Consider the following 285,035-nt stretch of genomic DNA (forward strand, 5'->3'; position numbering starts at 1 on the left):
GATCTGTCTGAGGTGCCGAGGCAGAGCCTCGAAGGGTAAACCAATAGCAAAGCCTGTGGGCTATGCACGTACTCATACAACTGGAATTACATCCAGGATGACTACTATTTTTTTGGTGGGATCTGTCATTTCCCCATCAGAATGAAACTCTACCTTAATTAAGCCTAATGTGTGTGTATGTGTGTGTGTGTGTGTGTGTGTGTGTGTGTGTGTGTGTGTGTGTGTGTGTGTGTGTGTGTGTATGTGTGTGTGTACGAGCATATATAATGTAAAAATCGACTGGTCCTTTCAGATATACGCCGCCTTTCCAAAAAAAAAAAAACCACTATTCCTGTCTGCCTGTTTCTATCAGCTCTGTGCCTGCGGGTCTACTCCAAGCAGCAGCTCGGAATAATTGGCGTTAAACTCCACAAATCACACAAGAAGGAAACTTTTGGGGGTCCCCCAATAAAGAGATAACTGCGACGGGGGAAAAAATACAGCTACAACGGTTTCGTTGCAGTCCAACTTAAATTGCGTAAAGTTTAAAATATATATCTAGCTCTCGTCCTCGGCATTGCCCCTTCTTCGCATTCTTTCAGGTACACGCCCTTTGACATGACTGAGGGGGAGGGGGAGGGGGAAGGGGAGGGGGTGAGTTTTAAGGAGGAAAAAAAAAAAACTAAATCACGGAAGAGTTCCTCAATCCTACTAGTTTGGCAAGTCCTCAGCCCTCCAAGCAGCGCGGAAAGGCGGAGAGAAGAGGGAATAAACACGCATTTGGGCACCTTTTTTTTTTTTTTTTTTTTACACTTCTCCTGTTCTGCAGACGTTTTATGGTGAGTTTTTTTTAAGTTGTTTTATAGTTTTGGGTTTTTTTTTGTCTCTCTGTCTGGTGGGGAGTTTTTGCTCCGAATAAACTGTCCCAAAGCTCCTGGTTTATGCCACGTTTCGGTCCTCAGTGAAGTGAAACTCCGGTCTGGCTGCGGGACGGGTTCAGTGACGACACTGGAGACCTCGGAAAATGTCCTGCTTGTGTTGCACTTCATGAACGTCTATACGCTCCCTGTTATTGCCACCTTATAAGACAAACAAGCGGCTTATTCGCTCCTATTCAGGCGGTGATATACGTTCTCCTGAAAGATCTCGCGCGGTTATGTAGGGCTATCGATCAGCTGTCCGGTTTCCATCGCATGTGTCAAAAACTGAAAACCACCCCGCGCCTCGATCCCCGTGCGCAAAGGCGCATTTTTTTTGTTTTGTTGTTGCACAAAACTAAAACATTGCGCGAGATGGACTTCACGTGCAGGCCCAATGCACTGACCACTTGCAAAGGTTTGCGCAGAGCCGTCTCACTTAAGGCCAGCTAGACAGGAGTTTACAGAGACCTCCAATTGCTCCTCTCTTTTCTCTCTCTCTCTCTCTCTCATCCACTGACAGGGTGACCGCATTGTGCACACTTGTGTGTTAACACGCGTGTATTTTCAGACCTACGTGATGAAAAGAGGGAAATGTTGGTTTGCACCTCGCAGTGTATCGCCACAAGCTAAACTGCTCCTGTGTTAATATTTCATGCCACGCTGGTTAGCGGGCGGTAGTATTGTCATTACTCTGCGCACGTACTGTATCACATTCACCCCAATTGGAAACGGAACACTCAATCTCCCTCGGGCTCTGCAGGGAAACGGGAAACCTCTGGTTGTATATATTTAATTATTTGCGCAGTTGTTTGCTTGTTTGTTGTTGTTGTTTTTTTTCTTTCTCTTGGCCTTTTAAGACAAATAACAGGGATTAGTTGGCTTCTTGTTGGGAGGGCGGGGAGCGATAAATCGAAGCTGTGACGTGGAAACGAGTGTTCTTAATGGAGGTCTTAGTGAAAATTAGGGCCTGGTGTCATTTTTGGGAATGATGTCCACGATGGGCAGCTGCTCACACAGGATTTAAGTGTGAGAATGGGTGGACATGTCAGTAGCAAAATTGCCGTGAAGAGCGTAGTTTGGGGGTTGTTGGTCCTTGTGTGTGTGTGTGTGTGTGTGTGTGTGTGTGTGTGTGTGTGTGTGTGTGTGTGTGTGTGTGTGTGTGTGTGTGTGTGTGTGTTCATGATATGGAGGGTGTGTCACCAGTTCACGGGAAACATCCTAAAAGGCCCTTCAACGTGCATGATGCAAGTTACTTTAACCAAGTTACCAAGACCTGGCACAACGTGCAACCTTGCAGTTAGATGTTTGACATAGTGGGTAGTCTATATAGACCGGGACTATAGCACCCAAGCACGCACCAGTTCAATCTATATCAGCATACATCCACGTGCTGACCGCCATTAGAATCGGTCACCGGTCATCCTCCTGAATGAAGCTTGGTTGTCTCTTTGACAAAGTGGGTCAGATCTTAACCACTGCTGGAGACTCTCCACCGGTTTTGGTTGACGGTTAGTCGTAAATCCAACAAGGGGGTCAGTGAAATTTAGATGTTAATAGGCTTTTTACCAGCACATCAGTTCTCTCTCTGGTGGCATTATTAGGTTAACAGTCGAATTTCCTAATTGTCCATTGCTTGAGGTGAAAGACGGAGAGAGAGCGGGGGGGGGGGTATGTCGATTCAGATTTCTGTTATGTATTGATTTGGGCAAGACAGCATCCTGTTTAAAGAAGATACCTGCTGTGTTTTCCTAGTGAAATGAGGTGTTGTTTGCTCCAGCACATTTGAATACTGAAGTGGAAAGACAAGTATGGCTGTCTTGTAGATGGAACAGATCCCCTCACTGCTTTGGGGCAAACTAGCTCAGAGTTGGCCTGTAAATTCCTGTCTAAGTGATCTCTACAGACAGCGATGAATGGAATTCCTGCACAGCCTTGTCACCCACTGGCATATATAATATGTTGTGTACAGTCTGTAAGACGTCTTGCACATAGATCTGTTGAGTCTAATAAGAACCACGTTGTACCTAGTTAGCCCAACTAAGTTATGTTTGTAATAATCGCATGAAATATCTACTCTTTAAACACCCACACTGCAATGCTTGAAGTCCATATAGACGGCCACTCAGTGTGTTAATGTACATGTGTGTGTGTGTGTGTGTGTGTGTGTGTGCATGCATGCATATGTGTGTGTGTGTGTGTGTGTCTGTGTGTGTGTGTGTGTGTGTGTGTGTTTCTACACACAAGTAAATGCTTGCACACAGCAAAGGGAAGGCAATGGCCAGAGGAAAAGACACTGGGAAGTCAGCGAGAACAACAGGGTCAAAGGGAGAGGAAGCCAATGGAAGACACAGGAAGAGAGATTTGTGCAGAGAGAGTGCGTGCGCATGAGAGAGAGAGAGAGAGAGAGAGAGAGAGAGAGAGAGAGAGAGAGAGAGAGAGAGAGAGAGAGAGAGAGAGAGAGAGAGAGAGAGAGAGAGAGAGAGAGAGAGACAGCTGCATCTGGTGAGGGGTGTAAGAAAGACAGATAGAAAAGAGTGAGAGATAAAGAAGGAAGAGAGAACAGCAGACTGATGGTAGGTAATCCCTTCAGTAATCTGAAGCCCAGTCGCCTTCGCTATCTCCATTAGATCAGATGACCTATCAAAGATCACAACGTCCATTGTACATCCCGGCTTGTCTCTCAGTCAGACTTGCTCTCACCCTCTTGGCTTATCTCACGTCACCCGTCCATCCCTTGCTGTGGCTCCAGACCCAACACCTGAAACGACAGGCCTCACAGGGACTCGAGGAGATCATCTGTTTCTTTTTCCACTGGGCCTGCCCATCGGTTGTATGCTTTTTGAAACAAACCAGTGTAATATTACTATTTCCTGTTCATAACCAGTGTCTTTGTCCCTAATGCCCATCTGAGTTGAACCATTGGTCCCAGTTTGTGTTGTTTGTGAGTCGATGAAGCTTGTGGATTTTTTGCTTACTTCTCTCTTTCTTCACTCTTTTGCGTTCTCTTTATGTCCCTTTCTCTTTTTATCTATCTATCTATCTATCTATCTATCTATCTATCTATCTATCTATCTATCTATCTATCTATCTATCTATCTATCTATCTATCTATCTATCTATCTATCTATCTATCTATCTATCTATCTATCTATCTATCTATCTATCTATCTATCTATCTATCTATCTATCTATCTATCTATCTATCTATCTATCTATCTATCTATCTATCTATCTATCTATCTATCTATCTATTTATCTATCGATCTCACAATTTCATGCATGCATTTCACATGCACAAAAACACTACTCCCCCCCCACACACACACACACTCACTCACTCTTTCCTCTCTCCATCTTCATCCTCCTTTCCTCTGTCTTTACCTGGCACCTTCACTAGAGAGAGGAGTCATGGAGTCTGCCATTCAGACAGTGGTGAAGGTCTTCCTAAAGTCGTCCAAGGGGAAGGAGAATCTTGGAGGGAAGGACTTCCAGAGCCTGGTCAAGAGCCAGCTCGGCAACATCATGACGGTTAGAAAAACCCTCAATGAAACTTTCTGCCGCCGCTCATATTATATAACCGCTTGAGCAGAGTGCCCACGGCGGCCTCGTGCCTGCCCTGGCCAATCTCACTTTGACATAAGTATCGTGAGCTGATGCTGTTGGAATATAATGTGAATAGGAAACACAATCTGATATGATAGAATGACATCAGTTAGCATTATGATGTAAACAGAGCCAGTGGTAGAGGTCTAGTTACTAGTTCTCTTATGGTGATTTCACCTGTGAGAGTCCAGGTAGGATTACGCTGTAGTCATCATCGTACCTTGTTTGTGTCCCATGGTTTAATGTGTCCACCCAGGATGCAGACAGCTCAGAGGCAGTCAAGGAGATGCGTCAGGACCTGGACTCCAACCACGACGGCAAGGTTAGTTTCGAGGAGTACATGAAGCTGGTCGGCTACTTGGCTAATGCTCTCAGCCAGCAGCGTGCCCTCGCTAATGAGACGCCTGCCCCGGGCTCCACGGCCGAACCCGTGGCAGAGGATGCCCCCGCCCAGGAAAAGAAGGAGGAGACGGCAGGATTTAAAGTAGAGGCAGCAGCAAAGGTAGATGTAGAGCCAAAGGAAGAGCCAAAGGTAGAGGAGGAGACACATCCCGAGGCACCCAAGGAAGAGGAGAAGCCCGCAGCAGTGGCAGAGGAGGTGAAAGAGGAGGTAAATGTAGGGGAGGAAGAAAAGGCGGAGGAGGCTGCGGAGGTGGCTGCGGAGGAGAAGCCAGCAGCGGCTGCGGAAGAAGACGGGGAGGAGAAGAAGACAGAGGAGGAGACCTCATAGGGGACAATTCATTCCACAACACGCACTACACTACAGCCTCAGATTTATTACACAACACACAATAAACAGTGCCATAACAAACCACCTCGAATGTCTCGTTTGAAATACACACAATTTGGAAATTGAAGAAGCTCAAAACCAAACAATGCAGTACAATGCTATACAAAATAATAATTACAAACCCAGTCCCAAAGAAAACTCTCTTTTTTTTATATATAAAAAATGCATTCATGTGACTCTGCAATTCCTGCATTGTGTCAGTACTTACCACTGTGTTGATATGTATGTGCTCCCCACTATATAGCACACTTACCTCATTGTGATGATATACTATGATAGCATGCAGACATTCACTAACATGTGCATGCCGCATCCCTGTGAATTCTTAGACCGCTGCTGCAAAGTATGCCACTATGTCCTTGCAGTAGCACGCTGATACATACAGCAGGCGGCCACTGTGTCAGTGTACGTAGCACATCACACCAGCAATGTCCGTGAGTTTTAATCCCTTCTCCTGTCTTTCTGTCCGTCTACCCCCGTCCTTATCGCACATAGTTTTCCACAGTTGTGTGCTGAAACACAATAGGACTTGCTGTACATTTATATGAACAGCAGGGTCAGGCCTCATTGCCGCACCATTGTTTAAGCGTCGGTTAGTGAGGCATTATACACCTAGGGAGGCACTAATGGCTGTCTCCAGTTTACTCTCTCCCACCACTACTCTCTCGTTTTCTACTCTTGACGTTTTAATAGAGCTTTATTTGGTGTGACAATAAACAGTTGTTTTGCTGAAGCACTGGGTTATATCAGCTCAACTTAACTGCTTCATACCCCCCCTCCTCACCAGCACACCCCGCCCCCCCCCCGCTCTCTCAATAGTTTATTGGAAGGTTCAAACGAGTATCTGGAGTTTTAAGTGCTCCTGCGTCTTAGTCAGCCATGGATTAGGAGAAGGAAGATCAGGTGTGGGCTGACCTAATAATGGTCCTTGGCTAAATAATTAAGGGCCTGCGATGGAATCCACACCAGAGGACCCTTATGGTCACAAGGGAACCCAAAATAGCCCCATGGCAGTGGACCAGTGACTGGGGAAATGAGCCAGGGGAAGTTTTGCATGCAACCCAATCCAACTTGACTAGAACCAGTGGGGGAAAAAAACAAGAAGAGAAACCTCAGAAATGTAAAAAAAAAAAAGCCATTACAGATGCCATAGGGTGGCCTTAGTGGGGCTCACGTTCTCACTTATGGCAATGTAATGCTACTTGGTCTACCTGTTGAGGTATAAAGATGCAGGAATGAGCTCTGCAGTAACCCATGGTGGCCATGGATAAGGGGTGTGATGTGAACGGTTCACGGCAGGATTATAACCCTTGGTTTGGTTGCTCTTGTAGAAATTGATCTTTGTTTCTTTTTGTTTCCCACTGGTTGTAGCTCTTGTTAGTGAGGCTTGCATGTTTGGTTGCCGGTTACACCCTTGTGCCACTGGGAGACCCCGTTTAACCTGCAACTGGATCCTGAAGTCCCAGGGCTTAAGAATCCACTGGCTTAGGTGCTGGATGGGCGACACACCCTCTGACAAAAACAATTACATGAAAGTAATCCTGGGCTCCAGTGATCCTGCCCTTTAGAGGAGGTGGCAGGTTCATAGGGACCTTTTTGCCGTCAAAGGTTGTGGCCTTAGATACGAAACAGAATACTGAGCCATCAGACAGGAGACAATGTAGTGTTATGTCTAAAAACGTGCTATTGAATACAATATTGCATGCTATCAGTAAGTGATCTGACAGTTACTGCCGTTGTATGATCACAGTGGTTATTCTTCAAGTCTCATATTGACTTTGTGCTAACATTTTATATTTAAAATTTGTTATACTTCTTTACATAGTTGGACCACTATGCGGATTACTTGAAGACTCAAGGGAACACAATTATATGTCACATTATATTCAAACAATTTGTTAATTAGAGTTTAATGATTTGTAAATCGTCTCATCATTAATAATACATCCATGAGAAAGAGTCTCGTGTTGCATGTAGGCCTGCTTCAGAGTACTAGGGCACATTTTGGGCATACAACCAACATGCACCTTATGTATTATACCGGCACCTGGCCCTCCAAATTCCTCAGAGACCAGTGGGCAGGACAAATAAACCTAATGGTTCCAGCAAGTCCTGTGGTCACATTGCATCACTGCATCACTCCCATTGTAAATACACTCTCATCCATGCTCGCACTCCGCCCAGCTTTTCAGCATACAGTATACTCTTTGTATGTTGCATTTCTTGCATTATCTGTTGTAGCTGACATACAAATAGAGCCTCGGTTGACATTTTAGGATCATTTAGAATCGATCATTAATCAATTTTTACCTCTTAGTAACACCTATATCCTTTTCTCTTTTTTTTATTACGAAGAGGTTGTCATATCATGGTACTTCCTGTGAAAAACATATCATCTTTTTCACCATCTGAAGCCAGCCTGCTGCTTACAGTATGTACATAGGCCTCAGGCACCTGCATCTTGTATATGCACTGGCAAGTTGCATATTAGTTATTGCCCTTAAGAAAGGTACGCTAGAACAAATGAAAAGCTTTACTACATTTTCCCATGTAATACTGAAATGTATGCAATGCAATCTTTGTATAATTTCCTACTTCGCAACCAATTATCTTTGCAAAACGGTGGCAAATTCGCCCTATTGAAACACTGTAAACTTGCAAAATTGAACAGACCGAGCTCAAATTGTATTTTTACAAATTTGTTCGTTCGTTTGTTTGTTTGTCGTTTTAATCTGCTGGAACCAACAGATCCGAAGGGGTTTGCAAAATGAGGTGCAGGTCAGATTTCAGGAAAATTGTCAGTCTGTACAAGTATCTTAAGATGACTCACAGCCTGTCTGACTTTCTGGCACCCATTTTATTGTCTTGAAAACCCACCCAGCTTGCACTCCAAGGAGATTAAAAGAACTACTTCTTAACAAACAGCAGATTTGCAACTGCAGGCTGTCAGATGCCAGAATATGCCTGCTACGCAAAAGTCTGATTAATTTTGAGGCTAAATTTGAAATAAGAACGTGCACACCGGGATAGAGACGCTTTAATGAGTATATAATCGGACATATTTGTATGTGCATTTTATCGAAGGCTGCAAGGGGTCAAAACATCACTAGGATGGATTTTGATTTATCTGTCTAAAGCACTCCTAATACAGTGTGCAGGCTGCCGTCTTTTTTTCTGTTAGTTAATTTGCTTTTGCAATTGGAGGACGTGAGTGAGTCTGAGCGATTTTAGACTCATTTCAACCCGCTGCCGTGTCCAGGGAAGCCCCCGCTATGCCAATGTTTTAAACCTTGGTCTGAAATGCTGTAACATTTTTGCTTATTCTTTGTAACCAATATTTGTAATGGTCAACAATTAATAAAAAAACTGTGACATTAACATTATAACTCGTGGCCCGTTATTTCCTGGGGCTGTGTGCCTTACAGAGGTCAAGATGTGTTTGTGTGTATGTTTGCATGCACATTTGTCTGTCTGTGTATGTATGCATGTGTGAGTGTGTGTGTGCGCATGTGTGTGTGTGTGCATGTGGTCGTAATAGAGAGTGCCTCTGTGAGAAGCAGGATAGGGATACAGAAGTGAGGTGTGCGTAAGGGAGGAAACAAGAGGGGAGGGGGGGGCAGGTGATATTTAAACCACTTGCAAACTCTCTCCTCATCCATCTTCCCCTTGGCTCCATCTCTCCGTACCTCTTCAAAGACAAAGGAGGCCTTCCATCAACGCTCAGGTAAGATGGACAGCTTGGAGGGGCTGCAGGACTATCCTTTCTCCTCTGTATCTGATTAAGCGTTTCCTTGGATTGGCCTTTCATGTGTTTTATCCCGTGTGCAACCGTAGCAAATATCCGTGCATTGACAGACCTCGAGAACCGTTAGACTGCAGGTAATAGGTTGGTTTACATCGATTGAGGAAGACCAGGAGGCTCGAGAACAACGTTTTTTTGGGGGAGTAATTTTCAAGCTTTTCCTTAAACAGGTACAGTCTGATTTATCTGGACCGATATGGTTTCAAGTAAAGTTTTTCCTGTTTCATGTCTTGAGATTTATACACAATATAAAGTAAAATGCAACTTGTAGCAAAGTTATGAATTGCTTTGGGCAGTACCAAAGCTAATATGTAATAGTTCGTTAGGTCATAGTGATATATACATATATCTGCATAAAGTGCAAATTTGGAAAGCTTCATTGTGATGAATGTTGTATCGCACCGCATTATTGAATGGTAATTTTCAGCAGCTGGCAGTTATTTGTATGGGAAAAAAAACATTTTTTTTTCATTCTTCTTCTTCCACCAGCTATTGTTAAGGGTGAATGCTAACAAGCCAACGTATGTGAATAACGCTCCTCCGAAATGAAGGCATTATGTCTCCACTCAATATTGCATTACTCACTGCATTTTGGTCTCTATGGTTTCCTATTGTATTGTGTCAGTCATTGAGACAGATGACCCCTATAGATTTTCCAGCTAGTCGGCTTCGGTGTCCTCTCTCCTCCTCTTTCCTCTCCGCTGCCCACAACTTTGACCTCTCTAACCCAGTGCGCATCAGTACAATGAGAGCCAACCACAGACTGAACTTAGTATCCATTCCTCTTATGATGATATTTTTGCAGGGTGGTGCAACCGCAGCACTATTTAAAGGCAGAGCGAGTAGGATTTTTCCTAAAAATCAATGTATAGACTCATGCAAAAATAATCCCCCTAAATCATCGCTTGTGACCCGCTAGACGCGCGGAGTGGTGTCGGTCCTGCAGAGACCCTGTCCTCTGCCTGTATTTTCTTATTTTGCTGTGAACGGGACGTTTCTGGGCGTTAACCTGTGGGCAGTGGGTGTGCTGCGGCCCCCCGGGCAGCAACAGCATGCAGGATGTGAGGGCGAGGTTCTATAAATATGTAGCGGCGACCAGGTGCCAGATCGAGATCGTATGCATGCATCCCAGAGGAAGCTACGACAATGGCGGACACAGCGCCGAAAAGACGCAAATATAGCGAGCGGACAAAGCTCGTTCCGAAACGAGAGTGAATCTGTGACTGGCTTTCACCCGCTAGCGAGCCCTGAAGGTGAGGGTGGGGGACGTGGAGTTGGCCTGTACAATGGGATGTGTTCTGGCAACTGCGGTCGGGGGGGGGGGGGTGGTGTCATTTTGGCGTCGTTGAGCCGGGGAGGAGGGGCCAACTTTGAACGCCGTGTTTACAAGCCGCAACCAACAAATCCTGCTCATTGTGCCTTTAAACTGAGTTAGTCGCTCGTATGAAAGTTATCTAACCACCTCCACGAGCATCAGTGTCGACTTCGTAGGGAGTCTCTTTGCATTTCCTCCAGGGAGGGCCCAACACCACAGCTGTTACTGAGCAACAGAGGCAGCGTAAGCAATGACGAAAGCACTTTCATGTGGGTATATCGTTGCACAAATGAGTGTCTACACAAAACACCTCTCGGCTTTCAGTTTCTGATTTAGGTTGGCTACTTGTTCACCTGCATTTGTGAGCGTAAGCAATGACAAAAGCACTTTCGTGTGGGTATATCGTTGCACAAATGGGTGTCAACACAAAACACCTCTCGGCTTTCAGTTTCTGATTTAGGTTGGCTACTTGTTCACCTGCATATGTGGTCCACTCGAGGTCTGCTTGTGGATCTTTGGTAGATCCACTGTTACATGGTGAACAAGGGCGCAATTTGTTCAAGGCAAATGACAAGTTTTCATTGGAACCAGCTTCAAATGTGATACCAGTTTGGCTTATAATGAAGATCAAGCAGGGAACTATAAACGCAAACACGTTAACCCATACCTGTTCTCCAAGCTAGCTTCTTTTTCTTTCGTTTGCATTAGCTGAAGTGGCCGTTGTTGTTTCTGAGTCTATTTTCAACATGTTGAGAGAGGCATTATTTCATCCAAAAGGAAGTCAGTGTCACTGACAATGACTTATCTGTGTCTGTGTGTGCACAGTCTCTCCACGAGCCCCGCATAAGAAGATCCAAGATGCCGGACACAATGTGTGTAAGACTGTTCGAAAGCTTCTCCAATTCTCCAACGCCGTTTTCCGACTTTCCCATTCACACCTATGCCAAGTAAAAACCAACTAAGGTCACATGCAATGACCAGAACACCTTTAAGTCGGGTCAGAAATAGCCTCTTGCGCCACATGCAGAGTGTTATTTGACCTGGCTGTAGAAATGGGACACCATCTCTAGTTTGCTTTCCTTCTGTCCATCCTTGTATCTGTACACTGTCACATTTGTCTTAGAGGTGGCTCCACCCTTGTTTGCTATGTGATCGCACATGCAGCTGGGGCTGGAGCGGGCATCTTGTGGTAGATTCTGACATTTGGCCATTTGATGCCCACTTCTAGCATGTCCAAGGAGCCCAGTTCCAACCTGGAGAGTGCCATGCAGATGCTGATAAAGACCTTCCACAAGTACTCGGGAAAGGAAGGGGACAAATACACCCTGAGCAGGAGCGAACTGAAGGAGCTGTTGTTGGAGGAGCTGGGAACTTACTTAGGGGTAAGGAGAGCAGCGTGTGTGTGTGTGTGTGTGTGTGTGTCCACAAATATGTGGTTGTACAACAATGCACTAACACAACTCACAAATATGCGCTCACACACTACACTCAAGCGAAGGTATGTGCTCGCACACGCAGAACTGCAGGTACAGACAAGCTCCTGCAACTGATGTGTGCACACGCCGGCACCAAGTCAGTTAAGCATGCGTACACAAACATGTCGAGAACGCATTCTTAACGTTTCTCTCGCTCTCTCTCTCTCTCGCTCTCTCTCTCTTGCTCTCTCTCTCTCTCTCTCACTCTCTCTCTCTCTCTCTCTCTCTCTCTCTCTCTCACTCTCTCTCGCTCGCTCGCTCTCTCTCTCCTCTGAAAGAATTCCAAAGATAATGAAGCCGTTGAGAAGGTGATGAACGACTTGGACGCAAACAACGATGGCGAGGTGGACTTCACCGAGTTCATCATTCTGATGGGGGCCCTCACAGTAGCTTGCAATGACTTCTTCCTCGAGTATAAAACAGACGACAAACCGAAGGCCGAGGGCGAGACGACAAAGAAAGAGTGAGGCGGCGAGAGAGAGAGCAAGAGAGAGAGAGAGAGAGAGAGAGAGAGAGAGAGAGAGAGAGAGAGAGAGAGAGAGAGAGAGAGAGAGAGAGAAGATGGGAGGAGGCTGGGAAAGGGGGTGAAAGGAAGACGGATATCTGAAGGAATGAGGTTAAAGTAGAATTGCTGTCTTATGCAATTCCTTAACAGTCCAACTGCAAGTGTGTGTGTGTGTGTGTGTGTGTGCGTGCGTGCGTGCGTGCGTGCCTGTGTGTGTGTGTGCGTGCGTGTGCGCCTGTGTGTGTGTGTGTGTGTGTGTGTGTGTGTGTGTGTGTGTGTGTGTGTGTGTGAAGGAGGAGTTCCAGCTAATAGCTAGTGAGTTCATGAAACATGGGGCATTCAGGGAAGAGTCGTGTTTTCCTTTGGTAGCTTTATTTTCATACCACAGTCAAGACGCAGATCCGGAGCCCATCACACTGCTCTCATACCGGCGACTGACGTGACATCTAAAGCATGTTCGAGCTGTGTGTCCTTACGGTGTCGCGCTCAGATCTTGGCATCTAGAAAGCACATCCCATGTCCAAAGTACGGCGTTATGAATCTTACATTTAGACAGAAGGCACGTGAGTGGTTTGAGCGTCTCTTGCACACGAGTAATTTGTGAACTTACCTGCAGTAATAAGTTAAAGATTATTGTGAAATATTATGTACTTAGTGCTGAGCATTCAAATAGGATATATTCCTTTCCTTGCACCTATTTTGTAATCTTTTTTTTTTTTTTTGCTAATAAGCAATGTGTTCCTTCAAAATATTAAACATGACATATAACCAGCTGCTGATGTTGACTCGTCTGGTCTCTTCTGCATTAAACCCTCCTGCACACTAACAAAACAACACATAAACACGGTCACCAGCATGTGAGGCTTTATTTCTTACACCTGGAAATCAGATTCAACAGTGCGGGGGGGGGGGGGATAAGGAAGTAATTGCATGTGTGGTTGTGCGTACGTGTGTGTATGCTTGTGTGTGAATATGTGCATTTTTGTGTGCATATGTGTCGTGGTTGCGAGTGCGTAGGTGCACACATGCACATGTGTGTGTTAAATGCGTGTGTGTTTGCTGGGGATTCCCACAGAGTACACCGCCTCGGCTCACACAGCCCTGCCAACAATATCCTGCGAGTCTTGTTCCACCAGATATAAGCTGACCCAGATGTTGGACTTGGATCCGCACGGCAAAACCTCTTCACGAGAGAGGCAGAATGTGTTTGAAGACAGAGGGAAGGGAAAGGGGGAGAGACAGTCAGCGAGAGCTAGAAACTGTGTGTGTGAGTGCGTGCGTGCGTGCGTCCGCGCGCGCATGTTACGCGAACCCCATGCATTTGCCTTTGTGTGCAGCGGGTGAGTTTGTGAATGAAAGGAGACAGCAAAATGCTGCGAAGAGTGAATGATCTTGGGCAACCCAACTCACGGAGTGCATCAGGGAAGAATGTAGCTTGGAGAGCGGTCGTATAATCATAGAGGAATGCTCAAGCTGCTGTGACTGTGAGCGCGATCGCTGCTCTCCAGCGCCTCACACCATTGGCTCCAACGCCATATTAACACGCGGACCTCGGCACCTCATTGGTTTTTACAGTTGCTCGTCAAATGAAAGTATGCGAGCGAGAGAGGGAGGGAGAGCGAGATGGAGGGAGAGGGAGAGAGGGGGGGAGAGAGAGAGAGAGAGAGAGAGAGAGAGAGAGAGAGAGAGAGAGAGAGAGAGAGAGAGAGAGAGAGAGAGAGAGAGAGAGAGAGAGAGAGAGAGAGAGAAATGGCAAATCTAAAATCCGTCTCTCTCTCTCTCTCTCTCTGTGAGTGAGTGACTCATGGCCATGGCTGTGCTGGAGTGCTGACTAGGGATCAACTCTTCCACCTCCTATCTGCACCAGGGCCAATAAAGTGAAGCTGTTCCCTGACCGGTGTGTACGGGCGGTTTCAGCGTGCTCCTGCCATCCATTATTCTTTTGTTCATTGTGTCCTTGAAAGTCCTCGGTGATAGGGAGCTTGTCGGTTTCTGATCTCTTCTCAGCAGACAAGTGAGGGAAGATAGATAGTCAGTCAAAACAAACCAGAATCCACTGTTTGCCCAACAGGGGAAACTGACAAACTGCCCTGACAGTTAACAGCCCCAGTAACCTGTTTACAGCCCGAGTCATGCCAATGTTCACAGCCCCAAGCATGTGTAGATATAACACAAACAAAACTAATTTATGATCAAAATAAATTCACTTGACAGTGTCAGCGGTTGTTGGAGGCTTATTAAATACAGCGGTGCTGAAACGTCCTTCCATGATGTGGGAAAAAAAGTTGGTAAAAAAGTATGTTTCTCCAGTAAATGACCCATTAACGATTACTGTGCACCAATGGTGTAGGTTAGATATTCTGAGAGCCAACCAGATGCTAAAAAAGTTTCAAAATGTTCATATAATCCAAAAGAAAGGCCCAATTTTTAGGGTGAGGTTATAACGGAGCCGCCAATGGATCCGGCGCCTCACCCAAACTGTATCTAAAATACACCTGACTTTACCGACTGAACCTTTTCAAACAAAACAGCCAGGGTCTGTGCTGATGGGATAGCCATGGCCTGGTGCTGCCGGTGCACGATAAGGGGATGAGGAACACTAAGCCAGGCCATGTCGCTGGCACCGAGACAGAAACATGCAATAAGGAGACAGCGGCACTTCAGTTAGCAGCAGGCCGGGTCAGGCGACACCAAGACGCCGAGTCATCATGTCCATCAGACACAGTCGGGCGAAGCCTCGGCAGTCATGCCAGCTGGAGAGAGGCAGCGGTCACATGGGAGAGGAGGAGGACGTCAAACTGTTCACCAGAGCCAAAGGAACTTACCCGCTGAAGTTGAGAAGACCCACATTTACCTCAAGTCTCCCCTTAGATTTCCACCGTTACCATAAGAAACCCCAGAAAGGAAGACCAGCAGAGTTAATAGCGTGTCCTTCCAGCCCATATACTGCAACATGATGTTTTGCAATACCGGCTGTATAGCAGATGTCTGAGGTCGCAGAGGTCAACTTGTTAAACAGATAATGCACACAACTAACCGTAACCTATTCAAAAAAAATGCATACCAAGGTAGCTGAGTATGCATTTTCTTGCATATTATAGTCCTATACACCATGTAGAAATTTGTCCATCTGGTATTAGAGTTATAAAACCAAGTGTCAGGGTCTCCTGCCTCCCCAAATGATGGCGCCAATCCTCGGCTGCAAAGACACCCTATCCAGCCGGCACTAAAGAGCGTATGTCAGTAATGTCCTTCCTGAGTGTCAAGGTGAACCAGATGACGGACAGATATCAGCCTCAGATAACACTGATAGAGACAGGTGAGGTAAAGGAGAGGGGCTAGAGATACAGAGATACAGACGGCTAAAAAGGCGAGGGAAGGAGAGAGGGATGGTGTCGTTTTGCTCCTTTTTTTCTCCCCTCCCCCCTTAACCTTAAGTGTCCTTGATATGGGTGTAACGATACGATGCTTACTCTTCATCCATCTTTAGTGCCGCGTTTACCTAAGACGCGCACAAAGTGGCTTGGGTGCTTATTACAAGTACCTAAGCTGTTTGTCCTAGGCTCAACCCTAAACATGATCCTCGCTCAGCGCTCAAACCCAGTCTCCAACTACATCCTTTACCTAACCTCTTAGCTCTAAAATGGCACATTAATCTACTGGCCCACAACGATTTTGGATAAACTGCTGAACCATTTGATACCGACAATACAAACCATTTTTCATGGCAGACTCTGAAGATTAGATACAGAGCCACACTAAGTAGGACTTGAAGGCTACATGATGGGGAAAGACATCCACTCGCCATACTACCAAGATAGGTATGGGAGGCTGTCTAAGCCATAATTCTCAGCTACACTCTCTCGTACACTATCAAACCCTTTCTTTCTTACACACTATCAAACCCTCTCTAACACACTATCAAATGGTAGATGGCAAATGGCGGACTCTTGCTCTTTTTTAACTTATCTTAGCTTTGGGTCTTCATGTGTGTAAATCTTATAATGTGTTTGCTGTGTTTGTCTGTGTCTGTCTTGCACTGTTTGGTGAAGCCACAGCCCTCGTTTCATTTTTAACATGTGCCTGCACATTGTTTTTAATGACAATAAATTGAATTGAATTGAATTGAAATGGAATACACTTAATATAGTGCCTTTCTTGCTGCAACAGCCACTCGAGGCACTTTACAATCAGTGAAGGCCTCACATTCACCCACAAACACATACGCAAACACACACTCACTCATGCAGTTAGGGGCTAGGTGCCTTGCTCTAGAACACCTCAACATTTTACGCGGAGGAGCCGAGGATCGAACCAGTAACCCTCCAGTAATCAGATGATCAAACCCTCTCTCTCACACTATCAAACTCTCTCTCACGCACTATCAAACCCTCTCTCACACACTATCAAACCCTCTCTCACACACTATCAAACCCTCTCTCACACTATCAAACCCTCTCTCACGCACTATCAAACCCTCTCTCACACTATCAAACCCTCTCTCACGCACTATCAAATCCTCTCTCACACACTATCAAACCCTCTCTCACACTATCAAACCCTCTCTCACGCACTATCAAACCCTCTCTCACGCACTATCAAACCCTCTCTCACGCACTATCAAACCCTCTCTCACGCACTATCAAACCCTCTCTCACGCACTATCAAACCCTCTCTCACGCACTATCAAACTCTCTCTCACGCACTATCAAACCCTCTCTCACGCACTATCAAACCCTCTCTCACGCACTATCAAACCCTCTCTCTCGCACTATCAAACCCTCTCTCACGCACTATCAAACCCTCTCTCACGCACTATCAGACTCTCTCTCACACACTATCAAACCCTCTCTCACGCACTATCAAACCCTCTCTCTCGCACTATCAAACCCTCTCTCTCACACTATCAAACCCTCTCTCTCGCACTATCAAACCCTCTCTCACGCACTATCCAATCCTCTCTCACGCACTATCAAATCCTCTCTCACACACTATCAGACTCTCTCTCTCTCACACTATCAAATCCTCTCTCACACACTATCAAACCCTCTCTCTCACACTATCAAATCCTCTCTCACACACTATCAAACCCTCTCTCATACACTATCAAACCCTCTCTCACACACTATCAAACCCTCTCTCACACACTATCAAACCCTCTCTCACACACTATCAAACCCTCTCTCACACACTATCAAACCCTCTCTCACACACTATCAAACCCTCTCTCACACACTATCAAACCCTCTCTCACACACTATCAAACCCTCTCTCACACACTATCAAACCCTCTCTCACACACTATCAGACTCTCTCTCTCTCACACTATCAAACCCTCTCTCTCACACTATCAAACCCTCTCTCATGCACTATCAGACTCTCCCTCTCACACTATCAAACCCTCTCTCTCACACTATCAAACTCTCTCTCTCAAACTATCAAACTCTCTCTCTCAAACTATCAAACTCTCTCTCAAACTATCAAACCCTCTCTCTCACACTATCAAACCCTCTCTCACACACTATCAAACCCTCTCTCTCACACACTATCAAACCCTCTCTCTCAAACTATCAAACCCTCTCTCTCAAACTATCAAACCCTCTCTCTCAAAATATCAAACCCTCTCTCTCAAACTATCAAAACCTCTCTCTCACACACTATCAAACCCTCTCTCTCAAACTATCAAACCCTCTCTCACACACTATCAAACCCTCTCTCACACACTATCAAACCCTCTCTCTCAAACTATCAAACCCTCTCTCACACACTATCAAACCCTCTCTCACACACTATCAAACCCTCTCTCACACACTATCAGACTCTCTCTCTCTCTCACACACTATCAAACCCTCTCTCTCACACTATCAAACCCTCTCTCTCACACTATCAAACCCTCTCTCACACTATCTAACCCTCTCTCTCACACTATCAAACCCTCTCTCACACACTATCAAACCCTCTCTCACACACTATCTAACCCTCTCTCTCACACTATCAAACCCTCTCTCACACACTATCAAACCCTCTCTCACACACTATCAAACCCTCTCTCACACACTATCAAACCCTCTCTCTCACACCCTCAAACCCTCTCTCTCACACTATCTAACCCTCTCTCTCACACTATCAAACCCTCTCTCTCACACTATCTAACCCTCTCTCTCACACTATCAAACCCTCTCTCACACACTATCTAACCCTCTCTCACACACTATCAAACCCTCTCTCACACACTATCAAACCCTCTCTCACACACTATCAAACCCTCTCTCACACACTATCAGACTCTCTCTTGGGGGTGCCCTGGTGGCTCACCTGGTAGAGCGTGTACTTTATCTAGGGCTGAGTCCTTACCGCAGCGGCCTGGGTTTGAATCCTGCCCGGGCCCTTTGCTGCATGTCATAACCTCTCTCTCCCCTTCCTTTCCTGTCTCTCTCCACCATCACTATCAAATAAAGGTGGAAAGGATGTCTGGGTAGCGCAGCGGTCTATTCTGTTGCCTACCAACACGGGGATCGCCGGTTCAAATCCCCGTGTTACCTCCGGCTTGGTCGGGCGTCCCTACAGACACAATTGGCCGTGTCTGCGGGTGGGAAGCCGAATGTGGGTATGCGTCCTGGTCGCTGCACTAGCGCCTCCTCTGGTCGGTCGGGGTGTCTGTTCAGGGGGGAGGTGGAACTGGGGGGAATAGCGTGATCCTCCCACGCCCTACGTCCCCCTGGCGAAACTCCTCACTGTCAGGTGAAAAGCAGCAGCTGGCGACTCCACATGTATTGGAGTAAGCATGCGGTAGTCTGCAGCTCCCCCCCCCCCCCCCCCAGTTCGGCAGAGGAAGTGGAGCAGCGACCGAGATGGATCAGAAGGATGGGGTAATTGGCCGAGTGCAATTGGGGGGGGGGGAAAGATGGAAAATGCCCCCCCAAAAAAACCTCTCTGTTATATGAGGTCTTACGTACTGTAACGTGCATGGATAAGTAGACACGTTGGCCATTGCCTGACGAGTCGGACCCATTAGTCGAGCGGTTAGCGATATCTCTCGCGATGCAGGCGATACGGGTTCGCGTCCCGGCGGCAGCAGTTCCTTTGGTTCCCCCCCCCCCCCCGAATTAGCTACAGTATTATCACTCTTTCACACACTGTCAAACTCTCTCTCACGTTGATATTCGGGACCTTTTATTATAATTTGTTGCAGAGTTAAATCGTGTTTCAACGACAAGCATCCTCAAACATACAAACCGTGTGTGGGGGTCAGTCCACAGGCAGAGATAAACTAATGTTTTTGGGCACATTGAAGCAAAAGTGACAAGCTATCACTCCCCCACACAGACTACACCAAACATGACACCAGTCTGAATTACAAGAATATAAAATAAAAGAAGCAACAAAAAAAAACAACTTTCAGTTTACAGATTAAAACCGGCACTTCTATTTGGGCCATTAAATCTCTTAGCACCAGAGGTGTAGGATGGCGATTCCAAATTAACAATAATAACACACACGAGAGATGACCGACACACGTTTTCTTCTTGAAGCAGCCAAAATTAGTCTTTGATTGACTCTGTAAACCGCATTACGATGTTTTTTTTAACTAATTCTTCACCTTTGTTTGTGTGTGTGTGTGTGTGTATGTGTGTATAAAATGGTCTTTCCATTAAGCGTGCCCGTCCAGTGGGACCTCAACATAGATCCTATTCAACCCTGTCAAATGAGAACGTTAATTCTCTGTTACCCGAATAGAAGCCAGACTAAACAAACATGGCAGCTTAATTAAAAACCAATGACTAAGAGGCAAATAGGATGTCAGTTCCCGTCGAGAACAACACAACTCTAAAATCGTGGCACGTTGCATGGGGCCGACTCACCCGGGCAGTTCACAGTGCAGATGGCAGATAAACACACTTCCCTCTTTCACAGTACAACAAGAGAGTAAATTATCAAGAACAGTTACACAGAGGAGCAACACGGTTTAGAGTATAATTCATATCGATCCACTGTGAGTGTGAACATAAAATAGCGTGTCGCTTCAAGATTTCCATGTAGGTTTGAGGGTTTGGTTGGTGCAGTGTACCAGCACGTCCACCAGAGGGAGATAACAACTGTAACTCGATCCCTTTGGACTCCTTTCATCGGCTCATTAAAAGTACATTGTTGTTGTTGTTTTGTGAATATCAGACAATAATAACAACAATAACGACTTTTGCATCTTTTTTTAAATCGGGATTCATACCCGTGCATGACCCCATCTGTCCCAATCATACCAGGGAACCAACCCCTTTTAACTTTGCTTAGTAAAAGTGCCATACCATCTGTGCTGACTGAGCTCCTCTATTCTATTTTCACATGCAAAACCTTAGCCTGGGTGTTTTACATCTGCTGCACATGAAAGTAAAATGCACTCAGTCAAACTAACAGCCTCGTGACTTCGACACTGAGCTACACCCCCTCCGCTGATCGCCAAACAAGAAGGATGACAATATCACAGAAAAACGAATAGTGAATCAGGACAATGTGCTGAGACAGAGGTCTGCGGGAGATATTTGGGGAACAGTTGTTGCAGAGAGAGGTGTGTTCGTTTTTTTTGTTGTTTTTTTTAACGAGACAGTGGGGAGTCAGTAAACACGGGGCACAGGGTGCAGCAGGGTCATGTGCTCTGCACCGTTGAAAGGTAGGCGCTCGGTGCAGTAGTGGTGCACCACCTCGGGAATGCTGGGAAACACACAGCTGCTCTGGTCCAGGGTGTAGCCATTCTCCTTGGTCTGGGCCACAATGATATGAACACACCCCTGGCTTGTCCTGGGACAAATGGGGAGGGAAAATGTGGAAAACAAGAGATTGCAGAAGTTAATCATTCATGTATAGAGGTATGCAGTAGAGACGAACCCCACCCAAACTCCGATAATACCATAAATTCATACTGAGGATTATTAGACTGCAGCAGAACTAAAATGGAGCCTCTTTTGAAAAAGTCAAATCAAAGTCAAGTTTATTTGTAGAGGCCAAAATCACAAATTGGTCCCAAGGGGCTTTTTTCAGTCAGAGCGCAAGTGCCCATGTTCTCGTTCTCTTTCTTTCTTTCTTTCTTTCTTTCTTTCTTTCTTTCTTTCTTTCTTTCTTTCTTTCTTTCTTTCTTTCTTTCTTTCACTCTCTCTCTCTCTCTCTCTCTCTCTCTCTCTCTCTCTCTTCAGGACCAGGGTTCTTCTATGGATTGTCTGATCACCATGGGATCAAGTTTTCTCTTTCTCGAAACAAAATGAAACATTAATTGGGATAGGCTCCAGCGACCCTGGGAGCAGGATAATCGGTTTGGACAATGGATGAATGGATAGAGGGATGGATGAATGGGTGGATGGTCATATTCTTCTAATCGTCTGGGTTCGCATGAGTCAGCACTATGCTGATTTTCTAAAATTCGATTTAAAAAAAAACAAAAAAAACTGTTGGGCGAAGTAGCTACTACAACCAATCTGCACATGCTGCCACTCGATCTCTATAGCCCAAAATCACAAATTACAAATGTGCCTCAGGGGGCTACCCAGCAAAACAGCGTCCTGTCCTTAGACCCTCGCATCGGATAAGGAACAACTACCTAAAATAACCCCTTAACAGGGAGGGGGGGGGAAATCAGAAGAAACACGGATCCTTAACTATGTAATGTTTTAGATGGAATCTGGGATTTTTCTCCAGTGCTGAATATCTATTTTACACCTCTGGACCAAGGAGTCCAGTTACGTAATGACCGGCATCTTGATGGAGACGTCTCTATTTATGTGCAACGGCGAACACGTTCTTACTCAAACAGGAAACAGAACTGAAACGGCGATGACGACGTGACTATACGTCTGTCAGACAGGTAATATCCCAATTCAACCATCAATATTACAGCAAAACGGCGTTTCTGTATAGTTTCATGTCGTTTGTAATACTTTATATTGCCCGTGTTAGCGTTGGTCCAAATACGCCCTTTTTACAAAAGTAGTGTAAACTACTAATAAAACACGTTAGCCCCTAGTTGATGGGTCTGGCCCTTTAGCCGAGCGGTTAGTGACGTCACCTTGTGGTGCAGTACACGCCGTATCGAATCCCGCACCGGGCAAGAAAATAACCGGTTACAGTAGGAACTGTTTACCGCAGAGCTGACGGCACACAAGCAGCAATGGCTGCTACACCTTGTTTGTAGTTCTCACTGCCAAAGGGCGGGACAGATCGGGGAAATCAGATTTCGTCTTTAACTAATATTTGACCCTTGTAGATCTGACATAGTCATAAGCAACACGCGTCATGGGGTGCCAGGGATATGCAGGGTTTTCTTCTAATCGGTCACTAAACCAGGTGACTTCGCAGATTGGCCCACCTTCGACCAAAGAGGACAGACTAGTGCAGCGAACGCGCTCCACTAGCCATGGTTTCCCACGTCAGATAAAGTGCAGTTCCAAAACATACTCACTTGAGGGCAATAGAGTACTTGCTTGTGCCGGATTCGCTGTTCCTGACCAGGAAGCTGGCCTCTTTGCAGGACTGCAGCTGAAATTCTGCTTCCTGGCGAGTCACACAGCCATGGTACCAGCTGGGGAAGGGGGTGGGATGGAGGAAATCACATTTCATTTCTACCACTGACAATGAGTAGAACCATATCCATCTATAGCCCTTAGGAGTGGACCGCATTCTCGTAATCAATGTAATCGGTGAAATCGATTAAAATTATGGGCTAAATTGCAGTCAAACTGAAAAGAATTCACGTGCTCAAGTTTTGACATGTGTGTGGATCTGCATAGAAATTCACACAATTTAGGTACAATCAGTCTTTAACGTCAGTGCATTGGCTTCTTTGTTTGAAAAAGCTTGCAGGACACCAGCATCAGCCAGGGTCTGTTAAGACAAATGTTAAAACCCCCGTTGAACACCTCTATTTGGTTCAGACAAAAAGAGATGGAGAAAACCAAAGAGGTTGACAAATAGGAATCGAATGAACACATCAATCCCTTCTATTAAATACTGTGATTATACCTTTGTGTAGTGGCCTCATGTCGGTGATTTTGTGTGTTTTCCAGACTTGCATTATCTCCGACGCTACAGCTAAATTTAGCATCTTTTGTTGAAGTTGAACATGCTGCCCAAAACAAAATCTGGCACTTGTGGCGTCGTAATCTACCCATGGCGAGATCTCAAAGTGTCCGTGATTGACAGAAAAGAAATCAAAAATCAACAAAAGCTCTGTGAACTGAACCGATGGCACCTGAACACCAATGTCCATGCTTTCTAATGCCAAAAGAGGTGCCAAACCCAGTGTTACAGGTTCCAGACCGGCAGGTAAACAGGGCTGAAATGGAACTGACTTTGCCTACACACAACCAGTTTTGTTTTGTTTTGTTTTTGAAAAGCAAACACTCAGAAGGGTTCGAGATTAGGTTTAGGAGCTGGCCCTGACACCAGCTGAAATGAGGAACGGGGGGGGGGGGGGGTCCTTCTCACCTCTGAAAGCTGAATCAGTTCATCTGGACATGTCCCACTAAACGTGTCCAGATGAACTGATTCAGCTTTCTGGGATTTCTTTACCTGGATTATTGAGCATGCATCAAGACCTCCTCACCTCTGTTTGTCCAGCGGCAGGGAGGGGTCGACGCGGCAGGGCTCAGTCTCAGGGCCGCTGCTGGAGTTGGAGGAGGGCGACAGGGTTGGAGAAGACCTCAGGATCTTCTGAGTCCAGCTTTTCTGCCTCAGATGCTGCTGGGGCTGCTTTGTTAGCGTGAGCTGAGCGGCCTCGTCTTTGGCTGGGGAAAGGCGTTCAGGACTGTCAAACTGTGCTGGAGAACACAGGCGGGAAAGAAGATGAGATGAAAATCATCGACTGGTTCCACTGAACTGCTCAACTCAAACTTGTTCCTGATTATCCAACTAAATATTGAATAAATCAAAGAACATGACACTTCGGTGTTTTTGGGTAGGACAAACTTTCAATGTCCTCCTGGCAAATTATCAGCGCAAAATTTTACCAACTCTTCACTAATGGGGATTGTTTTGTACAAATAGATCTCAAATTTGTCTGACATAGAGCTCATGTTCTCAATGTAATTCAAAGTGAATATGAAAGTTATTTCAGTTAAGCTAGGCTTCTTCTCAGATTAGTGTCCTGGACAAGAGTGTTTTAACTAAGACTAGTATGATGACACGCATACTGATGTACCTGACAGAGTTTTGACGATATGCTCCTTCTTCCACTCCCATGGTAGCTCGTACTCGGTGGAGGGACGGGGGTCCAGCTCCGGTCGTGTGACGGGCGTCTTTGCACCTTCACTGTCACCACCGCCCTCGTATGGGGTATCATAGATCTGCAAGGGCGCGGGTTGACTTTCCTCAACGGTTCCCTCGACCCCCTCCAGCAGGACACACACCTTCAACAGGTCCTTGGACCCTCTCCGTCTGATCTCTTGAACAGAGGAAAACAGATGTGAAAACACTTTTTACAGGTTCCTGCATGGTCCTTTGGTTGCACATTAGCTTGGCGGTTTTAGTGCTGTTGTCTCACAACAAGAGGGTTGTGGGTTTAATCCCAATGACTTATGTGTGGAGTCATTTGGTGTCCTTTTGCAACTTCAGTTGGGTTTGGTCAAAAGGAAATGTTAAAATAGTATATTTTGTGTACTTTAGGTTAACTAGTTGTGCAGTGTAGTTTGATCTCTAAATGCATACAGGTTGGCATTTGTGTGATTCACACCATCTGCTCAAATTGCTCTGGACATGTAGACCAGGCATTGGGCCCCGTGAAAGTTTTATGACAAAAATATAACCAATACAAGAATACAGGACATAGGGGCATCTGGGAAGCGTAGCGGTCTATTCTGTTGCCTACCAACATGGGGATCACCAGTTTCAATCCCCGTGTTACCTCCGGCTTGGTCAGGCATCCCTACAGACACAATTGGTCATATCTGCAGGTGGGAAGCCAGATGTGGGTATGTGTCCTGGTTGCTGCACTAGCGCCTCCTCTGGTCGGTCGGGGCGCCTGCTCAGAGGGGAGGGCAAACTAGGGGGAATAGCGTGATCCTCCCATGTGCTACGTCCCCCTGGTGAAACTCCTCACTGTCAGGTGAAAAGAAGCGGCTGGTGACTCCACATGTATCGAAGGAAGCATGTGGTAGTCTGCAGCCCTCCCCGGATCAGCAGAGGGGGTGGAGCAGTGACCGAGACGGCTCAGAAAATAGGGTAATTGGCCAAGTACAATTGGGGAGAAAAAGGGGGAATACAGGACAGGAATATGGATATTTTGAGGTGACTTCACATGCCAGCCAAAATGTTAAGACTGGGAAGCCATTCTTGCACAAAATCTGGTCTGAAGAGGGATAGACAAGTCTCAGAGCTACCGATAACTAATTAACCAACATAAATAACAAACAATTTATACTAACATGTAAGTCAAAATTAAAAAGTTCAGTTAGGGTGAAACTGTACTTTAATTTGCTTCGAAATCTTACTCATTTCTGTCGAAATACAGCGTGTGAACCATATGACTGATGTGATTTGCTTTACAGGAAATATTAATGAATGATAAGCAAAGCAAATGCTGTGATGCTATCATAACATTGCTTCATGAGTCACAGAGACATTGGACTCGACAAAGGGTTGCGGTGGTGACTAAAGATGGCTATATAGAAGAATTAAGTCAGCCAGATCATTACATCCGAAGCGGGCTTTCCCAAGGAAGCCTGGAAGTAGACCATGCACTGATGGACTCAGCTCTGCAAGGGAGCTCAAAGCTACAAAGCAACGAACCATTTTCAGATTCACAGCAGGCCATTGTGTGACCATTTAGGTTAAAACAATGGAGTGACGAAATTAAAAGTCCAGGGAGCACGTGATTGGTTGTCTGACTAACAGTTTTCCTGGATGCTGGGAAGTTTTGAGAAATGGTTAGACAGATCCATATAGGGGGCCATTGCAGGACTGTGTCCGGAGTGTGTTAGTGTGTGTGTATGTGGGGGGGGGTCACTGAGGGCCAACTTCCTTTTGAGAGAATAGCACCAGGAAACAGAGACAGGAAAAAGGAAGCCGAGGCAGGAAACTGCACCCATTGTCCTCGCACAACACAGTTGCCGTGACAACCCCATGGGGCACAGGCCACACTCGGGGACCAGGTTCCCGATGCAATCACTCACGCTGGCTTGACTGAAAATGTCAGTCCTGTCATTCACACCAGAACACACGCAGGCTACGTGGGGAAATTCAGCTCGCTCGTGTTAGGGATGTGTATCCAACACTGGACCCAAAGGTCCCCGTCGTCACCTGCAGCAGAAAGCTCGTACCAGTGATCATCTGTTGGGCGTCGTAAGGCTCCATGTAACCATCGTTTTCCCCCGTTCTCTCTGCCTCCCTCTGCTCCCTGGTCTTCTGTGCATCGAATGGGTCTGCATAATCCTCAAGGATGATCACCTGAATCGAAGAACACAGAGAAATTGGTTATCTGTTTTATGCACAGGAAACTGGTTCAGACATAGAAATTACAGACAGAAGAAAGAGAGGAGAGGTTTTTTTGTGTGTCATTTCATCAGAGCAGAGTTATGAGACTGAACCTGGCCTCTTTTAAACCTTCTTAATTACTGCCGTAACCTGCTCCTGTTAAAAGCACCTAATGAGCCATTCTAATCTCCTCTTATCAGTGCCATATACTTTCTTTATCTTAGAAGCCGACGAGCCAGGGACAGTGGGTGATCCTATCAGTGTAGAAGAGTCTCCTGTTAGTGCTCCCTCTTTGTCTCCTGCTGTGTTTCTTTGTGCTATCTAATCGCTTGGATAGCGTAACATAAGCTTGATGGTCTGGGAAAAAAAAACATTGTCATCCAGTAGGTTAATTAACAGGCAACGTCTGGGGGCAGGGGTTTATCCAGACAGCCAGACTGACAGACAGGCAGGCAGGTGGATAGAGGTGCAAGGGTGCATTTTGCACACACACACACACACACACACACACACACACACACACACACACACACACACACACACACACACACACAGATATAGTGTACATCACGTGCACATGCAAGTCCAAGTCTTGATCAAGTCACCTGTAAACAGCAGCACTGAGAGAGAACGGGGATTTACCCCTGTATGAAACATAAAACCCCCACCCCTCCATCCCTCCTCTTTCACACCGTCTCCCTACTGTCGTCTCCCTGACTTCTGCATCTCCCTTTCTCTTTTTTCAAAGCCAAGCTGGAGGGGACTTGGGTTAGCACCTGAGTGTCATGTGACACAATGCATTTTATAACATGATAGCCTTCACCGGGGGGGGGGGGTGATCTTGTGAAGGAGAGGGATGAGGTGGAGGAATGAAACAGGAGGAACACCGCGCTGGGGAACATTTTAAAAGGAGAGGTGAGGACTCAGGAGCACTTTCGACCGCCACTTTGTACTCCAGGCTGCGTGGACTGAGAGGTGGGGGGGTGACGGGTGGAGAGGAAGAGAAAGAGAGATAGGGAGAGACAGACTGGGAGGAGTGAATAGGAAGCGGAGACAAAGGGGAGGGAGGAACTGAAACAATAATATCAATTTTCAGCGCTTGGACTGGATCCTTTGCTCTTTCGTTGTCAACAGTATTGATGACAGCACATGTTATTTTTGCTGGAGCTGGGTGTATTGTGGTTCTCCTAAAATGGGAAAAACAAGCTATATGAATTTATGTAGGATGGAGTCATCATTTAGTGTCCTTCGGTCATCAGGCTGTTACAAAATCACAGATTGAGCACACAACTCAAACAGGAGGATGGATAAAAAGGGTGTCATTGCAGAAACTCCTCTCTGGCTCTAGGAGGCCATCTAGGATTTTTTTTGCACCACAAAATGTTCCCTAAACATATTTGGGGGGGGGGGTCATAGCTTTGCAAAGGATGGGAATTATGTTATTTCAGAAATATCGTAGGCAAAGGCAAATGATTTCCATTTCAAATTGAGGTTTTTCACACACCTAAATTATGATAACATAGGAGGTCTGAGGTAAGACAGGAGTATAAGATTTGCTTCAGTAATAGCGGAATAAAATTCTTCCTATCTGTGACACTTATTCAGGAAAAGATCAGGGCCAACACTGGATTTTTTTTTCTTTTTTTTCTGTGTGGGCGGTCCCCTTGCATAAAAAAAGCCCTTTTGCACGAGAAACATAATCCACCTAATCAGGAAAGTATCATATTTATTTAACAAACAAGAGTTATAGTTTCCTGCATTCAGGCCGCACAACTTACTGTTTCCGACTTGCACTGCACTTGTGGTTTTTCCATTTCAGCCGCCACTTGGCCACTCAAGGTACCAGTGTTGAAATTTGGGGTTTTGTCCTGTTTGTCCACTCTGATCAGCCGGTTAATGTAAGCGTTTGCAGAGGTAGAGGTTTTGAGGGGCCGATGCTGCTCCTCAAATACTGAATCTGCTTTGGAAATCTTGCGACTTTTGCTCGACAGAAGAGTATCCCAAACTTTTCCATCCTTTGGTGAACCTGTGCCGTTTCTGCCCAACTCAATGGCTGAATTCTTCCGATTTCTGCCAGACAGGAGAGAGCCGACTCCTCCACCACCACTATGACTACTGTCTACAGAGGTGGAATTTTTCCGCTGCCCTCCTTTGGGGACTGATGCTTTGGTACCGATGCTCGCCACCAGTCCGGGTTTGGCCCTTGACTGGGATCCCGATTCGGAAGCTGAGCGGATCCTGTCGGTACCATTCTTCAAATTTATGGGGAACTCTTTGAACCACTTTGCCATTGTAATTTAGGAAGAAAGTAAATTACCTCTCTGTTATCCCTACACCACTCAGCGCCATACACCACCACGGCCCAGGAGACGCACCTTTAGAAATCCTGGCCCTTTATTCTAACAAAAGACTTCCGCTGCTTTATTCTGCGTTACTCTCTTGGAACCTGTGTTATCTTTGTAGGTTACAGATTTATATTACCAATGTGTCATTTAAGTCCTAATTAAACTATTTTTGCAAAGTCCAATCTGCACTCTGTATAAGTATGTCTTGGGCTAAATCTATTTAGTCTGTGCAAAAGGTGAGAAATAGTCGAAAAAAAAGCGTGGCTAGCACAAAACGGGCAACAAAAAAGCCCATTTGGCAAATATATATGTATATACATATAAATATATCCCTACTTTATCCCATTTGTTGAAACCTGTCCTTTGATCCGTTCAGAGTAAAACAAAAAAATCATTCCCTTTGGATAAAAAGGTGCCTCCGGAGTGGGATGAGTCGAAAGAATTGAAAGTTTTTCTTGCTTCTGATTTGTGGTCCCATTCCCAGAGCAGCTTATCTGGTCTTTTACAGCCGTCCACTGTCACAGAGGCTTCTGTCTGTGCTCGGAGTCAGGAGGGTGGAGATGATGTGTGTGTGTGGGAGGGGGAGGCAGAAACCGAACACGGGGTGGGCGGTTATGAATTTATGCAGACTGGGTCTTGCAGAGGCTTATTGGTCTTTTCGGTTAGTTTTTGTAGTATAGGAAGGCTATATTAAAATCATTGCTGAGGAATGTACCTGGACAAATCAGAGGGGATGTTGACCCTTTGGGAGTACAACATTAGCTTGCTTGGGGACAGAAGCATTGTAACACCCCTAGGCACCCTAATAAATGTACATTTCTATGACTATTACTGTTCATAAATGTGACTCTCGATTTAGCTCCTGATATGCGCACTTTTCATAATAAGGCTGAAAGTGAGTGAGGAATACTTTCATATTTTTAAGAGCAATATTATTACCACATTACTACTTAATTGGATTGCTAATTAATGGCCAACCATTGCTTTAATCGTAGTATATAGTTAGAACGTGGTCCGTTCTGGACTGCTCCACATAGGCAATTGATAGGTGTGACATACAACGCAAAACATAAGGGGGGGACAGTACTACGATTGGAAACAAATACCTACCTTAACAGCGAAATGGATTACATAATCCGAAAAAGGGAACATTTTAGATAACTGAGAAACGTATTCTATATAGACGAGTGACATATTCAAAACACCCCTATCTCCTCCTTGAGTTGTAACCTTCCATGGTGAGCAATACTCCTACTCGTCCCTCTTTGTCCGGTGGCGATAGAAGGCCATTATTATTATTATTATGGCAAAATTCGCGTTTTTGAATGAATAATAGTTGAATGGTGGATCGAAACAGCAAGCTTACACCGCGTGTGGACTGGTTTGCCGGCAATGACACACCAGAGAGTTTCAATTTAAAGGACAGCAGAGCGAGCAACGGAGAAAGGGTACAGTTTGCTTTCCAAGACTGTCTGCAAGCTGGCTAGCTCTATTCAATAGCATGCTAAATTTAGCTACTACTAGGCTAATGTTAGCATAGTAAACATAGACGGACTGGTATGTCTCGCAAGAACATGAACTGAATAAAAGTAGCTTCAGGTGATTCGGTTGAATACAGCTAAGTAGTACGCGGTTGCGAATAACCATCTATAAACTGCAGTGACAGCGAAAGCTTAAAGGCTACCTAGCTAGCCACATTGGGTAACGTGGCTAGCTAGTTAGCTAAAATCAGTGGCTAGCTAGCTAACACTAGCTGGTCTTGTAGCCTCACATCTGTAAGTGATCATCTCGGAGAGGGAGGGCGGGGGTGTTCTGCAACTTGCATGGACTGGCAAACGAGTCAGGTAGCAAGCAATCAGTTTCATTCAGTCGAAAAAAGAAGCTGGCTTGCAACCAGGTTGCTCAACTATATCCAAAAGATCACATAGCTAACGCTAGCTAATGTGAGCCGTCTCACTTCAATCAGACGTGAATTTGTTGACCAAATCCCGGCGTGACAGACAGCGCTGCGAAATCTTTGCAGCTGGAAAGGAGTTTGCAGACCTGGGCCGGTGACATAATTAAGTTAAAATTACGTTGTTAGCTAATATTGTGATGGTTATCATTATAAGGTTATCGGCCTGAAGGGTGACTCCACCTGCATTGCTCGTAGCCTTCAAGACTTCGTCATTTTTAACTTTTTTTCTTGCATATGAATGGTGATATGCCACCTCACCGACAGTCATATTAGCTAATGGCTACCGAATCGGGGAGACTACTGGCGGGCCAAGGTCAAGGAAAACGAGGCAAAGGTAGGAATAAATTTCACCCATCTCCGAATCAGATCGGAACCATCCATTACTGCGCTGCAATGGGCTGCACTGGGGCTGTTAGCAAATCCCTTCTCGCCTCCCCCATCTGTAAACTTCACGACTGTCTACGGTGGCTGTTTTCTCACAGAGTGGATCTGTGAACGGGTTCATGTCTTTCTTGCTATCAGTGTACCTTCAGCTCCCGTTTCCTCGTACTCATGTCTTCGTCTTTTCCTGTCTCCCTCATTGACCTTACCTCCTTCTGCCTCTGTTTTCGGTCTCTCTCCCTCTCTCGCCTGGGTCATTTGGTCCGCCTGGGTCATTTGCGAGTCAAGGCTTCATAACCTTGGTGATGATAACGCCTGGATCTTGTCAACATCTTGTCCTCATGCCAGTCTATGTCCCATCATTGAATCCATCTCAACTGTTGGACTTAAAAAAAGAGGCCCTAGGTCTAAAGCTGCTCCACTCTGTCACTAAGGGGTATTGGCCAATCCAAATGTGATATTTTACCAGATTTGTGATGGATCGTTAGAATTAACCATGCAGGCCTGTGTTGTTGCTAATAGTGAATCCCTCATTTCCGCCCCTTCCTTTCATATTCATTATTTCAGCTTCACAGATGAAGAGCCCAGAGAAAAAGAAGAGAAAATCCAATACTCAGGTAAAGAATGCCTTGTGCAGCCTGAACACATTCCCATATAATGCAAACGTGCGCTCTACATTTGACAGGTTGTATGTTGTGTACAGCCCTCTAAATCATCTTGTCCTGCACTCACTAAAGGTGCATTGTTTTCTTTTATCAAACTTTTCTTTTTTTTTTTCTTTGTCTTAGTCGGCGGGATTCTCCCACCTCTCTGAGTTCGCACCACCTCCCACCCCCATGGTGGACCACCTGGTTGCCTCTAACCCCTTTGATGATGACTTCGGGCCCCCATCTCGACCTGGTGGGGCAGGTGGTCCAGGTGGTGCTCCTTTTCTGCCCAGTCCTGGGGCTGGTGGGGGAGGTGGGTATGGGGGTGGAGGCAGAATGGGTGGAGGCATGGGCTTCATGGGAGGCCCAGGAGGACCAGGTGGTGGCCAGCCTGGGCGAAGGCCGCCTTTTGGGCCTCCATCCAGTGCTGGACCGCACCACCAGCTGAGTTTTGGGGGGATGCCTGGCTTTGGGGGTGGTGGCGGAGGAGGTGGTGGTGGTGGTGGAGGGGGAGGTGGCGGATTCCCTCCTGGAGGCCCCTCACAGTTCAACATGCCCCCCAATTTTAGTCCACCCATGCACCCAGGGCCAGGATTCAACCCCATGCTGTCTCCAGGGAGTATGGGGGGCCCGGGAGGAGGGGGGCCACCCCATCCTCGATTTGGCATACCCCCACAGCAGCAACATGGACAGGGTGGACATCCATTCAACAGTCCTCCTTTACCTGGTGGTGGAGGACCCCGGGGCCCCCCACATGGCCCCATGAATCCCATGGGCGGGATGCCTCCTGGGATGAACATGATGGGTGGGATGGGTGGTGGCCCAGGAGGAAACATGGTTGGAGGGCTGCCTGGTATGCCCCCTCAAGGACAGTTCCCTCCTTCACAAGATGGTCCCTACCCAGGCCCCAGTCCCCCAGGACCGGGAAACGAGGAGGGCAAGAACTTTGGTGGAGGGGGACCTCAATCTGGGCCTCCTCAGCAACAACAGCAACAGCCTAACCTTAACCCCAATGGCCCACCTCCCAACAACACTACCCCTGGCCCTCCCCCAAACTCCGGTCCACCCCAGTCAGGGGGCGGCTTCCCTGGCCACCCTGATGTCCAGCAACCCAACGCCAATACGCCTGGCCAGCCTCCCTCAGCACCGCCTCAGGCCAATCCCAATTCCTCTCCTACTGGTCCACTGAATGGATCAGGCCAGCCCCAGCATCCACCACCCAATCAACTGCAGCCACCCAACAATGCCAGCGCCCCCAACTCAAACAACTCCAGCCAGCAGCAGCAGCCACCACAATCCACTCCTCCTAACTCTGCCCCTGGCTCCACCCCTTACAACCAGCAAAACAACACTCCAGGTACAGGGGGTCCCATGCCCAACGCACCTCCTAATTCTGCCCAGAACAATATGACCAACAACAATGGAGGCAACACCCCTGGTAGTAACCCCAATCCCCCCTCCAACTCCACCTCCACACCCAACACTCAGTCTCCCTTGGCTCCCGGCCCCACTATGTCCTCCACCGGGCCAGGTTCCGGTCCCGGCAAACTTGGCGGCTCGGGAATGGTGTTCCCTTGCGGCTTCTGTCTGGCAGAGGTGCATGATGACCAGGATGCCATCTTGTGTGAGGCTTCATGCCAACGCTGGTTCCACCGCGACTGTACAGGCCTGACGGAGCCAGCCTATGGGCTGCTGACTCGTGAGAGTGCTGCGGTTTGGGCTTGTGACTTCTGCCTCAAGACCAAGGAGATCCAGGCAGTGTATGTACGCCAGGGGTTAGGCCAGCTGGTGGCGGCTAATGAGGGATGAAGAATGAATCACAGAGGAGCAGTCGAGGAGGCACGACGTGTAGGAACATGAAGAGGAGATGCAAAGAGACATTATTTGCTCTGATCTAACCCAACGAATTGTGTATCATGTCTGCTACATGCTCAACTTTCTCTTGAATAGCCCTTTACTTGCTTGACAAACAGAAACATACCCATTCACATTCATGCTTACATAGCACTTTTAGTGACTCTAGGTTTGTTTTTTTTTGTTTTTTTTTTTTGGGGTTTTTTTTTTTTTTTTTGGTTCCCCCACTTGAGTCAAATTGTGTGACAAGTTTTAAACTCCACAGTCCACCATACATACAGCCTGTTGACCAGCATAGCACTGACACCAACACACTACCTCACACACTGTGACTGGCACAGAAGCTCCTGCGCTGATGGACCGACTGGTTTGACTCAGCCCAGATACACCAAATGGCATTTTGTCACACATAGACACACAAGGTGGGTGAAAATAAATCAATATCATAATTCAGAAGTATCTCCCCAGCTATATTGTATTGATACGGTGATATATAAAGTATCAATATTTTTATGTACATTTTAAGGCTATAAATGCTCTATCAGATGTTTAAAATTGAAGAAATGGTCATTGAAAGAGTGCCTAAAACTCTAAAAGGCCTTGAATGTCATTTTCCTTCTAAATTGATTCATACCTGTTTTTTCTTTTTTTTTTAATGTTTCATATTAAGATTTAACAGGATATTATTTGACATTTACTGCCATCAAATGAAAGGAAAATCTTAGGATTTTTGAATGATATATTGCAGTGTCAAATCTGAATACAAAATTTATTGCCAAAGTACCAAGAAAAAAAAAGATAGCTGGCACCTTCAGACAGTTTTCGTCATTTGACAAATGCTATTTTGTTTTTACAGTAGCATTCTGGCACACCTTCACTCTCCCCTGCTCCCTGTCTGCCGTTCCTTATGACCCAGTGCAGATCAACCCAAAGTAGACCCCAGGCTAAGACTTCAGACACACACTTCAGAAAGGTCATATTTGCAGAAGTAGTTGTAAATATTTAGGAAGACCATTTGCTTTGAACACACCTCCATCCATTGTGAAAATGCTGGAGTCAACCAATGAACAAAAAATGATTTGTTCTTGTGTCTTGCTTCTGTTAAATAGGACATTTGGGGAGGGGGGGTTTATATATTGAATCAACTTTTTTTATATATATCTCCACCCGGTACACACAAATTGTGAAATCAGTGCTTTTGGATGGCGTCGGCCTAGCAAATAGTGACATCACTTAATATCAGATGTGCATAGTTTGTTCTTGGGGGGGGTTGCATGTGAACCAATGCAGTGACTTTTGATCTGTTTGTTTTTGTGTTCTGGTCTCTGCTGGAGGCCTTGAAGTAGACCAAATAACTAAAGAGTGAAAAAAACTCCGTTTTCATATTTCTGTCACGGTCAGAGGTGTTAATAACTTTCCCTTCTATCTTTCTTTTTCTTTCAATGTCCAAGTTGCCTTTTTTCAGCCGTTCCCTTTGATTTTTGTATTATTTGTGCTGTTCAATATGCTCTGCTCTGGCGCCCTCTGGTGGAACGTAGAGGACCCAGTGAGCCCCACGCCGACTGGGGAAGGGAAAGGTACTGAACTCTGAAGTAAAGAGAACTTTTTTGTACTTGTCCATGTCTGTTTTTTGTTTGTTTGTTTGTTTGTTTGTTTGTTTGTTTGTTTTTTAATTTGTTGGTAATTGTTGTATTAAAATGTGGTTTCGCAAACCTACAGAAACAAATAAGCTTATGTAAATTCTTTTGATATATATACTCCCATTTTGATGTACTACCATGCAGTGCTGCAGTCAGAATGCTGTCAAAATCCTGTATTACTACATCCTTAATGATTTATTTGAAGTAATTTTCAAAAAGCTAGTGTATAGCAAATGTAAAACTGTTTGAGGAAGGAAACTGTAATGTAGCCCGGTCTTGACGTAATGTATGTTCATCTAACATATATGTCTAAGAAAGGCCATCCTAACTAACAATATATAGGTCAAGCTCCAAGTTTAGTGCACAGTGCACACAGGTTGTATTTTATAACTGAGACCATTAATCATCATAATCCAAGGATTACCCATGAATAGTGTACAAGATGATTACTCTAAGATTATATTTCCACCCTTTCCTTGTGAAACTTAGACAAAAACCAGACAAGCAAATAGTTTTGGTGCCCCCTGTATGATCTGACAGACATAAGAAAACATAGTCAGCTCTTTATATTACATACACATATGTAAAGATATTGGAGATTCTTTGAGGTTCCCTAAGGTTTTTTTTCTTTTCTAAAGCACATTGAGGTACATTTAAATGGCAGTAGCCCGAATGAGCAGAGAGAAATTGTTCAGTTGTTACGAATCAGATGTTGCACAATAGGATGCCATTTTATTACATTTGAGTTTTCAAATTTGAATTAACATTTCCATATTTTCAACTGTAAAGCAGGAGACACCTTTAAAAATGACCAGGGAAATGTGGCCTTAACATTTTAACATCAGCAGGTGTGCACAGTTGTACATGATAGTCAAGTGCAAAGTGCATTAAAGTGCTTTTCATTGTGACCCAAAAAAATCTACACAAGTTCGGAAAATGACAATTCATTTCGGGGATTTCAGTGTTATTTTCTAATCTGCATTCAAATTTCCATTAGGTTAACAATACACTTCATTATACTGTACTGCTAACATTGGTAGCGGCTGCAATTCATGTAAAGTAACAGGCTTTGATGACAACAAAAAAAATCTAGATATTTTTTAAGAATAGTTTGAAAAAGGAATCTGCATGGTAACGAGCAACAACACAAAATGTGCATCGTTTTCTGAAACGATATAACTCATACAACGTTGCCCATTAAGTCTTCTTCTCCAGAAGACTTCTGGTGATTCAATAAGGCATCGAATTTAAGCGTAATTCACTTAAAATGGTCTTCATACGTTTTGCCTCGTCTCTTGCCAGTTTTGCAGGCAAAGTTACAGCCTAGACATCAGGATTAACGTGTCGGTCTTTGCATGTACACTACCGTTCAAAAGTTTGGGATCACCCAAACAATTTTGTGTTTTCCATGAAAAGTCACACTTATTCACCACCATATGTTGTGAAATGAATAGAAAATAGAGTCAAGACATTGACAAGGTTAGAAATAATGATTTGTATTTGAAATAAGATTTTTTTTACATCAAACTTTGCTTTCGTCAAAGAATCCTCCATTTGCAGCAATTACAGCATTGCAGACCTTTGGCATTCTAGCTGTTAATTTGTTGAGGTAATCTGGAGAAATTGCACCCCACGCTTCCAGAAGCAGCTCCCACAAGTTGGATTGGTTGGATGGGCACTTCTTTGAGCAGATTGAGTTTCTGGAGCATCACATTTGTGGGGTCAATTAAACGCTCAAAATGGCCAGAAAAAGAGAACTTTCATCTGAAACTCGACAGTCTATTCTTGTTCTTAGAAATGAAGGCTATTCCATGCGAGAAATTGCTAAGAAATTGAAGATTTCCTACACCGGTGTGTACTACTCCCTTCAGAGGACAGCACAAACAGGCTCTAACCAGAGTAGAAAAAGAAGTGGGAGGCCGCGTTGCACAACTGAGCAAGAAGATAAGTACATTAGAGTCTCTAGTTTGAGAAACAGACGCCTCACAGGTCCCCAACTGGCATCTTCATTAAATAGTACCTGTTAGAGCCTGTTTGTGCTGTCCTCTGAAGGGAGTAGTACACACCGGTGTAGGAAATCTTCAATTTCTTAGCAATTTCTCGCATGGAATAGCCTTCATTTCTAAGAACAAGAATAGACTGTCGAGTTTCAGATGAAAGTTCTCTTTTTCTGGCCATTTTGAGCGTTTAATTGACCCCACAAATGTGTTGCTCCAGAAACTCAATCTGCTCAAAGAAGTGCCCATCCAACCAATCCAACTTGTGGGAGCTGCTTCTGGAAGCGTGGGGTGCAATTTCTCCAGATTACCTCAACAAATTAACAGCTAGAATGCCAAAGGTCTGCAATGCTGTAATTGCTGCAAATGGAGGATTCTTTGACGAAAGCAAAGTTTGATGTAAAAAAAATCTTATTTCAAATACAAATCATTATTTCTAACCTTGTCAATGTCTTGACTCTATTTTCTATTCATTTCACAACATATGGTGGTGAATAAGTGTGACTTTTCATGGAAAACACGAAATTGTTTGGGTGATCCCAAACTTTTGAACGGTAGTGTAGATGGGCGATATTATATATGATAAATTATACGGTTCAGCCATGAACATGCAGCAGGTCTGCTGGAAATAGGCCAAGATGTTTTTCTGGTGTTGTAGAATTTTCTGACTCCCCCGCAGAATCTTGACTCCCCTTGGCGTGAGGCTAGGCTAACCCCCCCCCCCCCCCCCCAAAAAAAAAACTAACCCTAACCGTCACGCCAAGGGCAGTCAGATTCTGCGGGGGAGTCGGAAAATTCTCTTAACACCTGTGTTACGGGCTGAGGATCATGGAAGAAGAGCTCAGAGATGGCGCCGCCTTTCAGCGAGCCGCCCCACCAATGGAGTTGGTGCTGAGGCGGGACGACTGCTCCTGGTTATTCTGGCAACAGGTTGCGCTAATAGCAAGGGGGAATTTCCTTCATGCTCTGAGTTCGTTGACAAGACGTTATCTAGCTTGCTTTTAGCGTTAAGCACAACTACTTAGTGTACTTGTTACGGACGGAGGAGGGGGGGGGGACATTTTGCTCGGCGTTCGACTTGGATCGACCTTAACAGGTGTAGTAGAATAACACATAGCTTCGTATGTAGAGTACCCAACATTTGTTCTTGATGTTGTTTTTTTTTTGCCGTGCACAAAGTAGGAAGATGGTCATTTGGTCCAAGTGGTCACTACTACTTTGGGCCAGAATGGCGTCTCTGAATTTGGCGCTGGCTGCGTTTTGGCGAGCGGGCGTTTTATTGTTATATTGGCTGTTGACGGTAAGAACACCTGTGGCTTTGTGCTGCGTTGGCAGCCGCCTCACGTAGAGCTACCCGGCTTTTCCTCGCTGTTGTAAATGTTTGGGGAAAGGAAGAAAGAAAGAGAAGGAAGAAATCGGATCTTTTTTTGCGTTTAGTTTACAACCACATGTTAATGGTTAGCATACTGCACCGTTTTACCGGACGTATGTTCGCCGGGCTGTCGGCTGTAATTGGATCTGACAACCGGGAGTAAAGAGGATATGAGTGGCAGTTTATGGCAGGTAGGCTGTAAATAGCACGGTACAGCATCCTTCAGGTGCACAATGTGATATGACGACGATAATACAATATGGTGTCTCTGTTTGGGACAGCGCTCCTCTAAGGTCCTGTTCAATGTGGCGGTTTCGGCTCAGCCCGATACTGGCTGACCTGCTCGGTGGGTGTGACGCAAATAAACATGCGGGGAAAGAAAGGTGTCCCCGTGCCCTCAGAGTTTCACCGGATATACCGATAGTGTGAAAACACCCAGACTTCAGCCGACCACGTCGAAGTCACTAAGAGTAACCATAGTGGGGTTTTTCTTTCTTTCAAGTAGCTATATCTATTTTGTTCTTGTTTAATTTGCATAATTATAGGCTAAGAAAAATATAATTTCTTAAACGTCCCAATAATGTAAAGCAAACGTGCAGGGGAGGATGACCGACGATTACAAAATTAAGTTTGAAGTAAATGACGATGATAATGGAAGTAATCACAATCAGTTGAAAAGACAAAAGAAAGCAAAAACAAACATTCTAAAAAGAAATAGAGAAGGAGAGGGAGAGACCATGTAACATGATGCCCATCATATAAGTCAATATGAATAGAGCTTGCGAGGTCTGAATCTGTATATCATACCGGAACAAATAATGGAAATGTGTTAAATGTACTGGTTTGCTTTTTCATTGCAGGATCCCTGAGCCGTAACAGGCAAACCATCCTTGGCCTGAAAATGAAAAAAAAAAAAAATCCTTGTAGTCAGCCTATTAACAAAGGGGAGTGGGGGGTAGGCTCTTTTTTCCCCTAAAAAGTGAGTATTTTTATTTTGAGCACAGAATACCTTATGCAAACCGGCCTTTGACCTACTTTGGCTACTAATACATTATACTAATAAAGTTTACTAATACTAATGGGGCTACACCCATGAAGGTGCTGTTGGTCAGGAATCTTTTTCAGTGACATGCAGCGTCGATTGGGACAAATATAGAACTGGCCTTAGAACAGTGCTTAGGGGGCGCACATCTATGCTTATGTAGAGGTGTATGGGTAAACAGGCTCCTCTAATGAGGGTTTATTACCATAATATGGTTGTTTCATACCTAACAAACCTATGTCATGTCTTACCTATGCAACCCCCCTATGCACTATGGCCCAGCAGGTGTTGAAATAACAAAGGTCAAATGTAAATATTGTGATTGGTGCGATACCTGTCGGGTTTCAAAGCGCTTGTCTTGCTCAGTTACTTGAGGAGCTGCAGAAAGCGAGCGAGCGAGGGAGGGGGGAGGTTAGACATGCGGGTTGAAGACGACAGGAGAGTCAGAGAAAATTAGAGATACAGGGGTGGAGAGAAAAGGGGAAAAATTAGGGCAGATCGGCTTGTCTGGTGACATTCCTTTCTCTGTTGACACAGCCATTCCTGGTGACAAGGAGGGCTTGTTAGAGGAGAAAACTAGGTGAGCCAGTTGTCACAGAGCAAGAGTCGGCCCTGTAATTACTCAAAGAAAAATACAAACGCAGCTGTAATCTACAATGTTAACCTTTTATTTACCTACAGGCCATGTTTACATGAGATAGCTGCACAGCACAACCACAGTCAGCAGTTTTTCAGGAGCAGATGAGGATTAAGCGTATTTGACAAAGGCATCTCGATGGCAGCTACCAGATGAAAGCATCACTCAATCATATCTCCTATTGTGTTGACGCTGTGCAGTGTTGACGCTGTGCAGTGGTGCCGCGTGCTGATTCCAGTCGCTTCCTGAAATCATCCCCATGCATGTTACTGTACATCCAGGGGAATTCATTTTCTTTGGTAAACAATTTTGTTATGAAGTCTGTTTCTTGGCTTCTTCACTGTCTCCATATTAAAATGGCTCGACAAACCGGCATTTGGCATGATTAGACACTCAACTCACTCCTGCCCAAAATCCACAGACCTCAAACCCTCCTATTCATTCATTAATGCTGCCCCAGTTCTCCAGTTGTACAGTTTGCCCATAAGCCCCTCTCCTTAAACAAATGCAAACCACGCGGGACTCTGCGTAGAGAGAATGTCTGGAATTCTGAGAATGTGTTTTAGGAAAGACAAAGGTGGACTTTGACTTGCTAATCTGGCCTCATTGCTTGTCAAGGTGCTGAGTGTTATACTGCAACCAGTAGTCAGCTCGAGCTGGTTGCTGTTTAATGACTTCCCAGATATCAGTTCCTGTCAGCCGGACCTCCTGTAGCTATAGTCCGGTCAGGCAGACGGCTGTTTGTATAGTTGTGACCTCTGTAATCTGACACTAATGAGGTACGAGGCTGAAATATTAACGTGCACATGCTTCTGTGTGTGTGTGTGTGTGTGTGTGTGTGTGTGTGTGTGTGTGTGTGTGTGTGTGTGTGTGTGTGTGTGTGTGTGTGTGTGTGTGTGTGTGTGTGTGTGTGTGGTCTGCATACAAGGAAGATTGACGTTTTTTTTTCTTTGTAGTCACTTTTTATTAAATTATATGACTGCAGCAGGAGGTTTTTTTTCACGTGATTGCACACGTCTCAGTAATTACTTGTGGTTTACAGTGACTCTGTCATCGTGCGTGGTTCATGTTACTCGGACAGAGAAACATTCTCATGATCATTGAATTATAGGCAGTTGCTGTGTTGATTATAAGAAAATAATCCCCATCTTGGAAACGTAAAGCGTCAAGGATGCTACTTAATGACACGCCCATCCTTGTGCAGTGTGTACATGTGTGCAGAGCTCAAGGTAAACAAACTCCGCCTGAGCGAATCTCCTCTGAAGTCCGGAGACGAGGGAGATGTTTTGGCAGAGGGAGAGAGAGGGGGGGCCCGTTTCTAACATAACCCTCAGTGTTTCATGCCCCACAGAGCCTGTACAATGGGAGGAGATCTCACTCTCCTCTAGAGTTCATCATGGAGCTCACGTTCGGGAGGGGGTGGGGGTAGAATTTGGAAACCCCCTCAGGTGATGTTAATCACAGTATGATTTAAGATTGCCTTTTTTTATGTTTTCCCCCCTTTTCTCCCCAATTGTATCTGGCCAATTACCCCACTCTTCCGAGCCATCCTGGTCGCTGCTCCACCCCCTCTGCCGATCCGGGAAGGGCAGAAGAATACCACATGCCTCCTCCGATACATGTGGGGTTACCATCTGCTTCTTTCACCTGACAGTGAGGAGTTTCACCAGGGGGATGTAACGCATGGGAGGATAACACTATTCACCCCCAGCTCCCCCTCGCCCCTGAACAGGTGCCCCAACCAACCAGAGTAGGCGCTAGTGCAGCGACCGGGACACATACCCACATCCGACTTCCCACCCACAGACACAACCAATTGTGTCTGTAGGGATGCCCAACCAAGCTGGAGGTAACACGGGGATTCGAACCGGTGACCCCCGTGTTGGTAGGCAACGAAATAGACCGCTGCACCACCCAGATGCCCCAACATTATGGTTTTTGGATGACAGTAAGTAGCTAACATCCGTTTACAAAACGAACATTGAATTCAATACGAATACAGTACAGTTCAACAGGTGCAGTGTTGACTCGAGCGAATCGTGGCACTAGTACTGGTGACGTTGTGGGTTTTATTCCTCCTAGTGTAGCTCGTATTTGTAGTGTAGCCACTCATGTCACTGTAACATAAAGGATCTTGGCATAATGTATGACCTCTCCTACTGACACGTTTTACCAACATGCTATGAACAAACGTATTTCCTGCTCCGACTCATACGCTCATTTTTTTCTTTTTCCCCATCCCTCTTTGTACACACACACATATACACATGCGCACACTTATTCAAGTGTTCATGTGGCAGCTGCGTTGCGAAGATTTATGATGTCTGGGAAGGAGAAAAATAGCTCTGTAAATAGAAAATACTGCTCCAGCGGTGGTCTCAGCCACTTCATGTCTTGTCTCATTCGTAAAGCTCTCGGCCTCGTATGTGATTGTGTTGACCAAAACAATCACACATATGTGTGCACACAGGCACCTGCATACATTCACGTATTTGTTCTCTTTTCCTGCCTCCTTAAAACAGTGTGTGAGAAAACAGGGCTAACAAAGCACAAAGACATTGTCGGTGCCTGAGCTGCATATTTGGCACATCATGAATACCATCCATCTGAAGGAAAACAAACAGTTTTGCGTGTTTAGCAGCAGCAGCAGATGACAGTTTCAGATATGCCAAGCAGTCTCATTAGCTCCTATGCTTGACTACCTGGGAGGAAGAAGTCAATTTGCAAGACAAATTATGAACAAGAATAAGAGTTTGCAAAGTGGAAATCATAGAGTGACAAGACACGGATGACATATTTGAGTTATTTGTGTGTCAGTTACTCATTACCTTGATTGGTAATGAAGGACGTATATGTAAAGCCTTGCAGCTGCAGAAGAGATGAGGGGCCTCTTTTTCTCATAAAAGAGTTGACGGTAAATCCAACCAGAGCCACGATTGAAATACTTGGTCAGTGAGAATCCACCTCTCTGGAGGTCTGTATTGTAGTTTGCTGCTGAATGGCTCATTGGGGTGAATGAAAGAGGAGCTAAGTCCAGGTGACTCACCATTTGACACATTGTGTGTGTGTGTGTGTGTGTGTGTGTGTGTGTGTGTGTGTGTGTGTGTGTGTGTGTGTGTGTGTGTGTGTGTGTGTGTGTGTGTGTGTGTGTGTGTGTGTGTGTGTGTGTGTGTGTGTGTGTGTGCGCGCGCGCACACTGTTCTTGCACTGTAAGTGGTTCCACTGAGTCAGGCCATTTGAATTTCTGCTCCCCTCTCTCCCTCGTCTCTCCAGGTGGCCCTGTGGAGAAACCAGGAGGTGAACATGAGCACGCTCTCCTCAGAAAAGAAGCCACTTGTAGATTATGGTGTCCAGATTCGCTTCATCAAAGATCTTCATGACACAGGCGGGGGCTACCCCGAAAAGACCAGAGGAGGCAACGCTGCAACTCCCCCTTCAAATAAATATGGGGTGGCCGTGAGGGTTCAGGGTATCTCTGGGCAGCCATACGTGGTGTTAAAAGATGGCGAGAAGGGCGATTCATATGGGGTACAGCTGAAGACGAATGCCCAGCATCCAGCCTCTCGCTCTGGGTCCGTTTCACCACACACCAGCCAGACAAAAAGCCAGGAAGCAGACGTGACAAACCCGTACTCCCCAGTTTGTAACAAGAGCAACTCTCCCATTTCTCCACCGGATTATGAGGACGGAGAGATATTTGGCAGCCCTCTTAGGAGACCTCCTGGCGATGGGCAAGCAGGGAGCCAGGGGGAGGCTGAGGGGGGAGCTGGAACAGAAGCACAGGTGGAGAGGACCAAGATTGAATCCCAACCCAAAGCCACAGCCAATGGGATGCAGAAAATTGCTAGAGAGTGGGACAGTAGTGAAGAGTTCAATGAGGCTGGCTTGAAACCCGTTAAACTCAGGGTTGGACGCAAAGTGGTCGAGAGAAATGGCATAAGTTTCACCGGGTCACTGGGAAGACACAGTGGGAAGAAACTAAACCTTAATGCTTTATCTGCATCTTTCCCTGAACCTCCTCCTCCGGTGTCAATTGAGGAAGTGCCCGTTTCGGTAGACACCAACTCACTGGCCCCCATCAACAAGCTCATTAGCAAGTTCAACAGCAGCCCGACAGGCAGCACCACGCAGGCCAGGGGGCGCTCTGGAGCAAGGCAGCGACTCAGGTTCGATGAGCGTAGGCGATCTCGAAGTCTGGACGCTCGAAAAGACCACCTAGCTGAGGTTTCCCCTCCCTCTCCCTCTTCTCCCACTCCCAACCCCTACGCTATTCCTCTCTCTCCTCTTTCCACCCCCTACGATTTTTCAACGCCGTTTGCTCCGGGGAGCGGCAGCCTGAGAAAGAGCCCTGCCTCTGTTGCCACAGTGACGGCACTCGCTGCCCCCAAGCCGGGCGTTACGTCTCTAGGGAGGTTTGTTGCCAAGGACACCCCTCCAGCCATCCCAAAAAAACCTGTAAGTGTTATGATGGTGACATGTGGCGTGTTATCTCCCACAACTGGTGTGTTTTCTAACCTCCTTTTTTTGTCATTTGAAGGACATACCCACCCCGCTGAGAGACCAGAGTCATAAAGTGGAGGTCATCAGCAGCGAGGAAGAACAAGCCAAACAAGTCATCTACAACATCCTCAAAGAGGGGTAAAGGAGGTTTTGGTGCAAACTTGATTTAATTCATCAATACATGAATGGATAGAAATTTTGCTGGGCGATATGGAAAATATCATGGAAATTTTATATGATATCAATATAGTAGATCACTCAATGTGCTTACATATGTAAAAATACTATGTTTAAGAATCCAACTGAGGTACATCACATTAAAATGTTTGCTATAATATACAACTGAAATTGGTTTGCAAATAATAACTCCCTCAAATGTTTCAGACCTCATTTTGCAAGATTTGTTGGCTCATAAAGTCACACACATAAACACAGAAAATATTTCAAGTAAAATTGTAATATCCCACTGGTAAATGACAGACAGGACAAAGCTGTCATCTCGAACACCGGCAATTTATCCCATTAGTCAAACAAAGGGGTGGGAGTTTCTTCTCCAAGCCGCTTTGCTAATATCTTGATGTAAAGAGCTGAGCATTGTGGGAGCATCTGGGTAGTATAGCGGACTATTCCATTACTTACCAACACAGGGATCGCCGGTTCGAATCCCTGTGTTGCCTCAGGCTTGGTCGGGCATCCCTACAGACACAATTGGCCATGTCTGTGGGTTGGAAGCCGGATGTGGGTGTGTGTCCTGGTCGCTGCACTAGACTAGCGCTGCCTCTGGTCGGTCGGGGCACCTGTTCGGGGGGAGGGGGAACTGGGGGGAATAGCGTGATCCTCCCACGCGCTACATCTTCCTGGCGAAACTCTTCACTGTTAGGTGAAAAGAAGCGGCCGGCGACTCCACATGTATCGGAGGAGGCACGTGGTAGTCTGCAGCCCTCCCCAGATCCACAGAAGGGATGGAGCAGCGACCGGGACAGCTTGGAAGAGTGGGGTAACTGGTTGGATACAATTGGGGAGAAAAAAGGGGGGGGGGGGAATCCAAAAAATCCAAGATCTGAGCATTGTCGTATAAACAATGTGGCCTTCAAAATATAAAAAATTAGAAGTGCACAAATATTTTTTTAAGGTAACAACTTTTGTCAACATAGTCAGGGTCAAACAACATACTCTTAATCTGCAAGTGAAAATATGAACGTAAACAAACCCATGTTTGTTTACATGGAAAAAATCTGCAGTTCAGTTTAAATTTAGCCAACAAAATATGGCAATATCTGAATTTCACTCCGATGTGATCATATGAATTACTACTCATAAATGTGTCCCTTTCGACTCTTCTCCTTCAGGACAGGTGAGAGTGACTCGTCCATCAAAAGAAAGGTCAACCTCGTCTATGAGAAGACGAGCAGGATTAAGGTATGAAACGATGTCAGACTTCAGACATAGCGAGTTCCCAAGAGTAGTAGTTGGATAGAGTCGACATAGAGCTGCCATTAAGGGAATCAGTTGTCATAACAGCAGGGGCAGAATCAGTGATGTGTAATGGGGTCATAGTCATCTTACTATCCTGACTATTCAGGATAAGGTTCGACGACACAGCAAAACATCTATCAACAAGTAAATGACACAACTTACTAAATTTCTGTGATACATTTATTGAAGACCTGTACAACATACAGTGGGACAGTGTATTTGAGTCTACTCATGCTGAAGCTACCCTACATGAATTTATGAAGTTATTTTCCTCCGTGACAAACATGTGCCCATAAAAAAAACTCACTGTCAGATCTGTTAAAGCACCTTGGCTTGACTCTGACCTGAGAAGCTATATGAAAGAAAGCGATCAACAGAAAAGAACTGCTGTAGATTCAGGGACCCCAGAGGACTGGCTAGCATATTGCTCTTTAAGAAACAAAGTGACCAAATTAAATAAACAGAAAAAATACTATACTACCAATCTAGAATTGAAGAAATTAAACATGATGGTAAAAAACTTTGGAGTACTCTCAATCAAATCATGGGTAAAAATAAAATGGGCAAAATGCCATCATTTATTGAATCAGGTGATGGATTCATCACCAAGCCCCTAGAAATTGCAAATTATTTCAGCAAGTATTTCATAAGTAAATACTATACGAATGACACGCTGCCTGTACAGTGCATCCGGAAAGTATTCACACCCCTTCACTTTCCCCACATTTTGTTATGTTACAGCCTTATTCCAAAATGGATTAAATTCCTTTTTTCCCCCCCATCAAGCTACACACAATACCCCATAGTGACCAAAGTGAAAAAGGTTTGTAGAAATTTTCGCAAATTTATTAAAAATAAAAAACTGGAGTATTGCATGTACATAAGTATTCACACCCTTTGCTATGACACTCAAAATTGAGCTCAGGTTCATTCTGTTTCCACTGATCATCCTTGAGATGTTTCTACATCTTGATTGGAGTCCACCTGTAGTAAATTCAATTGATTGAACATGATTTGGAAAGGCACACACCTGTCTATATAAAGTCCCACTGTTGACAGTGCATGTCAGAGCAGAAACCAAGCCATGAAGTCAAAGGAATTGTCTGTGGACCTCCGAGACAGGATTGTATCGAGGCACAGATCTGAGGAAGGGTACAAAAAAATGTCTACAGCTTTGAAGGTCCCGAAGAGCACAGTGGTCTCCATCATTCGTAAATGGATGAAGTTTGGATCCACCAGGACTCATCCTAGAGCTGGCCGCCCAGCCAAACTGAGCAATCGGGGGAGAAGGGCCTTGGTCAGGGAGGTGACCAAGAACCCGATGGTCACTCTGACAGAGCTCCAGCGTTCCTCTGTGGAGATGGGAGAACCTTCCAGAAGGACAACCATCTCTGCAGCACTCCACCAATCAGGCCTTTATGGTAGAGTGGCCAGACGGAAGCCTCTGCTCAGTAAAAGGCACATGACAGCCCGCTTGGAGTTTGCCAGAAAGCACCGAAAGGACTCTCAGACCATGAGAAACAAGATTCTCTGGTCTGATGAAACCAAGATTGAACTCTTTGGCCTGAATGCCAAACGTCACGTCTGGAGGAAACCAGGTACCTCTCATCACCTTGCTAATACCATCCCTACAGTGAAGCATGGTGGTGGCAGCATCATGCTGTGGGGATGTTCTTCAGCGGCAGGAACGGGGAGACTAGTCAGGATCGAGGGACAGATGAATGGAGCAAAGTACAGAGAGATCCTTGATGAAAACCTGCTCCAGAGCACTCAGGGCCTCAGACTGGGCTGAAGGTTTACCTTTCAACACGACAACGACCCTAAGCACACAGCCAAGGCAACGAAGGAGTGGCTTCGGGACAAGTCTGTGAATGTCCTTGAATGGCCCAGCCAGAGCCCAGACTTGAACCCCATTGAACATCTCTGGAAAGACCTGAAAATAGCTGTGCAATGACGCTCCCCATCTAACCTTACAGAGCTCGAGATGATCTGCAGAGAAGAATGGGAGAAATACCCCAAATATAGGTGTGCCAAGCTTGTAGCTTCGTACCCAAGAAGACTTGAGGCTGTAATCGCTGCCAAGGGTGCCTCAACCAAGTACTGAGTAAAGGGTGTGAACACTTATGTACATGCAATATTTCAGTTTTTTATTTTTAATAAATTTGCAAAAATTTCTACAAAACCTTTTTCACTTTGTCATTATGGGGTATTGTATGTAGATTGATGAGAAAAAAAGGAATTTAATCCACTTTGGGATAAGGCTGTAACATAACAAAATGTGGGGAAAGTGAAGGGGTGTGAATACTTTCAGGATGCACTGTAAATGGTAAATTATGTGATTCAGTTATTAAAAAAAAAAAAACCTGTCATGCAGGACAAAGAATGTGAATTTGAATTTTCGGTCACTAATATCTTGGCAATTGAAAAGCTATTGTCTGAATTAAAATACGACAAACCCTGTGCTCATGACAATTCTAGACAGTATATTCTTAAAGCTGGAATTGTGGCTAGTCCTATATGTTATATTTTCAATTTGAGTTTTAATGAAGGAATTTTTCCTCAAGTATGGAAGGTCGCTAAGGTCACTCCTCTACCGAAAAATAGAAAAGAATAATTCACTGGACCAAACCGTAGGCCAATTAGTTTTTTATCTGTATTGAGTAAACTTAGGGAAACAATTGTATTTAAGCAAATTCAAAATTGCTTCGCTATTAAGGGCATCAATTCTGACTGTCAACATGCTTATAAAACTGGCTATTCAACATGCACAGCTCTTATAGGAATTGACAGATGATGACTGGCTAAAACAAATTGACAGTAAATTATTAGTTGGAACAGTGCTGTTGGATTTTAGCGCAGCTTTTGATATCATCGACCATGAACTGCTACTTATAAAACTAGCTGCTTATGGCTTCAAACTCTCAGCTATTGACTGAGTGAAAAGCTACCTATCCAACAGACAACAATAGGTCATGTTTAATGGAACTTAATCAAGTATTAAGACATTACAATGCGGCATTCCTCAAGGAAGTTGTCTTGAACCTCCATTATACGCAATATTTGTAAACAATATGCCACATATTTTTTAAAAATGCTCGCACTGTAATTTACACAGACGACACCACAATATATGCTTCCGCAAAGAATGCTACAGACCTGAGCAGTCTACTTCAAGATGAGTTAATGCAGATTTCTGAACGGGTCACTGAAAATAAGCTGAAACTGAATATATCCAAAACAAAATGTCTTATTTGCTCAAAGAAAGGAACACAGACTGTGTATTTCTTTGCAAGGTGCAGATATTGAACAAGTTAAGGAGGCCAGATTGCTGGGGGTTAGAATAGATGAAACACTGTCTTGGGCGACTCACATTAATAGTATTGTAACAAAAATGAGCAGAAGTATTTCAATCATTAGGAGTGCCTACTTTCTAACTAACACAACTACTAAGCAAGTTATACAATCCCTAGTCTTGTCACATCTTGACTACTGCCCAGCAATTGGTCAAATGCTTGTGTGTGTATGAAGAACTTGTGTGTGTGTGTGTGTGTGAAGAACAAAGAACTAAATAAAATCCAGCTTACCCAAAATAGAGCTGCGAGGCTCACTCTGCATTGCTCAAATAGAAATAGTGTTGAAAGAGTGCATAAAGAAGCATAAAGAATGGTCATGTATGAGAGTCAATGAGAGACCAGCTTGTAGCCTGATTCTATTCATGAAAACATTTATATGCTATGAAAACCTGCTTGCCTCTCCTGTCAGCTGTTGCTCACTAGTGATGGTCATCACTATGGCACTAGACATGCCTTGAGGATTCATTGCCCCCCCTCTCTCCCCAATTGTATCTGGCCAATTACCCCTCTCTTTTTTCTTTCTTTTTTTTTTTTTACGGTCCTGGTCGCTGCTCCACCCCCTTTGCCGATCCGAGGGGTGCCCCGACCAACCAGAGGAGCCGCTAGCGCGGCGACCAGGACAAATACTCACATCCGACTTCCCTCCCGCAGACACTGCCAATTGTGTCTGTAGGGACGCCCCACCAAGCCGGAGATCCCGTGTTGGTAGGCAACAGAATAGACCGCTACACTACCTGGACGCCCCTGAGGGGTCATTTCACTTTGCCTAAACCCAGAACTGATGCCTTGAAAAAGATTGTAATGTACAGGCAGTTACCTACTGGAACAGACTCCCGCAATATTTGGTTTCAATTACCAGCAGAGTTGGATTCAAGAAGAGGCTGAGAGAATATGTAATGCAGAGCGAGATTGTTTTAGATTAGGTCTAATCTTTACGTCTGTTGACTATATTCTGTTGTTATGAGTTATGTCTGCTTTATTTGAATTAATTAATGTTTTTTCTCATGTTACAGTAATTGTTTTTGTCTAACTGGGTATGATGGGTATATAGAATTTCGTGTAGTACTCAAAGCCTTTTGATAAGTTTAGTTTTGTGTGATGTTTCTGGTTATTGCGGTTATATGTTCTGTTTTTGCTTGTTGGCTTTTAAACTGTAACGGTTGTACTGTTTGACCCCAGGAAGAAGAGTCGCTGCTGAGGCAGTGAAATAAATAAATAAAAGTAGTCTGTAGCCCTCCACGGATTGGCAGCAATCGGCACGGCTCGGAAGAGTGGGATAACTGGCCGGATACAACTGGGGAGAAAAGGGGGGAAAATTCCAAACGAAAAAAAAAAAAGAAACACAACATTTCAAATGCACGGATATTTTGAATGCCGAGAGAAAACACAAATGTATAGAAGCAGAATTTACATTATGTGAAGGGAGATGAGCAGCGTGCAAGCTGAGGAATGTGGTCAAATAATGAAGAGGGAAGTTGTTTATTCAGTATCTGTGTGAGCATGCTTCTCAGTAGACTTGGTTGGCGGGCTCTCTTAACAAGTGGTGGGCAGGCTGTCCTCTTTTGTGAGCATATGAATTGCTATTTCATCCATTTTATCCGTCTCCAAGGATCCTCTTTTGGCAGACCCAAAAAATGCAAAACTAAATTAAGGTGCACGCTGAGCGTTCCACAGTCAGTTTTGGCGCCATCCTTGCACTTTTGTTCTCCTGACACCTCATTAAAATAGATTCTGCTCTGGTTTTATAGGATGTATTTTGCACACCACAGCCTTTGAGCCCGGTCTTTTGCATAAATCTACATAGCAACGTTATTCCTTTGTGTCCTTCTCATAATGCACACGTATGGCGTTGGCATTGTATGAGCACTCGAGTGTGTATGATCCCTTATTATTGCATAACCCTCTTGAGTGTTTGTGACTGTGTCTGCCTGTGAATCATCTGCCTTCGCTGTCTCAGGGCAGGGATGCACCTGTCGCGGGGGGAAAGCTGATTAAGGCCCGGTGCAGTAAAAGCCCCATCGTTGAGCTCCATCAATAATTGAATTGCACTGGAACCTTGCACCAGGTGGGGGTTGGCTGCCTATTCAGGATGGCTCCTTTTCTGTGGGGTCATTTTTGTACTGTGGCGCCATGTGTTTCATGGTAACCACAGCAGCCGTCTTGGCCAAACGGATTCATCGTTGGTTCAGTCATCTGTAACGGGTCATCTCAGGTTAGTGAAGATCAGACCCAGTGAAGAAGCTTGACGATTTCGCCGAATGGTGTAAACGGCACTGTTTTGCTGAAGGATGGCTGGTGTTCCACTTTGGATTTCGGCCTGAGGCTGTTTTATTTTTCCAGTTCTGAAGCTAAACCAAAAACTCTCTCTCAGCATGGTATCGCAACATCAGAGCAGCGTCAAATGAGTGTGTGTTGTACAAATGAAGGTTTACTCAAAGACCTGTCTCTCACTTACGGGATACTTATGGTCGCCAACGTCCACACTGACCTAGTAAAACATACTTAGCTTCTTATTTGACTGGCTTATTTGTCTCTTGAAGCATACAAGTGTGACATAAACAGGATTTGGCGTTTTAAGTTCCGTGGGTACCGCCAAAATCTTCTGCTATCGCTGAGTGCCAGTGGTTTGTTTTGGCTGGTCCACTGCAGTGTGGTCGTTACTGTATGTCAATGGAAAAGCTACAGAGTGGTTGCACTTTATGCAGTGTAACACACACACACACGCCACTCGCTTTAGCCTTAGGTAACCCAACATACCGGCAAGGGTTCCTCGTGTGTGTGTGTGTGTTTGTGTAGCGAGCTCTTGTCAAGGCAAAACTCCCTCAAAGTGGCGATGTCATCTCCAGTTCACGGTCTCTTTGTTAGGCTGGAGAGAACGTTAAAAGTCCCACAACAGGATTATCGAATTGTTCGCCTGTGAGGAGAAAAAAAAAAGTTACAAATCTTGCAAAAGTCCATTTTGAATTATCTATCGCCGCTAAGACGTGCAACAAAAAAGCCATTCCCATGAGGAGCGAGCCCTCCACCTCTCACTCGCTGGAGATTTCTCGCTCTGTCTCTGTCTCTCTTTCTCTCTCTCTCTCTCCTCACTAATGCTAATGAGTGTGTGGGTGGATGAGAGGCGTTTAATGGGCAGGCTGTGCTTATCCTGCCTATTCAGGGACAGAGAACCTCGACAGACTGTGGTTGAGCTGAGCTACGAGCTCCAGCGCTGTGCTGACACCCTCCAGCCAGTGAAAGAGAATTGTTTATCTTAAGAGATGTTTTTCTTCACATTCACTGACAGGGCTTGTTGGCTCCCAAAGATTTTTCTGACTGTCAGAAACTGGGACATGGGAGTTGCAAGAAATGTTTTATATAAGAAGTTTTGAGCTTATACAGGGCGGGCATCTGCTGTGGAAAAGTTGAGGGTGCGCGTGTGTTGCAATGATTGAAATATTCACTTCTCTCCATTGCTCTCCTCTTTTTTCCCTCTTTTGCCTTCTTTTTTGCTCTCGCTCGGTCTTATATACTGTGTGTGTGTGTGTGTGTGTGTGTGTGTGTGTGTGTGTGTGTGTGTGTGTGTGTGTGTGTGTGTGTGTGTGTGTGAAGAAGGCAGGAACTGATGGAGGCATAAAAAAGGAGCTTGGAGAAAAACTGCCTGAGAATATCCATCTTCAGAAACAACTCAACCGCTGCAAGACAGAACTGCAGAAGGCCCAGAATGAGTAAGGACGTGTGTGTGTGTGTGTGTGTGTGTGTGTGTGTGTGTGTGTGTGTGTGTGTGTGTGTGTGTGTGTGTCTGTGTCTGTGTCTGTGTCTGTGTGTCTGTGTGTGTGTGTGTTTGACAGCTACTGACAGATCATGTGATTGAAAGCTACTGACAGATCATGGTCCAAATGTGCTAAACCCCTCTCATCAAATGTTTCAAAAAGGTTGAAACAAATTTCAAGAACTATTTGAAAATATTGTCTCTACTTCTCTCTCAATAGTCATCTTGCATGTACAGTGCGTGGATGTGATGTAACAACTAAGCCCACTAAGCCTTCAGTTGCTGCCCTTGTTGCCTGAGTAATATCTCAGAGTCCAGCTTTGATATATCCATAACCTTTTTTCCATCCAGCCATCCATTAGCCAAACCGCTTGTGTTCCATAAATACGTTTTTAAGTATATATAAATATGTGTCTGTGTGTTTGTCTACATACGTGTGTGTGTGTGTGTGTGTGTGTGTGTGTGTGTGTGTGCGTGCATGCGTGCGTGCCATTGTAGACTGGCGGAGGTGCGGATGGCCAGGGAGGGCGCAGAGTCTCGTCTGCGTCAGCAGGAAGACCAGCTGGCTGAGCTTCAGGAAGAACTAAGGAGGGTGTCAGAAAACTCCCCTCACACAGACTCACTGCAGATGGTACTGACACTCTGGGGCATACATACACACACATCACCCATACACACACGCACACTACACCTATGCAATGCAACCAGATGGTCTTGCATTAGATGGAACTGGCAAACACACACAGACACACATACACACAGACACACATACACACACACACACACACACACACACGTATACTCTCTCTTAGGTTGAAACTGAAAAGATATGCACACATCATCCCTAACAAGACTCCCTGAAGGGCTGATAGCACTCATGCTTACACACAACACTGTAGATAATGTGGTAAGTAGATGAATAAATAAAAGATGGATAAGTATGTACATGCAAACAGCCATATAAATGTGTACATAAACACCTCAAATTCTGATTTCAAATAACTGTTTTCGTGATTAAATTCCCCAGTGTCTGTTTGCTCCTGAATCTCTCTCTCTCTCCGACCCTTTGTCTGACCCTCTCTATACCTCTCTCGCGCCGCAGGATGTGGTGACCCTGCAGGCGGATCTGGCTGAGGTGGCCATGTTGCGTCAGCGTCAGGAGGAGACATTGCACCAGCGGGAGCGGGAGCTGACGGCCCTGAAGGGGGTGCTGAAGGAAGAGGTGGAGTCCCACGACAGAGAGATTGAGGCTCTGAGGGAGCAGTACAGCCATGACATGGAGAACCTGAGGAGAACCATGGAGCAGGTCACAGAGGTACAACAAAATGGAGGGATGCAGTGTTGTTTGTTTATTTTTGTTTTGTTTGAAGGTTTAGCCTTCGTCTTGTTGCAGTTTTCATGGGTGAATCTCCCTATTCCCTGTGTGTCCTCCAATCTTTGCTATTTTTACTTCCTGCCTCTTTTGACTGGCTTATTCTTGAGTGTCAGTTGGCTGTCACCCAAGACACAACTGTTTCTACTTTGTATTGTGTAGTAAATGAACAATACATATGTACATACATTGGTAATATTTACAGAAAACGCTATCAAAGTAATGATCTGGATGTCCGGGTAGCGTAGCGGTCTATTCCGTTGCCTACCAACACTGGGATCACCAGTTCAAATCCCCGTGTTACCTCCGGCTTGGTTGAGCATCCCTACAGACACAATTGGCCATGTCTGCGGGTGGGAAGCCAGATGTGGGTATGTGTCCTGGTCACTGCACTAGACTAGCGCTGCCTCTGGTCGGTCGGGGCCCCTGTTCGGGGGGGAGGGGGAACTGGGGGGAATAGCATGATACTCCCACGCGCTACGTCCCCCTGGCAAAACTCCTCACTGTCAGGTGAAAAGAAGCAACTGGCGACTCCACATGTATCGGAGGCATGTGGTAGTCTGCAGCCCTCCTCGGATCGGCAGAGGGGGTGGAGCAGTGACGGGGATGGCTGGGAAGAGTGGGGTAATTGGCCAAGTGTAATTGGGCTGAAAAAGGGGGGGGGGTCCAAAAAAAAAACCCCAAAAAAACAAGTGGAGGCTGAGAAATCTGCTTCACGCTGGGTGTTTGATATTGTTTGAGAGTGTATTGTAAACTACACTGTTGCTGTAAAGAAAAAGACATGTTCAGAGTCATTCATGTTATTTTGATGACGATGCTGTTATTTGAAGTGACTAACTACTGAGGTTGTGCAAGCATAAATAGATAAATAAATATAGAAACATAAATAATCTATTATAAATAAATAGTAAATAAACATAGATAAGCCAGTGGAGGTTCATAACCTCTATATGACCGCACATCTTGCATTGCAACAGTTACAATGACCATAAAAATGAATTCGATAAAGAGTTTGCTGTGCCTGGAAATGTTGTATCAGTCTGGTAATACATCTTTAATACTGACGCAGTCCAAAAATATTTGACATTTGTTTTCAGATGGTAACTTTATCCAAATTCAGATGCCATGTTGATAAGTCTTGGTATGATTCTCTGCGTAAAAAAGTGAGATTGACGTTGGGAAACCGTCAGAGAGAGTGGCAAAATTTTCACTTGTGTTTTAGTGTTGTATTTCTCTGTTCTTCGTAACACATCCATCTTCCTGTTATGTATCAGTGTAGTACATATTTGATAACAGCAGTGTTGAAACATACAGCTTGAATATCACAAAGTGAGACAACACTGTAGAGTTTTATCTGCTGCACAGTCAAAAAAGCCAGCGATGTGCCAAAGGGTGAGAGAAATTAGAGCGCACACAATGGGCTGCAATGTGATTTTTTTTTTGTTTCTTTTTTTTTAAAGAAGTGTTGGTCTCTTTTGAGAAGTTGCAGTTCCTGCAGATTCTATTTTAGAACAACTGAAGGATGCGCGGAGGAGGTCGTGGGCAATATTTAGAAATAGTGACAGCAGTGTTGGGCAAAAGCTACATGAGCAGAGAAGTTAGCAGCCCTAGCCAGCTGAGTTGATGGATGAGATGATACCCAGAGCCTCCAACTTTTTTGAGGTTTACAGTGTTGTTTCTCTAGTCTCAAAAATGCCTTCCTGGGGTGTCCGGGTAGCGCGGCGGTCAATTCCATTGCCTACCAACACGAGGATCGCCGGTTCGAATCCCCGTGTTACCTCTGGCTTGGTCAGATGTCCCTACAGATACAATTGGTCATGTCTGTGGATGGGAAGCCGGATGTGGGTATGTGTGCTGGTCGCTGTACTAGCGCCTCCTCTGGTCGGTCGGGGTGCCCATTGGGGGGGGGGGGCTGGGGCTGGGGGGAATAGCGTGATCCTCCCACATGCTACATCCCCCTGGCAAAACTCCGCACTGTCAGCTGGCGACTCCACATATATTAGAGGAAGCATGTTTGTAGCCTTCCCCGGATCGGCAGAGGGGGTGGAACAGCGACCGGCACGGCTCGGAAGAGTGGGGTAGTTGGATGGGTACAACTGACCATTGGGGAGAAAAAGGGGGGGGGGGGGATCCAAAGAAAAAAGAAAAAAACATTGTTTTTGATGATGATTTCCAAATTTTACTCTGGCATTCGCAGTCTGTTGTCTGTTGCTGTAATTTGATTAAAATTCAAAGTTTGTTATTTAACAATATGGCTGTGTACCAGATACAATACATTAAAATTGCAATATTTTTCTGCAAATTTATTTGAACACAAGGCATATACCCACATTATTGTACTTATAAACATTCATGCACCCATACCTCAAACGTGTGTGTGTGTGCGTGTGTGTGTGTCTGTCTGTCAACCAGTCCCAAGAGCAGATAGAAGAGGAGAGGCAGAGGGTGAATTCGTCCATGCTGACCCTGGAAGGGGAGCTCGACAGCTGCAGGGAACAGGAAGACCAATGGAAGGTGCAGCTGGAGGCCATGACACAGGACCTCCAAAGCACCAAGGAAGAGTGAGTGTGTCTAGTTGCCAAAAGTTATCTACAACATTCCCCGCCACCTCACGTCCAATATGTCAAATGACTACACATCGTACGTTTATGACCATGTTTTCATGGTTACGGGGTGCGGTGCAGCTCAATGTCATGCAGTGTAGCGCACGACACAATAGGAGATGCTGATTAAAGTAAACCCCAAGACGAAACGACATGTTGTATCAACACAGATCACATGATTACACCCAAATATCAAATCATTCAATATTCTGGTTGGCGTAGTGCGCAGCCATCCACGTTTCATTCTGTAAAGTGATGTTGAGACTCTACATCGTAGTAACAGCAGTGTCCTTTATGGATGACTGAATAGTTTGACCTGTTAAGATTATGGTTCAGTACCATTATAATGAGAACTTGATTGGGGGATAATACGTTTTTAAGTGGAGTACAAAGGAAAACCAGCGACAAGGTTCTCTCAGTCTTATTTTAGGAGACTCTTTATTGTGTTGACCAGTGATCTCAAATACCTAATGCACACTGTGTGTACCAGGTGTTACCTGGCCGACATCAAGTAAATGTACTCGATGTGATCATTAAAGATGAAGTGGTTGCTTCCCCAAATTGTTTGCATTGAAATGCACATTTTGGGCGTCCGGGTAGCGTGGTGGTCTATTCCGTTGCCTACCAACACGGGGATCGCCAGATCGAATCCCTATGTTGACTGCGGCTTGGTCAGGTGTTCCTACAGACACAATTGGCCGTGTCTGCAGGTGAGACACCAGATGTGCGTATGTGTCCTGGTCGCTGCAGTAGTGCCTCCTCTGGTTGTTCGGGGGGAGGGGGGACTGGGGGGAATAGTGTGATCCTCCCATGCACTACGTCCCCCTGGCAAAACTCCTCACTGTCAGGTGAAAAGAAACGGCTGGTGACTCCACATGTATCGGAGGAGGCATGTAGTAGTCTGCAGCCTTCCCCGGATTGGCAGAGGGGGTGGAGCAGCGACTGGGATGGCTCAGGAGAATGGGGTAATTGGCCAAGTGCAATTGGGGGGGAAAGGGGGAAAAATCGTAAAAAAGAAAGAAATGCACATTTTTTCCTATAGTTTCAGAAGAACCTTTACCTCAGATTTAAAGCTTACTCTGTATGACCCATAGCTGTCATATTTCATTAATTTCTATTTTCCTTCTTTTTAATGCATGCACTCTTTATTTTTCACTTGACTTTTTATTGGGCAGGAACAAGAAGCACAGCGGCAGTCAAACGTGAGAGATGAGATTTAGCTTACTGTTTCTAGTTGGAATCAAACAGCTTATTGGTCTCGGCTCTGTACAAGAGACATACTAACATTGAATTCAGCTCACGCGCTCACATCTTTAGATGTATTTTGTCTCTAACGACAGCCTGTCTCTGATCATTTAATTGATTTCTAACTAACTAACTGTAATTACCAATGATAAACCCAATAATGAGAGATCTGAAGTTAAATTATCAATATTCATCTGGATTTATTTTGATTTTTTTTTTCTTGATCAGGTCATTATGATCAATGATTTTTGCATTCACACACAAATCAATTGTACTTTTAAATGATGGGATTTCTATTTTGATTTTCCAATCAACTTGATTGATTTTTGATAAAGAATATTAAGTTTAGAGTTAACCGATGCATCTGTTTGCCGTAATCAATTGTACAGAAAAATGCTTGCCCATAATCACAATCCTTGACAAATTCTGTACATTTTTTATCACGGATGTGATTAATGTGAAAAGTTTCGAGCACTTTTTTCACCCTTTAATTATGTGTATTTGATGCAGTAGTTTTAGAAGGTCTGTGTGTGTGTGTGTGTGTGTGTGTGTGTGTGTGTGTGTGTGTGTGCGTGCATGCACACATATTTACCAGTGTATGCATAATATGTTCTTGGAGTATGTGTGTATTTGAACCTGTTTGGGTGACTGTTTACCACTGTGTGTTGCTTATGGTCCATTTTCCTTGCTGTAGGCTCCTGAAATCTCGTTTGGAGAAAGAGGAATTTGAGGGAGAGCTGAAGGATCTGCAGGATTCACTGATGGCCATGAAGAAACAGCTGCCTGGCTTGGAGGATGAGCATTCGTATGCAGAGGTAATACACATATCGGTCACATGACATCGTGTAGCGATTCTGATCCCCATGTAGGCTGTGTAAATGGGCTTATCTTGTCATTTTGACATGGGTATACATTTTACACATTTCACTCTCCTTTAATAGCAGCCACTGTACACTTTTGTGGACTATTCATATTCCACTCCCCTTTTCTGTTTACGTTTCTTTTAGTGCACTCACACAGCTCTGGTTTTTCCAGTGGCTGAAGATTAGTTAATCTTTTTTAAATCACTCTCTCTCTCTCTCTCTCTCTCTCTCTCTCTCTCTCTCTCTCTCTCTCTCTCTCTCTCTCTCTCTCTCTCTCTCTCTCTCTCTCTCTCTCTCTCCCAAATGTGCACAAGTGCACGCAACCATGCACACACACTCACATTGTTATGCACCCTTGTGCATTCCTCGCCTCATACCCGTTATTCATCTTTGATCACTTATCCCAAGGACCTTCGGCGTTGCCATGACGATCTGAAGCGGGCTCGTGCAGATTTGGACAAACAAAGAGGCGAGTTTGACAGGAGGAGCGAGGAGCTTCAGGCCCTGAAGAGAGCAAGTGAGAAGCGGGAGGCTGAGCTCAGGTCGGAGATTGACAGGTTGAAGGACCAATCGCAGAGGGACAAGGCTGAACTGGAAAAGGCAAAGGAGGTGAAAGAAAATGTCTGAAATCTGAAACCAAGAAAATAGGAAATCATAAAATGGCAGTGAAAAGAACATGGGGTGCATTGGCTTGAGTGGCAAGATCAAATAAATTGAATAAACACTAAGCCGCAAAAAAAATCTAAACAGCAGAAACGTGTAAGGAAGCTGATATTTGATAATTATTTGTTTTGTATTAAATCATGTTTATTTCTTTTCCTCTTAAACTCAGTTGTTTTATGTTCCAGAGCGATACTTGTTGTTTGATATATACTGGAATAGGACATTGTTTGTTTGTGGCACAATCTTTCACACATTACTCAGAAAAAAGGAAGGAAAAAAAACAACATTGCAAATATCTTGAAACTGAAGATAACTAGGCAAATGCTAACTAACAAGTATTGCAATAAAGTATAAAAAAGTGACTGTGACTACACAGTCTCTATACAGCAGGAATGCTTTTCTGGCTTGTATCCTGATTTGTACAGTAATTTTTTTCGGTTGCATTGAAATATACCTTTTTTCCTTTAACTAATCTGCTTCCTGCTATCTACATCTCCCTGTCTGGCTGCAGTAGATGTAATGGGAGATATGAACAAGGGATTGTAGATTTTACCTGGATTCACCTGATCATTTTTGTATAAAGAGCAGGTGGTGCTAATATTTAACAGTGTGGGCCCACATTGTATTGTCAGGTGTGTGACAGAAGGATTTTCTCCCATCTCTCTCGCTCTCTCTCTCTCCCCCTCTTCCTCTTCATCAACTTTGCTCCCCTTTCTTCTTCTCTCTGTAGTCATTAGTTGAATCCTCAACAAGGACTCCAGTGGACCAGGGGACTAACCAGGAGCTTCAGGAAGCGAACGCACGCCTGAGAGAGAGGCTGTCTCGAATGGTACCACCTACGCACACACACACACACACACACACACACACACACACACACACACACACACACACACACACACACACACACACACACACACACACACACACTCGACAGAAAGGATACTGCAGTACAGTAAATATCTGGTAGGCTTTAAACACATGCTTACACATTTCCGAAGACGCATGGTACAAGGAAACCTCCCTCCCACTCAAAAACTCCTACACACATTTTCAGTCAAAATATGTAAAAGCCTTTGCGAAGGAAGATGAAAGAAAAAAAGAAAAACCGAAACACATGAGCTAACCAACGAAACAGCCGAGAAAGCATAAATTCAACGAAGACATACGATGACCTCCGTAACATCATGTGGCCAGCAAGGCGCTGTTGGGCTGTCTTGGCTCTGTCCGCTCATTACGTTGGATGTAAAATGGCTATGACTAATGAATTTAAGCAGAAACTGTGTGCTTTGATAGGTGGGTATTGTCATCCATATTGTGGCCACAATCTAGCCTTTTTTTCAAATGGATCCTACCAACAGGATAATGTGCCATTCGTAAAAAAAAAAAAAAAACACATCATCATCATCATCCTCAAATGTTCTTCTTTTGTAGTTCTCCCCATCCCTGGCGGTATATCAGTTTATATCTCCTGCTCACAGAAGAATGAAACGTGATGAAGAAGATTACTGCCAAGTCCTCTTCCATTGTTTACTGCTGTCCTTTTTGATGGAAAATGTCACATGAAATTGACATACCAGTGTAGCTGTCGCGCCCCCCCCCCCCACCACCCCCACCCTTTTTTCTCCTCAATTGTACCTGGCCAATCACCCCGCTCTCTGAGCTGTCCCAGTTGTTGCTCCACCCTCTCTGCCGATCCGGGGAGGGCTGCAGACTACCACGTCTCCTCTGATACATGTGGAGTCACCAGCCGCTTCTTTTCACCTGACAGTGAGGAGTTTCACCAGGGGGATTTAGTGCGTGGGAGGATCATGCTATTCCCCCCAGTTCCCCCTCCCCCCCGAACAGGCACCCCAGCCGACCAGAGGAGGTGCTAGTGCAGTGACCAGACACATACCCACATCCGGCTTCCCACCTGCAGACACGGCCAATTGCGTCTGTAGGGATGCCCAACCAAGCCGGAGGTAACACAGGGATTTGAACCAGCATTCCCCGTGTTGGTAGGCAACGGAATAGACCACTATGCTACCTGGATACCCTGTAGCTGTCATTTTTTTAATGACACATGCCCGAACCTTCGTGGTTCTTGAAATACAATGGAAACAGAAACAGGAGCTAATCTCAGAACTTGGAGGAAGTTCTGAAAAGTTTCAGATGTTTTTGTTTATTTACTCTTTTTCAGGAAATCCACTTGAGATTCAACATCTCTTTTGGAGGGAAGGGCCTGGCCAAGACAGTAGTGTACAAAAATATTACAAACTAGAAGAGTGTACTCGGTAAGAGTGCAGAGCCCCACCAGGTGTATCTCCTCTTCTGCGGTGCCACGTGCTACATCCTCCTGGCAAAACTCCTCACTGTCAGGTGAAAAGAAGTGGCTGGTGACTCCACATGTGTCGAAGGAGGCATGCGGTAATCTGCAGCCCTCCCCGGATCGGCAGAGGGGGTGGAGCAGCGACCGGGATGGCTCGGAAGAGTGGGATAATTGGCCGGATACAATTGGGGAGAAAAAAGGGGGGGGGGACCCCTTAAATCTCAGGCAGTGGGGTAAGAATCTTTCGTCTTTTTGCAGACAGTTCCAAGTAGTAGGTGCCAACATCGTATCAGATTCCTCACCCAACTGTCTGTGGGCCTTGGGGATAATCAAATGGAAAAAAATCCTTGGATCTCAGGCTATGAATACCTTGTATTTTCTCTTTGATATGACAGCATAGATATAAGACAGTTTACTAAGAATTGCATTGTAAATAAAGATGTACCAGTGACTTAGCCTGGGCATAGACAAGGATTGCTGTGGTAGTCTGCAGCCCTTCCCGGATCGGCAGAGGGGGTGGAGCAGCGACCCGCATGGCTCGGAAGAGTGGGGTAATTGGCCAAGTACAATTGGGGAGAAAAATGGGGGAAATAATCTAATTAAAAAAAAAGGATTGCCAGTTTAGACTTTTTTATAACATGCAGTGGTGAGTGCGGGCTTTTGTAATGAATCTCAGGGCACTGTGGTACGCACAATCCAGAAAATGGAGACAGTATGCCGTTGCATTCCTATAGAGGAGATCACCATAATCGAGGAAAGTTATAAACCTATCAGCCACTAGATGTGAAAACTTCCAGGTTACACATTTGTCGAAAAGGGACAAATGTGTAGCCAAAAATTGGCAGTATCTATATAATACCATCGATTCAGGAAAGGACAAGAGCATCGTGGAACTTTTCCTGCACCTTTTTAAATGTATACCTCAAAAAATTCAGGTTGTTCTGCAGTACAAAGACGGTCCCACCTGGTGTATACTGAGGACCTGGTGACAACAATAGACACAGATCAGTTGGAGACCTCTGTAATGGGTGTCTCTTGGTTCCCCAGACGAGGCTTCACTCCAGCATGCCCCTGAGCTCCGGGACAGAGAAGGCCATTGAGGCGCTGGAGGACGAGAACCGCTCCCTGAAGTCTCAGCTGGAAGAGGCCAAGAGAGGAGTTGCCCGTCTGAGTAAGGAGAGAGACGAGCTGAACCGTCGGCTGGAGGAGAGAGATGTGGAGAGAGAGGCGTTGCGGAGAGGCAAGAGCGACCTGGAGGAACAGAAGAGGCTGCTGGACCGTGCCCTGGAGAAGATTAACAAGGAGGTGTGCATACCTGTGTGTGTGTGTGTGTGTGTGTGTGTGTGTGTGTGTGTGTGTGTGTGTGTGTGTGTGTGTGTGTGTGTGTGTGTGTGTGTGTGTGTGTCATTCATAGCCTCTTCAGCTCTTACTTTGTCTGCTTACTCCCTCTATCTATTTCTCTCTCCATGTCTCCCATTTCCCATTCTTCCCCCTTCTCTCTCTTGTGTGGAAATAATCCTCTGTTTTCTATATAGTTGAAAGCTTTGTTTATCTCTTTGACTGTTTTTCTTTTGAAGTCAGATTGGATGAGGCAACAGTGTTATCAAACAACAGTATCTAAATATATCCAAGGATATTTCAAAAATACATATAACTGTGGACACCCCCCCCCCAACTTCTCTGTCCCCACAGATGGAGTTGATGATGGGCGATTCCCATCAGTCGGTGGCAGCCCTGCAGACGCAACTGGACGAGTACAGGGAGCGCTCCAGAAAGGATCTGCTGGACGCTCAGCGCAACAACAAGGACAGACTGGCCGAGCTCCAGAGGGCACAGGGCAACCTCAAGGCACAGCAGGAAGAGGTGAGGAAGACGAGGCTCAACGATAGAAGATGTAAGGTTAAGAGAGGAATGGGAATTATGGAAAACAAGATATGTCAGGTGTAGTGGATTTTGCCATCAGCGAAGAGTACCATTTTCATGCTTTCATAGCACTTAAGTAACATCTGTGTTTCACCAGCTTTTTTTTTATGTCATCAAATAGCGTCATATAAAAAATTCATTCATAATTGCCTCTTGGAGTGATGTCACACGGGGAGTAGTTTACCTAGATTTTGCATAAAGCCGCCTATGTTAGCAGCAAGGTGGCCTCTGATTGAGAGAACATTGTGTCTGTCAGGGAAGGGGGCGGGCCAGCAATATTGCCAGCCAATCGGAGTAGCAGCCATGAATAATGTTAATATTCATGACCTCACCCTGCTCCAGTAGAAATGCCTTTCTTTGGAGATAGGTGTTGAGCACTTGAAAAAACAAACAAAAACCATGACTTTTGCTCAAACCAAATAACCTTTGGTAAAAAAAAAATGTCACAGATTGGTTTCATAGATACACTGAAGTTATATCAATTTGTCAAAAAATAGGACCCCACCTTTAAAGAGACGCTTTTGACAGGTTCTGCTGATATTGGATGGACAGATGACCAGATGAATGTCTCTTTCAGGCACAGGCCACCAAATAAAACTTGCTCTACTACAAGGAAGAATGAGTCCTTTTCAGGCCTCTGTTGTGTCTGACTGTCCTTGTCAATGTCCAGCTCTAAATGTCCACACTTTAAGGCCCCCGTTTCTCTGCAAACACTGAAATAGGTTAGCTATTTTTTACCTAGCTGTTTGCAACTGCAGTTAGCTGCCCCACCGCCACACTGCTATGGGTAGTTTTAGGATGGAAAGATGGTGATATATCCCTCTCTATGTGTCTCTGGGGGAGAAAAAAAAGAGTTTTAAGTTAGAAAGTAGAAGAGTTTGCTGGCAGAGGCCCTCATTCTTAATTTATAACACAGACAGAAATCTTTTTGGTGTCGTGTTGGGTTACTGTGCTTCAAAAAAACTATTTTCCTGGATATGTGATGACAGTGGAAATGTGTTCAAAGCATTCGCAAACAATTTTTGAGGCATTTTTGGTTTGTCGAAAGTATACAATGCAGCTTGAAGGAGTGCAAAATAGGCAGGTTTACTGAAGCAAAGAGAATTGGGGGGGGTGAAGGGAAGAAAACAGGAAGTCTCTTTGTTGGTAAGATTTAAATCATGAGGTAGTATGAATGGATTCCACTCGATGTGTGCAGTCTGGATGTATGTGAATGTGGTTTCTGAAAATGGACTGTCAATGAGGTGGTTTGACAGTTAAGATGACTGATTTTTGGGGGGGGGGTTCCTCATTTAGTCAAGATAGAATATTGCCATGACTTTCTTATTTCCTCATTTTTAGCATTGTCAGCCATCTCCCCATTTAGCCTAATTTATGTTTGATGTTATGAAATTGTAGCAGTTTGTCACTGAAAAACAAGTACGGGACAAAGTATAAATAAAGGTTCTCCTGATTTCCACAAGTGAGAGATGTTCTCAGATCAACATTTGCCAAGATGTTGCCGGGCTGTCATATAATTCATGTAGTTGGACTTGAGTTGAAAATAGATTAGGATGAGGGTTAGTGTCAGGGTTAGCCCAAGGTCAACATATAAAATGTTGATCTGAGAACATCTCTCACTTGTAGAATTCAGGACATGTATGAATAAAGACTGGAAATAATAAAATGACCAAACAGCCATGTAGTAGGGAAATGTGCCACCGACATCCTTTTTTTTAAAAATAAGTCAAGTGCCGTCTCCTGCTCCTCGTTGTCAGGTGTCTCGGCTGAAAAAGGAGCTGCTGGTGTGTGGTGAGGAAAGAGACAGCGCTCAGTTGGAGAGAGACCTGCTCAGCAGCCGCCTCAAACGCCTGGAGAGCGAACTGGAAACGGAGAAGAGCAGCCACACCGACCGCGCCAGGGAGATCAGGGGCCTGGAGGTGAGGGGTCATGTGGTCAAAGAGGTCAAAGAGGTCAAAGGCCAAGTGTTGGATGGTTTAAAAATGGTAGGGGTAAATTAGGAATATGGCGATGTCTCAGCAAAAGCAGTTCAAAGGTCACGTTGGCCAGCTGAGGGGACCCTTATATATGAGGATTCAATGAGCTTCAAGAGGGAGGGATTTATGTAATTACCCCTGGGGACCTTTTCCATGGTGAGGTAATGTAAACTAATGAAACTGACTAACAAAGGCAGTGTTCATCTCTTTGTGTGTGTATGTGTGTGTGTGTGTGTGTGTGTGTGTGATTCAGGATAAGATTAAGGCACTGGAGATAGAGCTGGATGAGGAGAGGAGCGGTGTGGAGCTTCTGAATGACCGCATCACACGAAGCAGAGAACAGGTACCGAGAATACATTGCTCAAACAAGCAATAAATACCTCAATACACACACACACACACACACACACTCACACATAACCATACACACACACACACACACACTCAAACAAGCAATAAATACCTCAATACACACACTCACACATAACCCCCCCACACACACACTCAAACAAGCAATAAATACCTCAATGTACAGTGGATAACAGGCTTCAGAACAGCCCTGTGGCTTATTTAAACTTCCTCCCCCATATCACTCCCTCTCTCTGTCTCTTCCTCTTTTCTCAGATCGATCAGCTTCGTTCAGACCTGATGCAGGAACGTTCTGCAAGACATGACCTGGAGATGGATAAGAGTGCACTAGAGAGACAGGTACGATGGTGCCAGTGAAGTAATCACACACACACACACACACACACACACACACACACACACGCACTCGCAGATCTGTACTTGTGGGGCTCCCTTATTGACTACATTCATTTCCTAGCCCTTAACCACGCAAACTACATGCCTAACCCTAACCCTTACCCTAACCTTAACCTAACCCTAATCCTAACCTTAACCCTAAAACCAAATCGTAACCCTAAAATAGACCCTTTTACTTGTGGGGCCCCATAAAATGGCCCCACAAGGTAGGTGGTTTCTGGTTTTTCTATCCTAATGGGGACCAAATGTCCCCATTAGGATAGAAAAACATGGTACACACACACACACACACACATGCACACACACAGTCTACTACAGTACAGTCACAGTCTATCATTTTAATAAAAATGCTAATATTCTGCATGCAATGTTAAAAAGCCTTTTCAAACCTAAACATGCCGTTCCTTATCGGGTGGAAGCACAAACATGTCTTCTCTCTAAATTCAGTGGTTTGTTTACGTAACCAAATATGTCTCCTTCCAGGTGAAGGAGTTGAAATCCCGTGTGGCAGACATGGAGGGGCAGACCCGACCGACAGCTGGTATCACCCTGCTGGAAAACAAAGTGCAGGAGCTGGAGGAAAGGCTACGCAGTGAAGAGAGGTAAAGTTCAACACACACACACACACACACACACACACACACACACACACACACACACACACACACACACACACACACACACAAAATATGCCAAAAGATGACACACACTGGTGAAAAAGTGGTAAAATAATGAAAATATAACCATTCTGTTTTTTCGTCCTGTCAGTGTAAATCTCATATCTCTGTTTGTCCATCTATTTGTCTACCTAATCGGATTATTTGTTCAACATAACTTCAAGGAGTGTATTTTGTTAAAAAGGCTGTAAGTATTTCATTTTTAAAATCTAATGGGAATTCTCACTCATACCTGCCCAGAGAGAAGGCCAGCATCCAGGCCTCTCAGAGACGGATGGAGAGGAAGCTTAAGGAACTAAATGCCACTCTGGACCAGGAGAGAAACCAACATGCTGAGCAAAGAGACCAGGTACTGATCAGACCTCAGTCAAATAGTATTTGCATACTATTTCCCTGCGTTTGTTTAACATTATATTCAGTACCAATGAATAAAGTGTAATTCCTGAGAACAGTTCAGATGAAATGGCTGCATTTCATAGTATTTTTCTAGTTTTGCAAGTCAAAGGTCTTACACTGAAATGGCTGCACCACGTTATTTTGTTGGGTGGCCTCAGATGGTGTCATGTTTCCATCGACTTGTGAATTACAAGCAAACTTTTTTTTGCAAAAAAATAAAGTGGGAATTGGGTGCTTTTCCATCAAATCTGTGGCCATGCTTTGGACCAGTTCAGATTAAGAAACAGCTGATTATAGGATTGCACTCTATTTCCAGTTCTTTTTTTTTTTGTTTTACAAATGTGTTTCCACTGTCCATTTAGCACATAAACTCTATCAACAAAAGCAAAAACCACCGCCAGCAAGTGTAAAACTTTTTTGCAATACTGAGGAAGTTTTATGAAATTTTACCATTTCTGTCCAGCTTTTCCAGTGTAATACTTCATAATGTGCATTAAAATGCTTTGATGGAAACATGCCTATCTAGAAGTTTTCAGTCACAGTGGAGTGTTTTACTTCATTTGCCAACATTTTTCTGTGCTGATCCAAATGTGTTGGCTCAGTATTTTTGAAATATTTCCAAAAACCCTACCCATGAGGAAGTACATGCAGGGTAAATTAAGCAACAGGACTCAACAATTGGCACATTTATGTCATGCACAGGATAAAATGCCATTTTGGAATCATACTAATCTTAGCTGTGCTCCACCTCTGACCCATCCCCAGAACCCTCCCTGACCTCACGTCCCCTATCCACTTTCTGCCGTCCTAACCTAGCTTAACGATGAGCAGGCATACACTTTGTGGCTGCCCCCTATTAAACCTCTACGTGCCCCTTGAACCACCTGTCTTGACTTGTTGCCTCCTCCTCTTCTTAACTCCCTCAACTCCCCCGTCTTTCTCCTGTAATGGCCCCCTCCATTCCCCTCTAACCCGCCCCTCCACCTCTCCCTCTGTCCCCAGCTGTCTCTGCGTGTGAAGGCCTTGAAGCGGCAGGTGGACGAGAGCGAGGGAGAGGTGGAGCGACTGGAAGGCGTCCGCCGGAAGGTTCTCCGGGACCTGGAGGAGCAACAGGAGCTCCAGGAGGCCCTGCAGGCCAAGGTCTCAGCGCTGGAGGCCGAGCTTAAGTAAGACTTGACACCGAGTCGATCACAGAGAATTTCAGCTGCTGTGTCGCAAAAGGAGTTATTAGGAATATTTATTTTTTATGTACGCTTTGCACCAAATCAACCACAATATTGGGGTAGCCAGGAGCTGCTACAATAATGATGATGATAATGATGACAATGATAGAAATAATATTAACGATAATAATAATAGCATATGATAATACTTTGTTTTTATGCCACTGTTCATATATGAAATACAGTTGAGTGCTTTACATTAGAAAAAGGCAAATTAAAATGAATCACACGCAGAAAAAATTACAATAAGTTTGAAAGTGCTTCAGAATCAACAGAATGGGAGTTAAGAAAGACAATTTAAGAGCATATAAGATGTTAAAAGTAAAATATTGCAATAAAGAGATAAATGTGAGAAATAATACTATTTGTAAAATAGTTATCAAGTAAAAGGTGGTGCAAAAGAGACGTTACAAGGCATTTTTCATTAAAATCTATGTTAAAAGATTTTTTTAAAACCTTTGTTCGAAGATGCCCACTGAGCTTTCCTCTATGACATCGAAAAGGGGTAGTTTCAGTGTCTTGCTCCAGGAAACGCGAGCAATGTTAGAAATTATAGCCCTTGCAGAGTTTCTAGCATCTCATTTCAACATCTTGTTCCTTACAACGTACTACAGACATGCAAACTTTGAGTGCATATACAGTCACACCCAAACACATAATTGACAGTTGCCCTATCTAGTGCCACAAACCTAATTTCCACCAGGTGGCACCATATAATCACAAGGCTCATTGCTATTCACATGCCCTAACAGGATGAAGGTAACCATGTGCCATCACTGCACCAGGTGATTAGTCTGTCTTATTTCTTTGTTTTTGTTTTTGTTTCTTCTCTATGTTTTTGGTGGTGTCGTTTTGGAAATTTTGGATATGCGTTTTTATCTTTTGTGTTACGCTGGGTGAAATGAAATTTCATTTCGTTTATATATGCAAGTATGTGATAGAAATGACAGTAAATTGTTCCTGATTTTAGGGTGCCTAAATAAGGAAAATCACCTGGTGTAGTGATGGTCTGAAGGAACACTTGCATACTCTAGGCACTTCATGGCACATGGTTGCCTGTCTGTCCTAGGCACCTCGCTAGACGCTGCATTGAAATGGATCGGGTTAAAGAATGACACGAAGAGGTTTCCGATACGAACAGAAATACCCACAGTAGGCGTCCAGGTGGCGTGACGGTCTATTCCGTTACCTACCAGCACGGGGATCGCCGGTTTGAAACCCCGTGTGTTATGTCCGGCTTGGTCAGGCATCCCTACAGACACAAATGGCCGTGTCTGCGGGTGGGAAGTCAGATGTGGGTATGTGTCCTGGTCGCTGCACTAGCACCTCCTCTGGTTGGTTGGGGCACCTGTTTGGGGGGGAGGGGGAACTGGGGGGAATAGCGTGATCCTCCCATGCGCTACGTCCCCCTGGCGAAACTCCTCACTGTCAGGTGAAAAGAGGTGGCTGGTGACTCCACATGTATCGGAGGAGGCATGTGGTAGTCTGCAGCCCTCCCCGGATCGGCAGAGGGGTGGAGCGGCGACCGGGATAACTCGGAAGAGTGGGGTAATTGGCCAAGTACAGTTGGGAGAAATTAAGAAAAAGAAAACCCACAGTATCTGTTCTTCCCTTTGTGTTTGACTCCCTCAGGCGAAAGGTGCAGCAGACGCGTCGTCCGGCTCTGGGCTCCTCCAACTTCAGCTCTGAGGAGGACGACGGCCTCTTTGACACCGGCAGCATCTCCGACATCCTCAATGAGAGCCATCTACAGACCACCAACTGCTAGGGATGGGGGGGGGGGGATAACTAGAGCACTAGGTGAATAGTGGGATATGAGGGGAAAGGGCGAGCTTAGACTGGAAAAAGAAAGCATGTTCAATGTTTTGGGCACAAAAACACGATTTTTTTTTTTAAGCTAGATAGTCAGAGACTGGTGCCCATGGACTTGAAGAAACAAAGTCTTATGAGGGACTAAGTTGCCAAGCACTGCAAAATTAGAACAATAGCTGTAGTGTAATATAGCTCCAAAAGAAACAGAATAACGTCAGAAAAATTAGATTACCTTCTGATACCTCGTGCTGTGATTGCTCCACTGTTTACTTTCATTTCCTGTCTGTCTGAAAATACGAATTAACTTCTTCCCTCAGTTACATTGAGGAGGATTATTAAAAAGTACACTGGGAAATACAGGTTAATCACTGTGCTTCAACTTGACTCACACTCCCAACAAGGATTTTTACTCTACGTCATTAAAGAAACCGTGGGTGGGACTTTGAAACGTCATTTCTCTTTCGGCGCCGTGTGAAAGTCGAGAATTTTACCACTTTTTGTTTCCCGGCATTGCACAATTTGCCCATTTAGATTGCTCTTGAAACACAAATAATACTTGCATACGTTTTGATATTTTGCTCTTGGCTCCAACGTGTTGTTTCTCCCGAGGTAGGTATTGGCTGGGGCATGATAAGTTGCATACATTGTCAGCAGTTCTGTGTTAACTGTGTGATTCGAGACATGTTCATATGCTGCCTCCCGTTTCTACTGGACTGTGACAACTTCTTAAAACTGAGCTTGTATCTTGACACTGTTAGACACGTGCACACAAGACAATCAGATAGACTGTGGCACCGCTTATCCTCACAGGTGAAAATGCTCCGAAGTTTTCCTACTTCAGCAATTTGTATTTTTTGGAGGTCTTTGTGTTTGTATTAGAGCATGTTGTCACTTGGATGCCTTTTAAAGAAGCTGTTTCGTTTCCAGTCGGTGTTCTTGTGATGGCTGACAGATCTTCATACGCTGCTGTAATGATTTCATTAGTGTTTCACGTGCTTGTCTCTGCTTGAATTCAGCTTGGCTGTACATTCCTACTGAAGGAGTCATTTATTCAGAGGGACTCTCGTACGTTTTCTCCCCACGTTTCACCTGCCTTTTGCCATTGTTGAATGATAATCCTTAAATTATATTTTAACTATATTATTACCTTTTTTGACATGCCACTTTGAAAATGTATTTTTGAGCAACTTTAAGAAAATATGTTTGAGCATACAAAAAAAATAAAGATGTTTAACAATTTGCTATTAAAATTTGATATGTGGTGCAAAGCTTTGTAAGCGTTCCCTCTAAAATTTCAATGCAGATATTTCAAATAAACTTTTGACACTGTGTATAATCGTAGAGGCCTTAGTTTAAAAAATATATATGTATATATCAACACGGATACAGGAGAAAAGATTTTAATGCATTGCAGTACAGGCCTGTTTCGTGCGTCTCGCACTCATTAGCAGCTGATGAGTGCGAGACGCACGAAACAGGCCTGTACTGCTATGCATCAAAATCTTTTTTCCTGTATCTGTGTTGATATTCCACTCCTCATTAGTCAAGCACTCAACACCATTGACGGTTTCGGGAAAAAAACACTTTTATATATACAGTGCATCCGGAAAGTATTCACACCCCTTCACTTTCCCCACATTTTGTTATGTTACAGCCTTATTCCAAAATGGATTAAATTCCTTTTTTTCCTCATCAATCTATACACAATACCCCATAATCACGAAGCAAAAGAGATTTTGTAGAAATTTTTGCAAATTTATTAAAAATGAAAAACTGAAATATTGCATGTACATAAGTATTCACACCCTTTACTCAGTACTTGGTTGAGGCACCCTTGGCAGCGATTACAGCCTCAAGTCTTCTTGGGTATGAAGCTACAAGCTTGGCACACCTATATTTGGGGTATTTCTCCCATTCTTCTCTGCAGATCCTCTCGAGCTCTGTAAGGTTAGATGGGGAGCGTCATTGCACAGCTATTTTCAGGTCTTTCCAGAAATGTTCAGTGGGGTTCAAGTCTGGGCTCTGGCTGGGCCACTCAAGGACATTCACAGACTTGTCCCGAAGCCACTCCTTCGTTGTCTTGGCTGTGTGCTTAGGGTCGTTGTCGTGTTGAAAGATAAACCTTCGCCCCAGTCTGAGGTCCTGAACGCTCTGGAGCAGGTTTTCATCAAAGATCTCTCTGTACTTTGCTCCATTCATCTTTCCCTCGATCCTGACTAGTCTCCCCGTTCCTGCCGCTGAAGAACATCCCCACAGCATGATGCTGCCACCACCATGCTTCACTGTAGGGATGGTATTAGCAAGGTGATGAGAGGTGCCTGGTTTCCTCCAGTCATGACGTTTGGCATTCAGGCCAAAGAGTTCAATCTTGGTTTCATCAGACCAGAGAATCTTGTTTCTCATGGTCTGAGAGTCCTTTCGGTGCTTTCTGGCAAACTCCAAGCGGGCTGTCATGTGCCTTTTACTGAGCAGAGGCTTCCGTCTGGCCACTCTACCATAAAGGCCTGATTGGTGGAGTGCTGCAGAGATGGTTGTCCTTCTGGAAGGTTCTCCCATCTCCACAGAGGAACACTGGAGCTCTGTCAGAGTGACCATCGGGTTCTTGGTCACCTCCCTGACCAAGGCCCTTCTCCCCCGATTGCTCAGTTTGGCTGGGCGGCCAGCTCTAGGAAGAGTCCTGGTGGATCCAAACTTCTTCCGTTTACGAATGATGGAGACCACTGTGCTCTTCGGGACCTTCAAAGCTGTAGAAATGTTTTTGTACCCTTGCCCAGATCTGTGCCTCGATACAATCCTGTCTCGGAGGTCCACAGACAATTCCTTTGACTTCATGGCTTGGTTTCTGCTCTGACATGCACTGTCAACAGTGGGACCTTATATAGACAGGTGTGTGCCTTTCCAAATCATGTCCAATCAGTTGAATTTACTACAGGTTGACTCCAATCAAGATGTAGAAACATCTCAAGGATGATCAGTGGAAACAGGATGAACCTGAGCTCAATTTTGAGTGTCATAGCAAAGGGTTTCAATACTTATGTACATGCAATATTTCAGTTTTTGATTATTAATAAATTTGCGAAAATTTCTACAAACCTTTTTCACTTTGGTCATTATGGGGTATTGTGTGTAGCTTGATGAGAAAAAAAAGGAGTTTAATCCATTTTGGAATAAGGCTGTAACATAACAAAATGTGGGGAAAGTGAGGGGGTGTGAATACTTTCCGGATGCACTGTATATATATATATATACATACATATATATACATATATATATATACACTCACTGGCCACTTTATTAGGTACACCTTGCTAGTACCGGGTTGGACCCCCTTTTGCCTTCAGAATTGCCTTAATCCTTCGTGGCATAGATTCAACAAGGTACTGGAAACATTCCTCAGAGAGTTTGGTCCATATTGACATGATGGCATCACGCAGTTGCTGCAGATTTGTCGGCTGCACATCCATGATGCGAATCTCCCGGTCCACCACATCCCAAAGGTGCTCTATTGGATTGAGATCTGGTGACTGTGGAGGCCATTTGAGTACAGTGAACTCATTGTCATGTTCAAGAAACCAGTTTGAGATGATTCGAGCTTTAAGACATGGCGCGTTATCCTGCTGGAAGTAGCCATCGGAAGATGGGAACACTGTGGTCATAAAGGGATGGACATGGTCAGCAACAATACTCGGGTAGGCTGTGGCGTTGACACGATGCTCAATTGGTACTAAGGGGCCCAAAGTGTGCCAAGAAAATATCCCCCACACCATTACACCACCACCACCAGCCTGAGCAGTTGATACAAGGCAGGATGGATCCATGCTTTCATGTTGTTGATGCCAAATTCTGACCCTACCATCCGAATGTCGCAGCAGAAATCGAGACTCATCAGACCAGGCAACGTTTTTCCAATCTTCTATTGTCCAATTTTGGTGAGCCTGTGCGAATTGTAGCCTCAGTTTCCTGTTCTTAGCTGACAGGAGTGGCACCCGGTGTGGTCTTCTGCTGCTGTAGCCCATCTGCCTCAAGGTTCGATGTGTTGTGCGTTCAGGGATGCTCTTCTGCATACCTCGGTTGTAATGAGTGGTTATTTGAGTTACTGTTGCCTTTCTATCAGCTCGAACCAGTCTGGCACTTCTCCTCTGACCTCTGGCATCAACAAGGCATTTTCGCCCACAGAACTGCCGCTCACTGGATATTTTCTCTTTTTTGGACCATTCTCTGTAAACCCTAGAGATGGTTGTGCGTGAAAATCCCAGTAGATCAGCAGTTTCTGAAATACTCAGACCAGCCCGTCTGGCACCAACAACCATGCCACGTTCAAAGTCACTTAAATCACCTTTCTTCCCCATTCTGATGCTCGGTTTGAACTGCAGCAGATCGTCTTGACCATGTCTACATGCCTAAATGCATTGAGTTGCTGCAATGTGATTGGCTGATTAGAAATTTGCGTTAACGACCAGTTGGACGGGTGTGCCTAATGAAGTGGCCGGTGAGTGTATATATATGCATTCACTTAGTAGCAGGTTGAACACTTATTGTTTCCCCCAGGCCACAGCAGTGCAACATAAAGACAAAAACACATGTCCAAAAACTACGAGAACACATATATCTAAACTAAGCACACATACATCCAAACTAAAAAAAGAAAAAAAATCACTATCCAATAGAACGAACACCAGCTAGGATGACTCTTGGAACTGCCGGTCTGCATGGGCTAGCAGTTAGCTTAGCCTGCCCCGCTTCCTGTCAGACCGCCCTCAGTGTTTCCTCTTCAGGTGCAGTTCCAGGCAGGGCCATGGTCCCTGAGCCCACCGGACGCAGCAGACCAGGCTCCCCAATCCAATCCAACGCCAGCTTTCCCAGCCAGACACCCTCGACACACCTCCACACGATGACATCAAAAACACAGTCAATGCTAGGTGAGGCTGCCGCCAGACTGCCCTCGGTGTTATCGAACTGCCGGTCTGCATGGGCTAGCAGTTAGCTTAGCCTGCCCTACTTCCACATCCTATCAGACTGCCCTCAGTGTTTCATGTTCAAGCGCAGCTCTGGGCAGGGCCATGGTCCCTGGGCCCACAAGACGCAGCAGACCAAGCTCTCCCAGCCAATCCAGAGCCAGCTCTCCCAGCCATCAAACGAAGAAGTGTACACTGAAAGGCATAACCAAGTGGCTGGGATAGCATACAGGAAAATCTACTGAATACAGACTGGAAGTCCCCAAGTCCAAATGGGAGACACTGCCAAAGGTGGTTGAAAATGGCAAAGCTAAGATCCTGTGTGATTTCAAGTTCCAGACTGACAAGCAGGTGCTGGCTAACCAACCAGACATTGTGGTGGTCGACAAGGAACAGAAGACAGCAGTAGTGATCGATGTATCAATCCCGAACGATGGCAACATCAAGAAGAAAGCATGAGAAGCTAGAGAAATACCAAGGGCTGAAGGAAGAACTAGATCAGATGTGGATGGGGAAATCCACAGTAGTCCCAGTGGTAGTAGGAGTGCTACGGGCTGTGACCCCCAAACTGGGAGAGTGGCTCCTGCAGATTCCAGGAACAACAACTGAGGTCTCTGCCCAGAAGAGTGCAGTCCTAGGAACAGCTAAGATACTGTGCAGAACCCTCAAACTCCCAGGCCTCTGGTAGAGAACCTGAGCTTGAGGAAGACACACACCATCCAACAAAGGGCAAGAGGGAGATTTTATATATATATATATATATATATATATATATATATATATATATATATATATATATATATACGTGTATATATATATATATATAATCTCATCATCAGCTGCTTTTCTGGGGTCAGGTCACGGTGGCAGCAAGCTAAGTAGGGCACTCCAGATGTCCCTCTCCCCAGCAATGCCCTCCAACTGCTCTTGGGGGATCCCAAGGCATTCCCAGGCCAGATTGGACATGTAGTCCCTCCAGAAAGTTCTGGGTCTACCCCGGGGTCTCCCCCAGTTGGACCTGCCTGGAAAAACTCCAAAGGAAGGCGTCCAGGAGGTATGCTAATCAGATGCCCGAACCACCTCAACTGGCTCCTTTTGACGCGAAGGAGCAGCGGCTCTACTCTGAGCTCCCTCTGGATGTCCGAGCTCCTCACCCTATCTCTAAGGCTGAGCCCAGACACCCTACAGAGGAAAATTATTTCAGCCGCTTGTATCCGCAATCTCACCCTTTCGGTCACTACCCAAAGCTCATGACCATAGGTGAGGGTTGGAACGAAGACTGACTGGTAAATTGAGAGCTTTGCCTTCCAGCTCAGCTTCCTCTACACCACAACTGTCCAACACAACTAGCGGTTTTTTTCCAGAAACCGTCATTGGTGTTGTTGATAAAAGTGCTCAACAAATGAGTGGAATATTAACAGAAGATAGCAGTAGTGATCGATGTATCAATCCCGAGCAACGGCAACATCAGGAAGAAAGCATGAGAAGCAAGAGCAATACCAAGGGTTGAAGGAAGAACTAGATCAGATGTGGAAGGTGAAATCCACAGTAGTCCCAGTGGTAATAGGAGCACTAGGGGGCTGTGACCCCCAAACTGGAAGAGTGGCTTCAGCAGATTCCAGGAGCAACATCTGAGGTCTCTGCCCAGAAGAGTGCAGTCCTAGGAAAAGCTAAGAAACGGTTACATGTTTGTTATATATATATATGTATATGTATTTGTTTGTTTTATTTTATTTTATTTTTTTTTCTTATTTATTTTAAGCCAAATTCCTTGAGTTGGTATGGATTTAATGTGTTGCTCATGGACACTTGAGGAGGTTAATTGTTTGTTGATAGTCTGTCATTGGCTTATGTTTTAAGGGCAAACATGTCCCCATTTATACTTTTGACATTATGAATTCATAACACCCAAGAGAGAGATCTGATCCGGTACCAACTATTGACTTTGAATATTGCTCCACATTACCTTCGGCATGATTCATCTAATGGGCTTGGCCAGTGCAGACATCATGGCAGTACATCATAAAGGCATGTCCTTATTCTTACCTCTATCGGAGGAGTGCCAGATAAAGCCAGGCCCAAACTCTGTTTAGGAACATTGCTTACTCTCACACTATTCTAATAAAATCACATCTCATCTCATTTTCACCCCACTGAATCTGCCCTTAAGGCTGCCTCTTTGTATTCAAACAGTCAATACCAGACACGTACAAAGAACCACAAATGAAGAAAAAAAAGTACAAATGCAAAGTAATTCAAACAAAAATTGAAATTAAGGTGTTTATTGTGTGCGCAGTCACAAACACCTTGGGGCATGTTGTTACAAAATTATTAATTCAATGTTGGTAACGATATTGTGTAACAGTCACAGCTGCCCCAGAGGGGAAAAAGATTTCATGTTAAGAATAAGTACATTTTGATTGTATTCCAAAAATGTCCCATGATGGCCTCTTTTAAAGATCTCTATTCACTATTCTTACTGTTGGTCTGGGAGGATTTGAGAATAGATTCAGCTGGGTGTTATTTTAGCTCTGTCTGAGTTCACCCCTCAGGGAAGGAGGGGCCTTAATCCCCCATTAGTTTACTGTAATTGCCGGTGACATCAGGCTATTATAATTACGCTCTCTCTGCTTAACTCACTTCTGTCCTGCCGCCTGTGGTTAACACTTGCCCTCGCTCTCGCCCTTTCCATGACCTCACCGCTTTCTCCTTTGAAACGGATCAATACAACTTCACACCGGTGAATAGTTTTGAGTTTCGATGCGACACATCAGTTTGCTTTATTTTTCCTCAGTGTCAGCGTAAATTCGACCGCGATCCCTCCCTGTAAAATACACACAAAATAAAATTAACACAAAGTTCTACTACAAAAAAAACAAAAAAAATTGTTGTGCGTCAAGTCAAGACAAGACAATTTTATTTCTATTGCCCAATATCACAAATTACAAATTTGCCTCAAAGTACATCAATATATCAGGGATGCCAACTCTCACGATTTCAGGCAAATCTCACGCCGAAACACTGCGACAGCAACAGATACGAACAGGCGAACGTGAGAAAAAAAGTCTGTCTGGTATAGTAATGGTTAAACCAAGCGAACGACTTCTAGAAGACAGCTGGGTATTCGAAAACTGGTTCTTTTATGTGGTTGATTCCATGGAAATGCATCTTAAATTACTCTCTGATTGATGCGCGGTCTCCATGTTGAATAAATGCTCTGTCAACATAGCTGTCTAACGTTAACTGCACGACAGGCAAAATCTCACTCCGGCCAGGTTACCAAAGTTGGCAACTGAATGTTGTTTAGCACATACAGTCAAAGAAGAGAATTCTCCCCCCAAATGTTGAACTATAACTATACCGTATTGTACGTCCATGTAAATCGTTGTGCTTTCTTTTAGTATGAAAACATACTGTAACGAATTCGGGGGGCAGTCTGGGAGACCGTCGCCACAGCCGGGACGCGAACCCTTGTCTCCCACTTCGCAAGCGACAACGTTAACCAGTCGGACCCTGGTCAGCAATGTCTCCCGCGATGCGGGCGATACGGGTTCGCGTCCCGGCCGCGGCAGTTCCTGTTGTTGCCCCCCGAATTCGCTACAATACATTAGACACGAGGGAAATAGGTGGCAACTACTGAGAGCACGATAGGGGGGAAACTGTCATTCTAAATGTTGTTTCTCAAAGGAACTGGGTGTGAATTAGGTTGGCAGAGTTGGAAGTTAGAATAGTTTTAAAAACCAGCTTATGTGCACATACATGGGGCACTCTTTTTCTTCAACATGTACATATTTAGCAACTCACAGGGCGGTTCAAGTGTCATTTTACAACAAGCATGCAAGTTTGTTTATAATATGTCAAGGGTGAGACAGCAGAAATTCAGACGATGACAGCCATGCCCATTTGGTCAACACGACGAAAATCAGCTTTTGGTGACAACACAAATATTAAATGTCCCTTTCCCACGCCCAGCATGGGGTTCAACCCATACACTGGAAAACTAATGGTTACAATCAATCGTAATATAAAAGTAGGCTTTATTCAAAGGAGGGCCATTGAGGTCCTGACTGACAGGGCATCAATGGAGAACAACTGTGCAAGATGGGCCATGAGTCTCTAAATCCAGCAGGTCTGCGATGGGATGGGCTCTTGAGCATGAATAGCCTCTTGGATTTCTATCATTCTAGCTATTGCTGTAATTACAGCCTGGGTAGACAGACAAAAGGGAAAACCGCGATGCTAAACATAGGCTTTGTTTCTCATTCATGTGAACAGCGACTGCTGGGGTGTCATGGAAAGAACAACCGTGGAAAGTCTCGGGGACAAATATGGCTGAGATTGAGATGTAAGATAAATAGGGAAGCCAATCCAGAGCAAGGGAACGTCGTGTAAAATATTCAAGTACACCTACATTGCCAGATAAATTTAACTCGTGGTTTAACTTTGAACTATTTTGAGCACAAGGCTCCAATCTTTCACAGCTAAAATTGATTCTCGTTTCATGCAAGAAGCTACCGTTCACCTCCTTGCAATCATTATTTACATTTACACTAACGGTCAGACAAAACATGTCACATATTTATGCTTCTTTTTTTTTTACTCGAGGCTATTTAATTTCAAATTGAGTACGCTTCATGTCACCTGTCAGTATTGAACTGTGGCTTTCTCTATACAGCTGAGCTCGAATTAGCTTGATGCTACGAATAGCACGTATTCACTCCTACGGATATGCTACACCACGTGAGACAAGTAGGACAGGCCTCTGTGCTAAAGCTTCGTGTCACAGAAGCTGAGAGCCGTTCGCCAGCAGAGTTCAGCCATATGCCAAGATGGCAACCAGTATAGGCTGACAAGCGCCACCGCAGCTCACAGTCAGAGACACCTGACATGCGACAAGCCTGCTGTACATCCTATTTACTGCTCCGGCCGAGAGTGAGCTAATGTTAACAGCAACAGCAGAGCAGTCAGTGCTTCGGTATTTCTAAAAGTACCTTTGTGGGCAATGGGTCAACGGTAGAGAGGGCGTTGATGGTTTTGTTATAGACACAAAAGTGAAGATAGCCTATGGGATCACTGTGGAAGAAGATCAGACAGGCAACAGAAAACAAAATGCTGTGGTTTAATTCTCACGTGAAATGTTTGCCCGATGGCGGCGGGATCATCAACTTCTATGAGGTCAGACAATTTTTGCCACACGTGTAAACCAGTTGTAAATTGTAAACCAGTTGTGCTTATCTCCATAGATTATTTAAAAAAAGCATTACATTTGGTTTATAAGTGTGAAAATGTTGGAAGTATATCAAATTCTGTGTCTCTGTCCGCAAGCAAGCAATGGATTGTATTTGTAATTCCATCGACTACCTATGAACCGTGAGAACAGGTGTTGAAGAATATGCGTCTGCACTGGACAGACCAGTATTCTCAGGTCATATGTACTTAAGACCTGCGCTAAGGACAAACAAAGATTCCCGACAAGCATGTGGGACTGCGGTGTCAAATTATGTAGCCCCAAGACAATATGTATCCCCATGCAATGCGTGGTGTCGCGGGAACACGCATACGTTCACTTTTAACGCCAACCTCGATTGTTTATTTCCCTATCAGGTCAGGAAATGAAAAGTAGCCACATGATGATGGTTCGATACTACAGAAGGAACAAGCCTTTTTCCAAATTAGGCTACAATTCGCCGGCTTTAGACGTTGTTTGTATCACCGTGTTGATAAAGTTTATCGTTATTATTACGGTTATTATCAAAAACCAGTCAAAAAAGTGAATCTGAAAATGGTAAAAAGGAGATAAATATTCTTCCAAAATATTCCCATACAAATGTGAATATCTCCCGGGATGCGCGTCTCGTGTCGCGGGAACGCGCGTGCGTTCACTTGGAGTGGATCTCGGTTATTAGCCTACATTTCTATTTAATGCGATGAAATTAAATACCAGCAACATGTAGATCGTTTGTTTGATTTCTGTACTGTTTTGGGTTATCGATACGGTTTAACAAACCATTAAAAGAGCACACCGAGAACACGCGTTTTCGAAGTTGCTATTCGTCCGCTTTTGTTCCCGCGGCGCAACGGGATGTGTGGGGAAACATATTCTTTTGGGGATTCAAAATTCGACACAACAGGACTCCTGACTAGTAGCCTACAGGTAGAAATTTATCTACGGAAGAGAGACAGAGAGAGAGGGGACATACAGCGAGAGCGAGAGAGACAAGACAGAGTGAGAGAGAGAGAGAGAGAGAGAGAGAGAGAGAGAGAGAGAGAGAGAGAGAGAGAGAGAGAGAGAGAGACAGACAGACAGAGAGAGAGACAGACAGACAGACAGAGAGAGAGAGAGAGAGAGAGAATGTACAGTAGAGCTCCAGTAGCCCACTCGTGTGTTTCTGTTCAGTCTTGTGGGAAGGCAAACGTTTAGACAGATGATAGATAGAAAACTGTAATTGGGAAGTTTTGGACATTTTTTTTTCTTCCATCCCTTCTTTTGCCGCTCCACGTTTCCTGAGAAGATGAGTGGCGGTGTGACGCGGACACTGTGCGTTATTGATGAGAGAAAGAAGTCCCCCAGCAATGTAAGTGAAACATTTTATTGATCTTCATTGTCTCTCATTTGTTACACGTTCGACGCATTATCTTGCTCATTCATTCTTACCAGTGACAAGAGTGTACAATACAAAGGTATGGTCTGTTGTATGCCATCACCAGCATGAAACATTGATAAAATCTTTATTTCCTTGGAGAGACTATATTATCCTCATGAGTCTAGCAATGTAAACTGCCATGTTGGATACTGTGAGTCAATGGAGATGCCGCCATTCCCTTGAAAACACTGGCTATATTTACCTCAGTTTGAAAAAGTATGAAACTGAGTTTAGGCTGGCTTACATGCTACAAACTGTTGCTCATATATATAACATTGCTTATTGAAAGATGTGATTTTTGTACACCGTAACTTACTGAAAGATGTCATGAAAGTAATAATGAAAAGCCGTCGGTCAAATAGAGCCAGCCATAAAGCTATGCCAAATATAACAAACCCTAGTATACATGTTTTCCTTGCATTGCATAAGGAAGTGTCCCTCGATATTTGAATTTATCTCAAACATGACAATAATGAATAACCATTCAGTTATGTAACTGGCCAATTTCACTTCAACTTTTTATTTACATTTAATCACTAAACTGCAGGTGGCAGACCTTGCGAAATGCAAAGTTTATACTGGAAAGAAATAATACCTCTATTCACGCCAATTACGCTTTTATCTGGTATACTTGACCTGTGTGGTCACAGGGTCTCCCAAATGTTGTCTTTATGTGGACGGGAATCATCCTCTGTGATATAACTTGAAATATAAGTGTAGTGATCCGCCTTTTTTCAGTATTTATTTTGATTTGTTTGCGGAGAGTTTTTAGTCCTACTGCAACATTAAAATGACGTTTCAAGGCAATTTCCGCTCAGCGATGGGAATCGTCTCAACCGGCCCATAAGGAGATTGGTCTACACAGGCCACCTAATAATGTCTTGATGCATGCTCAAAAATCCAGGTAAGAAAATCAAAGAAGGTTTAATAAGTTCATCAGTGATGAACAGTGATGAAACGTATCTGTCAATAAACGTTGTATCCAGATGAACTGATTCAACCTTCTTTGAGCCACCTAATAATGTTCCAGATGAAGTCTAAGGCTGCAGAACAGGGCAGTCTGAGCCCGGGGAAATTGGCTGAACATCTCGGAGTTTGAAGTTTGCGGCACGTTTTCATGCCAGTCGCTCAGAAGAATTCAATAAAAATACCGGATTTAATGGGTAACAGCAAACACCTGTTGTGCAGGTGATTTAATGTTCCTCGTCTTCACTGGAGGTAGCTTACTGCACACTTCCACAAAGAGCAGCATTGTTAAACAGCTTCAGTTATGCCTGTGCATATATCTCACAAATAATAGGTTTTTTACATTTCTAGAGCAGTTTACATGTATATTTCTATGCTATAGCTTCTTTTTTTTCAGGCAACATTGTTTTTCGTGCTCCTTCCAGAAGTGGGGCACAGCTGTTTGAGAAATCCAGCCTCTTGTATAGAGTTGCTTTACATTCGTATATCTCCTGGTGCCACAATGCGATGAAGGGTTCGTGTGAATAATTTATATGGCTGGCTTGACCAAAGGTCGCTTTCAGAATGTGCTGGCTTACGTCATTCAAAATGTGAGGTCATACAGTTTTTTGTTTTTTTGTGTGTCAGGATTTTAGTATGACTAAGCAAATAAATGGTTGATATAATGTTCTGGCACGACCAGGAGATATTGATAGTCCATACTTATGCGTACATACTTTTTGTTTGCAGGCTTTGTGTTCAAGCGACAGGCTTAAAGATCACTGGTTCTGACTGACTGATGTGATACTTGCTAACTGCATCAGTGTTTGACTGCTCCTAACCCAAGCAATTGATTCCACACCAAACAGTAAGCTGTGCTGCTATGACGGCACACACCCTCCCAAATGATCAACAAAAAACGTGGCTGAACCTTCGTTTTGGCTGTTAGTTTTTTGGTATTTGTTTTGTAAAGGTCTCATACGAGTTTGGTCTACCACACCTACTTGTCAGCCACAGGAACGTTGCGTCTTCTTTGTAAAACGTTGTGTGCCGTATCATTTTTCACAGGAAAGGCCCGCCTGGCAGTATCCACCTACACCTGCCCCTGCAAAAACCAGTAACAATTTGTGATATTGGGCTACACAAATAAATGGCCTCGACTTAACCAAGAAATTGAGAAATGACAAAAGCGTTGATTTGAATATCAAAAAGGGAATTTTTGTTGCATTTTCATATTCAGTACTGTAACTTTAGCATTTGCCACCCATGTGTTGCATATGCGACACATGGGTGGCCCGTTTGGTAATCCACCCATGTGTGCATATGCAACACATGGGTGGATTACCAAACGGGCCTATCGGGCCCAGGGGACCCCTAAACCAGAGCCTTTGTGTGAAGTCGCTGTTATTAACTTTGCATTTCTTGTTGCAAAGTCAAAGGGCTTAGTCGTTCATATCAATAACAGAGCCCCAAAAGTCCTACTGAAATCTGAAGGAAACTGTAGGTGAATGTAGTATGTCGTAGTTCATATGCTGTTGGTGTTAATTGTGTGTATATGTGCTGTAAATCCTGTTGAAGTACAGGTGAATTTAGTTATTGTGCTGTACCTCTCCTGCCGAGGGGTTATTCGCGGAACATTTTTTTGCGGGCCAGGGTATTATTAAAATAGCTTAGCTGTATTGTTAACTGTTGTTAAACACTATATACTTTCGTGGAAGTATGCAAGAGAAAACCACTCTCAAACTGATGTTTATGCAACACCGTTAAATGCTCTGTGTAGATAACAAACAGACACTAAAGAAAAACTTCTACATGCCTGCACATTTGTCCCACATGGAGAAATTCTGCAGCAACTGAACCTAATACATTGGGCAGGCAAGTTACACATAGTTGAATGCGGGCCATGCCAAAAGAATGACTTAAGACCACAAGATTCAAAACATCACTGATGATTGAACAATTCATGTTTGAATGTGTATGTGTGCGCAGGCTAAAACATAACGAGCACGCACATTTTTTGCTTGCATGCACGTGCACAATGTGCGCACATATCGACAGACGATGAACTTGACATTTTACTCGTGTTTGCACAAAGCCATTTTACACAGCACACCTCATGCTGCCAATTATTCTTACATAAAGACGCCTCATTAATCACTATTATATAACCAACTCTCATTAAACATTCCTCACTGTAATGCTACCAACCGCTGTCGCCATGTGGGGAGCGAACAATACCTTCTTCATTCCAGAGTTAAATTTATTACTGAATCACTGTCACCAGTGAGCGACGTTTTAAATTTGCATACTGGAGAAAGCGCACCAACTTTGTTTCTCCAGTACCCCCAGTACCCCCAGTATCACCAGTATCTGAGTTTCTACAGAGAGGAAACTTGGGTTCTTGTGAGACTGTTTGACGGTAGAAATTAAATGACAGCATTTAACAAGCCCAGCTATGTGCTGTGAAAAATCTGAACTGTCAAACCGAGTTCATAGCTGAGTTTCAACAAACTTTTCTTCCAAGCAAAGTGGTCTTTGCTTGAATAATCTGATCACTGAAAACATCCCCTCCAGTGAAGTCCTCTTATTCATAAACTGCTATGCCTTGCAGTGGTCTTCCCGAGTCCTGTAGGAGAGGCTGCTAAGTAACTGCACCCGTGGACCGGTAGGACTGGAGAACAGTCTGGAGGGAAAAGGGTGGGGCTGCTGGCGGAGCCTCTCCCACCCATGTAAGGCAAGACTGCCACAGACTTGCCACACACTTAAGTCTCACACACATACACACACACCACTGTTGTCACTGGGGAAAGTCACAGACGCCCTCCTGCTGTCCAGGTAAATGCTTAACCGATTCCTTAGCGTTTGGGTCTGTCTGTAGGGTCTGCAGTGTGTGACGGTACTCGTAGCACTGGTTTTGTTTGTCCATAGACGGATATCATCTCATCTGTATGATTCAGTGTCTGGTTGTGTCTTTCTTTTATGTTTTCCTACATGTTCCTTTTATCTGTATTTATTTATTGTAGTATTATTTTATTTATTATATTTTTTTCCTTTTGTTTTCCAGAAACGCCACTCTGTGACAGCACTAAATGATTCACACGATTCACTCAAATCTTTGACCCTTTTTTCTCCTTTGAAACATTTCATTTTACCCCCTTTAAATATGTTACTGAATCAGGCCAAATATGAAAGATAGGTGGCATTGTTTTCCTCACGCTACGTTTCTTTTTATCCATTTATCCTGATTTTGCTTGACTGTGTGTTACGTCGAGAACGATGGTGCAAAAAACGTAGGATGTTGTATGTGCTGGAAAGCTTTACTGAAACGTGTGGTGACATCTCCTCTTCCGTCAGCTGTCTGACATGATGTGATTACCACTTCTGCAGACATGGTGATTCATACTGAGAGTATTCAGGGGAAGAGTTTATAATTAACATTCGGGGGGCTCAGTGCTACTGAACATTGACGCTGTCTGGGTCAGTATTTGTCGGCATCCGTATAATATCTCAGTTTAAATGTTTGACGACATTTCTTTATCATGCGAAGGGCCATTGTAGTCTCTTAGACCTGCCATTATGAAGCCTCATAGCAGAAATGAATCCATACCGGGGGACTGGCCTGTTATAAAACCACTTGGGTGTTTCGACTGTCTTTCAGTGACTGATGGAAGTCACACGTTCCTGTGAACTTTGTTGAGACTCGGTGTGAAAACTCGACTGCTGATGTGCGACTCAACCCTTTGCACGCAAATGACCGTCTACTTGCCTAGGAGGGCAGAAAAACGAATATATTACTTATAAATGACCACACATCAAAAAACAAATATCCCAGCAGCACTGTTAGAAACTGTTTCACGGCAGATTTTACTGTGACAATGCTGAAGTCTTCCGGAGTCAATTCATAGATCTCTTGTTTTGATATTCATTTTATTTGGTGACTTATGATATAAGACGCGACTAAAAGGGAACAGCGGTTATATCACTTCTAAATCAGCAAACAGCGGGCGCTTCGAAACTCGATAGCTCCTCGGGATTGGTTGTTTTCGGTATTGATCATGGATGGTCGCTTACGGTAAGAGAAGTCTGTGGTAGTCGATCCATTAGGGTAAAGCAGTCATGTTCGCTCTGGCTCAGTAAACATGAATCATGAGGTCATTTACCGCCCTGGACGTGGATGTGGATGTGGTGGTGGGAGGGAGGGGGGGGGTTTCGTATTGATTTCAGGTAGTCAGATTATTGCTGTGCCTCTGCTGAGGAGCCTGCTGGGCACCAGTGTGTTGGTGCATTTGTGTCGCATGATGTAATGTGTGCTGTGTGCTGCTGCTTTTGTTAGTCATTGTCTACTGTCTACAAGATAAACTACCTCTCGAGAGATATGTGTAGAAATCTGGCCTACTCTGCTCTCTTTCTCATCTACTACAACCAACTCTCTACTTCGCTGCACTAATCCTACTCTGGTTAGGTCATTTTACCTCGAAGTCAGTAGGCAAACCGTTGTTGAGGCCAAGTAATGTGTAGGGTGTCCATGGTATCTGTCTGCCTGGGCTCCATCATGTCGCATGGTGCAAACAGGACACAGGAGACAGAAAACAGAAACCTCCATCAGGGAGCGCCGCTGCTGCTCAATCAAAGAGCCGACCCGGGAAAGAAGGGTTGAAAAGGTGCCTCTGATAGCGGATTATTATTTTCAGGACTGCTGTTGTCATTTTTTCCAGAGTTTTCGTGTCTGTGCAAACAACGTTGCATGATTTCCTCAGGTCAAGTGACATGACACTGTTTCAAGATGCCTTTCTCACCAGGATGTATGAAGCCAACTTTATTTAAGTTAAACCAATCGCACAAATGACGTGAATGTGGAGGTCAGATGCCTGGGTCCTGTTAATGTCACGGACACTGATAGAGCTGACAAAAGAGTAGATGCTAAGATTGCAGGTTGGACTGTTGTGGCCGCGATACCATATAGTTTATGCTAAACACAGTTCAGGGTGGTAAAGGAGACACACATACCATGCAAAGGTTAAAGTACGACTGACTCATCCTTATAAAGTAGTTCTGATAAAAGGTTATTCTGCGCCAAAAAAATCCCATTGATTCAATACATTCTAGACACATTTGAATTGGGTGGCCCAGTGATTAACACCGTTGCCTCACAGCAAGAAGGTCCTGGGTTTGAACCTAAGGCCATCCCAGGTCCTTTCTATGTTGAGTTTGCGTGTGCTCCTGTGTCTGCATGGGTTTCCTCCAGGCACTCCGGTTTCCTCCCACCATCAAAAAGACACGCATGTTAGGGTTAATACTCCTGCCTGTGCCCCTGAGCAAGGCAATAGGAAGAAATAACTGGAGTTGGTCCCTGGGTGCTGCACGGTGGCTGCCCACTGCTCCTAGATACACAGCTAGGGTGGGTTAATGCAGAGTAAATTTCATTTTTATGTATGTACAACATGACTAATAAAGAGTATTCTATTCTATTCTATTATGCAATGTCTGCACGTGTTTGAACTGCAGATATTCAGTAATAGTGGTTCCCTTTGTACTATTTCATTAGAGGGCAGCTGTTTTTAAACATTGGTGAGTATAATACTGTTTCTCGTGTGTGTATGTGTGGTTTTTTTTTTATTCAAGCGATAAATTTACAACAATAAGGCAAACATTACAATTGAAAACTTCATCTATAATGAAAACTGTGAGCAGACACCACAAGAGATGTAAAACATGTCCCAAACCATACAAAAAAGGCATAAAATAAATCAGTTGAGCAGAATAGAATGGAAAATAACCATAAAATAAATCAATTAAGCAGAATAAAATGTAAAATAACCACAAAATAAATCAATTAGGCAGAATAAAATGTAAAATAACTATAAAATAACTAAATCGTAAACAAGATTCTTAAAAACTGCACTGTTGGTTTTGTTATGAAACGGTTTCAGGGATTAAGAAAACAGTTCAACTGTGAAGCTGAAAGCGCTACCTCACCCGGCAGCCTTTGTTTAGCTGCTGTTATGAGAGTGAACTTGAGGTGACTCCAGGAAAGTCAAACTCCATTTGGGAAAGGTGGATGAAATGTCCCCTTAGAGGCAGCTAAGGGGGGCATGCGGGGCAGCCCACCCTCAGGTGTCTGTACCTCATAAACCCAATGCTGGAGCCAGGTGGTTACCACACTGTGAAGCCATACGCACACATGAAAGGCCCAATAACAGTATTACAGATAACGAGTTCACACATGCCCATATGGAAGAGAGTGGGTAGATATGGATTGAAATAAAGGTTTATAATGTTTTTCTAGTATAGTTGCCCTGATGTCTGCATCGTTGCTGGCTGTGTTTGCATGATTTTAAGACCATAAATACATTAAAGGTTTCTTAATCATTGGTAATAAATGTGGGATAAACTGGGGAAAACAAATAATTAGCACTACGCTTATGCTAGGCAGGCCTCAACTGGTATTCAACCAGTAATGAAGAGTTTAAATCCATAATAATGTAGATATCTGCATAATGTTCCTTGCACTTTGTAACCTTGTTCTGAAAAGTGCTATATAACTAAAGGTTGTTATTATTGTTATAGTATATAATAGTAATATAATATAATAATAATAAAAATAATAACGCGGCACAGTGGTGCAGTGGTTAGCACGGTTGCCTCACAGCAAGAAGGTCCTGGGTTCGAGCCCCAGTGTAGTCCAACCTTGGAGGTCGTCCCGGGTCGTCCTCTGTGTTGAGTTTGCATGTTCTCCCTGTGTCTGCGTGGGTTTCCTCCAGGTGCTCTGGTTTTTTCCCACAGTCCAAAGACATGTAGGTCAGGTGAACTGGCCGTACTAAATTGTCCCTAGGTATGAATGTGTTTGTGTGTGTGTCGGCCCTGTGATGGACTGGCGGCCTGTCCAGGGTGTCTCCCCGCCTGCCGCCCAATGACTGCTGGGATAGGCTCCAGCATCCCCACGACCCTGAGCAGGATAAGCGGTTTGGATAATGGATGGATGGATTATTATTATTATTATTAGGAATGCTGATCTATCATTCCTTGGAAATACGTGGGCATTTCTAGGACTCTTGTGGTCTTTGAGCATTGCACTTCTCAGTTACAGCCAAGTAGCCATTGTAAATCGCTCTGGAGCATGTATGAGCCAAATGCCTAAAAAATAAATCTTAATGTTTTCAGTGAGGGCATGTACGAAACAGAGAAGAATGGCATGTGGTTAAGATGAAGAACATTTTGTCTCTTTGTGCATGCGGCTCTCTGGGTGTGTCATGCTCTCTCTCTCTCTCTCTCTCTCTCTCTCTCTCTCTCTCTCTCTCTCTCTCTCTCTCTCTCTCTCTCTCTCTCTCTCTCTCTCTCTCTCTCACACACACACACACATGCTTTTTCTATAGCACTCTTTCTCTTTATGTTTTTGATCGTAGGAGGAGAGAAGCCCTCAGGCTGCCACTCCTTAACAGGAGATCACAGGGTGATTTGCGTGTCAACTACTCAACTGATGATTTAGGCCTTGCAATTACTCGCAAAGAATTGTCACCCAAGGAAAACCATTTTGCCTGGGCTTGACATGCAACAAAAAAAAAGGTTGCTTATGTAACTAAACCAAATTATTTCACCAAGTGATTGACTACTGCTGTCTGTTCTTCTTGGCCCCATACTCTACACATACCGTACATATGGGATACATTTTCACACGTACCCTTTACAGGCGAGTATATGTGTTGGCTGGTACATTCTCTCTCTATGGGTTTACACATATTTACGCATGCGTGCACACTTGCACTCACAGGCATGTCAACATGACTGACAACGTGTCACCTCCTACCCTCAAATCTCTTCTATCATTTCCTCTCACAGATACACACACATTTATTTGGAAATTTAGGCCTACACACAGACATACACCCATAAAGGGACGATGTTGCACACATGCGCACACACTCTCACACATGCACACACGTGTGCAAACAGAGACATGCCAGCATACACAGATATAGATAGCTAGATCAGTAGATAAACATATATATATGTAACACACATGCACATATGGCAAATGTACAATCAAATACACACACACACACACACACACACACACACACACACACACACACACACACACACACACACACACACACACACAAAGGCATATACGCACATGCACACTTGCACATTATGTGGCAAACCAGATTCAGTGCCACATTTTCCCCTCCCATTAAACTGGTGTGGTTTTACCAGTGTGGGGTAACAGTAAGGCTCACCTGTGCTGACAGGCCCCTGACATTGGACTGGGAGGGAGGCTGTCCTGCTGGTGTTCTTCACAGGCAGGATGTAGTTTAGGACCTATCTAAGGAAAACAGAGGGAGTGGCCGGATACAGAGGGGTGACTGGGGCTGCCAGCAGGTATCGTAAAATGCAGTCGAAACTTGCTGTCAAAAGTATGATTATTACTCAAATTGCGGGAAAAGGGGTATCTGCTTTATGAGACTATACATATATCTCTATCCTAATCTTTGTGCAAACCCTTTTTTTATATATTCTGGCGTTATCTTATTTGAATGGGTAATTGTACTGAGGAGCAGATGTTTGGGAGAAAAAGTATTTGTATGGCGTTATGTAGAAATATGCAATGGTAATTTTGCAATTGCATTGTTATGCAATGTGTTACTCATGGAGAAGCCTCCATCCTCATCACAACTTCCGCTTTTTTCCTGTGCTCCTTTGCATTATCATTCTCATGGAAAGTAATTACTGGTGTTTGTTACCATTTTTAGTCAGCGTGCAGTTGTGTATTATGTGAGCTGTGTCATTATATTGTATGAAGAAACATATATAATTTTAGGTGTTCATAGTGACTTTACTACCAAAACCAATAAACACAAAGCGAGGACAAAAGTGGTCTCAGTGTGCAGTTTGGCCAAACTGACTAAAACACATGATGTTGCAACAGACAGCTACAGATGATGCTACTCGTTTAGGGCATGGCTGCACATATAGAATTTGATGAAGATGAAATAATTTTTTTAAAAATTACACTGTGACGAGTCAAGATTTATGTAGTTCACGAGATTGGAAACTGGGTGAAAACAACTTGTGTTTATGTGGCATGAGGTTGTCACACATGCCTGGGAAACTTGTAAAAATACTTATTTGGGTAAAATGAAAAAGACACTGTGAAAAACACTATCTGAGTTAAGGTTCAGCATGGTAACAATGAAGTGACTTTAGTGTAGCCAGAATGTCACTAAACTGCAGTCATTTTCTACAAGAGATAAACAGTCAACAGTCATTAAATTTTGTTGGGTGTCAACATTGAATGAACATGCGTGTGTGTGTGGTTGTTTTTTTTATGTTAAATAGTTTCCACTGGGAGGAAAAACTTGTCATACTGGTCATACTTATCACCCAATAATGGATTTCCACAGGACTGCATGTTTTGCCGAGATGGCGTGAGACGTGGCCCTAATAACTGTGTATGCGCCTATTTATCCCTCACTCTAATCGACACTGTCATTCATCTGGACCTGGTAAGGCAAAAACACAAACCAGGCAGCCCACAAAACAAATGTGAATGCCTTCGGTACCTTTGCTGCATTGGTGAGTGTTGCAGTGAGTCATTATTATAGTATTATAATACAATACTATAATTATAGTATTGTATTATAATACTATAATAGTAACCCTTACCCTAGCCCTAATAGTAATTACAGTATTTATAATATTTATTAGTATATACTTTTTTTGAGGAGGAGGTCCTCCCCCTCCCCAATTGTACTTGGCCAATTACCACACACTTCCGAGCAGCCCCGGTCGCTGCTCCACCCTCTCTGCCGATCCGGGGAGGGCTGCAGACTACCACATGCCTACTCCGATGCAAGTGGAGTCGCCAGCCTCTTCCTTTCACTAGACACTGAGTTTCGCCAGGGGGACGTAGCGCGTGGGAGGATTACGCGATCCCCCCCCCCCACGCCCGAACAGGCGCCCGCCCCGGTCGACCAGAGGAGGCGTTAAAGCAGCAACCAGGACACATACCAACATCCGGCTTCCCACCCGCAGACGCGGCCATTGTGTCTGTAGGGACGCCGACCAAGCTGGAGGTAACACGGGGACTCGAACCGGGGACTTGAACCGCCGATCCCCGTCTTGCTAGGCAGCGGAACAACGGAATAGCCCGCCCAGTATATACTTATCTTTTTTTTTTTTAGAAAATTGATACATCTCCTGTAGCCCACATTAGCAACGCCCACAAGCTGGCTGCAAGCGACAACTAGGCGAGTGACACAGCAACTTGGCGATGTCGCCATCATATTCGTGCCATGCTGATTGGTAGCCTATTCTCTGCACTTTTGATTATATCGTTCATTTTACGTTTTAATTTTTTTTAAATAATCAAGTCACACCCTGACGCATGTATTTCCAACTAAACCATTTCAGGCGATCCAACTTACGGTTGAAACGGTTCACGTTCACGATATCGTGACAGGAAAGCCAGCAACAGCTGCATTCAGTTTCCCCTCCATGTTGACTATGGGAACTAAAACGTTAATATAGTGTAACCGGTTATTTTCTTGCCCAGTGCGGGATTCGATACGGGGTGTACTGTATCTCAAGGCGACATCACTAACCGCTCGGCTAAAGGGTCAGACCCGTTAATTAAGGACTAACGTGTCTTATTATTAGTTTACGGTCGTCACCCTCCCCGGAAGCGCGCCCTCGCGCTTTGTTATTCCCGCGCTCCGAAGAGACTTCTGAGGATCTCCAGACTTCCGGATCCCATCGCTGCCACCAATGTAACCGGTTATTTTCTTGCCCGGTGCGGGATTTGATATGGAGTGTACTGCACCACAAGGCGACATCACTAACCGCTCGGCTAAAGGGTCAGACCCGTTAGCTATGGGCTAACGTGTCTTGTTAGTAGTTTACAATAGGAACTAACGTTTAAGAAGACATTTCACAGCGGAAGAATATAAAAGGAACACGTCTGCCCTCTGATTGGCTGTCGCTCGACCCTATCGTTGCTTATTTAAGTTAAATTGAACATTGCTCAAATTTTTATTTATTTGTTTATATATATGTTTCTTTCTTTTTTTGTCGCCAAATTGCGGCGATTTTGTCGCCATGCGACTCGCCGCGCTATGTCGCTCAGTGTAGCCCAGAGACCATTGGAAAAGAATGACTTCCGGCCGCTTTTACCTTGTCGCTGCCGTGTGAGCGAAGCATAAAAGAGACTTTATACCAAGAATAACAACTATAAGTGGTTTTATAACTATTGGATCTGTGATCATCACATGTAAGATGGAGGCACGAGGCTGTATTTTCAGCCATACTGGTACATTAAGTATTGAGAACGAACTGTATTCTGGGTAAGGCATGTTTTAATTTACAATTTCATTCAGCGAACGCTTTTATCCAAAGCGACGTACATCTGAGAGTCAATACAACACAAGCAACGATCTAGTCAGGAGGCGACAACGCAAGTAAGTGTAAAAAAAAACTAGGTTCAAGTTCGATAGAGTTACAGGACAAAATGGCGTCATGGGAAGTCTGAAGGAATGGTTGAGGGGTGGATTATGGATGAATGTTGCGTGATTTGACAATTGATGGATGTTTTGCATTTTGTGTGTCATGGAAGATGGATAACATCAAGAGGTCTGTGCTTGGCTGGCGGGAGTGTATTCATGGGATGTTCATATCGCGATATGTAAAAGAAAATGCCTAATTTCTTGAATGTTTTCTTAGATGCAAGAGGAATACATCATATAAGCATTTACACACACAGACACAGGCCCACACACACAGGCCCACACACACACACACAACACATGCTGGGATTAAGCATAACTCGGGCTGGTGATAAGCCTGCACTGGAGAAAAGGTTACATAAATTCATAAAACACGCACGCATCCTCCCCATGAAATGAATTTCATTTTGAGAACGGCCATAATGGCTTGTTTTCTTAGCACATTTGGAGAAACAGACACACAGTCTGTATGAAGGCATACGTTAGTTACTTAAATGGATGTTCCCAAAGAGGGCATGTACTAAAGGCAAGATGGTATGTGTTATGCGGAAAGAGTTTGAATGTTAAATACTTTCTTGCGTACGACAAAAAAGTGTTAGAACACCAGTGCAAGATGAGGTCAAGAGGACTGCATTTGAAGGTTTCTGCAGTTCATCATTATGACGTATATCATATATGATATATATATGGTATATATAGCATATATATTGATTCGTCCTCTTTCAAACTATACAGACCTACAATTCTACATTTGAAATTAATCCTTACAAGCCAGTGTGATTTTTTTAAACTATGATTTAGAGGTTAAAAGTAATGAATGCTTTCAGAACATAAAGCTCTAACGGTTTCTATAGTATCTGTTTGTGTTGCTATGAGACAGAGTTGTTCTGTTTTCAGCTACTCAGCGGTCACAGATGCTTTCTACCGAGGTATTTTTGGACCTACTGTGTTGGACTGGTTTCACTTTTCCAGTTGCTAAATGGACTGTTTGGCCATAACTGCCATTCTTGGCTGAGGGAGGCAGTGGAAACCACCCGTCAGTGTTTGTTCCTCACAGAAACTGTGAAGCGTCAGAGGGTGTTTTACAACTTAACCTTGTGGCACTTGCTGTAAAGCTTTCTTTCGGGGCAGTTTTACGGTCCGCACAGTCCCTCTGCCTCTCGTTGTATTGGCTACATTTTCCTCTGTCTTCTCAGTTGTAATTTTCATTCCATGCTTCTCTCCACCGAGGCCACCATCTTCTCCAGTCATTTTCATCCTCTTAGCCTCTCATCTTTGATTGCAGGGTGAACACGGACAGCCCACACTGAAAGTACAAGACCTAGATCTCTCAGAAGAGCACAGGAGTAGGGTACGTCATCCATATTTTCCATATAGAGTACTAAACGAAAGGAAGCAGCTTCATCAATTGTCCTCCATCTATAGCAACTGAAATAGAATAGTTGCACAATAGCTTGTTCATAAATTTGCATGTTATCCAATATCCTTTCTTATTTGGAAACTGTTCATTACAGTACATTTCTATTCATGCATTTTCTTTTTCCTCTAATTTTATATAGAAAGCCAGCACGGTGAAAGCTTCGCCACAGCAGCCCTGTAAGAAGGAGCAACATACACACGGTCTTATCACGCCCACAGAGGAGAAAGTAGAAGTTATCAAGGTGTGTGCTGGTGTGTGTGTGTGTGTGTGTGTGTGTGTGTGTGTGTGTGTGTGTGTGTGTGTGTGTGTGTGTGAGAACAGTGTTATCTTAATGCTTGTGCATATTTTTAGACACCCATGCTTGTGTGTATGTGGCATGCTTGTATTTGTGTGCACGCATGCAGTGTGTATGTGTACGAATAGGCTGGCATATTTGTACTACTTTAACCCATGTTACCTAACATAATCCTCGTGTTGTGTTGTGTTATGTTGTGTTGTGTTGTGTTCAGGTTTACCTTGAGGCACGCCAGAGAACAGAGGGTAACCACCAGCAGAGCCTGAAAATGTTGACGGATGAGGTGTCGCAGATACAGGAGGTCAGCCGACGACCACAGTTTATTATCTTATCCAGAAAATAGAGAATGACGTAATGTTCTCCCAGCTGCCAAAGTTAATTAGCATGACATACAAATTAAGGGGGGATTATGTGTGCTAATAGTAGCACACGTGTGTGTGTGTCTGTGTCTGTGTCCATGTCAGTTTGTCTGTGTGAGTGAGTGTATTTGGATTATGTTAAGATACCAGGGGCTGAGACTGATAAGTAGAAAGACATAGTGCAGACATTTTGAATGACCACTTCATGCAATAACGGTGCATCTTGCTGTCCTGTCTTCAGGTCAGGTACTGTCTGAAGACTCTGAGAGAGCAGATGGCAGCCAGACAGAATAATAACAACAGGGTAAAAACAAATTCTTCTAAAATCAAAGATGTAATACTAAGCTGTTATGCCCAAATGTTTCGAAAGTACAAAAAATAAAACTTACTCTTCTCTTTAGTATCCAGCCAATGGCTACAGAGTCTCTCTGACCAACAACCAACCGGTGATTGCCAATGACAACATTGTTCAGAATGAATCAGAAGCTCATGTAAGCTACCATTTATATATAACCATTGTTGTGGATTTATGCTTATGGCTTGGTTTTTCATATCTTGAAATATGTACTTCATGGGAAGTGATTGGGTGGGTTCTTCCTCAAAATCAGTGTGAGTTGAAATGAGTTCACACCACAAGTTTGAATGTATTCAAGTTTATATTCAAATGACGGGCATGGCTTTAATATTGGAAAAACATTTGCACTCCACTTCTTTTCAACTTGTGCCAGCCAGTGGTTTGACACCGGGGGGGGACCACATGCAGCATATGTGCTCTGACTTACGGATGTGCAACACAACACACACACACATACACACACACACGATATCATATTCCCACGCATTATTTGAGACTCGGCACGTCATAAAACTTCCTGTAACACAACACCAGACACCCATTATCTGCCGAGGAAGCAGTGTTAGAACAGGATACCATCTAAGGGATTGTCTGAAGTTTGTCTGTCAGTACCCACTAGCCTGTATGTGTGGTAAGTAGGTAGTCAGGAGTGGAGTTACACTGTCCTCCATTCTGAATGGTGTCAAATTGCACAACAAGATAAAGTGACAGTTTGGCTGATTAGGAGAAGCAGTTACTGTGTTAAAATAAGTGTCCCTAAGATGAAGTGCCACACACGGGCAATTTAACAGACGTCTACGTACATTACTGCCTCCTTCTGTTTTCTGCTTTGGGCTATTTGAAAGAACCTCTCAAATGTGTTGTCCTTTGGCAAATTGTCTATTATCTCTATCTCTCACTCTCTTACTCGCTCTCTCTCTCTCTCTCTCTCTCTCTCTCTCTCTCTCTCTCTCTCTCTCTCTCTCTCTCTCTCTCTCTCTCTCTCTCTGTTGGTTCTGCTTTGCCCTCAGGTTCAAGTAGTTTGCTAGCTTAAACTTAATTGAGCATGTCACTTTCTGTCTGTCTGCCCCTGGACTGCCCTGTCAGGTCGAGGATAATCGAGAGGAGAGCTTGAGGCTCAGGGAGGTAACCAAACGTCTGTATGCACAGCTGAAGGAGTCAGAGAAGAGGCACCAGGAAGAGCGGGACAGACTGCAGGTTCGTCTTTTTGAAGTACTGAGAGGTTGCCTGTCTGCAGTTATGACTCACTGTTTTGCAGCCCTTTTGTTCCTTTCCGTCCTTAAAATTCCTTATTATCTTCGCCTATCATGTCTTGGTTTTATCTTTTATTCTTTGACCCTCCATTGTTGAGTGCTGTGCTCCATATTCATCTGTGCCAGGTTATCCGAGGATACTCCCCACATGTGAAGTCATTTTGTGCCATTGCCAACATGACAGAGATGTGCTGTTTCATATGAAAGATTGATCTTTCATATGAAACAGCATACGAAAGCTCAATTTTTACCATTGTTATGCCGATGACACCCAGCTGATCTTGTCCTTCCCTCCCTCTGACACACAAGTAGAGACACGCATTGCTGCGTGCTTGACTGGCATCTCGGGGTGGATGGCGACACACCACCTGAAGCTCAATCTGGACAAGACAGAGCTGATGTTCCTCGTGGGGAAAGGTTGCTCGCACCGAGACCTGGCCATCACCATTGACAACAACATGGTGACGCCAACTCGGACTGCAAGGAATCTGGGTGTGATCCTGGACGACCAACTGTCATTTGCGGCAAACATTGCATCGGTTGCTCGCTCCTACAGATTTCTCCTCTATAACATCAGGAGGATTCGCCCATTCCTCACCGACGAGACGGCACAGGTGCTCATCCAGGCTCTGGTCATCTCCCGGCTGGACTACGGCAACTCCCTCCTTGCTGATGCCCCGGCATCGGCCATCAGACCTCTGGAGCTTATTCAGAAAGCTGCAGCTCATCTGGTGTTCATCCGCCCTAAGTTCTCCCACACAACTCCCCTTCTCATGTCCCTACACTGGCTCCCATTAGCTGCTCGCATCCAGTTTAAGACTCTGGTGCTAGCCTACAGGGCAGTGAAAGGAACAGCTCCTTCCTATCTCCAGGCCATGGTCAAGCCCTACACCCCCGCCCAACCACTTCGCTCTGCTGCCTCTGGACGCCTGGTTGCCCTGTCGCTCAGAGGCCCCTGCTGCCGATCGACCCGGTCACGGCTCTTTTCTGTCCTGGCCCCACAGTGGTGGAATGAACTCCCCACAGCGGAGTCGCTGCCCATCTTTCGCCGCAGGTTGAAAACTCACCTCTTCAAGAAGTACTAACCTGTTACTTGCTCCTGGCGGTTATTGTATTCACTCATTAAAAAAAAAAAATCTCTTTCTTGCGCTTTTACTTTAACACTGGTTTTGCTCTTAGATGCTTGTTTAGATGCACTTATGACCTCTGATGACTAGTAGTTCTCCTGATTTCCTACATTAAATGCACTTATTATAAGTTGCTTTGGATAAAAGCGTCACCTAAATGACTGTAATGTAAAGACCTGTCATGTTCTTTGCTTGTGCCCAAGTGTATTGCTCTCACTATTGTGTTAGTGGCATAAATCGGTTCAACTGACCTGCATGTAAATAATTATATGCAGGTTACATTTACATTTATTCATTTAGCAGATGCTTTTTATCCAAAGCAACTTTCAAGAGAGTCAGCAATTAGATAAATTTGAGCATTACCAACAGCCGTTAGAGTGCTACATAGTAATCATATCATAGTAGTACTATATGAGATAGACATACTACATTTGCTCCACAGTAATAATATATAGTAGTACTATATGAAGTAGTAGTAATAGAAAATTTGTTGCATTTAGTGTGGGTGTGCCTTTGATCATCAAGAGGCAGAGAACAGGAAAATCAAGGTATAAAGTGTATCAATGTTACCACAAAACAGTAAAACAGGCAAATTATGCCATTAGAATATTTTAATTGAATCCTGTATCATTCTTACTCATTCCAAAGAAATCAATACCAAGATTCAGGCAACAATTTTCCAACTATGTCAGCTGCATGCAGAAATATAACCAAGCAGATATTTCCAGACAGAAATCATAGTTGACGGCATGTCAACATAGACAATGTACAGTGCTCATGTGAGAAAGTAGAAAGTAATGAACCGCACCAACCAACTAATCAGTCACTCTCCAATCAGGTATACTATTACCCAATCAGAATCAGAATGGTCTTTATTGGCCAAGTATGTTTGCACATCCACGGAATTTGACTCCATTTTTGTGGCTCTCAATGGACACGGAATAGCAACACAGCGGTCTTCAGGAATATATACAAGGAATGGCTATATACAGGTGAAACCGTTTCTGTGAACTGTAGACGGCATACAAATAGTGCAAAGAAGTGAAGAGTGCAAGAAATGCTGAGATAAATATTAAACGATAAAAAAGACATTACTTTATATCCATATAGTATGTGGATTTTATTTACATACAGTATACAGCCTGTTCAGATATACAGTAGTGAGTGAAATATATTGGACAGTTGTATTTCAGACTAAAATGAATATGTATGATTTGCAGGTACAGTGGGTAGTATAGTGTTCCAGGGTTATTGCACAGTTCCACTGTGAGTTAATTGTTCTTAAGTGTGATGGCAAGGGTTAAACTGTTCCTGTGGCTGGTGGTTTTGTTGTACAGTGTTCTGTAGCACCTACCAGAGGGGAGAAGTCGGAACAGGTTGTATCTAGGGTGTGAGGGGTCTGTAGTGATTTTCCCTGCCTGTTTCCTGACTCTGGAGGTGTACAAGTCGGCACCGATAATCTTTTCTGCAGACCTGACTGTCTGTTGTAGTCTGTGCCTGTCCTATTTGGTGGCTGATCCAAACCAGACCATTAGGGAAGTACAGAGAGCAGACTCAATGACTGCAGTGTAAAACTGGATCAGCAGCTGCTGGGGCAGGTTTTATTACATAAGCTGGCGCAGGAAGTACATCCTCTGCTGGCACTTTTTTTTTTGGTGTGGATTTTTCCCCTTTTTTTTCTCCTCATCTGTACCTGGGCAATCACCCTTGCTCTCTGATCTGTCCCAGTCACTGCTCCACCCCCTCTGCCGATCCGAGGAGGGCTGCAGACTGCCACATGCCTCCTCCAATACATGTGGAGTCGCCAGCCGTTTCTTTTTCACCTGATGGTGAGAAGTTTCGCCAGGGGGATGTAGCGCGTTGGAGGGTCATGCTATTCCCCCCAGTTCCCCCTCCCCCCTGAACAGGCGCCCCGACTGACCAGAGGAGGCGCCAGTGCAGCGAACAGGACACATGCTCACATCCAGCTTCCCTCCCGCAGACACGGCCAATTGTGTCTGTAGGGACGCCCGACCAAGCCAGAGGTACTGCTGGGACTTTTTGATGACTGTTGATATTGGACTTCCACTTCAGGTCCTGGGAGATTGTAGAACCCTGGAAACTGGAAGGAATCCATAGCCGACACTATTGCTGTTGAGTATGGTGAGGAAGGGACAGTGATGGGGACTCCTCCTGAAGTTCCACTGTCATCTCCACAGTTTTGAGCGTGTTCAGCTCCAGGTTATTGTGGCCACACCACAGGGCCAGCTGTTTGACCTCCCATCCATATGCAGACTCATCTGCAGCATCTCGGATGAGGCCGATGTCTGTAGTGTCATCTGCAAATTTCAGAAGTTGAACAGATGGGTCTCCTGAGGTTCAGTCATTGGTGTAGAGAGAGAAAGAGCAATGGGGAGAGCACACATCCCTGAGGGGTGCCAGTACTGACTTTCCGGATGCTGGTTGGGATTTTCCCCAGCCTCACCTGCTGCTTCGTGTCTGTCAGGAAGTTTGTGATTCACTGACAGGTGGAGGTGGGCACAGTGAGCAGGGTAAGTTTGATGAGTAAGACTTCTGGGATGATGGTGTTGAACGCCGAGCTGAAGTCCACAAACAGGATTCTTGCGTACGGCTCTGGGGAGTCAAGGTGTTGCAGGATGTAATGCAATCCCATGTTGGTTGCATCATCCACTGACCTGTTTGCCCTGTAGGCAAACTGCAGGGGGTCCAGCAAGGGGCCTGTGATGTCCTTCAGGTGGGTCAACACTACTCTCTTGAAGGATTTCATGACCACAGACGTCAGGGCAATGGGCCTGTAGTCATTCAGTCCAGTGATGGAGGATTTCTCGGGGACCGGGATGATAGTGGAGCGTTTGAAGCAGGAGAAGACTTCACACATTTAGTGATCTGTTGAAGATCTGTGTGAAGATAGGGGCCAGCTGGTCTGTGCAGACTTTCAGACAAAAGGGTGACACACCATCTGGGCCTGGTGCCTTTCTGACCTTCTGTCTCTGATTCAGCTGACACAGATCCTCCTCACAGATTGTCAGTGCCAGTGGAGAGTCAGGGGGGAGAGGAGGGATGATGGCAGGGGGCGCAGTTGGTTGTGTAATGTCTGAGTTGGAGCAGGTGGGGGATGTGGAAGTGGGGTGATTAATCCTGCAGTAAAACACATTCAAGTTGTCAGCTAGTTGAAGGTTCTCGACAGTGTGGAGGGAGGGTTTCCTGTAGTTGGTGATGTGCTGCAGGTCTCTCCACACAGATCCAGGATCGTTAGCCGAAAATGTGTTTTGTTTAATTACTAATGCCTTACCAACTCTAAAACAACCCCCACTATCTGTCCCCCCCACCACCACCCCCATACGCACACACAGGCAGAGAATAATGAATTCCGCCGCCGTCTGGACAAGCAGACTGAGCAGCGGCAGAAGGTGGAGGGACAGTCTGAACAGAAGACTCAGCAGGTGGAGGAGCTGCAGAGGCTCCTGGGCAGCATGGAGATGGAGAACGCCATTCTCACAGACAAGATGACTGCAGGCGAGGCAGAGCTGCTGCAGCTCAAAACAGAAAGCGAGTACGGGAAGGAGAAAGCGCAGAGGTGAGAGGTCACCTGGGCTTTGCTGGGTCACACTGATGTAACGACTGGATGTTCAGACATACCACACCTAAATGAAGCTTAGATTGTCAGTTTAGCGCTCATCTTCGGCAACCCAAATAATGAGAAGCAAAAGCTTAATTTCTTCCACTGATGTTAATTTGTTTCATTGCAAAGTTTTAAAGATACTACCTGGTCTGTTTTTTTTTTGTTGTCCCCCCCCCCATATAAGCTGAAGTCCTCTGTAATACTCTGTCTTTAGGTCCAATACGCGTTTGCTATTGCCACACCCTCTGACTACCATGTTATAATGACGGGTGTGTGCATGTGTATATGTGTGTGTGTGGGATGGGCACAGGAGCGAGGAGCTGGAAAAGGAACTAGCCTTACTGAAGGAGAAAATTCATCACCTTGATGACATGCTGAAGAGTCAGCAAAGGAAGGTTCGCCACATGATCGAACAGGTATAAACCTCACAAACTCACACTGTACACAGCTAAACACTGTACACTCACGCACACAAATACTCTCTCTCTCTCTCTCGCTCAAGCACATACACACACACACACACACACACACACAGTATATTGAGCCACACAGATTATGAGGCATAAAATCTCACACAGGCAAAGGAACAGACACAGAAAACAGAAACGAGCTGTTCAGCACACAGGAAGTAGTGAATGAGGAAATTGGATTTTGAGGAGGTGGACACATTAAAGCTTAATTGATCGGAGGGAGTGGAGCCAAGCAGAAACGCGACTCACTTGTCATGAATAAGAAATGCTGCATGTGCTCCTCCTGAACAACTGAGTTGTTTTCCTCTTGTGTTTCCTGCGTTAATGTGTGTGTGTGTGTGTGTGTGTGTGTGTGTGTGTGTGTGTGTGTGTGTGTGTGTGCGTGCGTGCGCGCGTGCGTGTGTGTGTGTGTGTGCGTGCACATGTGCATTCTTTGAATACAGCTGCAGAACTCACGGACACTCATCCAAGAAAGAGAACGATTCATCGGGGATCTAGAGGAGAAGGTGGCTTTCTTGGAAGCCGAGGTCAGAAAGTAGTTTAACACCTTGTACAAACTTGCTTTAGTTTGGTAACAGTTTTTAGGTTTTGAAGGAATTCACCACAACACTGTAGAACTCTGCTCTGTTGGTACCTTTTTGCTAGAAAATAAAGCCCATGGGATCGCCACTCCTTCTAACTTGGACCACCATCTTCTGTCTACAGAACAGAGAAATGCATGACCACATGGACTACTTCCTGGGACAGCAGGATCCTCCACCGCTGACATGCAGTGAGAGCAAGCCCCAGGTTATCTACAGGTAGTGATGCACAAACCCATCTCATAAAGGTCCTATCTGTACAACTGCAAGATGTTATTCTCCCACTGGACAAAGAAAATTCATGTAAATCAGCTGCATTGGTATTAAGTGCCCCAGTAAGACTTGTGTTGATTTTCCTCACACAGCAAACCTCTCACACCGTCAACGCAAACCGACAAGACCCTTCCTTTTATCAAAGTCATTGAGATCAAGTCCTGAACAGAGAATGAGAGAGCAAAACGTGTGACGACAAAGGAGAGCTCATCAAGGCATAAACCTCGACAAACCTTAATCTTATCCAAGTAAAACAATTTGTAAATATGTATTTAATCAACTACAAGGATATAATACACAGGTTTGCAATGATTTGAAAAGGCAAGCTCAGCAGCCCCCAGGTGATACAGCAGATTTACTTGCAATTGTTACTTCTTATGAAGCTTATCTGCTTGTGAGAATGCTTTGCAGGTATCTAAAGAGACCTTTAGTGGAAAGTTGAACTGGGCTTCAACGAGTGATAGTATTAAAAAAGGAAACAAGGAAGCAAACGACAGTGGAGGGGACTTTACACAGCTACTGACACAAGTGACAAATCCCCACAGCACGCACTTTCCTGCAAAATCTCCCTTTGGCAGCAGTAGGTAGTAAGTAGTAGCATGGACTGGAGTCTGACAGAGTTCCCTGGACTGTGCTGCTTGCCTTCTCCTTTCCCTCTAAGAGTCCATTCAGAAACTGAAAATAATTCTGACAGATCACGATATAAAAGTGGATCTGCAGCCATTTCAGCTGCAGACAATATGGTGTTCGCATTCTCCATTTTCACTTGGATTAACAGGCAAGACAAAGAAAGACTGCTCTTTTATTATCATAAATGTCGATGTTTTACGCACACATACACACACATATATACACACACACACACACACACAGCTCTGCTGCAGACTCAACTAGAATCCTAAACTTCAGAGTTCAGGGGTCGAATTCCTCATTGCTTTGCACCTCATTGGCAGTGCCATGCATGCAGTTGTTTATGTCAGTTTAGTAATGTTCTTTTATATTCAACCTAAATGTATTTTGCAGGCATTACCATGGGTTTCTCAAATGAACCTTAAGAGCAGTGATGGTATTTATGTATATAAGAATTCTGACCTATTTCCGTTTGAGAGATCAGAGGTTAGTTGTGTGAGTTACTAGTTGATGCTGTTTATTTAGTTTTCACAGTGAAGAGTCATATCTAAGCTGCCAAGTACTGCCTAAACATCCTATAACAGAGCAACATGGGTCCTTTTGTTGTGCAATTTGCCTTAACATCAGATACATCTAGTATGTAGTTTTAACAATCAGTGCATAAGCCTGTACTGCTCCATCGTCAATACATTTCTGTCTTTCTTTGTATGAAATTTTATTTTTCTGATACCTTTATTTTGAGAAGTTTCATCAACTGTGTGACTGTGAAAAATTCCTCATTAATTAATATTCTGTTACAGGCAACTGAAGTGCAGCTTTAACTTTCATTGGGATCGTTTGAATAAATGTATTTAACTGTATTTAAAAAGAACTTGTCCGTCTTCGCCATTTCTTCTACTTTCAATGAAAGAACACATGAAGCCCTCATGAAGCTCATTTGCAGCTTCATTACTGCATTATTCTGTAACGAAATACTGCCACCTCGTGGCTATATTAAAATACAGCCACGAGGTGGCAGTATTAATTGGCACTACTAATTGTTGTTTTTTTTTTTCTTGTAACCTCACAGGTTTGAAATAACCACACAAAAACAAATCAAGTAAAGAAATTCATTAAATTAGAATATTCATTTTCCATATAAATAAAATCTGACATCTACAGACAATCAGAACATGCATTACTATTTGCACACCTTTGAGTTGAGGGAGACAAATTGTCGAGGCCAACAGCCAGGCATTTTCTCTTCACAAAAATCTGTACTGATCAGTGGAAAAGGACTGGCCAAAGACGAGCTACATTCATGTTTTTTTTTTCTTTCTTTTTTTTTTCTCGAGAGCAAACTCATTAGGTCCAAAATAATGAAAATGTAAACTGTGCACGCACAAGGGCTGTGGGACTGACCAAAAACAACATAAAATATAATCTGGGGACTGCAGAATGAATTGCTCTAAAAATTAGGCATTATTTTTTCTGCAGCACTTTTTTGAGAGTTCGCGAAAATGTGCTGGCAAATGCCAATAATAGGCCTTCCTTTCACCTATTCAAATGTGGTAAGTTTTACTAGGCCAAGGATTCTTCACAACACAAGGAAACCTTGTTCAAGAGGCTCTCCAGAACCTTTTGGAAAAAGATTTACAACCGGATAATTTTTTTTTTATATGTATGAAGCAACCCTTGAGTAGTGAACACACACACACACAACCATGTAGATTTTGTTTGCCATTGTCAGAGCTTTGCTTGCAGTCTTTCCACCAAGTCTGAAATTCTTTTGGAGCAGTCTCAGTGGTGTCTCAAAATCAACCCCATTGTCAGTCTCTCAAAGGGTGCTCTCTAGTGTATTGTAGTTGTCCTTGAAGCTCTTGAGCTCCAGAAAGTGTTTGGGCCTTTTGCTGCGCTGGCCAGTGGAGGGCAGGTAGGTGACCTGAATGGTTGAGGGAGCGCCGCGAATAGGAGAGCCTGTCAGGTCCTTGGCGGCAGACTGGTGATGCTGGTCTAGGCTGGTGGTGCTGGAGTAGGCCTTCACCCTGAGAGAGTAGACAGAGAGAGAAGGGGCATTACTAAGTTAATTATTTCACCTTAGAAAGCATTAGTACAGCTATGACTGCAGTCGTAAAGTAGCTAAGTGAACTGACAATTTTATCAGCCTCAATCCAAGGTAACCAACATTTGCCACAGTAAATTTCAAGTTCAAACCATATTTTAAAATGCACTTACACATCAGCTAATTCAGTGAGAGCTTGCTGGTATTTCAGAAACTCTGTTTCCCCAAATACCTGAAACGCAAGAGTGGCGGTCAAATCATCAACATAACGAATAACAAAACTGTCAGATCATGTTTATTCTTTTAAATAACCTCTCACTCTAACAAATACATCATAGCTGCACATGCACACAGAAAAACAGCACATGTAAAAAAAAAACTAACAAAAGAAATAAGAAAAAAAAGGCACAACTCCACACACGTGCACTATCATTACACACCCCAGTCCCATGGCGAGCACTATCGTAACCCTCCAGAAGGCTGTCAATGAGTGCACTGCGGCTGCTCTTGATCAAAGAGTGGGAATTGCGTAGCTCCATCAGCCAGCTCCGGAAGTTGCGTCCAGTAAATGCGCTGGGACTCCGGCTGATCTCTTGTAGCGGAATGCCTGAGGTCAAGGAAGGTCAGGAGACACAGGGGAGATAAGAATAAATGAAAAATTACAATCTCTGTGAGGAAATGGTTAGTACAGTAGCAAAAGATGGGGCAAAGATATAATAGAACAGAGCATCGGTGAGTATTGATGACAGTGATTCAAGCATAAATAAAAAAGTTCTCCAATCTCCAGACAGTGATCACCACAAGGTGAACTATATGTTTTATTTTCTTGAAAATATCCTATTCCCATGAAATTAACTCTAGTCTGACACTACATGTGTCTAGATCATGAACAAAGCTACAATCCTCATTATTGCCATTTGTTTAACTGAGTTCTGCGGTGATACTGGTAATTGCATTGCTGCTTGAACATGCCAAGAGACCCATTCAGCAAAACAGAATTGTTCATACTGTTGTGTCAGAATTTTCCCGACTGCCAAACAAAAAAACATAACTGAACCTAAGATTTAAATCATGATCATGGGATCATCTTTGGGTACACATCTTCTACAAGCTTGGTCTACCATGTCCGCTTATAAGCCACAACAACTTTGCTTATTCTTCAAACTTGCCAGTACCTGCCTTACTCTTCCACATTTGGGTGCTATGCTGTAGACATAACAAACTCAGCATTGTATAATTTTTCCCGGGAGAAAGTCCTACCTGTGCATAACCTACATATTTGTGGATAAGATGTTATTTTAAGTACTTAAGCAATATAAAGTATCAAAAAAGACATTTGCTTACATGTAAATCTCCAGGCTTGTAGTTTTATTGAGTTTAAAAATATGTGGACACACAAACTAAGTTTAGATATATGTTTAGATACATTTACCCTCCACTTCATCCCTGATTAAAGGTTAAAGGCAACAGACACGGTCTTCTCTTACAAATCTACAGGTAAGGAGATGTGATTTGCAGAGCTACAATGTATATGCACAGTGTACAGAATAGTTTGTTAACTTTTCAAACGAGGCAAAACCACAAGTTGAACATTGTGAAATGATGACAACAATAGTAATAAACATGGAACTGAAACGATGATTTTAACATCATCGCAAACATAGACATAAGGCTTAAAGACAAATCTCTCACCTGAATCCCGAATGGCATCAAGAGCCTTCATCCTGAACAGATAGTTGTAGCAACCTTGGGAATACAAGCACTTTTTTTTAAAGCAACATTACAGAAAGTCTGACCATAATTGCTTTAGAGATATTCCAATGTTTCATGAGTAAAGAGTTGACGACTCACTGATTTGTGACCCTTGTTTTAGTCTATCATCATCTTCTGACAGGAGACGAGGTTCAAAACAGATTTCCTGAACCTTGGAGAGCCGTGAATCAATCTCTTCTCTAAGACCCTGTAATCCATCAACAACACAAGGATCCTCTGAACTCTCATATTGACAGCAACTATAGGCAGTGTTTTCCTGGCCATACATAATCAATCCAACTACACGGGGTTGGGAGAGGTGACAGCTGCGTAAAAATGCGACCTACACTTTATGACTGCACTGACCAGTGCCCAAAGTGGGACACTGTATACCATTGTGTTTTACAATTTATTACTGACTGTGGCAATTGCATTCACCACTGTAGTCTGTATACTGCTGCTAAGTGGCCATCTCTATGTCTGCAGACTTTCGCGAATTGGTTAGCTTTTATATATAAATCTCTTGGTCTTGTTCCTCCTTATCTGTGTACATGCGTGTAAAAACCAAAACCAATATGCCCTGTGCTCTCACGATATTCTACAGATGTTGGTCCCCAGAATTAGAGGAGAATTAGGCAAAACAGCTTTTAAATACGCTGCCCCTTCGTCCTGGAATAACGCACAGAAGGACCTGAAATTGTTTGAGCTGATTACTATGGAGGAATTTAAGTCCATTTTAAAGAAGTGAGAAAATAGTACTCTTGGTCAACGTGATTGCCCCTAAATTTTCACTGAAATCATCCTAGAAATTTGTACTTGTTTATGCATCATAACTGGATTTTTGTCCTCGACCTTGTATTGCACATTAACTGGATATTGTTTTCATTCGTTTGTAGTATGTGACAGTTGTATTTGTCTATTCGCATGGTTTGTGTTTATTGTTGTAACAATGTGTATGCTACTCTCTTGGCCAGGTCATTCTTGAAAAAGATATTTTAATCTCAATGAGACTTTTACCTCGTTAAATACAGGATATATAAATGTATAACCTTTGGTGCGTTGTGCCCTATGGGGGCATGGGGTCCCCGGCGGGATCGCATAGCAAAACGCATGATCTGCCTCTTGACGAAGATGAACAGCAACACGAACACCTGCAATGAAAAAGTGGATATTTAAAATTTAATAATGGAAACGATCTGTACGTTCTTTCGGATGAGCGGTTGTAGTAGTAGTAGTAGTAGCTTGATGTCTAACCTAAAAAGGTTGCCTGACGCTAGACAAATACTTACCAAACTCCCATAGGCCATGACCAAAACTACATTAACTCCAGATAAAGGCGATGACTCTGCCATTTTCTGTGCATGTGAAGTGTTTGCTTTGCGCTCCACTAATTTGAAGTCCAGCTAAAGTGAAGTTAGCTTAACGTAAAGTTGGCTAACCGCCTAGCTAACACACAGGCAACGTTAGCCGTTTAATTTTTGAGGAACGACTGCAGCGCAACCCAGCGGGCTATGTTGCCGCTAAAAACTGTAAACTGATATGAAGACTTGTGGCGATATTTCAGGGGTGACAAAATAACGTATCGTGCAGTGAATCGACTCATTTTTCCAGCGTTTGCGATTAAATTGACAGCTTTAGCTGGCAAGCTACAGCGAATTGAGGGCGGGGCGACATCGGTTTTACGACGCTTCAAAATACCGTAATAACGTCTAAGGGCGCCGTCAAAACAAGGGTGGATTGTTATAACCTGCACAGAATATTGATAAGCGAAATAGTTGACGGGTGTTATAACAAACAGCTTTTCCGTGCCTAAGTGCAACGCAGAATATGAATACAAACATACAGGATGGGGTTTCGCCGGCATTTGAGAACCAGTCTAATCTTTGCAGTTTGCGTTTTCTCAATAAAAACAATCCCCTGAACCTGGGCAGCCGTACTTATTGAGGTGCATACTTTTGTCAATGGATCACATTTTTTTCTTTTTTTTTTCTTTTATATCCCCCCCTTTTTTATTTCTGTGACACCGAGTGAATATTTGGGTTGTATGTAGCAAAGAGATCTGTTTATTCTTGGCACATGACATTAGGATGTGCCTTGTTTTCTCTTTCTCTCGTGTGTTTTTTATGTTTTCTTTTTTCTCTCTTTTTCCCTTATTGTTCACAGTAGTTGAGTTTGTATTGTGCAGCACAACTTGCACCGAATTTGAACAATGCGGCACAGTGGGAACTGAGTTTTGAAATATATAGTAGCTGAATTAATTTAAGAGTAGGTAAGGAGGGGTAGGAAAAATAAGTATACTTATGCTCCTTTTCGAGCATGTAACAGATAATCTGATGCATACGGAGATTTGTTCGCTGAGTTTGATATGTGGATTTTTGTTGATCACTTCAGCTTACTGGCAATAGCTTATCTGTACGTTATCTGCTGCTTATTTACATTTTCGAAATAAAGCATCATCGTCATCATCAAATGCGTGTTTATCAAATAATCAATTAGACTTGAGCACTCTCAGGTCAACCACTAGGCCTTAATCCATGTTTTGGACAATGAGATAGGACGCAACCTACGTCACATGTTTTGTTGTTTTACCGAAAATGTATTTTTATAATTGTCGCACATTTGTGCCCCTGAAAATTTGATAGACGTTCATATTACAACTATAAGTGGGCGATCACATGTTGTGGGTCCGGTTTCCTTGAAGCGCCCCGTCAACCACGTGACGCGGCTATCTGTGGTGTCAGAGTGGAAAAGAAACAGGTAAATTCAGAGTCTCGCTTTTATTGTCTGCGTGAGTCAGTACCATACAATTTCTCAAGTTAGTTTTATTAATTTGGGGATTCGGGGACTTTAACTCTCGTCCTAGATCCGACTCGGAGTTCGTCTGCGAGACCACTTGGTCGGGCGTATTGCAGAATATCTAACATTTGAGCCGTGTTTCTGGTCAGTATCGCCTGATATTTATTTTCATTTCAGGGGCCTACGGGCCCGTCTTAAGCCTCGTCGTCTCGTATTTGGGAAGCCCCGCCATTGCGCCGCGTTGAGGCCACAATTGGCGGATGATGTAGCAGAGCAGCGGCGCAGTTCGCGAGGTTGCTACCCTGTTAGGCTAAGTAACGTTTTGCAGCCACGGGAATCGGCGTTAGTTCCCGAAGATAGCGTGGCTAACTCGGTAGCCTCCGTCGAGCGGTACCCGACCGATGCGAGTATTTTTTATTTATTTTTTAGTCTAAATTGCACACGGAAGAAAGCAGTTTCACGAATTGACATGTTAGTGGCTGGTAACTGTCGAGCAACGGCGTAATCAACCAGGGCGAAGGGGTAACTTCTAGGCGAGGTAGCGGCGGTTACCCAACCGTAGTAGTAGTGTTCGTTTCCCTAAACCCCGCTAGCTGTGCCATAGCTAGCTTCGCCAACGTTAGCAAAATTAGCGTTGGTCGCGCCATGAGGCGAGGCTTTGAAGCGGAAACCCACCGAAACACCAAAGCTCCCCCATTAAGTGTTAGCCAGCTAGCCTGTTGGCCATGTGGTTGGGTTTGTGGGGGTGATTGATATGTCCGACGGGCCCCGGTCGTAGGAGTCATCTTTAGGCTAGTCAAAAAATAGGCTCTACGCAACGTTAGCAAGATTAACGAAACGCAAGCGTTCTCGAGGTTCCTCTGCTATCAAAGGAAATCCGTTTGATGTCATCGTATACACATCTTGGTGTTATGTCCATATGTTTATGAATATTTTGTGTGAGATAACATAAAATTGGTTATTTGTCGTACGTGGTTGTATGTTCTCGTAAAGCCCTACGGAACTACCCTGTGATTGTGGGCAATACAAATAAACTTGACTTTTGTTTTTACACTGATTTCTGCAACGTAGTTTCCCACCCTCTTAAGCCTGTCCAGCTAATAAATGATCGACACGTGTTATGAAGTAGTATGGAGTTTTGTACTTATACATAATACGTGTAGTAACCTGCTGTACCATGCATGCAACGCTTTACTTCCTGGGTGATGCCCGCGACAGCGCCTTGGAAAAGGCGCAGCAAAAAAGCACTGCCACTCCTTTGCATCACTTTATCAATGGATACGACGCTTCTGGTCGCTTGGACACCAGTTAGTTTTATTTTTCTTTCGGCCGCAAACCACTCCGTCGAGGGACACAAGTGTCAAGTCTACTCGATGTGTAACCGACATATACTGTGTTATAGTCATCTCTAATTCGTAGCGATCTGTCTCTCCTCAGGTGTTATTCCTTTGTAAATACTATTATTTGTATATACTGTAAATGATGACGTCCGTGGGCGGAAACCGAGCCCGGGGAAGCTGGGAGCAAACACAGGGCCAAACACAGAGCCAGACACAGCACAAGCAGAGGCCACAGGTACCACCGCCTAAACCCACAAGTTTATCACAAATGGCTTGAAAGAGTAAAAATAAGGCAAAAAAAAAAAGCTGTACAATGCAGTAGAAATTTCAACCCTGTAAGTAGTTGTTTGTAAAAATAGCTTTGTTGCATTACTGTTTAAAATTAGTACAACTGCCTTTACATCTTTATTAAAAAGTGTGTACCTGAGTTACACATAGGCTAAGATCTCAATTTGACATTCAGTGTACATATTGTTCTCTGCCTTTGAATAAGAGCAAGTCTACCGTTGGTTTTTGTTTGAGTGACCCCTCTTTCATGCTTAAATACTTAATGTTCTAGTTTTCTCCACAACAGGCTACTGCTGAGCAGATCCGACTCGCGCAGATGATTTCGGACCACAATGATGCCGACTTTGAAGAGAAAGTGAAGCAGGTGAGAGATGCACAGAATCTAATTTAAAGCCTTAGCTATGGGGTGCCCCGGTGGCTCATCTGGTAGAGCACATACCACATAAGGCTAAGTCCTTACCGCTGCAGCCTGGGTTCGAATCCAGCCCGGGCCCCTTGCTGCATGTCATCCGCCCCTCCTGTCGTGCTCTCTCTCAACCATCGCCATCAAATAAAGGCAAAAAAAATACTTGGCTCTATAATCTTTTGTCCTTAATGTATGTGAAAAAAGTAAAGTAGAACAACTTCGTCTTTATGTATGCTCAATAATCCAGGTAAGGAAATCACAGCAAGGTGAATCAGTTCGTCTGATTAACCTTTTATCTGACAACTATGTTTCTAAGCAAAGAATGAGCATTATGAAACCTTTTGCAGCTAGTATAACCTGAAAAAGTATTTTTGGTCCTCGTGACCACAAATTCCCACCGTTAACAACAAACACAACCATTTCCATTCTCTTTTTCTGCTTTGCAAAGTTGAATTTTCAAAAGCAAACAAAGCCAGTGGCACCACCTTTTCTTTATATATATCAACAACCTGTTTTTTGTAAGATCAAATGTATGTATATACTGAATTCAAACAGGTTTGATTTTTAACACCAGCAACACCTGTCTTTTGTCTTTTTTAGATTTCTCAAACATTAAGAATTTTTCAATTTTAAATGTGTAGAATCTAGTCTTGAATTTCAGTCTGGTATGTTCTTTATGAAATTAATGGGCCCAAGCTACTCTATTTCATTAAAAAAAAAACTATTGAAGGTCATACCTAAAATAAACAGTCCTGCAAGGTTTTTGTTGTGTTTTTTTTAAGTGAGGTCTACCTGTATAAACATGCTGGTAGGGCCCAACTTTATGAAAAGGTTCTTTCACTTTGTCCAATATCCTCTTGTACAATATCCCAAAAATATGATTTAAAAACTACTGAATTATATCACTAGTTTTTAGTACTCTGAACACTGGTGAACATGTTTTAATGTTTGATCAGGGTGGAGCATATTGAGAGGATAAAGTTAATGTCTACTGAATTTGTATTTATTTTGTCATTAAGATTTTTTTGGTCACAAGAACACTATTTGTGTGTATTATCTTTTTCTGCATAAATAAGAACCCATTTTTGTCTACAAGGGATCATTTCTGTGCAGAGCTCAATCATTCCACTCTCCCTTTTCCAGCTGATTGATATCACAGGCAAGGACCAGGATGAGTCTATGATCGCGCTGCACGACTGCAATGGGGATGTCAACAGAGCCATCAATGTGCTGCTGGAGGGCAGCCCAGATACTGTGAGTATGGGCTTTGTGTGAGGGCTTAGTGGTGTGAGGGCCAAGCCCCTTTGGTAAACAGCGTTGCTACTAAGTGACCAACATTTATCACCCTGAAACATTGCTACTGTTTAGTTTCCTAGATGCACTAGCAAGGATACGGGCTCCATAGTGGTGACACTACACATTGACTTGCTTTAGATGAAAAGTGTTCACCAGTCGTTTTGAACGACTATATACTGGTATGGTTCAGTGACGGCATGAAATTATCATCATTTGTCCCTGGATCCATTGAATTTGACCCATTTCTGCAGTAACAGTTTTTCTCCTCCATGGTCTACCAAAACTCAGTGGATTTGGAAAGAAAATTCTATTAGTAAAGCTTCCTGAATTTGTCTTTGCTTTGTCACTAGGACTCTTGGGAGATGGTGGGAAAGAAGAAGGGAGTTTCAGGCCAGAAGGAGACTGGCCAGTCAGAGACTGGAGAGGAAGGAAAGGAGAACAGGGAGAAAGGAGGAGAGAGGGATGTGGCACGTCGTCGTGGTGGGGCCCCCCGCAGGGGCCGTGGGGCCAGCAGGGGACGAGAGTGTGAGTTCCTTCAATGGCCAGGCTCTCTGCAACACTAATCCATTCCCATTTTCTGCTAGCATGTCTCTACAATTGTCTGTTTGTTTCCTTAAGCTTTGGTTTGGCTTACACAACATCAGGAATTAATCTACCTAACTGGGTAGGGATGCTCGATTTTTAGCGTGTTCCCTTTTTTAATTTGTATCAGTTGCCACATTTTAGCTTAGAATTAAAATCAGACTTTCGGTTGTCATCACCACCATGTTGACTTGTGCCTTGTTCAGACCAGGCAGGGCCATGATGCACATTGCAATGCTAAGCAAGTTTTGACATTTTTTGTCCTGCTACTGTGAACAAATCATCAACAACACACAAGTTATCTTTTGCTACATCTAGCTCGCCTTTAACTTAAAACAGCACACAAGGGACCCTTCCTGCTGTTGCCTTGGAGGGTAACAGTGTGTGCTCCAGCCAAATACAAAACTAGAGAATGATTTCTGGTGCATTTATTCTAAATGTTGGATTACAATTGACTTGCACATGAAATCACAAGTGTTAGTTTTTTGTTTGTTTTTTTCAATTAGAGTTATTTTAATTTATTATTTGTATTGGTGAAAAAAAATTGTTTGCTCCAATGCAACAGTTGGGATAGTTTTTCTGCCAGCCTCTGCTCTCAGTTGTGGGTTGTGTCCACATCTAATGCTGTTTGTTCTTTCATTCTTCCTCTCTGAAGTCCGTGGCCAAGAGAATGGCTTGGATGGTAGCAAAGCCAGTGGAGTAGCTGGAAGAGGCACAGAGCGAGGCCGAAGGGGAAGAGGCAGAGGAAGAGGGACTGCTGGTAAGTGATCAGACACACTCCCATCCTCATTTCAGAACCTTTTTCTGGAACATTCTTATTGTCCTAATTAATTTCAGAATCTGAAATTAATTATTTTGAGAATCTAAATTAAGTTCTACACCTTTCTCCTCAGGAGTGTCTGGAAGGCGGGGAGGCAGGTTCTCGGCACAGGGCATGGGGTAAGGGAACACCTGCTTTGCCTAAAACCAGGGGGGCTTTTGTTCCTCTCTCTTACCTGTTGCCATGGTCACCAGAGAGCAGGACCCCAGTCTATTGTTAAGACTTAATCCAAAGAAGGCAGGACATATGCCAGCCAATGGAGAAGGAGCAGCGTGGGTTGAGCACAGTATTTATGTAACTCAACTCTGTGGAGAGTGCATGCTTTCTAAACAACGTGTTTGAAGTGAAATTTGGATGGATCCACTCAATATCGTAACAACCCCTCTGGTTAACATTGAATGTTTGCTGTCTGGCTATGGCTTATTGTTCCATCTGCATCTCTCTCCTCTGGTTATATAGGTCACAAGTTTGTGTGTATTTCACGTGTTTGTCTTTGAAATACAGCAGTCGTAGTGTAGTATGTATCACTACAGAGGCCAGGGGTTCTGCTTTCAGCTGTGGTGTTTTTGCTGGTGTGTTTGCCAATGGCCATCTTAAACCCTGTCATCTATTGGTTTGTCCATCATTTCTAAACATGTAGCATCACAGCAACCTTAACGTTGTATCTTTCTTTGATACATTAGAAAACAAATTGTGTTGTGGGGTTTCGCGGTAACTTCTAAAACTAGTACTTTTTTTTTCTTTCCGAGGAGACGAGTTATGGTATGTGGTTCCCTTTATTGGGGCCACGAGGTTTACTGTCCTGTCCTAAGCCTAGAAGTAAACCACCATCAATATCTTTTTTCAAATATTCAATGGATGTAAATGGAGGCAGGATAAGGCATAACTACAACAACACAAGGAGATTCTTTATCAGTAAGATGTTTGCCAAAGCACTAAAAATAACTGTCTTCGAGAGATCTTTGTGCTCCAAGTTTCTGTGATATTTCCATGATTTGCGAAATTGTTATGTGTGCTAATACTTTAAAGAATATCATAAAGCATACAAGGATCGCTCTTTGTTTTATGAGGGATCTAGCCCAAGCTGTTTGTTGGAGTGAGCTGAGAGCTGGAGTTTCATTAGCCTGCTTTCCACTTGAGAGAATAGCCAAGGAGTTTTCATGTCACTCAGTTTGAATCCAGACAATTTCCCTTTTTGTCGTTTGGCCACTTGTCAATAGCAGAAATTTGATTATCAGCTTGGTCTCAGTATTATTAAACCAAACATCACCCCTTCACCTTGGATTGTAAGCCTTTTCATCCAGCCTAGTTTCTTTAAGGCCCAATTTAGCCTTGTCACACAAATATTTAAAGGAGCACACAGGCTTTTGGGCACATAAGCTCCCTGATCAACTTAATATTATGTGATAAGAAGATTGGCAGCAGTTTCACCTCCTAGTGTCTGGTAATTGGTGCCTTACAGTAACGCTTTTTGAGATTATGCTAGGTTAGCCTGCACTGTCTACGTACTCGGTGTGTTTAAAACTTAAGGGTGCACTGTGGAAATGTAATTAAATACTGGACACTTGCTGAAGTCAATCAGCTACCAGGTTTTACTTGCGCAACAGCAAGACAAAGACCCCCCCCCCCCGAAAAAAAAAAAGAAAAAACGTCTGTGTGCTGGTTTTGATGACCAACCGTCACTAGGAAGAATGAGGTCATCTGCAGCAAAAAGGCAAAGATTGAAACGGCTTACAACCTAAAGCAGGGCATATGAGCTTAGCAATGCTGTGTCCTTACATTTCTGGAAATCTTACATAGCACTTTTTAAATGGCTTAAATTGTGGCAATAATGCTAGTTGACCCAATTCATAGATGCTGCCATCATGTTCTGAATTTATATAGGGATGCACAATGTAAGTCAAGTGGATGAATACATTTGCTGTTGCGTAACAGCCGCAGTTGTTTCACCGCTGCGTTTGGCTTCTTGAACTGGGTAATGACCCAAACAAAATGAGAGTGAAACTACAGCGCAAGACAAGCCAGTTTGCTGACGGGTAATCGGTTTGTTGCTAACATTGTGTAAGATGGTCCGACATCTTGGGTATGTTGGTGCTCTAGATTGTGTGGCTTTTGGAGCTTGGATGTTTTCAATCTGCATGTTTGTTGTTCATTCTTAGCTCTTCTTAACCAGATGCCATGTGATAGAGGAAAATGGTTAAGTGTGGCAGAGTTTTATTAAAACACCTGTCATTAGGTGGCACAGCTCAAACAGTGCAGTGTTCACATACTGTACTGTACTGTTGTGTAGTAAAGTGTGCAGCACTGTATAAAGTGACTTGTGATTATGCATGTGATTTCCCTAACTCCATTTGTTAACGAGTAGTAGTTTGAAGCAACACATACTATTCTTTTCCACCCCTATTGTCGAGCTGCTTGTAATCGTTGCTATTATTTTTCCTCTAAAGCCAGATTGATAAGGGGCCCAGATATGATTTTTCGGGAGATGAGAGGTGAGTGCACCGCCACTAGTGTGTCAGTCTTGTTTTCAGTGGTGGGAATTTTGAGTGCCATTAAACGAGAATGATGTGTAGATGGACAGCATCAGGACATGCTAGACAGGAAGCAGTGGTCAGTGTTTTCCACAGGTCTCAAATATACTTGAGTCTGTGCTGGTCCATTAATAGATTTAATAAACAGTGCTTTACCACATGAAAAATTAGTCTAACCTGAGCTGATTTAGTTAGTTTGTCTTTCTAATGGCAGTAGCCTGAAGAGAATTCTGGAAACAACACTAACGTGTAGCGCAGTTGCCGTGGCGATGGGAGGGTGTGCTTTCTTCACTGGAATTCGAAGCAACTACCAAAGTTGGAAAATGATTACACAAAAAGTGCTTTCAAAAACTTGACAAAATTTGTGTTGTGTCTCTCGTCCGATTGCGGTAATCCCTTTCGTGCATGTGCTGAGCATGCAAAAAGGGAGTGAACCAGAATGGGGGTGATACTGCAAGGGGAGATTGCTCTAGTTAATTGATCATTGTTCCATTTACTCGGATGGATTAAAAAAAATAGAAAATTGTTAATGTGGGACTCCTCGGGGCAGCCCGCCCAGGTAAAGACTGTATGGGGGAAACACTGGATCATTCTATTGATAGGGAATCGGGAATAATAGCTAGGACCCATCTCTGACATGCACTGTTAAACTTATTCACACACACATCCTGAAAGCCTCCAGATTTTTGACTAATGCTCCAAATTCAAGAAAGATAATTAAAACTGCTAAAACTTAAGTGTTAATTAATTTTGTTGCTTGAGTGCGCATCTTCACGTGTGCCAGTCTGAAAGCACAAAAATTGTTTAAAGGATGTTTTGCCCAAAATGCATAATGTTGTGTCAGATCTGTGACACATGTTTCCGCCAAGCCCACACAGAAGTTAATGAACAATAAAAGGCGAATATTGTCCCACTCCATGTGGTCTTCGTAAGCCTTTCATTGTACAAACTGTGAACTTTGACCAAATCACTACACCGATCAGCCAAAACATTAAAACCACCTGCCTACTATTGTGTAGGTCCCCCTCGTGCCGACAAAACAGCTCTGAACCATTGAGACATGGACTACACAAGACTTCTGAAGGTGTCTCTGATATCTGGCACCAGGACGTTAGCTGCAGATCCTTCAAATCCTGTATGTTGCAAGGTTGGGCCCCCATGGATCAGACTTGTTTTTACAGCACATCCCACAGATGCTTGATGGGATTGAGATCTCGGGAATTTTGAGGCCAAGACAACACCTTGAACTCATTGTCATGTTCCTCCAACAATTGCTGAACAATTTTTGCAGTCTGGCAGGGTGCATTATCCTGAAAGATGCCACTGCCACCAGGGAATACTGTTGCCATGAAGGGGTGTACCTGGTCTGCAACGATGTTTAGGTGGGTGGTATGTGTCAAAGTAACATCCACATGAATGCCAGGACCCAAGGTTTCCCAGCAGAACCAGAGCATCACACTGCCTCTGCGGGCTTGCCTTCGTCCCATAGTGCATCCTGGCACCATCTCTTCTCCAGGTAGACAACACGCACGCACCTGGCTGTCTACATGATTCAACGTAATTCATCAGACCAGGCCACCTTCTTCCATTGCTCCATGGTCTAGTTCTGATACTCGTGTGCCCATTGTAGGCACTTTTGGTAGTGGACAGGGGTCATCATGGGCACTCTGACCAGTCTGCGGCGATGCAGCCCCATACGCAGCAAGCTACGATGCACTATGTGTTCTAACACCTATCTCTCATAGCCAGCATTAACTTTTTCGGCAATTTGAGCTACAGTAGCTCTTCTGTGGGATCGGACGAGACAGGCTAGCCTTCACTCCCCACGCACACCAATGAGCGTTGGGCACCCATGACCCTGTCGCCAGTTCACTGGTTGTCCTTGGACCACTTTTGGTAGGTACTGACCACTGCATACTGGGAACACCCCACAAGACCTGCCATTTTGGAGATGCTCTGACCCAGTCGTCTAGCCATCACAATTTGGCCCTTTTTAAGGTTGGGCGGAACCTTACACTTGCCCATTTTTCCTGCTTCCAACACTTCAACTTCAAGAACTGATTGTTCACTTGCTGCCTAATATATCCTACCACCTCACAGGTGCCATTGTACCAAGATAATCAGGGTTATTAACTTTCCTGTCAGTGGTTTTAATGTTTTGGCTGATTGATGTATATTGCAATGAGTAGCCTGTGATATTGCTGTAATAAATAATGCCAGGGTTAGGGATATGTTAAGCAATTTGGGACACCCATACGTAACAAGTGCATACTCATGGTACTTAAAGACATTGAGTAAAATTGGCTTAACATATTAATAGACTCGAATAATTTCATACTGTTGAGTTCTGATCAGGAATGTGCCTACGTACTCCCAAGCTTGATCACCTGTGGAGGAGTTGCCAAAATCCACCCCACAACTGTCTTTGGGGTCCGCTTCTCTGTTTGGTACTTAAGTCAATAGATACGGTATGAAGCAGAGTCTTCTATCACTGTCCTTTCCAGAACATTCAACCCTGCTGACTATGCTGAGCCAGCCCAGACAGAGGAGAATTACGGTGGGGGCAGCACCTGGAACAACACGGGAAGCATGGAGCCTGAGGAGGGAGCCAGTAAGTTAACCGGTTACCAAATGTCTTATGATAAAAGAAATGAACCCGTATTTTAAAGTAGAACGACCAAGGCGGTCATTATGACCGTTTTGGATTTTCAAAGTTTAATAACTTTGTGTGTGGGTGGGGGGGGAGGGGATACAGACCTGCAGCTCCCTGAATTCCCCCAAAATTGCATATATTTGCATTTGCAATGAGTTTTAGATCAATTGCACACACACACAAACACACACAAAAAGTTATGATAAGATCTACCTAAAACGACCATCTACTACTACTACTACTACTACTTTTACTTTTGGCTGCTCCCGTTAGGGGTCACCACAGCGGATCATCCGTTTCCATTTCTTCCTGTCCTCTGCGTCTTCCTCTTGTCACACCAGCCACCCGCATGGCCTCTCTCACCACATCCATAAACCTCCTCTTTGGCCTTCCTCTACATATTCAGCTCCATATTCAGCATCCTTCTCCCAATATACCCAGCATCTCTCCTCCACACATGTCCTAGCCATCTCAATCTTGCCTCTCTTGCTTTGTCTCCAAACTGTCCAACCTGAGCTGTCTCTCTAATATAATCGTTCCTAATCCTGTCCTTCTTCGTCACGCCCAATGAAAATCTTAGCGTCTTCAACTCTGCCACCTCCAGTTCTGCCTCCTGTCTTTTTGTCAGTGCCACTGTCTCCATACCATATAACATAACTGGTCTCACAACCACCTTCCCTTCAACTCTTGCTGATACCCTTCTGTCACAAAATGACCAATTCGTAATTCGCGTGTGATCATGCGCGTCATGTCATTATTTATGACGTGTTTTGGTTGCATCATTTCCTTTGCGAAATTCATTGCTCTGCCGTAGAAAAAAATAGCGTTATCCAGTGCAGAGTAATAGTCTAAATTTAATTTTCGATTATTGCCAGCATGTCTGGTTACAGATGCCTTTTCAGACGCACCATGACTACCATCGACATGTTGCAGTATTTACAGGCGTTGGACAGCGGGCATTTTAAATTGTTTGAAAAATAGTGTTAAAAGTTTTTAACTTTTTAATTTTAGTGTCAGTTAGTTTCTTAACAGACATACTAACATATGTAATGCATTAATATCTCAACTGGGTATGTATCTTCGCAGAATATAGAGTTTAAAAACCGTGGCAGTCAAAATGACAGCCCATGGTCGTTCTAGTAGTTTTTAAGTTCCAGTCGTTGCTTGGGTCTTTTTCAGTATTTCTTTTCAGTTCTTTTTTTATATTTCACGTTTATAGGCCTTTTTACATTTGAGATTAACAATATTTGTTTTCTGTTTTGTTTCTTAGGTAATAGTTTCACTTTTTCTATTTTACTATTCAAGTTCGACCATGTCTCCTGAAGTGTAAATTGTTTTAAAATAGTTTTATAGTTGTTAAAATGTTAATTTTGGTGTCAGTCGTTTCCTAACAGACATACTAACGTATACATTGTATTAATATCTCAACTGGGTATTTATCTTGACAGAATATAGAGTTTAAAAACTGGCGGTCATTTAGACGGCCCATGGTCGTTTTAGGTGGGAGTCGTTCTAGTGGGCCGTTCTAGTGTTTAAAAAAAAGTGTCTGAATTGGATCTGGAAGATATTTAAAATTCTATGCAACTTTCTCAAAGAGACTTCAATTCAAGCATAAACAAAGGTACAATTACTTGCTAACATAATTTATTTTTTCCCGTGAGTGAATTGGCTTTCAACGCTGATTTTATCTTGACATGATAAAAGCTTCTTTTTTTTTTTTGTGTAGTCGACTTTGGTGAACTATGTTTAATTTCTTGTGTGAGACGATCATCAGATCTTTTCTCCCCTGTGCTTATATCCAGGGCTGGAATACTCTGCAGGAGAGGCAACAAATTACCAGCCCAAGTTCGACTCTGCTCCTGGTAAACCTTTTCTGATTTTATTATTATGATTTTTTTTTTCCAGTTCCCTTTCCCTTATTCTGTTTGAAGCTCTGTTTGCTCAATATTTATTTTTGTATTGAACTGTTTTTCTCTTTCATGCCTAGGTGCCTGGAGAACTGCAACAGAAGAGTGGGGCACTGAGGACTGGAATGAAGATGTGAGTATATCTGAGCTCAAGTAGATGTTGTGCTTCAACTCCAGACACAAGCTTTATTGAGCACTTACAATTACCAGTCAAGATTTGGCAGTTGTCAATGCAGTCTGCTGATCAATGTAGACCAGGAACATCTCTCTGTCTCCTCTTTTCCTCTGTAGCTGTCAGAGACCAAGATATTCACAGCATCAAGTGTGGCCTCCATGCCTCTTCCACAGGAGAATGTTACCATTACTAAAGGACAAAGGTGGGTTGGGCCCCATGTATACCTTGTATTAAAATCTGTCTCAGGTGATTGGGTCACAATTGGACAGCTAAAAACCAGGCCTGCTGGTGCAGTGGTTAGTGCAGTTGCCTCACAGCAAGAAGGTCCTGAGTTCGAGCTGCAGGGTAGTCCAACCTAAGGGGTTGTCCCGGCTCATCCTCTGTGTGGAGTTTGCATGTTCTCCCCTTGTCTGTGTGGGTTTCCTCGGGGTGCTCCGGTCTCCTCCCACAGTCCAAAGACATGTAGGTCAGGTGAATCGGCCGTACTAAATTGTCCCTAGGTGTGAATGTGTGTGTGTGGCGGCCCTGTGGCGGCCTGTCGAGGGTGTCTCCTCGCTTGCCGCCCAATGACTGCTGGGATAGGCTCCAGCATCCCTGTGACCCTGAGAGCAGGATAAGCAGTTTGGATAACGGCTGGATGGATGGACAGCTAAAAATACAGCTATGAACATATCTAAGATAGATTGAGAATCTGATCACCAAACCACATTTGGAGGTGGTCAGATTCCTATGTGACCACATTGGTTGTTCAGTGTGAACATGTTTCCTAACCACTTAGGACTGTATCAGTGATCTGCATAAGCAAAAATACATGTACCTAATTATCACCTAAGACCATATATGGACAGCTGATTATTTTGTGCAAAAAGAAATATGTATAGGAATCTGAAGAGCTGATGTGGTGTTGCCTTTTTAAATGGAGACATGCCACCATATAGAGGATCTAAAAAGGGAACATTACATGTTGAAAAGTCAAAGTGTTTGACAAAGTAATAAAAATCCTTCATCAGAAGTTTATTATACCAGGACATTGATAAAGTCTCACCAGTTCATTATGCGAGAGCGCGGTGTGTGTTTGTGGTAGATAGGCTTATTTCTTCTATTCCCATTTGCATTGGCACTATTAGTTGTTAAGTAAGCATGTATTTTTAGTTAAGTAAATTAATGATTTTATGGACTGCCCCTTTTGAAAGACTCTATATACCAACTAGAACTTTAATTTTTACCATACCAACAAACCTCTTCAGTTTTATTTCTATAGCCCAACAACACAAATTATAAATTTGCCTCAGTGGGCTTTACAGCAATACAACATCCTGTTCTTTAGACCCTCGCATTGGATAAGGAACAACCTCCTAAAAAAACTCTTTAAAGGGGAGAACAAATAGGAAGAAACCTCAGGGTGAGCAACAGAGGAGGGATCTCTCAAAATAAGAGAAAAATGGTTCACATGCACACTACACAAACAGATATGTGTATATAGTTATTGCATGAGGCCCGTTGTCTTCGCTTGTTGATACTTTGAGTGGTGAAGTCAGAATTCCGGTCCGTGAGATGTGTGACTTGGGCAATGACATGTTTATCCAGTCACTGGGAAATGGATGTGGGTCAGGAATAGAATGGCATTTCCTCCACATAGTTGAATGGACAGGCTAGTATATATGTGAATAAGAGGTGTGACATAAACAATTACTGAAAACAGCATGGTTTTCACCCAGATGCAGCTAAACAACTAATCACCACTCAAACTGCATCGCAGGAAGAAAACGTTCCTAGATTGACTTATTTTTAAGGAGACGCTCTCCATTGGTAACATACACAAGGTGGCCTTTTATAGCTGCAGATCTTAAAAACAATCCCAACATGGGGGGCGTCCGGGTGGCATGGCAGTCTATTCCGTTGCCTACCAACACGGAGATCTTCGGTTCGAATCCCTGTGTTACCGCTGGCTTGGTCGAGCATCCCTACAGGCAGAAGTGGGAAGCCGGATGTGGGTATGTGTCCTGGTTGCTGCACTAGCGTCTCCTCTGGTCAGTCGGGGTGCCTGTTCGGGAGGGAGGGGAACTGGGGGGAATAGTGTGATCCTCCCACATGCTACGTCCCCCTGGCGAAACGCCTCACTGTCAGGTGAAAAGAAGCAGCTGGCGACTCCACATGTATCAAAGGAGGCATGTGGTAGTCTGCAGCCCTCCCCGGCTCGGCAGAGGAGGTGGAGCAGCGACCGGGATGGCTCGGAAGAGTGGGGTAATTAGCCGGATACAACTGGGGAGAAAAGGGGGGGGGGTCCGGGAAAAAACCCCAACATGGATTATGACTGAGTGGCTCAGTTGTATTCAATCATTCCACGGTTGTTTACACTTTGTAGCCCATGCAAATGATTATTTGCACGGACCAAATTAAAATCAGTGATGTTTGTATTGATTTCTGTCTGAGTGACCGCCAAACAGTTTTTTTTTTTTTTGAAAAGTAGCTTGCTGAGTTTCAATGGTAGGGGCTCAATTAACTTTCCACTGGTAGCACCAGGATAAGATTTGGTCACTTTTTTTTTCTCTCTCTCGCTTCTGCACAGCCCAATTGTTTATGATATGCCATCTAAATTTTCAAGTATTCGTCTTAATTTTGTTTTTGTTTTGTTTTTTGCTGCTGTAAAAATCCCCATAGAGGTTATTTAAATTCGAATTAATCTTTGAGTCTCTTGATGTCTCTTCTGCCTCACTGTAGAATTGACCTGGCAGTCCTTTTGGGCAAGACGCCCCCATCCTCCTCCTCGGAGACTGAGAACCCCCCAATGGAAGCTGCTCAGCCCCCCTCCTTGTCCCAGTCGCTGGTCTTCAGCAACTCCAAGCAAGGGGTGCCCCTCTCCCAGACACCATCTAGCACCCCTTACACTCAGCATGGCATGGTGAGACCCATAGAGCAAGTTTCAATACAGTTGTGTTAGGCGTTCTATGTTAGACTGGAAAAGTGTTACTTATCTTTAGAATTGTTGTGATATTTTAATTGTATTTTTCCTGTGGTTCCCAACATTGCAGGTTAGTATGCTTGGCAAGGGTTTTGGCGATGTTGGGGACCCTAAAGCAGGGAGCACAGGGACCACCACTGGTTCCCAGTTCCTGGAGCAGTATAAGACGGCCCAGGCGCTAGCCCAGTTAGCTGCCCAGCACTCCCAGACAGGACCTCCCAATACAGCCCCATCCTCCTGGGACACCAGCGCAACTACACTGGGGCAGTATGGTAAGGGAACACACTGCTTTGGCAAAAAGTCCAAAGTTAGGACTGAAGTGATTTATCTGTTCACAACGCCAGCCTGTGTTTGTGTTAGTGTTACCCATTGACACATTTATGGCTCCACTACTGATCCTTTTTAAATATTTATAGTTTGAAAACACTTTTTCCATGCTGAAAGTTATCTCAACTTTTGATACAAGATTTGGAAGATTGTGACAATTGAACAAGAGTGTTACATGTCTTTTTGAGGGAGAAAAATATTTACTTGTATTGGTGACCTTTTTGTGAATACTCAATACAGCTCTGTAGTTATGGTTGGTATGTAAGTCCTTAAAAAAGCCCATGTTGCTTATACCAGTTGGTCACACAATACATGTAAATGTAGCAAGAACTGGTTAAAGTGTCATGAATATGTTGTAAGGATTACACTCCATTAGTAGCCATAATATTGAGCAGTCGGTGTGTCTTCTGAAATACTGCTGAAATTCTTTTTTGGTGATGCCACTGGTGGGAAATCAGTGAGTTGAAAACTGCCCTTACTTGCTTGTTTATCACTACCTCAGTGAGCAGCATCAAAATAGGCTTCATTGTGTAAGAAAATACAAATAACAATGCTATATACCGCGATTGTAATGAATGGCAAATAAAGACGTCAGTTTACGGATTGTCACTAGCAGACACATTCCTGCACAATTCAACGGCATTTTGGAGACACGCAGACTATTCAGTAGTTTGGCAGTTAATGGTGTGTTGTCTGTATAACATATGTGTAGTGTTGAAAATATGGTTGACTTGCTGGTTTGCTTACGTGAAACACATAAAATATAACAGTAATTTGAAAGGGGGTAAGATTGTATTATTGTTATAGCGCTTCAAACAGAGCACAACGTGCTGTACAAAAATATTAAGAGAGAAACAAATAGATTTAAAGTAGAGTTAACAGAGCAAATCAAAAACTGACATGAAATCAACGATTTAAAATAGTGGTTCAAAAACAAATAAAATGAGAACTGATAAAACTCCCTTTCTCGTCTAGATATGAAAACTCAGCCAGAGTCTGCAGTCCACACACCCTTCACCAAGCGTCAACCCTACCAGACCGCCACCTCCACTCCCTCCATGCTGGATGTCTTCCTGCAGGACAAGGGCCTGCCTCCTTCCTCTGCTGTTTCTTCCTCTCCCTCCTTGACCCAACAGACGGCACCATCGCCTCATGTTGTACCTCCTCCTGCTTCCTCCCTCCCCAAAATGACAGTCATCCCCTCCATGGGACACCACGTTTCTCCGGGCTCTTCAGATGCCCAGGGTTCAAGTCCCCTGCCCTTGCAGCAGCACAAGCTCAAACAACAGAAGAAGCGGACCTCTATTAGCACCAAGGTGGCTATATTTCAGTCATTTCTCAATGACATAAGAAAAGTAAATCAGAAAAACATGGATTTGGAGATTCCTGGTTCTAAAATTGAAACTGCTTACTATTGGATGTGGGCCCAAACAACAATTTATTTCCACACTTTACCATATTTGTTCCATTCTGTTGCACATATGGCACACATTTCACCTGTAGTTGATTTTTCTTTTGGGGGGGGTAGTGTTGTTTTAATCGTTAGAGGTATTGTTGCAGCCCCGTTGACCCATTGAAAGTCATTGCCTAGCTGCTATTGGCAAACATCTAAACATCGGTCAACATCCTGAACCCAGGTTCTGAACATCGTGTTCTTAGATGCGAGTCTGTCGATAGCATGAAATGCTGTAATTTAGAACCGTAGGAAATCAAAAGAAAGTTGAACTTGTTGCTCCCAAGTGCAGTGACATTTAGTGACGATGTTTATCTTTGGACATGATTTACGATGTTTCGTTTCATTTCATGTGCGCAAGTGCATGAAATGACAAAGTGTTTCTGATTCTTATAAGCTGATGTGTATACAGAGAACCAACAGGCCAATATGTTTTGAGCCTTTGTAACATTTTAAAGTGTTCTTTGGCTAAAAGCCTCAAAGGGACACAAGTGTCTACCACAACCCATATAACTCTTAACAATATCATGCACACGTTGAATTTTACAGTCTACTAATCTTCATTGATCTTACGTCACATCCTGTTTGTGGTCCTACTGCATAAGCACTCCTTGCCGTCATCATTATTTAACAGCCTTCCCATTGCTCCTCCAGATTCCAGCGATGGCGGTGGAGATGCCTGGCTCAGCAGATATCTCTGGCCTCAACCTTCAGTTTGGAGCGCTACAGTTTGGGTCAGAACCGGTGCTGCCGGAATATGACTCTACCCCTGCCACTGCCACACCGGCCAACCAGGTTCAGAACATCCTCTACACCAGTCCCAGCAGGTTCGTAAAACTGCTTAACAAGTTGCTGCAAAAGCAAATTGAAAATGTGAAGTGAGTAGTATAAGAAAGGGAAAAGCCTCGAAAAAAACCATTACAGACTAACTTTTCTGTTTTTCAGTTTTACTTTATACTTTTATTTCTTTTACCATTCCATAAGTCGGCCTTGATTGAGGCAGGGTTAGAGACTAAAGGTTTGATTGCTCATGCATATGGAAGTCTTGATCTGAAATTATGTCAAACAAAAATAGGACATGCATAGCGGAGTATAAAAAAATATACTAACCTTTTTCTCCGTTTTTGTGTATGCTGTTATTTTCCAGTGAGTCGGCTCCAGCTCTTCCCAACCCTAACCAAATGGACCTGTATGACCAGAGAGCACCCCAGACACGACGCTACCCCCCCTCGGTCTCCTCCTCCCCTCAGAAAGATATGCAGCCCAAGGTGAGGCCACAGCTTCCCTCCTTCCAATTATAAAACATTCAACATGAGGCATTCATACCATATAGGCAGTGGTTTGCAATCATGACAACTGAGGGTCATGTCTATGCAGGTTTTCATTCCAAACAAAGTGACCTCACTAATCGGTTCTCCATCTGGCAGAAAGTGTGTTAATCGTTGAAATAGCTCATTTCAAGGTTGTTTGGAATGAAAACAACAACAAATATGTCCAGCCCTCCATAGTGCTTCTATTCTGCCAGGTAGTTGATTACATTCAGCTGTTGTGGCAGGTATACAGCTGTCCAGTTGGGTAGTTTTTTTTTTCTATCTGGCGCAACAGGTGCTGTAATGTACTAACTGGCAGAATTTTAGCTCCAGCAGTACTGATGCCTGGGGACTTGAGTTAGAACCACTTCTCTAGAGCATACTTGAGTAACTAACTCAAGGCTTGTAACTAGGTGGTAGCATGTTCACATCTCTAGATGATCTGGGATAATTTGGGTGGGGGAAAGTGGTTAATTTTCAACCCTCCTTCATTAACTATAATCTGTGCCCCTGTGGTGCCTATATCCCTCCAATGAAGCTCACACAGTGGCCAACAATAAAGGGGGCTGGTAATGCTTAGCCGTTCCCTGATGAGAATTTAGGCAGTTGCAGTTGAAGATAATCAGAATTTGAATACATTTTTGGCAATTTCCAAATTGTATCATTCAAGGTCAGAAATCTTAATATCCTAATTGTGTCATAGCCAATCATATTTCATAATACCCTCTAAACAACCTGTCTATTCTATTATACTTAGAATTTTTTTTTAAAAAAGAAAAAAAGAGTGAAATCCACTTCGGTGGTATTGTTTCATATTTTTTTTTACATTTTTTTTACAGTCCATGTCTTATTGGTTTTAAAGCTTAGATTAACCTTCTGCTATTAATCCACATACATGTCATGAATGATTCAAGCGTATTTAATGGGATGGAGAAACGAGATCTTTGCTTTTACCAAGGGATGGAGCCCAGATCGGTATTGGATGATTTTCTTTTCATATGACTCCATTGGCAGTCTTTGAAATCCCAAGTCTTCTTAACCGATCTTTTAATGTGCTTTTGTAGTTCGGAGGCTCCGCATACAATAACCACAGACCAGGGCCAGCCCATTCTGAAATAAATTTGATCTGCCCCTTAAGTTTGCAAAATCACAACCAGCAAGCCATATGCGATCCAATATCTTCCCTTTGATACACACAATAAATATTGTAACACTGCTGTAGGCTACTTGCCCTTTCAACACTTGTTTGAGCCCTGCAGATTCTCAAGGCTTTAATAACACTTCATACACAAATGATGCATCAAACAATTATCTGCACTGGCTCAAAATGCTTTCTACCAGTGCCACATTTGTATATAAACTCCCCATTTCGGTTTCCAAAACTAGATTGTTTTAACTAGATTGTGTAATACAATCTTTGAAAAGTGAGAGGATGCCTGAGGAGTGGAGAAGTATACTGGTGCAGATTTTCAAGAATAAGGATGATGTGCATAGCTGTAGAAACTACAGAGGTATAAAGTTGATCAGCCACAGCATGATGATATGGGAAAGAGTAGGAAGCTAGGTTAAGAGAGGAGAGGTGATGATTAGCCAGCAGCAGTATGATTTCATGCCACGAACGAGCACTACAGATATGATGTTTGCTTTGAGAATGTTAATGGAGAAATATAGAGACGGTCAGAAGGAGTTACATTGTGTCTTTGTAGATTTAGAGAAAGCATATGACAGGGTACTGAGAGAGGTGTGGTATAGTATGAGGAAGTCGGGAGTGGCAGAGAAGTATGTAAGAGTGGTGCAGGATGTGTATGAGGGCAGTGTGACAGTGGTGAGGTAAGAATGACGGGTTCAAAGTGGAGGTAGGATTAAGAAGAATGAAAGTCAGTAGGCGCAAGAGGGAATGCACATGTGAATGAGAGGGAGGACAGTGGAATGGTGAGGATGTAAGGAGTAGAGGTGACAAGGTGGATGAGTTTAAATGCTTGGGGTCAACTGTTCAAAGTAATAGAGAGGGCAGGAGCGAGGCGAAGAAGCGGGTGCAGGCAAGGTGGAGTGGGTGGAGAAGAGTGTCGGGAGTGATTTGCGACCATAGGGTACCAGCAAGAGTTAAAGGGAATGTTTACAAGATGGTTGTGAGACTAGCTGTGTTGTATGGTTTGGAGACAGTGGCACTGACGAAAAGACATGAAGCGGAGCTGGAGGTGGCAGAGTTGAAGATGCTAAGATTTTCATTGGGAGTAATGAAGAAGGACAGGATTAGGAATGATTATATTAGAGGGACAGCTTAAATTGGATGGTTTGGAGACAAAGCAAGAGAGAGGCAAGATTGAGATGTTTTGGACATGTGCAGAGGAAAGATGCTGGGTATATTGGGAGAAGGATACTGAATATGGAGCTGCCAGGGAGGAGGAAAAGAGGAAGGCCGAAGAGGAGGTTTTTGGATGTGGTGAGGGAGGACATGCAAGAGGCTGGTGTGACAGAGGACAGGAAGAGATGGAAATGGATGATCCACTATGGTGACCCCTAACGGGAGCAGCCAAAAGTAGTAGCATTTCAATTTCTTTTTTTTTTTTAAGATTGTTTCTTGGTATTTTCCGCCTTTATTAGATAGCGATAGTCCAGAGAGACAGGAAAGGCAGGAGAGAGAGAGGATGACATGCAGCAAAGGGCCCGGGCCGGATTCGAACCCAGGCCGCTGCGGTAAGGACTCAACCTTATGTGGTATGCGCTCTACCAGGTGAGCCACGTGAGCGCCCCAGTATTTCGGTTTCCAGAACCAAATGAATGCAAATCTCGACCTGTCTCACTTGCATCAACATGCGCACACACACCAGTACATAAAAGAAAAATTGCACACAAACTAGATTATCCAGCACACTTAACAACAAAAAACAAACATTATTTTTACTCACATCTGGACAGTTTCGATTGTTTTGGCATGGTGAAAAGTTTGTAGCCTACTGCATTTAAACTTGATTGATTAACAAGTTTGCTCTCAGAAAAATCTCTTGTCCCAACCATCAGCACCATGCTAATCCAAACTAATGTCAGCATCATGTAATACCACACACAGTTGGCTTGGAAATTTCATGTTGTGAATAGACATGGGTTGGAGTTGCAGGCAGCGCGCTGCAGTTTGAGATGGTACATTTGGCTGCTCTTGCAATACTCAAAAGCTGTTAAGAGTGATTCTCAATAAATCATTATAAACCTTAAATTTTCTCTTTGATGATGGTGATATTATTATTATTATTATATCAAATGAAATATTAATTATAAAAGAAATAGGTGATTAGGCCTCAGAGTCCTGATTGGGGCTTACCTGATATTAATGTGATCTAGAGAGAGAGAACAGGTTTTCTGAATGAGTTGTGCGCTGACTTGAAATGTTATGATTTTGATCATCTCCTCATTATTTTTTGTGTTGAGTTTATTAGGTCGTGATTGCTCATGATCATTAAAATGTGCCAGTTGTCTCAAATCCAACATAGAGTTACAATGCTATGCTTTTCAAAGAGGGTTCATGGGGATTTATTGCCAAGACCCCCCCCCCCCATACATCCCTATATAGTTATCAATGTGCTGCTTCCATACAAACCTTTTGATCTCCACTGCATTTTTTTTTTATTGTTTTGTTTTTTACAGAACGGCTTCAATTCAATACAGACAACACAATCTGTGGAAGGTGAGTGTCAGAAAAAATGTAATCGTTTGATTTAGGGCTGCACAATATTGGAATAAAACTCACATTACAATTTATTTTTTCTCTGTGATATGAAAAAATACAGGAATTTTTGCCAGATGACTTGAATATATCTATTTGGAAAGAATTAATAATCATTCTATAATGATTGGAGTGATTTTGTTGGAGTGCAGCTGCATAGAAAATAAAAATAATAATTAAAAAAACAGAATTGTAGAGACTTTGGTTTTTGTTGAAGAGTAGTGTATAAATATGTGGCCGTCCTACTGCACTGCTGCCCTCTGAAACTCATTATTTCCAATGGCTTGTGCCACAGTATGACTGCTTTTCGCTGCAAATAAAGCGCGGGTGCAGCGCCACTCGGCGAGCTCATGCCCTATGTGGCCAATAGAAATTAGGCAGCCAGCCAGGCACAGAAGGCAAAATGGAGGAAAAGATAATATTGTGTGTCAGAATTACCTGAATTGTTCAACACAAGTTTATGCTTATATCGAGACGAAATGGCGAACTTGTCCTGCTAGAAGTTTTGAAAAGTCCCGCCAGAAGTTTTGAAAACTGCCTATTTTGCTCTGTCCTCCACCACTTCCCCGAACAACCTAGTCAGATGTGTGTTGAACCTAGCGGTGAGCACAGCTCAAATCACATTGCCTGAAAGTTCCAAGAGAAGGATCAACAGTGGACAAACGTGCATCCTGATACAGGTTGAAAATAAACGCTCCAAAATATGCACGATCCAAAATTCACAATATGTAGTCGGCACTTCAGCAAAATAAAAACGACAATGAAGGAGAGAAGGAAGAAAAAACCAACTGGTCTTAAAGATCATTTGAAATTTTAAAAATCCATACAGCTGACGTTTTTCTCTTTGCAACCAAATCTTCCTTTGCTGTGTTTTTTTCTCTTGTTCCTCGCTCATTTGCTTTAGTTGTTTGATAAACTGATCAAGAATGATTGTGATTTGTAGTTTGCTGTGCATGCAGAGCCTGAATGTCACTCACTACCAACAAACTTCATGTATCCAAGAACCCTTAAATCAGAGTAAATTATGCTCTATCAGATAGACTTCTCTTATAGATTAGTCATGGAAAATGAGAACCATGCGAGTTTTACTTTTGTATCAAGCAGCAAAAAGTAGTGGCATGGGGTGTTTGAGTTAATTTGCCTTACTTCTTACTGTGACTATTGCGCATATACACATTGCAATGATGATGCTAAAAAAATATATTGTGCATCCCTAGTTTGATTGCAAGCAAATCTGTATTTTATCTGTAAACTAGTTGTACAGGCTTTTTGTTTTTAGTTATTTTCACTTTCCCTCTCTCTCTCTCTCTCACTCTCTGTCTGTCTGCCTGTCTCTCTCTCCCTCTCCCTCTCTCCCCCTCTCAGCTGCAGCAGGTTCTGCAGTGTCGGTGAAGCCGGCCTCTGATTCAGTTGCACCGGTGTCTGCCTCTAGTATGGGCACTTTGACAGACAGTGGCTCAGGTCCCACCTCCTTATTGACTACATCCAATCAGACATCCCTCAGCGCTCTGGGGCACAGTGAAGATCTGCCCCCAAGCACGATCCCCCCACCTCAGCACAACAAGTAAGATACGTCTTGTTTTCATCCACTATTGAAATTAAACAGGAACATCGATCCACCTGCAACTTCGTGTTCTCAGAGTGAGATTGATTTTATTTTTGAAAAGTTGTGAATGAGTTGGTTTGAATAGATATGTATTAATTACATAAGTGAAAGGCTCTGAAATCCTCTTTTTCTTCCAGTTCTCTCCCATCACAACAGAACAGTCTTGCTTCATCTTCAGTCCGGACATCCAACTCAAGCTTACTGGTGAGCGATGTGTATGCACACGTGTCTGTCTTTAATAGCCTTTTTTAATGGGCCTTGGGAAGGCTTGGGGAAGAGGCTCCTTCAGAGAAAACTATGTTGCATTACAAACGTTGGTTTAAACCGGTTTTAACTGGACAGCCATAGAAGGAGTCATTTTGTTTATTTTGTTGATCCAAATGTTGATCCTAACAAGATACTTTATAACAAAAATTATATTTTATTTTTGTGTCTGGAACGGGGGCTAGGTTGTGTGCTGTTTTTGGGAAGGGGGGGGGATAATCTGCCTCTCTGAGCATTTGTGAAACTGCATTTCCTGTGATGGCGAGTGTGTTAGATACTTATCTATTCACTCTAATGGAAATTTAATTTAATTTATCCTATCTGTATCCTTCTCTGTCTTCCTTCCGTCTCTGCAGCACCCTAGCGTAGATGCCGACTCCAGCCTGCACTCCTCCTCCTTCCCTTCCACTGTCTCAGCCGTGGCCTCCTCATCTGTCCCCACTTCCTCTACGTCAGTGGCAGCTGCAGCGCAGGTGTCTCTGGGGGCCCCTCAGGTATCTTCAGGGGGCTCCTCCACGGTGTCAGCCCCCTCTGGAATGGGCACCGTCAGCAGTCTGGCTATGGGCCTCAACACTGCCTCAATGGGACCCCCAGCTGCTGCAGCCACTGCCCCTGTCTGCACAGCAGCCTCGGCCATACCCTCTTCATCAACATCCTCATCCTCAAGAGGCTCAGCAGCATCCTCAGGTCAGTCTTGGGGTATAGACTTTCTCAGAGAGTCAACAGAAGTGGGGGGTGGGGTTGGGTATCATTGAGAATTTATTGATATCAGCACTGATATGGTGCCTCTTATTTGATTACTGGTGCTTGATTATACTGCTTAATGTTGCCTTTTTTGTCATGGTGTTAAAAAAATATATTGCTGGCAATTGCCAAATATTAACGACATCACATTTGATGAGTAGGGTGTTTTTATTGTTGGTAACAACCAGACATCAACATAATATGCCCAACAGCAGCAGCTGAATAATGTACTGGAACATGTACACAGTAACAGCTTTGAAGCATTGGAAATAGTAGTTGACAGACTTTTGACAATTTTTCAGGTGAAAAATCAGCATATCTGTCCTTTTTGGTGGAATGCATGACCTCTTGACTAATTATATCGCCCACTCTGAAAATTTACTTATATTTTTGCCACCCATGACACTAATGAGAAGCCCTGTTAGTACAGTCACTACCTCCCACTTTGGTGTTGGTAGCGTAAAAGTAATTCCTAGAAAAAAATGCACTAGCGGAATGCAATCTTGTATCTTGGGTTTGCAGTGCCATGTTTACTTTGACACATTTGGTCTGCATAGGCTGTCAACAAGCAGAAAAATGGTAGTGATGATGATTTTCCAGTGCTACCAAGCATGACAAATAAGATCACTAGTCAATACACTATTGTGCATGTTCTTGAATAACACATGTTTATCTACATTAGTTTCTATTCCAAACTGGCATCTTGGCAAATAATTGTTCATTATTTTTCTATGATTTTATGTAGTACTCATGAAAAATGTGATCAAGAGTTGTAATAAACGTTGGCTTTATCAACAGCTTGACATTTTTTATTTTGTATGATTTCATGTGTATTTTGTTTGGAATACAGGGAAAGCACCCCCAAACCTTCCCCCTGGGGTGCCCCCTCTGCTGCCCAACCCATACATCATGGCCCCTGGACTACTGCACCCCTACCCTGTAAGTTGTCCAACACCATACAAGGCTTGGTGACATTAATTTCTCAAAGACTAATCTTTGCCTCCCACCAGGCATATTGAGACCTGGTGTCTTTTAAATGGTATTGTTTTCTAACATAACCTGTTCTCCTTAGCACCAGGTGTATGGCTATGATGATCTGCAGATGCTGCAGACCAGAATACCTCTGGTGAGTTTTAATTTGTGACAGGAATGACTGTTGTCATGTAGAATTAACTACTACAAAACAGTGTTAACACAAGTCATGGATAATTATTTATGACTTAATTCATAATCTGCAGAAAGTTTGATCATTTTCACTCTGCCTTTGCATGCCATCAGGATTACTACAGCTTCCCGTTTGCGACCCCTACAACGGCACTAACTGGCAGAGAGGGCAGTTTGACCAACAACCCATATTCTGGTGAGCCCTCTTGCAGTGTCTCCCGTTTCTAGAAGTTTATTCACTCTGCTGAGAAGGCTGACATTTTATGAAACTGATTTATCTGCTTGCTTATTTGCCTTCCCGACCTTGGTAGCTGATGGAGTATGCACCAACAATGCACACATTTTACCCTGTTATGCATTTCCATTGTGATACAGGGTGTGAACATGTGCCAGAACAGCTATGGCAGTAATTACCAGATACAGCCAGTACTAGACCACTGCAGCTGACTGTAACTGATGAGCTGCTACATGTTGCAGTTTAGTCATATCATTGGAATATGTACCACCCCTGTACCAATCTGCTGGGAATACATTTAGTACTTTTTATTCATTATCCTCGCCAGGCGGATATGCCAAAGGGGATTTTGTGTGTGTGTGTGTGTGTGTGTGTGTGTGTGTGTGTGTGTGTGTGTGTGTGCGCGCGCGCGCGCACATGCATGCGTGTATGTTCGTGCCTAATCTTGCAAACTACTAGACCTATCAGCCTAAAATGTTCTGTGCACCGTTATGACTGTATGATGAAGAACCACTCGTAGTTGCAGTGATTGAAAACCTTCGAAAAACATTTGTTTCCCTGTCACTGTTCCCTCTTGACTCTAGCTCGCTTGACCAACACTACTCTCTGTTGCTGCCTGGTCTAAGTCAGTGGTGCGCATGCACAACTCGCATCTACGATTGACTCAGATCGTGCAGCAACATGATCAAAAGTTATTAAAAGAATTTTGATAATGCAAAAAATGTAAAAGTTATATAGGAACAACTTCCTCTTGGTTGCAGTCAAAACAGGAAGTGGTGCATATTCTTGTTGCAGCCTGATCTGAGTCAGCCTTAAATGTGAGTCGCACATGCACAACCGTAAACAGTTTACCCAGCTTTATTATATTATGAAAATAAAGACAGGGTTAAGCTCAGACCAAAATGGTCACATGGCAAACCTTTCTTTTTGGAAAGTAAAAGTTCATATTGGTCACATTCGTGAGAGGGTCCACCTAAGAGGCTGCACATCCACAGACTGACAGGCAGAATGTTCTTATTAGGTAGATTTTTTTAGCTTGAGCATTGCATATGAAAAACTTTTTTCCCCCATATGTCCCGTTCAGTCAACTTGGGGGCTGCGCAAAAGTCTTATAATTGCAGGAAAAACGATGTTTTTTCTGTCTGTGTGTACGTGTATCTGTCCACTGCTAATCTTGCATACTGCTGGGCCTGTCAGCCTAATAATTTTTGTGCACGAGTATGACTGTATGATCAAGACACCTATCGTGGTTGCGGTGATTCAGAACCTTTGAGGAGAAGGACTTTGAATTGGATCCATTGTTGGACAGGGAGCCAGTGGAGGTTCTAGAGGACCGGGGTGTGTGGACACGGGAGCCAGGAGTGGGTGAGCAGGCAAGCAGCAGACTTCTGGATGTACTGGAGGTTTTTTCAGACTTTGGCCGATGAGCCATAGAGAATGCCGTTGCAGTAGTTAATTCTGGATGTGATGAAGGTATGGGTCAAAGTTTCGGCAGCAGAGAAGGAGAGTGAGAGACGGATACTTTTTTTTTATATATAGAAAAAGGCAGTTCTGGTGATTTGATTGTGTTTGAAGGAGAGGTTGCCGTCAAGTGATTCCATGTGTGGGGAGGGGGGTAGAGGGGAGTTATTGATGGTGAGGAAGAAGTTGAGTGGTTTTGTTAAGGGATTTGGAACCGATGATGAGCATGTCAGTTTTATCACAGTTTAGTGTGAGGAAGTTGGCTTGCATCCATGATTTAATTTCAGTGAGGTAGTTGGTCAGACTGGAGTAAGCTGTAGTGGTGATGGATTTAGTGGCGATGTAGAGCTGGATGTCATTGGCGTAGAAATGGAAGTGGAGAGACCATGACAAAGTATGATGCTAGCAAGGGGGAGCATGTAAAGGATGAACAGGAGTGGACCAAGCACCGAACCCTGGGGTAGGGACGCCTTGAGACAGAGGAGCAGTGAAGGAGGTGCAGTTTATTGATGCTGATGAACCGTTTGTGAGATATGACTTTTTAGCCAGGAGAAGGCACTACTGGTGATGTTGAGGGAGGATTCAAGGTGGGAAAGATGAATGGTGTGGTGTCGAAAGCTGCAGTGAGGTCGAGAATCACAGTCCTCTTTGACATAGACATAACACCCCACAGCGTTTTGGAGCCATTTTCTGCTGGTGCTTGCATTTTATTCTGTCTACACTCTGTGTTGACTGACAGTGTGACGTAAATATTCCATCATTTTAAAAAAGTACTTGTCACTCATCATTGCCTGGGGTGTTATTATCTATTTGTGTTATTTGTTTGTTTGCATGTTACTGTGTTTTGCGTTCACAAGCTTCTCTGAAAAAATTGCCCCAGCGGGATTAATAAAGTTGTTTGTATTGTGTTGTGTTTTCTTAACCTGCAGGGGACTTGTCAAAGTTTGGTCGAGGCGACGCATCATCGCCAGCTCCAGCCACCACACTGGCCCAGACGCAGCAGAACCAGACTCAAACGCATCACACCACGCAGCAGCCCTTCCTCAACCCTGGGCTGCCACCTGGCTACAGCTACACCAGTCTGCCATACTACACTGGTATGCCAGGCCTGCCCAACACCTTCCAGTATGGACCCGCTGTGTTTCCGGTGAGAATTTTATCATTGGATGGGGTTTTTTTTTAACATGTGGAACTTAAATAGTTGGCAATCTCTGGGCACAAGTAAATTTCACTTATGTCATGGACAGCCACTAGTCATCTCAATTCAAAGGTAAAATTCGGTGAGCCACTTGTTATTTAAAAAGCAAAAACATGATAATGTGCTTTATTTGATTAATTACACTGGTTCACCAAGTGGTGTTTGATGGTTATTTTGCTGACGATTGCTTAAACATGATTGGCTCTAATCTAATAAATCAAACGAGTGGAGAATGTACACTGAATGCAACATTGTAAAATGCACATATCTTATTCAAATATATAAATGATTATTATTCTTCAAGTGCTGTGTGATAAAACGATCAATAATTATCTCACATTTTCTCCCCTGTTTTGAAATAATAGATCTAGTGCTATGATTTTTAATCCAGTCCTCGAGGACCCCCAGTACTTGTATTTTCTTTTTTATTATTTTGCCAGGTTCACCTTGTTGTGCCAAGTCTCATAACTTTATAATGAGATGGCTGGAATACCTTGCACAATAAGTGAATGTAATTAACTCCCTGGTTGAAGAGAAAACAATACAGTGCAGATAAATACAGTACAGCAATACTTTGGGGTTCCTGGGGACTGGCTTTAAAGCCACTGCTCGAGCCTAGCATAGTTCTTATATTGAACAGCATGTAGATGAACAATAATGGGACAGCCAGTTGCGCAGCTACTGTAGCAGCCTAGACTCTTGTACGTTGTTGGCCCACACAATTTTCCTCGAGTGATCCAACTAGCAAAGTGCTACTTGACATCTCTGTGATAAGTTCACCCTGGATGGGTTTTTGTCTCTGCAGGAAACATCAGCAATGTCCCAATCCAAATCTTAAGTGAATTCATATTTACATTTTCTCATTTAGTAGATAAAGAGTCAGCAATGAGGACACTTAAACAAAAGGGGTATTTGGTTTTTATTAGCCTATTTATAGATACCTATTCAGTTGGGTTTTTTTTTTCTTGAATGGAAATTTCGCCGGTTTTTATGTGGATGTCCAATCAGTGTTGAGCATAAATGTAGTCAGTTGAAGCAATAAATTGCTCAGCCCTTGCTTTATTGACAGAGAAATGTGAGTTTTGCTGGTTGTGGAGCCGTACTGGCAGTGCCTACATGTACCAGGATGCATTGTGTGCAAACTTCTGTCACCCAAACCCCAAATCCTTCCAAAGCCCGCCCAGCTCGTGGAAGTGGGTGTTTCTTGTGGCTCTGTGTACAACGAATGGTGTCTTAAAATCTTCTCTTCGATCAGAAAGCCAAAAAATGACATAAGTTGACAACAAACATGTCTTCTTGTTGTATCGTGCCTGGATGCAACAACTACAGAAAGGAGAGTAGAGAAGTAAGCATAGAGAGGAGGGAGTAATCGTAAATACCACCGATTACCAACAGATGTTGAACGGTGCAAAGAATGGCTCCAAGCAATTTAAAAAGAAACAAAAAACAAACATGAGAACGCACCACCATCACTACTGGGAAATCTTGGGGTATGCATGCTCTTTGCATTTTGTATCAGATGTCTATAACTGGAACAGATATTTCCACTGTGCAATACTCTGGTGTATATTCGTACTGCATTCATATTCATTACATATTTTCACATCTTTTTCTCTATATATTGCTGTTTTATATATTGTAGTATAATGCACATATTTTTAAATGTTTGTTTTTCTTTTAATTTCACTTATGCTTATACGTATATATATATATATATATATATATATATATATATATATATATATATATATATAATTTTCCTCTTCTAGAATGTGAGCAACTGTACCTTGACCCAATGTCCCCTCAGGGATCAGTCAAGTATTTCTGATTATGATTATGTTGGTAGTTTTTCTTAGCCATACAGAACCTGGAATAGTCACTAAGTTTGAAATGGGTGTTCTTCAAAATGTCTTTTCAGGCCGTCATGCAAGGCTGCAGATAGGTGTACCTGCAGCAAACTTTGATAGTCTTTAGTGTGAAAATAAACAATTCAAGTTTTTGTGTGTGTGTACACACACACAAACTTTATTCAAACCAACACATTAACAACGTGTTATGTGATTTTCAAATAAATATTTAGCACATTGCACTTCATACTTTGACAAGACGAAGTCCAGGTCAGTCCCAACAAACTTCGAGGTAAAAGTTTCCATTGTTAGCTGGATTGAATTTTAGCAGTATTATTATTACATGAAGGCTTGCATGTCACATGGTCAAAGCTCATCCGTTGCTTTGTCCACTCCAGCATGCCCTCTGTACTGACCATTGGGGGAAGGATATTTGGCTCTTATGCGATGTACAACACGGGCGGGCAAGACGATGCGGTTCCCTTTGCCAAGTTTCTCCCCTTATGACACCTACTCAAAAAAAGAAAAACAATAAGCAGAGTGTAAAAGACTGGAAAGAAAGTGGTTATTCATCAGGAAGCTACAAGTTCTGATCATATACAGTAACGTTATCGGCTGTTCCCAGAAAGTTGGATCAGTTCATCTGGATACAAAGTGTAGCGGGAGAAACATTTCATCACACATCTAAGTAACTTCATCAGTCTCACTGCGGGTATCCCCAACCTTATAAACAGCACAGTTGCATATTGACTGAAACCAGCGATGTAACACAGGTTTCATTTGCAAATTGCCGTGCATATTAAACCGATCGCCAGTTTCTGTTATTATGCAACTGTGCTGGTTTCGGTCGTTAAAATTGTGATCATTGTAATTGCAAGTTACCCAAGTGAAGACAACAAATAACATCGTGATGATGCACTGGGCAACTTTTTGGCCAGTATGATGGGGCAATTTGCTTGTAACGAGAACTTTAGTGAGACATGGGAAAATATATTATAGAATTTATCCGGGTAACGAGGTTGCCATGCAATCAGTACAAATGTGTTGAAAACCGCTTGTACAACGTTGCCGTGTGTCACCACACTAGCCTATAACTTTGTTGGCCAATAGTGTAATCACTCAGTGGTCATCTGCTGACCCTGCTGGTCTTTTCCAGTTTATCTTTGGGGTTCTGAAGAAAGTATCCAGCACACCTGCTGTCCATGTGAGGAGTAAAACTTCCATGCATAGTAGCGCGCACATGCGGGCTGTCTCGGGGTTGGCGTCGACGACAGCATCCAACAAAAACTGCCCACACTGAAATTCATTACAGCAGAATGATTCAGTTTCTGTTGGCATCGGAAGTCAATTTGAGCAACGGCACCACCAGTTGTTGTTTGCTCTCAGCAGCTGAGGTTCTGGATGGTCGCCGCCGGCCATATCCTCTTGCTCAGCTAATGCAGCAGCAGCCTCGGCCTCTCTCCGCTACATTTCTTTGGTCGTATACTCTTGCTTGAATAAATACAGTTGAATATCTGAGTCAGCCAAAACACCGTAATACGTATCTTCGTCCATAAGATCCTCTGGTCTCATATTTACCATTTTTGCTGTTGGAAACGTACCTCATTTGCAATACAAGGCAAAGAGAACAAGGAAGTTTTGTTTTTGAGTGACATCTAGAAGATGCTCTCGGAGGCATAGACTAGAAATCAAACCTGAACTTGCCTGTAGTTCTTCCTTGTCACCAATTATGTCACTGATGCATCAAATGACAACACTGGTGCCAGAAGAACAACAGATTTTGCAACTGCGTCCCAGAGACACAAGAACATTGGCAACAACTGTAGACATTTTTCACACTATCACAAATTCGGATAGATAAAGATTGAAAATCAGCAAAGTGGTCCTTTAAGTAAAATTTCTAGTTGTACGTTGGGCAACCAAGAGCCCCTTTCTGAGGTCATCCCACACAAAACGAGACCAAACTAGATCAGTGAAGGCTTCATTGTTTTATTTATAGTAGTAAACAGTGTTTTTGAATAAACTTTGTGTTGCTCAGGTGTTTTATAATGAAATCAAATAGTAAAGTAAAGGTTAATACTCTGTGCGGGCACATGCGTGGTCACAAGCGCCAGTTGAATGACTGGTCAAATTTTCAAAATGAATAATTGTAGCAAGGCTTGACATTTTCAGAAACATCAATTCAAAAAAGTTTTTCACAAGTAGAACTTGAAAGTGATACTCTACATTTTTGAAGGCAAATGTTTTATTGCAAACAATAGCAAAATTTGGCCAATAAGTTAAGCTAGTTTCTCATGTGAGGATTGGCAAAATTTATTTCATATGTTTGCAAGTAATCAGACTCTAATCGGTAAGCAGAGCCTGGGACCTGACATGAAATGCAAGTAGATGAAAACCCAGAATTTGGAATGATGCACTACAATTGATAATTGATTTTAAAAACCACCTGCTAAAAGCTGAGCAAGCATGCGCCAAATATGTTCTGCCTTTATAAATGCAGTTAATTAACATTAATTTTTGAATAACTAACTTGATGCTGAGTATAATTTTGCTAAGACTTTTCAGTGTCAGCTTGTTTTTAGGCGTCCATAGGACGTCCAGAGTGTTTGATCTTGATTGCCCCATGGAAATTTCCACCGTAAAAGTTGAACCCTGCCTATTCAAGGGGGAATTAAATTCTCATATTCATTTCTTTTAAAGTTGGGCCTTCATTGCTTTGCGTTAATTGCAGTAATCATGCACAGATTTTGGAAATGGCATAATCTGGCATTCAAAAGTGATTAAAGGACAATTAAGCTTTAAATTTTTTTTCATTCAGGGGCAAAATTTGCCCTCTAAATATGAAAGCAATAATATTTTTATATATATCTTGATAAAAATAATTTCTGTCAGATATGAGTATTTCTAACAACAACATTTCATTCAACATTTTCAGTCATATTGCCCAGCACTAGTTCCTCCAAAATACACTTAGCATTTTTGTGACCGAAGGCCCTATATTGATACCTTGTGAATGAAAGCGTGACTGTTTGCTGCCTTTTCAGTTAGAATTGCTCAGCTCAGTTGTAACTGAGGTTTCTAATGAGAGGGGAAACAACCAATTTTTTTTTTTTTATCTTGTCCAGGTGGCTCCTACCTCGTCAAAGCAGCACGGTGTAAACGTTGGCGTCAACGCCTCAGCCACACCCTTCCAACAGGCCAGTGGCTACGGTTCCCATGGATACAGCACTGGTGAGGCGCCAAACAATGCTTCCCAACATAGTCCATGGAAATGGCATGTTTTCATTGCTCACCACAACTGAACTGGTTTTCTCGTTCATCACGATGTTCTCTCATGAGTTTGGGGTGAACGTCATCTTTGAGTGCTGCAGAGTCTTGACAGAAACACCGTCCTTGTGTCTATATGTATTCAGATGTCATTCCAGTCCAACACTTGTCTTTTGTAACTGACCTCTTACCAAATCTGTCTGTTAAGCGAAATGTGTTGGCTTTGAAATTGATGAGTGGGATAAATATATACAGCTCTATGTCCAGCTATACTTGGAGAACATTACCAGTTCGTTTGCATCACGAATTGCTGTCGTCATTGCCTGTGTATGCCAGGAAGCTCTCTACATTAGGAATGTTGACATGCAAAACAGGTTTGTTGTTGAGTGACACAAGTTCATTAATAAGAACATACTGTGCGTCTTTTTTTAAGATGGCTTGGCTTGTTGAGTTGGACATTTAAAAAAATTCACGTTAGTGCGAAGGCTGATTCCAGTAGTGTTGCCCGGCTTTCTCAGCTCATGAATAGCTGAGGGTTAGGGTGGTTGATCTCCTTGCTGTCTTCCATGGCTTGCTTTGCTCATTCCAGCAATTGTATTTTTGATGAAGGAGCATACCATCTCTCTGCAAACATTCATCCTTACACTCTGTCCCCTCCTGTAGGCTTCATTTTCCCATGTTTCTGAACTTCACTTTTTTGTGTCTGTTTTTCTTTCATCTTTCAGTTTTGTTTTTTGTTCATCACCCAGGTTAGGATATCTACATACTTGTTTTTTTTTATTATTATTATTTCAATCCAAAATTACTCTTTAAGACATTATTCACCGCTGGTATCCACCTATGGTCACACAACAGTGCCTGTTATTTGTTCCAAGCTGCACCATGCGCTGCTTTCTGCCATCACCCAACCCTAGCTCACTTCCCACCCGACCCCACACACACATTACCCTGCCTGCCCCTCCCCCCCTTCCCTCCTTCCCCCAGACCTGGGTCAAATAGTACTTGCAAATGATTCATAGCGCTGGTTTTACCCTGGTTATTGTATCAGATGGGTGGTGTTTGCAATAGGGGACAGTGGAACAAGTGCCAGAAAGCAGTGCCAATCAAAGTTAAGAACTCAATGTCAGCTTAATACAGTTTTCAGGGTTCGCCAGCTTGAGCTGAAGTTAAATTGTGCTCATGCAGTTAACCCTGCCCATCTGGTACTTAAAGCAAACGCTAAGAATTATTTGGGACATACTGACCCGGGTCTGCATCCCCTGCCTGGTGTGTCTAACGCTGTGGGCTGCGGCTGTGTGTCTGACTATTGCAGGCTATGAGGATGTGGGCCAGGCTTCAGGGAGTGGGGATTTCTGTAAGGGCGGATACGGCACTGCCGTGGCCGCCGCTGCTTCTGCACAAAACAAGCCAGCCAGCTCTGTCACCGGGCCTGGAGTCGGTGAGTGCCGCCACACGCCAAACGAAAAACAACCCCTCCCCCTTCTCCTCCCCCTCCTCGTGTCACCAGCCACCTTCCTCCCTCCTATCTGTGCTCACCGTTCCTCTCCTTCATCGCTGGGTTGCTGTGCCTGAGCGGGGCACCCCGCCACTTAATGTACACAGCCTCTCTCACCATAACAGGCCCAGTCTGCCATTCTGTCTGTGCCCCCCTCCTTCCTTGCCCTCCCCTCCAGTGCAACTCATTACCCAGTTTCAGGCTGTGTCACACTGTGCATATTAAAAAAAAAACTAGACAGCCATGTTGTCGCATTGTCATCTCTGGTGTTTGGATGTTCAGAAAAAGTTGGACGTCTGAACTGTGGCAGATTTTTGGGCAGAGTGGATATTTTGAGCGGTTTTGCATTTTGGCTTGGTGTGTTTATGCATATGACAACTCAGCAGTTGGGTGTGGAGCTAAACAATCGGACAGTGGCTTGCTTCATTTGAGGAAAAGTGACCAAACTACAGTTTAGGCAAGCAGATAGAAGATACTTACATCAGCGTTGACAAGATTAGTGTGACAGGCAGCTCTCTAGTTGAACCTTACCTGATGCATTTGTGGTGTTGGAAGGTTAGTATGTCACTGTGGACATTTGTTAGAGCGTGCTTCTCCTGTAAAGTCTTTTTTTTTTTATAGGCAGCTTTTCCTCTTTTTCATGTAAAATGACAAATGTTTACGTAGATGTTGACTCAAAAATTTGTTCAAATTTAATATTGCAGACTTCCAGGCAAAAAAAAATTATCTAGGAGCCAAATCAGATTTTCAGGAACCAAAGTATAGTAATATCATATGTTCCATTGTTAAAGGGCTGCCTCACACAGCCTTTTTGTTCCCCTCTGTACTGTCTGCCTGTGTTTGCTCTGCCTTCCATAGTATAGTCTACACAATGTGTTCTTTACATACACAATATGTACAATGTTAAATATACTGCAATCCTATCAACATAAATACTTAAATTTTCAGTCTTCTTATTTTGTTTTCTACTTTTTTTATTCAACCATGTGCAATTGCTTGTTTCCTGCTTATTCAGGCTCAGAGTCCGTATCTCCCACCAACACCACCACGTCAGTGTCACTTAGCCAGCCAGTGTAGTCAGGTCTGCAACCAGCGCTTCACGCTGTGCTCTGGGTCAAACTTTTTTCTCTTTTTTAAAATGGCTCGAGCTGGTAATGAACCAGCAATCTCTTGTCCTACTAGAGGAAAAAAAGGTGAAGTACATTTTTCCCATGTCATAATGTAACCAGGGGAACTCTTGTAGCCGAGCTGATTTAACCTGTTTTGTAGGGGTGGGAGCCGCAGCAGCGGTAGAGGAAGACTCAACTCGCTGCGCTTGGTTATCATCATCTGTAAAGGACTGCACACTGATTGAGTCGGGCTGGGATGACTCAAACGTCACTTGAGAGCTTTCACTGGTCAAGTTGGTCTCGACATTATCAGCATCTGATGGAGAGGAGGCTGGGTTTGGACAGGCAGGGAGTCAGAGTCTGATATTTTTCATTTGCGCATTTCGTTTTCTTGCCAGCTGGCTAACGTTAGCTAACTATGTAGTTAGCTACATCTAACTTCTAAATGCAAACACCATCGAGCTAAATTAAACACTGTTCATAAAGTTAAAACTTCAAATTTTTAACCTGATAAACGGGACGCTAAACTATCTTCAACCACATCAGGACAGGAGTGCAGAGAAGCTTATGTATTGGACAGCGTGCAGGCGTTCACGTGATGGAGCAGGTAGATGCAGGCACAAAAAAAGAGGAGAGATGAGAGCTCAGTACACAAACAAAACATATGGGCATTTATAGATAATATTTTTTGCTTGTGGGTAATGGTGGCGAGTGGCGGGGGGGGTTGCAAAATTAAAAAAAAAATCCACATTGGTGACCATTTTAGTCACCATTAGGAGCCCAGTATTGTGTTCACATTGACAGATAAATTAATGAAAAATGGCCGCAAACACTGATACACGAGTAAAGCTGTGATGCCCTGTGGTTGTTTACCTCACATGAAATGACTGCCCCTCCTTCCTGCTTTAGATAAGTTGTGGTTCATCTGAATTGTTGCCATGTTGAGCAAAACATGCATAAATGCAACAAAATAACAACTTGTCCCTAGATTATTGACCAAAGCACACGGACTATTGATTTGAATACATTCTACCATGTGATGATTAGCTATGGTTGATGCCCCTCAGTTGCACGCACTTGCGCACACACACACACGTTGATTATTTCTCTTCTCTTTTTTTTTTTGGGGAGGGGAGGCGTTTATGTTTTTGAGTGTTTTTGGTTTGAGTCCATCCTGTTTTGCCCAGTTGGCCCTGTTCTTCATCTCTGTGGCAATACTGGGGGGTCAGCGTGTGCCAGAAAAACCATAGCAGTAACCACCAGATATGGTCAGATCTAAATTACTGTAGCTGGCTGAAACGGATAAGCTGCTACACCATTCCTATCTGCCCCTCTTCCTCCTCATCTCATTTTGACGCTCTCCCCTCTTCTCTTCCTGTGCTAACAAGGGAATTCTACTGATATTGACTATGAAGTTGATATGACGTTGGCCTAAAAAGGATTCTCAAGATTTCTTTGTCTTGTTTGGTTTTGATGGGCTCTGGATGTCATCAAATTGGCTGAGATGAGCAGGGGGAAATTGTCATTGAAAAAAGCTTCACAAACTTGAACAACCTAAAAGTGAATTTTAGTGAACTTCCCTTTGAAACCTTGTTGGTATAATTAACTGAAATTGTGTGCTAGTCACAACCAGAAGAATAGCCCTAAATCTTCATTGTGTTGAGGGCCCTGGCTCCTTTTGCAAGGTGTTCACTTGTATTTCCCAGTATCTCCTTTAATATGCAAACATTTTCCAATTTCTCATACAAGGCTTTTCTTTTCTTTCTTCTGTTTCCTTTGCAGGAGTCTCTGTGACGTCAAGCAACACTGGGGTACCAGATATTTCAGGGTCTGTTTACACAAAGACACAGGTTAGTATGCTCAGCCACCAAGATGACCTTCCTCAATTGGAATTGACAGCGCAGTTGTGTTTTGATGATTCCTAAATCTAGCTCTGACAGTACTTTTTTTTTGTACCACAGCTTAACTTTTACAAATTGTATGAACTAAAGGGATAGGACAGTCAACTTTCAAAATGGAGAAAAGAGTTGGTTGCTAATTGTGACATTACTGTCATAATTAACTTGAACAGTCAAAATGGTGCTGGGGAGTCAGTGATACTGATTGTTTAATCATTTAACTAGGAATCTGTTTAAAACCTGCAATCTCCATGTGTCTTGGTCTGCAGTCTTTTGAGAAGCAGGGTTTCCACGCAGGGACGCCAGCAGCTTCATTTAGTCTGCCCTCGGCCCTGGGCAGTGGAGGACCCATCAACCCCCCAGCTGCAGCTGGCTATGCCCCGGCCCCCTTCATGCACATCCTGGCCCCGCACCAACAACCCCACTCCCAAATCCTACATCACCACCTGCAGCAAGATGGACAGGTATTTTGTGCGTGTCTCTCTGTGCATTTCCCTCTATCAATGTCTTGTCTGTCACTGCCAGCCAGCCACCACTACCAAAGATAATTTAAGCCTGTCAGAAGGCAGGGTGTGTGGGCTGACGGTGGGGTGTTGAGATACACATACAGCACCAAAAACAGTACAGGCAAACAATCATAATAAGGGCAGATGTTATTCTCAGTTCAGCATATCTTTTACAGACCCATCTGATATTACGATGGGCGGCAACTCATTCTAGCAGAAACCTTTTTGTGTAGTAGTGATAGCGTTAAAGCACAAAAGGTTTACCTGCTAAAGCAGTACGCAGAATCCTTCACATTTACAACATAGGATTAAAGTCTCTCTCTCTCTCTCTCTCTCTCTCTCTCTCTCTCAAGAGTGGTACAGGACAGCGAAGTCAGAACGCCTCCATTCAACAGAAGTCTCAGATAAACAAATCGGCCTACAACAGCTACAACTGGGGGACCAACTAAGATCCAGCGTTATGGCCACCCCTCACTGTTCCAAAGTCTGACAAACTGGGAGGAGAAGGGGGTCTTTGCACCCTTACAAATGGTCTACTTGTAACCCCCCCCCACACACACACACATACACCAGTCCCTCATTCTGCCTTACCCCACAAAGAGATTCCCTTGCCTACTCTCAGCTCAGCACACCTGCCAGAGGTGGTGCTGCACTGAGTGGAGGAGTGCTATAATGTGGAATGGATGTGGGGTGGTGGCACAGAGCAGCAGGGCTTTAATGATAGTGGAGTGTGAATGAATTGGTTTTAGTAACATCACTAAGAGGTGAAATATTGAGTGTTGGAAATTCGTATCATGTTTATCCCTGCCCTACCCTTTTCATTTATATGTAACATAGAACTGTTTTCTAAAGGAATGAATGTTTCTTGGTTGGTTGTCTTTTTTTCTTCTTTTTTTTTTAACCCCACTTATGGGAAGGAATCTAGAAATCTCTGAAGGTAGGGGGCAGGCTGGCTTTTTGTTTCTCAACCTTGACCCCCCCCGCCCCGCCCAAATGCTTGGTGTGAATTTATCCAGCCCACATGAATGATATCCAAACAAATTAATTGTTTAATTTGTTTTAATTGTTTATTTTTACACCATTTTGAGTTTGAAAATAGGGCTCTATAAATTGTCAGTCATGAGGTTTATTTTTTACCATATATATGTGTGTGTGTGTGTGTGTGCATGTGCGTGCGCACGTGCGTGCGTATGCACATGTGTGTAAAGATGTGTAAGCGAGTGCGATGGCTTGGACTGTGAGGAAAGTGTGATGGTTCTCTTGTCTGCACGCATATTTGTACACAAGGGGGCAGTGGGTGTGTACTGCCCGTCAGGATTTAGCTTCTTCTTCTTTCGGCTTGTTCCCTGCTTCCCAGGGGTTACCACAGCAGATTTGATCATTTCCATCGGTACCCTGTGAGGGGGACATCAGAGGATTTATGTATAAAATTATTTTCCATTTATCCAACAAAGTACAGTTACTGTTCCCATGAGTGATAAACGTTACATAGTCCCACCTGTTCAGCAAGAGACATTGAAAGTGAATGCCAAGGCCAGTACACACCCAGTTTGACTTCCGATGTGTTTTTTCTTCTTTCTAATTGCCCCTCATCCTGTCTCCCCCAGAGCCCCTGACGTATTGCAAGGAAACTCGCAGCATTGAATACTGATGGACAGAATTGTACTTTTTTGTTTTTATTTTTGTTTTTTTGGGTTTTTTTTTGTACTGTGCGTTTTAAAAATTTAAATGGATAAACTTGTCTTGTACATATATATATATATATATAAAACACAAGTACTGTAGTCTTTGTTCAATGGCTTTCCCCCTCCCCTCTTAAATCCTTGCAGACTTGTTAGCTTTTTTGTTTCATATATTTTTTATTTTGTAAAAAATATATAAATATTAAGTAAATAAACAGGAAAAAGACATTTTCATCATTTTGGATGTGAATGTCTTTTTTTTTTTCAAGAAACTTTATTTTTGTATCATGTGGCATGTAAATACAGCATCTTTTCAAAATGAGTTTGACAGAGGTGCCAAGGCGGTTGGTCCATCAACTTTCATTCTGCAAATTAGCCTTGAATCGTCCAACAGTTTAAAATGCAAGTCGATGTTTTAGTTGAAAGGATGGAAGAGGTGACGCCAGAGATCCCTGGTGTTGGGGTCCTCTGGTTGCTTCTTAAACACCCATGAAGGCGGTGAGGGCACAGGGTGGGTTACAGGGCTGTCTTAACTAATGGTTGACTGAGGATCAGCAGTACCAAATAAAACTCCAGTGTTTCTCCATATATTTGCATTTTGTTCATTGACATTTTCCATTACACTATTTGAATTTGATGTTCGTTTTATGGTGACTTGGATGACTGCAGTGATGGACTTCTTGTAACATGTCTCCCACACAAATCCAGTGTTCACATTAAACCTGCAAGAAAGCAATGTTTAACAGTTGTACCTGTCTTTCAGTTATGTAATAACACAAATAGAAGCCATATCTCTACACCGGTGCTGCTGGTCCTCTTGAAGTTGGCTTGCCCGGGGAGTGGTTTGACCAGGAGAGATATAACTCATAATTTCACCGTTTATCTATTACATAGCCCAAATGAATAACATTAACGGAAGGGGGGGGTGTTAAAACCGATACAGATCTCATGTATTCAAGTCCAAAAGCTTTTAAATAGCTTGAGCATTTTTTTATTTGCACAATGAATAGTACAAGTAGCTATTCATTAAGTATTTAAAAACGTGCTTGGTCTTTCTTTTCACCATTAGCATTTCATCTGAAAGTCACCAAAAATAACCAGGTTTATAAAGAAAATAACATTTTGACCCAGGTTTTTGTAATCAAATTATCCACAGTATTTTGTAGAACTGTATTTTTGCACCAGTGGTAGTACAAATACAAAATTCAACATCCAAATGTAAAGGATTATGATAAAATAGTGACAAAAAGGGCATGGCTTGAAAGTTGGTGGTGACGTGGGTGGGGGGTGTAGGGGTAAGGTAACCAGAGGGTATCATGGTTTGTAAAACTACGATAGAGATCTGACAAGGTCAGTAATTAAAGCAATATACCACAGGGCCTTAGCTCTATTCTAAATGTTATATTATGAATGGCGTTATTACATAGGATCTAATCTATCAGATTTACTTGTAAGAGATCAGCAGTAGTGTACAATAATTACAAATTTCGAGGCATTAATGTTGGTGTGCTTCAAACATTTTCCTATCCTTGCAATAGTATTTTAAACAACTTTCTTTACTCATATCTTGGAAAAAAATTATCACAGAATAAAATCTTGTAAACATGTCTTGGAAAAAATTATATACGCAACACATACCTGATAACTTCCGCTTGCTGTAAGGTGCCATCATGTGTTCAAAGGTAGATGGGAGTTTATCAAAATTAATCAGAGGTAGATGGGATCAGGCATGTGAAGGGAGTGTTTAAGCAAGGCATTCATTCACAAGAGGACAGTCGATGGTGCCAAAATGGATGGGTTTACTGAACAATATATGTCTAAAAATATATACAAAAAATAAAACTGACTTCAAAATAAAAAGTACTAGATAAACACACTCAGGCTGCGATGAAAAATTATTCTCTTTTTACTCAAACCTGCTTCCGATTTGATTTTGTGAAATTTGGAGTAACGGTATAGTTTTGCATAAGGCGCACATTGTTCCATGTATAGAAGAAGATATACTTTATTAATCCATCCATCCATCCAGTGGCGCCCCCAAGGGGTGGCCACGGCCACCCTGATACTATCCCTGCCCCCCCCCCAGCCACGCGTCGCATATGCAGAATATGCTTCTGATTATGCATAATATGCTTCTATCTGATATCTTACATTAGGTGCTGTTCATTTAAATCAATAATGTATATTTTTCTTAACTCTCATATTGACAGTTTTCAACTAGCCCATATAGTATACTAACAACAGCAGCATAGAATTCCCGAAATTCAGTCATGGCTTTTGGTTTTGGTGTGCCACCCCGAGATTTTCAGTGGCCCCATTTGGCCACCCCGATGAAAAATTTCTGGGGGCGCCACTTTATCCATCCATTATCCAAACCGCTTAATCTGCTCAGGGTCGCGGGGATGCTGTAGCCTGTCCCAGCAGTCATTGGGCGGCGGGCTGGACACCCTGGACAGGCCGCCCGTTCATCATAAGGCCGACACACACACTTTGGGACAATTTAGAGCGTCCGATTCACCTACTTTATTATTCCCCATGGGGAAATTCATCCGCTGCATTTAAACCCCACCCTAGCCATAAGCTACTAGCCATGTACCAACTCCAGTTGTTTTTGCCATACCTTGGTCAGGGGCACAGACAGGGGTATTAACCCCAACATGCTAGTTACAGTTATAGTTTCCTGGTGTGATGATTATCGACGCAAACACACGTTAGTCTGCTCTGATTTTATGAATGGCAATCACGTCCCACTCAATCCATCACTAGAATTTTCTCGACTGTCGGCCCTTTAAAATAGGTGCTGGGAAATGATACGCGAAAAAAAAGGTGTCTACAGGTTTGAGATTTACAGCGAATACGTCGTATTCAACCCTTGATGGTGTCACGTGTCATGGCTAGTTTGGACGCGTCATACTTTTGTGGCGTGCACTTTTTATACTGACTTTGGTAATAACCGCAGTTGCGACTGATTGCGTCATTCATCGAAACGTCGAGAGTACTTTACGGCAATCGTTGGTGCTTTACGGCACTGTTGACATGTTCTTCAGTATGGTTTGAGTGTGGGGGCTTTTTTTCCCTTGGCAAAGGCTTATTATTGATGAGTGTTTTCGACTTATTTCGCGGTTTCTTTGGGGTTCCCGGAGGCTACCATCGTGGAGAGGGCCGAAGGTAAATTTCCTCGTTTAAGGCTTTTCGTAACCTTAGCCATTAGCTAATGAGCGCGAAGTTGTATGCAGACCAGTATTACTTCGGCGATCTTGATAGGCTTAATTTAGCCATTTTTCCGCTGTTAACGTTTCACCGTGTTTGCCACCATAGGAAAAAAAATCACAAAAAACGAAACATTCCGCGATCAATCAGCTTGATCACTTTCTCAATACGTACGTGGTTGATGGTGCTGTGCAAGCCCGGCCCCTACCCCCTCCACGCACGTATTACAAAATCCAGTCAGTTCGTCTCGTGTTAATGGCACATTTTTTAAGGAAATTAGTTTACTCATATTTTCCGAGGGAAAGAAAAAGCAGACGAGGTAAACAGGGAAGGCATTTAGTTAGTTAAGTTATGTACATAATATCTAGACAGATAAATGATGTAGCCTAAATTAACGTGATTGCAGTTATGTGGGTGTGTTAATCTAACTTGTTAAATAAAACTCAGTTATTACTGTCACTGAAAAATAACTAGAGAATTTACGGTAATATTACCGTAAGTTACGGCATTATGCTGCCAGTACAAACCGAATACTTCCTGTTTACCTTTCAACTAAAGAGCACTTTAACGTTACAGCGGCCAGAATCCCTTCATTTCCTAACATGGCTTTTATTGTGAAATATGCAGGGCGCGTTGTGAAAAATTCAGAGTGGCACGGTTTCCGTGCGGTACTTCTAGTGTAGCGATATAACATAAAATGCCATCTTGTGACACTTGTACGTTACTGCAAAATACAGTTTGGGAAAATTAATAAATGAACTGCAATGACTGAAATAGGACAAAAAGAGACAAATAGGACTTTAGATAAATAATTCAGAACAACAGAGTATTGAAAATAGCATGATTATATTGTTGAATTTATTCAATTACAGAGATGGAAGTGTACATTATGCTTAATTGGCATGCTTGATGGCCTTAAAAAGGTCTATTACCGCACGTTACCAAGAGGTTTGCTGTGTGTGTGTGTGGGGGGGGGCGCTCGTTCCACAGGAAACACCCCCCCCCTTCACATTGCCCCGACGGCAAACCCAAACTTCCTGTTCCACAGGAAACACTGAGACCATTAAACCTAATATGGTTTAACAATGGTCAACCATTAAAACAGATGCGTCTCCTAGCCTCACTAAATACGCTTCAGGATTTGATTTGTTTAAAGAGCAGTCTGCAGGTTGTAGAAACTAGATTTTCCTTTAAATATATATATATATATACACACACACGCGCACACACACACAAACACTACAGTGACTTCTGCAGTTGTCTTTGTGGGAGAATTTTACTGGTGCCTCTAAAAAAGCCAAACTGGAAGTGATGTAACAGGGGAGAGTGGTCGAGTTGAACAATAAGAAATTAATGGATCTCAGTGCTAGTTTTAACACTGAAGAGGTTGTAATTGTTAATTCAGATATATATGATGGACCAAAGCTTCCCATATAAATGTTCAACTCATACCAAACCAGTCCCCTAGTGACTTTTCAAATGGTAATTTTCATGTTAAATTTCGTACAAAATGTAACTTGCAACATGCACTTTAAAGCCTGAGGTAGGCAGTTTTTTGTTTTGTTTTTTTGCAATCATTGGGCAAAAATTTCATAATAAACTTTCAGCATATTATGATTCAACTGGTCTGAGAGAAAACTAGACTTCTGCACCTCCTCTTGGCTCTGTATTCAGGCTTTAAGAAAAAATCCAGCCCAGGACGGAAGATTTTAGCCAATCATGGGTCATTTCAGAGAGAGGGCGTTCCTATTGGCTGTTCTGCAAATGCAGATATGCATGTACCAATTTGTGTTCACCCTGCCCCGCCGGTCACTTGTGGTCGTAACCCTAACCCTAAAAATCAACAAGACTAACTCAAAATGGCTGCTTCACATGAACAAGGTAGTATAACTAAGAGATTCACTGAAAAAAATAATTTTTACATGGATAGATTATCAACTATGATTTCACGAGTCTCGCTTTGACATTTCCTGGTTGCGTAGCAGTGTAAGAGGCTGAAGGGTGATGCGGAGGTCATTTGGTGCGAGGTGCTTAGCAGAGTGATAGGAGGCAACAGAGAGGCGGAAGGATTTGCATTGGGATGTTCAGTGTTACCTACTGCAGCTTTAAATCAGACGTAGCACTAGAATGGCCATGATCTCACTCCTACCTAAAACGACCATAGGCCATCGAAATGACGGCCGGTTTTTAAACTCAATATTCTGTCAAGCTAAATACCCAATTGAGATGTTAATGCATTGCAAATGTTAGGATGTCTGTTAGGAAACAACTGACACTAAAATTAACATTTTAACAACTATAATACTATTTTTAAACAATTTCACCTTCAGAGAGACATGGTCAAACTTGAATAGCAAAATAGAAAAAGTGAAAATATTACTTGAAAAACAAAACGGACAACACATATTGCTAATCTAACAAACGTAACAAGGCCTATAAAATGTGAAATGTAAATAAAAGGACTGAAAATAAACAACGTTCGGAACTTAAAAACTACTAGAACGACCGAGCCACGGTTTTTAAACTCTATATTCTGTCAAGATAAATACCCAGTTGAGATATTAATGCATTGCATATGTTAGTATGTCTGTTAAGAAACGACAGACACCAAAGTTAACATTTTAACAACATTAATACTATTTTTCAGACAATTTAAAATCGCTGCTGTCCAGCGCCTGTAAATACTGCAATGCCGCGGTGGTAGTCATGGTGCGTCTGAGACGGCGTCTGTAACCACACATGCTGGCAAAAATCAAGTTTAGATTTAGACTATTACTCTGCACTGGAGAATACTAGTGTGTTTCTAGGACAGAGCAATGAACTTCGCGAAGGAAATGATGCGACCAACAAATGGTGACATGCGCAAATTGCGAGCCGTCTTTTTGACCGCTCGTGGTCGTTTAAGGTAGATCTTATAACTTTTTTTGTGTGCAATTGATCTAAAACTCATTTTAATGCAAGTATATGCAATTTTAGGAGCATTCACAGAGCGGCAGGTCTATCTTTTTTTCCGCAAAGTTATTAAACTTTGAAAATTCGAAACTATCAAAATGATGACCTTGGTCATTCTAGTGCTAGCCAGATTTAATGCTACAAAATAGCTTGTATGACTGCTTTTTCAAGAATTGCAAAGACTTACTTGTGCCGATCTGGAGTGTACATTAAGACATTAAGTGGCATGTATACATCAGGGATCCCTTTTTCGATGGCATGACTCATGATGATGACGACGACGATGAAAGTGAGGAGGATGGATTCTTCTATGACGGGTACCAGAGAGATCCACAGGACCCATTTGATGAAGCCTGGAGATTTGGCTTCAGTTTTGGCCCCAATGGAGTGAGAATCGAAGAGCCTGCTGTCTTTGGTCAGGTCTTCAGGGAGATGGAGGAAATCTTTTCCCAGCTCGGCCAATGGCAAGGACAAGGACAACCTGGTACTGGACACTTTAGTATGGCTGCTATCCACACATCTGGTCTCTTATTAGTCATTCTTTCAGTATAGAACATCAGTTAATTGTTCATTTGATTTGACCAGCTCATGAAATGTCACTTGTTTCTAATATTGCCAGCCTTATTGCCATCTCTGACATGGGTTAAATCTGACAAGATAACATTTGCACAAAACTGATATTTAGAATTGGTGTATTGATGAGCCTTAAATCCATTGTCTGAAAGATAAGGTAAATGCGGACAATAAATGTGTTTCCTCACTGGTATGGTGGTCCTGAGTAACTCACTTTTTTGTGTATCTACGCCATCTGTTTGTTTTTTCCTTTCTCATGCACCAGGTGTTCCAAGTGTCATGCCGCCACCACCACAGGAAAGGCCAGAAAGTGGGAGGGGATCCAGTGGGAATGTCCTGAGGGACTTTATGCTAAAATCCCCAGATAACCCTCCTCAAAAACCCCCAGCGGGATCACACAGAGAGCCTAGAAATGACGGCACCTCTCCCTCTGGGACACCAAACTTTCCTCACTCTCCCTTCCATGGTTGGACCCCTTTTTCTAAGGTAAAAGAGTCCATCCATCTATTATCCGAACTGCTTATCCTGCTGTCAGGGTCGTGGGGATGCTGGATACTATCCCAGCAGTCACTGGGCGGCAGGCAGGGAGACACCCTCGACAGGCCGCCAGGCCATCATAGGGCTCACACACACACACACACACACACACACACACACACACACACACACACACACACACACACACACACACACACACACACACACACACACACACACATATATGAAATTGTTATATTATCAAATCAATCAAATCTACTTTTAACGTCTACTTTTTATTATTATAATGTTGGCAATTGGTGATGAAATTACACCCAACAATGTGCTCTATTGTGTCCAATCAATATAGATAAAATTCTTAGCCGATTGAGCTAATGGCTAGTTGGGCCATTGCTGTCTATTAATTTTCAATTTTATTTGAAGTGGAGTTATATAAAGTCCAATTAATACAATCTAAAAATACAGGAGAGTCTTATTATATTACCGGAGTGACTGTAGTGTCGGTCGTAGGGCCTGGGGTTCGTTTCCATAGTTTATTATTAACTTCCGACGCAAAAAAAAAACCTACATGCCACCACCACCAGAGATTATCTTTTTTCCATCCCTCTTCACTGTTTCATATTCATCAGCTAGGTTGTGGCTTTTCTCTTGTTTTTTTTTTTTGTTTTTTTTAACAGTTTCATGACATTTGGAGAAGAGAGCCACAAAGAGATCCAGAGGACGAACGTAGAGAAGATAGAGGTAGCTTATATTTTCACAATACAATAAAAATCTCGGTGAAGGCTTTTGGGGGACTCAACCCTGTATTGCAACTGATTTTATCCGTTTTCCAGATCTGGACTCTGCCGTATCTTCTGGTGGCCTAGATCAGATTCTGACCCCACCTCATGCTCAGCAACCCAACCAACCAAGGACCCGATCATTTTTCCAGTCAGTCATTGTCACCAAAGTTCTAAAACCTGATGGGGTGAGAGATGCACCTTCCATTATTATTATTATTATTATTGATGTTATGATGCATTTGAAATGCATTTTCCATCCAAAGCAAATGTAAAACTGTTGGAAAGGCAGTAGAAGGGATCTTTCATAGCTCAACGTTAAAGTCCTCATGAAATCAAAATAGATGTTTAAGTTTCTTTATCACATATATCTTGCACTGATTGTCACCTGTACGCCAGTATCTGGCTCAACAATGACAAAAAAGTTGTTTTGTAGAGATTCATAATGGTATTTTAGAGTTTGTCATTTCCCGGAAAAAGATAATAAAACGTTGATGATTCATCCTGCACTCAGGGGGGTATACTCATTTTGCGTCCAATAAAACGCTTTCCCGAATTTTTATATGTCCCTCCCCCATGACTACAAATTCTGCCAGTTACCGACCGGCGCACAGGACCTACGAGCCAGCTAACAGTTATCATCGCTATGCTTTTGGTTGTGCTAACTCCCACAATCCCCCGTTGGGTCTCTCGGCTGGGGCAATCCGCAAGAAGGGCCCGGCACACGTCCAGAGTTGCAGCTGCACACCACTGTACCCAGTCCCCTCTGCCAGCCTGCCTTCCAGCACGGTGTCAGACACCATCTCACACCCCTTCTGCGTCACATTCAGCGCCATTGGCTACTGTAAGCGCCATTGGCTACTGTAAGCGCCAATCAATATCTGTGACAAGTCCCTCCCTAGCTTCCGGTTTTTACAGGAAAGATGTAAATAGGTGGAATCAAATAGCACTCTGCTCGCTGTTCCATGGGGTCTTTAAAGCTTGCATCAAAAACCTCTTAATTGGATCGTCCAGGTGGCATAGCGGTCTATTCTGTTGTCTACCAACACAGGGATGGCCGGTTCAAATCCCCATGTTACCTTGGGCTTGGACAGGTGTCCCTACAGATACAACCTGGTCTTACAGCACACCCCTATTCTCTCACTACTACTACTACTATTCTCTCACATCTCTAATCTCACTCATACTTGGATTTGCACACATAGTTTTGATTCATTTCCTTATACTTGGTGCTCTGTTAATTTTTCCTTCCCTTATCTTGTTGTGCACGTGTGTACATGTCAATTTTTGTATAACTGAGAGCAACACAGCAAGTCAAATTCCTCGCATGTAATCTTACTTGGCCAATAAAACTGACCCTTATAGAGAGAGAGAGAGAGAGAGAGAGAGAGAGAGAGAGAGAGAGAGAGAGAGAGAGAGAGAATACTTAGTCCAGGTTTTAACTGAAGACAATATGAGTTTTTTTTTAGAGAATTGAATTGAGCAAGTAAAAAACAACACAGTTTGGGCGTCTGGGTAGCATAGCAGTCTATTCAATTGCCTACAAACTCGGGGATCATCGGTTCGAATCCCCATATTACCCCTGGCTTGGTCAGGCGTCCCTACAGACACAATTGGCCATGTCTACGGGTGGGAAGCCGGATGTGGGTATGTGTCCTGGTCACTGCACTAGTGCCTCCTCTGGTCGGTTAGGGCGCCTGTTCGGGGGGGAGGGGGAACTGGGGGGAATAGCGTGATCCTCCCACGTGCTACGTTCCCCTGGCGAAACTCCTCACTGTCAGGTGAAAAGCGCCTGGCGACTCCACATGTATCGGAGGAGGCATGTGGTAGTCTGCACTCCCTGGATCAGCAGAGGGGGTGGAGCAGCAACCGGAATGGCTCGGAGGAGTCGGGGAATTGGCCAAGTACAATTGGAAGAAAAAAGGGGGAAATCCAATAAAAAGAAAAAAAAAACCTCTTAATTGTCAGGGATATGATTTTCAAATCTATTCACAATACATCTATTCTGGTGGCACTGTGAGGTGCTTTAAATTAGGGCTGTCACAATATCATATTTTCGCTAGACAATTATCATGGTAAAAAATACGATTATGATAAAATCCTGATAAAGCGAATATTCCACCAAAGTCTTCTTGGAGTGGTGTCTGAGAGGGAGAGAGGAAATATTTTTTACCCAACTGTTAGGCCTATATGTTTATGCATTATTAATGTAACTTTTTTTTTCCTTTTTTTTTTGTTTAAAATTAATATATTGTGAACCCCCCCCCCCCTCCATTTTGGATAAAAGCATTTGAGGAACATGAAGAATATTCCAGCATAAAATATTCTGATATGAATATGTATCCGTAGCTTGTTACGTATGATCACTTGACTATAAAAAAATTGCAAAACTAATTTTACTTGAAAAGCGTATGACGTTTTCTCATTATGTGTGTGTTAGACTGTGGAGGAGAGGCGTACAGTCAGAGATGGCCAGGGGAATGAGGAAACCACAGTAACGCGTTCAGGAGGTCCGGGGAGCTTGGAGGAACCAGACAATCAGAGTCGACCTCTTGTACCAGGTTACTTAATTCCCAGTGTGTCTTGTCAGCCACTTGAGCGCTTCCACCGACTATTTTGTCCTATTTTTAGAATAGCCATACACACAGACATGAAGATATATTTGGAACTACTGCTGCTAGTCTTCAAACCATTTTGAGGTGGTGTAGCGGTCTAAACATCAGCTTTGTGTCGATGCAGTTGCCCGATGGGGACCGGGGTTTGCACTTCGGTCTCGTCAGACCCGACTATGGCCGGATTCGATGAGGCAGCAATAAATAATTGGCAACGCTGTGTTCGGGAGGGGGGCAGAGTCGGCTTGTGTTCGTCACATGAATGCATCTCTGTGTGTGTCGGAAAAAGCAGTGGTTTGGCCTGGATTCGCCTTGTCACGGAAGTGGCGAGGCGTCTCCTTCGAGACTGCCGGCTGGAGAGATGCAGTTGGCGAACGCATGTAGTATGAGGGTGGGTGGTTGAACTAGAATAGGGAGCGATTGGCCACGAAATTGGGAGAAAAAGGGAAAAATCAGAAATAAAAAAAAACAAAACATGTTGAACAAGAATATCGTATTTACTTACCCATATATTATTTTGCTTTTTATTCTAGGTGGTCCACGGCCCTTTTCTGACATGCGGGGCGATGACTCTTTATTCTCCAGATTCTTTGGAGGTTTCAAGTAATTTGTTAGGAAAACTGAATTGTATGTTTGGGACTGGATGGAGTACCCCCCCACCACCACCACCACCACCACCGAGATGATATTTTTTTGTGTTTGAGTGTTATTTTAGAACTGAGTGTTTGAGTATTAACTCACAGTATGAAAGCTTTTTGTTTTCTGAGCCTCAATTCTGTGTATGGGGCGATTGCATCAACCTCTATGGCTAGAAATGCATTACAAAGAACGCAAAGGAAAGAAAATCAGGTTTTAAATAAGTCCCATCGCATATATTATTTTTGTATTGTCCTGCAGTTATGCCTCTGTAAATGTGACTGTATGACAGACAAAATAAAGAGACTTAATATATTTACTTTGTTGTCATGTTCCCTTTATTCATGGCATCTCATCTGAGATTGTGGTATACAGGACATTTGTGTTACCCAACAGTGATAGTGCTGTGAATGAACAAAGGAAATGCTTCAGATTTGGATGATTTCTGAAACACTTGAGATGAGTTTACTTTTATCTTCTCATTTTGTGTGTGTGTGTGTGTGTGTGTGTGTGTGTGTGTGTGTGTGTTTCTATCCACATTCTGTTGCAGATGATTTTTATTTTAGCTTTTTTTTTATTTCTGCAAGAATTCAAATGGCTCAGGCCTTTGATTGCAAGACAATACTCTTGCAGTTTGATTCAGATTCATACAATGTTAAAATGTACTTCGGTTAATCTGCATTGTTTGTGAGATTCACCGAAGTTGTTCTGCTCGGCTCGGTGTCCTTGGCTATCGCAGAGTAAACTTGCTTGCGAAACAGCCTTCTGAGATCAATCTGACCTGTTGGCCCTCTGCTTTACGTGGCTGGATACTGGTGCCGGTTCTTCACCTGCAGGGGTTTGTCCTTCACAGTAGCAGAATTTTGCAAAATGTTTCACAGTGCCAATCTTATCCGGGATGCTTCTGGGCCGGCAAAGTGAAGTGACGGGGGGGGGGGGGGAGTATGCACACAGACGTGGGAGACGGAGAAGGCCATTTCAGGCCATTTGAAAAGATCGCTATCCGCATAAAGCACCAGACGTCGTTCTGCCGTCTCAGCTTGAGACCGGTAGATCTGAAGACGGCGGCGTTAAAGATGGAGAGAATGAAGAGACGTCTGAAGATAAGGAACCTGCTGGTGCGGGAATGTATGAGTGAATTTTTGGGTACATTCATCCTCATAGTGAGTAATTCTGAACATAGACTCCCCTTGTCTGGAAATGTTGTGGAGTACTATGTGTGATTTGTCAGTTGTTTGTGGAGGTGTCTATTGTGGCGAATTCGGGGGGCAGTCCGGGAGACCGTCGCCCTAGCCGGGGCGCGAACCCGTCTTTCCCACTCCGCAAGCGACAACGTTAACCATTCGACCAAAGGGTCCGGCCCGTTAGCCAAGGACCAACGTGTCTGCTTATCCATGCACGTTACAGTGTATACTAGAGGACAGTAAACCAGAGTGAAACAACGGAGCCGCCCAGCATTCAAAAAAAAAAAAAAACAGGCCTGGGTGTCCGGTATAGCGTAGCGGTCTGTTCCGTTGCCTACCAACACGGGGATCGTCGGTTCGAATCCCCATGTTACCTCCGGCTTGGTCGGGCGTCCCTGCTGGTGGGAAGCCGGATGTGGGTATGTGTCCTAGTCGCTGCACTAGCGCCTCCTCTGGTCGGCTGGGGCGCATGTTCAGGGGGGAGGGGGAACTGGGGGGAATAGCGTGATCCTCCCACGCGCTATGTCCCCCTGGCGAAACTCCTCACTCAGGTGAAAAGAAGGGGCTGGCGACTCCACATGTATCGGAGGAGGCATGTGGTAGTCTGCAGCCCTGCCCGGATCGGCAGAGGGGGTGGAGCAGCTACCGGAACGGCTGAGAAGAGTGGGGTAATTGGGTGGAAACGGGGGGGGGGGGGAGGCCTCTCTGTTCTGTGCTGGCGGTACTTGTTGGAGAGAATGCAATGTTTCATCGCTCTCTCTCTCTCTCTCTCTCTCTCTCTCTCTCTATACCACAAGTCTCTGCATGTCATTCTCCTGCCACCAAAGTTATGCCAATGTTCATCTTGCTGCCATCAAATCTTATTCTTTATCTGTTGACATTTTGTTTAGTCAAGGTTCGGGATCCATTGATGCTACAGATAGTACACCATAGAACAGATCTTTAACCATGAGAGAACCCAGCAAACAAACAAAAACGTCCCCCCCCACCCCCCCAGCACGTCCCCTAAAGGTCTTCTCCGAACGTCCGGTAAATGTCATTGTGTAGGGTTTTCATTACGTCAAGTGGACGTTATTGTGTCCCCGCGATGTCCCGGGGACATCTAGAAGACTTTCCCCTAACGTCCCTGTAAAGTCCTCGGAACGTCAACGCTGCAATAACGTCCCCGTGACGTCCCGGGGACGTCTAGAAGACTTTCCCCTAACGTCCAGCTAACATCCACGTGACATCCCGGGGACGAGGACCCCCTAACGGCCCTGTAGCATTAACGTCCCCGTGATGTAATGAAAACCCTACATAATGACATTTACCGGACGTTTGGAGAGGACCTTTAGGGGACGTACTGGGGACCTTTTTTTTTTTTTGCTGGGACTTTAGTCTTGCATGTGATTCTGTTGAGAGAAGTCATCCTCTCTTCAATGTGTCATTGTTTTTTTTTGTGCGTTTTTCTTCATGATTTACCTCGCCTCTTCCTCTGTCCCTCTTCTCTCCAGATGTTTGGTTGTGGAGCAATGGCCCAGATGAAGACAAGCCGGGGGCTAAAGGGCCAGTACCTGTCGGTCAATATCGCCTTTGCAGTTGCTGTCATGGTCGCCATGTATCTGAGCAGGGGCATCTCGGGTAAAAATTACTGCACGTTTAATGAAGGGGGGGGCAACAGAGTCTATATGTGGAGGTTAAAAGACATTTTTTTCTATGGCTGCCCCACAGCTTTTGGCAAAACTGGGATATTAAGAAAATAAATGTGCCCATTTTTCTAACAAAATGTATTTATTTTGGACATCCCGCCACCCATCTGGCCCCCCTGCTGTGACCCTCTTGTGGGTCCAGAGCCATCGTTTGAAAACCACTGATATAGATGTAATGTCAGCTTATTCACTCTTTTGAGAATATGCAATCAATACTAGGCCTACCCCCAGTTATAAACCCAACACAATGATGATCCCTACCGTTTCTGTTCACAACAAAGTCACACAACAGTTGTGCTCCACATCAATGACACTATGTGTGTCCTCATTCCATAAAGATGTTGAAATTGCACGACAGAGACACGGCGGTATCCTCCATTAAAGCTGATAGATGTTTATGATCATGTTCGAGCTTCACATCATTTGTCGTGAGTCATGGTGCCGGACCTAACCCTTTTTCAACTGGGATATTGCCTTTTGTGTCCCCTTCAACTCATCCTCTCTGCCCTTCTACACCACTCTCCCAAGGGGCTCATCTGAATCCAGCTCTGTCTCTCAGCTGTTGTGTGTTGGGGAAACTGGCCTGGTCCCGGCTCCTGCCTTACTCCTTCTCTCAGCTCCTAGGAGCCTATGCAGGTGCCTCTGTAGTCTTCCTCATGTACTATGGTAACTATTACCCAGCCGTCTCATGTTAACTGGCATCACGCTGCATGTTTTGGTTTTGTGAATCCTTGTCTAGAAATGGTTAGCTTCTGACTCTGGCTTATTGAATGAATAAGAGGGGTGCATAGGTCTTTCACTAGCTTCTGTTTGTGGGTTACGTGATCCAGATGCTATTATGGACTACAGCGGAGGAGCCCTGACAGTGTTGGGACCAAATGAAACGGCATCCATTTTTGCCACCTATCCATCCAGTTTCCTCTCTTTGGGCAGCAGTTTCTTTGACCAGGTGAAAGGAGGGGAGGGGGGGGGGGGTCAAACGTAGAAAATAATCTGCACTACATCTACTACATGGCATAACAGAATGCGGCCTGTTGGCAAATGCAAGCAACAGGCAGCCTAAAAAGCTCAACAACAAAAGAAATCTTCCACTACTTTGTTCCACCATGAGCCATTGTGTTCTCACAGAAAAAGGGACATTTGTCTCAAATAATCTGCCACACGTAGCATGTACTGTCAAGGTTTTTAGTTAAAAAAAAGAAAAAGAGGCATAGTAGGGTGTCCGGGTAGTGTAGTGGTCTATTCTGTTGCCTACCAACATGGGGATCGCTGGTTCGAATCCCGTGTTACCTCCGGCTTGGTCGGGCATCCCTACAGACACAATTGGCCATGTCTGCAGGTGGGAAGCCGGATGTGGGTATGTGTCCTGGTCGCTGCACTAGCGCCTTCCCTGGTCGGTCGGGGCACCTGTTCGGGGGGGACTGGGGGGAATAGTGTGATCCTCCCATGCGCCACGTCCCCCTGGTGAAACTCCTGTCTGTCAGGTGGAAAGAAGCGGCTGGCGACTCCACATGTATCGGAGGAGGCGTGTGGTAGTCTGCAGCCCTCCCCGGATCGGCAGAGGGGGTGGAGCAGCGACCGGAACGGCTCGGAGGAGTGGTTTAATTGGCCGGGTACAATTGGGAGAAAAAGGGGGGAAAATTTAAAAAAAAAAAATGTATAGTATCTTAATCTCTCGACACATAGTTTACTCGTATATATCTAACTCATTTATATTACATTTGCACTTTCAAACTGTGATGTATTTCACTACGCTCTGACCCCCCAGATGATTGGCACAGGCATGATAATGCTTTGCTACCTGCCGCTGGTGGACCACCACAACAGTCCCGCCCCACAGGACCTGGTGCCCCTGTTGGTGGGTGTTGTGTTTATGGGCGTCTCCATGTCCATGTTTTCTAACTGCGGGGGCGGCATGAACCCGGCCCGAGACCTGGGACCCCGCCTCTTCATGCTGTCTGCAGGCTGGGGCACAGAGGTCTTCACGTGAGTGCATTTAAGGTCCTTGTTATGCATTTGTTTCTTTCTTCATCTCTTTTTTTCTCTCTCTCTAACGAATGGGTAAGGTATCCGTGCTGTGTGATTTTATTCACAGAGCCTGTTCAATATTATTTAAAACTGTGCAATACTACAGGTTTCACACCTCACGGTACCTGCTCTTATAGCCTACTTACAGCACACCCCTATTCTCTCACTACTACTACTACTACTACTACTACTACTACTATACTACTACTGCTACTATACTACTACTATACTACTACTACTACTGCTACTATACTACTACTGCTACTACACTACTACTATACTACTACTACTACTACTATATTACTACTACCACTACTACTACTATACTACTACTAGTACTACTACTACTATTATACTACTACTACTATACTACTACTACTACTACTACTATTCTCTCACATCTCTAATATCGCTCGTACTTGGATCTGCACACATAGTTTTGATTCATTTCCTTATAATTGTGCTCTATTTACTTCCCCAATCTTGTTGTGTACGTGTGTACACGTTAATTCGTGTATAACTGAGAGCCACACAGCAAGTCAGATTCCTCACATGTAGTCTTACTTGGCCAATAAAACTGACCCTTATAGAGCGAGAGAGAGAGAGAGAGAGAGAGAGAGAGAGAGAGAGAGAGAGAGAGAGAGAGAGAGAGAGAGAGAGAGAGAGAGAGAGGGGGGGATACTTAGTCCAGGTTTTAAGTGAAGACATTAATATGAGATTTTTTTTTTTTAGAAAATTTAATTGAGTGCTGCTCTATAAAGGCAACAACAGCACAGTTTGGGCGTCCTGGTAGCATAGCAGTCTATTTCGTTGCCTACCAACACGGGGATCGCCGGTTCGAATCCCCGCGTTACGTCAGGCGTCCTACAGACACAATTGGCTGTGTCTGTGGGTAGGAAGCCGGATGTGGGTATGTGTCCTGGTCGCTACTCTAGCGCCTCCTCTCGGTCAGGGCACCTGTTCGGGGGGGGACTGGGGGGGAATAGCGTGATCCTCCCACACGCTACGTCCCCCTGGCGAAACTCCTCACTGTCAGGTGAAAAGAAGCGGCTGGCAACTCCTCATATATCTGAAGAGGCATGTGGTAGTCTGCAGCCCTCCCCGGATCAGCAGAGGGGTGGAGCAGCGACCGGGACGGCTCGGAAAATAGAGTAATTGGCCAAGTTCAACTGGGGAGAAAAAGCAAAAAACAAAAAACAGCACAGTTTGGTTCTGCGAGCCAGACACGGGACATTGTGTTAGCCAATAGCCCAACATACAGCTGCAATGTGTCGCAAACCACCTCTTGAGGCTGTTGAAACAAACGGATTAAATTCCTCCCCAGACTGCTCACCAATCCTCCAGGACGCATGTTAATGGGGGGGATTCATAGGCAGTAGGAAGAGATCCAACTTGATCCGTTTGCTGTGTTGAACCTCCAGGTGCAACAACTACTGGTTCTGGGTCCCTATCGTGGCCCCCTTGGTGGGGGCCATCCTGGGCTCTTGGGTCTACCTGATCTTCATTCAGTGGCACCTGCCCGACCCTGAGCAGGATGAGCCCGGCAACGACCTCAGACTGGCAACCATTATGCAAAACGGAGTAGAGCTGGCCCAGAGGTTTTAACGGATGCATAACACCTTTGGTTCAGAGGAGGAGAAAGGTGGCGTGGTGTTGCTGTTTGTGCTGTACTGAATATTCCACACATCCCGGTTTCACTGATGAGTCGCTGCTCTGGGATCAGCCGGGTGCTTTCATGTAATTTTGTTCTGTAGTGCAGACGGTGATCATGACATAACATGAGCAATGAGCCACGTCCAACAAGCTGCCAGTACTGTACAATAGTGTCACGGTGTTTCCTTATTCTTGTATAAATCACTTTAGATATACACCTAGAAAATAAACGTGAATGCAAACTCAATCTATTGTGCTGCCTTTCATGTTAGGTGAGCAGTCACCCAGCAGTGTAAAAAGGGTTCAACTTTTAGCTTGGTGTGCATTTCCATTTTAGCTAAAAGACCTGCAAAAAAACAAAAAAAATGAAACATTAAAGAGGAGTTATCAAAGTGTGTAGTAACTAATTATTGGTCACAACCTTTGTTCACCTGTGAATTGTTCATCTCCTACAACCAATCATAAGGTAAGGGCACAGAAGCGTGAGACGGTGAGCCCTGCAGTTGGACGTGTCAGAGATGGGGGACACACAGACGAGCCGTCCCATTTACACAAGCCCTTGTAAGGCAAGGCGTCCTGCTGCCCCTATGAGAGGAGGGGGGGCGATGCATCGGTGAGGGGGTCTGACGACCAATCAGATGAGCCGGGCAATCAACGGCAATGCTGGGCAGGTGTGACTGCAGAGAACCGGTGAGGCCAGCCACAGGCAACCCTGAAGGAGCCCCGTTCTGTTCGTTGGAGTCTGCCGTTTCTTCTCTGATCTGGATGCAAGCATGCCCAGCAAAGGGAGCTACTCTCCTCTGTTGTGTACAGACACACCACCTCCTCAGCCTTTCCATAAAGTGTGTGACGTAGTCCATAATTCCGGTATGAAAGGGCAACCGCTGTTCAGGCAGTCAGTGAGCGAGGCGCTGATGCCCGGCTCGGAGGTCCCTGATGGCTGTGTGACCGGTGTGAAGGCCCCGTTTTGGCTAAACTCAAATTCTCCAGAGGATCTTTCAGGGATGGAGAAAGTTCTGAGGAAGTTTCAGATCAGAAACCAGATCCTCAGGGAGTGCATGGCTGAATGCCTCGGAGTCTACATCATGATTGTGAGTGTCTCCCTGTTTTGTTTGTTTGGGTTTGAGTTTCCTCTTCTTTTTCTTTGTTTGTTTGGAAGTCACTGTTTATCTTAGGTGGCTCACATGGAGCTCCATGGTTGAGTCTGTGCAAACTCTGAAAATAGGAGTCTCTTAGGGATATGTGGACATGTCGGTGTACTGTATTGGTGTTTTGTGCAATAAAGCTTATCAGCTTGTCAAAGTACAGCGGAGGATTCGGTGATAAAGCGCATGCAGGTGCCTCAGCTTGACATTCAGAAATCTCGTCTCCGTGATTTGCAAAAGAGACGAGGCAGTCAGGCGAGATCACGTGTGTTCGACACCGTTTGCGACCCCTTGTCAGAAACGTGCCAAGACAAAAATCCCTCACATGCAACAAGGTGTCAAGTTATTCCTACTTTGCTGCAGACCCGCGTCTCCAAATGCATAGTTGATCATTATATTCCCCCGTTTGCGTTTGATAAACTGGTTTGTTTGCATCCGAACACGGCTGCACAGAATTTATTCCTCTTGTTCTGGTTTAGTGAATCCTCAGAATGGTTAACAAAAGGACTTTGGCCGGGGGGGGGGGGGCGGGGGGCATACAGAGAGAGAGTGATAGGAAGAGAGTCAGAGGGAGAGAGAGAGAGAGGGATAGTGATAGGGAGACTGACAGTGATCAGTGATAGAGAGAGAGATGAGGGAGGAGCAGGATGAAGGAGTTAACCGGCAGAAGGGGGATGATGTTGATTTGGAGAAATCAACCTGTCTGTCCATTTCTGTTGGCATGGTTTAGCACTATTGAATCCTCTCTGAGCAAGTCAGATTCTCTGCCTGTCTTACCTGCCATCACCCGTCACGCTCATTCACGAATCGTAAAGCAATATACTCATCCTGCGTTACATAACGGGTCCATGAACATAAAGGTGAAACAGGCGAGGCAGCCCGATGCCATAGGCTGCTCCCTTTGCCAGCACAGCCAACCCATCTGCCTCATATGCTCGTTAACTCCCAACACAGGAGTTCCTATTCAAGGCCCCAAATCAAGAAGTTTCCTGTCTAACCGTGCATTTCGAATACTGCTGATATTCAAGTATTTTGTGAAATGCCGTTTTTTGTTTGCCAGGTTTTAGACGGCTCCACACTGCTTATTTATATGACATGTCAGGTAATTGTGTCTTGCTTTTGCAGCTGTTTGGATGTGGCTCGGTGGCCCAAGTGACGACAACTCAAGAGAACAAGGGTCAGTACCTGTCAATCAATCTGGGCTTCGCTCTGGGAACAACCTTCGGGGTGTTCGTGTCCCGCGGGGTGTCAGGTAAGATCCAGAATTATCTTGTACTGTGTCGGTATGGTAAACAGCCAAAATGGATATATCGCAAGTAATCATTCAACAACATACTCAAGGATGCAGCAAGAATTTTAAATGCTTCTCGGCTACATGAGATAACCTGAAATCCATTGATTCAAAGCTTTAAGATATGGGGGGTGAAGTCAGCTAACAACATACCTGTCATTTACAAAAAACAAAAAAAGCAATAATCTGTATCAATGTAGTCATAAAAGCATCTCTTTATTTGGAAATGGAAATTTAATTTCATAACCAAACTCTTGATTGATTTCATCCTTCTTAAAGGGGCCCATCTGAACCCCGCTGTGTCTCTGAGCATGTGCGTGGTGGGCAGACATCCGTGGATGAAGCTGCCGTTCTACGTCTTCGCCCAAGTCCTCGGAGCCTTTCTGGCTGCAGCCACCGTTTGCCTGCAATACTATGGTGAGACGATCCCCCACAACCAGAATCCTTTCATTGGCCAAGTGCATCACGCGCACAGCAGTTTGTACTGGCGGCCTTGCAGCAGATGCAAGTTTACTACTGGTATCACAGCAGTGCGTACTGACGCACATGGTGGAGCAATAACAGGGACCTCAGTGCAATGAAATTGTAAAAGGCACGCAAGCAACACACTGTCACTGGTTTAATAAGGCAATCAAGAATAGACATAGATAGATAAACAGACGATTGCTTCACTTGAGGAAATTTGTTACCAAAGCCTGTACATCAAAATACAAGTTCATCACATCGGAATACAAGTGTTTTGAATTTAGTACAGGAAGTCTGGTAGTATCTTTACTGTGTGTGTGTGATTCTTGCAGATGCCATCCACTCGTATAGCGGAGGTATGCTGACGGTGACGGGTCCCACTGCCACAGCGGGTATATTCTCCACCTACCCTGCCAACTACCTCAGCCTGTGGGGAGGCATCGTGGACCAGGTCAGAGCCAGTCGCCCGCTTCTTGATAATCCAACAGCCGGCCCAAACATTTTTATGATAGAGAGACTTTTGCCTAGGCGATAAATTCAGAATTTATTGCTACGAAGCTCGAAATCATTTGAACCTGGGATACCACATGACAGGAAATCCTCCAGTCACATGTGGGAGCCATTTTGAGAACATTGGTCCTATCATGAGACCCTCTAAAGGACCTATCGATAAGCTACTACTACTGTCTTCAGTCCTGTTCATACATGTTACTGGACATATCTTCTGTCAACTCCTTTTGGATTATTTAACTGCAGCATGGTGGTGCTGTGGTTAGTGCGGTCACCTCACAGCAAGAAGGTCCTGGGTTCGAGCCCCAGGTTGCCCCAGGTCATCCTCTGTGTGGAGTTTGCATGTTCTCCCCATGTCTGCGTGGGTTTCCTCCGGGTGCTCTGGTTTCCTCCCACAGTCCAAAGACATGTAGGTCAGGTGAATTGGCCGTACTAAATTGTCCCTAGGTGTGTGTGTGTGTGTGTGTGTGTGTGTGTGTGTGTGTGTGTGTGTGTGTGTGTGTGTAGCCCTGGGCCACCATCACAGGGCCCCGGGGGGGGGGGGGGGCAGCTGTGATGGACTGGCGGCCTGTCCAGGGTGTCTCCCCGCCTGCCGCCCAATAACTGCTGGGATAGGCTCCAGCGTCCCGCGACGCTGAGAGCAGGATAAGCGGATTGGATAATGGATGGATGGATGGATGAATTTAACTGATGGACTCAACAGATGAAGGCTCCTCTGGTTGAAAGCATGCTAACTGAAAGAAAAAAAACAAATCTTTTTTAAATCAACCGGTGTGTAGTTGCTTTTAGTTAAAACCCGCTTGCTTTTCAGTGGTGCACAGTTGGAATTGCTGATCTGATGGGATCTGTAGTTTCCATGTCTTGGCGCCAGATAACATATGGTTTACGTCAACATTTGGCACATAAACTTGTGTTTTGGAGTCTTTCAACAACAACAAAAAAGGTCTCTATCCAAGATGTCAACTTGGGATTAATCAATCAATGGCTCATATCCAGGTGAGATGTATGGCCCAATAATCCTCAACACATCAAATACTTGATTTTACAGTACATTACTGCGGGGAATGCCGTTTTAAGACCTTTTCCAAAGCAGTCATCATCTTTTCTACGTTCATAAAAGTGCGTGATGAAATCAATTGAATACATGTCTAGATCCCTGTGATTCTATCTGAATTGTTTGTGATAAAAAGCCACATTTTCAGTTATTTTGAGCGATAAAAGTACCGCACAAAACATCCCCTCCTGCAAATATTCCACAACCCAAACAAGGAGGGTACGAGTTATCCCAGCCTGGTACTGCCGAGACACAAACACTTCTGATCTCGGCCCATGAAGGTCATCCACGGCGATAAAGTGTCAAACCAAACAAAAATAAGACCTTTTTTGATCTCCAAAACACATTTTAATTGGGAAGACGGATCAGACTGTAGTCGAACTGCCTTTGCTCACAGCAGAAAACCCGTTTTATTTTTCACCCTCAACATGTGCGACTGACATTGCAATTGCAATATTCATTTTGTAAAGCCTGATTTTGGCATGAATGGGCACAAAATGAAAGTTGATTTATCACCGAATCGATTCTCTATTCACAGCTACAACTTTGAGGATTTACTTGCAAACTAATGTCCTTTTCTGATACTTTCCATTGCTGGTAGCATATGTAAAATAAGTAATCCACAAATATACAAATTGTGAGCTTTTGCAGTTGCTCATATCAATATGGGAAACGACACAGCACATAATATTAACATAAGGCAGATGGTAGTGAGTTTGAATAAGAGACAAGGTTGCTAAATAACGGATATGGCAGATCAAGCTCATGGAGGACTGTAACAACAGATACTACAGCATCAGCAACTAAAACTCCGGTTCAGACGTATTTATTTCTATGGTGGGGAAGGTGCACTGGCCATTGCATTTCATTTCTAATGGATCTCTGGGATTTGGAGTAGCCAAAAAATAATGCAATAACCAGTCTCACCATATCTGGCAGTAAATTAAAGCTGAAATCTGGGATTTTCTCAATTAACAAATAGTCATTTTATCCATTTGGACCATGGAGTTATGATACATAACACTAGCAGACACTCTATGTCCTGCTGTTGAAATTTTTGACCGGGTAGGACCAACACCGGTGCAGCGGCAAACACATAACCAGGAAACAGGAGTGAAACGTGTTGGTGATGCATCTGTTGGACAGCTAATGTACCAATTTGACAATCAAAATTACGGTACAACAGTGCTCCCATGTAGTTTGATGTAGTTTGTAATACTTTACATTGCCATTGCTAGCTTTGGTCCAAGGATGCCCTTTTTACAAGGGTGGAAGCTATTTACTGCTGAGCTGACAGCACATAAGCAACAATGGCTGCTGCACCTTGTTTGTAGTTCTCACTGCCAGAGGGAAGGCCAGATTGGGGAAATTGCAGATTTCAGCTTTAAGCAAAAACGGGAATCTTTAGGGTTTTAGCTTGAAACTTGAAAAGTAGAGATGTTCCTAGACTAGAGCTCCACACACGGAGCTGTGTGTGTGTTCTGACAAGTGATGTGGTGATGCTGTGTCCTCCAGGTGATAGGTACAGCTGTGTTGCTGGTATGTGTCCTGGCTCTCGGGGACCAGAGGAACTCCCCCTCCCCTCCTGGCCTGGAGCCCGTCCTCGTGGGAGCAGTGGTGCTGGTCATCGGTGTCTCAATGGGATCCAACAGCGGCTATGCCCTCAACCCAGCCAGAGATATCGGGCCTCGTCTGTTCACGTACATCGCTGGCTGGGGAGCTGATGTTTTCAAGTTAGTGATATTATCTCCGTTGCGTAACTTGAACTGATTTGATGTGAAAAGGCTTGTGGGATGGTGGGCATGAGTGTTTGTACAGGTATGTATTTGTGTGCGTGTGTGTGAGTATACAAACTTTTCTTTAAAAAGTAACTAAACCCTAGACCATTTTAATGAGTTTGCTTATGTATACATAAAAACCATCTAGAAGGATAAAAGCACGACAGGCTGGGCTTGGTACTCTGTGATGTTAGCATAGTAGGATAAACACAGATGCAGCTAGTAACATTAATGATGGCTCTGTTGGATGGAGGTGTGCCAAAGAACCAGCATTAACAATACTATTGACAGTGCTGGCTCTGTCTGTCAATGCTGATAGAAATGCTGGAATACCGAAATCAAATGGACCCATTAATGTTATTAGCTACAACTGTGTTTTTAGCTGGAATGGCCGGTGGGCCAGCTCTACAAACGCGAATGTCGCTGGCTGACTGAGTGAGTGATCATGTTTGACACGATTGGGCCGCTGGATCAGGTGACCAACAACGTCACTGAAGTTACTCGAATGGTCGGCAGAGCGCCAAGAGACATGTGGGAGAGCGCACAGTTAAAGGATCATTATACAAAAACGTGCCATTTCCCATTCTTAATGTTTGATTTTAGAAGTACTGCTTTAAAAGTTTTTAAGCCCTTTTTGGATGAAGTGGATCTTTACCTCTCAGAAAATGTGCCGTGCCATCTCAGGTTATCTTTTTTTTTTTTATTATTATTTGTTTCACATATAATTAACAAAAATATACGTGTTTCGTCAACCCTGTTGCTGACACATCAAATACTGCTTGAAAAGGCTTTAAATCCATATTAAGAACAAATCTGATATACTATGAAAGATAGCCCCCCCCCCCATTACACTGTGTTTGTGAAGTCAGAATATTGAGCAGTTTACTATTTCCATGGATGAATGTTTATTTACAATTTGCACCTTCACAGCATCTTCTGTGAAGAAAAAGTTATGGAAACAAAATAATACCCCAATTTCTTGGAGTGGTTTACTGTTCTCATTTACTTAACATATAAATTGAGTTGATTTTACATTGTCTTTTCATTTTTAAATTATATTAGAATATTATACAAGTAACAGGGCTGACACTGCAGTAACAGGGTTGACAGCAGTTACCATATTGGTTATACTGCTTGTTTAAGTTACAGTTATGGGTGTAATGGGGTTATAATGGGACATTCATAAACCTTTAATTCAACATGACTAATCAGAATATTTTGAAGATAGATTTTTCGAAAAGTTTTAGCATACAAGATGATGAAAAATGATGATACTGCAGATGTAAATGTAAACCAATTGTTTTATTCAAAATGTGAAACATTACATGTGAAAACATGAAGGATATGGAAATCGCATCACAAAATGATCTATTGAACATGTTTGGCCTTAACAGAATAAACAAAAGCCTAATATTATATCTGCTGTGCCCCCTCAAACACAATCAGTGGTACCCCTGTTAATAACAGCAGTGAATCTCTGTAACAAGGGACAGCAGAACATCCTCCCCATCAACAATCTGGGAAACAGTAGTGGAATGCAATGACATACCATGCCCCCCCCCCCCCACACACACACACCCCATCTCGGTCAACAATCTTGGCGGCGAACGGTAGCTGAACGATGATACAACAATCTGACAATAGTTTAACAACCCAAAAACTCAGAATGCCCCCCCCCCCCCACACACACACACACACAGTCACAGTGTTCTAGAACCGGAAAAAAATCCTGATCGGTATGAAATTTTCAGAACTTACTCACACCTGTGTAACTAAATATTTTTATTTTTCTCCAATGTATAGAGTGCAAACCCTAACGATCACTTAACATTCCTGTCTGCCTACCCAACACATTTTGACGAGGCGGCTTTCCGTATTTCTACATGTCATGCTGTCACTCCAACAGGAGCAGGAATCAGTCTTAAAATGTTATCAAACACGTACCAGATTTATGGCAGAAAACCTGGCCATATAAAGTCCAGTTGTCCCGGTCTCGAGAGGACAAAAGGAGATGGGAAAATTGTGGGGTTAATTAGAGCCCAGACTCAGATTGGTTCCTGTGGAGTGGACAGTTTGAACCTGCCTTCCTGCCCAATAGTGAAGAGTTTGAAGGTTTTGTGTCAAAAGAGGCAGTTTCTGGTGCACCTGATGGTGAAATGGTCCCTATATCAATTTTGAGGGACACATGTGCCACACAGTACTTAATGGTTCAGGGTGTCATAGACCAACCAACTGCCATTTATTTAAAAGCTTCTACCCGAGTAAAGGGGGTAGGAGATGGGTTTTGTTAGTGCCCCTCTGCACAAAGTATTTCTAGCATCTAACATTGTAAATGGACCGTTAGTAGTGGGTATTGTTCTTTCCTTGCCGATTGAAGGAGTTGCCTTTGTGTTGGGCAGTGATTTGACTGGTACTCAGGTTTGTGTGACACCTGTTGTGAATGAGACACCTTGTGAGGTCCCTGAGACCATGGCTTTGGAGCGAGAACATCCGAATGTGTTTTAATGTATGTGTGGTGACATGTGCTTAGGCTCTGGCTGCTGAAGAGGGAAATTCCAGTGAGCAGGATGAACTGTGTGGTGGTTTGGTTGATACCTTTTTTGCTAGACTAGCTGAGGTGTCCCCCTGCTCCCAGTTTTCTTGGGAAGCCCTTATATCAGAGCAAGGAAAAGATCCTTCTGTAGCTCGATTAAGACAGGCAGCTGATAGTGCTGAGGACATGAAGGCTGTGGCTGAAGATTTCTTTCTCCAAGATGGAGTCTTTTTGAGGAAATGGCGGGCTCGTGGTCATCCTGCAGGTGAACTGTGGACCGTTATAACTCAAATTGTGTTGCCTGAGAGTTTCAGGAAGGAAGTCTTGCGTTTAGCCCATGAAGGATCCTTAGCAGGTCATTTAGGCATCTGTGAAACTCGAGAGAAAATCAGTAGACATTTCTACTGGCCCAAAATGCATAAAGAGGTGGTTTCATACTGTCGTAGCTGTCGTGCTTATCAGGTTGTGGGCAAGATTGGAAAGGGGCAAGTCACATATTTGGGGCACCAGGTGGGTCAAGGTTTAGTGAGACCAAGGACTGCCAAGGTGCAAGCCATTTTAGACCTGCCTGTTCCGAAAACAAAACGCCAGCTAATGCGCCTTTTGGGCATGTGTGGCTTTTATAGGTGGTTTGTTCCTAACTTCGCAGCTGTGACAACACCACTTAACAAATTTGTTGGAGAAGGGAGTTAAGTGTAGCTGGTCAGCGGATTGTCAGACAGCGCTGGAAATGGTTAAAGCTATTCTAGCTAGTGAAACGGTGCTGGTTGCTCCGGACTTCTCTGTCTGTCCCATTCAAGCTTGCAGTGGATGCTTGTGGTGTCGGGGTGGAGGCGGTGCTGCTACAGACGGATGGGTCAGGAATAGACAGGCCTGTTGCATGCTTCTCTAAGAAACTGAATCGCCATCAGAGGGGATTTTCCACCATCGAGAAGGAGGCCCTGGCTCTTGTCCTAGCAGTCCAACACTTTGAGGTGTACGTCTCTAGTGCTGGAGCTGATCTGGTAGTCTTCACTGATCACAACCCATTTACATTCCTGTCAAAGTTCAAAACATCCAGTCTTTACAACCATATAACCTGATGGTAGTGCATTTGCCAGGCAGAGAATATGTTATTGCAGACACCCTGTCAAGGGGATTAGCATATGGTTTGGGTATTTTGAAAGTTTGGGAGTGCATTGTTGATAATAATGCTTGTGAATCAATGGAGTAAAAAAAAAACGGAATCAGTTATAATTGCACATAGTCTTGTTGTTGTTTTTAAGGAATGAGAAAATTATTAATATAAAAAGAACAAAACAAAAAGAAAAAAAAATGGTTTGAAACCAGATGTTTTGTTTTGTTTTTTGTAAGGGGGAGGATTGTTAGAAGTGATGGGGGTTATAGCTGCCTTTTCCCCCTCTTCCTTTTCTTACTTTGAGTGGTTTTCATTGAGAAATGATTGGAGGCGTGGTTAAGCAGCGTTTATAGGAGGATGTCACTGAGGTGCTGGTGCACCCCCTGGAGTTAGTTAATGGCGGCAGTTTGCATAAATGCCTCAGGATACCCCGCTTTGAAAACGCTGTTCATGACACTACAGGTTCACACCATTCTAGCTCAAGGACTTTGAAGAAAACCAGCTTTCTTTTATTTTTAAGTATCCATCAACCTAAACTGAACTAAAATATCAAGACGGAGTCCACCGCTTACGGGAGCTGAGACCCACGTGGCCGAGACCTTGTCGGAGGGACCGGCTAACTACTAGCCTGCTACCTCGGTAAGCTAGCCCACCTCCCGGCTATTTCTCTTGTCTTGGAAATCAGTCCTTCTTCCTGTTTCTTCCCTTGTTTCCGTCTTTTCTACACACTCCAGGTTAGGACTAGTATTGCGTGTTTAACCCTTAACCCCTAAACCCGACTACTCCGTAACAGTAAGCAAACTTAGTTGCTTCAGCTTGTCAACCACAAAGCCAAGGTTCTCATGGATTTTGCACATGCAAGTATCTCTGTCCTGAATGGTTGGCTGTACCACCAAGAAGGGATGAAGTCTGCAAAAGAGACTGTAGGACAAAGATCTGTTTGGATTTTCAGATTGGAACTTCCTGTGAAGGTTTAACAATGATTCAACAAGAAGTCTCTTTTGCCTTTAAACTTGTATTGTGTTATGGTCTGTTTTCCTCTAGTTGTGACCCGACTCATATCATCTTGCTCATAGAAGGCTCTGACACATGATTTGAATTGTGCTGGAATGCAGCGCTTTTCTTTACGAGTGAAAGAGTGTATTTTTATCTGAAGACTTCCACCTTCTTGGAAGACCAATAGTACTTTGTCCATATTTCTGCATGCGATACTTTTTTACTAACTGCCAAGGTACCAACTGGGAGATAATCTGCCTCTCTAATTCATCATGTGAATCTTTATATTACTTGTTTAAGTCCCTCAACAGTGCAGTATGAAATTTGAGGGTTTTTCATGCTTGTGACCATGCAGCTGGAGTGCTCAGGTGATGCTTGACTTTAGAAGATGGGGATACTCTTTTATTCTATAGGCGCAAGTCCTTTTTTTTGTACTTATCTGTCTTTTGTTTTGCTTTTTCCAGGCTTTGCCTCAATTTCTCCAGGTCATGGTGGAACCTCTTTCTCTCCGTCTTTGACCTTAAACACCCCTGTTCACTTTGCCTGCAACATAATGAAGCATTGATCAATCAAATAGTTGTACTGACAATCAAATTATCATCAATATATAGGGAGATGCATGTAACACACTCAAATGCCCACTTTCATACATGAATGAACACACACACACACACACACACACACACACACACACACACACACACACACACACACACACACACACACACACACACACACACACACACACACCATGTACTGCAACCACATTGAACTTAAGCCATAACTTAGCTTTCTTCTAACTCTAACCTTGAGGGCCCTGGTGCTGCCTCTACATCTGGTTCTGGACTTAGAGGTGGTGTCATGCATTGATCTATGGTTGCTTTAATTGCTGCTTTGGCTACTCTGCATTTCACTTGTGCTGCTCTCCATTTCCGCTGCTTGGCTCTCCTTTCTCTGTCACTTAGTTCACTAACAGGCGGCTTTTTCCCCTGTGTCTCTGTCCTTTCTCCATCTTTCCCTCTCTTTTTGTAAATATGCTTCTCGTCTCTCAGGATCAGCATCTCTACATTGTCTGTATTGGCACTGTTTCTCAGCTGCAGAAAGAGGCATCCTAACAAAATTATAAAATACATTTCACTTTATTACTAACAGTAACCCATTTCATGTAGTAACTTATAATAATGAATTTGATTTATAAAGCACATTTCTAAAACCCACTGTGCTGATGGTTTATTAATATACTATAGATCAGTACACGTCAGTAACTTCAACACATTGTAGCCTACCTATTAGTGGAATAAAGAGAAAACCATGATATTTAGCAATTAGACCCACGAAAATGTTTGTATTATGTAAATACTACTGGTAAGAAAATAATATTTTAATTTACACACAAAAGCATACTTTCATCAATCCTGTCACCATCGAAAGTTAACAGGGCTGATCATAACAGGGTTGCCGAAAAATGTTATTGGCAGCCAGTACTAGCCATGTGGTAAATGTCATGACACCACAGGGCATGCAGTTATGAGAGGCTTAACTGTTATATTATGCGCTGTGAGGTGGTCAAATAATGGTCTCCCCAGCCAACATGTCAGAGTTCACCAGCAAGCTTTTAATGACTGTGACTCAAGTCAGTTATACCTGACACAAGTTTGTATTGGTTCCAGCTCTGTGTTATCAACAGAACCGACCTAAGCTATTTGCCTACTCTTTAAACTCATGGTGGGAAATAGTACACTGTCCAATACAACTTTTCTAATAACGTCCCCATTACCTTCCACAACATCCCCGCTATCTGTAACAAATATGTCCGTTTTTAACATGTTCAGTATCCTACAATATAACACAAACATTAACACTTCAGCTGCATTGTGGGTAATATGCAAATGAACCCCCTGACGTCCAGCAGGAACACTCCAATAGAATTCGCCACAGTACATTAAAATTTTCAACCAAATAACTTTTTAACATATGGTTTTGTGATAACAGAGCTGACACAGTGAGCCCCCCAGTCAGACATTGCATAACTCAACGAAAACTCATTAAGAGAAGAGGACGCTTACTTGTCTTTCAACCATCAACTTCATAAAAGGAAGACGACCACTTCCTGGAAATGATGCAACTTTTGGAAAAGTCCATTACCTTTGAGGGGGTGTTTTCATTAAAAGTAACAGGGTTGACATCAACATGGGGACCTGACCATTTTTTTCAACATTTTACACATATTAAGAATAAAACCCATTCATGAGTAATGAAATGACACTTGACACTTTATATAAGTTCAAGTTTTTATATGATAGTTTAACTTTTTTTGGCCTAAAGCTAGTAAAAGTAGAAAAATCATCCTGAGGGACAGGCCATTTTTACATATATTTTTTTTTTGCAAGGTGCTTCGCACAAAAGTGTTTAAACTCTTTAAAAACAAAAGAGAAAAAACCTACTAATTACACGATTAGTTTATTTTTATGTTACAAGACATATGGAAACTAAATTATAAAATGTTTTATTGTTTATCCAGATATACAGAGCAAACTTTGTTCGAGGGACACAAAATGTCCAGTTTTCGTATATTGATCCTAAAGCATCCCAAATAACAATCACTCGTATAAAATACTCACTGGCGAATTCACAAAAGGATTACGTGGCTTTTGCGGCTGCTAAACCTGCACAAATCAGATAAAAAAAAGTAACCGTATAATTCTCAAAGCATCCACAAAGGGTGAAATGCACCCCTAACTGCGCTGCCAAACAATTACCTTTTAGGACTCTAGGTGCTCTGGTGCTATTTGCATGTATTTAAATGAGGCAATATGCATTCATTTGGCACAAAAATTGGCACTTTCTCTGAAAATGAACCTCATTGCAAAAAAAAAAGTCAAATTCACAAACACCAGTGCTAATAGCCACATGCCATTAGAGTGAAAATGATTAGCGTCTTCAGGGTTGGTGGTGACTGATGCCCAGACTTTCCAGTGATCATGGCAGCAGTGATTGTAGCCAGGCAAAGGCATCATCATGATAGGCGGGCTCGTGAGCGGATATTTCGAAGGAGAATATCAATTAGATTAAACTGAGACCAAAATCCTTTGCAGATTTAAGTTCCCAGGTCTAACAATTCTTGCTATACTTGATGACATCAGTGATAACATTGAACCTGACTGCTGTGTTCTCGGCGCAAAGGCACAATTTAGACTTTGCCACATGGATAATTGTGGAGCGGGAATTCAGGGGACAGCCAGGAATTGAACCTGGGTTCACCGCACCACGGGCGACTGCACTAACCAGTCAGCTAAAAGGTCTGACCCGTTAGCCAAGGGTTAGCAAGTCTATACATCCATGGTTGCACTGTTGCAAAATTTAATGGGCGTCTGCGCTGTAATATCTACTACTACTACTACTACTTTTGGCTGTTCCCGTTAGGGGTCGCCACAGCGGATCATCCGTTTCCATCTCTTCCTGCCTTCTGCATCTTCCTCCGTCACACCAGCCACCTGCATGTCCTCTCTCACCACGTCCATAAACCTCCTCTTTGTCCTTCCTATCGTTTGTGACTCGGACCTTGAGACGGGGCAGATAGCGGTTGCAAGGGATGCACAATTCATGGTGCTAACACAGTCTTAGAAAAACCAGAGACATCCAAAGAGGAGGGGGAGTTAACGGATGAGTAGAATAGGTATACTTACAATTAAGTTCTTTTTCAACTCAAACATCTGTAGACATGAGTGGGAAGTATTGTTCTTGCAACTCCATTAAAACGTTTTTTTTTAACTCGAACCTAGCTTAACCATGTCATGCGATATGCTACTTCAGTACTTTAACAACAAATATTACTGGGTGGGACCCTTACAGAAAATTGCAAGTGAACATTTAATAGCCAGGAATTCAAATTATAGACAGTACCACGGACAATCCCTGTAACAAATTGGCTACAATTTTGAACATTGACCAAACACGGTCCAGCCGTAGCCTCCTGAAACCCAGGACAAATAATGTTTAAATCTATTTTTTGCACATAAATTGTTGGGGTGGTAAAACACACATTGCAAAGAAAAACATGTTAAAACTTGATTTCGTTCAAATTTTACAATATGTCCACTGTAGTGGACAACCCCCCCCCCCCACGTGACATCATTTTAAAGGCACAGCTGTCCTCTTTAAGGGAAAACATAACTGAATACAGTGGCATGTATGGTATGAGAGATATGAGCAAAAACGCTACATCCACTACAATGGATAAAAATGAATTGCTATATACTAGGTTTTGACCTAGTCTTGTTAACCTGTAGATGTCAGCAAACTCACTAAAATTGACTGTAAAAAGGAAATGACTTTAAAATATCTCTGCTTATTACAGTTTAACAATTACGTGGAAGACCTTTACTGTGCCTCAGTCCTACAAATGTTTGTGCTCCTGCTGTCTTCTCAGAGCTGGAGGTGGGTGGTGGTGGGTGCCTTTGGTGGCCACCTGTATGGGGGCACTGCTGGGAACGCTGATCTACGAGCTGCTGGTTGAACTTCACCATCCACAGCCGCTGTTGGAGCTCCAGTCTCTGGGCCAGGAGGCCACTGAGGACAAAAAGGAGCTGGAAGGAGTAGACCCGGACTGTGAGAAACCCAAGGAGGTGTAGAAATAAAATTGTAGATAGACAATCTGTGACAGTGTATAAATAAAAATATATAAATTGATGACACTAAGTGTGCTATTTATAATGCAGGTACTGTAAAGATAAGTAATTGCACCACAAAGCCATACATGTAATGCTCAGTCAGTTTGTAACGGGACAAGTGATGACGTTGACTCTGCTTGCGATAAACTTATTTTCTAATTTATCTAGACATGTAGGAACAAATTCTTTTGTTAATTTCTTCATTAGAGCAATAATACAGACTTTTGGTGATCTCAAATAACTTTCCTGTTGTAAAAAGCAACTTTCCTCACACTTCAACTTTTTTTTTCCCAATCTGCAAGATGGAAATGTTGCTCTGAACAAAAATTTTGTCCAATGAAGGTAAACAGCAGTACGAGCTCTCCTCTTCCACACATTTATTTTGATACAGCACAAAGTGTATGGCATTTCAGCAAGCAGACCACAACCATGGAAAAGAAAATGACATGTATTTCCACTATTTTGCTATATAAATATATCATGACATATAAAAGATACAAACAGAAAAAAAAAATTCCAACCGTCTGCCTCCTTCGTGTGACCGTGAAGGCTGTTTTGAAACATACAAAACAAATGAGTACAGCAAGCACTGATTCTGTAGATTTAAAAAAAAGAAACGTCTCCAAGAGATAAACGTTTGTATTCATACACATTAAGACAATACAGCCCCCCTCCCCTCCTCATTCTCTCCCTCCGCTTTGTATAATGTATAGCTACCGCTTGGGGGGGAGGGGGGAATTATTTTTTCTTTTTTTTTTAATGCTTAGAATTGCTTGGATAAAGAAAGGGAACAGTACAAGTACAAATACTATACGTATTCACATTTTTTTCATAGCAAGTTAACTAAAACCAGAACGTATTCTTTTAGTGTAATTATATGTATTTACATGGTGACACTCAGCATGTATACTACTGGCGGGAGGCCTGATCTCTCTTTCTATCTAAACGTTTAACATCACATGTCATTCACACTACATAGGTTACAGTTAACCAGTAACCTCCTCTCCTAATGAAATGCTTTAAGAGATTTACACAATCTCTCTGCTGCATTTAGAAGTCACTACTTCTACTGCTGCATCCAGTAGTAAGATGTGATGCAACCAACCCACACGAACACCGACAGCCGAAATGCCTTTTATATAAATAAATATTACAATATTGTTGCAACATAAAAATCAGTGTTTGAAATTCTTTCCACACAACCCTTTAGGATTTAGATGTGTTTTAGATAGACTTGCACAGATTTAGAGAACAGTACAAATCAGCCTTTGATACAGTAATAGTGCTGATGATGTTGGAGCTACGTCAGTGAGAGGAGTCCTCCTTCATACAGTGGGAGAGAGGGAATGAGTTGGACAATTCAAAGCAAGGACTTAAAATAATGAGTGCCATATAAAAGTATCAGTCCTGCAATATAAGAACACAGTGGGCGATGTATATAAGGAAATATATAACACAAAGAGACAGGTAGGTAGCTACAGTCAGTGCAAAGTCAGAGCGATCATAATGTAAAGACAAGACAAGATTGACAGAATGGCCAATGGAGACATTTTGCTCAGGGGGGATCATTTGTGAGCCATTCTGCTTGAGTCTTGAAACTGCTGTGTTCAGTTTAGTGACCAGTATAACGAACATGCAATTACAGTCGCACAGAGAGGTGCCAAAGATAAGTAAAAACACAGAGCTTATGGTGGCTGTAAAAAAAAAAAAAACAAGAAAAAAAAACCCAAAAACACTGCACAGAAGATCCGGAGCAGCTCTCTTCATTCGTGTCAACATTCATCTTAAGAAGGAATTTTCTACAGCCTCTCTTTCTGTCAGGCATGTAACCCTTGATTCTTTGTTCGTCTCAAGAGGTCCCCAACCCATCCCACCCCCATTAGGGCTTGTCCGTCTTGTGGGCGGTGATGAAGGCCATGCCGTGGGTCCTGAAGTGGGTGTTGAGGTCCGTGGCCTTGTCAAAGCGCCGGCCGCACACCTTGCAGCTCAGGTTTCCCTCTCCCTCCTCTCCCTGGCCCAGGGGGGAGGGAGAGGGCGAGCCATCTGGCGAGGCCGGGATGCGCTGGACACCACGGTCGGCATCGCCCTGGGGGTCCCGCACACGGTGGGTGATGAAGCGGTGCCGGCCCAGTGAGCCAGCCGACGCAAAGCAAACGCCACATTGCAGACACTGGAAGGAGGCCGTATCCGCCCGGTGCTGGGGGATGTGGCGCTGGAACTCCGCACCATCCTCAGTAGAGAAGCCACAGGGGACGCAGCGGAAAAGGTTTTCCTCCTCCTCAGGTTCTGAGGGCACCGGTGCAGTGGACAGCATGGATCCCCGGGTCCTTTTGGCCGGGCCACCACCATCTTCACCATCATCTGGGTTGTTTTCGTCCTCGTCTCCTGCTCTCCCTCCGGGGGGACCGCCCTCCCCGTCTTGTTCTGAGGAGCTGCCTGGACCGTCTGCTCCTGCTGCTGAACGCTTCCGGGTCTGAGGTGGACCCTGTAGGAGAGAAAAAAGGAAAATATGACAAGGAAACGTGGAAGAAAACAAGAAAATCTAAGCATGATTTCACTGTGGAATTGAATCAGTCACCACTCCTGTCCAGCTATGCTTCATATATTATTCTTATTATTGTAATAATTATTATTTTAATAATTGCAACATTATAAAGAACTGACAAATATAAGATCTGTTGCTACATAAATAAATCTTAAATCTTCAGCCAATTCATCAGTTAAATTAATATTTAATTTCACTATTCAGATATTCAGATTTCTGTCTATGACGACTTCCAGCTATGTTAAAGAATCTGACAGTATGTGACTTCTACAAAGTAATCGCCACCATGTCTTGACTAACCTGTCCGTCAGTTGTTCTGTGATGGAGCCGAATATGTTTATCCAATAAGAATCGACTGCTGAAGGTGCGCTTGCCTTCTGTGCAATACCTGCAAAATAATTTTGCACACAAATATGTACATACATTGTTTGCTTGATAAGTATTCAAAGATTGCGATGAGTCACAATAATCAACAGTCATCACTGAGGTTAATGCCACAACCTGAAGATTTACATGCAGACTAATGTCTTTTGATACTTCATCTCTAGCAGATTTAAGACAACAGCTAATCCACAAATATCCACAAAAAAGAAAAATGCTTTTGGAGTTGCACATTTCAATTGTTAATATCAGGTAGGAAAAACCCTGAAAAAATTCAACTGCGCATAATGTTTTAAGTCTTAACCATAGCAGCGAAATGTGGAATAATGCAGAAGCAGGGCACTTGCAGAGTGTGAAGTTGTTGTCTCTAACAAGCAGATATAGCAGTGGTGGGGAAGGTGCTGACACAACACATAGTGATTAATTCATTTGAACTGACCTCCAGGATTATGATTGCTAAAAGACTACTGTATTTGCCATGGTTTCTAAAGGTATTAAGTTAAAAATAACAATTTTCAGGGTTGCAGCTATAAGCCATTCTAGAAAAAGTAGTGTCTAGAAAGTATTAACGAAGATGACCGTCACAACTAAAGACCTCAAATATTTTTTTAAAAAAAAAACTTTTTTCTCTTCTTTTTTTTCATTCAAAGACTAGTATGTCTAAGAAACTCCAGAAGTTTTACTTGGTGAAACCAAAAGTGACTCACTGGCAATGGAAGACTCTCTTGTTGCCCTCGTGGATGACACGCTCATGACGCCTCAAGCTGGATGAGGTGCTGAATGTTCCACCACAAATACGACATGGGAACTTCACAGCCGGAGACAGAGGGAGACAGAGAGAGAGAGAGAGAGAGAGAGAGAGAGAGAGAGAGAGAGAGAGAGAGAGAGAGAGAGAGAGAGAGAGAGAGAGAGAGAGAGAGAGAGAGAGAGAGAGAGAGAGAGAGAGAGAGAGAGAGAGAGAGACAGACAGACAGACAGACAGACAGACAGACAGACACACACACACACACACATTGGGGAAAAAGAAAAGATGTTGGAAAAATGCAATGTCTCTGATTTAAACAATGTTGGAAAGCAAGAGGAATCTCTGATCTGTGCTATGATCAAGCTGAGACATTAGTACAAGTCATCAGGAAATTCTGGTAAATTAATTATATGTTGCTGGTAAAGTTTGTCTAGCCTAATAGCTGCTTTGGCGGAAACCAACTATTATTTGGAGGCTATGTTCCATTCTTAGAACGCAAATTAGCCGGTTAAACATTTCAGGAAGACTGGTGATACTTGGAAACCACCGAACAATTTGGGAAGTGGATGCAAAAGGTTTTCTGTCCTGGCTATACCCATCTCAACGAATATGTGGGATTGTTAAAAAGCATGTAACACCTTTCCATGTTCCATCTTCACATGACTGAGATAATCTTCATTATCAGTGAATGTGGCCTGACACTGGGGGCAGGTCCACTCCGTAGCTGTGGTGGGATGGCTGCTACCCTCCACTGAGCTGGAGAGATTCCCCGGAGCTTCATAGTCCTCATCACCATCATCATCATCATCATCTTCTTCCTCCTCCTCCTCCTCCTGATCCCGCCCCCAGTCTTCTCCGTCAGAGTTGTCAGTCTTCCCTGAAGGTTTCGACTTGGTACCAGATGGAGCAGAGGGGTTACCTGTGGTTGTTACAGGGGCAGGGGGTTCTGCCTGAGCCTCCTGTTTGGCTGACAAGCCTCTGTGAGCAGTCTGAGCAAGGCGAAAAGAAAAAAACTTATAAATGTGGCAACAACAGACAGACAAACAATTCTGACACATCAAATACTTATAAATAGCAATTTTTTTCAAATGGCAAAACAGTAGAAATAATTTTGGCATGATGTATTTGTTAATGATTTGGATTAATTTTACAAGATTTTTTTCTCCTAGTGCATTTTTGACAATGACAGTTATTTCTTGTTTTAAGATGCTGCAATTGGCTCATAAAAAGATAACCAAAGAATCATTTGCATTACTAGAATATCTTTTGTACTAGGAGTTGAACCTAGAACAAGGTAACCAGAGGGACCTTGCTAAGGCCGACTCAAGCATTTTCTATGCCTTTGTTGACACCACATTCATTATTGCAAGCAATGAATGGGCAATACATAAAGGCAAAGGGTTTAATCATGATTGGCAGCTTACAATAAGTACATTAAATGGCTACAGATATTTATTTTTACATTTTACCATCTCTCTAAAAATATTCATTCCATTCAAAAAACAAACCTTAATATGCTCCATCATGGAACCTTTCTGAGCATAGAGCTTGGTGCAATCCGGGCACTTGAAAACGTGCACTTTCTGCTTGGCCAAGTGAGTGTCAAAGTGCATGTACAGCAAGGTTTTTTGGGTAAAAACCGTATCACACATCACACATTTGAAGATCATTCTGCAAATGGACATGAAAAAAGGTGCAAAGAGTGTTCAAATTTCAGGAATCAATGACCAAATTTGAGCAGAGGGTTAATGTGTTCAGAGAGAAGGCCTGTAATCATGTGGACCAAAAAAGGCTTTGTAAAGTGATCATATATTATGACATGTACTGCTTGGTAGCTGCAGGGTGCATACTTGGCCTGTCCTCCAGTGAGTGTGGGATGCTGGGTACTGATGTGGCCCTGGGCACTGGGGGAAGACTTGAAGGCCATGGGGCAGCTGGGGCACTTATGGAAGACCTCGCAGTGGGCGGTCTGGATATGGGACTTGATAGAGTTCAACCCTCCGAACACCACCTGGCAGCTTGAGCATCTTAACAGAACACAAAATTACACGTCATTACGGGCAACTTTCTCCAGTTAAATCATCGTGAATCCTCTTTCAGTTTAAATTCAGTGCATTATCCTGGAAATTTAAAATCTATGAATATGATGAGTCCTTGACTTTCAAACACCTTTGGAAATATTCAGACTTGTAACACACTTGACTTAGCTATAACATTCATGTAGCCTTCAAGGCATCATTTTTAAGAAGTTTTGAGAAGCCTTTCTAAACCTGTAACCAATCCGTCTGGCAAAGTGTAGACAAGCCTCTTCCAAATGGGTTTGGAAGCTGGCCTGCTGGGCGACACCACCACACTCTGGACAGACATGTGGGGCTCGGTGCTTATGGATCCTCTGGTGGGCAGACACAGCACATGAGTTAGGCAGCATCATGGGAGGGGAGCACTGGGTACATGTCTGAAAAAAAGACAAAAAGTGAAGTCAAACCATGCAAAACACATGGACTTACAAAACATATAAGTCATGCGAAGCCTTGCAAGTATTGTGAGCTTAAAACACTTTCAATTTTAAATAGTAGTGACCATTGGCATTTCAAGACAGAGGAAGGAAAAAACAGTAGCAGGAGACACACTGTGCTCTCATCAACAAGACTCACTGAATTTGGGGCTGGTCTGATCTGCTGAAAGTGGGTGACCAGTTCAGCCTTGCCAGAGAACTGCACTTGGCACTCCTGACATTTGAAATTGTTGTATTGCAGAACCTCTGCCTTCTTGCAGGGCAGGGGCATCAGTGCTTGGGGGCCCTGAGGCGTGCGGCGAACCGGTTTGGGCTGAGGCGCAGCTGGGGAGGTGGTGTCCTTCATTGGACTGCAGTTGGCAGAAACGGCAGGTGCCCCAGATGTGGTGGAAGGGGAGGAGACTGGAGGAGAGGAGGTTGAAGAGGAGAGCATGCCTGGTCAGCCAGGGGATGGAAACCAGAGAACACAAACAGAGATGATCAATGGAGATGATTCACGAATGGATGATTGACTATGTTGGCTATATTACTTATTGGCTTTATGATGTTTTTTATGAAATGCTGCATGATAGAAAACCTTTTGTGATACTAGTATAACTTGGCTTCCAACATGAAAAAAATGATTTGAGCAATATTTTCTATGTTCAACAGAGTAAACAGAACACACTCCCTATAGAATTTTCTTACCGCCAATGGGTGTGGTCTCCTGCTGTCCAATCATCTGCTCTACAGTGACAGGTCTCATGACCAGATGAGAGCACTGCATGACCAGCCCGCGCTCCTTATGCTCCCTGGCATGCAGCAGCAGACTGCACTTGTTGAAGAAAGCCAGCCTTTTAGCGCAATGGTTGCAGGTCACCTCAATGCGGAGCGACCGCCGGTCATAGTGACGAGCTAGGCTGCGCTCCAGAGCAAAGGCGTCTCCACACTCCAGGCAGCGATACCCTGTGGCAGGGAGTGGGAGCCCCCACTCTGGGGGCGGAGGAGCGGAGAGGTCAGGCTTATAGCTGGGCAACAGGTTCTTACTGTTCAGGATTTTATTGAAAGCTTCCACCAGGCTGGACTGAGTGCGAGAAATTACAGCACCTGTACTGTTAACTATGGAAGCAGGCTTATTTGGTTGGAGGGAGCTAGCGATGATGGTACCACTGCCTCCATTAGCTGTTTTAGTTGTGGCAGTACGCACACTGATCCCACCAGCAGCCACAGAGAACTTGGGAGAGGAAGCCACAGCGGGAGTCACAGGCAGGGCAGCAGATTTAGTGATACTTACAGCAGTGGCAGAAACCTTAGCCTTGTCAGATGCAGCCATTTTGTTTTGGACTTTAGTAGCCGCAGCTAGCATGACGCTACTTGCTGCTAGTGTTGAAACTGGTAAAGCATTGAGGGCCTTGACTTTTTGCTGCTGGGATGTTGCAGTCATATGACCAGGGGAAGCCTCAATCTTTTGTGTCTTATTTGTTAGGACCCTACGTCCCCCAGTTTGAGCTTTAGGGTCCAAACCTTTCCCTGCAGCAGTGCCAGCTTTGGGTGCCACTCTAGTGACAGTTCTGGTGATTCCACCTGTAGAAGTTTTGATGGTTTTTATTCTGACTTTTAATGGCCGGGATGGAGCCCCAGTAGCTGTAGTCGCTGGTGTGCTACTTCCTCCTCCTTCAGAGGAGGGGGGTTTCAGCTTACTAACGTCTAACTCCATCTTTTCCTCACCTGTTCTTGCACTCTCTCCCTTGTCCATATCTGATTTGCCATCAACTACCCTATCAATCCCATTCCCAACTTCCATTTCTTCTTCCTCCTCCTTTGGTTCACGCAGGTCTGATGGCGGTGGGGTAGAGGCAACTGCGGGGCTGGGGCACCTTTTGGCTGTGACCTGAGCAGTTGATTTGGGCATCTCCGGCTCAGGACTCTCTGGCGAGTCTCTCTCCTCTATAACGTGCTCTGAATTCCTGTCCTCCAGGGTGGGACTCTCTGTGGAGCCGGACTGGGGGGTTGATGAAGTCAGGCTGGCTCCTGAAGGAGTGTCCCCTGGTTTGGGGTGAACTGCAGTGGAGGATGTTGGCTGAGTAGACACAGAGTCTGCACCAACAGACTTGTATCGACGGCTCAGCTGGGGAGGAGTGTGAGTGGGTGAGTCCGGGCTCTCCTGGATCACCAGCGGCCCCCCCATATCTGGGTCAGAATCATCTTCCTCTGATTCCTCGGGCTGAAATCCGGCAGGGCCAGGCTTAGGCGCGCCATTGAAAGGCTGAGATGAATGTGATGGGTGTGAGGAGGGAGCAGAAGTTGGTGTGGGAAGTAGAGGCTTGGAAGGTGGAAAGAAAGGCGAGGCCAGACCAACAGACCCTCCTGCAGCTAGGGAAGAAGACACAGCTGATAAAGAGGAAGACAAAGGCAGTGAGGGTTTGACCCCATCTGCCCTCTCTTGGCCTGCATCCTGCTGTTGCTGCAAGAGTTGCATCTTCCTGGCCCGGCCAACAGGGTCTCCTGACCCCTGTGCAATCAGAGGTTTAAGTCTATTGAAAATGTTAGCACCCTGCTTGTGAGATTTAGTTACTCCAGCACCAACTAGTCCACCTTCTGAAGACACTTTAGGGGTGTTCACTGACCACGGCGCCCCATTGGACTGGGCCTGGCTAAGAGGTAATGGTGTGGAAACACCAGATGCCCCAAAGCCATTGTGATTGAGAGCCTCGGATTCAGCCAAACCAGGGGCACAGGCCCCAAGCCGAGGACCCATGTCCACCCCAGTAATTACATCAATGGGATCCTGGTCTGCATCTCCATCCCCTCCATCCACAGTCTCAAGACGTACTTTATTCTTCACAATGACACTGACAATAGAGGTGTCAGCCTGGGGATCAGAGGGGCTTGGTGGTCTCAATGATGGCCCAACACCCACCACACTGTCTGGCTTCCCCAGAGGAGCACCAGTGGATCCATGGGGACCCTCGGCCTCATCAGGGGCAGACTGGATGGCCTCTTTGGCATCGATGTCAGGAATGTCAAAAGCTGCCAGTAGGTCATCAAAATCTGGGGTCTTCATGTCCCCCATACCGGGATTAAATCCTGCAAATTTAGAACATCACACAAATTAGAGGATGGAAAAAAGTGGCACACTGGAAATAATCCCTTTCTGTTGTTATATACATTTCTGTATCTAACTATAAACATAGCTTGAAAACTATAATATTGCGAAATCTCCGAATCCGCATAAAACCGGTCAGGTTGTAATGGTGACGAATAAGATTTTGACAAGTACGTGAGGTTCTGCCGTCAAAACCGGCTGCGCAAAATAGTGACAAGACACAGCGGGCTAGCGCCCTCTCTGAGAAGCTAACAGGAGCCTGTCCTGGCAATAATAGCCCCAACTACCGTCAACGTTAGCTAGCTAGCGCGCTACCAACGGGCTAGCGTTCACCCAGTGTAAAACATTACACTTCATTCTTCTTCGGCATTTATTTGCTCTGGGCGTTAAAAACTATTTTGTGACGCTTTGTTCGCACACCCACAGCAATGCGAACGTGGGGAGCTGTTCAGAGGATGAACTGCGACGGCGGCTCGTCGCGGCGTACTTAGCTTATTTTGAGCTGTGCATTCACGGCTGAGGCTTGGCTAGCTGGCCGCTGAGCTCCAGCCAAGGTAGCGAGGGGGTCATTTAGCTAACCAACTAGCGTACGCCATTAAATGCAATCAAAGCGATTTGCTGAGATATGGTTTCACAGTAACATCAAAGAATTGATCGCAGTGTCGACGATGTCACAGTAGAGGACAGGTGGGTCGGGGATTCTCATTTAATATTGTAGGTATTTTGGTTGTTTACCTGAATATGCGATTCCCGACTATCCTAGCTCGTTTTCAGCCGAAAATGCTGCGCTTCCCGTCACGTGACCATCACAGATCCTATCAGTTTATTTTGACACTAGAAAAACCTTTACAGCTGCTGCACACAAAAAGACTATTTTTTCCCCCAGGAGTGAAAAAGTACATAGACATGTTGAGGACATTTTTAACTGGCTACTCAACAATGGTTGTGACTGCATCGAAAAGAAAAAAAACCATGGTGATTTTGTAACGGTCATCACATCCCACACTATTCCGATTTCCATGACTATAATGCACACCGAAAAAGGTGACAATAAAGGATTTAATAATCCACATATCTTTATTGCAAAAGAAAACAAAAAAATACATGACAGGAGAACAGCTAAATGTTTGGTGTAAGAACCTGTCATCACAATACAAACCAATTTCCAAGTCATTGATATCTCAATCAGTAATTAAACAATGTATTAAATTGCAGAGTAAGGAGGGCAAAAGGCAGGTCAAGAGTAAGCCCGTGTTATCCCGTACAATATCAATGAAAACCATTGTTACTGAGCAGTTAAAATCTTACAACACTCTAAATGGTAATTCAGTACTCTAATCATTTTGATTTCACTTATTGGTTCTTTTGAGTATCTTCCAAAGTGAGGATGATAGTAAATATCAGTCTTAATGTTGTCATGCAGGTGCTGGGTCAGTCAGGTGATGCAACGTCAACCTCCTCTTGTATTAAGGTAATCCTGTATTAGTCTGCAACGGTTTGTTTGTCCAATTCCATATCTGCTGTCCAACTCTGCTTGACTGTTTTGTCTCTGTCTCGTCATTTCTTCTTCTCCTCATCCTTTTTGCCATCTGGCTTGCTCCCTGTCTGAGAGGCCAGAGAGCCCATGGCATTGCGGATTGCCTCATTGTTGGGGTCCACACCTGGCAGGTTCTCCAAAACACTCTGGAGGAACTCTGGGTCTTGCATCACATCATAATCATCTTCTTCCTGACCAACAACAAAGGGTAAAAACAATAAGACTATGGCTTTGACAAGGTGAACACCAAGAAAACTGCTGTTGTGTAGCACTGTACTAAAAATTGTAAATCACGATTCTTGGGTTAACCACTTTATTTCACAGATAGTGTGGTGTGGATGACTCACCTTGGCTGATTCTGCAGTGTCCATGGGAGCTCCTGTGTCCATATCGCCATACTCTAATCACAGGTTACAGAATGGAAAAGAATCATGGCAAATAACACTTAACACTTACAATGTAATCAAGAATGTAAGTTTGAATACAAATGGTAAAAAAAGCATTAAGAATAACTTCATAGCTCACCTCCTCCTGCAAGCGACATCTGCATTGCGTAGGCTATCTGCTCCTCCTCCGTCATGCTACTGAAGTCAGGAAGCACTGCTGCACCCGTCTCAGGTTGAGACACTGACATCTTCAGCAAGGCCTCTTCTGACTCTGTCGGAACAAAAAAATCCAAAATTAAACCCTAGGCAAGCAAAAGGTACGTTAGCAAATCCCAAACCCATATATACAAACTCAGTGCCATCACTGATCCTCACACCCTGTTCTTACCATCTGCAGTGGGAGTCGGCATGCCTGCCTCGGCGGCAGAGGCAGCAGCAGCTCTGCGGGCCTCCTCCTCTTGCCTCTGTCTCTGCTCTTCCATGGACACACGCAAAGCCTGGGGGAGTGCAGACATGCAGTACAGTCAGAACTCAAGTATTCCATTCAAAAAAGATGCCATGTGTTACAATCAGAATACTTTAAATAGTTTTTGTTAAAATGTGGGAAAACAGGAAAAGACACTGTCTTTCCTGTGTGGTACTACTTAGTGGGGCAAAGACTATACGAGACACTGATATTTTTGGGGAACAGCTTTGGGGCGGTTTTGTCAAATGTGGTTATCTCATGGTAAAGTACCCCTTCAATTTTACTTTCTGGTGACTATTTTTGCAGAAATGTTTAGCTGTTGGATCCTAGTGCTTCCTTTAAAATGGTTAGCACCTTATCAAAATGATGGTCTCTTATTTATATCACCTTACCAAGGCAAGCTCTGGATCAGCACTGGGATCCACACCAAACTCAAAGTCGCTGGCACCCAGACCCATCATGGAGCCTCCCTCACCAGCTAAGATGGGAGATGAGAGAAGGGCATCTGCAAGGCTAGGTCCTGGAGGGACAGTGACCAGGTGTGAGCCTGTGCCCTCCTTACCATTGAGAGTGTTAATGAAGGAAGTCAGCTTCTCTGTGTTCACCTCCTTAATAAGAACACAAGAGGAAGAGTGAATACAGAAAGTGAGGGCAAATTGACATAGTGATCATTTAAAATGACATTATACTTCTAATAAGCATGAAACCAGCCAGATATAACCAGAATTTCAGTTAACAAAAAAAAAACTGATGTTGCATATTAAGCTTAAATTTACTGCGCTGCGCTCTATTAAGAGTACAATGGAAGAAGAACATATGATTTCTCACCTCTTCTCCAAAGTTAATGATATCGACATTCACCTTCTCTTTTTTCAAGCGCTTTGACAATTTAACAAGCTGTACGGATTACAGGTTGGGAGAGAAGCAGAGAGTGGCATTAAGATGTAGCGAGATTGAAACAGGACTGGACAGTTCAAAAGATTTACAACCACTATCAGCAATAAAACTTGTTCACTTCCTTATGCATGATAAATAGATGATAGAAATGTTTGTTTTGTTTTTTTGGACTTTTGCAAAATGTGTTACATCCCTACATATAGTAAGTACTGTGTTCCAGATATTATTGACTATAATACAAAAATATGAAAAATATGAAGCAAACTCACATCTTTCTCATTGTCTTCCACAGGACTTCCCACAAAGGCAATGATTCTCATTTTGTGGTTTTTTCCCTGTCTGTGTTTTAGGGCCAGCTGCACAGCAAAGGAGAGTAAACAGATGAAACAATATCTATGATGGAATTCCAGTCAATATAAAAGTCAGCATGGAAACCAGATCCTCCAGTTCACCCACGATGTGAGTCATAGGATTGATTCTTTCATGTTTAAAATCACAGATCAAAATAAGCAATCACAGTGTCACTCACATGAGCCACTCTGATGCCTGTACAGAATGAGATCTTGCCACGGGGCTGAACAGCATGAAGTTTAGACAGAATGCGGCCAGTATCTGGGGTCAATGTGGTCAGGACCTCACAGTTGCTGTAGTCAAACATCATCCAAGATCCAACATTTGAGCATTTAAACGTGGACATTCATCTCATCAGCAAAACCATTTTGAAAGCACAACTCCTGACAGAAAATGAGTCAATGTTATAAGAACTGTCACTTAGAAATAATATACTTTAAATATCACAGAAAAACTTACTTTGCCATTGTGATGAGGCCCACATTGTTCTCTGGGTTGCTGCGCGTTTTAGAATGGCAGACAATGTTGACAGCATCTTGTTGTGCTTGTAGCCTCGTGGGTAGGAAGTCCCCATTTCTCATGTACTCACTGTTGTCCACACTGAGGGCAAAAGACACTAGGTAAATGTGTGACCGATTCTGGTTTGACCACTTTCCTCAGCAAAGCAGATAGGACTTAGCTGTCCGTTGGCCACACATGTGGATCATCTGTATTTGACCATAATGGACCAGCTGGTACAGCTGGTACAGCAGAGCAAATCGCCTAAACTCCAAATCAAATATGGCATCAAATAAAAGAATGTATGATTATGTCATCCCGATCAACGAATCAACATAAAACGGGCAGCGAAAGACAGTCCCAAGCCATTCCTATTCCCAGGGATATTATAGTTATTTCACTTTGTTCTGTGTTGATTGACAGAAAGGAACGTTAGCACCGAAGCTAAAGCTAACACTGCTAACGTTAGGTTTCGGCGATTGTCATGTCAACCGGTGTTTGCGGTCAAAAGAATCACAACAGCGGAATTGTCAACTAACGATTTCGATTAATGCCACCGTATTATTGCTAAAAGCTTTAATGATATTATCATTAGTGATACGGTTAATCAAACTCTGTTCCAACATATTAGGCGACAATGACTCAGCCACTCGCAGCAGCGGGGTGATGATGCTAAACCTATGCTAGCTAGCCAACCTTTCGTGATCCGGTATCTATCCAACTCAGGGTTTTTTTTTAAATGTAAGCCCCCGAACTGTATAATGGTGTAGTTATCTCTTGCCACTAAGTACGACACTTACTGTTTTTCAACAGATAAGAGAACAAAAGGAATTTGTCACCTACCAGACCATAGTGCTTTCAAGCACCATTTTGAAAACTTCTTGTTGCTTCCGTCGTAATCTTTAAAGCTCAGTGTCTATTGGACAAGACGAGTATCCGGGGTGAGCAAAACAACATGTGATTGGATAAAAATTTCAACTACATATACCAGTCACGAAGGAAACTTCAAACCTTTTCATTTAATCCATAAAAAAAACTAATAATAATAATAATAATGGAACTATAATATAATATCCATCCATTATCCAAACCGCTTATCCTGCTCTCAGGGTCGCTGGAGCCTATCATAATATATGATATGATATCATATAATATTAATATGATATGATATGATACGACTTACCTTTACCGTGTATTTGAATTGGGGAAAAATATCTACAACACACAATATATTATCACACAAGTCAATTTTTTTTGTTTTTTTTGTTATTTACAACATGAAAAGTTTTCCAGCCCTTGAAGAACATAACACAGAAAATGGGGCAAACTGTATCCCGTGAAAAGGCATTGCTGTGATTCCTTTATACAGATGTACACAGAATTACATAGTTCAAAGTCAAGTGAACAATAATGTAAGGCAGTGAATAGAAAAATATACAGGCAGACTTTATATGTGTTATGAGTAAAAATAAAGTCAGCAGTGAAAAAAGGGAAAGCTTGAAGTTTCAAAATGTCCAGGTACTAGTTACAGGTCTCTCCAGGGGAATGTCCAAATCTCAATCCTATTTATTTTATAGCATCACCTCAGTGCAGCAAATATTTCTGAAGACAGAATAAATATAAAACAGCTGCCTAATAAATATAACTATTTACATACTTGGTTCATAAGCTGAGTGTATTGAAGTCATTTGAGTTTATGTAATGTAGCACGTTTCCTCTTTAAAACTGGACAAATCATTGTATGGCAGTTTGATATAAACCAACAGTATAAAATCCATTTTTAAGATTTAGAAAACAGTCAAATCATACTTGTTTAAAAACTTTTAACGCTGAAGACCTTTTCAGATCAACTGATAAATGAAATGTGAAGCCTACTTAGATAATATTGCACAGTTCATTAATTCGTGCATACATGGTGCAAACTATGAACTGTATTGCATAGTATAACAGCCTATCTATATAATTTAAATGTGTAGTCAGGCTCTCGTTGTTCTAACTTGAAACAAATTGGAGAGTCGGGATCATCTCTGTGTACAGGGCCTTCAAATACCAAATTACAAAACAACACGTACTCCTGTTAAAGTGACCTAAATATCAACTTGAAATACTGTATGTTTGTTTGAGGGCAAAAACAAACTTGAACGGCACTGAATTTTACAACCTACAATTTCCACACCTATTGTCTACCAATTCAAGTTTAGATTTTAAGTAAAAGGCATTGGTTTTCTATCTTTACACACAAGGCAGCCATCACCATTTTTTTCTACTGAAAACAAAGGTAATATTAGGAGAAAGTTCAGGTCAACAGTAAATGCCTGTCGTCATCTTGCAGTCCTCATCTGCATACTGGTTCTTCGGTCACACGTGATAATATACCAGTTAAATCGGTCACACAATGAGGCTGAAATTCTCATCCGATCTTACAGTACATAAATATGAATAATTAATGTTTTGATGCATGCTCAATAATCCATGTAAGGAAATCACAGAAAGTTGAATCAGTTCATCTGGACACAACATTTATTGAGAGGAACGTTTCATCACTCATGTAAGTGATCTCTTCAGTCTCAACTGACTGCAAGTATCCGCACCTTTATAAACAGCACAGTTGCATATGAAATTGATCGTTGGTTCGGTCGTTATGCAACTGTGCTGTTTATAAGGGTGGGGATACCTGCAGTCAGTTGAGACTGAAGAGGTCCCTTAGATGAGTGATGAAACATTTTTCCCAATAAACACTGTATCCAGATGAACTGATTCAACTTTCTGTGATATTAATAATTAACTCTGTGCACATCTCCTATCAAACCTGAAGTTGAGAAATAACAATTCCATTTCACAGTTTTAAAAATAGCAAATACAGGGTCCCTCAGAGAGGAGTCTGAAAAAAGCAACACAAGCTGGAGTGCACACATCCTAAAATACACTGCACATTCCTGTCTTTCCAGCATCATTTTCATTCACTGTAAGCTCAGTGGAAATGAAGTCTAACTACAACTATATCTGTATTAAAGTACAACTTCAAGAAAATGTGCACTTTGTTCTTCCAAAATATCCCAATAATCTGATATGTACTAAAGCATCAAAGTTTGAATACCAGCTATAAACATAATAAACATAGCAGTATGGGCTTCTGTATGATAGTGAAATAGTAATAACAGAGACAATTGTGAATCACAAAAATCTCTGGCAAAACATATTACACAAAGAAAGACAGATTCACCAAAGGTAAACAGTCTTGCCTTGGAATTTGGCTACAGTGGAAAGAGTTTGTTCATTGATATCATATTCATATTGCTTGCTCATAGGTATCATATTGATGTCACGTTCTACTTTATTATAGCTGCTGTTGGCTTGCCTTATTGAGTCAGTATCAAGAGTTTTCCTGACACAAATATACTTCTGAGATGAAGAGCAGAGTGTTTCTAACCACTGAAATAATTAACCTGTCCTCTATTAACCAGAAGTGTCAGCTTACAGAGCTGTCTTATAACCTTCATGAAGCAGACATCCACATGTTTATTCTACTAAGTCTCATCCACAGTTTGCAAATTTCTAATTACAGTGGTCATTCTCAATGAAATTAGAAAATATGGTCCATGGTCCAAATATGGTCCAAAAAACAGCAACAGTGCCACACCAAATCTCACATGGTCTCTCAGATACAGTACACCACTGTATTTTCCCTATTTCCATTTTTTTCCTTTTTTTTTTTTTTACCACTGAATCACACCATGGTCAGCTATAACAGCCCTTCTAAGCGCATACCATCTTTCAGCTTCGGTTTTTCTTCGCTTAATGTGAGTCCAACTCACTTTCAGTCATTACTACATCTAAAAAAAGAGACAGTGAAGTTGATCAGATCATTACACAGCATGAAGAAAAATCAGTCAGCCAATTCAGATTCAAAGACAAGGTCTTCTAAATACTCACATTACATTTGCTTGTGGGTGGAATTATGTCATCAAGGGAGATAATGTCCTCAGCACCAATACATTCCTCAAAAGTCTCACATTCGACTCTGAAAAGAAAATAGGAGAAAAGAAAAACAATAAAACAATTGTAAGAACTTTTTACAACACTATTTGAGATAACTGCTAAAAAATCTGTTTACAAACTAAATAAAATGACAAACAAAACTGAAAAATGTGATATTTTTTCGATGGAAAAACCTCTACAAGAATCCCATTTGAATAAATAAATAAATAAAAATTAGTTTTTTGTTTGGTATATACAAAACAAAGGTGCTAGCCCTAAATGTGCTGTATATTTCAGTATCTATAAAATAGAAGTGATAGCCGTATCTATCCACCAAGGACATAATTTACTAAAATTCAGTTTAGTTTTGAAACTTTTTGAAAGACGCCTAATATTTTTCAAAGTGGAGGGCATCTCATTTTAGAGTGTTACTCTTCATGTGTACTCTCCCTCTTACCTCTTGGGAGTGCTTGACGTCTGGTCTGTGCTAGATGACTTGTGCACATCCTCTCCCACTGACTTGCAAGTGTCCAGGGAGAGAGGAGAAGGCTTGTTTGTTGGAGCAAGCCCAGAGCTATCCAAGGAGGTGGTGCAGAGGGTGGTTTCAACCGAGTTACCGATGACATCACTGTGCGCTGAGGTCTTTGGGAGCAAGTCGGGACGACCTGACTGCGTGACTGAGTGGAAAGAAGGGAGAAAAAGGCTGATGTGTTTAGGAAAATAAGGTGAAACACATGCTGGAACATGCACATGAACTTAACCTTCTGTAATAACAACAAATATTTTTAAATGGAACTCAATCTAAAATCTCCTCATTCTCACCGCTGTCTCCTTCAGTGTCTGTTTCAGCCTCACTGCTGATGGAATGCTGGATGACAGGCTGAGTAGTAGTCCCACTGGCCTGGGTTGGTGGAGAGGATCCAGGTCCTGCTATGTTAACCTTTCGCAGACCACCCTGGGTCACTGCACGGCTCTTCTTAGATGGGGAGGTCTTCACTGCAGAGAAAAGGAAATGTTGTGAATAAGAAGCGAAACAGAGAGGCACTCACACTCTAGCATGTATGGATTTATCCTTACATGGGAGCTTCCTGAAGACTGTATTGCACATGAATTTCTGAAAGCGTTCAGCATAGAAGCCTGGTCTGTGTACAGATACAGTATCCTGGAAAGAGAAGGGATGATTTTAGGCATGCTTGCACCCAATTCCAGCTTTTCAAAACAATGTTTTAGTGGGCAGGTGGTGAAAAAAACTTACCCCATCATGGAGCAAAGCTTTCCAAGAGTGTTCCAGCTTCTTAACAAATCTAAACACAAATATGGAGCCTGAGGTACAGAGGGGCTACTTATATGATTCAAAGTGTTCTATTTGACATAATAACATACATTTGCTACACAAACATTACATAGAGACCCACTTTGCCGTTTTCACTGTGGCTATTATGGCTATTAAAAGGAGATCAAAAAATGACTAACTGTTATTTACCTATAGGACTGCAAAATGTCAATGATGCCGATGTACAACAGCAGCCTCTCCCCTTTAGTATTTCGTGCTGGAATACCTCCCATTCTGAAGGACAAGTTGAGACAACAAAAAATCATCTGTTTCATCAGAACAACTCAGCATATCAACAGACAGAAAATAATTTAACTTTGATAATAAACCCAATGTCCAGCGTAGTGATGTTGAACTTTATTCATTTCTACCCATTAAACCTATTTTGTATATGAGAATTCTAGGGTCACCAGGAACATTGTGATGCCACTACAGCTCTGACCCTTGCACCTCTTACTAACGGTAGTTTTTGGTTTTTGTCTTCTAGGAATGTATGCTTATTTTACTGCTGTATTCTTTCAGAGTAACTTTAGAAAGGACCGTCAGCAAGATGGCTAAAACATAAAACTGGAATCAAGTCTCAAGATGACTCACTGATCGTCTGTATCCAGCGATCCCATTCCACTCGCCTCTCCCTGGATGGCTTCTATGGCAGTGCTGTACAAGGACTTTTGGCCTTGCGGCTTCCTTTGGTCCTGTGCGCCTGCCACTGCCTCTTCGCTGGCCTGCTCCCGAATGGCCTGTTCCACATTGTGTATCCCCACCAGAAGGCTATAGTCCATTATCTTAAAGCTCTGCAACAGCTGAATTGAAGCACATGTGCGTGAGAACTGTAAGTTCTGTAACTGCATGAAAAGTGAATGAATACCTCAGAGAACACAGATAATGTAGAAGAAAAGATGGAAGTAGACTTTCCTGTGCCAGTGGATTATTGTTATGTTCATGATAAACCCTTAGCTAGGTATAACTAAACTGCATTTTACAAAAGGACACTTTTAGTCTCATGTTTAGATAGACAAACTCAGTTCTCCATGTTTCTTACCAGGCACTCTCTCTGTATGGTCTTGCAAAGAGCATTATACTTGTCAGCATCTAGCAGCAGGCCATCAGGCATGTCCTGCATAAAATCCAGGTCCTTGTACGTGGGAAAGGCCTTCTCTCTCTCCTTGGCTGAGGCTTGTCGCTTGCAGGTGGACCCCTTTAGGTCATACTTGAGGTGCATTCGCATAGCAGAGGGGAGCAAATTGTTCATAACTACAATGCGGATGTTCTTTCCCCCTGCTTGGATGCAGTAGAGTCCATAAAACTTCGGTAATAAGGTGCGCTTGTTCTGATTCAAATTCTAGAAGAGAGTAGAGAACAGGAAAACGAAAGATGGTCTCTTCAAGTCTATTGACAGTGTTCAGATCAGAAGAAAGCCTTAATCATGTACAAAAGAGCAAATCTGTATGAGTGACCAAAGTAATTTGAAATAAGAAAAATATGTCGCAAATCACCTACACGTTTTCAGTGTAGATACCATTTCGCACCTAAAGCTACACATAGCCTCTTACCATGAAATAACCAGGAAGTAATTTCTGCAAAAACTCTGCCTCTTTGTGCTGCACTGTCTTCATGATAAACTCATCATCACTGGAGAGGTAAAACAGAGATCCACTGGCTCCCGAGTTAGACAGCTCAATTAGCGGTTCATTACAGAGAGAATTCTGCAAAGAATTCAGATCACAATGCAGAGGTAAGAAATGTGATAACAAAATCAAACCAGAAAACAGTGCTATCCAATTACACATATATATAACAATGTTAAAAAAGTATTATGGTTTCAATGAGCATGATGACAGTTCTTCCTCTAGAGTGTCACAAAAATCCATTATTTCACATTATTTCCTGTTCCCGTTTTTTCACATTATTTACATAGGTCATTGTTGTCATTCAAGTTGAAACAAGATTGCCACTTCCTTCCCTGTTTCAAAGGTTTTTGGTGATACTTTTAGCTATATGTTATAATGGGGACAAAGGTAATATGGAGTAAGAGAATATACAAGGTAGTCATCAGGCCGGATCTCGAACATCTCCCTGAAGTATCGGAAGGCAATTGGCGCATATGTCTTGAATCTGAAGTCACTGTAGTGGTGGGCTGGGGTCAGGTTACTACCCTCACTGACAAATACATGACAGAAAAAGACAGAGGAAAGGGTCACATCGATGATGGATATATATAATAAAAAAAAAACCTCATCTTTAATGTCCCAGAGCAGATATTAAGGGATAGAACAACCAAATGCCTGTCTGATCATCTTTCAAACTAGCGTTTATTTTTACTTTTTTCACATTTCTTGATTATCAAATTACCCACCTGGGGAAAAAGATGCTTTCTACCACTTCAAAGTCCTGCATTAGCACATCTCTCTCAGGTTTCTGGCTTAAGCTCCCAACCGTGTAGGCAATGCCTAACTGGATCGCACTTTTCAGGGTTGATGATGTTGTCTTGAGGAGAAAAGACAAGGGAAGGAGAAATGTAAGCACTGTAACCACACAACCACAGGGGAAATATTTCATATATGGTAAATATTAAAATAGCCATGACTTGTTCTCAGCTGGGGAATACCATCACATAGCTGTTAATCACAACAGTGCTTACATTTTGCAATCAACTTACTAACCATAAATAACCTCAAGCTTTATTGGACTCTGGTCCTTTATAGACAACTTATTATACCATCCTCAGTACAAACATGGAGAATGATTCTTACGCTTTATTGATAAACATCTCGGTTTGTCAAAAACTTAAGAATGGTGTGAGTATTATTAGGCTTATGTGTTTTGTTCAATGACTCATCTATTATCTCCCACCTTTTTGTATGTGGTCTCCCCAGTGGGATCAATCCCACGATGTCCTATTGTTTTTTTCATGGTCTGTGATGTAGTGCCTGGACCCTGTCAGCAGAAGAATGGCAGGACAGACATTTATTAGGAGAAATTAAAACTTGCACATCACTGTTCACATCTGCAGCACTAAGTGACATAACCCATTGCACAAACAAGAAAGGAACAAAGGAAATATGTCATAATTCTGTGGAAATTTCTGATTACAAACATTTTGTCAGTTCATACCTCACTAAAAGTAATTTTCCGAGTTCCAGTTGAGTCTGTGGAAAGAGTCCCTATGATAATGAATAAGGAAGGAAACATATAGTCAACCTAGGGAATACACAGGACAGCTGATTCTTGCAAATTATACACTGCATGCATTCATATCAGCTAAAAGTTCATCTCAGCTGGATAGTCTCTCATTAGAAAATAATCTAGTTTGAAAATAGACGGCCTGCATAGTTCATTAATGTTGAGAGCAGAGACCACAGCTGAGCTTTCCTACAAGCATGCAGACACACCTCATTCAGTACCTTTGCGAGAAGAGAGTCTCCTCCAGAACTGACTCTGCAGGTCTTTTGCGGTAGCATGAGAGGGATTCAACAAGTATGCTTACTATTGTGCGTGAGTTCATACAAGACCAAGTAATATCCGTAAAAAAATTATCATAGATATCAGTAACTCAGGCTTTTTAATTTAATATGATGCTAAATTAAAAAAAAAATACTTAAGATTATTTCTCTTAAAAAAGTTATGCACCTCCAGATTGGTTATGATGCACTTTAACATAACAATTCACTTCTTTTTTTTACTGTTGAAGTTTCACCACATGGTGGTTTGTTTACTTACTACCAATGGTGTCCGCTGGCCCTGGGGGCTCTGTTCCAGCTGTGGCCATTCTGAAACCACACGGACTGGTTTATCAATGGTGGGTTTCTATCCAGACCCTGACCAGCTGACTCTTGGACATCAAATGTTGTCAGCTTTCCCTGCCTGAGCAGCTAAACATGTCTGACCTGTGAAAACAAGAGAATTGGAGTACAAATTAACTCATAGCAGGGACACTAGAAGATTTCATGGTGCAAACCCCTCGAATTTGCCAGACTGTTACTGTACTGTTTGTTTTAACCTAGCCAATTTACTCTGTAAAAATTCCCAGTACTTATCTAGTCATGCTTTCTTGCCACCACAAATATGTACAATCTGTTCTACGCCTTCCTAATAAAGGCCTAGCCAGTGCACTGAGTCATCCATGTGGTAGAATGAGACAACTTCAATTGTTGTTGCTGTCTTGTACCTAAGTTGTAGCTTGTTAAATTCGCGACTTTATGCTCTTGCGCTGACTGCCAAGTCGTATCCGGGTGTCTCCTCTACATTTGGCGAATAAAGTGATTCTGATTCAAAGGATGTCAATAACAGCCACGTTGGCTGTTACCTGATGTAGGGGCTTGCCAGTTGTACGTTAGGTGAAGTTACCGGTTTAGCTAGTTGACGCTGATCCCCAAGACAGATAGCCATTAATGATGATAGTTTCAGTTTTAAAGTCTGCTGAACAAAAAGTAAACTAGCTAAGGCTAGACAAGACATCAACAACACTCCTCGATAGTATCAACGCTAGCTAATTTCAATAGCCGTCGAACTCACCACGCTACGATCTCAGCAAAACAAAGCCAAACTTTACATCAGCCTAGCTTACATTAGTTAACATTAACCTAGCTACTTTGGTATAGTTAAGGTAACAACACAAATAAACCGGTCGACTCACTAGCAGGGCATCTCCTCGTGTTGTCGATTTTTTCTTTATTTTTTGGTATAATCACTCTCTTTAAAGTCGCGTTTGTGGCATCGCATTCAGAACAAATTAAAATGCAAAGCAAGCACAATTTTCTCATACCCTGTTTCTCTTTTTCCACTGAACTAACCAACCGGGAGGAGAACCGGAAGTAGCTGACATAGCTGCGGGTTAGCAGTTAGCAGGGAAAACCCGAGAACTTCATCCTGGTGGAGTGGAGTCAAGTGGTGTAATAATAATGATAACAATAATAACAACAAAAGTAATAATACATTTTATGTATACCGGGATTTTCAGCTCAGACTGCTTCATATTCAAAAAAAAACCAAGTCAAATTAAAACTCCCTTGGAAAAAATGTTGCTTAGTATTTCTCTTAAAATGGGCAAGTATACTTTTATTTTGCTTTTGTTGTAGGCTTCTCACAAAAGGCAAATTTAAGAATAGTATATTTAAATTTAACTTGTACTTTCAGACTTTTTAAATACTTTTTAGGCTAATTAAACAAAATGTCGATACTTTTATATTAAATGAAGCTTTGACTTAATTAATATTTTTTACACTTCGAAAATTCATTGTTGATAACAGTAAACTTATAAGTGCCCCGAAGTTGGTGTACTCATGTATCCTTAAAAACATGTCTAAAGTTTACTTTTTTTTCTTTAAGGGGTCACAAAATACAAACAAATATAGTTTAAAAGTGCCTTAGTCAGTCAACAATAGAGAATGAAATTTAAAAACAATTTAAAAACAGGTAAGTTAATAAAAGTGAAAATTTACAACAAATAGATGGATGTAAAATGACAAAATGTATCAAGAATGAGGTAGTGCAAATCAGAGGCTATAAGGTGGATCTAATTAAAAGCTAGATTAAAAATATATGTTTTAGGCTTTCATTTGAAGAAGCCTTCTGAACCCACCTCTGATTTTTTTGGGGGGGGGGTTAAGGGTGTAGTTGAAGAAAGCTGCATCCCCAGTTTTCTTAAGTAGTGTGCATACACTGTTGAGTTATTTTAACCTGTAATATGAAGCTATACGTAATACTGTAGTCACTGACTTGATTTAAATGGTGTGTAATTTCGACCTTTAATAGATTTGGTACCAGTCTGTAAACAAATTAACCAATATCACTTGGAAAATGCATTGCTTTTAACTGCATTACCCGTATTATAACCAACTCTTAAAAGAAACAGTGGACGTGTGTGTGGTGGGTGGGGGTCATTTTAGCAGGACTGCACTGAAAATAAATACCAAGAGGAATGTGATTTTCTTCAAAGGCATCTTTATTTGCAAATGTAATGCGAAACGTTGAAAAAGGTGAACTGTGGGCAGATAACTTTCAGTGAAAAAAATACACATTTCAAAGTGTTATACAAACTATTAAATGGAACAAAGCAGTATCAAAATGTAGAGTTGTCAGGCAAAATTGACTACCTGTTTCATATACATAACAGAAGAGCCAAAATAAAACCTGCAGGTGTGATTTATTGCATTTATTCATTTAGGCAATGGAAAGAAGAACTGAGTTGGTGCCCGGGTGCTGCAGCTGCGCTGCTCCTATGGGTTAAATGCGGAGAACAAATGTCATTATAACCTGTACAATGACAAAAAATAAAGTGGCTTTCTTCTTCTTTTTGCACATCATTATCTCACGTTTGACACATTTTGCAGATTTATTTGTTTGTACGCTTTAGACGGGCTGCGGGAAAATTGCACCTAGGGTTGGAAAACCGCTAGTTTTTAATCTGTAAATCACGCTGTGCTGCTGTTCACCTTTTTAGCAAGCACTTGGTTTGAAGGCGAACCCGAGTTCTTCGAGGACTGCAGGGGCAGTGTAGCCTGGTGTTGGGTTGTACATCGGGTTAGGCAGCTCACTGTTGAAGCACGTCCACCGTGCCTCTCCTCTCTCGTCACAGCACTCGTACGCGACAGTCTTGGTAGAAAGCTCCTCCACACAGAACTGGGAAAGAGCCTGTTTCCACTGTGGGAGAGAAACACAAAGACACAAGTCGCTCTCTCTCTCTCTCTCTCTCTCTCTCTCTCTCTCTCTCTCTCTCTCGCTGTTGCACACAGACAAACGCACAGAAACACGTACACACATACATGCACACTTTCTCACCCTGTTTAGTCCTTCCTCTCTCTCTCTCTCTCTCTCTCTCTCTCTCTCTCTCTCTCTCTCTCTCTCTCTCTCTCTCTCTCTCTCTCTCTCTCTCTCTCTCTCTCTCTCTCTCTCTCTCTCTCTCTCTCTCTCTCTCTCTCTCTCTCTCTCCCCTACACACTCATGTGAGCGCACAAACAATCGTGACGAACGCAGGTGGCCTCACCGCTTGTTGGGCACAGCAGAGCACCGCGCTGTTTTCTTGCGCAGTTTGCTCGCCGCAGCACGCACCGTACCACGACTCCAGGCGGTTGACGGCGTCTCCGCGTCGCACGAAGTGGCTGACCCCGGTCCTGGGGAAATAGCGCGGCGGGTATCTGGGGCGACCCTGACCATGCTGGCATATGGCAGCAAGATTCTCAGCTGTGGGTCGCGCAGGGGGGAACGGAACATCAGGCTCGTTGAGAGAGTTCGGTCTTGTCTCTGCGGAGATGGTCAAGCAGTTTAAGAGACGTTATTGCCGTGTAAAGCTACGCAGAGGGTAACCGCTTTAAAATGGCGCCAAAATCCTGTTTAAAAAGGACACAGAGACAACTTCATGAATGCACACAGTTGCACAAATCCATCATCCAGATATGTGATACAATACCCCCGTAGTTTGCACCGTCAAGAGCCAGCAGTGCAAGCATCCAAAGGCCTGTGATACCTCCGGTCCAAATCATGGTTTTATATGAAGCGAGTGGAGTTGAAATTAAAAGAAGCAGACTTTTCTTCACGCAGTCTATCAAAGTCGTATCGATTTGGAACCTCAGCCTGCTTATATTAAACCAGGGGGTGTGCATCTGTGGGCGTGCAATGACTGGAAGTGGAAAAGAGATACCCAGGGGGCAATAGGTGGGATGGGGGGGGGGGGTGTTAGAAACTGTGAGGAGTAACATCAAGTGTTGTTGTGGTTTAGCGATATGTGTTTGTGTGTGCAATGTGCAAATCCTTTACCCCAGCTGCTCCCCTCCCAAGGTCATGCTTTTAAAGTCTTTGGAGGGACACTGTGCACTCGTCAGCGTTAAAAAAAAAAACCCTCATGACCAAAACAACCGAAAGAAACACCCCCTGTCCTTCTCATGAGAAAAGCAGTATTCGTTGTCTCCTTTTCCATTGAGATTGTGTCAACACCACATTTCATACAGTATGCTATATTGATACATAGAGAGACAATCACCCATCTTGGGTTGATCTTGGATATTGTGTTGCCAAGAGAGTCTACAATGATCTGCTGACTGGATAACCTGGGGGAGTAACATGCTATAAAAAAGGCATTTTGGCTGATATGGGAACATTCTGCCCTCCCTCTAGAAACTTACCAGAACTCCTACTCCCCTTGATCCTTGTTTCCCAAAACCAGCTGAGGTAAGCTGTCTGTCTGGAGATGATGGTTTGCACTCAGCAGAAATTGAACATTCTTTGAAGGATCTACTGCCTGGGAAGTCCTTTGACACATGCCGAGGCCACATGCAGGATAGAATTAGAAATGGAGACATTAAAAGTCTCTTCAATCTCCATATCAGCTTAGTAGTTTCTTCCCCTCCCTGAATTTCAAACAGTTCTGACATGATGATTTTTGTCAAAGGTATTGTGCAGTTGGAAGGATGCCGATTGATTGCTTCACTTCCCTTTATTACAATGGGTATTTGTGAGATATTCATCTCTTTTAGCCATACAATGTTAATTTATGTCAATTATAACAATAGCGGCCCATCAGTTTTTGATATATTTGTTTTGTGTCTCAGTTTGCTGTTGGGGTGTTACTTATGATATGATTATTCCCCACTCTTTACATAACTCGGCATACACAGTTTTATCACCAATTCAATCTGCAAGGGCCAACCTGTGACTCAGGTTTGCCTTACTGCTTGTGTTTTAGATTCGTGCTCACTTTCACCTTTTATGTAGCATTTTATTATTTAACACCGCAAAAGCAGTTTTACTATCTCAAACCATCTCTTCTAGCTAAACTATATATTTTACCGTCTCAAACCCTCAAGACGAATGGAAAAAGGGAATAACTAATACTTGGGTGGGAATGTTGGTGCCGCTGCTTATTTGCATTGTCTGAGGCACAAAAAGTCATCATTTCCCCCACATGTCACGAGCAAAAGCTTGCGTTATATTTGTGGATTTTTTTTAAAATTTTACATTAGCATTACATTTACAGGTCGTTTAAAAAAAGTCACTTGAAATTAAACTAAAGTACGGCATTCAAATTCTGCTCCCGCACCCGCCATCCATCACTTGATAGAAACTGTCAACATCCGGATGGAAGGTTTCATCATGTGAAGAGGTGGCACTTCAAGTGGCACCTTGGCCCTGATTGGCTTCCACTTCACTGTAAAACCAAATAAAATGGCATCAACCGAGGAGCCCCTTATCCAGAGCCCTGATTTTCTGGTTCAGGTAAGATTCATTTAGAAATTTTCTAAACCACTGTTCATTAAGAGTCTCATATATATATATTGTAACGTGCATGGATAAGTAGACACGTTGGCCCTTGGTTAGCGGGTCGGACCCTTTGGTCGACTGGTTAACGTTGTCGCTTGCGGAGTGGGAGGTACGGGTTCACGTCCCAACTGTGGCGAAGGTCTCCCAGACTGCCCCCCGAATTCGATATGTATGTATGTATGTATGTATGTAGTGATATCCTGAGTCATGGTTCCCAAAATGTTTTCATGATAGTTTAGGCCAGGAGTTATTTGGTGCATGATGATTATTTTTCAATAATTTTGCCTTTGCTGCTAGATCGTAGAGCAAAGAACATGCTCTTTTTCCTGTTCCCTAGTCAGAGGATGAAGACATGAACTGTTTTATAATATTTAATTTGTAATGTAAACAGTTGTTTCTCTGAGAGTGCTAAGATTTCCCTGTTCGCCAGTCCCTGAGACCGTAAGCTGGTCTGCAGCAGTATCTGTAACAGACTACATTCAAATTGTTTCATAATATTGTGTCCCCGATGCTTCCAAATTACCTGTGAGTTTTGCTGCCCCCATATCTCAAGGGTTAAAATTTGTCACGTGTGGGCGTCCGGGTGGCGTGGTGGTGTATTCCGTTACCTACCAACACGGGGATGGCCGGTTTGAATCCCCGTGTTACCTCCTGCTTGGTCGGGCATCCCTACAGACACAATTGGCCGTGTCTGCGGGTGGGAAGCTGGATGTGGGTATGTGTCCTGGTCTCCTCTGGTCGGCTCAGAAGAGTGGGGTAATTGGCCTGGATACAATTGGGGAGAAAAAAAGGGGGGGGGCTTTTTTTTTTAATTGTCATGTGTTTTCTTTTTTTTCAGGTATGACCATGATGGGGCCAGTGTACTGCTTTGTCGTTTTACTGCTCGTCGGTAAGTTATGAGCAATTTCCACCTTTGATATTTTTTTCTGATGAAGATAGGCAGTTGTATAATTAACAGAACAACTGACTAATAATAGAAAAAAACTAACTAATGTGAACCAAGGACAAATTATGCCGAATAACGTGAGTTTCCAGAGTTTCATGAGCTACACACTACTCATTAGAATTGGTTTCTGATTCTCAGCATTGGGTCAGTATTGCACATCTCGCCCACTTTGCTGTGGTCAGGATAGATACTGAATGGGGCAAACTGTGGGCCCAAAAATGTTTGTCTCGTGGTAAATTGAGGTATTTGGGCTTGAAACAGCTGGAAAATCTTATACATGCTTCTGTGTTGGTTTTCAATAAGGTAAGGTCATGCAAGTTTATTTATAAGAAGATAACATAAGAAAGCCTTTATTGTCATTGTATAGAATATACAACGAAACTCCTGATCGGTGCATTAAAGACACAGAAAGACAACAGAAAACAAAATAAAAACAACTTCAGTAACCAAGTAACCATAGTCAACAACACAGGTTCAAAAATAATGAATAAAATATATAAATGCAATATGATTTTGTGCTTGAATAACTGCACTTATTGCACTAGTATGAATATAGTTATTGCACTAGTATGAATGTAACTGTTGCACACGCATGAATGTAATATGCACCAATTAATATCATGTTATATAGCACATTTCACACACAATGGCAATTCAAAGTGCTTTGCATAAGGCACAAAAAGACATTAATCGTGCAATGCAGAATTAAAGTAGAAAAAAATAAATGAATCGGTAAAAATGTAATGAAAAGGGTTAAAGTGCAGGATCATAGTGAAAAGTGAAAAAGCGGGAAAAAAAGTGCAACTGTCAGTAGGTTGACGATTCAGTTAAGGGCAATGGCAAAACATAAAAGTTTTAACCTAGTTTTAAAAGGTATTCATGGTTGGGACAAGTCTTATATATTCTGGAAGTTTGCTCCAGCTATGTTTAGCATAATAACTAAATACAGCTTCACCATGTTTCAAAAAGGATAAAATTTCCTGTTGACAGAAATTTTAATTTGCTCACAATGAAACAGTAGAATGTGTATATCTGAATCCTAATCTTTTTGCATAGAGAATGACATTTTCCCCCTCTGCTTTCCATAGGGCTGTGCTCCTCTTTGCCAGCAGGGAGAGAGTTTGCCATGTCTTTCATGCAAAACTGGTATGGCAATGGCCAGAATACTCGCTTCATGATCGAGGTGTCAGCTCTGTCCACTTCACAGAGCAACACCCAGGTCAACGTAACTGCTGTTGGTAAGGTTTACAAAAAGGAGGTTGAACCCGGTAAGAGTGTGTCCTTCCAGCTACCCGCAGAGGTAGAGATGAGGGGAAGCAACAAGTTTCCTACCACTGTCTTGATTGAGGCCAGCCAGGAGGTCACTGTGATGTCCCTCAACTATAAACAAGGCACTGCAGACACCTCCATTGTCTACCCGGTGAAAGAATGGGGGACTGAGTACTACATATTCACTCCACCCAGCAATCTGCAGAGAACCTTCAAAGAGTTCTCTATCACCAACCACAGGGACCACAACTCTATCGTTGTTTTCCTCCGGGGGTCTGTGAGATTCCAAGATAAATACTACAGGGCAGGGAGCAATCTGGCCATAAAGCTAGAGCCGTTTGAGAGCATTCAGATCCAGAGTCAGGATGATCTAAGTGGAACCAAAGTGGTCTCCCGCTTTCCTGTTGCTGTCTCCTCGGGACACAGCTGTGCTGAGAAGTACACAAGCTGCAACCATGTCTATGAACAACTGCTTCCTGTGGCAAGCTGGGGTAAGGAGTTCATCGTTGCACCCCTACCTTTCCATTCTGTTTGGGGAAACCATGACAGCGTTTACATCCAGGCATCCCAGCCCACTACAGTGACCATGAATGTGGGCGGCAATGTCAAGAGTTTCAACATGCTTGCAGGACAAACAGTTGAGCTTTACTCTGAATGGCCAAAATCGATATACCTGACATCTGACAAGGGCATCCAGGTCCTGTTTGAGTTCAATGGGGGTCCTGAGAACACGGCAAAGTATTATGATCCCTTCCTTATGACAGTCCTTCCCACAAATAAATTCAGCATCTCCTATGCCCTGAAGGGGCAAGAGGGTTTCACCAATGCCGTCATACTTGTGGTTTGGAACAAAGACCTGGATGGGTTGAAGCTAGACCAGACTACTCTGTCTGCTGACATACAATGGCATAAAGTGGATGGGAGTGACTACTCCTGGGCTGAGTTGTACTACAGCTCAGGGGCAAGCTTCCACCAGTTAGCTCACCCAAAGTCTCCCTTTGGTGTCTACAGTTTTGGTGTTGCTGTAGCCAACGGTTACGGATCTCCTGCATCTGGTGATCTGGCAGGTAAGTACAAAAGTGTCTGAGTCACAAAATACTTAAGGTTATAATTTATCTTCATGGTGATATGATGTAGACAGAAACGAAAATTTAAAAAATTATATACCATAATCGGTTAACAGTGGAGGTGTGAGAAAGATTGAGAGTGTATCAGCACACATACGTGAAGAGAAGGAGACCAGGAGAGAGGGAGAGAATTTGTGTTGAGCAGATCCTGAAGCCTGCACACGACTGATACGTTCAGCAAAAAAAAAAAATCATTAAATAAAACCATCATGAATTAAAATGAAATCAAGTTTTTTTTCTGTATGTAAAATGTTCCTTTTTTTTCTTCCTGTCATTTCTAAACGCCTTCCGTTACGACAGAGAGACGTGACTGCAGCACCCTTAAGTGTCAGAAAGGTGAAGAATGCCAAATGAAAGAGAACACCCCAAAATGTGTTAAAAATACTCCAGTTTTGAGAGCTGGCACCTGCTGGGCCATGGGCGATCCTCACTACCGCACATTTGACGGCCATTATTACAACTTCATGGGCAACTGTACTTACACTATGGCCAAGAACTGCCATGTAGATGGGACACACCCAGCCTTCGAGGTGGAGGCCCAGAATGAGAACCGTGCAGGTTCAAAGATCACATACGTTGGTAAGGTGATCATTAAGGTCTACGGATACACAGTGACCATTGTGCGTTCAGAGTTTGGCCTTGTGAGGGTAGGTAATTTTTTTTTTTTTAATTTTACAGAAAAACTACTCAATTAAACTAGCCCCTGATGAAGTGTCTCTGAAATGACTGAATTCATATACTTATATCACAAATGATTTTAGATTGATGAAAACTTATTAATTTGACTGGTTTAACAATATCTTTATCCAATGCCTGATATTTTAGATGGACTACACATTATGGAATCTCCCCATCAGCCTTGACAATGGCAAGGTGAAGTTGTCCCAGAGCGGTCTATCTGTTTTAATGGAAACAGACTTTGGTCTGATGGTGCAGTATGACTGGGAGCAGCACCTCACCATCACAGTCCCTGGCACTTTTGCCGACAGGGTGTGTGGCCTATGTGGCAACTTCAACAGCAAAGAGGAAGATGACCTCAAGACCCCCAGTGGCTCAGTGGCTGAAAACATAGTGGCCCTGGCGTCGAGCTGGAGGGTTCCTGATGTGGCAGGAGACGCCTTTTGTCGGGACAACTGCACTGGCCAGTGTGAGAGCTGCAAGAATGAGGGAATATTTGAGAGCTTGGCGGACAGGTTGTTCTGTGGTTTGCTCACCCGCATCATGGATGGACCCTTCAGCGAGTGCCACGCTGTCATCGAGCCCAAAGTTTACCATGACAACTGCCTGTATGATGTGTGCATGGGAGAGGGAATGAAGAAGTTCCTGTGTAACACCCTGCAGGTGTACTCTGATGCCTGCCAGAGGGCTGGTGTCAAAATTCACAACTGGAGGTATCTTGCTCATTGCCGTAAGTAATCTATCCAGAGGACAGAGATGAGATGGAGGAGATGGTTAGAGTTTCTGATTTGTTTTAGTCATGTTAAATACTATATTCAAACCCAATGTTTTAGAGGAAAAATTAATTCACTCACTTTACTGTGTTGACTTTTTTTTTCTCCAAATAGCCGACCCGACATGTCCGGAGAACAGTCACTATGAGTTCTGTGGGACTGCCTGTCCTGCCACATGTGACAATCCAGAGGCTCTCTCCAAATGTAAAGCCAACTGTGTGGAGACCTGTGTTTGTGACAACGGCTTCCTACTCAGTGGCACCAAGTGTGTCCCCAAGGCCCAGTGTGGCTGCATGTACGAAGGCCACTATGTGGAGGCTGGGCAGTCCTTCTGGGCCGATAGCAACTGCACTAAGAGGTGCCAGTGTCATCAAGAAAACAAAGAAATCGTTTGCCAGAACACAGGTTGTCATGCTGGGCACGAGTGCAAGGTGGTCGATGGCCTTGTAGGCTGTCAGCCGATGGCCTACGCCAAGTGCATAGTCTCTGGTGACCCTCACTACTTGACCTTTGATGGTAGTAATTACAACTTCCAGGGCACCTGCGTGTATCAGATGGCTGGTGTGTGTTCTAAGAATCCTAAACTTGAACAGTTTGATGTCCTTGTGCAAAATGATGGTCGTGGCAAGAGAGTGGGTTCCAGTGCAAAGTTGGTTGAGGTTAACGTGTACGGATATTCAGTTGTTATCAGCAAAGAGCACAAAGGCTCTGTTCTGGTGAGCCACAACATATATCTATTTTTTTTTAGTTTGATGCAAATATTGTGCTGTTGCTATTGTCTCATAACTTGAATCCAAACGTTTGCTTAACAGGTTAACACAGAGCTCACCAACTTACCTGTCAGTCTTGACCATGGCAAGATTACAATCTATCGAATTGGTGACTTTGCTGAGCTCAAGAGTGACTTTGGACTGCATGTGTCCTATGACTGGTTTTCCACTGCCATAGTCACCGTCCCAAATAATTATGCTGGTGAGATGTGCGGCCTGTGTGGAAACTACAACCTCAACCCCAAGGATGATATGCAAATGAAGAATGGGAAGCAGGCAACTTCGGCAGACGAAATGGGCAAGAGCTGGAGGGTTGCAGAGATCCCCGGCTGTGTGGACGGCTGCAAGGACAAGAACCACTGCCCCAATTGTGATATCACCCAGAAACAGAAGTTTGAGACCAATGACTACTGTGGGGAAATCCAAAACCCCAACGGCCCCTTCCGCCGATGCCATGCTGTGATAAATCCTGACAGCTACTTTGAGACATGCGTTTTTGATGTGTGCCTCAACTATGGCAACAACGGTTCCTGGTGCAATAGCCTCAGGACCTACACTATACTGTGCCAGCAAGCGGGGGTTGAAGTTGATCAGTGGAGGAGAAGCGACTTCTGTCCCAAATCTGACACCAAAAATCCCGAAAACAGCCACTATGAACATTGTGCCAGTGTTTGCCAGGCCACCTGTGACAGTGGGGTGCCTCTCAGCAACTGTAAAAAGCCATGCCAGGAAGGATGGGTGTGTAATGATGGCTACCTCCTGAGTGGAGACAAGTGTGTCCCCTTTGCACAGTGCGGCTGTGTGTACAGCGGTAAATATCACAAGTATGGCAAGGTCTTCCATCCAAATGGACTCTGCAAAGAGGAATGCATTTGCAACGGCACAGTAAGTTGAGAGCATTTTGTTTATTTGCACACTTAAAATGGGGGTAAGGTTTCAAAAGCAGGAAAATGTTAATGCATCTAATGTTTTTGTATCATGTATAATTATAATGTATGACAATATAAATATGTGTTCAGGTTCAGGCGGCATGCACAAAGTTCACCTGTGGACCCCATGAGAGATGTGAAGTGAAGAACGGCATACGAGCATGTCAGCCTTTTGGAAATGGCGTCTGCACCATCTCTGGTGATCCTCATTACAAGACCTTTGACAACAGCACCTATGACTTCCAAGGCACATGTACATACACCGCAACTGAAAGCTGTCACCTGGAGGGCACTCACCTCAAACCCTTCTCTGTGGTGGTGGAGAATGAGAGGTGGCCCAACATGCCTGGAAACCCAAATGTGTCCGTGGCAAAACTTGTTGCTATTGAAGTGTATGGCAACACCCTGGTTCTACGAAAGAACCAAATTGGAATGATCATGGTTAGTAGGACATAATTCTATTCTGAAAATTTCATATTCATTCATTTCCATCCTAACTCTGTTTGAATTTGCACAAGAAGTAAACAAAACCATTTTTCTATGTAAGATAATATGAGGAATGTAAAGAACAGAAGACAAATTGCTGTAATCCAGAAATGAACAACAACAACACAGAAGTGTGATCTCTCTCTTTGTGTTTTCCAGCTGAATGGTGTAATGACAATCATCCCGCTCAACATCAATGAAGGACAGGTGCAGGTCTACCAAGAAGGTACTTACTATGTAATCCTTACTGACTTTGGCCTGAGGGTGACTTATGACATGGTCTACCGCATCACTGTCACTGTCCCGGGCAACTACAGGGGCAAGACCTGTGGTCTGTGTGGAAACTTCAATGACAACAAAGCAGATGAATTCCAGCTGCCCAATGGAAACGTCTCAAAGAACATCATGACCTTCGGGGCCGCCTGGAAGGTGGCTGTGCCTGGAGTGGTCTGTGACGACGGCTGCAGCGGTGACCTCTGCCCCAAGTGTGACAGCAATAGGAAAGCTGTGTTCGAGAAGGACTGTGACATCATCACAAAGGCCAACAGTCCGTTTGCGGCCTGTCACAGTGTAATAGACCCCACCTCCTATTACAGAGATTGTGTCTATGACACCTGCCAGTCTCAGGGAGACCGCGATGTTCTCTGTAATAGCATCACGGCCTACATGAGTGACTGCCAGAACTTTGGAATTAACATCAGCAACTGGAGAACGGCACATTTCTGTCGTAAGTACTGGTCCTCACATATTATGTATGCATGTTTTATACTTGATGTGTGCACCTCAAATATGGTGCACTGCAACCCAAATTTCCCTATGAGGACAATAAAGTTTCTATTCTATTCTATTCTATTCTATTCTATTCTATGTGTGTCTCTGAAATCCTAAAGCTGATTTGATGACAGCTAATCTTGCTGATGTTCACTCGAATGTCTAGAGTTATGCTGTTTATTTCTATATCTATTACTTCTCTGTCTTAAATGACTATTCTGCAGACAGAGGAATTCTTATTCATGTCGTCACTGTGAGCCTGGCACACTCTCTGCCTTTGCTTGCTTATAACACCAATCACAGAATTTAAGATTATGCCAGTGCTAAATGCTTAAAATGTAAACAAATTTGATGTCCTCTTTTGTAGCTCTGTCTTGTTCTGCGAACAGCCATTACGAGATCTGTGCTGAAATCTGTGACACACCATGTCCTGGTCTCCCTGACATCATCACCTGCCCCAGCACCTGTGCCGAGGGCTGCACTTGCAACGACGGCTACTACTTCAACGGGACGGGCTGTGTTGTCTGGGACAAATGCAGCTGTTACTTCAACGGACAAACCTATAAGGTGAATTTACACTTAGCCAGGATCTACAGGAGCAGTGCATTGGTTTTGGACAACCCCAAAACATGGCAGTGGTTAATATCAAATATAAGAGTAAAATCTAACATTAGTCATCTTTAGCATACTAAACATTGTAAGAGTGTGATATCTTATTGGTGGCACGGTGGTCCAGTGGTTAGTGCTGTCGTCTCACAGCAAGAAGGTCCCGGGTTCGAACCGTGGGGTTGTCCAACCTTGGGGGTCATCCCAGGTCATCCTCTGTGTTTAGTTTGCATGTTCTCCCCGTGTCTGCAGTGGGTTTTCTCCGGGTGCTCCAGTTTCCCCCACCATCAAAAAGAAACATGCATGTTAGGGTTTATACTCCTGTCTTTGCCCCTGACCAAGGCAATGGGAAAAGAACTGGAGTTGGTCCCCGGGTGCAGCATGAAGGCGGCAACCCACTGCTCCTAGCTACACAGATCACAGCTAGCTGGAGTTAATTTGCAGTAACTAAATTTCCCCAAGGGGATTAATAAATGCAACTTAAAATTATCTATGTAATAAGTAAAGGCCCTTGGTCAGCTTGGTTGTTAGATAAGGTATTCAGATATAGCTGGAGATTGCAAGAAACACAACCTCATAATCTACCTCTCTCCCTGACTGCTAAAACACTGCCTGTTTTTAAATCAAAACTCAAAAACACACCTCTCTCCTACATTCAGTAATTTGTCATCCATGTTGTTTTAACTCCCTTTAATTAGCCATTTCATTTCTAATTTTAGCAATTAAATTTAATTGTGTAACTTTTTTGTTAATTCTTTGATTTTGTTGTATGCCTCCCACTAATCCTGTTCTTCCATTGTTCTCCTGTTGTACTGCTCTCCAGAGTGTCCTTGAGCTTATGCAGATAAATCCGTCATCATTACTGCATCAATAATGGCCACACACCGCTTCTCTCACACAAGGTTACAGCATCTTTAATTTCCCCCTTGTTCCACAGACCGGCGAGTCCGTGTTATCCAACAACTGCGAGCAGCGCTGCACCTGCATGGCCTCGGGTCAGGTCCTGTGTGAGGACACCAACTGTAGCGTCGCAGAGAGCTGCCAGGTCAAAGGCAGCATCCGCAGCTGCTATCCCAAACAGTGTATGGTGGAGACCGGGGGCTCCTTCACCCTCTTCAATGGGGAAACCGGCACCATTACCACCGCAGCGGCCTACGAGATAATCGCGCACTGCGACCAGTCGACAGGCGGCGGGTGGTTCAGGGTGGTGGTGCAGCTGCAGGAATGTGGGCTCACCGGTGTGAGGCGCGTCTCCGCCATTTATGCTTTCTTCAGCGACCTGATGGTCACAGTCACCGACAAACATGAAGCCTGGGTGAGTTTTCCCTCGTCAGGGCCTTTTACTTAAATAGAAAATACAAATACCCTGACACAAAATTAGCCCAGTTTTAAGTGAAAGAACCATATTTGGCATTCCCATATAGGGAATTCTTGAATGTATTTAAAGTATTAGAAAATAAGAGTACAGGGTGTCCCGGGGGCGTGGCGGTCTATTCCGTTGCCTACCAACATGGGGATCGTCAGTTCAAATCCCCGTGTTACCTCTGGCTTGGTCGGGCGTCTCTACCGACACAATTGGTCATGTCTGCGAGTGGGAAGCCAGGTGTGGGTATGTGTCCTGGTCACCGCACTAGCGCCTCCTCTTGTCGGTTGGGGCGCCTGTTTGGGGAGGGGGGGCTGGGGGGGAATAGCATGATCCTCCCACATGCTACGTCCACCTGGCAAAACTCCTCACTGTCAGGTGAAAAGAAGCGGCTGGTGACTCCACATGTATCAGAGGAGGCATGTGGTAGTCTGCAGCCCTCCCCGGATCAGCAGAGGGGGTGGAGCAGTGACCGGGACGGCTCGGAAGAGTGGGGTAATTGGCCGGATACAATTGGAGAGGGGAAAAAAGGGGGGGGATGAGTACTTATATATGTTAATGTATGATCTCCCTGTTCTCTGTGTATGTCGCGTGGTATAAAGTATAATATGTGTAGATGTGTTTACTTTATCTGAGGCTCTTTGTGCTCTCATAGGACAATAAGATGTCCATCTAGCAATATTCTGTATAATATAACATAACAGAGCCTATAATACAGATTAAAGTGTGCCCACTGAACCGCTTTTTTTCGTACAGATGAGTGCTAATGCAAACCCCGATAACAATTTATAAAAAAACAAAAAACAAAAACAAAAACAAACAAACATAAAATAGGTGGTGTTGTTGTAAGGATATGGATCCAGTCAGAGGTTTTCTTTTTACTCCATGTGACCCGGATCTAATAATACAAACCAAATTTCCTCTTGTGAACGTTTTACAAATCAGAGTGAGATGTTTTTCTCCACGTTGACTTAAACACTGACTTGCAATTAGGTAAAAGGAAATATTACATACAAACATAAAAAAAAGCAGTGATTAAACTGAAGATTTGATCTTTTGGAACCTTTTACTGAACAGTCAGATTGGTTGAGTCAGTGGATTGGTTCTACTTGGTTTACATCTACGTATATAAAAATATAAATCCTGATTTTATATATAAAGTAATGCGGCCCTGTGATGGACAGGTGGCCTGTCCCAGGTGTCTCCCAGCCCAATGACTGCTGAGATAGGCTCCAGCATCCCCGTGACCCTGAGAGCAGGATAAGCAGTTTGGAAAATGGATGGATGGATAAATGGATAAAGTAATGCGCCCGTGTTAGAAATGCAGGGGATTAAAAAGAGCAGATATTTGTTTTGAAATGTAATGGAGTAAAAGTTGAAACTCTCTGAAATTTGATATAGGCTACTTAAGTATAAATACTTGAAATGGGTACTAAGTGCAGTAATGAAGTGCCTTTCCTTAAATGAGGAAGTACTTGTAATTCATCACGTCCGTTCTTCACGTGTACTTGTGTACCTGATTAGTGAGCACATCAACACACTTGGATAACGTCCTGTCTCCGTTCTGTGAATGACCTCTCCAATGCCGTTTGCAGGTCAACGGTAGGAAGGTGAACCTTCCCATCCAGCCGAGGAACGACATCTCCCTGACGGTTTCTGAGAAAACCGTAGTCGTAGAGAAGGAGTCGGGCTTCCGTCTGTCCTACAGTTACTCTCAGCAGGTCACAGTGACGGTGAGCGACAGCTTGGCGGGCGAGCCGTGCGGGGCCTGTGGGACCCTCGCCCCGAGCAAGGACTACAAGGACCTCTCTGACGAAGCCCTTCAGGAGTACGTCGCTGCATTTACCGCACAGGACTTCCCCACATGGTGAGTGGGTTCGAGGGTCATATGGGGTTCGAAAGTATTCATTTTGAAATGCTTGGTGTGTCAAACGGGTGAGGTTGACACATGCATTTGAAGTATCCAGTGGTTTACACTGTTAAAGGTAATTAAGTGGGGTGTGGGTTTTTTTTTTTTTTTGCATAAATAACAATTTGTCTGATGCTATCTGATACTTTGTTGTGTAGTGAACACCACCCGGGTGGGGCTCCAAGTCAAGCTTTACGAATAAAATACTCAAAAGAAATACCATTGGAAGTGGGGTGGGCTCATACAATATTTCGATGACTATGTGGTTATAGAATAGCAAGAGGCAGATGGCAAATTTTACGGAAATTTGACATCAGAATAGCATTATCTGGGGGGTCCAGGTAGCGTAGCAGTCTATTCCGTTGCTTACCAACACGGGGGATCGGCGGTTCAAATCTCTGTGTTACCTCCAGCTTGGTCGGCTGTCCCTACAGATGCAATTGGCCGTATCTGAGGGTGGGAAGCCGGATGTGGGTATGTGTCCTGGTCGCTGCACTCTGGTCGGTCGAGGCGCCTGTTCGGGGGGGGGGGGGAATAGCGTGAGCCTCCCATGCGCTACGTCCACCTGGCAAAACTCCTCACTGTCAGGTGAAAAGAAGCAGGCGGCTGGCGACTCCACATGTATTGGAGGAAGCATGTGGTAGTCTGCAGCAGAAGGGGTGGAGCAGCGACCGGGATGGCTCGGAAGAGCGGGGTAATTGGCCGGGTACAACTGGGGAGAAAAAAGGGGGAATCCCCCCCCCCCCAAAAAGAGAATAGCATTATCTGGGTTTGGCATGGTGACTTGGTGGTCAGCATTGTGTCCTCACAGAGTATTTCTTGTGGTCCTGGTTCTTCTTTTCAGAATTTGTGTGCTTTTCCTTTGCTTACACAGTCGAAAGACATATATTTAAGGTTAGTTATATTGTATATGTATATGCATATGTGGCATGTCCAGTGTGTCTCCCTGCATTATGCCCAATACCTGATAGACTGTATAACTAACAGCATCCCATTCAACTGTGGTGTTTGTATTTTATGGAAAGAAGCTCAGAGAAGATTTTAAGTGACCAATATGTGTGTTGGTTAATTTTTTGTCTTTCTTTTTCTTTTTTCTTTTTTTTTTTAGTGGCCTTTGAACTCATCGGGTCATCACCTCAGTATCCAGAGACCAGCAAAACCAAAGTAACCAACTTTTATAGATCTAAACATCAATAACGCCTGAGCTCTTTGCGCCAAATATCATCTTGGCATGTAATTTATGTTCCCCTGACATTCAATGAAATGGCTTTTGCGAAATATTTCACCAATAAAGTGAAAGTGTTCAAGATCATAATGATCCTTGCCTCCTTCATTGCAACCAAGTTTTACACAGTGTGGCCTTCAGTCACAACACTTAAAGGCTGGCTGATGATAAGACATATTAAAAGGACAGAAGATTGAAACTCACACAAAGTAAATGGGAAAACTCACTTCATAAATGGAGGTACCGTTCTGGAAAATTGCCTGTTTTATGTTGTTTTAATGGACTGTCAAGTACTTTGAGATTGTCCCTGATGATACTGGCCCACCAACACCACTTCCAGCAGCAACTTAGTTTTCGCGGGAGGTCTTCTATCCAAGTACTAGCCAAGCCCACACCTGCTTAGCTTCTGTCATGCAGCAGAACCAGGGTACATGTTGGTATGGCAGCTGGCAAAAAAACCAAACCAACTTTAATGTATCTCAGTTGGAATAAATACTACATCGTCTTACATATCTCTATCACCTAGAAAGTGTAACCCTCAAATCTGAGAATAAATACATACACATAGATCTTATCTCAAACCAACAGGGTTATACCAAATGAAATGTGGTGCTGATGCTTTTTGTTCATTTTGATCAGACAGTACCGTTGGTAAACATATTCAAATGATATGAAGTTGTCCAAACATGAACAAATTATGGAGGCATATTTCAGGTGTGATGTCCAGTTCCATTAAGACAGGCATCCATCATTCACAGTGTGATATACCTTAATAGTCCCAGAATATTCCCAGGCGGATCTAGGGCTGACAGCTGCCACCCTACAAAAAGTTCTTACCACCTCCGGGTACCAATCTAATTGGGCAATCTAAAAAAAAAAACCCTAAACTCAGATTGCCATGTTTGAGTGAACTCAGTTGACGTAGCAGCACACGCTGAAGCAGTGGGGTGCGCGGAAAACTCAAAACTGCGGACAAAACAAGAGGGATGAGACTGGCTGGTGAGCTTCCAGCTTTCAAAAGGGACATTTGTGAATGTTTTTTAGGCTGAAAGTAAGTGTCTGTTTTACGGTGGTGAGGGCTACGCTGCAGACTGGTTTGGCCCTAGTTATATCTGCCTGGCTGGCGGCTCCTGGGGAGGAGAACTGCAGTCTTTCCACAACACTACCAACAAGGAAGTAATAAGAGGGTCAAAGGCAAATCTCATTCCCTTAAAAACAAAAACAAAACCAACACCAGTTGAAAAAAGCCTTACCACAGGCCACATAAAAACATTAAAAAAAATGTTGTGAAAGCTCATTCTCTCCTGGGTCATGAACCCCTGCAACGTAGTCAAATGTTTATATATATACATATACATATACACATACACACACACACACACACACACACACACACACACACACATATATATACACTCACTGGCCACTTTATTAGGTACACCTTGCTAGTACCGGGTTGGACCCCCTTTTGCCTTCAGAACTGCCTTAATCCTTCGTGGCATGGATTCAACAAGGTACTGGAAACATTCCTCAGAGAGTTTGGTCCATATTGACATGATAGCATCACGCAGTTGCCGCAGATTTGTCGGCTGCACATCCATGATGCGAATCTCCCGGTCCACCACATCCCAAAGGTGCTCTATTGGATTGAGATCTGGTGACTGTGGAGGCCATTTGAGTACAGTGAACTCATTGTCATGTTCAAGAAACCAGTCTGAGATGATTCGAGCTTTATGACATGGCGCGTTATCCTGCTGGATGTAGCCATCAGAAGATGGGAACACTGTGGTCATAAAGGGATGGACATGGTCAGCAACAATACTCAGGTAGGCTGTGGCGTTGACACGATGCTCAATTGGTACTAAGGGGCCCAAAGTGTGCCAAGAAAATATCCCCCACACCATTACACCACCACCACCAGCCTGAACCGTTGATACAAGGCAGGATGGATCCACGCTTTCATGTTGTTGACGCCAAATTCTGACCATCCGAATGTCGCAGCAGAAATCGAGACTCATCAGACCAGGCTACGTTTTTCCAATCTTCTATTGTCCAATTTTGGTGAGTCTGTGCGAATTGTAGCCTTAGTTTCCCGTTCTTAGCTGACAAGAGTGGCACCCGGTGTGGTCTTCTGCTGCTGTAGCCCATCTGCCTCAAGGTTCGACGTGTTGTGCGTTCAGAGATGCTCTTCTGCATACCTCGGTTGTAATGAGTGGTTATCTGAGTTACTGTTGCCTTTCTGTCAGCTCGAACCAGTCTGGCCATTCTCCTCTGACCTCTGGCATCAACAAGGCATTTTCGCCCACAGAACTGCCGCTCACTGGATATTTTCTCTTTTTCGGACCATTCTCTGTAAACCCCAGAGATGGTTGTGCGTGAAAATCCCAGTAGATCAGCAGTTTCTGAAATACTCAGACCAGCCCGTCTGGCACCAACAACCATGCCACGTTCAAAGTCACTTAAATCACCTTTCTTCCCCATTCTGATGCTCGGTTTGAACTGCAGCAGATCGTCTTGACCATGTCTACATGCCTAAATGCATTGAGTTGCTGCCATGTGATTGGCTGATTAGAAATTTGCGTTAACAAGCAGTTGGACAGGTGTGCCTAATAAAGTGGCCGGTGAGTGTATATTGTAGTGAATTTGGGGGGCAGTCTGGGAGACCGTCACCACAGCCAGCATGTGAACCCTTGTCTCCCACCCCGCAAGCGACAACATTAACCAGTCGACTCAAGGGTCCGACCCGTTAGTCAAGGACCAACGTGTCTACTTATCCATGCACGTTACACTATATATAAAAGACGCGGGGCAGGGTAGTATTCATTGGCTGTGTATTTTTTCTTTGTTGTTTAACCACACTGGCAGCTGATGAGTGCATAACGGACGAAACAAGCGTGTACTGCAATGTATTAAAGTTTTTTTTCCTACATCTATCTTAATATTCCGCTCCTCATTTGTTGAGCACTTTTATCAACACCATTGATGGTTTCCGGCAGAAAAGAAAAAACACTCCTTCTCCTGCTGAGCACTTTTGAAGCCACCATGGATCCAGCACATTTTGGATCTTCAACAAAGAACATACCAGCGCCCACGCAGAAGGACTTCATGAAATGCCTCGTCGCAAAGATGGAAAAATTCATAAGAACGGCAAGATGGAGAGCATTCTTCTTTCTTAATCCGGCTAACTCACCTGAATAAAAGCTAACATACGGATTCAAATCATCTAAATCACCGCCGCCTATCCCGGAGCTGAAACCCTTTGAGGAGGGTATGCTCAGAAAAAGCTTTCCAGAAGAAACTCCATAAAGATGCAAGATTGATAAAAGATGATAAGCTCTTCATTGCAGCAGACAAAACTTCTAATTTTTATGAACAAGGGCCCGGTCAATATGACAGCCTTCTACATAGCAATGTCAGAAGGCCGCGAAGTCCACCGAAAGAGACATCACCTTAAAGGACAAAAAAATTGCATTGGATCTGAAACTGGACGACCGCATTGATGTCACCGCCTGGAAGCAAGCCTTTATCACCCTGAAAGACCACAAACCAAATTTTAAAAACAAACCAACATGTAGGCTTATCAACCCCACCAAATAGGTAAGCTAAGCAAAAAAACATCATCCATCCAGCCATCCATTATCCAAACCGCTTATCCTGCTCTCAGGGTCATGGGGATGCTGGAGCCTATCTCAGCAGTCATTGGGCGGCAGGCTGGGAGACACCCTGGACAGGCTGCCAGGCCATCACACAGGGCCGACATACACACACACTCACACTCACACACACACACACACACACACACACACACACACACACACACACACACACACACACACACACACACACACACACACACACACACACACACACACACACACACACACAAACACATTCATACCTAGGGACAATTTAGTATGGCTGATTCACCTGACCTGCATGTCTTTGGACTGTGGGAGGAAACCGGAGCACCCGGAGGAAACCCACACAGACATGGGGAGAATATGCAAACTCCACACAGAGGACGACCCGGGATGACCCCCAAGGTTGGACTACCCCGGGGCTCAAACCCAGAACCTTCTTGCTGTGAGGCAACAGCGCTAGGAAGATTCTGAATGGGGTTCCCTTAAATCAGTGGAAGAACCCCTCCCAAGTATTAGAATGGTTTAGGGGTATAGATGACAAGAGCAGGCATACATTTATATGTTTTAATATTTGTGAGTTTTACCCCTCCATAAGTAAAGAGCTACTAGACAAAGCTATTGATTTTGCCTCAGCATTTACCACGATATCAGATCAAGACAGAGACATAATAGCCCACGCCAAAGAGTCAATTTTATATCACAAGGGAAACCCATGGCAAAAGAAAGGTAGCAGTAAATTCAACGTCACCATGGGCAGCTTCGATGGGGCAGAGACTTGTGAGCTAGTGGGCTTGTACTTGTTGTCTGAACTACAGGTCCTAGACATCAACGTCGGGCTATATAGGGACGATGGGCTGGCAGTCTGCAACGATCCGGCAAGAGAAGTCGACAGAATAAAAAAGAAAACGTGTAGTGTATTTGCAAGCAATGGGCTCAAAAGTTCAATTGAGGCTAACAAAAACCAAATTGACTTCCTCGACATCTCATTAGACCTTAGTAATGGTACATACATACAGGCCATACATGAAGCCCAATAATTCACTGCAATACATCCACAAAAAAAGCCATCATCCGCCCTCTATCTTGAAAAATATCCCAGTGAGCATAAATAAGAGACTCTCATGCTTATCATCTAGTGAAGCCATCTTTTGATGAAGCCCCCCCATACCAAGAAACCTTACAAAAAAGTGGATATAATTTCAGGCTTAAGTACAACCCACCATCAATTACTGACAGCCAGCAAAACAAAAAAAAAACGTAGCAGAAGGTGAAACATCACCTGGTATAATCCTCCCTACAGCGACACCGTGGCCTCTAATATTGGAAAACTATTTTTCAAACTTTTGGACCCCAGACCATCAATTAAGAAAAATATTCAACAGGAACACAGTCAAAATTAGCTCCAGCTGCATGCCAAATGTTCAGCAGGTTATATCATCCCACAACACAAGCATCATGACCAAGGCACAGACACCCTCACCGCAACCAAACACCACCAACTGCAACTGCCGTGCTAAGGCATCGTGTCCTCTTGAAAGAAAATGCCAGACAGAGGGAGTCATTTACCAGGCACCAGTGACAAGAGAAGACAACTGTAGAGTGGACACTTACATTGGACTAATAGAAAGCCCTTTTAAAATTAGGTTTAACGCCCATATGAGTAGCTTCATTCAGGAATGACCATGCAAGAAATGCAACGGCCTTAAGCCGTCACATTTGGTCATTGGTGAACAAGAATATTAGTTACTCTATCTCATGGAAAATCCTCACAAAGAACAATGCATATTCAATTAACAGCAAAAGATGTAACTTATGCTTGGCAGAGAAATATTTTATTATTTGCAAGCCCCATATGTCTTGAACAGTAGAAATGAATTGGCCACCAGCTGTAGAGACAGGAAAAAACATCTGCTTTGCAATTACAAATAAGCCAGTGTCTTTATTACCCCCCCCATATTAGATGATATACATGTGATTACCATTATTAGATGTTATATTCTATATTTTGAGAGAGCCCCCCCACACACACACACACACACACACACTGGACACATTTAAAAGCAGGTTAAAAACCTTACTTTTTAAAACAGCCTACAGCTAAATTCATAGTGTGTGTGTCTGTGAATGTTCTCATTCATCCAGGTCATGGTTATCCAAAGGAGTGTGTGTGTGTGTGTGAGAGTGTGTGTGTTTTATATATTTTGCAATTTTTAGATATTCTGCTCTGTTGTTACTTTTAATTAATCAGTGTTTATGGCACTTTCATTTATTTTCCCAACTCAGTTTTAAACTTGTCTGTACTTTTATAAAATTTACCAGTACTTTTATTTATTTATTTTTTTGGGGGGGGTTAATGTTTTATTGTGTGAAGCACTTTGTGTTACATTTATTTGTATGAAAAGTGCTATACAAATAAAATCTGATTGATTTTAACTATCTGCTCTTGCAACTGTGTTCCAGCACCACTTCGTTATTTTGTTATATTTTAAATGTATGCTTTTTCAACACTTAAGTTATACAAAGTGTTATACATCAACTGCTAAGATTAGCAGCTGATGAGTGCGTGACGCACAAAACAGCCTTGTACTGCTATGTATTAAAAAAAAATTCCTGCATCTGTATTGAGATATGTGTGTGTGTGTGTGTGTGTGTGTGTGTGTGTGTGTGTGTGTGTGTGTGTGTGTGTGTGTGTGTGTGTGTGTGTGTGTGTGAAGGCTAGAATAACAGACCTCCTCCACAGGCCTTCAAAAGAAAACAACCAAAAAAATCACTGCAAGAAATCTTTATTTTCAGATTACAGACAAAGAATTACTTGAAGTATTGTTGGTTTCAAATGGGACCTTGGGTCTCGCTCTACCTATAAAATGTCCCTTAAACTACAGAATAGGATAATAGGGTTCATCTAAAAGACCAACAGTGACTTCTGTTAACTAGATTACATTTAAATGGGATTACACGGCTTAATGGCACAGACGAAGCAATGCTGGGTTCCACAGTTCAGGTCATTCCAGTGGTGTTCATCTAACAAGATAAAGAGAAAATGTTCACATTTACACACTAGATGGAAGGAGGAGGCTACTATGTGTGCGTCACAAAATTCTCAACTGCTGCTCCTCCCCTCAGAAGTAACTTGGAGTAGACGAGTGGTAGTGTGGGAAGGGAGGAAAAGAGCAAAAGTGCTCCTCTGGGAGCTAGCCAGTTATCTTCCATAGGGTAACACTGAAACTGCAATACAGCCTTCAGTGCTAGCTGTCAGTGAGTCTGGGAGTTCTGATTCACCCAGAATGACTGGGAGTCTTTTGGGTTAAAATGCTAAAATTGTTTATTACACAAAACTAAAATATTACCACATAGGTTGCATCGTAGTAACCATTAGAACCAATATTAACTGGTATCAAATATAGTGGGGGGGTTTTTCTTTCTTTCTTTTTAGCCTGACCCCTAATTGCCTCATGGAAACTTGATTTCTTGTGTGGCAGCATTAGCATTACAGCTAACTGATGCTGATTGGTTGTGATGCACATGGATATTGAAATATACAGCCAATACAAGTTAATACATTATATGGTGCTATATGATGATATTCTCAAGCTCATGAATACTAATTATAAAACATGCTGAAATGGCAGGTTGGTTCTTAATACAAATTAACAGAGATGGCTACCTCTGAATAGTGCAGCCGTTTTCAAGAATGAAGTCACTTTACAGTTATGATGATAGCAATAAAAACATTTACTAGTGTAAATGGCTGTTTTGCGGGTTACTCTCCACAGAGTCTGAGTCATTCTGCACTCCCTGTGCTCAACATGCCAGTAGTGTTTAAATGAGTTAGAGGTGCTTTCACTAATGGGACTGCTAATAGGCTACTCCATCATCAAAAACAGTCATGGACTTTTGATTAAGGTGCCCAACTATGACTTTAACTAATCCCAAACCCACAGTTAACACCAGAGTTTGATCTTGAGTTCAATGTATAAATGTTGTTTGAGGTTTTTCATTAGGGATGTAATTTTTATTTGATCTTATTAAAAAAATAATCTTATAGCAAATTAATGCTGACACCATAGAAATTTATAAGCAAAAATATGACAGCCAGGTAATTTAATTTGAAGCCTAATTATCCTGTCTTCTAAATCATGAGCAACCTAAAAAGGTTTAATAATATTGATATTTGTGGATTATCTATTGTCTTGAATATGACAATGAAAGAAAGTATCAGAAAAGGCCATCTGCGTGCATTTAAATACTGGGGATTGTAACTTAAACCAGTTAATTTATGGCACTAATTATGTATGCAACATAGCATATGTAATTACTGTACCTGCCCAATTCATTGCAATACATTTTTCATCGCCTGAGTTGTTCGGCTCGCCTTCATTCCAGTGATCGAAGGCAAACCTGGAACCATCAGCCCAGAACCATGCAGAAGTCTAGAAAACAAGCAAAAGAGGAGTCAGACAACAGGAATTATGGTTAAAAACAATAACACAACAAATATACCAATTAAAGAAATTGGTTTGCATAAAATTGATTCTTTAGTTATTTCTGCTTACAAATTAGGTAAATGTACAAGTAATAATAATAATAATAATCAATATTACATTTATATAGCACTTTTCTAGACACCCAAAGCACTTCACATTGAAGGGAGTTACTCACTTCAACCACCACCAATGTGTAGCACCCACCTGGAACACTCACCACACATCAGCTTGAGGTGCAGAGGGAGGAATCACTAAGTCAATTACACAGGGGGATGATTAGGTGGCCAGACGGAGAGAGTCTGGTCGGGAATTTTGCCAGGACACTGGGGGACACCCTACTCTTTGTGGTAAGTGCCATGGGATCTTTAATAACCACAGTGAGTCAGGACCTCAGTTTAACATCTCATCCGAAGGATGGCATCTCCTACAGCACAGTGTCCCCGTCACTGCACTGGGGCATTGGGATTTGATATTTGTTGTTGTTGTTGTTGTTGTTTACGAGGACCAGAGGGAAGACTGCCCCCTACTGGCCCACCAACACCACTTCCGGCAGCAACTCAGTTTTCCCGGGAGGTCTTCCATCCAAGTACTAGCCAAGCCCATGCTTAGCTTCCATCATTTGTCAGAGCCAGGGCACATGTTGGTATGGCTGGCGGCAAGTGATTTGGTTTGGATTTGTTTAAAGTGAAAGTACACTTTTAAAAAGCTGTATGTGCAATGAACTTGTATGTATGTCTTGTTCACACTCAAACATACGAGTCGTGGTCATAAGTTAACATTTCTGAAAGAATATCGCACAGACATTTTGCAGGCAGAAGATGTGTGATAGGATTGGGTTGAAAATAAAGTTTGGTAATGCAGACCCCGGTAGTGTGGCAGTAATAACAGTGAAGATAAGGCCATGTCCTGGGACATGGCTACCTCTCCCAAAACCAAGGCCAACTTCATGTAGTTGTCCTCATAAAAGCCTCTCCAAGTGCATTTAACGCTGGGATTTCTGTCACTCTACCTCAGTAGCGCCATTGCCTCCAATCCAGGCTACAGTTGAGCTGCCAGTGGTCCTCTTAATTAAATCCTGAAGAAATGCTTCCTCCCCAAGACTGTGCACAGAGGCAAGGTTTGCTCCCATGTTCTGACAGTGGTGCTACAAAGGAAGACAGATCTTTGGTAAATTCAGAATAGGTACGGCACGTCTCTGAACAAAATAGCATTTTAAAGTCAGACGAGCCAGCACACACAAGGAGAAATACCACTCACTACCTAACTCTAACAATGACATCCCAAATATGCATAATAAAAGTAATGCATGAGGATTTCATTACCCAGAACTCACACCCAGAGTCACGTGTTGCTGTCTTACCAATTGTTTTATACAACCCAATAATTAAATGTGTTTTTCATTTTGGTTTTCAGAAGGTGAATGTGTCACTCCTAATGGATACCTCTATTATCTCATCAAAAATATTTACTGCACACTGAATGTATGATCCTGTTTAAAATCTAATAAATTGATATTTCTGAATTGTCTCAAGTTAATGAGGAGTACTACAAGAGGTGATATGAGATGCTAAGTTACCATGAACATTAATATCTTGACTGAATTCAATGCCACTTATAAACAACCACAGGAAAGCATAGCAGAGGAAAACGACCTTTGGCTTATCGTGCTTTTCTGCAATGACTTGGCTGATAAAGATGTTTTGTTTTTTTTGTTTTTTTATGAATGATCAAACATAACTAAACCCTCACACTCAAGAGATTGGACTGTGGCAATTCGATATTTTGATCATTACTTGTAATGTGCTAAAGGTTATTTACAATTGAAATGTCCTTTTTATTGTAGAAATTCATGTGAAAATCAACATTATTTCTTCTCTTCCCCCTTTTTCTCCCCAATTGTACCTGTCCAATTGCCCCACTTTTCCGAGTTGTCCCGGTCACTTCTCCATCCCCTCTGTCGATCCGGAGAGGGCTGCGGACTACCACATGCCTCCTCCAATACACGTGGAGTTGGCAGCCGCTTCTTTTCACCTGACAGACAGGAGTTTCACCAGGGGGACGTGGCGCGTGGGAGGATCACGCTATTCCCCCCAGTTCCCCCTCCCCCTGAACAGGCACGCCGACCGACCAGAGGAGGCGCTAGTGCAGTGACCAGGACACATACCCACATCCGGCTTCCCACCCACAGACATGGCCAATTGTGGCTGTAGCGATGCCTGACCAAGCCGGGGGTAACACGGGGATTCAAACCGGCAATCCCCGTGTTGGTAGGCAACGGCATAGACTGCAACGCCACCCGGACAAACCCTAGAAAATCAGCAATATTTCTTATAGTATCTTTTATTCACTTGGGAAATTTTAACTTCAATGCCCAAGGGTTCCCCAAAACACACAGCAAAAGGCCAGAAAGGAGAGCAGCTGTTCTTAATGTTTCACACCCACAGCACCGAGAGACGGTGTCAACCTTTTAAGGGGGTGAATACTCATTTTAAAACAAAACTATTTGAGTGTTACTGAGGAACATGTGGGTTTTACCTCTGCCTGAACCCAGGTCACTGGTGTGTTGACGAAGTGGAACAAGCGGTTGCCATATCGATGCCAATCTAAAGGACTGGGGCAATGCTTGAAACGCGGACTCACTACCTCTGTGGGTGAAGAATATAATGTGAAATTAGGATTGGTAAAAGTGGACATCATCTGGAATAAGGATTAGTAAAAGTGCAGAAATCTTAGACTGGAATCGGTGAAGGTGGTGTAATCGCCAGGCAGACAAGGATTGTCTGAACATGTGAAGTAGGATTACTAGGCTGCATGTGTGGCTGGTGACACAGCCATGCCCATGTCCGGTCTATTCGCTTTTGAGAAACACACTTACCAGCTGCCTGCACTTCTTGGGAGTTGCTTTGGATATGGAATGTGAACCTACTCAGTTCAGTACCGGCATGGTCAAAACATATATTACTTGGTAGAATTTGGTATTTCAATCCCTTTAAGACAGCAAATTAATCAGAAAGTAAGATGTATTTCTCAAGGTACTATAGGATGTCTTTATGCATGCTCAATAATCCAGGTATAAAAACACAAAGTTGAATCATTTCATCTGGACACAACGTTTATTGAGAGAGAAACATTTCAAGATGTACTATACTAATGTACTATAGGATGTTTCAACAATAAACTGCCAAACTCGCATTCGTTATCTACGATCTCCTCAGTTTTGACCTCAGGGTCATCTGATCTTCAGAGATATCTGATAATTAGTTTGACTTGACCAAATAATTTATTCACCCACAATCATGTTCAGTTTCAAGTCCAGCCTCTCCTCTTCCACATCATTTCCTACCATGCAGAAGAGTTATAGCAATCACAAATGTTATGCATCTCACACACACACACACACACACACACACACACACACACACACACACACACACACACACACACACACACACACACACACACGCAAATACCAGTGGAGCATAAATGCCGTTACCTACTGGAGCAACTTTCACTGGTGTCTCTTGCTGTTGTGCGACAAATGGCACAACAGCAAGAGACAAAATTCAAAATCAAGGATAAAGTCGCTACTGCAATTGCTTGGAAGTACAGGGAAAAAACAATGAATACACTGAAATGTTTTACCTGTCCATGATTTTACATCTTTACTAAACTTGTGGCTTAAAGGTAATGGAAAACAACAAATATGCGATGGACCATAGGTAGAAATAGTAAAAACATCCTGAGACATGGTACAAGGAATCAGCACCTCGGAGAGTTGGGGGTAGCATGATAAATATGAAAGTAGATTAAAGAAATCATTGCATCCACATGCATTCCTAAAAATACATCAATAAGCACAATGAGAAGGTGACCCGGCAGCCCAGTGTAGTTACCTGCGCTGCCACTTAAAGCAAGCATGGCACAGAGAAGAACAGAGATGGTCAGCATCATTGAGATGGCTCCTTAGACTCTGGTGAATATGAATAAAATAAGACAACATATTTACAAATTGGGAAATTCTCTGCAACTTCCCACCAACCTCTTTTCTCCATCATTATTTTTTTGAGAAATATGCACAGATTGTTCCCTGAACACAAAGAGACCCTATGATTGCAAAGGGACTTTCTGATATTAGATTTTAGTCAAATGAATGAGGTGACTCACTTTCTTAAGGCGTAGTACACTGTTAAAACAAATCACGCTGCTTTTCAACGGAGTGTGTGGGTCACTTAAGTCAAAAGTTCAAACAAGTACATTTCTTTGATGCCCAGTATTTTTAAAGGACATGTATGACACGCTTAGATATTTTCTCTTTCAATATCAGACACATAAAAGCCAACTCGTTGCCCTTTTTAACGACGGTACTGTGATCAGTGACCATGGGGACTGCTCAGTGAGCAGAAGGTCAAAGGTTGATTCCTTATATAATTATATTCCAATAACCAAAACATCCGTCCCAGTAGGAATGCTCTTGAGCCAAACACTGAACCCCTACTACCTGCTCCAGGGGTCCCATTTGTATTTATTCCCTGATTTTTTACCCTTAATATGGCACGTTTGAATGTGTGTGTCTCTGAGGAAATTGTCCCCCAAGAACAAAACACAGAGTTTCTGGAAAGTCACATTTAGCCATTGTGTCTTTGTTTCTAATGAACAATCAGAGGATGAAACAAAAGCAAGATTAAAGGCGGGGGGGGGGGGCTTGTAGCTGCTACACTGACACGTGAAATTCTTTGTTGTTTCAATGAAATATCTTGAATAAGTGAACAGAAGCTCTAGCCTGGTCTAGTCTTTACTAAGGAGCAGTTGGAGCACTAGCAAGACTAGTTCGCAGACAGGATCTGTTTTAATGAAACACATGAAAGTAGAGCGAAACAGAGAAATTCAGACTGGCCTTACCGCTGGGCTTCTGAGTGGATGCCTTCCTGTGAGTGTCGGTTTGTTCTAGTCAAGCACAGAGAGAACAGCACTAATATAAGGCCCGAACAAGGAACTGGTCTGTTTTTGCAAACCAAAATAAAAAATCTTTAATTTAACTAATGATTTAATGTGTCAACACCAGAGATAACATGTAGTGAACACAAAGATCATGACCATGAAGTAATACATAAACCTTGTTTGCCCACGTTAGCGTTATCAAACATACTTTTGTTGGATGAGAACAGGGGGAACAACACATAGAATTGTGGGACTTCCTTTCCTTTATTCATTTGCACTACATCTATTCACTGTCATGAGTTACGAGGTCAAACTCCACCAGTGCAAATTAAATCAGACTGATCGTCCTTGGGGTGACTGTCATGGACTGTGCAGAATCCTCAAACTCCCAGGCCTCTGGTAGATGACCCGAGCTGGAGGGAGACACACACCACCACTATCCCCACGTGGGGGGTGAGAGGGAGATATTTTTTATATACATAGTCAAATTATAATTTTTATAGTAGGGACGACAGTGGCTCAGGAGGTAGAGCAGGTCGTCTGGTAGTAACTGGAGGGTTGCTGGGTTGATCCTCTACGCCTCCTTTCAAAAACATCGACGTGTCATTGAGCAAGACATCTAACAACTAACTGCTCCTGATGAGCTGGTTGGTACCTTGCATGGTGACACCTCCATCGATGTGTGTGTGTGTGTGTGTGTGTGTGTGTGTGTGTGTGTGTGTGTGTGCGTGCGTGCGTGCGTGCGTGCGTGCGTGCGTGCGTGTGTGTGCGTGGGTGAATGTAAGGCACTCACTGATTATAAAGCGCTTTGAGTGGCTGTTGTAGCAAGAAAAGTGCTATATAAATGCCGTCCATTTATGGTAGACGATAAACATGCATTTTTTTGTGACGTGACATTTACTGTTGTGTAAAATACAAACTGATTAAATGAAGGAGTTAGATGTTGATTTCATTTTCTCGTGGCTATGTAGATATGTGAATTACTGTGGAAAAACGTTCTACTCCAACATTTTCACAAGCTTCACAAATGCAAAGTAACAATTAGCATTTGTCAAAAAATAAGGGCAAGCAAGTGAATTAAAATGTATATGCATGCCCCCAAAACTGTCCATTCTGTACTTAAAGGATATATGCAAGATATCAAAAATATTGAAATTTGTTTTATTTGCTGATCACGCGAATATATTTTTGTTCTGGTGAGAATTTACAGCAGCTTTTGGAGGTGACCGCAATAGAAATGGTAAAATTAAAACGGTGGTTTGACAAAAACAATTTATCCTTTTTGTTTGAAATGAATAGTAACTGAATTAACTTAAAAGTAGGTGAGAAGGGGTAGGAAAAAATAAGTGTATACTTCCTCCTACTCCTTTTCCAACATGTAACAAATAATCTGATGCATACGGAGATTTGTTCGCTGAGTTTGATGTGTGGATTTGTTGATCACTTCAGATTATTGGCAATGGCTTATCTGTATGTTGTAAACTACTTATTTACATATTCAAAATAAATCATCATTGGGGCGGCACAGTGGTGCAGTGGTTAGGACTGTCACCTCACAGCGAGAAGGTCCCGGGTTCAAACCCCAGGGTTGTCCAACCTTGGGGGTCATCCCAGGTTGTCCTTTGTGTGGAGTTTGCATGTTCCCCCCGTGTCTGTGGTGGGTTTTCTCCAGGTGCTCTGGTTTCCTCCATCATCAAAAAAAAAAAAAAAAAAAAACCGAAAAAAAAACGGAAAAAAAAGACAATCATGTTAAGGTTAATACTCATGTCTGTGCCCTTGACCGAGGCATGGCAAGACAAACTGGCGTTCATCCCTGGGCACTGCGCAATGGCCGCCCACTGCTCCTAGCTACACAGCTAGGATGAGTTAAATGAAGAGCATAATTTCCCCATGGGGATTAATAAAGTCGCCCTATATCAAAATAAAAAATCAAAATCCTTCATTCATTCATCTCTGTACAAAGTGTGCAAGTAGATCAATATCAATAAGAGTTGGGGTACCGATGCTTATACGGAATGATGATCAATGTGTTTCAGGGGAAATGTCTGTGGCCCTGTGGATAGAGAGCCTGGAACTACAAAAGGTTAAAATCCCAGAGCAGCCACTTGTTTTGTCCTTGAGCTAAACACAGCAGCGTCACTGATCAAACTGCATTACTAGAAAATGATTAACTGTATCATGGCAATTACTTAATTCCACTTGACATTAAATGAGGAGTGAGACAAAAATCTCTTACAGTACTGTCACACGATTTTAATATGTTTAATGAACAGATGCACTAAGCCTAGATACTTAAGTGCGTGTCCTGATCTCAGAGCCCACTCCCTTTATACCTTGCAGCTCAAACATGCTTATTGTCATGGTCACACCCAAAACCCTGACCACCGTAGTCTACTTACTATATACGGCCCATTAATATTAACTGAATAACATTAATTGGGAAATTGGGAAAAACCTCATCTTATTCTTCTTCTAAGACTTATTTTTATTCTTAATGGTCATGTAATGGTAGTGGGCATGAGTGTGATGTCACCATGATGTGATGTCATGGGCAGAAACTGAAGTTGGTCTACTGACTGATGAACAGTGGACTAACTGGGGGATCTGGATTCTTACTCACTGATCAAAATAAACTATGTTTCTTCATAGCATAATGAAATATTTCTCTAAACATTTGTCCAACCCTGGAGGATTCTTACAACCAGTGGTGGCTTCTTTCTCTTGGGAGTTCGTGGGAGTCGACTTTGTGGGGCCCCCGCCAAGGTCTTCATGGAGCAACGAATACATTCTAGTCTTCGTAGACTATTTCACTAAGTGGGTTGAGATCTGCCCAGTGTGGGAAGTGTCTGCTCATGTGGCTGCCAATAAGTTCCTTTCTGCGGTCTTCGCCAGACATGGCACACCAAAACACCTGGTGTCGGATAGGGGTGTCCAGTTTGTCAGCGACATGTTTGAGTCAGTCGTGGCGGCGTTGGGGACTGTCCACAGGCTGATTACAGCCTACCACCTGCAATCCAACCAAACTGAGAGAGTGAATTGGACAACGAAGCCCGCAATCAGAGCTTATGTTGGATCTAAACACAGGGAGTGGGACCATAACCTTTCACTTATCTCCTTTGCACTGAGAACGGCTCCTCATCAGAGCACGGGTGATTCACCTGCCTTCTTCCTTTACGGCAGGGATCTCAACATGCCACTGGACCTGTGGATGCAACCTGAGCTGGAACCTGCTCCAAAGACTGTGGAAGTCTACAAGTCTGAGCTGCCTGCTGCTCTGTGGGATGCATATGATCATGTGCGCCAGTCTTTGACAGCCAGTAATGAAACACAGAAATGTCACTATGACAAGAAAAGGAGACAGGTGACAGTCGAGATTGGAGACTTGGTTCGGCTGAGAACTCATCCACACTCTGACACATCCGCCAGTTTTACTGCCAAATTGGCCCCCTTGTACAAGCGTCCCTATAGGGTTGATCAAGTGATGTAGGACTTAAATTAAAAGTTGTCTAGGGTCTCAGACAATTCCAACGCAGGAGTTCATCATGTGTCCAACCTCCTACCCTTCTTCACTTGGAGAGGTGATGCACAATCTCCAAAAAATCCTTCTCTGACAGCAGCGTAGACTGACCGCGGTGAGTTGGACAGCTGGAGAAATGATGAGGAGGAGGAATATGGGTTTGACTTCCTCTTTGGCAATGGGGAAGACATTGGCCCTCCGGTTGGGGAAAGTGAGGAGGCCCCGGCAATGCTGGAACAGTCAGCGAGCCTTGGTGTCTCACCAATGGAGACAGATCTGGAGGAACGAAGGCCATTGATCTCACTGACTCACGCTCACTCCTCCCGACACTCATTTAGGCCAAGACACACACTTAGGGTGACCTCTAACTGGGCCTCTAATCATTGGTCTCACCCTCATTTTGCTCAGAAGTTTGATTTGTGAGTTGAGGGCCTTTTCTGTGTCTACTGGGGTTCACTGTCTTTTGTTTTGTTCTAATTAAGGACCTGTTTTCACACAAGGGGTTTCATCTAACCACGAGTGTTTTGGGTTTTTTTTTAAGTCTGGTGCTTAGTTGACTAAGTAGTTTAAAGTGTGAGCAATTTCAGCATTTTCACTGTGCTCTGTTTTCTTTGGAGATTTTGTTATATGCCTTTAAAGAGGAAAAAGCCTTCAGCTGTTTGTATACCTGCAGAGTGTTGGATATGGGGATACTGGTTTTGAGCTTTGTGCCATGGAAGTCTTTTATTTTCTCAATTTTTTATTTCTGATTTTTCACTTTTCCTCCCAATTTAGTGGCCAATCGACCCCGATTTTAGTTCAAACACCCACCCTCATACTGTATGTGTTCACCAACTGCATCTCTCCAGCCGGCAGTCTCGAATGAGACGCCTTGCTACTTTTGTGACAAGGCGAATCCAGGCCAAACCACTGCTTTTTCCGACACACACAGAGACGCATTCATGTGAAGAACACAAGCCGACTCCGCCCCCCTCCCGAAGACAGCATTGCCAATTATTGCTGCTTCATCAAGTCCGGCCATAGTCGGATCTGACGAGACCGAGGCGCGAACCCCGGTCCCCAGTGGGCAACTGCATCGACACAAAGCCGATGCTTAGACCGTTACACCACCGCGGACCCAGTCTTTTATTTTCATCAAAACACTAAATGTAGTCTAGGCATTTGAGTCCCTCTCCTTTCTAGTGAGGCCCGAGGAGATGGCCCTTGTTTTAAGGGGGTGGAAGGTATGATCACTGCCTAGGTGTCCATTTTTTGACGTATTACTTCCATTGAGGGGAAAGTCCCGGTTTAATTGTGGTATTGGGTAGATGCTCGTGTGAACTGTCATCTGCAATTTTTGTAATAACCCTCTTTTCGGTGCTGAAACCATGACCTGTATCACAACAATGTCTGTCCTCAATAAAACTACAGCTGAGGTATGAAGATTTTTTTGTCTAGTGACTCCGCGGAGATCACCCCAGTCTCTACAATCTGCAGAGGACAGACTGGATTATTGCAGTGTAGACTGAATCAGCAGTTCCCAAGGCAGGTTGAACTTCCTGAGCTGGCGGAGATAGTACATCATCTACTGGGCCTTTTTGCAGCCCAGCCTTTTTGATGATTGTGTTTATGTTGGATGCCCATCTTAGGTCCTGGGAGGTTGTGGAACCCAGAAATCTGTAGATTTTCTCTGCAGACACCGTGCTGTTGAGTGTGGTGGTGGTGGGGGGGCAGTGTTGGGGGGCTCTTCCTGAAGTCCACGGTCATCGCCACTGTTTTTAGCGCATTCAGCTCCAGGTTGTTATGGTCGCAGCAGAGGGCCAGCTGTTCAACCTCCTGTCTATATACAGACTCGTCACCATCCCAGATAAGGCCAATGATGGTTGTGTCATCTGCAAACTTCAGGGGTTTAACAGATTGGTCTCCTGAGGTGTAGCCATTTGTATAGAGGAGAAGAGTAGAGGAGAGAGCACACATCTCGAGGAGCGCCAGTGCTGATTGTCCGGATGCTGGATGTGATTTTCCCCAGCCTAACCTGGTGCCTCCTGTCTGCCAGGAAGTTTTTAATCCACTGGCAGATGGGGGCTGGTACAGTGAGCTGGGTGAGTTTGGAGTGGAGGATATCTGGGACATTGATATTGAATGCTGAGCTTAAGTCCACAAACAGGACCCTTGCGTGTGTCCCTGGGGAGTCGAGGTGTTGGAAGATGTAGTGTAATCCCATGTTGACTGCATCCTCCACTGACCTGTTTGCTGAGTAAGCAAACTGTAGGGGGTCGAGCAGGGGGGCTGTGATTTCCTTCAGGTGGGCCAACACCAAACTCTCAAAGGAATTCATGACCACAGACTAAAGGACTACAGGGCAATGGGCCTGTAGTCATTTAATCCTGTGATACGGGGTTTCTTGGAGACCGGGATGATAGTGGTGCTCTTAAAGCAGGAGGGGACTTCACAAATCTCCTGTGATCTGTTGAAGATCAGTGTGAAAATGGGGGACAGCTGGTCAGCACAGACTTTCAGACAGGAGGGTGACATGCCATCCGGGCCCGGTGCCTTCCTGGTCCTCTGTGTCTGGAAGAGCTGGCGCACATCCTCAACACATCCTGAGTTCTGAGTGTGGGTGGGAGGGGGTCGGGGGGGGGTTGGGGGCTGGCAGGGAATGCAGTTGGTTGTGTGTTTTGGCTGGAGAGGGGTGTGAAAGTGCCCTTATCAAACATATTTACACTGCATCAATCTCTTTGTGTTGTTTTGAGAATATTTATCAGTTTGTTTTGCTTTAAATCAACATGCTGGTGTCAGAAGATGGCAGCGCGAATTCACATTTGCGGCAGTCTGGCGGCGGCCTCACCTGGCGTTGACTGGTGTTTTTGATGTCGTCGTGAGGAGTGCAGGGAGGTGTGTAGAGGGTGTCTGGCTGGGGGAGCTGGCGCTGGATCAGCTGAGAGAGCTTGGTCTGCTTCGTCTGGTGGGCCCGGGGACCACGGCCCCTGCTTGGAGCTGCACCCGAGGAGCAGTGGCATTTGCAGAGCACTTTTTTTGGCTAAATTACGGTGGGGCTAATCCATACAGTGGCGAGGCTCAAATAAATGTCAGAATTTCAATGTGAATACATACACAATAGAATAGCACCTCCTCCTAACAGCTAGAAATCCCACGCATTAGGCGACTATGGGTTAGATGATTGCATGCTCCTTTTTTCACACGGAAAATTACATCGAGAGCAACAGACATGGACGGTCACTACTACTAATGAGTTTAGACAATACTATTCATGCTCTTTCAACTCATTCATGTTGTCAGACACACCCGTCCACTGCATGCTGCGCGGCGGCAGCATTTAAAACAAGAACATAGCACGTAGCGTATAAACACAAACAATGTGTCCGTTGTGGTGACCCACATCTATATATCGAGAGACATTCACCTAAGAGGACGGTGTACCTTTAAGGGAAGAGGCGAGGGGTCAGATAATGCACTTCCGCTTCCGGTTCACAGTGAGTTCAGTGTCGTTGTCGAACGTATGACATGCAAAGTTGGAGCTAGTAAACTACCTCGACTACGTCTACTCACGTCTCCTGTCTCGTTGTTTTCTAACTCCACATTGGTGACCCCGACGTGATCGAACTACTAATACGAGTATGTCTGACAACGACGACGCCGGTGCTAACAACATGGCTATTGCTAACGCTAGCATTTACACCGCTACTGTGAAGCTACCCGACTTTTGGCAGCATAATCCACGGCCGTGGTTTCAACATGTGGAAGCCCAGTTCCAGCTGAGAGGGATAACGCAGGATGCAACGCAGTACTTCTACGTAGTGGCGGCGTTAGACGCATCGACAACGGCGCGAGCAATGACACTGTTGGAAGCTCCGCCAGCTGCTGGCAAGTACGATGCTATAAAGACATTCCTCCTGAAACTATTTGAACTGTCGGAGCTGGAGAAGGCAGACCGTTTACTGTCCCCGAATGGCCTCGGCGACGGCAAACCGTCTGAGTTAATGGAAAAAATGCTGTCTGTGCTGGGATCGGCTGATCCGGCCTTTCTTTTCACACACATTTTTCTGAGGCAGCTCCCCGCACCTGTACTCACAGCACTGGCCAGTTCTCCTCTCGCCGCCTCCAAGGACTACCGTTCTCTGGCTGCTGAAGCAGACAGGGTTTTCCTGGCCAACCGGCAACAGTTTGTGCATGCCCTGCTACCCCACCAGACCGCCCCACCACCACCTGTGTACGACTATATGGACACCGCGGCTGCGGTGACAGCCCGCCGCCAACCTGACGACGGGCTCTGTTATTACCATGCCAGGTTTGGGGCAAAAGCAAAACGGTGTCGCAAACCCTGCAGTTACAGGGTTCAGGGAAACGCCAAGGCCGGCGCTCGTTAACGGCTATGGGCGCCGGCCGTGACTGCAAGCTGTTGTTCATCAGAGACTCCTTGTCGGGCCGGCGGCTGCTGGTTGACTCTGGCGCTCAACGCAGCATACTACCAGCACAAGCTGTGGACACGATGACCGACAGTCACGGCCCCCAGATGGACGCCGCCAACGGCACGTCCATTCGGACGTACGGTATCAGACATGTGGACGTGTGTTTTGGCGGCCGACGTTTCGGCTGGGACTTTGTGATGGCTGCTGTATCCACCCCGCTCCTAGGTGCGGATTTCCTCTGTGATTTCAACCTGCTGGTGGATGTTAAAAGCTGTCGCGTGATTGATGCCGTCTCTTTTGCGTCATACCCCTGCACGCTTGGGGGCGCTGGAGCGCTGTGCCTCGCTAACACACTCTCCACCGGGGATCCATACCAACGCCTGCTCGCAAATTTCCCCGAGCTCACCACACCCACCTTCTCCTCGGCGGTGGCCAAGCACGGCGTGGAACATCATATCACCACAGTGGGCCCCCCAGTTTACGCCCGGGCCCGACGCCTCGACTCGGCCAAATTCGCAATAGCCAGGGAGGAGTTTTCGACTATGGAGCGCCTCGGCATTGTCCGCCGTTCTGACAGCCCGTGGGCTTCCCCTCTTCACATGGTTACTAAGGCCGACGGGGGTTGGCGCCCGTGCGGGGACTACCGTCGCCTAAACAATGCCACGACCCCCGACCGGTACCCCATACCGCACATACAAGATTTCTCTACCCACCTGGCGGGCGCTGCCATCTATTCCAAAATCGACTTAGTGCGGGGGTATCACCAAGTGCCGGTCCACCCACTGGATGTCCCAAAAACGGCTGTCATCACACCCTTTGGGCTCTTTGAGTTTTTACGTATGCCTTTCGGCCTTAAAGGGGCGGCGCAGACGTTTCAGCGCCTTATGGATTCTGTGCTCCGCGACATGCCATTTTTGTTTGTGTACTTAGACGACATCCTCGTGGCCAGCGCGTCGGCGGAGGAACACATGACGTACCTCACACAGCTGTTCGACAGGCTCAGCGAACACGGCCTCATCATCAACCCAGCTAAGTGTCAGTTCGGGGAGTCGTCCATCACCTTCCTCGGGCACCACATCACTCCACAGGGGGCCGTTCCCCTCCCTGCCAGGGTTGAGGCTGTCACCATGTTCCCCCGCCCCCGCACTGTACAGTCGCTGCAGGAATTCCTGGGCATGGTGAACTTTTATAACCGTTTCCTGCCCCGTGCCGCCCACATCATGCGTCCCCTGTATGAGGCCCTGCGGGGTAAGAAGTCTAAGGACGAGCTGGACTGGTCTTCGGGGATGGACGAGGCTTTTGTGGCCGCCAAGACCGCGCTGGCCAACGCTGCGCTGCTAGCTCACCCGTCGCCTGCCGCCCCCATAGCCCTTACAACGGATGCCTCTGACTACGCCGTGGGGGCCGTGTGTGAGCAGTGGGTGGAGGGGGGCTGGCAGCCGTTGGCGTTCTTCAGTAAACAACTCCGTGAGAGCGAGCGCAAATACAGCACCTTTGATAGGGAACTACTGGGTCTCTTCCTCGCAACCAGACACTTTAGGTTCCTATTGGAGGGCCGACAGTTCACCGCTTTCGTGGACCACAAACCGCTGACGTTCTGTATGGCCAAAACCTCAGAACCGTGGTCTGGGCGTCAGCAGCGCCATCTCGCGGCGGTTTCCGAGTTCACCACGGACATACAACACGTGTCGGGCAAGGATAACTTCGTCGCCGACTGCCTTGCACGGGCAGTTGTTAACGCCGTTCACTTGGGACTCGACTACGCCGCTATGGCAGCGGACCAAGCCAAGGACGCGACCGTTCAAGACTACCGGTCGACCCCTACGGCGCTACGGCTGGAGGAAGTGACGTTCGACGCGGCCAACACCACCCTCCTCTGTGACATCTCCACCGGTCAACCGCGCCCCCTGGTGCCTACTTCCTGGCGGCGCCGAGTTTTCGACACCGTCCATGGCCTTTCCCACCCGGGAGTGAAGGCCTCGACCAAGCTGGTGAGCGTCAAGTTCGTTTGGCCTGGGCTCCGTAAGGATGTTAGAGCCTGGGCCAGCTCGTGTGTGGCGTGCCAACGCGCCAAGGTGCACCGCCATACCAAGGCCCCTTTGGCGCCGTTTGTGGTTCCAGAGAGGCGGTTTGACCACGTCAATGTTGACCTGGTGGGTCCCCCGCCCCCCTCCCGTGGTTATACGTTCCTCCTCACTATTGTGGACAGGGCCACCAGGTGGCCAGAGGCTATTCCCTTGTCCTCCACGACGGCAGCAGAGGTAGCGCGGGCGTTCATCGGCTGCTGGGTGGCCCGTTTCGGCACGCCTGGTGACATCACGAGCGACCGGGGCTCCCAGTTTACCTCGGAGCTCTGGACGGCGGTCGCTGAGCACCTGGGGATGAAGATCCACCGCACTACGGCGTACAACCCGCAGAGCAACGGACTTTGTGAGCGGTTCCATCGGGACATGAAAGCCGCTCTGCGGGCAAGCCTCACTGGCTGCGACTGGATGGACCGGCTCCCGTGGGTCATGCTCGGCCTGCGTTCGGCCCCGAAGGAAGACCTCCAGACCTCCTCCGCTGAGCTGGTGTATGGCCAGCCCCTGCGGGTTCCGGGGGAGTTTCTTCCGGATGCTACGGCTCCCTGGTCGGCCGCCTCTCACCTCAGTGCGTCCCGGAGCGCTGCCGGTGCCTTCGCTCCCGTTCCGATGTCTCAACACTGCCTCCCCCGGTCCTACGTCCCCAAGGATCTGCCATTGGCGAGGTACGTCTTCATTAGGCACGACAGCCATCGGTCCCCGCTGCAGCCCCCATACGACGGGCCCTTCCGCGTCCTGGAGGCGGGGGATAAGAACTTTGTGGTGGACATGGGGGGCAGGCCGGAGCGGGTCGCTATAGACCGTCTCAAGCCCGCTCACTTGGACATTGGGGAGCCAATGCAATTGGCCCTACCCCCGCGGCGGGGGCGCCCTCCTAGGTCGGCCCCGGCACCTGCCTCTGTTCCTGCTTCGGTCCCGCCTATGGCCCGGGTTTCGGCCCCATCTGTTTCCCCTCCTGTGAAGCGCAGCCGTTATGGCCGCCGGGTCCGCCCTCCGACTCGTCACCTGTTTTCCCCGTGACTTTGCACTATGTCATTGACTGTTCTGTTGTAGAGTCTATTTTTATGTTCATGACTTGCACTTTTGCTGTTTTGCATTGTTTTGTTTAGGTGAATTCTGGGGGGGCCTGTGTGGTGACCCACATCTATATATCGAGAGACATTCACCTAAGAGGACGGTGTACCTTTAAGGGAAGAGGCGAGGGGTCAGATAATGCACTTCCGCTTCCGGTTCACAGTGAGTTCAGTGTCGTTGTCGAACGTTTGACATGCAAAGTTGGAGCTAGTAAACTACCTCGACTACGTCTACTCACGTCTCCTGTCTCGTTGTTTTCTAACTCCACACCGTAGTGCTGAACACCAACAGTAAACAATGTGTCTGAGTTTCATATTTGGCAGCGTAATTGTTCGTATGAGTGATTATAACGTACAATAAATGTCAATGGCGCTAGCTAGCAAGCTAATTTATCCGAATGTGTGTCCGTTCCTTTAAGAAAATGACGTCATCACTTTAATAGCGGCATTTGGTCTGCGCCCGTTGATAACACCGCTTGGAGATCGAAAATGAGAGTTTTCCTTCGCATTTGAGAATTGGTCTGGTGATGCCAGGTTAATGTGGTTAATTTTGCTTGGTAATTTTCTTGGTTGTTGCATGGTGGGGCTAATATAACATGTCGCCGCCACTGCAGAGGAGGAAACGCTGAGGGCGGTCTGACAGGACGCGGAAGCGGGGCGGGCTAAGCTAACTGCTAAATCATGCAGACTGGCGGTTCCGACAGTCATCCTGGCTGGCGTTCGTTCCCTTGGACAATGATTTTATTTTATTTATGTATTGTAGCGAATTCGGGGGACAACGCAACCACAGCAACTGCCGCGGCCGGGAAGCGAACCCGTATCGCCCGCACCGCAGGAGACATCGCTAACTGCTCGACTGAAGGGTCAGACCCACCAGCCAGCGGCCAGCGTGTCTACTTATCCATGCACGTTACAGTATTTATTTATTTTTGTACATGTTAGTTTGGGTATGTGTGTTCTTGTAGTTTTTGGATGTTTTTGTCTTTGTGTTGTACTACTGTGGGCTGGGGGATGCTTGAGGCCTTCCACATCAGATGCCTACAATGCATCCTGAGGATAACCTGGCGTCACCGAGTGATCCATACTGAAATACTCCGCAAGACCAACTGTATCAGCAAAGAGGCCTTCGATGGTGTTTTAAGCTCCCAACGTACTCTTCAAGGCAGCGCTGCATGGAAGGCACTCCCCGCCCCCTACAGTTTCAGCCAATCACAGCACTGGCGCTAACCCTAACCAGTGCTGTGATTGGATGAAACTGTTGGGGGCGGGGAGTGCCTTCCATGCAGTGCTGCCTGGAAGAGTACGTTGGGAGCTTAAAACACCATCGAGCCATGGATGCTAGGCTACCGTCACCCAGCACCAATTTCGCTGGCTCGGTGACGTCATCAGGATGCCGAAGGAGCGCTTACCACGTAAAGTGCTGTATGGCCTGCTACATCTTGGCCGCCGCTTGGCAGGGGGCCAGAAAAATGTTACAAAGACCAACTGAAGACCATCATAAAAAAAGTGCGGCCTGAACCCGAGCCAGTTTTAGGACACTGACGCCCAACGCTCCATCTGGCGGCAGCTCTGTCAACAAGGGGTGCAAAAGCTCGAGCAGGACCGAGGTGATCGACGGACCAGGAGACATCTAAAGAGACATGTAGCATCCCTACCGAATGATGGTCAACACTTCAACTGATGATTTTTCATTTATTAAAAAACTCCACACCACCGTCAGAGCTAGCTATAAAGCACAAACAAAATACATTAACTACATAGCCATGTAGCTTCAAGCATTAACCTAGCTTAACATTAGCTCACATCTGTTAACAGATACTCAACTTAGAAGGGCTATGAAGTTCCTCAAGGCTTCAAAATTACATCAAAGCACACTACAATACAAAGAACACTAACCTTGTGTAACCGGTTATTTTCTTGCCCGGTGCGGGATTCGATACTAGGTGTACAGCACCACAAGGCGACATCACTAACCGCTCGGCTAAAGGGTCAGATCCGTTAGCTAGGGGCTAACGTGTGTTATTAGTAGTTTACACTTGTTACTCTTCGGAGGGTGCTAATACAATAAAATTCTACTTAATGAGATTTCATTTCACCGTTAATTTTCCCTCTTTCGTTCGCGCTAGGAAATACTAAGAAACAATTCGTAAATTCAGAATAAAAGCCCCTCAAAGCAAACAAAACCGGAAATACTGTAATACATATTTAAAACATTAGACCTGCAATAATATGAATGAGTGGTTGTTCAACAGGGAAATCTCTTTAGAATTAAACTTAGAATTGGGTTAGCTACAAGGCATGAAGCCAGTACCACACCAACACCCCCAGTCAGTGCTCTCACCTGTTCTGTCTGTGGCAGACAGTGTGGATCGCGGATTGGGCTTTACAGCCATAAGAAGACTCACAAGTAACAGAGGCAGGATTGTCATCGTCGGGCACGACGGACGGCAGTAAGCAAGGGGGAAACGGCATTTTGTTTCATTTCATGTACGCAAATGATGAAGTGAAATGACAAATAAAGTGTTCCCGAGTCCTGATAATTTAGGGGAATTCTGATCCGATACTGATGAACAGCCGTATGAGAGAAATGACAATAACGTTTTTGATGGAGGACTTGATTGTACATGGACGGCGGCAAGAGATAGTTCAGCCTCCAGCCGCTAGATGACGCAATGCACCTTACTTTCATGATGTTCAGGGAACCACAAACGTAACATTCCCTCTTCTCACTTTCCTTTGTAAAACTGAAAGGAAGCGACGGGGGAGCGAAGAGAGGCAAATCTCCAAGGTAAACGTGATTCTAATCAGAGATTAAGCTCTTCCTAGATTACGAAATCTCATTTTCGGATAGGTTGTGGATTTTTTTTCTACCATTGAACATAGTTCTCTTTTCGGTCCGATTGTTGAATCAAGAATAGTTGGTTGGAAGGACGTGATCTTAGCTGCTCTGGCTAGCTAACCGAGTTAGCCACCTTAGCAAGGCGGCGCCGGTTGAGGAGGCCTTTTTAGGGCGGTGTTTTTCGTTTTTTAATTTAGTTTAACAGTTTTGTTTGTCATATATTGTTGTAATAATGTGGATTATGTTCGGCTGTGTGGGTGCAGAAACGAATGGGCTGTCCTTTACTAAAAGATGTGCTTTTATTTAGCTGCACAACACCTAGCATGTTTCGTATATCAAAAAACTGGGCTTTAACAAGGAGTGCACAGATAAATACGCGATACTGCTACAAAAAAATAAATAACTGAAACTGTAGCTTGGCGATTAACAAAATAAAATGTCAGCGTATGTAATGAAAGCTAATAGTCATTAGATTTCATTTATCATAGCGGGAATCGACTTATTCTTGTTTTTGTGTGTTGGTCTGCCGAAGTTTGTCATTTACAAACAGAACCATTCAAGTTTTGTAAAGTCGAATCGCATTTGTTGGTGTTTATTCTGTTTGATAGTTTTGACATTTGACATGGCTGGCCTGAGGCAATACATTGTTGCGATAGATAATACTCCATCTCTAGCCCTCTTAGTTGACCAAAAATAACGTGAGTTTATCTTAAATTTTTTCTCTCATACTAATAAATATAGCGAAGCAGAGGCAGGTAGGTCTCTAGGGGTTTTGCATGCAAGTATGTATATGCTAAAACTTGTTGCTGTTTCATTAAAGTGGAACGCTATATAGTAAGTAATGGCACTATTTAGCAATTAAAAATTCTTGTTCTGTCTTTGCCAGTACTTTATTAATAGCTAGTCTGATAGTACTTTATGCGTCTTTACACGTATTTAAGTACAGGAAACATTAATATTGGCTAGCCACGGCTATTAGATTGTACTGACAAGACATGACCACTTTATAATGAAGTTCACTTTATATAATGGACGACTTACTGATTGTTGCTTACCAGGCGACGCTTCTGGGAAAGGTAGACAACTTTTTCAGCCATTGCCAAAATATACCTATTTTCAGTTCAGCTGTTTTAATACACTTTTTGTGCAGTGGTTTATAATTTTTACACATAAATGCCTCTGGGTCAAAATAAGATTAGGAAAGTTACATTAGCTCATGTGGTTTAATTCCTTGTATTTATTCCAACACACAGCTAAGGGCCATGGCTCGTGGGCAGCAGAAGATCCAGTCCCAGCAGAAGAACGCAAAGAAGGCAGCAGAGAAGAAGAAGGCGCAGGGCGCCGACCAGAAGACTGCTGCTAAGGCGGCTCTGGTCCACACATGTCCAGTTTGCCGGGTTAGTATCAGAAAGTTTTGCAAGCAAGGTTGTTTAGATTTTGGATAATCAATCAATCCAGTTTGACACTTTGGAAAATAAACGCAGCAACCTCTTTACTACTCCAAGCTCTCTATAGATGGTCTTAGTAGTAACGGGGTGGGTCACTGAAATAATTTTGTTTATGTAAGCTGTAAACATGCAGCAAAACAATAGGGACACACAATTATGTAACTCAGTGTAGCTGCAGACTTTAGATTTTGAGGTTATGCAACAGTACATGTGTAACATTTGGCATAGACAACTTATGTGAAACATGCAATTACCTCTGGTTCTTCATTGTGAACTTGTGTTATAGTAAATAATTATGTCATGGAGAATCACTGGCGTTTTAGTTCTAGATGCAGTGCTATTTTTCTGGTGAAGTTTCCAAGATATGTTTTATTCAGCAAACCTCCCCTGTTCGTACATTAGGGATGTATGATGATATTGGCACAACCTCGGTATCGGTCGATAAAACTTAAGAAGTTAATTATCTGCATCGGCAGAGATGCCTGGCTGATAAGATGATGCGTTAATGATACGCATGTGACACAATGTTTATTTTGAGCGCCAGCAACAAGCTTCAACATGTCAGCTGTATGGAAGTATTTGAAACAGATCTTGCAAAATCGCTATTTGCAATGCTTGTAAAGCACCAGTGATGCAAGGAGGGGGTAATACCACACTCCTTTAACAATAGAGAGGTGGCCGTATGCATTGGAGAGAAGAGGAATGAGTCAGGAGGAGCAAGACAGAATACATATGTGTGAACGAGAGGAAGGACAGCAGAATGGGGCGAAGTAGAGGTTGTGAAGGTGGATAAGTTTAAATACTTGGGGTCAACTGTTAAAAGTAACAGGGAGTGCTGAAGAAAGGTGAAGAAGCGAGTGCAGGTAGGGTGGGTGGAGAAGAGTGTCAGGAGTGATTTGCGACAGAAAGGTACTAGCAACAGTGAAAGGAAAGGTTTACAAGATGGTAGTGAAACCAGCTATGTTGTATGTTTTGGAGATGGTGGCACTGACCAGCAGACGGAGCTGGAGGTGGCAGAGTACTACATACTAAGATTTTCGTTGGGCATGATGAAGATGAACAGGATTAGGAACGAGTATATTAAAAGAATAGCTCAGATTGGACGGTTTGGAGACAAAGCAAGAGAGGCAAGACTGAGATGTTGTGGACATGTGCGGAGGAGAGATGCTGGATATATTGGGAGAAGGATGCTGAAGATGGAGCTGCCAGGCAAGAGGAAATGGAAGGTCAAAGAGGAGGTTTATGAACGTGGTGAGGAAGGACATGCAGGTGGCTGGCGTGACAGACGAAGATGCAGAGGACAGGAAGAGATGGAAATGGATGAGCCGTTGTGGTAACCCCTAACGGGAGCAGCCAAGGGAACAAGAAGATTATAGCCATCATCCTGAACACCAGGCAAGAAAAAACGGTGCCAACAAAAAACCTTTCAGCAGCCTCTACTTCATTCATTTGACAAAGCTAAGAAATATAGTAGTTTGCCACCACCCAAATGTGAAAACCCTTAACAACAAAATCATTGAATTCATTGCCCTTGATAACCAGCCTTTCAGTGTGGTGGAAAATGTAGGCTTCCACAGGCTGATGATGTACTTAGCCATGGTATGCTATGCCTAGCTGTCGTTAACTGTTTTACTCTTACCTAAACTGTAAAGCATTGTCTCCAATCACAGAGAAGCTCTTCACTGATGCCACTCATTAGCTTTACCACAGACATCTGGACATCGAGTGTAAGCCTTGTCAGCATGTTGAGCCTCATTGCCCAGTGGATTGACAAGGACTTTGCGTATAATATCGGTGTTGGCAAAAATCCAATATTGTGCATCCCTGTTGTATAGCTTTGTCTCTTTTTTCTTGCTGCACTCTGAGATTTTCAATGTGAAGTGCTATTCTGTAATATGAATTTATTATTATTATTTTTATTATAATTGTAAAGTAGCAGTGGGGATTTTGACTGCACACCCACACCCTTGTTCATCTTAAAGTTGCCTGCTTTAACTGCAAACAAAACAGATTTGTTGTGGCTGTAGAAAAAACTTAGGGGCTCTGTTGCCCAAGCGCTATAATGGCACAGCTTTGTGAACAAAACTTTTGAAACATTCGGTCCACACGTAATCAATCCTGGAAGTAGAGTCACTAAAAGAAATGCATGCCTTTCATTTTTCCTTTCTTTCCAGACGCAGATGCCTGACCCCAAAACATTCAAGCAGCACTTTGAAAGCAAACACCCCAAGTCCCCCATGCCGCCTGAGCTGGTTGATGTACAGGCGTGAAAGGACCACTAGCCGGATTGGACCTAAAGTTGGGTAAGAAAGGTTGAATTACCCACTGAAGATCATACAGTAAAGGCATATTCTTCTGAATGATGTTCACATCCTGGGAGATGGTCAAAATGCAAATAAAAATATAGCCGCAAGCGGCGATTAATGGGGTCCAAGCAGTATTGCAGCCGCCATGTGTCCGATCTGTTTCATATTTGGTACATGACTTCTATGTGCCACAAAGAATAAGCCTATCAAGTTTCATGAAGATTGGCCATTCACACTAGCAGATATTAGCTGCTGAATTTTGATTGGCTGTTTGGCAGCCATTTTGGTAATCCAGCCAATCAGCACTTTAGGCAATGTAGCCAAATGGGTCCAAGTATAAGTATACCAAATTTCAGATTTTTTGATTCAGCGGTTTTTGAGTTATTGATATGTGTCAGTTGTAGCGCCCCCTATGGACGAAATTTCACAAAATTTGGCATGCTTCCAAAGAATGTTGTGATTGTGCGTGACAAGGTTCATTAAGTTGGGACAGTCACATCACTAGATATAGGCAATAGAATAATATGGGCCACACCTTAAATTTTGATTGACATGTTACTTCGAAATGGAATGACATATCAAAATTCGTTTGGTATGCGTCATCTGGAGATGATGCATACCAAATTTTATGCGAATCGGATGAAAAGCCTCAGACAAGTTCATTTTACTTTCATGGTGGGAAAATTTGGTAGGCGAAATTGGCGCAAATGGGTGCGTTAGATTCGGGAGCTTTCGCAAAAATTCCATAGAGAGCCCGAGATATGACCCAAAACGTAAATCTGCTTATTAAAGCGCCCCCTAGAGGTGTGTCAAGGTAATATCTCTACTGTAAGATCATTAACAGGTCTGGAACCTACCTACCAAGTTTGGTGTCTGTGCAACGTATAGTTTTTGCTGCCCAGACACTTTTAGGGAAGAATTTTGCAGAAACAACAACAACTAGATATGACAATGTCGGATTACTTGGGTTGCCTGTGACGATTACCGTAATTTTTTAAAATGTCGTAACACTTCCATTGCTTCAGAAACATGTGCCAGAGTTTCCAAAACTGGACCAGACGGTGTCTGATTTCTTGCGTCCTAGCCGACTGCCGTAAAAAGAAAAAGTATGTCGTTAAACCCAGGTGTCCTGGCGTGTGGTATGTAGAGCTGCAGCGCTTCCACACCAAATAAGTCAAAATAGCGGGCAAACTATATAACTGACATAGGTGGTCCCAATAGTAAAGTTGTTGAGCACATTGAGATGCATGGGTCGATTAAGTTTTGTGTTGATCTGACTTATGCTGTGGGAGTTATGGCCTTTTAAGCATGACCCTTTGTTATAGCGCCACCATCTGGCTGACATGGGTGATTTGTAGTGCCAGAGTAGTGGGGGGCTGTATGCATCCACCTACCAAATTTGGTTGGTCTAGGACTTATGGTTGCTGAGCCTCAAGACACTTTTAGCTGAGAAACCGCGCCCAAACTAATACAAGTCAAAATGGCGGGCAAACTATATGGCTGACATATGTGGTCCCAATAACAAAGTTGTAGAGCACATTCAGATGCATAGGTCTGTGCAGTTTTGTGTTGATCTGACTTATGGTGTGGGAATTATAGCCTTTTACGCATGACCCTTTGTTATAGCGCCACCATCTGGCTGACATAGGTGATTTGTGGTGCCTGAGTAGTGGGGGGCCATAGAAATCCACGTACCAAAGTTGGTTGGTCTAGGACTTACGGTTGCTGAGCCTCACACACTTTTAGCGGAGAAAAATAATAATAATCCTAACAAATACAATAGGGTTCCACCAGCTTCGCCGCTTGGACCCCTAAATATGTTCAAGGATATGAGACATTTAGCCAGCTGAGCACTACATCAAATGTTTATTTATTGAATGCAACAAAAATCTCCTTTTACATTAAAAGTTGTGCTTATTTGGAGAATGTCGAGTTTGTAGAGTTACTGAGGTGTATTATAGGATATTCACAGTGCGAAAGGAGAGGAAGAAGCGCCAACTTCTCGAATTAGCTGATGTGCAACATTGTCATTTTAGAATTACCCTTTTATAACCAGTAGTATGCTTATTGTGTGTGTATTCATTTGAACAATGGTAACCAAACATACAAGGTAAGACCAATATCAAAGGGGAAAGTTTTAATTTGTTCTTACTTACAGAAACACAGTGACCATGAAATGAATGTTGAAACACAGACTCAAGACTGAATGATGCTGGCGAACACTGGGACCCACGGGGAACAATGGACTAAATTGTTGGGAAGGGGGTGTATGTGTGTGTGTGTGTGTGTGTGTGTGAGAGAGACAGCCAGGGGGGCATGACCTGGATGAAGGGGGAGAGGTACACCAGCAACCCAGCTGTTATATCTATTTTTTGTAATATTGTGCACAACTACCCTTCCTCTTCTGGGATGGTGGGGGGAGTGTCAGAGGAAGCAGGAGCAGTAAGTTTGCCTGCTAAGCCAAAAGGAGGTGATGTTTAAGTAAATTTCAGACTACTATAATTCTCTGCTGAGGACAAATATTGCAGAACAATTGGACTATTGTTTACAGAGAGCATTAATATGAATAAGTAACTTTCAAAAGTATTTTAATGTCTCCCAGTACTTGGCAAGCCAATGTCTGGATTTGCTTTCTTGCTGACACTCCGTGGTCCGCAGTGTTGCGTCGATGGCACATTCAAGCCCCCCTTCATTATGGAATTCCTCACCCTCAGTCACAACGTTATGGGACGGCTGCTTTATGAAAATAAAAATGGGAGTTATTTTGTACATTAATACAAACCTGTAAGTGTTGAATTACACTGACCCTCTAGCCAATGGGAGACCCCCTTGAATGACCTGAATACTATAGGCCGGGGGGGGGGGGACGACTCCCTGAGAATCAGATAGAGAGATGTGTGGTGTGTTTTTTCCCAAATGAGCCCACAGCTCGGCCTCCTCTGTGCTGCTCCGCCTCAGGTGTCCACATTCAGCGATACCCAAACAGTACCTCATGATCCACCACACGGCTAACAAGTGTTCTGGCGTGTTGCTGATTTAGCTTTCTCTTCATAATGCTACTTCCATTGGACTTGAGGTTCCCCCAAAACCATCATGGCACTGAGATCGTTGTTTTACTGAAGTCTGCGAGTTTGTTGTATTCAGACAAGGAGAAAACTCGGCCGGTGTTTTGTTTTTTTTGTTTGTTTTTTTTTTCAACTTAAATATGTGCTTATCCATGAGTCCAGCTGTTTTTTGTTGTTTTTTTATGTCTAGTGTGTTAAGGAATTGTAAGCAGCCCCAAGGACTGAATTCAAGATTCTGGTTAAATGCCAAAACATTGTTTCCGTTTTGATTTTCATATTTGCTGACATAAAACGATTGCTTTGACTGTTTTTTTTTCCTTTTTATCCTTTTCAATAAATTGAGCAATGTATTTAAAGAGATACTTTCATGCTGTTTCTGAGCACATTTTTAACATGGGTGGTTTGAATCGCAACCGAAAGGTAGGTGTGGTTTTACGATTTCATAGCTATTGGCTACTGAAATTCAGGGCGGTCGTGTGGGTTATGGCTGGGTGGGCTAAACACTGGGGCTAAACCGCTTGCCGTAGAAAAAGGGAGAAATTCACTGGTGACACCCCCCCTCCTGCTCTGTCGTCACTTTACAAAAAAAAAAAAGGCGAGCAATGAGACCACCGACAGCAGCTTTGAGGTTGAGGATGTGGAAGACGATTCCTCTTAGTGGAAGTTGACTACTCCCCTCACGAATATGTTGCTCAGCCAATACAGCCGTATTCCTTCGAGCCAAAAGGGTGCGTCTCCGCTTTTATAGCCCCCCCCCCCGCTATGGACCCGCCCTCTATGCTCATTAGCATAATTTGTGACGTGACAAGTTACCACGTTTTCGCCAGCCGGAAATCAGTTACTTGGCTGCCGATGTCTCTCGTCTGGCCATAAATGTGATTTTAGGGCTACCATTTGTCTCATCGATCACATCCACACTCCTTACATCGATTAACAACAGGAAAAGTTGGATTTTAATGCAAGTATCTCTTTAAAATGACCACCCCCCCTCATCTTGTGTTACTAATCCTGCAACAAATGATGTGGCCAAATGACGCATTCAACTAAGCAGACTGCAATGTGTGGAAACGGTGACAGTTGTCCCTGATAAGAGCAAAAGACAAACTGTAATCTTAATTTACACTATTTTGACATAAACATTTGGGCTACATGCTTTGTGGACTTTAATAAAAGCAATCCTATCCTTAATGTTACAGTCCTGAAGATTCACATGTAAATAAATGTCCTTTTTGATACTTTCTATCACCGTCATAAGATAATAGCTACTTTACACATCCAAATCATGAACGTTTTTGTAGCTGCTCATTAAATTCTCACCAAAATTTATATGGTCTGTAACGTTAGATGGCACCATGGCAGACCAAACTCTTTCCCAAAAGAACTGCATCAACATCTAAAACTCAGGATCAATCAAGTTATTTTCTTTTTCAGTGATGGGGAAGGTGCCGATGTAATGGCAGTCTTAGTTTCACCTCAAATGGACCTCAGATATAGAACAGTCGAATACCAAATGCAGTTCCACACAGGCATAGCTGTAAGCGAATTAAACAAGAACGACTATCTAGGATTGTATCTTCAAATGGTGGTGTGACGTGTCACATCCGTAATCAGTTACGAACTCTCTTCAGGATGTTATTGGCATAAACTTGTCTTAAACCTCCAGATTTGTTTTAACAGTACACGGCAACCCAGAGCACATGCCATAGATCACCAAAAGTGACTGACAGAAGATTCAAATCACAAAGTATCTGGGCAGTGCCATGTATCCGTATCAATAGACATGTCCTAGACAAAAGTGCACGTAACTCAGGTGCAGGTAATAGAAAGACATTATTGTAAATTCCAGTAATAGTAGTAGAAAGAGAATTCAAACTATGTAGAAAGAGTTATTCTTAAACGACTATCTATGGGTCAAGATAGGCCTGGAAAAGTCTTGTTTTTAGGCCTTTAAGTCTCTGTTGTCGATACTGCCCACCATCAAACCTCTTAACAGTGTCACCTTCATACAATGGCCAAATCAGCACCAACATGTGCTGGCTGGTGAATAACATTAAGGTCAATAGAAATGTCTTCAACATATTTTTTATTAACTGTAGTATTTAACAGCAATGATCTTGACATCGAGACAGAGTCGTCATATAAAAATACATAATCGCAAGTCAACTGTTGGCCTACGACTGATTCTTTGGAAAAGCTATAAACATGACAGCTCATAAAAGGTTAACCGGGTCATGAGTACACTATAGTCTCTTGGGCTTCTGTATTGTCACAATAATAATACTGTTAATCTTAATAACAGGGCGTTAAACTCGATAAACTCCTAGATATGTTTTAGTCCTGGTAACTTAACATAATTTGCCACCCAGAAGTGATCGGAAGAGCGACTATCGAACTTAATGTGATTCGTAGACACGCTGTCTACGCATATGCATTTATTTTCATATGTGAGAAGCGTCCAAACAAATCAAGTGCTTGTCCGTAGGTAGTTTTTTTTTTTTAACCTCAATACAGATGACAAATACAAGATGAAACATGGATTTACAGCAGTAAACCATGCCTTGCATATCCATGAAATAATACAGGTTGTGTTTTCCGAAACAATGTCAACTACCCCTCACCCCAAACGTTTGGGAAATGGAGAATCTCAATTTTAAATTCATTTCAGTCCCACATCTGTGTCACCAGAAAAGTTGGGGAATTGCGGAGGAGAAACAAGAAGTAAAATAATAACAAAATAAAGAATTTACAGGCCAAATACACAGGTATCTAAACATTTTATGAAATTTTAGTTAGACCCTTCCAGTTAACATTTTGAGACTGTTTGTGATGAACAATAAGGCAAAGATGCAGATTGATATGCCCTCGTTGACAGTCATACTGAACATTAACGCAAATGTAAAAATCCAGTCGTGCATTTGAGGCTTGGAAAAAGAATGAAATTTTTAAAAAAGTGTGAGCCCTGTTGAAACCCTGCTAGGCCAAGGTGTTCTGTATAGAATCAGTGACCTGTAACCTTTCAGATTAGGAATGATGACTATCAAAGGCACTCGCTCCAGCAATCCTACTTTAAATTTACAACCTAATCACATGCGGGCCCAGATACTGACCCTGATATTTTGTACCTGTGTAATCCTGCCCAACGATGAAAGGTGTTTTGGGGGGGGTTATTTGACAGCGGCTCAGTTTGCTCTCAGGCTACTGAATAGGCTCAGGCAGGCATCATAGACATCCACAGGTCTTCACCACCATGTTGCGGTGTTTTTTAAGGATGACGTTGTTGTTGTCGTCGTAGAAGAGGACGGAGATGGGACTGAGCTTGGTGGGGGCGCAACACGCCTTGGGAACCTCGTCAGGCTTCAGGAGGTGAACCTGTCCAGATGGAAGACAGAATGTCAACAACGGCTGCTTTTTCCCCACTACGCTTTGGTTATGTGGATTTTATATTTGCAATTATCTTTTATGATTGCAAATGGAATCATTGAAAAAAACAAGATGTTTTAAGAAATTACGCATAGTGACAGAAATTGAAAGTTTGAATTTCTCCATCTGCAAATAATTCCTGACCACCCTTCTTTTTCTCTTGAATGCTTTAATAACAATTATTGTTGGGCCCCATGCACAGAAAGGTGGCTGATTTGCAAGCTAAAATGCACCTGATTCACACTTTTGCAAAATTTTGACCTCAAAGTTTCCAAGGAAAATGATAATAGAACACCAATCAGCCAAAACATTAAAACCACCGACAGGTAAGTGAGTAACAATGATTATCTCGTTACCTGCCAAGGGATGGGATATATTAGTAGTGAACAGTCAGTTCTTTAAGTTAATGTGTTGGAAACAGGAGAAATGGGCCAGCGTAAGGATCTGAGTGACTTTGACAAGGGCCAAATAGTAATGGCTAGACGACTGGGTCAAGAGCATCGCCACAACAGCAGGTCTTATGGGGTGTTGCCAGTATGCAGTGGCCAGTATCTACCAAAAGTGGTCCAAGGAAGGACAACTGGTGACAGGGTCATGAACGACCAAGGCTCATTAATGTGTTTGGGGAGCAAAGGCTAGCCCGTCTGATCTGATCCCACAGAAGAGCTATTCTAGCTCAAATTGCTAAAAAAGTTAATGCTGGCTATGAGAGACAGGTGTCAGGATGCACAGTGCATTGCAACTTGCTGTGTATGGGGCTGCAGACTGCTCAGAGTGCCCATGATGACCTCTGTCCACTGCCTACAATGGACACGTGAGTGTCAGAACTGGATCATAGAGCAATGGAAGAAGGTGGCCTGGTCTGATGAATCACGTTTTCGTTTACATCATGTGGACTACCGGGTGTGCGTGCATCATTTACCTGGGGAAAACATGACATCCAGATGCACTATGGGAAGAAGGCAAGCCGGTAGAGGCAGTGTGATGCTCTGGGCAATGTTCTGCTGGGAAACCTTGGGTCCTGGCATTCATGTGGCTGTTACTTTGACATGTACCGTCCAACCTAGACATTACTGCAGACCAAATACACCCCGTCATGGCAACGATATTCCCTGATGGCAGTGGCCTCTTTCAGCAGAATAGTGCGCCCTGCCACACTGCAAAAATTGTTCAGGAATGTTTTGAGGAACATGACGAAGAGTTCAAGGTGTTGCCTTGACCTCCAAATTCCCCAGATTGCCATCCGATTGAGCTTTTGTGGGATGTGCTGGAAAAACAAGAACAATCCATGGAGCCCCCACCTCATAACTTAGAGGACTTAAAGGATCTGGTGCTAATATTTTGGTGCCAGATACCAGAGGACACCTTCAGAGGTCTTGTGGAGTCCATGCCTCAACGAGTCAAGAGCTGTTGTGGCGGCACGAGGGGGACATACATAATATTAGGCAGGTGGTTTTAATGTTTTGGCTGATCGGTGTATATAGACAATATCCATCCATTTATTATCCAAACCGCTTATCCTGTACTCAGGGTTGCGGGGATGCTGGAGCCTATCCCAGCAGTCATTGGGTGGCAGGCAGGGAGACACCCTGGACAGGCCACCAGGCCATCACGGGTCTATGGACAATATGACAGAATAAAAGCTACTCTAAGCTTTCTTACCACATATTAAGAACTTTTTGCATTACCTGTCCGTGAGTATGTCAGACAAATCTTACCGGTCACCTCATACACAGTAAGGTATGACAGCACAATTGTTTACTAGTGTGCAACTCAATGGAGGGGAGCTCACTCTCTTGGTGCAAGGCTTCCAATGACAATACTTGCTGATTATCGAAACAGAGACGTTAAATCCATTTTATAAAAGTAATTGATTCATTTCCTTTTTTTTTTAATTTTCTTGTCCAATATCCTGAAGCGGGTGGCACAGTGGTTAGCGCGGTCGCCTCACAGCAAGAAGGTCCTGGGTTTGAGCCCCGGGGTCGTCCTCTGTGTGGAGTTTGCATGTTCTCCCCATGTCTGCGTGGGTTTCCTCCGGGGGCTCCGGTTTCCTCCCACAGTCCAAAGACATGTAGGTCAGGTGAATCGGCCGCACTAAATTGTCCCTAGGTGTGAATGTGTTTGTGTGTGTGTGTCGGCCCTGTGTGATGGCCTGGCAGCCTGTCCAGGGTGTCTCCCCGCCTGCCGCCCAATGACTGCTGGGATAGGCTCCAGCATCCCCGCCACCCTGAGAGCAGGATAAGCGGTTCAGATAATGGATGGATGGATATCCTGAAGCTGAATCATCTCCCATTACTAATTCCCCAAACTTCCCTCAGAATAAACTCAGACTATGAAGCAGAACTTTTTTAGGTAACTTTCGGGCCATCGGACATGTAGTTTAGCTGTCGAGGTACTGACCACTTGCTGGATGAGGGCGTGGTTGGTGGCATTCATACAGGAGCCCAGAGGGTAAAGGCATTCTCCGTCACAATAGTAGGCAGAGTAGCCTGTGGGGGCCAACACCCAGTCCTGTGAAGGGGGAAAATGCATAAGAGAAGGTAAACTAAATGGCACAGGGTCTGGTTTGATCTTATGACCTTAAGATCATTGTCTCAAACAAAAGAATTGCTGCTCAGAAATGGAGCGAGACTCATCAAACTACAGCTACGTTAAAGATGACCTTCTGGATTTATGGCCACTAGTAGCGCTACTGAGCAAGGCGGGTCCCCGTACAAAAACGAAAACCACCAACATCCTCCTGTGAGCTTCTTTAAAACACTGAAGCTTTGCAATGTAAACATTATAGCCATCTAAATGTTCAAAAATCAGACTTTCCGATCATGTTTGAAGGAAATAACTTTTCTCAACATATGCAACAGGATGTAACAACATACTCTACATCTGCCCCAAGTGAAATTTCGAATGTACACAAACCCGAATCCGTTTACATGGAAAACGCCGCAGTTCAGCTTTAATTAGAAATTAAGCTAAAAACATTTTTGTGTTTAAATAAAATTGATACTTTGGTTCATATTGATATTTTCACAAGAATTGAAATGTTTGACTACTTGTACAATATATAAAAAAAAGGAAACAACAGAGTAGGAGAGGGGAAGTAGAGAGAGAGAGAGAGAGAGAGAGAGAGAGAGAGAGAGAGAGAGAGAGAGAGAGAGACCTTCCATCCCAGGTCACTGAAGCTGACGTAGAGCTCGTGTTTTTTACATGCCTGACGTCCACTGTTGGCATGACTGTGGTCTGGAAAAAAAAGGAAGAAAAATGAAAATTTATGGACAGGGAAAAATAAATCAAAGTGAGCTTGAATTCTTGGCTGACAAAACAACATTTTTTACAAGATAGATCCTGTATTTTTCCTTGAATGACAAACCTCGGAAAATTATTAACATGTAAATGAGTTTTGGATATGAATAAACTGGATTTTTTGACACTGTCTCACTGCTATTTGGGTCAGTTTACTTTGAATTCTCACAATATAAAAGGAAAAACCTTTCATGTGATGGTTACACTTTACAATAAGGGGACATTAATTAACCAGTAATAAGCTTTAACTAATGTGCCTAGTAATCATTGCTTATTACTGCATTAACTCATGTTAATTAGTGTAAAGTGCTATCAAGATGACGTTTTGAACCCTGAATGAAATTGACACAGTAAGAGTTGAAACTGATTTATCCCCACTTACATTGGCACTCAGTGACAGATGGAGTTCACGGTGAAGCAAAAAAATTTTTAAAAAAAGGCACCAATGTCATTAAGCGTCGATTTAAAGCCTTACCATGAATGCTAGGGACGGGGAGGTCATATTTGGGTTTCCTCTTGCGAGGGTGTGGTTTGACTGCCCGTGGCGGGCGACACGGGGCCTGACTGGCCCTGAAGAAAGTCACCATGAAGGGCTGTTTGGACCGAGGGCCCCGGCGTCCCACCAACCCTATCCAGCCTGCAGACAGGGAGCGGTCTGGAAGAGTGGGTATTACAAGTTCACAAGTGGCAACAAACAGGACGTAGGCACACTAGCACATTGCTGAGCATCAGTTACAGACATCCAGTGGAGTTTACCTTGTAAAGATTGTCTATATTCAAAGCTTGTTAGCAAACGCGCTGCATGTCCTTGAAGTCTACTTTCTTAAAGATGAAATGCCCAATTGCTGTAAAACATTTCCGTAAAGGGTTTCCACGCAACTGTGTTGAAGAGAAACTAAAACCTAGACCATTTTAATGAGTTTGCTGACATCTACAGGTTAAAAACCATGTAAAGGTTAAAAACATGTCTGACATGACTGTTCTTCGTACTCTGTGATGTTAACATAGCAGGATAAACGTAGCTGCAGCGAATAACATTAATAATGGCTCTCTTCAATTTAGGCGTACCAGCACATCTATCAGCAGTAACAGATAGACAGATGGAGCCAAGAATAATGTCAATAGTATCATCATCAGCCGCTTCTCCGGGGGCAGGTCACGGCGGCAGCAAGCTAAGCAGGGCACTCCAGACGTCCCTCTCCCCAGCAACGCCCTCCAGCTCCTCCTGGGGGATCCCAAGGCGTCCCCAGGCCAGATTGGGCATGTAGTCCCTCCAGCGAGTTCTGGGTCTACCTCGGGGTCTCTTTCCAGTTGGCCGTGCCGGGTAAACCTCCAAAGGAAGGCCCCCATCCTAATCAGATGGCCGAACCACCTCAGCTGGCTCCTTTCGATGTGAAGGAGCAGCGGCTCTACTTCAGTTTTATTATCTGCAGCTGTGTCTATGCTAACATCACAGAGTACCAAGACCAGCCTGCCATGTTTTTAACCTTCACATGTTGTTTTTTTTCCTCCCGTTTTCACCCCAGTTATATCTGGCCAATTACCCGACTCTTCCGAGCTGTTCCGGTCGCTGCTCCCCCCCCTCTGCTGATCCAGGAAGGGCTGTAGTCTACCACATATCTCCTCGAATACATGTAGAATCACCAACCGCTTCTTTTTACCAGACAGTGGGGAGTTTCCCCGGGGGGACGTAGCGCGTGGGAGGATCACGCTATTCCCCCCAGTTCCCACTCCCCCCTAAACAGGTGCCCCAACTGACCAAAGTAGGCGCTAATGCAGCAACCAGGACACATACCCACATCCGGCTTCCCTCCCGCAGACACGGCCAATTATGTCTGTAGGGACGCCTGACCAAGCCGGGGGTAACACGGGGATTTGAACCGGTGATCCCCGTGTTGGTAGGCAATGGAATAGACTGCTACGCTACACGGACGCCTCTTCACATGGTTTTCAACTTGCAGATGTCAACCAACTCACTAAAATGGTCAAGGGTTTACTTCCTCTTTAAGCACTTCTAAACAACTCGATTTATTAATATATCCTCAAGGGATTATAATTTCCTTAACACAATTACTTGGAACCCCTTGACATCAAATTTTTAAGTAAATCATATATTTCATTATATTAGTGCAACAATCATGTCGATTGCAAAGATTTGCAAAGCCTTTTCTCTGATAAGCGGCCCACCGTGGGCACCCCCTTGTGGATGAGCCCAGAGAACCCTCCCATTTATCCCATACTTCACTGTACATGAATGACACAAAAGTTCATATTGGTGTTATGAGAATTTAAGCCCACCCTCCTCAGTCTCCACATAAAGGCGTATGCCCAGATTACTGCGCGGGTGAAGAAGCCAGCGGTTTGAGGCGGAGGTGACGTCAAAAGCCAGCCAGCCTTCCTGTCCGGCGGGCACGGACTGCATGTCGAGCAGCACCAGCTCTGGCTCCCTGTGGGAAAACAAACATAACCTGATTGTGTATTTGGTGTACTTGCAGATAATACACATGGTTCACTAGCAATAGCTGACTAAGTTGAAACAGCTGAAAGCCCTATATCAAGGTTTTACAGAAAGGTGTCACCCTGGTATCGTCACCTATTGAAAAAAAAATGATTGGGACCATCTTCACATTTTCCTTCATTTGTTGTGAATTAGTTTACAGCTCTGGGTGGAGCACTCAACAAGAAGGTTATACAAAAAAGGTGTATCTACCACATTTTAATTTTCATTTTCTTTTTGTGTGGTCGGTGGCATCTGCCATGTAGCATAATACAGACAATGCCATTTTTCTCATAAGGTCACTGCAAACACTTAAAGAATATATAGGTCAGTCTAGGTCACAACTGAGTGACTGACAACTTGTTTTATACTTTTTAAAATATGCATGTACAGTAGACCTGCACTTGGTGCTGCATGGAAACCCTGTAGAGGGCATGTAGAGTAAAACAAATACTAAGAAGTGGAGACGCTAAGAAGAGATGAGAGGAGAATAGAAATAGAATGTGGAGGTCTAGAAATGCACCCCTTTTCAATACCAGTATGTTTAATTACTTGTCTTTGCTCATTGCCAGTATGGAGAAAAACTGCCCTGAGTGTTGAGAAATCAGAAGAAAGAAAGAGATGGAATGAACATTTTTCATATGTTGTGGGCTAGTGTTAATTATTTAGCACCTAATAAATAAAGGGGTAACAGCAAACACACAAATGTGAGGTGAAATTCAGAGACAAAACAACAGAGAGGCAACTTCAGAGGAGAGTCAACAAAGGGAAAAACTGCCGACACAAAAGTCATACATTTTCAAATGAGAAAAGTAAACAGAAAATGGGACAATAAAGCCTAACTCAAAAGTACTGAATGACTTTCATATGTAAAGAACTTGACCTCCCACCTTTTAGAAACATGTTTATTTAGTGTTGTAATTGGCTTGCACAGTGTATGCTACTGTATATCCCATCTTCTTATCTATTTTTTTCCATTTTGTCATATTTTTTATTTATTTTCCCTGTCATCTACTGCAGATGTATTTGTATACCTGCTTAATAAGCTTCAAACCGTAGTATAGCACTTGTGTGAGTTTGCTGTTATCTAAAAATGAAAAACCATCTATAAGTGCTGGGCTGATCTTGGGACCAAATGATGTAAGCATAGCAGGCTAAACACAGCTAGAGATAATAAAATTAAATGATGTCGCTGTTTGATCTGGGCGTGTCAATGAGCAAGCACTGAAGAACTACTGACTGTTATCAATGCTGGCTCATTGCCACAATGGAAAATTTTGTGTTCAAGTTGTACCGGTGTCTGTTGTCTCTCTGGATCTCATAGACTGAGATGTGCAGAGTTCGGTTGGCCCTCTGGCCCATGGTCAGCGTCTTATAAATGCGGAACTCGGCGGCCGTCACCGTCTCCCCCTGTGGAAGGGGAGTCAGGTCGAAGCGGAACTCCTTCCAGTAGGGACGAGGCTGCAGGAGGTCACGCTCCTGCTCCACTGGAGGACAGAAAAAGAGACATTTACATTGTGAAAGCCTTTATCCATCCATCTACTTATATTTATCTATCTATTAATCTATCTATCTATATCCATCTTTTGACAGTTAGACACAGACAGACGGACAGATAGCAAGATAGACAGACAGACCCAGTTAAGAGTTGAAAGAATCAAAATCCTTCTCAAAGAGAGAAATTCTTTAGCTTTTAAGCTGTTGAGCTTAACTTGGTGACGGAGGCATCGACAGAACTGACTTGAGCTAATACAGAATTTTCTTGGTTCTGTTTCACCCATCGACAACAATTGTTTGGTATATCATCACTTTGGTAATATTGGGTAATCACAACAACAATTTGAATGAGAGAAAAGGAGTGAGAGGAAAAACCCATACAATTTTCATTAAAAATATAAAAGAGGAGGTTCCTAAGAAAACCAATGTACCATCAACCTTACAAATACATAGCAAATCATCATCATTATCAAAACGCGCGCGCATTCACTGTGGATATATAAAGTTAAAGAAGCGGTTAACAGTTTGAACCCTGACAAGATCAACATAACTTTCTATCACATGGCTCACATGCAGGGAACACTTTTCACCACAAGAGAGCGACATTTACAACTTCGAAATACAACGGACGCTTGTATCTGGAGCCACTTGCCAAGAGATAAATGGGTCAAAGATTTTAGCGTATAACAGTTAGTCTTAGAGTCACAAGAATGAATTGTCCACTGCGCTGTCACATTCACGAAAGATTATTTTGCTCAAACTTAAAATTAAAAGCTTTATCGTCACCAGGTGTGATTCCTTTCTTTGTGGTCTTCAGCTTGCACACACACACACACACACTCACCTTCATTGTGGATATATAAAGTTAAAGAAAATGTCAACCTAGTTTTGAACCCTGACAAGATCAGTATGACTTGTTTGCTAGTAGTTACGCTAATGGTTAATGATAAACGCTAGCCACTGCGAAGAAACACTACACTATACTTGGTGTTCATGTTCAGATACTTCATAAAATGGATGTCTATTGATCTTTTAATGGGATAAGCTATGGTATCATTGGTGAATTAATTGTAAAGCGCTTTGAGTGGCAGTTGCAGCTAGAAAAGCGCTATATAAATGCAACTTGAATGTTTGATTGACTTTCTATCACATGGCTCACATGCGGGGAACACTTTTCACCACAGGAGGGCGACATCCCTCATTTACAACTTGGAAACAACTGACGCTCCTGCCCGGGGCCACTTATAAAGTGATAAATGGGTCAAAGATTTTAGATTTTAACAGTTAGTCCTGGTGTCACAAGAATTAATTGTCTACTGCACTGTCACAATCAAGAAATATTGTTTTTCTTTTTTCAAACTTAAAATCAAAAGCTTTATCCTCACCAGGTGTGATTCCTTTCTTTGTGGTCTTCAGCTTGTGTACACACACACACACACACACACACACACACACACACACACTCACACTCATTGTGGAGTTTTTTTTAAGGATATCCAATGCGAGGGTCTAACGACAGGATGTTGTGTTACTGTAAAGCCCCTTGAGGCAAATTTGCAATTTGTGATATCGGGCTATGAATAAAATTGACTTGACTTAACATAATTTTGAATCCTGACAAGATCGACATGACTTTTTAATCACATAGTTCACATGCAGGGAACACTTTTCACCACAGGAGGGCGACATCCCTCATTTAAAACTTGGAAACACAAGTGATGCTCCTACCCGGAGCCACTTATGAAGTGATAAATGGGTCAAAGATGTTAGATTTTAAGTTAGTCCTGGTGTCACAAGAATGAATTGTCTACTGTGCGGTCACAATCAAGAATTTTTTTTTTCAAACTTAAAATCTTGTACGCACGCGCGCGCGTTGTGGTTGAGTTGGCTCAATGAGGGGAATCTATTAGAGAAGAGAAAATCATCGAGATAATTTGACTCGCAAGAGTTCGTTCATCCCAGAGAGCCTTTCAAACTTTATTCTGCATCAGATTTGGGCTATGTTTAAGTTTGATCTAAAAACAACTTTGATTCACCAGAAATAAATGGATATATGATGTTATGATCAGAAAGTCTGACACTTTATGAGGACTCACAATGACATGGGACCCCAGCTTTGAAAATGAGAAACGCCGGCGTTGCCCTTTGACATTGTTTTAAAGACAAAGGCACTTTATTTTGTCATTGTGTTCTTACAATGAATTTTTCTTTTGCATTCAACCCATCTTACTGTATAGGAGCAGTGGGCGGCTGCAGCACCCGGGGACCAACTCCAGTTCTTCTTTCCATTGCCTTGCTCAGGGGCACAGACAGTAGTATTAACCCCAACATGCATGTCTTTTTGATGGTGGGAGGAAACCCACACAGACACGGGGAGAACATGCAAACTCCCCACAGAAAGGACCTGGGACGGCCGGGGGTTCGAACCCAGGACCTTCTTGCTGTGAGGCAACAGTGCTAACTGCTGGGCCACCGTGCCGCCCAACAGTAGGACGAAGTGGAGAACAGTCTGCATTGCGTTCCAACCCATGAGCACCGAGGACAGATTTGGCGAGCGTAGCATCTATGCTAATTCAGTTAGGCAAGGAGTTGCCCAGCACAACCAGCCTCCTTCTGCTGTCAGCTACTGTGTAGTTTCACTGGGGCAGTGTTTTTTTTAAACGCCTTGCATGAGAGAACTACAACAGCTCAACCAGCTCTCTCTCTCTCTCTCTCTCTCTCTCTCTCTCTCTCTCTCTCTCTCTCTCTCTCTCTCTCTCCAGTAATTAGAGAGACTAAGGGCCCGGGACCGCAGCCGCTGCTCAGAACACACACCACTAATTACAACTCTGGCTCTATTTTTAGATTCCCTCCCTCCACTGCTGTATTTTCAGATAGCTTTGGACCAATGGGTTTTTTCCCCCCTTCTTCCTTCACTGTGTGTCAGTGAGACCTGTAATTCTAACCGGCTGTGTCTTCACACACACACACACACACACACACACACACACACACACACACACACACACACACACACACACACCCCTTATCAGATTCAATATACACTAATGACACATTTGGGAATACGTCTATGGGCTGACAGGGGAAATATATAGTTTGGTAAAGAGAAGTGAAGGCATCTCTTGAGAGCAAGTGTGTGAAGATATCATTTCAAGAAGTGATTGAAAAGATAATATTGATATCGCTAGCAGGCCATCAGTGTCAAAAACCTGATCCCCTTCAGTTTTAGGCTGAAGTCTGAAAAAGTCAGAAGGACCCCCCTCTGGAGAGACCCAAGACTTCATAACCTACATTTAAAACGCAGTTATGATGATCAGATATAGCAATAATATCCCAATTTATCACAGCATTATAACATTATTGTATAGCGTAGTATTAGCATAGTAATAAATTAATTTGGATTTGGAATGTCCACACACTCTCATCTATCTACTCTTAAACTTAACAATAGGAAGCAAGTTATATTGCCCATACAAGTCATATTCCTTGCACATGCAAACTTATTTGATTAAACATAGTTGGAGCGACTCTATATGTTTCAGAAACACTTTGAAACGAAACCTCTCATTTGTTTTGCTAGGAAAAGAAAGGAGGGCCTCTGTGTGACTCCAGGGGAGCAGAAGGAAGGAAGCCATTGAGAAAAGGATGTTTGATTTCTCTTTCGATAGATAAGCATCAGTCACACTGCTGTGGGCCTGCACACTTGATCCCTACAGCGTTTGGGAAAGGCACTTTCAGAAAGTAACCCGTCAAAGTTTACAGAGAACCCACTTGAGTCTGTTATCTACTGAGTGCATCCCTCAGACGATGCAGACCCAGAGATGTAATCTGATTACTTTCATTTCCCCAAAATCCATGTAATGTAATCGTAATTCAACATTAAGTTGGAGCAATAAGCCCAATCTTTAGGCTGTTTTCTGCTCATTAGTTACACCGAGAGATGTAGAATGCTTGTAATTATAATTTAACTTCTGTCAGTCATGTTTCTGAGTAATTTAAACAGTATCTGTAATCTGGTCCCAGAGGGGTCTGACAGCAGTACTGTCTCCTAATGCCAGTCAATGAAAAGGGGGTAAATAATTGAATGATTTTTCATTATATATAAAGATTAGTATATTTCCATGACACGGCGATGTACAGTCGACTGCCCTGCTTACGTGTCCTTGTGCAAAACGCTACACCCTTACCGGGTTCAGAGGTTGCCTGTCTGTCACTGACCTCTGACCTGCCCGGTGAAGCAATGATTGAGAGCGAAAAAAACAGATTCTGCTCGTGGATTAAAAAAGGGAAAACATAAAAGACTCCGCCCTATTTAAAAGATCACGCATGGCCCATTTAGGGCGTGTCCAACTCCATTTTGGCCGCAAAACGGTTGTACCTCATTGCTGCGATTAGCTAATGTAATGTCCATGCTTTGTAACATGTTTTAGTAATGTTTCCGGTGTTAGTTTTAAAGTTTATTCTGGTCACAAGGGGGCGCTCTAGGCTAAAGTGTCGTATATGTGAGACGTTTTTGGTTCACGTTGAGCCCGGAAGTAGCGGAGCGAGCGAGGCGCGTTAGTGTGCCACGGCTAGCAGATACACTAGCTTATGTACCGTTGTCGTTATGCGAATGTTTCACTAAAGCTCCCAAAACGCAGCTTCATGATATTTGAGTTATTTCAAAACTTTACAGCTAATTCTGCCAAATAATATAACCACTTTGACATGTATTTTTTTTTAAACATCGTGATGTACACAATAATAATCTTTCACGTTGTAATGTTTTTAGTTGTAACATTTGGCATGTTTGCGCGCTGATACGTCATTTAAAGAGCAAGGAAATACCGCGCGGCCGCCTCCCGCTGCCTCGCCGTGTCAATGCGCCCGGCCACACATCGTTTTTAAGACCAACACGCCCATGCGCACTCAGATGGGCGCGAGCACGTTTGCTATTTAGACAACGTGGGCGCTGGGCGGGAAAACGACAACCGCGTCGGCCGGAAACTAGCAAAGACGCTTGCGCCGCGCTTTGCGCCGGCCGGATGTAAAATAGAGCCCGACGGTGTCTGTCTCGTGTCTGAATATGCGGGATGAAAACCGGCTCAGACGCGAGGAGAAGATCCGCTATGCTGCGTGTGGCTCCCCTCAGCCCACGTTTACCGCTCCTGGCGTCCATTGTAAGCCCGGCTACGATAAAGCGCTTTAAAAGGGTTCGTTTGTAAGTTATATGGAGATACGCAGAGCCAGAATCTGTTTTATCTGACGAGCAAGGCTTCACAACTGGAAGGAATTTGACCCTGGATGAACTTCACCGTGGAGTTAAAAATCAGTTATTTTAATCTGTAAAATGAATCCATAGAGGTCCGATCGTGTGTAACGGATCAGAGACGCTGCCACTGCCGGGGAGGGGGGTTAGTGGGCATGGCGGTGTCCTGCCAATGTAGTGAATCGGCGTAAACACGGAAAAGTGGAATAATTCGTGTATACGTGAAGCGACCGATATATCGCCGTTAACCCGTGGTGTCATCCAGTTCACCCGCTCACTTCATCTCCGTCTCTCACTTCTCATCTTCTGGCCAAACCACAAAGTCAAAAATTACAACGTTTCTCAAGACTGATTTTTTTTTACCTCTATTTAAAGTTAGGGTTGGGAATTAGGATGCCAGAGAGATGAAGGGCAGAGTTAAGGTTGGAGTTAGGTTTATAATCAACCTCTTGAGTTTAATATATATATTTATGACGTAAAGCCGGAGCGGACATGGGGTTTTTTTTTTTTAAATCGCTTTCTTGCGATCACAAGAACTTTATTCTTTTCTCTGGAGATCGCATAAGTATTTCGTGATCGTGGTAAAACTGGCTCTGGATCAGAGGATGTTTTTTCTGTGCATCCCCCCCCCCAACTCAAATGAGGAACACTTGGTGTTGTAAGACCCTAGTGCAGCGAATCAGGGGGCACATTTTGGAATAGGTCGGCCCCCTGAATTCGCTGCACTATAATCAGCAGTCATACGGTGACTTCCACCTGTGTCAAGTCAAGTCAGTTTTATTTGTATAGCCAAATATTTGAAATCTGTAATTTATGGGGTTCCTTAAACCATTTCTACTGACTTATTTGGTCATCACAACAGTTTGTTTGTGAGATCATGTCAGGATTTTCTTGCGATCATGAGAAAACGGAGTTAAACGCTGGTATCTCTCTTTGTATTTCTATCTATCCATCCATTCATTTATGCTTACAGTTGGCTATTGAAAAACAACCCCCACTCTTTTACATTTCATTCTTCACCAACTTTCAAATTTCGACCATCTGCCCAATCTTGAGACCTCCACCCCGCCTCCACCCACCCGGCTCACCCAGGTTGACGAAGCTCATCACCGTGTCCGCCTCGCTGACCACCGTCCCCAGCGGCGGCGTGTGCGTGCTGAGCGTCGGCAGCGCGGCGTGGCTGACGTGACCGAGCCCGTCGGCCCCGCCGCCGGGTCTCCCCGCCCCGGGTCTCCCCGCTCCGGGGATGCCGTTGCCCTCCTCGTCCCCCTCGGCCGACACGGCGTGGTACAAGTCCAGCATGAACAGCGGCGCCGAGGAGGGGGGCCGCAGCGGCGGGTGGGGCCGCGGCCGTCCCGGCAGGCCCAGGATGGACAGGATCTCCTTCTGCATCTCCTTCTTCTCGCGTCCGCTCAGCCGCCGGAAGCTGGAGTGGACCACCGCCTCTGCCGGCTGGCCGCACAGGGAGGCGGAGAGCAGGAGTAGCAACGGGAGCAGCAGCAGCAGGGTCCCGCCGCGGAGGAGGCCCGGGGGAGACTCGGCGAACTGTCGGCTGCGTTTAGAGCCGTCAAAGCGCCTGCCGTGCTGTTTTTTCTGTGGTCCTCTGCCGTATGGACAGAGACACGAGTTTCTAGAAAGCCCCGAGCGTTCAACCTGACTGGAGACGTCGGAGGCCATGGCCGCGGTCTGGTCTGGTCTTTCCTTGGTAAGCCACAGGTGGAATTATCTCTTAAAATATAATGTCCTCAGTTTCACTTGAACGTAAGCTCGGTGGTGTGAGTGCAGCCTGTCTGTGGTCCAAACTGCCGGTCCGTCTGTGTCCCACGGAGCCTCCACACACACACACACACACGTCTGATTTACGTCTGACGTGTTTAGAGGCGAACTGGCTACGGACGAGGTGTGTTTACCGCCTCAAACTGCCTGTTTATCTCTCCGTCCTTCCTTCCCTCCTTCCTCTCCTCCCGGCCTCTCTCTCTCTCTCTCCTACCTTCTCCAATCTCAGATAAAAACCTCAGCGTCTCTTCAACCCCCCACCCTCTGCTGTCTAGTCACGCAACACAGAGCCCAGAGATAATGAGAGCACAGGCGTAATTACAAGCAAGTGGGGTCTTTTTGACTTTTTTCCCCTCCTCTTTTTGATGTGTTTCCATATAGACAAACAATACGCCCGTGGAAAGCTGCTCCGCTCCCCTTGCTTTGAAGTGGTGAACTCGGAGGAGGCCGAGAAGCGAAGAGCAGGTGCCGCACAGCCACGAGGGAAGTTTGAGAGAAACCGTCGTCTAATTGTGGCCCCCAAAACAGAAGACACACGCACAAGGTGCTCACCCCTGCTTTGTCTCAGCATTCACACACACACCAAGTAGACACCAAAGAAGCCGTCGTAAATCTCCATTGAACCTGGAAGCTTCTGTCCGATTACTCCTGATTTGTTACTCATCCACTGAAGACTGTCGTCCACCCACACGTCTCTCCGGCTCCAGATGGCTTCCTTTAATCCAGTTTGAAGACAGACAGAAAGAACAAACTACTCCAGAATATTGTTCCTGGGTTATAATCCAGGGAAGAGATGTCTCTGTTTGAGTAATTTAATCCATAAACCCGAGTGATGCTTCTCTCGCTCCCTGTGAAAGCACAACGTGAAACCATCAATCTGCAGGCGTGTGTGTGCGTGTGTGTGTGTGTATGTATGTATTACTGCGTGATGGTGTGTACTGTCCGAGTGTGTCGCTCATCTAGAACAAGTTGTGTTTGTGAGAGTTGTCCATCAACAGGAGGGAGTGTCTCAAACAGCCACCTCCTCCATCTCTCTCTCACTCTCTTTGTACACCCCATCACCCCTCCCGACAACCTCCTTGGGAGACCTCATCTCCCTCTCGCTACCTCCCTCCTTTTTTGCCTCCACCCATCTATCTTTTCATCTTTTCGTGACTGCTTCCTTTCATGGCTAACTACCACTGAGTCCCGGTCCGCTTTGCAGGACAGATGCATGAAAGTGCGTAACTTGTTGCCACATGGACAGATAGAACTTGGACTTCAAAGGCAAAGCTGAAGTCAGGTTGCTACAAGTGTAACCGGCGGTTTGACACACGGAGGGAAGTTGTTACATATTAATAACCCCTTTGATGTTCAAACTTCAACATGGAGGGTTCTGAGTGAATGCCTGGCATCACTGCGCCGTCTGCGGGTTACGCTTGGAAAACGAAAAAAAAGAAAAAGTTGCTGTACCCAAAATAAGGAAATTCCACAGCAAGACCGCCCTCAGCGGTCAGGAGAGGAAATGCAGAGGTGAAGCTGTCAGCACCGCCTCTCCTCTGAAGAGGCACTTAGTGTTGTTACACGTCTTCTGCGGGGGAAAGCAGAAAAAAAGTACAAGTATTTCGTTACTGTATTCAAAAGTACATTTATCAAGTATCTGTACTCATGCGAGTATATCAAATTTCAGAGTTTTGACTTTTATTCCATCAAGTTTCAAGGCAAATTCTGTTTTAAAAAGACCCGAATTTGTATCTGTACACATAAATACACACACACACACACACACACACACACACAAGTGAGAGGAACCAATTAAGACAATCAAATGATCGACATAACATAAAATCTTCGATTTTATCATTGTTTTTAAGGACTGCTGGTTTAGGATTGCTCATCCATGATTCATCAGCTGTAAAGTACCCTGACACCACCGCCACCATTTTATTTGCAAGATGTAATCAGTAAACGGCATCGACACTCACCTCCAGAACAGGAGGGGCAGCAGGCACCTTACACCACATCACCAGCTCCGTCAGGTCAGGGAAACCAATACAAGTTTCACTTTTGACTTTTGAGGTACATTTAAAAAGCAAGTACTTACTGTTAGGAGTTATTTCCCAGCAGCAGACCTAATGCAAAACATGCACGCGCGCACACGCAGCATGAGTGAGTGTGCGTGTGTGTTTTCTAGCAAAAGAATGTGGAGGGGAAAGAAGTGACTCAAATATAGCAGGCTAGCTTCAAAGCGGCCTGGTACTTGTGGTGACTGACAGAGGCCCGGCTCACACTGACCAAACCAAACTGACCAGGGTTCATTTTGTGCTGGCCGCGCGGGCGGCTCCCAGATGCCAGGAATTAACGCTTGGGCCATTTTGTTTTTCTTTTCCCTGTATGTCAGGGAGGGAATTTTTGGCTTAAGAGACATAGACGTAGAACGAGAGGGTGAGAGAGAGAGAGAGAGAGAGAGAGAGAGAGAGAGAGAGAGAGAGAGAATGAAGGCGCATAAGGAACAGATGTGAGAAAGGAACAGCGTTGAAGACAAGTACACCATAAAACATTTGAATAAGTGGTTCAGAATAAACAGTTGGGTGTCACTTAAAACCTCGTTAAATACGAGACAGACAGGACTGAATGGACTGTCTTTAAAGAATGGGGTTGTGACGGCAAAAAGACATCCGGGTGGAAATGTCCACCATTTCCCACTCGATGTCTTTGGATAGAAAGGAGAGGAGTGACAAAGATGGACTGCTTGCATGTGTGTGTGTGTGTGTGTGTGTGTGTGTGTGTGTGTGTGTGTGTGTGTGTGTGTGTGTGTGTACATATAAACATTGACATACAGCTGCAGACAGTGGAAAAGAAAAATCAGACATCATCTCCGGTTGAACCACCAAGTAAACAGGACAAAGTTAGGTTGAAACTCTCCCTCCCTTCCCCTCTCTCTCACACACACACACACCCTAACATATACACACACTAACGCACACATACACACCGTGTCTCCCTATACTCGTGGGGACCCCTCATTGACTACATCCATTCCCTAGCCCTTAACCCTGACCTTAACCGTCATAACTAATCATTTGTGCGCATGTGCATGGAATGAAATGACAAATCAATGTTCCTGATTAACTCTTACCTTAACCTAATCCTAATCTTAACCCTAAACTCAAATCCTAGCCCTAAAATAGACCCGTTTTCTCATGGGGATCCACAAAATGTTCCCACAAGGTAGGTGGCTTCAGGTTTTTCTATCCTGATGGGGGCCAAATTTCCCCGATACTTGGCAGGCGCGCGCACACACACACGAGCAAATCACCCCCCTTTTTCCCCCCTCCCGTATTGTATCCGGCCAATTACCCCACTCTTCCGAGCCGTCGCTGCCCCCCCCCCTGCCGATCCGGGGAGGGCTGCAGACTATCACATGCCTCCTCCGATACATGTGGAGTCACCAGCCGCTTCTTTTCACCTGACAATAAGGAGTTTCATCAGGGGGACGTAGCGCGTGGGAGGATCACGCTATTCCCCCCAGTTCCCCCTCCGCCCCGAACAGGCTCGCCGACCGACCAGAGGAGGCGCTAGTGCAGCGACCAGGACACATACCCACATCTGGCTTCCCACCCGCAGACACGGCCAATTGTGTCTGTAGGGACGCCCGACCAAGCCGAAGGTAACATGGGGATTCGAACCGGTGATCTCCGTGTTGGTAGGCAACGGTATAGACCGCTACGCCACCCGGACTCCCCAAAATCATCTCTGATGCACAAACCAGGGCTGGGCTCAAGAACACACACCAAGACACATCTTGCACCTGAAATTCATGCAATAATGCAGAAATTCAAACAAATAATAAAAACAAGTTAAACATCAACAGCCAAAACCCTGAAATCCCAAAGCCCTGGAGGGGGAACCCCCCCCCCCGCCCCAAGGTGCAGAACCACAAAGAGGAGCTGAAAGTGGCCGAATTGTCACGGCTGTTGACAACTATACAAACTACATACTAGGAACAGACCAGCAAGCCACATTCAAAATTCCCCAAATTCACAAACCCGACCAGAAGCTCCTCTCCTCCGTCATTCCCTCCACCCGCCGAGCAGATGATGGGGCAGGGTGTGCCTCTCCATCTCCAGAGACTAAATGTACCCTGGAACCAATTAGCGAGAAATGTCCGGACACCGCCAGCAGTCCGCTGATAGCGGTGTGTGTGAATATTGGCACGAGTGCATACGAGAGAGAGACACACACACACACACACACACTTACACAAAAATCACTGCATGCACGCGCACACACTCGAAAAATACAGGTGCACAAAATCAGCCATGTGTAACCCTGTGTAGACACGCGTATTAAATACTCAGGCTCCTGGGCGCCCGGCTATACGCAGCAACAATCACGTTACGCTGAGTTATTTTCAGCGTAACAAATCATGTGCTCATAGGAAACCAGTCAGTTTTCCACACACTAGGACCACGGAAGACAATTATCAGTCCACGCACACACACACACACACACACACACACACACACACACACACACACACACACACACACACACACACACACACACACACACACACACACACACCCAATAGTAGGTCAAACAAATATCAACGCCGAGATACATTTGTTTTCTGCAAGCATACTTTTAATACAAAAACAGAGCAAAAATTGTTTATAATTTGTTTTTTTTGTTTTGTTTTACTTTTACACAGTTGACTTCTGCTGATGCCGCTCTTGTCTCCCTCCCCTCCATGTATGTCTTTATCAGAGTAGCACAGCATCAAAAGGTAGTGGGCTCATCTCCTGCGTGCCAAAACCCCACCGTCCAAATGACAATAAATTACAAAAAAAAAATCACCAGAAGATCTTTTGCTGTATCAGGATTTCTATAAATGTCATCTCTTACGTTGAGATAATGCACACGGACAAGTCAGGCCCCGTCAGTGACAGGACATTTTGGGAGGGGGGGGGTTAAAAAGGAGACACTAAGGGGCGGGACATGATAGAGGAAGCTCCCTCTCATTGGCCCACTCTGCTAAGGTCCCCTGTCATTCATATTTGTAGTACTTGTCGCTACACGTCAAGGGCAACCCCCTTTGGTCATGATCTGGGAATTGTAGTCCTTAGCACACACACAAAAAAAGAAAAAGGTACAAGGCTGCCATCGGAATCAGTCGGCGCCCTGATGGATAATGTTATGTCACCATGAAGTAGAAACACGCTTATAAACACACAAACGATGTCGACAGAGGATCGGCGTTGACATCTCCTTGGTACAAAAGATCACATTTCCCTAATCTCAACACTAACCGCTCTCCGCTGAAGGTGATATGACGCAGAGCTTAAAAATAAATATAGATTTTTCTCTCAAGCTAGAAAACAAATGCACAGCTGGATCATAAATTAACCAGAGAACAATCAGAGGACAGAGGAAAAAAAACATTCGCAAATTAAATCTTTGCATACAGTGACTCGAGTTAATGACCTCTATAATTATTTTTTTTTGTAACACGTGAAAACGACACACACGTAACAGCGCACTAGTGCCGCGTGCGGGGGCGTCTGTGCTCCTGGCCGGCCGAGTTCGGCGCGAGATCGAGGAGGGGGAGACAGTTGGTGTGAGCTGGCTGTCAAACTCTCAATTCACCAAAAAAAATAAAATAATAATAATAATAATAATAAAGGCAAAGAGTCATTACCACCGGGCTAGGTGACCTTGTTGTGTAGTTATTAATGTGCCGTCAGTGGAAGGTGTCAGCGTGAGAAGTTGTCCCTTCTACTGAGAGTTAAGTGTTTTGTTGACGGACTGTTGAAAGGAGTTGTGACAAATCCCCACCTGCTTTAACACACACGCACACACACGCGCACACACACACACACACACACACACACACACACACACACACACACCCTTCGGTGCAACGTTGGAGCAGGTTCTGCATTGCGGTGCGTACATACACGTGTTTGTGTGTGTGTGTCTGTGTGTGTGTGTCTGTTCTTCTCTGTAGTTGTAGCAACTGCTCATTCCCACCACAACCGTCGCTAGTCCTCCGAGGTTGCGGCCCGTCGGTGTGTTTTGAAGCAGGAAGTGGTCAGGCGTGGCGTGGCGTGGCGTCTGCATGCTCCACTCCCACAGAGACATGCTGAGGTGTCTCTCTCTTTCACCAACCAGCCGATCAAGCCCGGGGAGGAGCAACATGGCCGTCATTGCATATTTCCTTTTTCGTTTCCCTCACTCGGCATTGAACTGTGACCCACACACCGATCTGAACTCACAAAGTGTTTTTTTTCTCGTGTCATCCTGTGAGCTGATGTAGAATTAGTCACCGTGGTGTAACCCACTCCTTAATCACCTGTGTGAAAGTGTGTGAGTGTGTGTGTGTGTGGGTGTGTAGTTTTTATTCAAACACGTGTATTTGTGAGTCAGTGTTGAAA

At 43.8% G+C, this 285,035-nt stretch overlaps 19 protein-coding genes and 1 non-coding gene across 24 annotated transcripts in view; 10 read left to right on the forward strand and 10 right to left on the reverse strand.

The window, feature by feature from the left end:
• Window positions 1-639: 639 nt before the first annotated feature.
• On the forward strand, window positions 640-8,664 carry s100u (S100 calcium binding protein U). The gene is made up of 3 exons (XM_056298279.1): window positions 640-818; window positions 4,297-4,427; window positions 4,759-8,664. The coding sequence occupies exons 2-3, from the start codon at window positions 4,308-4,310 to the stop codon at window positions 5,230-5,232; spliced, it is 594 nt and encodes a 197-aa protein (XP_056154254.1). The 5' UTR covers window positions 640-818; window positions 4,297-4,307; the 3' UTR covers window positions 5,233-8,664.
• Window positions 8,665-9,453: 789 nt separating this feature from the next.
• Window positions 9,454-12,389, forward strand: s100s (S100 calcium binding protein S). The gene is made up of 4 exons (XM_056298373.1): window positions 9,454-9,510; window positions 11,118-11,281; window positions 11,638-11,791; window positions 12,163-12,389. The coding sequence occupies exons 2-4, from the start codon at window positions 11,268-11,270 to the stop codon at window positions 12,349-12,351; spliced, it is 357 nt and encodes a 118-aa protein (XP_056154348.1). The 5' UTR covers window positions 9,454-9,510; window positions 11,118-11,267; the 3' UTR covers window positions 12,352-12,389.
• A 6,261-nt stretch (window positions 12,390-18,650) lies between these two features.
• LOC130128805 (SH2 domain-containing adapter protein E-like) lies at window positions 18,651-29,744 on the reverse strand. Its single transcript, XM_056298545.1, has 6 exons — window positions 28,619-29,744; window positions 26,687-26,813; window positions 24,571-24,813; window positions 23,977-24,190; window positions 22,834-22,953; window positions 18,651-21,182 (listed from the first exon to the last, which is right to left on the reverse strand). The coding sequence occupies exons 1-6, from the start codon at window positions 29,129-29,131 to the stop codon at window positions 20,999-21,001; spliced, it is 1,401 nt and encodes a 466-aa protein (XP_056154520.1). The 5' UTR covers window positions 29,132-29,744; the 3' UTR covers window positions 18,651-20,998.
• A 2,346-nt stretch (window positions 29,745-32,090) lies between these two features.
• On the forward strand, window positions 32,091-35,721 carry pygo2 (pygopus homolog 2 (Drosophila)). The gene is made up of 2 exons (XM_056298717.1): window positions 32,091-32,140; window positions 32,312-35,721. The coding sequence occupies exons 1-2, from the start codon at window positions 32,099-32,101 to the stop codon at window positions 33,977-33,979; spliced, it is 1,710 nt and encodes a 569-aa protein (XP_056154692.1). The 5' UTR covers window positions 32,091-32,098; the 3' UTR covers window positions 33,980-35,721.
• Window positions 35,722-38,616: 2,895 nt separating this feature from the next.
• Window positions 38,617-72,863, forward strand: cgnb (cingulin b). The gene is made up of 21 exons (XM_056298424.1): window positions 38,617-38,757; window positions 43,986-45,167; window positions 45,250-45,350; window positions 46,562-46,631; window positions 53,633-53,748; window positions 54,291-54,423; window positions 54,895-55,107; window positions 57,577-57,725; window positions 58,943-58,969; window positions 59,707-59,827; window positions 60,284-60,484; window positions 61,269-61,367; window positions 63,897-64,154; window positions 64,542-64,712; window positions 66,530-66,691; window positions 67,002-67,091; window positions 67,373-67,456; window positions 67,997-68,115; window positions 68,431-68,539; window positions 69,589-69,752; window positions 71,442-72,863. Exons 2-21 carry the CDS (start codon window positions 44,016-44,018, stop codon window positions 71,575-71,577), a joined length of 3,675 nt encoding a protein of 1,224 aa, XP_056154399.1. The 5' UTR covers window positions 38,617-38,757; window positions 43,986-44,015; the 3' UTR covers window positions 71,578-72,863.
• An 8,549-nt stretch (window positions 72,864-81,412) lies between these two features.
• Window positions 81,413-106,986, forward strand: tuft1b (tuftelin 1b). 2 transcript variants are annotated; one of them, XM_056298569.1, is made up of 13 exons: window positions 81,413-81,751; window positions 83,089-83,151; window positions 96,949-97,014; window positions 97,223-97,324; window positions 97,593-97,679; window positions 97,979-98,041; window positions 98,139-98,228; window positions 99,179-99,289; window positions 103,826-104,049; window positions 104,405-104,510; window positions 105,008-105,091; window positions 105,270-105,364; window positions 105,511-106,986. In XM_056298569.1, exons 1-13 carry the CDS (start codon window positions 81,641-81,643, stop codon window positions 105,581-105,583), a joined length of 1,275 nt encoding a protein of 424 aa, XP_056154544.1. In that variant the 5' UTR covers window positions 81,413-81,640; the 3' UTR covers window positions 105,584-106,986. The 2 variants fall into 2 exon arrangements, with proteins under 2 accessions (XP_056154544.1, XP_056154545.1); XM_056298570.1 differs by lacking the exons at window positions 81,413-81,751; window positions 83,089-83,151 and adding an exon at window positions 86,940-87,000.
• Window positions 106,987-107,149: 163 nt separating this feature from the next.
• On the reverse strand, window positions 107,150-111,473 carry LOC130128841 (protein C1orf43-like). Its single transcript, XM_056298597.1, has 7 exons — window positions 111,131-111,473; window positions 110,891-110,992; window positions 109,941-110,049; window positions 109,782-109,835; window positions 108,530-108,696; window positions 108,263-108,321; window positions 107,150-108,072 (listed from the first exon to the last, which is right to left on the reverse strand). The coding sequence occupies exons 1-7, from the start codon at window positions 111,191-111,193 to the stop codon at window positions 107,865-107,867; spliced, it is 762 nt and encodes a 253-aa protein (XP_056154572.1). The 5' UTR covers window positions 111,194-111,473; the 3' UTR covers window positions 107,150-107,864.
• A 1,170-nt stretch (window positions 111,474-112,643) lies between these two features.
• ubap2l (ubiquitin associated protein 2-like) lies at window positions 112,644-153,470 on the forward strand. 2 transcript variants are annotated; one of them, XM_056298106.1, is made up of 29 exons: window positions 112,644-112,781; window positions 114,075-114,212; window positions 114,552-114,629; window positions 115,815-115,925; window positions 116,318-116,492; window positions 117,205-117,309; window positions 117,443-117,488; window positions 122,405-122,511; window positions 124,356-124,415; window positions 124,541-124,593; window positions 124,752-124,837; window positions 127,357-127,537; window positions 127,668-127,869; window positions 128,900-129,240; window positions 130,032-130,204; window positions 130,525-130,645; window positions 134,330-134,369; window positions 135,774-135,972; window positions 136,152-136,218; window positions 136,635-136,965; window positions 137,873-137,961; window positions 138,095-138,148; window positions 138,301-138,382; window positions 140,812-141,029; window positions 146,053-146,158; window positions 147,507-147,632; window positions 150,581-150,648; window positions 150,966-151,160; window positions 151,556-153,470. In XM_056298106.1, exons 2-29 carry the CDS (start codon window positions 114,117-114,119, stop codon window positions 151,649-151,651), a joined length of 3,606 nt encoding a protein of 1,201 aa, XP_056154081.1. In that variant the 5' UTR covers window positions 112,644-112,781; window positions 114,075-114,116; the 3' UTR covers window positions 151,652-153,470. The 2 variants fall into 2 exon arrangements, with proteins under 2 accessions (XP_056154081.1, XP_056154082.1); XM_056298107.1 differs by lacking the exon at window positions 147,507-147,632 and having other exon boundaries at window positions 112,645-112,781.
• A 2,425-nt stretch (window positions 153,471-155,895) lies between these two features.
• hax1 (HCLS1 associated protein X-1) lies at window positions 155,896-164,463 on the forward strand. Its single transcript, XM_056298954.1, has 7 exons — window positions 155,896-156,052; window positions 159,286-159,530; window positions 159,885-160,105; window positions 160,795-160,858; window positions 160,951-161,084; window positions 163,337-163,457; window positions 164,042-164,463. Exons 1-7 carry the CDS (start codon window positions 155,982-155,984, stop codon window positions 164,113-164,115), a joined length of 930 nt encoding a protein of 309 aa, XP_056154929.1. The 5' UTR covers window positions 155,896-155,981; the 3' UTR covers window positions 164,116-164,463.
• A 748-nt stretch (window positions 164,464-165,211) lies between these two features.
• LOC130128408 (aquaporin-10-like) lies at window positions 165,212-170,649 on the forward strand. The gene is made up of 6 exons (XM_056298023.1): window positions 165,212-165,307; window positions 166,822-166,948; window positions 167,545-167,682; window positions 167,847-167,965; window positions 168,785-169,002; window positions 170,466-170,649. Exons 1-6 carry the CDS (start codon window positions 165,221-165,223, stop codon window positions 170,647-170,649), a joined length of 873 nt encoding a protein of 290 aa, XP_056153998.1. The 5' UTR covers window positions 165,212-165,220.
• Window positions 170,650-171,470: 821 nt separating this feature from the next.
• aqp10b (aquaporin 10b) lies at window positions 171,471-186,408 on the forward strand. The gene is made up of 6 exons (XM_056298953.1): window positions 171,471-171,788; window positions 172,968-173,094; window positions 173,413-173,550; window positions 173,931-174,049; window positions 176,678-176,895; window positions 186,016-186,408. The coding sequence occupies exons 1-6, from the start codon at window positions 171,471-171,473 to the stop codon at window positions 186,215-186,217; spliced, it is 1,122 nt and encodes a 373-aa protein (XP_056154928.1). The 3' UTR covers window positions 186,218-186,408.
• A 1,727-nt stretch (window positions 186,409-188,135) lies between these two features.
• On the reverse strand, window positions 188,136-196,291 carry znf687b (zinc finger protein 687b). The gene is made up of 10 exons (XM_056298468.1): window positions 196,263-196,291; window positions 193,130-195,508; window positions 192,582-192,877; window positions 192,198-192,382; window positions 191,778-191,954; window positions 191,436-191,598; window positions 190,566-190,916; window positions 189,890-189,990; window positions 189,102-189,189; window positions 188,136-188,741 (listed from the first exon to the last, which is right to left on the reverse strand). Exons 2-10 carry the CDS (start codon window positions 195,492-195,494, stop codon window positions 188,136-188,138), a joined length of 4,332 nt encoding a protein of 1,443 aa, XP_056154443.1. The 5' UTR covers window positions 195,495-195,508; window positions 196,263-196,291.
• LOC130129436 (small nucleolar RNA SNORA13) lies at window positions 191,192-191,323 on the reverse strand. Its single transcript, XR_008812041.1, has one exon. It is a non-coding gene; the product is annotated as a small nucleolar RNA SNORA13 (small nucleolar RNA).
• A 306-nt stretch (window positions 196,292-196,597) lies between the features above and the next one.
• psmd4a (proteasome 26S subunit ubiquitin receptor, non-ATPase 4a) lies at window positions 196,598-200,548 on the reverse strand. 2 transcript variants are annotated; one of them, XM_056298491.1, is made up of 10 exons: window positions 200,506-200,548; window positions 199,624-199,764; window positions 199,343-199,457; window positions 199,083-199,169; window positions 198,745-198,813; window positions 198,309-198,524; window positions 197,839-197,947; window positions 197,590-197,721; window positions 197,412-197,464; window positions 196,598-197,255 (listed from the first exon to the last, which is right to left on the reverse strand). In XM_056298491.1, exons 1-10 carry the CDS (start codon window positions 200,529-200,531, stop codon window positions 197,085-197,087), a joined length of 1,119 nt encoding a protein of 372 aa, XP_056154466.1. In that variant the 5' UTR covers window positions 200,532-200,548; the 3' UTR covers window positions 196,598-197,084. The 2 variants fall into 2 exon arrangements, with proteins under 2 accessions (XP_056154466.1, XP_056154467.1); XM_056298492.1 differs by lacking the exon at window positions 198,745-198,813.
• A 1,846-nt stretch (window positions 200,549-202,394) lies between these two features.
• LOC130128591 (phosphatidylinositol 4-phosphate 5-kinase type-1 alpha-like) lies at window positions 202,395-209,748 on the reverse strand. Of its 2 annotated transcripts, XM_056298236.1 has the most exons (17): window positions 209,610-209,748; window positions 208,694-208,860; window positions 208,378-208,419; window positions 208,088-208,137; window positions 207,827-207,910; window positions 207,330-207,460; window positions 207,016-207,133; window positions 206,527-206,679; window positions 206,016-206,315; window positions 205,568-205,776; window positions 205,124-205,207; window positions 204,896-204,944; window positions 204,718-204,802; window positions 204,463-204,636; window positions 204,098-204,317; window positions 203,596-203,683; window positions 202,395-203,495 (listed from the first exon to the last, which is right to left on the reverse strand). In XM_056298236.1, the coding sequence occupies exons 2-17, from the start codon at window positions 208,740-208,742 to the stop codon at window positions 203,490-203,492; spliced, it is 1,842 nt and encodes a 613-aa protein (XP_056154211.1). In that variant the 5' UTR covers window positions 208,743-208,860; window positions 209,610-209,748; the 3' UTR covers window positions 202,395-203,489. The 2 variants fall into 2 exon arrangements, with proteins under 2 accessions (XP_056154211.1, XP_056154212.1); XM_056298237.1 differs by lacking the exon at window positions 208,378-208,419.
• Window positions 209,749-210,909: 1,161 nt separating this feature from the next.
• LOC130129074 (extracellular matrix protein 1-like) lies at window positions 210,910-212,533 on the reverse strand. The gene is made up of 4 exons (XM_056298870.1): window positions 212,382-212,533; window positions 211,959-212,215; window positions 211,408-211,615; window positions 210,910-211,191 (listed from the first exon to the last, which is right to left on the reverse strand). Exons 1-3 carry the CDS (start codon window positions 212,452-212,454, stop codon window positions 211,412-211,414), a joined length of 534 nt encoding a protein of 177 aa, XP_056154845.1. The 5' UTR covers window positions 212,455-212,533; the 3' UTR covers window positions 210,910-211,191; window positions 211,408-211,411.
• Window positions 212,534-233,488: 20,955 nt separating this feature from the next.
• LOC130128840 (ladderlectin-like) lies at window positions 233,489-240,184 on the reverse strand. The gene is made up of 6 exons (XM_056298596.1): window positions 240,105-240,184; window positions 239,099-239,175; window positions 237,741-237,850; window positions 236,215-236,349; window positions 235,043-235,151; window positions 233,489-233,742 (listed from the first exon to the last, which is right to left on the reverse strand). The coding sequence occupies exons 2-6, from the start codon at window positions 239,154-239,156 to the stop codon at window positions 233,663-233,665; spliced, it is 492 nt and encodes a 163-aa protein (XP_056154571.1). The 5' UTR covers window positions 239,157-239,175; window positions 240,105-240,184; the 3' UTR covers window positions 233,489-233,662.
• A 13,785-nt stretch (window positions 240,185-253,969) lies between these two features.
• zgc:91910 (Zinc finger protein 706-like) lies at window positions 253,970-261,563 on the forward strand. The gene is made up of 4 exons (XM_056298426.1): window positions 253,970-254,011; window positions 255,316-255,459; window positions 257,685-257,813; window positions 259,975-261,563. The coding sequence occupies exons 2-3, from the start codon at window positions 255,325-255,327 to the stop codon at window positions 257,778-257,780; spliced, it is 231 nt and encodes a 76-aa protein (XP_056154401.1). The 5' UTR covers window positions 253,970-254,011; window positions 255,316-255,324; the 3' UTR covers window positions 257,781-257,813; window positions 259,975-261,563.
• Window positions 261,564-264,065: 2,502 nt separating this feature from the next.
• Window positions 264,066-278,520, reverse strand: bmp8a (bone morphogenetic protein 8a). The gene is made up of 7 exons (XM_056298024.1): window positions 277,932-278,520; window positions 271,393-271,585; window positions 269,900-270,048; window positions 268,077-268,256; window positions 267,459-267,538; window positions 266,702-266,812; window positions 264,066-264,250 (listed from the first exon to the last, which is right to left on the reverse strand). Exons 1-7 carry the CDS (start codon window positions 278,518-278,520, stop codon window positions 264,101-264,103), a joined length of 1,452 nt encoding a protein of 483 aa, XP_056153999.1. The 3' UTR covers window positions 264,066-264,100.
• Window positions 278,521-283,223: 4,703 nt separating this feature from the next.
• Window positions 283,224-285,035, reverse strand: part of macf1a (microtubule actin crosslinking factor 1a) — a 302,357-nt gene continuing 300,545 nt past the window's right edge. Inside the window, exon 102 of the mRNA XM_056298025.1 lies at window positions 283,224-285,035. This exon is cut by the window's right edge and continues 895 nt beyond it. The gene's annotated coding sequence lies outside the window, so the exon portion shown is untranslated.

The sequence above is a fragment of the Lampris incognitus genome, chromosome 18 (assembly GCF_029633865.1).
Source record: "Lampris incognitus isolate fLamInc1 chromosome 18, fLamInc1.hap2, whole genome shotgun sequence".
NCBI lineage: Eukaryota > Metazoa > Chordata > Actinopteri > Lampriformes > Lampridae > Lampris > Lampris incognitus.

Bases quoted from the DNA above. Each gene is read 5' to 3' on its own strand.
- s100u (XM_056298279.1), top strand. From the start codon at position 4,308: ATGGAGTCTGCCATTCAGACAGTGGTGAAGGTCTTCCTAAAGTCGTCC. The intron at 4,428-4,758 runs GTTAGAAAAACC...GTGTCCACCCAG, and splicing joins AGCTCGGCAACATCATGACG to GATGCAGACAGCTCAGAGGC.
- s100s (XM_056298373.1), top strand. The intron at 11,792-12,162 runs GTAAGGAGAGCA...CTCCTCTGAAAG, and splicing joins AGCTGGGAACTTACTTAGGG to AATTCCAAAGATAATGAAGC.
- LOC130128805 (XM_056298545.1), bottom strand. From the start codon at position 29,131: ATGGCAAAGTGGTTCAAAGAGTTCCCCATAAATTTGAAGAATGGTACC. The intron at 24,814-26,686 runs GTACGAGCTTTC...CCTCTGTTCAAG, and splicing joins CGCCCAACAGATGATCACTG to AGATCAGACGGAGAGGGTCC. The intron at 24,191-24,570 runs GTACATCAGTAT...TGTGTTCTCCAG, and splicing joins TATCGTCAAAACTCTGTCAG to CACAGTTTGACAGTCCTGAA.
- pygo2 (XM_056298717.1), top strand. From the start codon at position 32,099: ATGAAGAGCCCAGAGAAAAAGAAGAGAAAATCCAATACTCAG. The intron at 32,141-32,311 runs GTAAAGAATGCC...TCTTTGTCTTAG, and splicing joins AGAGAAAATCCAATACTCAG to TCGGCGGGATTCTCCCACCT.
- cgnb (XM_056298424.1), top strand. From the start codon at position 44,016: ATGAGCACGCTCTCCTCAGAAAAGAAGCCACTTGTAGATTATGGTGTC. The intron at 46,632-53,632 runs GTATGAAACGAT...GTGTGTGTGAAG, and splicing joins AGAAGACGAGCAGGATTAAG to AAGGCAGGAACTGATGGAGG. The intron at 57,726-58,942 runs GTGAGTGTGTCT...TTTATTGGGCAG, and splicing joins CTCCAAAGCACCAAGGAAGA to GAACAAGAAGCACAGCGGCA.
- tuft1b (XM_056298569.1), top strand. From the start codon at position 81,641: ATGGGATCACTGTGGAAGAAGATCAGACAGGCAACAGAAAACAAAATG. The intron at 83,152-96,948 runs GTAAGTGAAACA...CTTTGATTGCAG, and splicing joins GAAAGAAGTCCCCCAGCAAT to GGTGAACACGGACAGCCCAC. The intron at 99,290-103,825 runs GTTCGTCTTTTT...ACGCACACACAG, and splicing joins AAGAGCGGGACAGACTGCAG to GCAGAGAATAATGAATTCCG.
- LOC130128841 (XM_056298597.1), bottom strand. From the start codon at position 111,193: ATGGCAGAGTCATCGCCTTTATCTGGAGTTAATGTAGTTTTGGTCATG. The intron at 110,050-110,890 runs GTTATACATTTA...GATGGATTACAG, and splicing joins TAGGGCACAACGCACCAAAG to GGTCTTAGAGAAGAGATTGA. The intron at 109,836-109,940 runs GTGAGTCGTCAA...TGTATTCCCAAG, and splicing joins AAAACAAGGGTCACAAATCA to GTTGCTACAACTATCTGTTC.
- ubap2l (XM_056298106.1), top strand. From the start codon at position 114,117: ATGATGACGTCCGTGGGCGGAAACCGAGCCCGGGGAAGCTGGGAGCAA. The intron at 135,973-136,151 runs GTAAGATACGTC...TTTTTCTTCCAG, and splicing joins CCCCCACCTCAGCACAACAA to TTCTCTCCCATCACAACAGA. The intron at 138,149-138,300 runs GTGAGTTTTAAT...GCATGCCATCAG, and splicing joins TGCAGACCAGAATACCTCTG to GATTACTACAGCTTCCCGTT.
- hax1 (XM_056298954.1), top strand. From the start codon at position 155,982: ATGAGTGTTTTCGACTTATTTCGCGGTTTCTTTGGGGTTCCCGGAGGC. The intron at 161,085-163,336 runs GTGAGAGATGCA...TGTGTGTGTTAG, and splicing joins AAGTTCTAAAACCTGATGGG to ACTGTGGAGGAGAGGCGTAC. The intron at 163,458-164,041 runs GTTACTTAATTC...TTTTTATTCTAG, and splicing joins GAGTCGACCTCTTGTACCAG to GTGGTCCACGGCCCTTTTCT.
- LOC130128408 (XM_056298023.1), top strand. From the start codon at position 165,221: ATGGAGAGAATGAAGAGACGTCTGAAGATAAGGAACCTGCTGGTGCGG. The intron at 166,949-167,544 runs GTAAAAATTACT...CACTCTCCCAAG, and splicing joins TCTGAGCAGGGGCATCTCGG to GGGCTCATCTGAATCCAGCT. The intron at 167,966-168,784 runs GTGAAAGGAGGG...CTGACCCCCCAG, and splicing joins GCAGCAGTTTCTTTGACCAG to ATGATTGGCACAGGCATGAT.
- aqp10b (XM_056298953.1), top strand. From the start codon at position 171,471: ATGCCCAGCAAAGGGAGCTACTCTCCTCTGTTGTGTACAGACACACCA. The intron at 173,095-173,412 runs GTAAGATCCAGA...TCCTTCTTAAAG, and splicing joins CGTGTCCCGCGGGGTGTCAG to GGGCCCATCTGAACCCCGCT. The intron at 176,896-186,015 runs GTTAGTGATATT...CTGTCTTCTCAG, and splicing joins TGGGGAGCTGATGTTTTCAA to AGCTGGAGGTGGGTGGTGGT.
- znf687b (XM_056298468.1), bottom strand. From the start codon at position 195,494: ATGGGGGACATGAAGACCCCAGATTTTGATGACCTACTGGCAGCTTTT. The intron at 192,383-192,581 runs GTGAGTCTTGTT...TCTTTTTTTCAG, and splicing joins TCAGACCAGCCCCAAATTCA to ACATGTACCCAGTGCTCCCC. The intron at 189,991-190,565 runs GTGTTACATGCT...CCGGCTGTGAAG, and splicing joins TGAAGATGGAACATGGAAAG to TTCCCATGTCGTATTTGTGG.
- psmd4a (XM_056298491.1), bottom strand. From the start codon at position 200,531: ATGGTGCTTGAAAGCACTATGGTCTG. The intron at 199,765-200,505 runs GTAGGTGACAAA...TTTTGCCCTCAG, and splicing joins CTTGAAAGCACTATGGTCTG to TGTGGACAACAGTGAGTACA. The intron at 197,465-197,589 runs GTGAGCTATGAA...ACCTGTGATTAG, and splicing joins GATGTCGCTTGCAGGAGGAG to AGTATGGCGATATGGACACA.
- LOC130128591 (XM_056298236.1), bottom strand. From the start codon at position 208,742: ATGGCCACAGCTGGAACAGAGCCCCCAGGGCCAGCGGACACCATTGGT. The intron at 207,461-207,826 runs GTGGGAGATAAT...TTTCTCCTCAAG, and splicing joins GGGAGACCACATACAAAAAG to ACAACATCATCAACCCTGAA. The intron at 204,803-204,895 runs GTAAGTTTTTTT...TTCTCTTTCCAG, and splicing joins AAGCTTTGCTCCATGATGGG to GATACTGTATCTGTACACAG.
- LOC130129074 (XM_056298870.1), bottom strand. From the start codon at position 212,454: ATGATTTGGACCGGAGGTATCACAGGCCTTTGGATGCTTGCACTGCTG. The intron at 212,216-212,381 runs GTATTGTATCAC...CCATCTCCGCAG, and splicing joins TGACGGTGCAAACTACGGGG to AGACAAGACCGAACTCTCTC. The intron at 211,616-211,958 runs GTGAGGCCACCT...TCTCTCCCACAG, and splicing joins TCTGCTGTGCCCAACAAGCG to TGGAAACAGGCTCTTTCCCA.
- LOC130128840 (XM_056298596.1), bottom strand. From the start codon at position 239,156: ATGATGCTGACCATCTCTGTTCTTCTCTGTGCCATGCTTGCTTTAAGT. The intron at 237,851-239,098 runs GTAACTACACTG...CTTCACCCACAG, and splicing joins TGCTTTAAGTGGCAGCGCAG to AGGTAGTGAGTCCGCGTTTC. The intron at 235,152-236,214 runs GTAGAGTGACAG...CTTGTTTTCTAG, and splicing joins GAGGCAATGGCGCTACTGAG to ACTTCTGCATGGTTCTGGGC.
- zgc:91910 (XM_056298426.1), top strand. From the start codon at position 255,325: ATGGCTCGTGGGCAGCAGAAGATCCAGTCCCAGCAGAAGAACGCAAAG. The intron at 255,460-257,684 runs GTTAGTATCAGA...CTTTCTTTCCAG, and splicing joins ACACATGTCCAGTTTGCCGG to ACGCAGATGCCTGACCCCAA.
- bmp8a (XM_056298024.1), bottom strand. From the start codon at position 278,520: ATGGCCTCCGACGTCTCCAGTCAGGTTGAACGCTCGGGGCTTTCTAGA. The intron at 270,049-271,392 runs GTACAACTTGAA...GTTTTCCCACAG, and splicing joins CAGAGAGACAACAGACACCG to GGAGCCAGAGCTGGTGCTGC. The intron at 266,813-267,458 runs GTCTCTCTCTCT...CCCCCTTCACAG, and splicing joins TCAGTGACCTGGGATGGAAG to GACTGGGTGTTGGCCCCCAC.